Raw genomic sequence first — 254,882 nt, 5'->3', positions numbered from 1 at the left:
TCCACCCAGACACAGTGCAGCATTGCAGACTTGCGTTACGGCCGGTAAGTCAGAGGGTCGCCATGGCTTCCCGGTCGCATACAACAGACATCTGGGGGGGTTGTGTAGTGACGCTAGTGGTGCAGGGCACAGAATATCGAGACTTTACGTTACCGGTCATGCCTCAACCATGTGCCCCTGTGCTATTGGGGCTCGACTTCCAGAGCCACCTGAAAAGCGTGACAATGAAGTATGATGGGCCCCTCCCGTCAATTACTGTCGTAAATCCGCAGTTTTGTAGGAATACGTCACATACCCCGCTACTGACCACCCACACACACCGACCCGCACATCCCACCCAACACCATGCCAACAGCCACACTACCGACACCACTTGTGGCCTCTCCACCCTCAAGATCCCTCCCCCACCGCCGTTCGCCAACCTGACCCCTGGCTGTAAACCTGTGGCAACTAAAAGCAGGAGGTACAGCGCGGGGGACAGAGCCTTCATTAAGTCGGAGGTGCAGCGGCTGCTCAGGGAGGGGGTCATTGAGGCAAGCACAAGTCCTTGGAGGGCGCAGGTGGTCGTCGTTCGGAACGGGGAGAAGAATAGGATGGTCGTGGACTATAGCCAGACCATCAATAGGTTCACGCAGCTCGACGCGTACCCTCTACCCCGCATCGCGGATATGGTCAATCAGATAGAACAGTACTAGGTGTACTCGACCACAGACCTAAAATCTGCTTACCATCAGCTCCCCATCCGCCGGGAGGACCGCCCTTACACTGCCTTCGAGGCGGACGGCAGGCTTTATCACTTCCTGCGCATCCCCTTTGGAGTCATGAATGGTGTATCTGTCTTCCAGAGGGAAATGGTCCGGACGGTGGACCAGTGCCAACTGAAGGCCACGTTCCCATATCTGGATAACATCACCATCTGCGGTCACGACCGGCAGCATCAGGACAACAACCTCCAAAAATTTCTCCAAGCAGCCAAAGCTTTCAATCTCACCTATAACAAGGTCAAGTGTGTGTTCGGAACCACCCGATTTGCTATCCTTGGGTGTGTCGTGGAGAACGGAGTCATTGGCCCTGACCCTGACTGTATGCACCCCCTGTTGGAACTCCCTCTTCCCAACACCCTCAGAGCCCTCAAACGGTGCCTGGGCTTCTTTTCATATTACGCCCAATGGGTCTCCAACTACGCAGACAAGGCCTGCCCCCTGGTCAAGTCCACCACATTCCCCCTCTCAGCCGAGGCCCGCGCGGCCTTCAGCTGTATTAGGGGGGACATTGCCAAAGCAGCAATGCATGCGGTGGATGAGGCCATTCCCTTCCAAGAAGAGAGTGACGTCTCCGACTTCACGCTGGCTGCTACCATCAACCAGGCGGGAAGACCAGTGGCGTTCTTCTCCCGTACCCTTCAAGGTCCTGAAATTTGGCACTCCGCAGTGGAGAAAGAGGGCCAGGCCATAGTGGAAGCTATTAGGCACTGGAGGCACTATCTCGCCAGCAGAAGTTCACCCCGCTAACTGACCAGCGCTCAGTCGCAATCATGTCTAATAATCAGCAGCGGGGCAAAATCAAAAACGATAAAATTCTGAGGTGGAGAATCGAACTCTCCACCTACAACTATGACATCATGTACAGGCCTGGGAAGCTCAATGAGCCCTCCGATGCCCTATCCCGGGGAACGTGCGCCAGCGCGCAGATCAACCGGCTATACGCCCTACATGTAGATCTTTGCCACCCGGGGGTCACCCGGCTTTTCCACTTCATGAAAGCCCAGAACCTGCCTTACTCCTGTTACGTACCCCGTAACTGGATTGCCAAACCAGCAGAAATGGATCACTCAGTTGGAGTCTGGATTACTAGAGCTAAGAAAGTTTTATTAAAGAAACAAGCAACACAGTAATCGAAAGGATAATAAATGCAACAGTTCAGCAATGATAAACACACCTGTGCACAGAATTAAGATAACAGCATCAATCAAGCTCTATCGTTGTCTGGGGATAAATGACCAATTTCAAAGTGACACAAAGTTCAGTCCAATTTAGTAGTTCAGTTCGCAGTAATCGTTGCCATGGCGATGGACAACGTGGGGGGGAGAGAGAGAGAGAGAACGGGAACGACTGATCATTCAGAAACGGCTTCCACTCACAGACCGGCGATATTGCTCAGTAGCAGCAGCTCCTGGGCGGGTCCTTTGTGATGTCACCTGAGGTCACCGACTGTGACCCCTCCTCCAGATGCGGTCGATCCTCTGCAGTGAACCCGGCACCCAAGCGAGGGCGGACACACACCGGGTTCCTGCTGATCGTACCTTTCTGCCCTGTGCGTTTAAGGTCCGGTACTTCCCACCGACTCGTGAGAGGCGCACCGCTTCCAGGGTCTCGTTACCTCAGGTGTCGTGTGTGTTGCCTTAGCGAACCTGTCCCTTTTTATCCCCCTGCTGGGGCATCGCCTGTCCATCACTTCAAACAGTTCAGGGTTCAAAAGGGGGAGCCGCTCCAGACAGCTCTCTCTCCCGTCCCTTCATTACACATCTCCAGATGCTGTTTCATTGTGTTCCTTATCTCTCTCTTGAAGACAGGTGACAGACCAACTGCTGATCACACAGGACAGCTAACATCTTATCTATGTGTATTCTTGTCACACTCGCTTGAGGAAATCAGGACAATGACCAGGGACTGCCAAGTCTGCGCAGAGTGCAAACTGCACTTCTACCAACCCGAAAAGGCACAACTAATCAAGGCCGCCCGCCCCTTTGAGCGACTGAGTGTTGACTTTAAGGGCCCCCTTCCCTCCACCGACCGTAATGTGTACTTTCTTAATGTTATCGACGAGTACTCGCGGTTCTCCTTTGCCATCCCCTGCCCCGATACCACCACCACGTCAGTTATAAAAGCCCTGTGCAAGCTCTTCACTCTGTTCGGATACCCATGCTATATCCACAGTGACAGAGGGTCCTCGTTTATGAGTGATGAGCTGCGCCAATACCTGCTGGCTAGGGGAATTGCAACCAGTAGGACCACGAGCTATAATCCCCGGGGGAATGGACAGGTAGAGAAGGAGAATGGTACGGTGTGGAAAGCCACACTCTTAGCCTCAGGTCAAAGGGACTGCCGGTCTCCTGCTGGCAGGAGGTCCTTCCCGAGGCACTCCACTCCATCCGCTCCCTGTTATGCACGGCCATCAATGCCACCCCTCATGAGCGGCTCTTTTCTTTTCCCAGAAAGTCGACCACTGGGACCACCCTACCAACTTGGCTGACGTCCCCGGGGCCAGTGCTGCTCTGGAAACATGCAAGGAGCAATAAATACTCCCCGATGGTCGAGAGGGTTCACTTACTTCATGCGAACCCTCAGTATGCCTACAGGGTTTTAACTGATGGGCGGGAGGACATGGTCTCCATCCGCGACCTAGCGCCCGCAGGAGCACTGGGCCCCTACCCTGAACACTCCATGGTGACTATTAACTCTGTACCCACCGATATATATACCCACGAGACACCGCGCATGCCAAACCCTACACAGACACCACACAACACTCCCATACCGGGCACAATGCACACGCACGAGGGATTACCGACGCCTAACGTGCTGGCACCTCAAGTCAGGCCGGAGCCAGCACAACCGCCATCGCCGGTGCAATCACCACCGGTGCTACGTAGATCACAGCGACGGACTCGACCGCCTGATAGACTTAACCTGTAAATATACTTGTTTTAAATATTGTCTGTCACTTCACCCCGCGGGACTCTTTTTAAAAAATGAGGAGTGAATGTGGTAAACCATATATATATGTTGTAACTGGGTTACCTGTCTGGACACGCCCCTCTGCTGACTGCCCCTGTGGCTCCTCCCACAGACCCCTGAATAAAGGCGATTTCGCCATTGCTCCTCCTCTCAGTCCAGGGCAGATACTCAGCATGCTGGAGGTCACATTTTACCGCGAATAAAAGCCTTTCAGTATTTACTCTACTTCCAGTCTTTTGGAGTAATTGATGGTGCATCAGTGCCAAATAACAGCACTGCAGATGATAAAGAAAAAAGAAATAGAGATTTGAATTTACAAAGCACCTTTTGTGACCTCAGATTGCAGATCAGATTAATTTATTTATTACAGGTACATCAAAACATACTGTACAGTGAAATGCATTGTTCGCGTTAATAACCAGCCCAACCTAAGGATGTGCGGAGGCAGCCCCCAAATGTCGCCACACATTCAGGGGCCAACACATTACAATTTCAAAGCAGCTTACAACTATGAAGTAGTTTTGAAGTGTACTCAGTGGAAAATGCAGTAATTAATTTGTAGACAAGAAGTTCTCTCAAGCAGCAGATAATATTTATGATATTAATTGGGGTGATAAATGGGGGGGCGGGGGGAGATGAGATATCCTGCTGCAGGATCTTTTATATCCACACGACAAAGTAGTAGATTGAGATTGAACTAAGATCCCATCTAAAACATGGCACCTCAACACTGTAGCACTCTCTTGAAACTGCGCTAAAACAATAGTCTGAGTACTCTGTTCCTGAAACTGCCACAGGGATATGGGCTAATATCTGAATTGAAAAGCTAGTGGCTGCTTGTCTTTTGCTAACTTTGGCAGGATTTAGATCAGAGGTTGCCAACCAGGGATCCACGGATCACTCGCTTAATGGTGTTGATCTATGGCATAAAAAAGGTTGGGAGCCTCTGGTTAGATGATAACGGATGGAAATTTAGCCACAATCTTACTGAATAGTGGTGCAGACTTGCAGCGTCTATCTGTCTTGCTTGTGCTCCCACTATGTTTCTGTGACACACGTTGTACTCATTGACACTTTGTAAGTTGAGTGGGCCCTGACGGTGGATGAGCTCATAGGTAGTGCACTACAACACTACGCTAGGACAACACGGTGGAAAAGAAAATCCTGGAATAACTTAAGAAATGTGCAGATTTGTCTGAATGGTAGAGCAAAAGTGAATGGAAGATAGAAAGACAGATTTGTTTATTAGACTAAAGCTCTTCAGCTGGAACTTCAAGCCACTGTCTGAAGACTGACCATAACATTAAAATCCCCTTATTGTTTTGCTTTTGCTCTTCTCTCTAACCTTCTCCAGTCCCGGACTTCCAGCACCTCTATGCTCCTCCAACTGTTGCCTCACATCCATCCATCACCCCGTTTGCCTCACCATGCAGGATGTACCTTCAATCTTTCAGACTTCTAACTTCTGAATTCTCTCCCTAAATCTCTCCACTGTTGCTTCATCATTAAAGCCTAGTCCGTCATAAGAATAGTCCTCCCCACCAATAAAAATATAGGCATCCGTTAGTCTTGCGAGACCATGGATCTGCACCTGGAAAGTCTTCACTCTCCAGGGTGCAGGCCTAGGCAAGGTTGTATGGAAGACCGGCAGTTGCCCATGCTGTCTCCATGACACCGATGTTGTCCAAGGGAAGAGCAAGGACCGATACAGCTTGGCACCAGTGTTGTCGCAAAGCACTGTGTGGTTAAGTGCCTTGCTCAAGGACACAACACGCTGCCTCGGCTGGGGCTTGAACTCACGACCTTTAGGTCGCTAGTCCAATGCCTTAACCACTTGGCCACATGCCCACAATCCCCACCAATAAGCACACCTAAAAGGAGCAATGCTAGAAGAAAGCAGCATCCATCATCAAGGACCTCACCATGCTCTCTTCTCACTGCTGCCATTGGGAAGAAGGTACAGGAGCCTTCGGTTCCACACCACCAGGTTCTTACTTACTTATTGCCTGTTACACCACTGGTGTTTAGGGCAGCAATAAAGGTCCTCCATCTCGGTCTGTCCATACTGTCACATACAGATAAAGAAGGATTCTTCATTGCTGTTTCTGTAACAATTTTTTTGACCAGTCAGGGTTGTTAGCCCTGAGCTGAACCCCCAGTTCTGGAGGACCAGTGGACCACTGTTAGTCTGACCTCTACCCCTTGACCTATTTGGCATGGGTGACCCTACCAAGAGTCAAAACACAAGGCCCTCACTCTAGCCAACATAGCTCTCCAGGTTAATGAGGCACGCAAGCCTCCAAATCCTCCGACAAGGTTCTGGTCCTCTTGGAGGAGCACCAGGTTCAGAAACAGTTATTACCCTTCAAACATAATGTAAGACCCAATGTATCTATTTTCTGTCTGTATTGTACTTTGTGGTATGTTTATTTAAGGTAATCTATCACTTCGGTTGAGGTGTGGTAGAAGAAAATGAATATAGTTAAGTATTCATACTTGGTCTTAATTTAGTTTAGTCTAGTTGAGAGGGGGTGACACATGGGGAATGATATTTTTTGTTGACCGCTTACTAAGATCACTAACTTCATTATTTTGCTAATTGGAATGCTTAGCTACGCTAACTTCGCCAATTGGAACACGATTAGACTGCTTATTACGCCATTAGACCGTTATGTCATTAATTTAGTTTTGTCAGTTTTTCATTGCATCGCTACAATATCATTCGTCTTTGCTAGTTCTGCAATAAAGGATCAAACGTACCTTTTTCGATTTGGAAGCCGTCACACGGTATCGATTACTCTGGTTTCAGTCTCTCAGCAGTTTTGGTTTGTTTTCAATCTGCGCCTTATAAAGCATGAAAATTGCCGACGCAGGCCTCTCATGGTCTGAGTCGACGTTCCCCGCACCCCCAAGTAACTACTACACATCAGGCTCCTGAACCTGCGTGGATAACTTCATTCACCTAAACTCTGAACCGATCTCACAACCTATGGATGCAACAACTCATGTTTGCAGTATTTATTTATTGCATTGCACTGATGGTCTTATTTTGCACATTGGTCGTTCGTCAGTCTTTGTATGTAGTTTTTCACTGATTCTGTTGTACTTCTTTGTTCTACTGTGAACGTCTGCAAAAAACTGAATCTCTGAACTTCATCGCAAAATTCTGCTGAGCTGCGGTGTCCAAAATCACAATGCGGCCGGCACTAGGATGCAGAGGAGATTTTCAGCTCCTGTTGCCAGAGGTATGACCCATCCGATCCATTGGCCCTGTCTGTAGATGTGTCGGTTTCTATGGTGCCAGTTGTATTTCCCTCTGCAATGGTTTCTAGCCTTTGACAGCATTTCTCAGTTTTTGAACATAGCTATAGCAACCAAGGACCTCCCAGGGATTCGAAGTAATCATAGAATTGACACGAGACCCAAGCGTGTTATTTAAACAGTTATATTGACAAGACTCTTATCGTTTTTCATAAGACCATTTGCAGGTCTGCAGTTATTGTCTATACTTCACTTCTTGTTGATAATGGGCCTTCCCCTTGGGCAGCGCATGCTGCTGGGCCATAAGATCTGGATTTATACAATACTGTGCGCAAGTCTCAGGCACATATATTTGGCTAGGGAGCCTGGCACTTCTGCACAGTAGCGTATTTGACAATGTGGAGTGGAGAGCGAGTTTGTAAATCTGGCGGGAGCAAAGAATATTGGGAATGGCGAGGGTAGAGTGTCGCGGGAGGGGTGGGGGACAGGTGACAGAGAAGGAGTGCCAGGGACAGGGGGGGCGCGGCACGGTTGCAGACACCCCCAGCCCTGAGACACCAGGCAAGGTCATTTAGTTCCAAACAACCGGTTTATTGATCATTACAGATTCTCTCTCTGGTGCTCTCTGCTCCATTCCCCTTTTCCCAACCATGATTCCCGTCTCCCTGCCCCCTTCCCTCTCTCAGTTCACAATAGAGACCCATATCAGAATCAGGTTTATCATCACTTGAGTCTGTCATGTAATTTGCTTTTTCTTTGTGGCGGCAGTACAGTGCAATACATAAAATCACTACAATACTGTGCAAAACTCTTGGGCACCCTAGCTATATATATATATATTACAAGGGGTGATTGATAAGTTTGTGGCCTGTTGAAGTGCGGTGAAAAATGGTCAAGTAAAACAAAAAACAGCACAGCACGCGCTTCTTCAGGAATGGACAGAGACTGCTGAGTTAAAAAAAGGCAGAAAACTGAAGAATTCATGGGTTCACTGAGTACAGGGTGATGATAATCATAAAAAAAGAGAGCAGAAATAGCTGGCTACATCGGTAAGGTTGATACATTTGATTACTCAATAGTTAACTAGAATATGTACGAGGGGTGATTGATAAGCTCGTGGCCTAAGGTAGAAGGAGTCAATTCTAGAAAACTGAGCACATTTATTTTTCAACCTAGTCCCCTCCCACATTTACACTCTTAGTCCATGGCCGTGGAGCATACGGATCCTTTCTTTGTAGAAGTTGGTGTCTTGGACTTCCAGAAAATGGTCCAGAGCATGGGTGATTGATAAGTTCGTGGCCTAAGGAGATGAGTTGTACAGCTCTCGTTACAAGCACGTGCAGTTCAACTCTTTGAGTGATTATGCAGAAAGCTTTAAGTTAATAACTCATCTCCTTCTAACTTAGGCCACAAACTTATCAATCACCCCTCGTATGTGCCTAAGACTTTTGTACCATTCTGCATATGGTCAAAAGTGTTTTATAATAGATTTTTTTAGGTTATATGACAGCTATATATTATTCAAGTATAACTTCCCTGCTGTTGTAGAATAATGCCATATCAGCTCCTAAGCCTAACTAAAAGGGAAGACAGAGTACTACAACAGGGTGCTAGCCTTGGTTTTGTGCTGAAATCTCTGGCCCTAACTCAGAAGCAAGAGTGATCCACTGAACTAAAGCAGTCTATTACTTCCAGGCAGGAGGGAGAGTTTGGAACCACTACTCACCTTTGAGGAGCTGACAAGCCCCATCTGTTCTCCAGAAGCTTACAGGCTGTGTTACACTTAGCTCTGTGGGTCTACAAGGGCCCAGAGCTGCTGGCACTGTACATCATTATGCTCCTGGCAGGCAGCCCATCAGAATCCATGAGGACGAGATTTATCAACCTTATCTACAAGCAGAAAGGGGACAAGGTGGAATTCAGGGATTGGTGACCCATCTCACTGTTGATAGTGCACAAGATCCTGTCCAGCGTCATCGCCAATCAGATGTTCGTTGAGTCAAACGATCTGCTCAGATCAAAGCTTTGCCACACCCAGCAGGGAAAGTGAGAGCACCCTCCCCGTCAGCCCCTTCCTGCACAGTCAGATTCTCACTTCCAAAGCACACTGTTATGGAGACGGCTGAAAGGACAATGAGACAATTGCCTATCTCTTTGTATGCTGACAGCTTGCAAAGAAGGTTTAGAAAAGGAAGAAAGGGTCTTTGTTGAAGTTCGTCCCCAGTATCTGCTTAACAGAAGATTCTCTAACCTAGGAGGTGTTTCCAGGTGTGCTTACTGGGTAAACATTGTGTGTTGGAAGATGATCAATTTGGTCAAAGATGAACTTAAGTCTGCCTGAAACTTGTTGGTTCACAAGTGAATGCTGCCCCCCCCCGCCCCCCGCCGCCTGGCTCATTCCAGTCTGCAGGAATATGTGTCCAGTGACGTACTTTTATTTTATTTAGAAATACAACGCAGACTCGGCCCTGCTGGCCCTTTGAGCTGCTCCGCCCAGCAACCCCCAACTTAACCCTCGTCCAATCACGGTACAATTTACAATGACCAATTAACCAACTAACTGCTGTGTCTTTAGACTGTGGGAGGAAACCGGAGCACCCGGAGAAAACCCACACATTCCATGGGGAGGACGTGCAGGATCCTCACAGAGTACACTGGGATTGAACTCTGAACTCTGTTGCCCCAAGCCGTAATAGCGTCGTGCTGACTGCTACGCTACCCTGGCTGAAGCTTGGCGCAGTCAGCGCAGAGGCTGTGTGGGGAAGGACTGAAATCTCAGGTCCTACTGCCACTGGACACTGTGTGGCTGGATCTTGCGTAACATCCTCACAAATGTTTCAAGGAACAATTGTTCAAAAAGCTGTGAGGGGCATTGGTGCTTAGTACACAGAATATATATATTTAATAGCTCTATGAATGTAAAGAAAGTCACAAACAACTTTGTATTATTGTACAGGTCGACCTTCACTAATCCGACTACCTGTAATCTGGTTCCTTTGATAATCCAGCACTGATTATGCTCAATGTGATCCTTCTGTAATTTGGCATGTTCACTGATCCAGCACTCCTCAGGTCCAAATGGTGCCAGATTAGTGAAGGTTAACCTATATATGACTTCACTGAATAAAGCTTCTTTTGAAATTAAAAAAGACCTTTCTCTTGTTGATGTTGAGTGTAAAGTGTATCCTCTCACACATTTCAGTGTAAGTATTAATTATAGTTTGAAGCATAACGTCTAAGCATCTACAAATACATAAATTTGCATACTGCAGGTCTTGTCCAAAGATTTGGATAATCTTCTGATATTCATGTGGGTTGAACAGCTGTTAATTTTGAAAATCAGCTCCACTCCTGCAGGAAGCTTGTTCAAGATAAAATACAATATTGTGGTGAGAAAAAATATAGAGTCAATGACACAGCCTTATCTGACACCGGTCTTCCCTGAAAGTGAATGTGTTACAGACCAATTACCAATATCATGGCTTGCATGCTATAGTATATTTAATATTTCAGTAATCTTTGAGTAATAATGTAAATATGTTGTTTGATTAAGCATCCTTTGTTGTGTCCATAATGCATTGAGGTTATATGTAAAAGTACGTAAATGGCATAAGTCATCACATCACCACGTCACACGCACATGACTTGCTTAAGGTAAAAATTAAAGTAAGGTATGTTATCTCCAGATTCCCATCTTTTCCTTTCAATTAATTTAATGTTTTGGAGATACAAAATATAACAGTGGCAACAAGGAAGTTTAAAATGGACCCGAGAAGACTACCCACCTGTTGAAGTGCGGTGAGAAATGGTCAAGCAAAACAAAAAACAGCACAGCACGTGCTTCTTCAGGAATGGACAGAGACTGCTGAGTTAGAAAAAGGCAGAAAACCGAAGAATTCATGGGTCCACTGAGTACAGGGTGATGATAATCATAAGAAAGAGAGCAGAAATAGCTAGCTACATCGGAAAGGTTGATAATTTGATTACTCAATAGTTAACTAGAATATGTACGAGGGGTGATTGATAAGCTCGTGGCCTAAGGTAGAAAGAGTCAATTCTAGAAAACCTAGCTCATTTATTTTTCAACATAGTCCCCTCCTACATGTACACACTTAGTCCAGTGGTCGTGGAGCATACGGATCCCTTCTTTGTACAAGTCGGTGTCTTGAACCTCCAGAAAGTGGTCCACAGAATGGGCTGATTGATAGGTTCGTAGCCTAAGGTAGAAGGAGATGAGTTATACAGCTCTCGTTACAAGCATGTGCAGTTCAACTCTTTGAGTGACTATACAGAAAGTTTTAAGTTGATAACTCATCTCCTTCTACTTTCGGCCACAATCTTATCAATCACCCCTCCTATGTGCCTAAGACTTTTGTACCGTTCTGTATATGGTCAAAAGTGTTATATAATAGATTTTTTTTTTAGGTGTAGCCACTGTTATATGACAGCTATATATTATTCAAGTATAACTTCCCTGCTTTTGTAGAATAATGCCATATCAGCTCCTAAGCCTAACTAAAAGGGAAGACAGAGTACTACAACAGGGTGCTAGCCTTGGTTTTGTGCTGAAATCTCTGGCCCTAACTCAGAAGCAAGAGTGATCCACTGAACTAAAGCAGTCTATTACTTCCAGGCAGGAGGGAGAGTTTGGAACCACCACTCACCCTTGAGGAGCTGACAAGCCCCATCTGTTCTCCAGAAGCTTACAGGCTGTGTTACACTTAGCTCTGTGGGTCTACAAGGGCCCAGAGCTGCTGGCACTGTACATCATTATGCTCCTGGCAGGCAGCCCATCAGAATCCATGAGGACGAGATTTATCAACCTTATCTACAAGCAGAAAGGGGACAGGGGAGAAATCAGGGATTGGAGATCCATCTCACTGTTGATTGTGCACAAGATCCTGTCCAGCATCATCGCCAATCAGATGGTCGTTGAGTCAAACGATCTGCCCAGACCAAAGCTTTGCCACACCCAGCAGGGAAAGTGAGAGGTCCCTCCCCATCAGCTCCTTCCTGCACAGTCAGATTCTCACTTCCAAAGCACACTGTTATGGAGACGGCTGAAAGGACAATGAGACAATTGCCTATCTCTTTGTATGCTGACAGCTTGCAAAGAAGGTTTAGAAAAGGAAGAAAGGGTCTTTGTTGAAGTTCATCCCCAGTATCTGCTTAACAGAAGATTCTCTAACCTAGGAGGTGTTTCCAGGTGTGCTTACTGGGGAAACATTGTGTGTTGGAAGATGATCAATTTGGTCAAAGATGAACTTAAGTCTGCCTGAAACTTGTTGGTTCACAAGTGAATGCTGCCCCCCCTGCCCCCCGCCGCCTGGCTCATTCCAGTCTGCAGGAGTATGTGTCCAGTGACGTACTTTTATTTTACTTAGAAATACAATGCAGACTCGGCCCTTCTGGCCCTTTGAGCTGCTCCGCCCAGCAACCCCCAACTTAACCCTCGTCCAATCACGGTACAATTTACAATGACCAATTAACCAACTAACTGCTGTGTCTTTAGATTGTGGGAGGAAACCGGAGCACCCGGAGAAAACCCACACATTCAATGGGGAGGACGTGCAGGATCCTCACAGAGTACACTGGGATTGAACTCTGAACTCTGCTGCCCCAAGCTGTAATAGCGTCGTGCTGACTGCTACGCTACTCTGGTTGAAGCTTGGCGTAGTCAGCGCAGAGACTATGTGGGGAAGGACTGAAATCTGAGGTCCTACTGCCACTGGACACTGTGCGGCTGGATCTTGCGTAACATCCTCTCAAACGTTTCAAGGAACAATTGTTCAAAAAACTGTGAGGGGCATTGGTGCTTAGTACACAGAATATATATATTTAATGGCTCTATGAATGTAAAGAAAGTCACAAACAACTTTGTATTATTGTACAGGTCAACCTTCACTAATCCGACTACCTGTAATCTGGTTCCTTCGATAATCCGGCACTGATTATGCTTAATGTGATCCTTCTGTAATTTGGCATGTTCACTGATCCGGCACTCCTCAGGTCTCAATGGTGCCAGATTAGTGAAGGTCGACCTATATATGACTTTACTGAATAAAGCTTCTTTTGAAATTAAAAAAGACCTTTCTCTTGTTGATGTTGAGTGTAAAGTGTATCCTCTCACACATTTCAGTGTAAGTATTAATCATAGTTTGAAGCATAACGTCTAAGCATCTACAAATACATAAATTTGCATACTGCAGGTCTTGTCCAAAAATTTGGATAATCTTCGGATATTCACGTGGGTTGAACAGCTATTAATTTTGAAAATCAGCTCCACTCCTGCAGGAAGCTTGTTCAAGATAAAATACAATATTGTGGTTAGAAAAGATATAGGTCAATGACACAGCCTTATCTGACACCGGTCTTCCCTGAAAGTGAATATGTTACAGACCAATTACCAATATCATGGCTTGCATGCTATAGTGTATTTAATATTTCAGTAATCTTTGAGTAATAATGTAAATATGTTGTTTAAGCATTCTTTGTTGTTTACATAATGCATTGAGGTTATATGTAAAAGTACGTAAATGGCATAAGTCATCACATCACCACGTCACACGCACATGACTTGCTTAAAGTAAAAATTAAAGTAAGGTATGTTATCTCCAGATTCCCATCTTTTCCTTTCAATTAGTTTAATGTTTTGGAGCTACAAAATATAACAGTGGCGACAAGGAAGTTTAAAATGGACCCGAGAAGACTACCCACCTGTTGAAGTGCGCTGAGAAATGGTCAAGTAAAAAAAACAGCACAGCACGTGCTTCTTCAGGAATGGACAGAGACTGCTGAGTTAAAAAAAGGCAGAAAACTGAAGAATTCATGGGTTCACTGAGTACAGAATGATGATTATAATAAAAAAAGAGAGCAGAAATAGCTGGCTACATCGGAAAAGTTGATACATTTGATTACTCAATAGTTAACTAGAATACGTACGAGGGGTGATTGATAAGCTCGTGGCCTAAGGTAGAAGGAGTCAATTCTAGAAAACCTAGCACATTTATTTTTCAACATAGTCCCCTCCTACATGTACACACTTAGTCCAGCAGTCGTGGAGCATACGGTTCCCTTCTTTGTAGGTGGGCCGCAACAGGGGTGATTAATAAGTTCGTGGCCTAAGGCAGAAGGAGATGAGTTATTAACTTCAAACTTTTTGCATTATCACTCAAAGAGTTGAACTGCATGTACATGTAAAATGAGCCGTATAACTCATTTCCTTCTGCCTTAAGCCATGAACTTACCAATCACCCCTGCTGTGGGCACTTTCTGGAGGTCCAAGATCCGTAGGCTCCATGACCGCTGGACTAAGTGTTTAAATATAGTAGGGGACTATGTTGAAAAATAAATGTGCTAGGTTTTCTAAAATTGACTCCTTATACCTTAGGCCACGAACTTATAAATGACCCCTCGTATAATGAGCAGATTGCGCAGATTTTAAAGCAAATGAAATAGCCAATGAAAAGCGAGTGCCAATTTTGCCAAGTGCATTGAATTTAAATTCATACATTTTCCTTAGAAGTTTAACTGCTCCAACTAAACCAGCCAAAATGAGCTTTGCTGATATTGTGAAAGTAATGCAGGAGCATTTAGAACCAAAGCCATTGTTGATTGCTGACGCTTTAGTTTTCATAAGCAGAAGGAGGGAGGAAAGGGAGTCCACTCTAGCGTACATGGCTAAATTGAAGAGATTGTCTAAGCATTGTCAGTTCAGTAATGGACTTACTGATGCACTGAGATATCGGTTGGTTTGTGGCATCATACAAGACCATAAGGCCATAAGACCATAAGATATAAGAGCAGAAGTAGGCCATTCGGCCCATCAAGTCTGCTCCGCCATTCAATCACGGGCTGATCCAATTCTTCCAGTCATCCCCACTCCCCTGCTTTCACCCCATTCCCTTTGATGCCCTGGCTAATCAAGAACCTATCTATCTCTACCTTAAATACAAGAAAGCATTCAAAAACAGCTCCTCACTGAAGTACAACCTACATTTAAAAGAGCAGCTGAAATAGCTGTACCAATGGAAACAGCAGACAGAGATGCGGTTCATTTGCAGTCAGGAACAAAAGTGAGCGTGAACAAAATTGCAACATCTAACATGAAACTAGTCTGACCGAACAAATTATGTTACTGTTGTGGCAGGGCTCGCATACACCCGACCAATGCAGGTCTAAAGGTGAAATTTGCCGACAATACAACAAAGTCGGACACATACAAAGAGTTGACAAAAATAAGTGGGCTGCACGGGGAAGAGAAAAAAGATAAAAAGTCAAGTTGCAGTTTCAAAAAGAGCACAAATCTGCATGCTGTTGATGAAAAATCTGATAGTGTTGAGTGACACAGGGCTGGGAAGCCTTAAGATTTACAATGTGAAAACTAATAATAGTCAAGCAATATGGCTTACACCAGAAGTGAACGTCAAATTAATTAAAATGGAATTGGACACTGGCTTGGTAGTTTCAGTTATTCCACAAGATAAGTTTGAACACCATTTCAAAGATACTGAACTGACGCCTGCAGATATCCAACTAAGAACTTATACTGGAGAAAAGATAACTCATGTGGAATGACACTCATAAAAGTAAAAGACAACAATCAACAAGCTGCGTTGGGCTTGTATGTGGTAAAAACAGGAGGGCTGGCATTGTGGGGTCGTCATTGGCTTAGACAACTATGATCTGATTGGATCAACCCTCCATTTAAATGCCATATCCCCTGCAATAGAGTCAACTGGAAGCGAAGTAAGAAAGGTCCTGGATGATTTCACAGCAGTGTTCAAGGATAGCATTGGAAACTCAAACATATCAAGAGTAAAATAGTGTTAAAGGAAAATGCTATAACCAAGTTCTACAATGCCTGTTCGATTCCTCTTACCATCCGTGATAAAGTAAGCTCGATTGCATGGAGGCTGAAAAATAAATTTTCTACGGTTGACTGGAGCCCATGGGTACACCAGTGATACCAGTAACCAAGAAGAATAGGTCTGTCGGGATCTGTGGTTAATTTAAGGTCACCATCAACCTAGTACTGAAAGTAGATCAATACAAGACCGAAAGCCCAGGAGGGTATTGCTCTACTTTGTAAACCTTTATGGAGGAAAACACTTCAGCAAAGTGAACAGCTGAGTGTACCCTGGCAGAAAGCTATGGGTTATGGAGCAGGTGCTGCAGGGCCTGGATGACATCAGTGTTACCAGTATGAGTGACAAGGAACATTGCAAAAATCTCAGGACAGTGCTAAAAAGATAAGAAGATTATGGACTCAATGTGAATTATTTAAAGCAAGCATCACTTACTGTGGTTATATGATTGATGCACAAGGATTACACAAGTCTGCTGAGAAAATTCAAGCAATGATGGATGCCTCAAGGACAAAGGGATGTCTCACAGTTTTTAGGGATTGTCAATTACTATAATAGGTTCCTATCAAACCTGGTTACTGTGCTCCAGCCCTTGAACTCATTACTGCGGATCGGGAAGAAATGGCAGTGGACAAAGCAGTGTGAGGTGGATTTCCGAACGGCAAAGGAAATGGTGATGCCAGACACTGTACTGATACATTATGATCCACATCATCCAGTGAAGCTTGTCTGTGATGCCTCGCTTTATGGTGTAGCTACAGCCATGTCGCATGTTATGAGTGATGGAAGTGAACACCCCATGGCCGTTGCATCACGTTCCCCTACTGCTGCAGAGAAACATTACGCACAGATTGGTAGCGAGGCCTTGAGTCTGGTTTGGGGTGTAAAATGTTTCAACAAGTACTTGTATGAGAGAGTGTTTACCCTTACTACTGATCATCAACCACTACTGTCCACTTTCAGTCCACAGAAGGAGTTCCACTAACAGCAGCAGCATGATTATAGAGATGGGTTCTGTTTCTGGGAGGACACAGTTACAAGATTGAACTTGAAAGGGCAACTAATCATGGAAATGCTGATGGATTGTCTCATTTACCCTTGGAAAAGAAAATAGCCAAAAAATTTACAAAGGAGGTCACTCCTCATTACATATTCTCCCTAATGCAAATCGAAAGTCTCCCTATTATAGCGGAGATAATCCAGGAAAGCAGAAAGGACCCGGCATTGTCTCAAGTCTACGTGGCCATCCAAAATGGCTGGAATGTGCAGCAGAAATCCCAGATACTCCATTTTTACCAGTGCCGGGATGAACTTGCCCTTGATGGAGGTTGCCTTATGTGGGGATTGAAGGTTGTTGTACCATCTGAGCTGAGAGCTGAAGTGTTGGAGGAGCTACAGTACATGCTGGTCATCTAAGCCTGGTCAAAACAAAGACATTGGCTCGAAGTTGTGTTTGGTGGCCTGGAAGAGATCAGCAGATCAAGCAGCTTGGTGTTTGGGATGCCAACGTGTCCAGAAGATGCCAAGAGCGGCGCCTCTCCATCCCTGGGAAAGGCCTGCATTGCCCTGGCAGAGGATTCACGTAGATTTTGCCGGACCATCCACAGGTACAAATTTCTTGCAGGATGCAGCTACAAAGTAGCCATACGTGTTCCCAATAGTCTCCACCACAGCCCTGCACACTGTTGATGTGTTGCAAAGTCTTTTCTCAAGAACAAGTGTTCCAGAACACTTATTCAGTGATAATGGACCACAGTTGGTTATGGAACAGTTTCAGTCATTGCTGAAAGTGAATGGAACAAGACATACCATATCGGTACTGTACCATCTAGCTACAAACAGCTTGGTGGAAAGGTTTGTCCAGAATCTGAAGAACACACTGCAAGCAATGTCAGTAGAATGCACTGTACTGACACTGAATCAGAAACTCACCAATTTCTTCCTTGCATATCACAATCAGGCACACACCGCAGCCAACAACTCACCGGCTGGATCACCCCTTGCGTTCACACTTGGAGCTCCTCAAACCCAATCTCAGAAGGAGTATGCAAGACAAAGAGCTGAGACACAGCGAGGGATCCTCGAACAAGGAGGTTCCATGTTTCATGCCTGGACAAGCAGTCCTAGTGAGGGACTACACAGGTGATCAAATGTAGGTACTTGAAAGATTAAGGACAGGACTGGACCACTCCTACACAGTGGAGATTGTGTCTGATATCATATGGAGAGGACATGTCGACCAGTGGAGGACAGCAGAGTCAACTGTTAGAGAAGAAAGGTGGCCAGAGCTTTCAGAATCACTTCCTGCAGTCCCAGAGTCAAATTTTACAACCACCATGGAGCATGCCCCAGAAGCTGAGATTGTTTCACAGCCACAAGTCTCACCTGCTAGGCAGAGTGATTCTCCTTGTCAGGAGAGATGTTATCCTACAAGAGTAAGAATGCCTTCACAACAATTAAATCTTTAGGCCTAAATGGGACAATTTAAAATATACTATGCTGTGAATGTCTATATAATATATATTAGTTATAATATATACTATTACAATGCTTTCTACATTGAGTTGGAGTTTATAGCTAAACAGGGAGGTGTTGTGTATTTAATACTTCAGTAATATTTGAGTAATATTGTAAATTTTGATATCTCTTTTTTTTTCCTTTTCAAGGTACTTTTGAAGACCCTAACCTGGAGTTACACTCTGACTTCAGTTCTTTGCGGGAATGGGACCTGCTCTCAGGGCCTCACGATCGGTCGCTTTTTGATCTCCCAAGGAGGCGGCTTGGAAAGACTAGTGCACCTTCAGGGTGCCAGATTTTTGCGGGTCTGGAGAAGGGCTGATCCTAGGCTGATGCCCCTGACTGAGGCGTCGCGGGAGGACACGGAACATCGGGAGCAACGGGTTAGCTGCAATGGGTTGTATGTCCAGAGACCTGAGCCCTTCTGGGGCCGACTCTCTGGAAAAGCAACAGAACAAACTTTTAACATCGTAAATCAGCGAGTTGTTAGTTATGCTGTGAAATGGGGACACCCCTTTTTCCCTTGTTAGGGAGAGAGAGAGAGAGCCTGCGATATGTCAAATACTGGGTGAAAAAGTAGTCTCTAGGGTACTGCAAGTCTGTGTCTTTATTGATGCTTTGCTGCACGTTTGAGTGCTCGGTAGAGTGCACTGATGCTTTTTTGCTGGTGGGGGTGGGGGGGAGGAGTCATTGCCTTGCTGCTGCTTGTGCGTGGGAGGGGGGAGCTGGGGGGGTTGGGGTTCTAACATTTAACTGTCATTCGTTCTTTGGGGCACTCCTGTTTTCATGGATGTTTGTGAAGAAAAAAAAATTTAGGATGTATATTGTATACATTTCTCTGACATTAAATGTACCTATTGAAACCTAATACATCATTTGATTAAGCATTCTTTGTTGGTTACATCATGTATTGTGAGTTATATGTAAAAGTATGTAAATGGCATATGTCATCACACTGCAACATCATATGTACTCAGTTAAAGTAAAAACAAAACTAAGACATGTTATCTCTGGGCTTCCGTCTTTTTCTTTCAATCAGTTCAACGTTTTGGAACTACAAAATATAACACATGCCTTCATGAAGCAGATCTCACGATGAATTTTTGTGGGCACATGAATTTGAGGAGTATGTTCCAAAGGTTTATGGAATTAAAGGCTTTGGTGAGGTAGAGAAAGGGCCACATACAGTGGCTGATGCTACTGCCAGCATTTCTGCTGTCATGGAGAGAAGATTTGCACAACAATAAGGGCAGCATGGTAATTTAGCGGATAGCATTAATGGCTTTACAGGCCAGTGATCGCCAGTCAGGGTTCGATTCCTGCTCCTTACAAACTCTGTAAGGAGTTTGTATGTTCTTCCCACGACTGCGTGAGCTTCTTCTGGGTGCTCCAGTTTCCTCCCATGTTCCAAAGACGTACGGGTTAGACCGCAAAACCACTTAGGGTTAGTGAATTGTAAGCATGCTACGTTGGTATCGGAACTGAGGCAACACTTGCGGGCGACTCCCTCCGAAATCCTCACTGATTTGATTTGACGCAAACCTCATAATTCAATGCATGTTTTGATAAAGCTAATCATTTTCTTCTTTTTCATGTTTACTCTTCCTCTGGATGGATTGAAACCGTGGTGATTCAGGAAGCAGCTCTCAGCTACTTGGAAGAGAACAGTGAGGAGGGCTCTGGCCAAAATGGACAAAAGAAGACATTAGTCATTCTCTACTGCAGTCCAGGTATTTATTATTACCATATTAGAGGCAAAATGGACAGCATTACAGAATGTTTTATTCTTTTACATTCGTTCATTGTCTGTCACTTCTGCAGCCAGATGGCTGCTCTTGAGTAGAGCAGTAGCCGGATACTCTTCTGGATCAGCCTACCATGTGGCGTTTTGTCAAAGCTTTACAGAACTACATGAGTAACACGTGCATCACCCTGCCTTCATTAATTCTGTTCATTAAAGAAACTCAGCAAGATTTGTGAGATAGGATTTCCCCTGCGTAAAACCATATTGACTTTTAATGAATCATAAGACCGTAAGACATGGGAGCAGAATTAGGCCATTTGGCCCATCGAGTCTGCTCCACCATTCAGTCATGGCTGATCCTTTCTTTTCTGCTCCTCAACCCCAGTTCCCAGCCTTCTCCCCGTAACCTTTGATGCCACGTCCAATCAAGAACCTATCAATCTCTGCCTTAAATACACCCAACAACCTGGCCTCCACAGCTGCACGTGGCAACAAATTCCACAAATTCACCCCCCTTTGGCTAAAGAAATTTCTCCACACACAACAAACAACAGGAATTCTGCAGATGCTGGAAATTCAAGCAAAACACATCAAAGTTGCTGGTGAATGCAGCAGGCCAGGCAGCATCTCTAGGAAGAGGTACAGTCGACGTTTCAGGCCGAGACCCTTCGTCAGGACTAACTGAAGGAAGAGTTAGTAAGAGATTTCTCCGCACCTCTGTTTTGAATGGATGCCGCTCTATCCTGAGGCTGTGCCCTCTTGTCCGAGACTCTCCCATCATGGGAAGCATCCTTTCCACATCTACTCTGTCTAGGCTTTTCAACATTTGAAAGATTTCAATGAGATCCTCCCTCATCCTTCTAAATGCTAGTGAGTACAGACCCAGAGCCATCAAACGTTCCTCATATGATAACCTGGAATCATCCTTGTGAACCTCCTCTGGACCCTCTCCAATGTCAGCACATCTCTTCTAAGGTGAGCAGCCCAAAACTGTTCACAATACTCAAGGTGGGGCCTCACCAGTGCCTTATAAAGCCTCAACACCACATCCCTGCTCTTGTATTCTAGATCACTTGAAATGAATGCTAACATTGCATTTGCCTTCCTCATGACCGACTCAATCTGCAAGGTAACCTTTAGGGTGTTCTGCACAAGGACTCCCAAGTCCTTTTGCATCTCAAACTTTTGGATTTTCTCCTCATTTAGAAAATAGTCCATACATTTATTTCTACTACCAAAGTGCATGACCATGCATTTTCCAATATTATATTTCATTTGCCACTTTCTTGCCCATTCTCCTAATCTAAGTTCTTCTGCATCCTACCTGTTTCCTCAACACTATCTGCCCCTCCACCAATCTTTGTATCACCTGCAAACTTAGCAACAAAGCCATCTATTTCATCATCTAAATCATTTATATACAGCATAAAAAGAAGTGGTCCCTACACCAAACCCTGTGGAACACCACTAATCACTGGCAGCCAAACAGAAAAGGATCCTTTTATTCCCACTCGCTGCCTTCTTCCAACCAGCCAATGCTCTAGCCATGTTAGTAACTTTCCTATAATACCATGGGCTCTCAACTTGGTAAGCAGCCTCATGTGTGGCACCTTGTCAAAGGCCTTCTGAAAGTCCAAATATACAACATCCTCTTTATCTATCCTTCTTGTAATCTCCTTAAAGAATCCCAACAGGTTCGTTTGGCAGGATTTTTCCTTAAGGAAACCATGTACCTGTCTCACCAGGTACTCCATCACCTTGTCCTTAGAAATTGACTCTAACATCCTCCCAACCACTCAGGTCAGGCTAACTGGTCTATAATTTCCTTTCTGCTGCCTTCCTCCTTTCTTAAAGAGTTGAGTAACATATGCAATTTTCCAGCCCTCTGGCACCGTGCCAAAGTCTAATGACTTTTGAAAGATTATTTCTAATGCCACCACAATCTCTAACGCTACCTCTTGCAGATCCCTAGGGCGCAGTTCCTCTGGTCCAGGTGACTTATGTACTTTTAGGTCTTTCAGCTTTTTGACCACCTTCTCCCTGTAATAGTAACTGCACCCACTTCTCTTCCTTCACACACTACAACATCTGGCACACTGCTAGTGTCTTCCACAGTGAAGACTGATGCAAAATACTCACTTAGTTTATCTGCCATCTCCTTGTCCCCGTTATTATTTCTCCTGCCTCATTTTCTAGTGGTCCTATATCCACTCTCATCTCTCTTTCATTTTTCACATACTTGAAAAAACTTTGATATTACTTGCTAGTTTGCTTTCATATTTCATCTTTTCCCTTCTAATAATTCTTTTAGTTGCTCTCTGTAGGTTTTTTTTAAAACATTCCCAATCCTCTATCTTCCCACTAATTTTTGCTTTGTGTATGCCCTCTCTTTTGTTTTTACATTAGCTTTGACTTCCCTTGTCAGCCACAGTTGACCTATTTTGCTGTTTAAGTATTTTTTTCATTTTTGGAATACATATGTCCTGCACCTTCCTCGTTTTTCCCAGAAATGCATGCCATTGTGGCTCTGCTGACGTCCCTGCCAGTAGCTTCTTCCAATTTACTTTGGCCAACTCCTCTCTCATACCACTGTAATTTCCCTTATCCAGTAAAATACTGCTATGTCAGACTTTACATTCTCCCTATAAAATTTCTTGTTGAACTCAATCATATTGTGATCACTGGTTCCTAAGGGTTCTTTTACATTAACCTACCTAATTGCCTCCGGTTCATTACATTAAGTCAAGTCAAGTCACTTTTTATTGTCATTTCAACCATAACTGCTGGTACAGTACACAGTAAAAATGAGACAACGTTTTACGGGACCATGGTGCTACATGAAACAATACAAAAACTACACTAGACTACAGACCTACCCAGGACTGCATAAGGTGCACAAAACAGTGCAGGCATTACAATAAATAATAAACAAGACAATAGGCACAGTAGAGGGCAGCAGGTTGGTGTCAGTCCAGGCTCTGGGTATTGAGGAATCTGATGGCTTGGAGGAAGAAACTGTTACATAGTCTGGTCGTGAGAGCCCGAATGCTTCAGTGCCTTTTGCCAGATGGCAGGATAGAGAAGAGTTTGCATGGGGGGTGCGTGGGGTCCTTCACAATGCTGTTCGCTTTATGGATGCAGCGTGTGGTGTAAATATCTGTAATGGCGGGAAGAGAGACCCCAATGATCTTCTCAGCTGACCTCACTATCCTCTGCAGGGTCTTGCGATCCGAGACGGTGCAATTCCTGAACCAGGCCGTGATGCAGCTGCTCAGGATGCTCTTAATACAACCTCTGTAGAATGTGATGAGGATGGGGGGGGAGGGGGAGATGGACTTTTCTCAGCCTTTGCAGAAAGTAGAGATGCTGCTGTTGACATAACACCCAATCCAGTATAGTTGATCCCCTAGCAGGCTCATCGACAAACTGCTGTAAAAAGTCATCCCTTAAGCATTCAACAAGCTCACTCTCTTGAGATCCATTACCAACCTGATTTTCCCAATCGACCTACTTGTTAAAATCTCCATAACTATCATAGCATTGCCCTTTTGAAATGACTTTTTTATTTCCTGTTGTAATCTGTGGTCCATCTCCCAGCCACTGTTGGGAGGCCTGTATATAACTGCCATCAGGGTCCTTCTACCCTTGCAATTTCTTAACTGAACCCACAAGGAGTCAACATCTTCCAATCCTGTCATATCTATCTACTGATTTGATGCCATTCTTTACCAACAGAGCCATGCCACCCCCTCTACCAGCTTCCTATCCCTCCGATACAACGTGTAACTTTAGACATTCAGCTCCCAGCTACAACTATCCTTCAGCTACAATTCAGCGATGGCCCCCACAACATCATACCTGGCAATCTGTAATAGTGCAACAAGATCATCCACCTTACTTCTCATAGTCTGTGCATTGAGATACACCACTTTGAGTACTGTATTTGCTACCCTTTTTGATTTTGCATCCCTAATGTACTGATACTCACCCTGTTGGCTGTAACTACGTCCCATCACCTGCCTGCCATTCCTGAGAGTCTGACTGCACGCTATCTTTACTTTTTTACCATCTGTCCTATCCTGAGTTCCTTCACTCCGGTTCCGATCCCCCCTGCCAAATTAGTTGCTCAACGTCAGCAAGATGAAGGAATTGGTTGTTGACTTCAGGAGGAGTAGCGGACCGCGCGACCCAATTTACATCGGTGGTGCACAAGTGGAACAGGTCACAAGCTTTAAGTTCCTTGGGGTCAATATCACAAATGACCTGACTTGGTCCAACCAAGCAGAGTCCACTGCCAAGAAGGCCCACCAGCGCCTTTACTTCCTGAGGAAATTAAAGAAATTTGGCCTGTCCCCTAAAACCCTCACTAATTTTTACAGATGCACCATAAAAAGCATTCTTCTAGGGCGCATCACAACCTGGTATGGAAGTTGTCCTGTCCAAGACCGAAAGAAGCTGCAGAAGATCGTGAACACAGCCCAGCACATCATACAAACCAATCTTCTATCCTTGGACTCAAACTTTACACCGCACGTTGTCGGAGCAGTGCTGCCGGGATAATCAAGGACACGACCCACCCAGCCAACACACTTTTCGTCCCTCTTCCCTCCGGGAGAAGGCTCAGGAGCTTGAAGACTCGTACGGCCTCCAAACATCCCGACCTGCCTCTCGGTTTTTTTTTGCACTTCCTTACTTTCCCTTTTCTATTTATGATAAATATTTAAAATTTTTACTATTTACTATCGATTTGCACTCCAGGGAGCGCGAAGCGCATAATCAAATATCACTGTGATAATTGTACGCTCTAGTATCAATTGTTTGGCGACAATAAAGTAAACTCTCCCCAACAACTCTAACAAACCTGCCCACAAGAATATTGGTCCCCCTCGGGTTCAGGTGCAACCCGTCACTTTTGAACAGGTCGTACCTCCCCCAGAAGAGATCCCAATGATCCAAGAACCTGAAGCCATGCCCCCTGCACCAGCGGCCACGCATTTATCTGCCAAATTATCCCTGAAAGGCCGGTAGAGAAGCGGGTGTGCGAATGGTGTGGGGATCTGTGAGGTGATAGATGGAAGCGACGAAGGCCAGAAGTTTGAGAATTCAATGTATCAGACTGGAGAATAAAGAGGGCCGTGAAAAAAATAGAACGGGAGATTAAGAATTCATATTTAGCACGTAAAAGGTTTGTTCGAGGGGTTTATAACAACGGGATAGAGCTATCTCTGTGTTCAAGTAATTTCCGCCCTCGGGGAGAAGAAAGAATAAACGGGTTGCCAATCTTGCTCCCTGGAGTTTCAATGTTCAGCACGTGAGTGTCATTACTCTGCCATAATTAATCTCACTGTTTTGTTCCCCTCTAGTTCTGCCCTCTGCTTTATTGCCGCTTATTCCCCGTGTTTCCCCACCTCTTGTTCAAACCAGCCAGGCCGAGCGACATCCTACGTTCTGTCCCTGGTGCAGCTTTGCGGCCCCCAGATTTACTTTATCCGGGGGTCCCGGGATCAGCCGCACCACCGCTTCCCTTCCCGGGCCCGGTTGCCATGAGAACGAAGAGTCGTTCGGTCACGTGGCGCAATCTGAGGCGGAGCTTCCGGGTCCCGCCCTCTCGTGACGTTGCGGCGCGGTGCCCGGAACGGGGGTAAAAGCGGCCGGATGAGAGGGCGGATGTCATCCCGGGACCGGGAGCCGCTGTTGGAACTTGGCGACCTTGACGATCCGGTCCGAGGTAAGGCTCAGAGTCCGGATCCTTACTCCCTTTACCCTTCCTCCCCTTGGTACCCCCGCCCTCTTCACGCCGGTTACTGTGCGCCGCCTCAACTCGTCCCCCGCGCCCGTTTCGCCTTCCACTCGCCGCCTACTCTGTTCGATCTGTCGCTGTCGTCACCGTCTGCTCCTCACCTGTACCTCCCTCCTGGCCGTCCGTCACCCCTCGTTAACTCAGTTTAAAATTACGATCGCCTTGCTCTCGGTATTTCTTAAATCTTTGCATCCAACATCTGCACCGGGAAGCCTGACGTCCCTTTGTAATGGTGCTATCTTCAATCCCTGTGAATATTATCTAGATTGGTACTTGACGATTGACATGTACTTGAACTGAAGGGCCTACTTCAGTGCTGTATGACTCTGATCCTGTAGAAAAGTTTGTTTTAATAAATCCTAGCAACACACAAAGTTGCTGGTGAACGCAGCAGGCCAGGCAGCATCTCTCGGAAGAGGTCTTTTGAAACTTCAGATAGCTTCAAAGCGGCTGCAGCAACAGGGGATTCGAAAGGATTGTCACTGTTATGATGTTAGGGAAGTTCAGACACAAAGGCAGATAGGAATTAAAAAGAAGTGAAGAATAATTCTTGTCCCCATCACTTTTCTGTCCTTCCCTACTATTCTCTAAGAACTATACACTAATTTATTTTTGTTTCCACCTGAGAAACAGGTGTTGGGTCCAAAGGACTGCTAACACCAGCCTGTCTGAAGCAGTCCACTATGATGTTAGATTTTGCACTTGCGTCTGGAGTGGAATTTAAACTTGAGAGTGTCAGAGTGTGCCAGCTGAGCTAATGCCAACACCAAAATTCATTAATTGCAGATATAACCGAAAGTTTCAGTGGATAATTGTGGTATTCTTCCTTGCTATTGGAAGGTAGCAAATGCATCTATCAGCAAGATTGCATGTTTGAGGTCAACGTCAAAATTGCTTGTGTCTCCTGAAGTATGCTGAGTTGTACAGCTGGACAGCATAGAAACAAGCTCTTTAGCTCACTGTGTACACTCAGTGGCCACTTTTTTAGGGACACTGGTACACCCGCTCGTTCAAGTTTAATTGCATTCAACCATACATGAATACAGGTTTCCCCCGCTATCCGAAGGTAGCGTCTTCCTATGAAATGGTTCGTAAGCCGGAATGTCGTAAAGCGAAGAAGCAATTACCATTTATTTACATGGGAAAAATTTGTGAGCGTTCACAGACCCAGAAATAACCTACCAAATCATGCCAAATAACACATAAAACCTAAAATAACAGTAACACATAGTAAAAGCAGGAATGATATGATAAATACACAGCCTATACAAAGTAGAAATACTTTTCCACAATCATTGCCTGCACTGTTCTCCGTAGCAAAAATCTCACGCAAGCGCTCTCGGCAGACACATGGTGCAAGCGCTCTCCAGTAACCTTTAAACATGAAGCTGCCAAATCATACCAAATAACATGTAAAAATACACAGCCAATATAAAGTAGAAATAATGTATGTACAGTGTAGTATCACTTACAGGAATCAGGAAGACAGCGCCGAGCGCACTGGTGTGTTAGGCTGAGTCGTGGGAGGTTGGTGTGGTGCAGTGGCCCCCACCCTCCGGGCAGTGAACTGATACCGATCCGCGAAGCATGCAGGGGTACAGCGGTAGCTGGGATGCACCCAGCACATCTTTAAGAAAAAAGCTGAAACAAACAGGCTATTTACAGATGTCCCCCGCTTTTCGAACATTTGCTTTACGAAACCTCACTGTTATGAAAGATCTACATTAGTACCCTGTTTTCACTATGTTACGTACCCCGTAACTGGGTTGCCAAACCAGCAGAAATGGATCACTCAGTTGGAGTCTGGATTACTAGAACTAAGAAAGTTTTATTAAAGAAACAAGCAACACAGTACTCTAATCAAAAGGATAATAAATGCAACAGTTCAGCAATGATAAACACACATTTGCACAGAATTAAGATAACAGGATCAATCAAGCTCTATCATTGTCTAGGGGTAAATGACCAGTTTCAAAGTGACGCAAAGTTTAGTTCAGTTCAGTTCGCAGTAATCGCTGCCGTGGGAGATGGACAGTGTGGGGGAAGGAGAGAGAGAGCAAAATGAATGAATATTCAAAACTGCTTCCACACACAGACCTTCACAGTCAGCTTTCGGGCGAGCCCTTTGTGATGTCATCTGAGGTGACCGACCATGACCCCCTCCGTTTCCAGATACGATCGTTTCTCTGCGGTGAACCTGGCACCCAGGCAAGGGTGGACACACACCAGGTTCCCGCCGATCGTGCCTTTCCACCCTGTGTGTTTATGGCTTGATCCCGCGACCAGCCGTCCAAGAACTTCCCACCAACTTGTGAGAGATGCACTGCTTCCAGGGTCTCGTTACCTCGGGGTGTCGTGTGTGTCTTGCCTTGGCGAACCTGTCCCTTTTTATCCCCCTGCTGGAGTATCGCCTGTCCATCACTTCAAACAGTTCAGGGTTCAAAGGGGGAGCCGATCTTGACAGCTCTCCTTCCGTTACTCTCTCCCGTCCCTTCATTAACATCTCCAAATGCTGCTCCATTGTTTTCCTTATCTCTCTCTCTCTTGAAGACAGGTGGCAGACCAACTGCTGATCCCACTGGTGCCAGCACAGGACAGCTCACATCTTAATCTATGTGTATTCTTGTCACAGCTAACAGAAGGTGTTTTCACTGTTATGAAAAAATCAGCGCGCGATAAAAGGCAGCGTGCGCCCCGAGCGGCCGCTCTCCCCTGGATTCTGAACTGCATTGTCGCCGGCATTGCTTAAACCCATGCCTGTGAGCAGCCATTTGCAAGATGAGTTCTATGGTATCAGAAAGGCCTGAAAGAGCTTGTAAGGGTGTTACACTTAGCGTAAAACTAGACATAATTATGCGTTTTGATCGTGGTGAACGAAGTAAGGATAAAGTGAGTTTGGCTTGTGGAAGCTGACGAAGATGATGTTGAAGAGGTTTTGGCATCCCATGACCAAGAACTGATAGATGAAGAGCTGATGCAATTGCAAGAGGAAAGGATAGCAATCAAAACCGAATGCAGTAGCAAACGGACCGAAAGTAAAGTTGTCTAGGAACTGAATGTGAAGCAACTGCGTGAGATTTTCGCTGCAATGATAAAGTACGACTTTAATTTTGAAAGGGTACGTCGGTTTAGGGCATATTTGCAAGATGGTTTGAAGGATGCCTTTGTATGTCAACCCTCCTATCTATTTATACTGATCTCACCTATTGCCATTAATTCCATATTCCTCTTGACTTGCTCAGTTGAGTAGCTGTTTAGATGCCTTATGTTGACCAATTATTTAATTGGTCCTAGTTAAGTTTCAATGTAACCTCCTTTTCTGATTATCCAGTGTATTTTGGACCCTGTACCCAATAAGCACTCAAACACGAGGAAATCTGCAGATGCTGGAAATTCAAGCAACACACAGGCCAGGCAGCATCTCTAGGAAGAGGTACAGTCGACGTTTCGGGCCGAGACCCTTCGTCAGGACTAACTGAAAGAAGAGCTAGTAAGAGATTTGAAAGTGGGATGGGGAGGGGAGATCCGAAATGATAGGAGAAGACAGGAGGGGGAGGGATGGAGCCACGAGCTGGTCAGTTGATTGGCAAAAGGGATATGAGAGGATCATGGGACAGGAGGCCTAGGGAGAACGAAAAGGGGGAGGGGAGAGAAACAGGATGGGCAAGGGGTATAGTCAGAGGGACATATGGAGAAAAAGGAGAGAGAGAGAGAGAGAGAGAAAGAATGTGTGTATATAAATAAATAACGGATGGGGTACGAGGGGGAGATTTAAAGGGGACCTGAGAGGAAAACATTTCCATACAGAGATTGGTGAATATATAGAATGAGCTGCCAGAGGAAGTGTTTGAGGCAGGTATAATAGCATTGGTTCTGTAAGGTGGTCAAAGCCGAGGGAGGAAGTGGGGATAAGCTCCCACTACTTATTAAATGCTGCCAATGGTGTACGTTTCAAATCGCCTCAGACAACCAAGTCTAGCTGCTGGCCTTCATGTGTGGTTTAGCTTCTAAGCCTGACAGAACTGTTTCTACTGACAGGAGAAAGGGCAAATGTGAGTTGCTGGTGCTCTAACCAGTCGCTTCGGGCAGATGGGACTTGTCAGCCATGGGTGGCTGCTCATCCAGGAGAAGAAAAACTTTGAATCAAACCTCTGCTGCTTTGCGGCTATACCCACTCATCGGGAAGGTTTTGGGAGTAAACCCTGTGGAGAAAAATTTGGAGCTGGAGTCCCTAAGGCAGTCCTACATTGAGTTCAGTGCTGACAGGCATCTCCTGTGATGGCGATGGTGCCGAACTTTATCAGCATTACCATTGCATTGGATTCCTCAGCTACATGGAGGGGGGAGCCAGCTGCTTGGGTAACAGCTGGCTGTCCACTTCGTACTGCCCTGGCTTGCGTATCACGTTGGCAGTTGGAATGCAACATCCGTGGGATTTAATAACCATTTGAGAGAATAATTTTCTTTTTTTTTTAAATGTTATTTTTATTTGGATAAGGAGTTCACAAATATCATGTACTTTTTTCACACATATAACCTTTTCCATTTTTTTATGTGTATAAAACTACAATTATTTATACATTCTTAAGTACACATTGAGATGATATAAAAGGAAAATAAACATTTAAATAGATAATTACGTACTGTGGTAAATCTAACCTATTAGGCTAAGTAATGGAATTAGTTGTTAAGAAAAATGGTAATAATAGTTTCCATATAACCCTTCTGGGCCATTTCCACTGGTCCAAAATGTTGTATATAAGCCTATGTATCAACCATTGTAGGTGTTTATATCCTAATTTGTTCATGCTTGCTCCTGCCCGCAGACATAATTATCCAATCCCTAAGTACTTATTTACTTAATTTTTTCATTGTTTTATCCCTTTCCCAAATCTTTCCCTTTACTTGTGTTAATTCTCTATTTTCCAAAAAAAAAACAAACATTTAGACTAGGGGTGCTTACGTTAGCAATATTACTGTGTTGATGAGAAGGGCAGTATAAATCATTAGGAGAGTCATCTAAAGTCTGCTCGCATTGGGGTTATATATTCAATCCATTTATTAAAATTTTTCTTTTTGAATTCTCAGGGAGTAAGTCAACTTTTCCATTTTAAATATTTCCAAGATAATTTCGTACCAATCTTCTAATGTAGGTGGTATTGGATTTAGCCATTTTCTAGTGATTGATTTCTTACTTGCCGCTAAGAGGGCCTGCAGCAACTTTATATCTTCCTTCTGTTCAAGAAACAATACATGCCCCAAATAGAGCGTCTCAAAGTTCAGAGGTATCTGGGACCTAAGTACCTTAACTAATGTTCTATGAATACCATCCCAAAATAGACTTAATTTAGGGCAATCCCAAAAAATATGAAAATGATTTGCCTCCTTGGAGCCGCACCTTCTCCAACACATCACATTTGTATCTTTATATTTTTCCTGATATGGGGTCTTGAAGTATCTTATAATGTTTTTCCAACAATGTTCTCTCCAAGTCAAAGAATTAGTCGAGGACCATTGAAAGCTGCAGATTTTCTCCCAAGCCTCCTCTGAAAGTACCAACCCCGCTTCTTTCTCCCACTTCTCTTTAATATACAGTGTATTTACATTTTTAGCATGGGAGAGTGCATTATATAATCGAGAAACTGATTTACTAGGTATTGAACTGCAAGCCGAATTCAGAATCTTGAAAAATTCTAATTCTACTGTTGATAGGTCTGTATATCTACAACTCTGGTTAACATAGTTTCGTACTTGAAGGTACCTAAAAAAGTCATTATGTTCCAGGCCATGTTTGTCCTGCAGGATTTGGAAACTTTGTAATACTCTTTTATCTATAAATGAGAGGTAGGTTGTAAGACCTTTCTTTATCCATAGCTCAAATCTTTTATCTCCTCTGTTGGGAAGGAATTTGGTATCATATGCACACCATCTAAAGAGTTTTAACATGTTATTACTTCCACATGAATTAACCACCTTCTGCCATACTTTTAATGTAAGATTTATCCAAGCGTTTTTAAATTTTTCCAACTGGGCCATCAATCCTTTGACAGCTATTGAGGCCTGAAGAGGAAAACTGTCAACTAATCCAAATTCTATTTCCTTCCATCTAGCCTTATATTCCCTATTACACCAATATAACAGAGGGGTTATCTGTGAGGCATAAAAATAATTTCTCAGGCAAGGAAGAACCATACCTCCTCCTTCCTTCCCTAACTGTAAGGTGTTATATCGAATTCTAGGTTTCCTTCCTTGCCAAATGAAGCGGGAAATCCATTTGTCCCATTCCCTGAATTGATTATCATCCACCTCCACCAGTAAAGTACGGAAAAGATACAATAACCGAGGAAGAATATTCATTTTTATAGTATTTATCCTTGAATTTAAACTTAAAAAGAGGATAAGATTCCATCTATGCATATCTGCTTTTATCTCTGAGATTAATGGCCCATAATTTACCTGTGACAGTGTTAAAAGATCCTTTGGCAGGGTTATTCCTAAATATTTTAATGATTTAGCTTCCCACTTAAGATCATATGTATCCTGCAACTTTTTGGATGGTGTATAAGTTAGGGACATAACCTGCGTTTTCTTTACATTTATTTTAGAACCTGATATTTTCCCAAAGTCATCCAACAGTGTAAACAATCCTATAAGTGATTTTTCTGGTTCACTCAGATAGACCAAAACATCATCTGCGAATAACGCCACTTTCTGTTCAATCCCTGCCACCTTGATACCTTTTATGATTTCGCTCTGTCTTATTAGTTGGGCAAGCGGTTCAATATATAGCGCAAAAAGGAGAGGAGAAATTGGGCATCCCTGTCTAGTGCCTCTCTCTAAGATGAAGGAGTCAGAGAGGTCCCCATTTATCTTAATTCGGGCTGTAGGGCTGTCATATAGAGTCTGAATTACTTTAATTAACTTTTCTTGAAAGCCGAATCTTCCTAACACTCTGTATAGGAATGCCCAACTAACCGAATCAAAAGCTTTCTCAGCGTCCAATCCTACTACCATTGTCTCTGTCTCGTTCTTATTAACCTGTTCTAATACGTGCAGAGTTCTCCTTATGTTGTCCTGTGTTTGTCTTTGTTGAATAAATCCAGTCTGGTCTAAATGGATTAGGCCAGGTAAAAGCTTTTCCAATCTGCGCGCTAATATAGATGTAAATAGTTTGTAATCTAAGTTAAGAACACTAATTGGCCGATAATTGCCACATTCTAGTTTATCTTTACCCTCTTTAGGAATAACTGAAATAATCGCTTCTCTCCAGGAAGGTGGAGTTTCTCCTCTCTGCAAGATCCAATTAAAGGTGTTAAATAGTAATGGGGCTAACTGTGTCTTCAGGGACTTGTACCACTCTGAGGTAAACCCATCAGAACCCGGGGACTTTCCAGCCTTTAACCTAGAGATGGCCACGTTCAGTTCTTTGACAGTTACTGGTTCTAATAAACTTTCATTTTGTAAATCTGTAAGTTTAGGTAGATCTAAAAAATTCAATACACTGTCTATATAGGGCTCACTGGGGGCCCGGGTTTGGGAGTACAGCTCTCAATAATATGTTTCAAAACTCTCTTGAATTTTCCATATTGTGCTCTCCACAAGCTTTGTCTTTGGATTCTTTATTTTATGAATTGTATTGTCTGCTTGTTGTTTTTGTAATTTATATGCTAATAATCTAGCTGATTTACCTCCTACTTCATAATTCTTCTGTCTCAGGTAAAGAAAATTTCTTTGAGTTTCCAACGTATAAATATCGTCAATTTCACTTTGCAATTTCCTAATTTCCTGTTTTCGATTTGAATTACTTTTGTTGCTATCTACCACTTGAAGTTGTTTTAATTTTCCTTGAAGGTCTGCTAATTTTTGTGCATTGATTTTTTTCATGTGAGTGGTAATGGAAATAGTTTTCCCTCTCAGTATAGCTTTCAATGTATCCCATAAGATCACTGGTGATGTTTCTCCCGTGTCATTAAGGTCTAGATATTCTTTGATTTCTCCCCTTAATCTCTCCATTACTTTCGGATTATTGAGTATATGTGAGTTTAGCCTCCATAGTGTTTTCTTCATTTTCCTTTCCAGGATTAGAGACATAGAGACTGGGCTATGATCCGACAGATCAATTGTTGCAATATTACAATTTTTTATCCTGAGTCTATCTGTATTAAAGATAGTCTATCCTTGAATAGGCTGAATGAGGGAAAGAGTAATATGTATAATCTTTACAAGTAGGGTGTAATTCCCTGCAGACATCTATAATTCCCAACTCCTCCATCAATGAATTCACTTTCCGAGTCAGAGGTTTATTCTGAGTAACTATTCTTGAAGAATCTAATATAGGATTTAATCTAATATTAAAATCCCCTCCACAAATTACTACCCCTTGAGAACTGACCATTAGGTCAAAAACGTGTCTATAAAATGACCATTCACAACCTGGAGGAGCATAAACATTCAGCAATATTATTTCTGTACCTTCTATTCTTCCTGTGATTTTTACGAACCGTCCTTCTTTGTCTCTAGTCTCTGAAATATGTTCATAATTAAGAGTACTTGATATTAAAATAGCTACCCCTCTTTTGTGACTCAATTTATATGATGAGTAAAATACATGCTTAAAGCCCATTCTTTTTAATTTTCCATGTTCAGATTGGCTCATATGTGTTTCCTGGAGGAAAGCTATTTGTGCCCTCTCTTTTTTCAATTTAGACATAATCTTATTTCTTTTAATTGGATTCAAAATTCCATTAACATTATAGGAAATTATTTTTACCAATTCAGTTTGCATTTTTCTCTAGTAGAAAAAAAAACACTCTCCTTTTCTAACCAAACAGTAAGCAATCCCTTCTCAACAGTAAACCAAGACATATAACCACACCCTAGACATTTTTGAACGTGCAACATTTGAAAAATTTTCCCGACTTCCCACAGTGAGGCCTGAGCACCGACCCGCCTCAGTTCAGAGGGATAACCTCTATCTTCACCCTGTGTTAGAGGGCCCTCAGCAGTTTGAATAATCATAGAGAATTTTCTCCTATTTATGTCTCGACCATATTGCTATCATTCAAGTTATTCCGTCTAGTTTATTTTCAGTTACCAGTTTTCATTTTACCTTTAAGTCTGATTTACTCTTTTCAGTCATTTCTCTTAATTAATCTGTGTTCTCTGTACATTCGCGTCCGAATATTTGCAGCTTTTCCTTGTAGTTTGACACTCTGGTTCGTGTGGAGCGTCCTCGCCGCACTAACTGGCACGACTTCTGCCGAATCCTCTCCAGTAGCGACTCCGGTTGGGTGATAACTTTAATAGGTAGTCCCCGGTCCGCCAGGTCCAATGTTGCCTCCTCCACCGTAGCGTAAGTTTTTGTCCCTTTGTCGTAAAGACTCTCAGCCGAGCTGGATACAGGGTCTGGAATCTGATGTTGTTTTCCTTCAGGACTCTCCGTGTTTCCGTATATTCCTTCCGTCTGGCAAGAATCCCCGGTGCGTAGTCGTGGTCTAAACTGATTTTACAGTTGTTCCACATGAAACCTTTCTTTTGCCATGCCCTTTTAAGCACCTCTTCCTTCGTTCTGTAACTGAGAAATCTGACCAGAATCGATCTGGGCTGGGCACCTGCTGGAGGCTGTGGTGCCAACGCGCGGTGAGCTCTTTCTATCTGTAGGTCTTTTGCGGCCGGTATATCAAGGTTCTCTCTAAGTAGCTTCTCCACGAAGGGAATCAGCAATCCGGGTTTACCTTCAGTTCCTTCGGGAACTCCGTAAATCCTCACATTTTCCCTTCTCGAGCGGCCTTCTTGATCTATTAGTTTCCACTGGAGCTGGTCTTGCAGCTTCAGCATTTCTGCTATCACCTCCTCTGCGTTTTGTAGCTTCTCTTCAATTCCAACAATCCTCGCTTCGGCTTCATCTATCCGCGAGTTAGTTTTTACTATTTCTCCTTTAATATCTTCTAGCTGTTTGCTGTTGTTGGAACTCGTGAATCTCTCCGAGAATCAAGGACAGAGTCACCGATTTCCCCCTCATTATCTCCGTCCTGGCTTGCCGTGGGGGAGCTAGGCCCGTCGCCTTGCTGCGTCTCTTTATGTTTATCAGCCTTCGGAGCGGACTTTTTAATCTTGTTCTTAGACATCATCCTTGCCCCTTTTATTAATATAGTTATGCAATATTAAGTATTTGTCTAAATTCGATTATGGGGCAGTTTACCTTTTTTGTCGAGAGACCTTTTCCTTACACCGCCATTCCCTTGATGAGAGAATAATTTTCAAGGATATGGGGAAAGAGCAGGGAAATGGAGCCAAATGGGTTGTTCTCTCAGGTGCTGTTATAGACTTGTGAAGGATGCCTCTTCTGTGATGTAACAGTACTGTTGTTCTGTACTCTGTTTTAGTGATGCTAGTTAAGAGATAAACTATCAGCCTGGATATTGTGGGAGAGCTCTCATGCTCCTGTGATCTGGACAATTATATTTTTGAAGAGCCTATCTTTTTCTCAATAAAGTGAGACAATAAAATGGGAGTACACCTTTGGACTTCACCATTCAACATGACCCAGGGCTGATCATGCACTCCTCTGTACATTCTCCAGCTTTTACCCATGCTCTCCATCCCTTTGGCATTAACCATCTCCTTGAGTATACTTAACGACTTGGCTCCGCAACAGCAGATTCCACAAATTCACCACCTGAGTGAAGATGCTTCTGGATTGTGTCCATTGTATCCTAAAGCTGCAATCCTTGGTTCTGGATCCTTCAGCCATCATGTATGTCCTTCCCTGTCTTGAACTTTAGATTTTTACAGATTTCTCCTCATTCTTCAATGTTCCAGTAAGTAGACCTAATCAACTCAGGCTTTCCTCATGTCAGTTCTGCAGTCCCAGGAACCTGTCTATTAAACTCCTGGCTGCACTCCTTCTAAAACAACAACATCCTTTCTCAGATAAGGAGACTAAGACTTCAAACAGAGTTGCCCCGAACAGCAGCAGCAAGACATTCTTGCCCCTGTACTCAATCCTCTTAAACTGCAGGCCATCTCATACCGTTTCAGTCATTCGTTAAACTGTTGGCATGCGTGTGGTGGGCTGAAGTTTCTGTGATCTAAGTCTCTTTGACGCTACTTTCCTAACAACTTGTCACACCTGAACACTTGTTTTCAGCCACTGCTGTACCAGGGCACTTGATACAATCGAAGAACAAATGGTGAAAGGTTGAAGGATGTGGGTGCTCAGGTGACCATAAGATATAGGAGTAGAAATAGGCCATCCTGCCCATCAAGTCTGCTCTGCCATAACAATTATGGCTTTTTATAAAAAAACACATTTTCAGTACCTCCTAACCCCTTTACCAATCAAGGACCTATCTATCTCTGTCTTAAAATACAGCCAGTGACTTGATCTCTACAGCCCTCTGTGGCAATGAACTATCCTCTGAAGAAATCTCACTTTTAAAGGGGTTTCCCTCTGAAGATGTAGCAGTGCTGCGAATTGTGAAGAGTTAACAGACAGATCATATGTTGGCTTTAGAATGAGTAAAAACCTTCAGCTGCAGTCACATGAGAGGGTGTAGGGGAGATTTACAGGAAGCTGCCTGGAGCATGTTCTGTAAAGAACGCTTGAGCAAGCTACAGCTTTGGAGCGAAGGAAGAGGAAGATGAGAAGCTGCTTGATAGAGTATAAAGATGAAAAGAGGCATAGATAGAATGGGCAGCAGTGTTTTTTTCTCCCAGTGTGGCATTGGCTAAAATGAGAGGGAATACTTTTTAAGCTGGTTGAAGGGAAGTATTGTGGGGAGTGGGTGATCTCAGAGGTAGGTTTATCATAGAACGGTAAGTGCCAGGATTCCCTTAATTTGTTTTGGGATACTATACAACTTTCAACAGGAGACTTGCCGAAGTTTCTGACTAGTGTCGGTTGGAGTATTTGTGTAGCCATTAAACACTTAAAGGTATCCTTTACCGTTAGTCTTGCGAGACCATGGATCTGTGCCTGGAAAGTCTTCACTCTCCAGGGTGCAGGCCTGGGCAAGGTTGTATGGAAGACCAGCAGTTGCCCATGCTGCAAGTCTCCCCTCTCCACGACACCGATGTTGTCCAAGGGAAGGGCATTAGGACCCATACAGCTTGGCATCAGTGTCGTCGCAGAGCAATGTGTGATTTAAGTGCCTTGCTTAAGGACACAACACGTTCCCTTGGCTGGGGCTCGAACTCACGACCTTCAGGTAGCTAGTCCAATGCCTTAACCACTTGGCCACGTGTTCACGTGCCATTAAACACTACACCGTGTTTAAAGTGAGCAGTTTTTAAATAGCATCATTTGTATGTGTTTGTTCAAAGAAACTGATTTTTTTTATCACTGATAGTTGGCGAGAAATAAGCAGTAAATAATTTGGGACTGTTTTGCTCACTTGCGGTTTCAAATATTCAGAAACGGCCGGGAGTGAAAATGAAATGATTTCAGAACTTTAACAAGTTAGGAACTGCAAAGAGTTCGGAGGCATCAACAATCATCTTGAATGTTACAATAAAAATGAAGATTTGGAGGATGCAATCGTCGATGGCATTGTATGAAGGAAGTCTGTTATCTGCAGTAGGTGCCTGTGCTGATTTTTGTTCATGTACAGTCAATTAAGAGAACACCGGATGAATTCCTCTGACAATAACTATTAGGAACTACAGATTTATAGTACTGTAGTAAAATTGTTAGTGTTCCAGTTTGTTCTGTATTTCATTTAAATATATAATGTGTTATTGCAATTAAATAGTAGTTTGTCTTTTTTAAAATACGCATTTAACTATTCCCATGAAACTTTGGTCAATTGGAGCAGTCGCTTAATTGGGCCAAAATGTACCGATCCTGATGTGTTCCAATTAACCAGAATCCTCTGTATTAATGAATATTTAAGTGACTCGTAGATAGGCACATGGATGACAGAAAAATGGAGGGCTATGTGGGAGGAAAGGGTTAGATTGATAGTGGAATAGGTTAAAAAGTGTGCGCAACATTGTGGGCTGAAAGGCCTGTACTGTGCTATGTCATGTGGTTGGACAAAATCATAAGATACAGCTTATCTCTCTGGCAACGTTTGTCTCAACCTATCAGGATATTCCATTTGCCTCAACCATCTGTTCTCCACTGTATAATGAGTGACACTGAAACCTTTAGGAAGTTCACTTCAGCTTTTACCTTCCTAACTCCTATCCCACTTACAAGTCAGCATATGACACAGTTGTCTGTTTGTCATTGTGCAAGGACTGTGTGTTAACATACTGATCTTTATCAGCCATGGGTCAGTCTCAAAGCAAACCTGTTTGTTCTGAAGCCTCTTCTCCTCTTCATCTTAACAGTATTTGGATAACTTTCATGCTTCATGACCAAGGCTGGGCTCTGTGAAATCCTGATATGTTCCGTGTGCCTCCATTTTCCTTTTTTAATGTATCCTCCTGTAAGCAAATTAGAAAATGATGCATGTTGTTGACTAGAACTTTGCATTTCTTCAAAAATAGTGTCACGTCGGAGGTCAGACGGTTCCTTTAACTCTCCAGACCTCCAACAATGTAGCTCTCCTCCCTTGCTAAAATGTGTCGTAGACTCGGATAGGACATAGAACTTTCTGCTTGTCACTTACTAAGCCACATAGACACAAAATAATCTCTGTGAATATTAAATAAAAATAACCCCCCCCCCGTAAAGGTTAAACTTCCTTTAAAGTATAAAGTTGTCAGAAAATGACACACACCTTAAAACTGCTTTAGTCAGGATTTTGAAATATGCTGAATTATAGTTTTAAGTTGTTTTGTGTTGGGGTTTCAATATATTGTCTGTTTGCTCTGGATGTGTAGCCCTAATTCTCCAGGTGGTCTTTCATACCAGTACTGACCTGCTGACATTATGCCACATAAATGGCAATGTAAAATAGTGAAATTTTCACATTTGTTACAAAGCCCCTTGAAGGAAAAGAAAATACTCATTGGTGTAGAACCCTTTGAGATCTCTCGTGTTCCTCGGCAATGCTTGGCTTATGTGGTTTTGTTGGGAAGCGTTGCAAACAATTTGCCCTGAAGCAAAGGCCAACAAATAACAAGGAGATAAATGACACACATCAAAGTTGCTGGTGAACGCAGCGGGCCAGACAGCATCTCTAGGAAGCGATACAGTCGATGTTTCGGGCCGAGACCCTTCGTCAGGACTAACTGAAGGAAGAGCTAGTAAGAAATTTGAAAGTGGGAGGGGGAGGGGGAGATCCAAAATGATAGGAGAAGACAGGAGGGGGAGGGATGGAGCCAAGAACTGGACAGGTGATTGGCAAAAGGGATATGAGAGGATCATGAGACAGGAGCCCCAGTGAGAAGGAAAATGGGGAGGGGGGGAAAAACCCAGAGGATGGGCAAGGGGTATAGTCAGAGGGAGGGAAAAAAAAGAGAGAGAGAAAGAATGTGTGTATATAAATAAATAACGGGTGGGGTACAAGGGGGAGGTGGGGCATTAACGGAAGTTAGAGAAGTCAATGTTCATGCCACCAGGTTGGAGGCTACCCAGACGGAATATAAGGTGTTGTTCCTCCAACCTGAGTGTGGCTTCATCTTTACAGTAGAGGAGGCTGTGGATAGACATATCAGAATGGCAATGGGAGGTGGAATGACAACTTTGTGTGTTGCTTGAATTTCCAGCACCTGCAGAATTCCTCGTGTTTGAGGAGATAAATGACACAAGGATTAGCTTTTGTGATGGTTGAGGTGTAGACACTACTTTCCTTGTATCAGCTCAATAATAGATCATTCATGATGTTGTGTTAGTTATGCACTTGGATTTTCCCAATTCATCTACAGAGCAGGGAATCCCTATTCTGGAATAAAAAGGGAATTCCTCAGTGTGGGATCCCAAAATAGTCATGGAGTTCATCTGTTGGCACCTTCCACTTATTCTGTCTCAGGCTGGCAGCTCGTCTGTACATCTGGAAGTTGTTTGCCGAGGAGCCTGAACAGCAGTGTTTTCTATTCAACCCGAGAACTGCACATGACTCCAATTGGTCTGCTGTCACTATGATGCATCATACATTTAACATGCTGAGTTTTATCTGCCACAGACCAACCTCGTTAAGCTGTCTTTGCAGCATCATAGATGAGACTTAAAAATCCACAGGTTCTTTTCCCCTGCTCTATCATTTTGTGAATTTAGTTTTACTCTTATTTAGGCTGAAAACTTCAAGGCATTTGTGAGTGCCATAAGAAGGTAAGAAGTAACATTTACGATCCTTTAATTTCCATGTGTTTATAAGGTTAGTGGGCTGGTAATTTCATAACATTCTCAATTTCTGTTAAAAATTAACTGCAAAGAGAGCATTGCAAGACAACAAACATTGGATGATGATCTGGTGGATGGAGGGTTTGTGATTAATGGGATGGTAAAGAGAGCCCTTTCTGAGGTTTTGGTGATGAGGTGAGATGGAACCCACCACATTGCGATGGATGGAGTTGCGGAGGGTGAAAGTATTAGCATTTGTAGGAGTTGCCAGTGAAAATAAAGGTAGATGGCTGCAAATTTGCTAACTTAACTGGTTAATATTTTGGTGTATCTAGATTTTTGACATTAGATAAACATTAATCATGGGTGTGGGGAAGAAATGGCTGTTGCAAGATGCAAATAGAAACTGATACCGTGTTCAGATAATGCTGACAGCAATGCATAAAGATTACAATGGCTCGGCCTCTGTGCAAGTATAGACGCCACAATCATACTGGGGTTTTGGTGGTTCTGGTTTTGAAGTGTGATCACAATAGGCTGAAGTTTTTCCTGTGATTAGATTGCTAGAAGGAGATGCAATGCTGTGGCGAGAAGGATTGAAGAGCTTTGGGACAAAGCTGTGGCCTTCTTGACACTGGTCTTTACTGAACCTGGCTCTGTTGTTGACTTGATTTTAAAAACTTGGCTTGAGTGCCATGATGAAGCAAATGTAAGATGGAAACTACTTTTTGTGGGCAGCTGAATCTGAGGAGACTGCCCTTCAGCCTCATCTGATTGGTGGAGTTACAAGGCTTTAATGAGAAGGGTCAGTTTTAACGGTTGGTGCTGCTCTCTCCGTTTTTCTTGACACAGTTGCATGTTGAAGATCATGTCCACCAGACCCCTTGATGGATAGACTCCACTCTGATTCAGGAAGCAGTCTCTCAGCCCATGGGATGAAGCAGATGTGCAGGATCCTGGCAAGGACTCTCCCTGTGCAGACAGCAGGAGACCTCTAGTTACTACAGTCCACTTCTTCCTTTGAAGATCAGCATTCTACTGCATCTTGAGATCACAGAGTCGTACAGTACCTTCAGCCCGCCACCTCTGTGCTGACTGTCTTGCCAATCTATACAAAATCCCACTTGCCCGCATTAGGTGTTTATCTTTCTAAACCTTGTCTGTTTAGATGACTTTTAAATGTAGCAAATGCCTCTTCTGGAAGTGCACTTTAGATATCAACCAATCTGTTTATTTTTAAAAAAAAAACTTACTCCTCATCTGCTTTAAAACTCATTCCTCTCATTTTAAATCTAGGCCCTCTTGCTTTGATACCCCAACTAATGGTGGAAAAAAATAACTTGACGATCTATCACTTCTATGCCTCTCATAATCTTTTTAATTCTATTCTTATCCTCAGCCTCCTTTGTTCCAGGGAAAACCAGCAGAAATAATATCCTCAAATCAAGGTCAAAGTCAAGTTTATTGTCAAATGCACAAATACATGTATGCACTGGTGCAATAAAAACTTACTTGTAGCGGCATCACAGATGCATACACGATGTTCATAAGAAAATCACAATAAATTATGCAATTTGTACAAGAAAGAGTGCAATAAGAGCAAACTGCTATGTTGGAGTTTTTACCACTTTTTGTCAGTTTATATATAGCTGTTTGTAAATTTCTATTGTATTTTTCCTCGTAAAAGCATGGATGAAAATGAATCTCAAGGTAGTATATTTACATATAGGTACTTTGATAATATATTTACTTTGAACTTTGAACTTGAGTTGTGTGGGTTGGTTTAAGAATGGGATGGTGGAAGGGAAGTTGCTGTTCCTGTATCTGGTGGTCTGGAACTTCAGGCCTTTGTTCCTCCTGCTTGACACCAGATGGTGGGGATGTTTGATATTACCTTCAAATAGCAGGAACGGAATGCCATGTTAAATCTCCTCTGTACTCCCTCCAGCGCAATCACAACCTTCCTATGGTTTGCTGAGTGAAGGTGCAGAAATCTCTATCGAGGACTGCAGCAACCTCCTTCCAGGTTTTCCACAGCGTTCGGGGATAGAGCTCATTTGGCCTTAGGGTTCAGGAGCCAACCCTCAGCAGAGGTGATAACATTGACCATCATTGATTGAGCAAAAGATTGTAAAGATTGAGATCTCAGACCTAGCACTGAACTGGTGGTGCACTGGAGATTTAGCAATCCAGAGGCTCTTTGGAAGTCCAGAATGAGCCATAAAACTTGTTGCTTATGCTGCTTATTGACTTGAATTTATTTAAAATCTTACATCCACCTCACAATATGAGGGAGTAAAAATCTTTGCCTTATGACGGTCGCAATGTCCAGACATGTGAATTTGCAAGTCTAATGACTTGTAGAAAGAAGCTGTCCCGTAGCTTGTTGGTCCTGACTTTAGTGCTGCGGTACTGTTTGCCAGACGGAAGCAGCTGAAACAGTTTATGGTTGGGGTGACTGGTGTCCCTGATGATCTTCCAGGCCTTCTTTACATACCTGCTGTTGTAAATGGCCTCAGAGGAGGGAAGTTCAGGTCTACAGATTCGCTGGGTTGTCCGTACTGCTCTCACCAACCTTGATGCAGTTCCCATCTCAGGCAGAGATATAGCCAGTCAAGATGGTCTCAGTGCTGCCCCTGCAGAAGCTCCTGAGGATTTGGGGGCTCATGCCAAACTACTTCAGTCACCTGAGTGTTACAAGAGCTGAGAACAAACAAAGGAAAAGGCAAAAGAACAAAGAAGTTGTGGTTGTCTTATTCAAAAACAAGCTAAAAAGATAACTAAATATGAAGATCAAAATGCGAGGAAATCTGCAGATGCTGGAAATTCAAGCAACATACACAAAATGCTGGTGGAACGCAGCAGGCCGGGCAGCATCTATAGAAAGAGGTACCGTCAACGTTTCAGACTGAGACCCTTTGTCAGGACTAACTGAAAGAAGAGATGGTAAGAGATTTGGAATTGGGAGGGGGAGGAGGAAATCCGAAATGATAGGAGAAGACAGGAGGGGGAGGGATGGAGCTAAGAGCTGGGAAGTTGATTGGCAAAAGGGATATGAGGTTGGAGAAGGGAGAGGATCATGGGACAGGAGGCCTAGGGAGAAAGAAAGGGGGAGGGAAGCCCAGGGTCCCATGATCCTCTCCCTTCTCCAGCCTCGTATCCCTTTTGCCAATCAACTTTCCAGCTTTTGGTTCCATCCATCCCCCTCCTGTCTTCTTCTTTCATTTCAGCTCTCCCCCTCCCCCTCCCACTTTCAAATCTCTTACTATCTCTTCTTTCTGTTAGTCCTGACGAAGGGTCTTGGCCCAAAACATTGACTGTACCTCTTCCTATAGATGCTGCCTGGCCTGCTGCGTTCCACCAGCAGAGTGAGTGAGTGTGTGTTGCTGGCTTAGCCCACTGCTCTACTCTTGCTACACTCGTGGCTGAGCACAACTCAAGCAACATTCATTGATGCCACAATTGTTGTTGGCAGACTCTCAGATGCTGAGGGGGAGGCTTACAGGAGTGAGATAAATTGGCTGGTTGAGTGATGTTGCAACAGCAATCTTGCAGTCAACATCAGTAAGACCAAGGAACTGATTATGGACTTCAAGAAGGGGAAGTCAGGGGGAACACAGACTAGTCCTCACTGTGGGGTCAGCAGTGGAAAGGTGAGCAGCTTCAGATTCCTAGGTATCAATTTCTCTGAAGATCTATTCTGAGTCCAGCATGTTGATGCAGTTATGAAGAAGGCTATATTTCATTAGGAGTTTGAGGAGATTTGGTATGTCACCAAAGACTAGTGAACTTCTATAGCTGTAACATTCTGACTGATAGCATCACTGTCTGGTGTAGAGGGCCAATGCACAGGATCAGAGAAAGCTGCAGAAAGTTGTAAACTCAGCCAGCTCCATCATGGGTACTAGCTCACTCACCATTGAGGACATCTACAATAGACAATGCCTTAAGAAGGAGGCAGTTGTCATTAAGGACCCTCCCCATCCAGACCACGCCGCCTTCTCATTGGTACCATCAGGAAGGAGATGCAAAATCCTGAAGAAACACATAACATTTCAGGACCACTTTCACAATCAGCTTTCTGAACAGACCATGAATCCATGCACACTACCTCAATATTTTGCTGTATTTTTGCAGTACTTTTTTCCTGTATATATATTTTGTGTTGTAACTTGCAATATTTTGTGTATTGCACTGTTTTGCAAATCTCAAGGTTGTATAATTTATACATTGATTATAAATATACTTGAATACATCTGTCACAAAACAACAACTATCACAACTTAAGTCAGTGTTAATAAACCTGATTCTGACATTCAGTGTTAATGAATAGCCAGCAAAATAGTCAAATTCAAGAGGTGTGACACCTGTTGCAGAGAAATTTAAGTTTCTAGAAAAATACAGAATCGTCTATGCTACAGTCACTGGAAAATTCACTAAACAGTTGCATGTATATGGATGATTATATAAAAATACAAGTACACATAGAAAAGGTTAAACTATAGGAAAAGTATGGTAATTGTACACTCTAATGCAAAACTGCCCTGTTTTGATTTTAAGACCTGCTGTGTCTACAGTGGGCACATCAAAGCACTGGAAAGGTACTACCAATATTATCTATTCAATGTCCTCAAAAATAACTAGAAAGAAAAGAAAACTAATATCAACATTCTTTCCTCAGTAAGCAATCCCAACATTGGAGTCCTAATTATACCTGGCCAGTTACTTTGAGCAGTCGTTCCAAAAACAGTTGCACTATTCTGAGATCTGAGATCTCCTGGTATATCCCATTCATAGAACATAGAAATCTACAGCACATTACAGGTCCTTCGGTCCAAAATGTAGTGCCGGCCATGTAACCTACTCTAGAAGCTGCCTAGAATTTCCTTACTGCATAGCCCTCTATTTTTCTAAGCCCCATGTACCTATTTAAGAGTCTCTTAAAAGACCTTATTGTATCTGTCTCTACCACCATCACTGGCGGTGCATTCCACGCACCCATCACTCTCTGTGAAACACTTGCATCTGATATCCTCCTTGTGCCTACTCCCAAGCACCTTAAAACTATGCTCCCTCATGTTAGCCTTTTCAGCCCTGGGGGAAAAATCCTCTAGCTATCCAGATGATCAATGCCTCTCATCATCTTATGCACCTCTATCAGGTCATCTCTCATCCTCTGTCACTCCAAGGAGAAAAGGCCAAGTTCACTCAACCTATTCTCATAAAGCATGCTCCCCAATCCAGGCAACATCCTTTTAAATCTCCTCTGCACTCTCTCTATAGTATCCACATCCTTCCTTTAGTGAGGTGACTAAGAACACAGTACTCCAAGTAAGGTCTTGTCTTGTATAGCTTTAACATTACCTCATAGCTCTTGAACTCAATCCTATGGTTGCTGAAGATCATCACACCATATGCCTTCTTAACAACACTGTCAACCTGCGCAGCAGCTTTTAATGTATTATGGACATGGACCCCAAGATCTCGCTGATCATCCACACTGCCAAGAGTCTTACCATTAATATTATATTTTGCCTTCAAATTTGACCTTTTGAAATGAACTACTTCACACTTTTCTGGGTTGAACTCCATCTGGCTTTCTCAGCCTGGTTCTGCACCCTAGCGATATTGCACTGTAACCTCTGACAACCCTCCAGACTATCCACAACACCCCCCAACTTTTGTGTCATCAGCAAACTTACTAACTCGCCCTCCTACTTCCTCATACAGGTCATTTATAAAAATCACAAGGAGGAGGGGTCCCAGAACAGATCCCTGTGGAACATCACTGGTCACTGATCTCCATGCAGAATATGAACCATCCACAACCATCCTTTACCTTCTGTGGGGAAGCCAATTCTGAATTCACAAGGCAAGGCCTCCTTGGATCCCATGCCTCCTTACTTTCTGAATGAGCCTTGCATGGGGAACCTTATCAAATGCCTTACCAAAATCTATATACACGACATCCACTGCTCTACCTTCATTGATGTGTTTTGTTACATCCTCAAAGAATTCAATCAGGCTTGTAAAGCACAACCTGCCCTTGACAAAGCCATGCTGACTATCCCTAATCAGATTATGTGTCTCCAAATGCTCATAAATCCTGCCTCTCAGGATCTTCTCCAACAACTTGCCCAGTACTGAAGTAAGACTCACTGGTCTGTAATTTCCTGGGTTATCTCTACTCCCTTTCTTGAACAAGGGAACAATATTTGCAACCCTCCAGTCCTCCAGTACTTCTCCCATCCCTATTGATGATGCAAAGATCATCGCCAGAGGCTCTACAATCTCCTTCCTCGCTTTGATAGTAGCCTGGGGTCTATCTCATCTTGTCCCGGTGGCATTATCTAAGTTACTACCTTTCAAAAGCTCCAGCACATCCTCTTTCTTAATGACTATATGCTCAAGCGTTTCAGCCTGATGTAAGTCATCCCGACAATTGCCAAGCCCCTGTTCACTGGTGAATACTGAAGCAAAGTATTCATTCAGTTCCTTTGCTACTCCTTTCCAGATGTGGACAGTGAAGTTATGTGTTGCTGTCTGAAGCTCTTCATCCCTGAATTCTAAAACTTCAGCAGGGATGTTTTCCACTCCTGAGACCTTGTTAAATTTTAGCCGGGAAATGGCTTCTTCAACTTCCAGGCAGATCGGTGGGTTGGGGGGGGGGGGAAGATTCAGGAATTCCAGGAAACTGTGTAGCATTCTCACTGACTGCTCGAAATGGAGAATTGTATTGAGAACATCAAAGTCATTCAGACAGAAGTAATGTACTGCACCTCTTTTCAAACTGTCCTGCATATCTGTCCCTAAAGGCATTTATTCTCCATTTGTGGTGGCCTCTCTGTTCTTTTCAGTCACTTCACAACTCGTGCAAATTGGAATAGAAGCAAGTCATCCTCGATCCCTTGGGGATGTCTGAGAGGATACTGATACGTTTAAGCTAATACACAATTCATAATGTGCTGTTAGGAAATTGGCAATTGTCTTATTATTGTTACATGTACTGAGATACTTTGTCTTGCATGCCATTTGTACAGATCATTCCCAAACACTAGTACAATCCATCGAGGTAGTACAAAGGGAAAAGCAATAACAATGCAGAATATCTTGTTACTGTTACAGAGAAAGTACAGTTCAGGGAGATATTAAGTTAAAAGTGCCTTTGTGAGGTAGATTAGGAGATCAGGAGTTCATTTTTATTATACAGGTTGGCTGTTCAAGAGTCTTGAGCAGGATCAATGCTGCCCTTGAGCATGGTGGTGCATGTTTCGGAGATTTGATTCTGATGGGAGGGGGAGAAGAGGGAATGTCCAGGTAGAGAGAGGTCCTTGATTGATTGAGATACAGTATAGATTAAGCCCTTTGAGCCAGGCTGCCCAGCGAATTTCCCCTAATTTAATCCTAGGCTAATCATGGGACAATTTACAATGACCAATTAAGATACTAACTGGTGCTTCTTTGGACCATGGGAGGAAACCCGAGCACCCAGAGGAAACCCATGTGGTCATAGAGAGAACGTGCAAACTCCTTGCAGGCAGCGGCGGGAATTGAACCTGGGTCGCCTGTACCGTAAACCATTACACTACCATTGCCTGCTGGCTGCTTTCCTGAGGCAGCGGGAAGTGTAGATGGAGTCAGTGGAGGAGAGGCTTTTTTTTTTGTGATAGACTGGGCTACATCCAGAATTCTGCAGCTTCTAGCAGCAGAACATTGTCCTACCAAGCTGTGATCCCAAGCGGGGCCATTTAGGTGTATGAATTCTCTCAAATTCTCCATCTCTGAAACTTCAGGTGACCTTCATCTTGGAAGTTTTCTTGGCATTTTGCTTTTCCACCATCCTTTATGTGACAGTGGGCCTGGCTTTAATTCCACGATTATGTTTGTATCCATGAAAATTGGCTCTCTGTACCTTATTAAGTTTATTTATTGAGATGCAGTGTGGAGTAGGCTGCTCCAGCCTTTTGAGCCACACCGCCCAGCAATGCCACAATTTAATCCTAGCCCAATCATGGGATATGGGAAAACCTACCTACCAATTTAAAGGTTTAAAAAAATCTTGAGTTGGAGTGCCCCTTAATCTGTACTCAAGGGAAATCAGACTTCCCTAATTTGATCAAAACACTACGGTGCAAGCGTTGAACAGATTTGGTTCAAAATTGGAACTGGTTTCTTTGTGTATTTATTAAAAAATGATAATGAAGACAATTATTCATCATATTGAAGTATGCATTTATTTATATCATTCATAAAAGCCCCAAGTGGGGTCTCTGTTGAGGTGACTGACTCTATTATGAAGTAGCTTCTGAAAGGAGCATTTTGATGCAGGTGTATCACTTGGAGGAAATTTAGGCATGATTGTCCCAAAAGCCCAAGGACAAAGCTGCCTTAAAATTAAACACACCTGGATTATTGCATAAATACATGAACTTATTGTAGCTCCTTCCAAACTTTGGGTTGAACTATTTAGGTCATTCTGAGAATATTACTTAGTCTTTATTCCTAACCCACTTGAATCACTTTTTTGTGTTTATTCCTAACATATTTGGCATCTGATTTGTAATTATGAAGTAGCATTTTCATTTACTGTTTTTAATTTGGGTTTATTTGCCTATAGTGTCTAGCTGGGAGTATTTGGTAAAACTAGATTTTCTAGTTATCTGTAAATGGGTATAAATACTCCTGACAACAGTCTATCTCTCTCAGTATTTGCATTGCTCCTGTATGCTTGTTGCATTTGATTACGGCAATAATTCGGTAGACTTCAGCTAGAATTTTGATCTTTGCAGAGATCTGTTGCTTCATCTGGTACCTGAGCTCTGGAATCTCTTCCCAAATTTCTGCTTTCTTTCCTCCCTTATTACTGCTGACAACCTATGAACCTTATCCTTGCATTTCCTTCTGTTTATCTATTGTTGTCTAGTTCCATGTATTTTTGAGTAAAGCCTTTTGTACTGATCTACCTTGTAATTCTTCTTTTACAGGTACAATATTTGAACAGTACGGATCTGAAATGTCTGATCTACGGGAGAATGATGAGATTGCACTGACCTTCGAAGAAGCCGTCAAAGAATCTGGTAAAAATTTGAAACATTCACTCCCTCTTGCATATTGTGCCTGGTTTGCTGAGTATTTATCTCCTATAAATCTGTGTTTTTGCGACAGTTTGAAACAAACAGTTTTGTCTGTAATGTAATTTTTATTTCTCTCATTCATTGTTGCAAATTGCTTCAGCATCATCTTCGAATTAAGTTGTAAAGCGGTGTGTGAGGAATCTTTAGCAAAGCACTAGTTTTTAGTGGGTCAGCTGTGGCTCTAGGTCAGAGTGCCCACACCATATACACATTCAGTCTCATTCCTTAAGATATCACTGAATGCTGTCTTGAATTAAACCAAGTCTTAATGTAGTATTTGATTTTCCTGAACCCCCGGCTTGAGCACTAGAACTACTGATTTGTTTCTTTAACAGTAATAGTTTGTTTACCTTTAGTTATAATAGCTGCAAGGTTCTTGTAACAAATCTCTCAGACAATGCAGAACAGCAATGGTTGCATTGATCAGCCTCCTTTTATATAATAAAACATTCACAAAGTACTTGAGGTTGTCACGAGTTGTCGTGCTTTTCAAGTTGGATCAGTCCCTTAAGCCAATGTAACCCTATTATTTAAAAAAGGAGACCGAGAGAAATCTCAGAATCGTATACACATTAGCCTGAGAAATGCTAGTGTCTATCTTTAAAGATGTAATAGCAGAGCACTTGGGAAACCAATATAGCAAAATAGCAAATTTCTACACATGTCGTGGAGAGCATTCTGACTGGCTGCAACACCATTTGGTGTGGTAGATGGTAGATGGCTGCGGGCTCAGCCAGCTCCATCACGAGCACCAGCCTTCCCAGCATCCAGGACATCTTCAAAAGTCCATGCCTCAAAAAGGCGGCAGCCGTTGTTAAGGACCCCCAGCACCCAGAACGTGCTCACTTATTACTACCATCAGAGGGGAAGTACAGGAGCCTGAAGACAAATACTCAACTTCCTCTCCTCTACCAGATTCCTGAACTGACAATGAACCAACCCAAGAACGCTACCTCACTATTATTGCTCTCTTCTTGCACTATTTCTGTATTTAAAAAAAAATGGTTAGTGTATTTTTTAGTTTTTTTTAATGTATTGTACTGCTGCTGCAAAGCAACAAATTGCTCGGTATACATCAGTGGTGTTAAACCTGATTCCGATTCTGAAAAAATAACAAGCTGCTGGAGGGTCTCGGAGGGTCAGATCGTGTCCATGAAGGGAAATGGACAGTCGAAGGTTCAGGTCGAGACTCTTCATCTGGACTACTTGGAATACGTCGAGAGGATCCGTCAGAGAGGGTGGATTCATAAAAAGAAGATCATGCTTGACAAATTTACTGGAGTTTTGAGAAGGGAACTAATAGATGAGAGCAAGCCATTGGATGTACTGGCACAAATGGATGTAGTGTACCTGGACTCTCAGGGCTTTTGAAAAAGTCCCATAGGAAAAAAAAACTATCTATCTTAGCTCATCAGATAGGGGTAATTTGCTAAAATGTACAAGAATAGAAAACTGGTTGGCAGACAGGAACAGTATAGGAATAAATTTGACCTTTTCTGAGTGAGAGGCAATGAATAGAGGGATACCCCGGGGTTTAATACAATAACTATTCAAAGCTATGGCATGGTCAAAAATCTTGTTAGCACACAGCATGTAGTGCCAGCCCTCAACTCTTTAAACACTGCTCATAATTAAACCTCACCCACTATCTTTACTGCCAATGAAATAGGAATGACTTTTTTTTAACAACCCAAGAACAGTGAGATGTTTTCACAGAAATCATCTCACACTGGCTTGGTGCCAGCTAGACTGCTGCGACATTGGATGATATGTCTTGAAATCCTTACTGATCTGGTGCACACATCAGTATTTGGTTAGTAAACAGTTATAGTAACAATATTATTTAGGAATTGTTATTTTTAAATAGTCTTTTTAAAAGAGTAATAATAATTGTTGAACAGGTTTTCTAAAATTTTTCATTCATTTCAGTCTGTCTCAGTTATACTTTTATTAATAGTAAAACAACGAATATACATAAATAAGTAACAGAGCTCATTTATTTTTCCTTGAAGTCTGTAATTATTGCTACTAATTTATTCATTTGAAGATGCAGTGTGCAACAGGCCTTCAGACCCAGCGAGCCACACTGCCCAGTAACCCATTTATTTAGAATCAGTGAAAGACAGCGCCCAGCAGGATAAGCAACCACTATATGCAAAAGTCAACAAGCTGTGCAAATACAAAAAGGGAAAAAAAGCAATAAGTATCAAAAACATGAGATAAAGAGGCCTTGAAAGTGAGTGCATAGGTTACAGGAACAGCTCAGCGATGGGGCAAGGGAAGTTTTCCCATTGGTTCAAGAGCCTGATGGTTGAGGGGTAACTGCTGTTGATGTGAATAGCTTCAGGATGGCAGCAGCAAAAATAGAACATGGCGTGGGTGGTAGGGGTCCGCGATGATGAATGCTGCTTTCCTACGACAATACTCCATGTAGATGTACTCACTGGAGGGAAGGGCTTAATCCAATATGGACTGGGCTGTATTCACTACTTTGTAGGATTTTTCTCTTCACCACACATCTATAGAAGTCTGTCAAAGTATTACGTGTCATGCTGCTTCTTCACAAACTTCTAAGGAAGTAGAGGTGCTGCCGTGCTTTCTACATAATTGCTCAGGACAGCTCTTCTGAAATGTCCTGGGCAACCGAGGAATTTAAAGTTGCTGGTCCTCCAATGAGGACTGGCTCATGGACTTCTGGTTTCCTCCTCCTGAAGTCAATAATCATCTCCTGGGTCTTGCTGACATTGAGTGAGGGGTTGTTGTCGTGGCACCACTCGGCCAGGTTCAGTCTCCCTCATATATGCTGATTCAGAAACCCATGCACTTCATGGAAAGAATGTCCAAGTTTCTTCTAGACGGCTTTGGAATTGAACTCTGAACTGTAATATCGTGCTAGCCGCTATGCTATTGTGGTGCCCCAATGATTAACTCATTAATCAATGATAATCTCTGCTCAGAATTACCACAGCAGGTGAGAATTTTTTTTTCCTAGAAGATTACTTTTGGCCACATGCACTCAAAATGGTTTGCCACCCCTAATTTATATGATGGAATTAAATATAATATCTTCCAACTTATGATTGACTCAGTGGTGGGTGAGTGTGTGAGCTGGAGGAGAATGCAGAGAGCCTGTAGCGTGAATTGGACAAGTTGAGAGAGTGGGAGGTTAACCACTTTGGCAAAAACAGGAGGGCAGATTATTATGCAAATGGTGAAAGACTGGGAAAGGGAGACCCTCAGCTCACTGTAGCTGTCCTTATAAGCCATGTTCTGACTGACTAAAACTGAGCCATATGGAAGCTGACTATGGGAAATATAAAAGACTTTATTTGTGCTTAGGCCTTCATTGGAGAGAGGGAGAGTCCAGACACTATCACTTTTCTGACATGACATTTTATAGTTTTTCAGCTCAAAAATGATAAATTATTAATTAGTTTCAATTACTATAATCACTTTCTTAACATTTTGAATATAGGGAAATTTACAGAATTACATATTCACAATGGAAGCACATCCCAACTAGCATAACCTCTTTTAATATTCAATACTGGTGTATGTTCCAAATACCTTGGAGCACAAGCTCTAGATACGGTGTTGAAGGGTGGCTCCATGAATATACAACTAACCAGAAAGTAAAATGACAAAACAGATCTGTCCTGAACTGTGCATTAAATGGCAGGGTTACACTTCTAAGCATGTGCTAATAACTCGAACATCTGTTCATCTGTTGTCTACCCCACGTAGTTTTAATGGGACAGAATCAGAATATCCCACACTCAAATGATTAGTTTCTCTAGCCCCAGAGTGTCAGTTGGAAGTTAAATTGTGTACAGATTTTCTCTCCTAAAGACTGGTTCTTATTTTAGTTAATGCTATCCATAATGTCATAATTCCAGAATGACCCCTAACACACCAACCGATAAGTAGAGCGCCGAGAGAGCATAGAGGTCAGTGCAATGCTAGGTCGGAGTTTGGAATTAAATTCCGGTGTCATCTAAGAAAGTTTGTACGTTTTTCCCCTGTGCACGCCAGATTCCTCCAGGTGCTCAAGTTTCCTCTCACGGTCCCAAGACGTAACGGTTAGTAGGTTAATTGGTCATTATAAATTGTCCTGTGATTAGGCTAGGGTTGAACTTGTGGGTTGCTGGGCAGCTCGGTGGGCTGAAAGGATCTCATCCATGTTGTATCTCTAAATAAATTAAATGAAAGTAAGCAGGAGACACGAGACTGCAGGGTTTGGAATCTGGAGCAACAAACTCGGTGATCCAGCAGAATTTTTGTGGGTGGTGGAAAGGAATTGTCAATATTTTGGGTTGAAACCCTGTATCAGGTCGCATGAAAGTAGACATTCTGATGCAGCAAGTACTTTGTTGGTCTTTGTAAGGGGCGGAATTGAGTACAGGAGCAGGATATCTTGTTGCCATTTTGAAGCCACATCTTGAATATTGTCCGTAGGTTTGGTTTCCTTATCACAGGAAGGTTGTCCTCACCTTGGAAGGTGTTTAGTGAAGGTTCACCAGGGATGGTGGGATTGACCTGTGAAGTGATCTTTGAAATGACTGGGCTTGTATTTGCTAGAGTTTAGAAAAGTGAGGAGAGGCCACCCTGAAACTTTAAAAATTTAGACTAGATGCTAGGAAGAGAGGATGGTTGGGGCCCAGAACCAGGGATCACAGCCTAAAGAAATGAATTAAGTCATGTAGTACTGAGATGAAGAGAAATTGCTTCACCCAAAAAATGATGAAGCTATGGAATCTCCTACAAAAGGCACTTGAGGCTAAGTCATTAAATATATTGCAGAAGAGGTAAATGACAAAGGAGATCGAAGGTATGATGAGAAAATGGGAAGAGGGTACTGAATTTGATTGATCAGCCATAATTGCTCCTAAAGTCTATGGAAACCTTGGTTAAAGTGCATGTTTTTAAAGAGTATATTAGACTTTATAAAGTCCATGGAAACCTTGGTTAAAAGTGCATGTTTTTAAAGAGTATATCAGAAGTGCAAAGAGACCTAAGCAGGTGAAATCGAATTTCAGAACTTGGGTGTTTGGCAACTGAAGGTCGTCATCATTATCATTATGTGCCATGTCATATGACATCGATGACCATGGTCCTCCCTGTCTTCTGACACCCTTCATGCTGTTGTTCTTATTCCTTTCTCTTTCCATGACCATGATTGTTCTTGGCAAATTTTTCTACAGAAGTGGTTTGCCATTGTCGCATTCTGGGCAGAGTCTTTACAAGACAGGTGAACCCAACCATTATCAATACCCTTCAGAGATTGTCTGCCTGGCATCAGTGGTTGCAGAACCAGGACTTGTGACATCTACCAGCTGCTCCGATGGTTTCTGGTGACACTGATCGGGGTGGGGGGGGGGGGGTCTAAGCAGGTGTTACACCTTACCCAAGGGTGACCTGCAAGCTAGCAGAAGGAAGGATCGCTGTACACCTCCTTTGGTGAAGACATATCTCCACCCCCTTTCAACTGAAGGTACAATAAGCAAACTTACAATAATTTTATAAAACCAGGATACTTGAGGCCAGATCTGGAGGACAGCATGTATCTTAGCGGGGTGGAGGAGGGTGAATAAATTTGCCATCTGTTATTCATGGTCTTGCTCATTCCACCATCAAGTATTTTAGACTACTACTTCACTGCCTTTATCATAAAAAATCTTATTCATATGTTCAAATTCTTCTATTTCATTCCCCCACTCCCAGCTTGTTCTGAAATTACCTACTCCTATCTTGCAACTTCCTGACATCTGTGCACTCCTCTAACTCTGGTCTTCTGTTAGTTCCCACTGCCTTTGCTCCACTGTGAGGAGTCATTGCTTCATCTGCCTTGGCCCCAAGCTCTGGAGTTCTTACCCACACCTGCCCCCTGTAAGACACTTCCAAAGGATGACCTCATTTACTGATCTTAATATTGGATTCATCTTAATATTTTCCTCCTTTTGTCTATGCTGGTTTAGTTTACTCTCCTTTCAGTAACGCAGGGCTTTTTAAAAGCTGAATTTATAAATGCAGATTGTTATAAAGCTCTGCATGGGAGTACATCAGCCAGTGCTTTGAAGTAAAAACCCTGGTCAATGTTTCGAGACAGTGAATTATGAGAGCCAAAAAGAACAAACTGCTGGAGGAGTGGCACAGAATGCTGGAGGAACTCAGCACAGCAGGCATGGCCTGTGGAGGGAAATGGGCAGTTGAAGTTTCAGGTCAAGACTGTCCAGGTGAAGAATCTTGACGTGAAGCATCGATTATCCATTTCCTTCCATAGATGTTGTCTGTCCCGCTGAGTTCCTCCAGTCCTTTTATGCATTGCTCCAGATTCCAGTACCTAAGGTCTTCTGTGTCTCCAACTGCAGGAGGAATTCAGCGGGTCAGGCAGCATCTGCGGAAACAAAGAGATAGTCAACGTTTCAACTGGAGGCCCAGCAGCTGGATCTTGGTGTAGAGTCTTGATCAGAAGTATCAAATACCGCTTTGTCTTTGTCTCCACAGATGCTGCCTGACCCATTGGGTTCGTCCAGGTGGTTTTGCTCCATTCTATAGCATCTGCAGTCTCTTGGCTCCAATCAATCACAAGAGTTGAGCTGACTGGGGCATTGTAACATTCTTTTCCTGTGCTCCGTGCATTAATTCTGTGGGAGAATTTATTTAAAATTTGTTTTCCAGGTTTCGGAATGTTTCATATGTTGCTGTTAGTCATCTGTGGTTGGGCAAATGCCAGTGATGCTGTAGAAATTCTGTGCGTGTCCTTCTTGCTTCCTACTGCCCGGTGTGATCTTCATCTCAACACAGCAGATATGGGTTGGCTTACAGCAAGCATCTTCCTAGGTAATTTTTCAGTTTTTGCCTATTGTGCTTAATTTGCTACCAACTCCAGGTCTATGCAAAGCTGCTAATCAGCAGTGGGAGGGGAAATATTCACCTGTCTCACTTGCACCCTCAAGAGGTGCTTTACAGCCAATGAAATGCTTTTGAAATTGCAATGCAAGAAATACGACAATACGTTTCTGCATATCGTCATAGAACACTACAGAACCTAAACAGGCCCTTCAATCCATCTGCTCTGTGCCAAACTATTCCCATTGACATGCACCTGGTCCAAAGGCCTCCATACCCTCCCATTCACGCACTTGTCCATACTTCCCTTAAAAGTGGAAATCAAACTTGTATCCATCGCTTTCGCTGCAGCTCATTCCACCCTCTGAGTGAAGAAGTTCCTCCTTATGTTCTTCTTAAATATCTTACCTTTCAACCACAACTCATGACCTCTAGTTCTAGTCTCCACCCAACCTCAGTGGAAAAAGCCTGCTTGTGTTTACCCTATCTATACCACTCATGATTTTGTATAACTCTGTCAAATGTTCCCTTATTCTTCTATGCTCTAGGGAATAAAATCCTAACATATTCAACCTTTCCTTATAACTCAGGTCTTCAAGTCCCTGCCAAATCCTTGTAACTTTCTCTGTACTTTTTCAATAATATTAATATCTTTTCTGTAGGTAGATTACCAAACTGCAGACAATACTCCAAATTAGGCCTCAGTGACATCTTGTACAATATCAACATAACATCCCAACTCTTGTACTCAGTATTCTGATTTACGAAGGCTGATGTGCCAAAAGCTCTGTTTACAACCTGTGACGCTACTTTCAAGGAATGTGTATTTCCCGATCCCTCTGTTCTACCGCAGTCCTCAGTGCCTTGGTGAGTTTCAGAGAGCACAGGAACCAGGGCCCTGGTGAATTTCGGGGATCATAGAAAGTGTCACCAATGACTAGTGCCGAATTATCAGGATTTCCAAATACTGTAGCTGGATAGCAAATTATTGGATTGTTACTAAACATGCTAGAGATAAGGTTATATTACTGATCCCTGGCTTCCAATCAGAGAAGCAGACTGCCATAAAACCTTTTTACTTCCTTCACTAAGCCAATTTAGGATCCAACTTAGACCCTACTCTTTTGGACCAGTCACCCATGTGGGACCTTGTGAAAGACCTTACCCAGATCCATATTAGTTGCTTTGCCCTTGCCAATACATTTATTATCTCGTTAACAATTTTTGCATTGGTCTATAAGACATAGGAGCAGAATTAGGCCATTTGGCCAATCAGGTCTGCTCCGCCATTCAATCATGGCTGATTTATTTTCCCTCTCAACCCCATTCCCCTGTCTTCTCCCCCTAACTTTTGATGCCCTTATTTGTCAAGAACCTCTCAACTTCTGCTTTGAATATACTCAATGATTTGGCAATGAATTCCACAGATTCACCACACTCTGTCCAAAGAAATTCCTCTTCATCTCTGTTCTAACGAGGTTGTGCCCTCTGGGCCTAGACTCACCCACTACTGGAAGCATCCTTTCCACGTCCACTGTATCTCAAGATTTCAATGTTCAGTAGATTTCAATGAGATCCCTCCTCATGCTTCTAAACTCCAGCGGGTACAGGCCCAGAGCCATCAAGTGCTCCTCTCACATTGACCCTTTCATTCCCGAGATCATTCTTGTGAACCTCCTCTGGACCCTCACCAATGCCAGCACATCTTTTCTTAGACAAGGGGCTCAAAATTGCAACTAATACAGTCATTTGACTATCCTTGACTAATCCTTGTGTTTTCAAGTGTAGATTAATCATATCCATTGGATATTATTTCCAATAACTTCTCTAACATAGATGTTAGACTTGCTACCAGCTAATACCTGCTGCCGTCTCTGAGGCACATTCCAAAAGTACCACACTTGCTGCACCAAAATGCTTGTAGCCAATGATGTGCTTGGAAATGGGGTCATTGTTGAATGTCAGGTGTGCAGTACGTTTCCACCATCAGTGGTATGCCAATGCATACCGATATTTGTTTGAGAGTTATCATTGGGCCAGGACTCTATGGGGTATTCATTCTCTTAGTGTTTGAAATTGTGCCCAAAGTCCACTGGAGAGGAGAGCTAGGACTCTCACTTACTACTGATGCACACACTCATGCTGCCATTCACGATCACTCGAAGTGACATTAATGTAGCAGGAAGGTATCACTGTCCATAAAGGGGAAACAAACAGTGTTTTGCCTTCTTTTGTATGTAACCCTGGTTAGAGGGCAGCCATTAGACAGAAGTGACACTGATACACAGAACAGTACACATGGGAATAGACCCTTTTGCCCATAATGTTGGTGACGGTCTACCCTATTTATTTCTCTCATAATTTCAGGTCTTCCTCTGCCTTAGACTCCAGAGAAAACAACCCAAGTTTGTTCAACCTCTCCTTATGGTTCATGCCCTCCAAGCCAGGCAGTATCACCTGGTAAATCTCTCCTGCACTCTCTCCAAAGCCTCCATATCTTCCATGTATTGGGGTAATCAGAATTTTACACATTGTTTACATCTCATTGCCAGCTACATGTGTCTTACATGGTACATTGAATGGTAGATTAGTTTGCTGGAATTACACGTCTCACCCAGAGTGTGGTATTAATTTCCAATCCCATCAATATCACAGATGCTCTTAAACCCTTCATATGGTGAAAGCCAACAGCACTAAGCCATTGGTATATTTTGCAAACATGTTTGATTGCAAGGTCAATTGAGGAAATTTATTATCTCAAAATCGTACAGCACAGGATGCAACCTCCATAATAGATTTGTACAATTTGTTGTAAATCAAATTCCCTTTAGTGAATTTGTTCCAATTACAGTCTCATAGATTCCAGATTATAACTCACTGCAGAATAAGCTTAGCCAATTGTTCACTCTGGTTTTTATTGCTAGTTCTCCCAAACCCTCTGGTCATCAATTATGTGCTCCTCAATTCCATTTTGAATACCATACCAGATTTAAAACATTTGGATTAAATTTCCCATTGACCTTCACTGTTCCTTGTTTCTATTGTATTTTTGAAGGCCCTCTTTCCTGTCAATCAAAATGCAAAATAAACTGCAGATGCTGAAAATTCTCAGCAGGTTGGGCAACGTCTGTAGATACAGAGGATATCTTGGATTGATGACCCTTCATTAGAATTTTTCTTCTAGTTCTGATAGAAAGATCATATTGTTCTGAAATGATAGCTCTGATTCTCTCCCTCCACGACACCGCCTGACTTGCTGAGGCATCTTTTCTCCAGTGTAACTCCTCAATGCTCTCTGCAATGCCTTGCCATTTTTTGTTTCGAAAAAGTCAAAATCTGAAATTAGAAGATAAAATGTGAAAAAAATAGAAAAGACAGTTATAAATCTGAAGAAAACAATGGGTTTCAATATTCAGTGTGTGCAGCTGTTTTCAGGGATGCTCCATTCTCTTACCAGATGCTGGCAGTTTCTTTAAGCTGTGTGTGGAAGGTTACTGATCTACTTAGTATTTTTTATTGATGCTCTTGATGGTAACATTTCTTGTTGTTTCTCAGCTAGATGTTCATCACTGAAGTCAAAACATTATATGAAGTCTTGAAAGTTGGTGGCTGTTTTTCATTAGAAGAGGCTGAAGGGATGGTGTAAAGAATTGGAACAATGGGTGGAAACTGGTTTGGAATAGATGCTGTGTCCTTGGGGTTGTATAAACGGTGAAGTGCTTGCATCCTATGCAATATGATCCATTTTTAAAGCAATTTCATTAAACTACAGATTTCTAACACTGGAACAGGCTCTTCCATCCACAGTGTTGTGCTGAACTAATTAAACTTCTAATCAAATGCTTAACTAAACTAATCCCTTCTGCTTACACATTGTCATATCCATCCTTTCTCTGACAATTCATGTGCCTATACAAGAGCATCTTAAATACCTCTGCCATATTTGTCTCTGCTACGCCCAACCCCCGGCAGTACCTTCCAGGCACCGCCACTCTGTGCTTTTAAAATGCGCATCATCTCTTTTGAACTTCATCCCTCTATCAGATATCTCAACCCTGAGAAAAAGATACTGGCTGTCTATCTGAACCTCTTATAAACTTCTGTCAGATTTCACTTCAGCCTCTGCTGAAAAGAACCTCAGTCTGTCCAACCTCTGTTTATAGCAACATGCCCTCTAAACCAGACAGCATCTTGATAAACCTCTTCTGCACGGTCTCCAAAGCCTCTATGTGTGTTGCTTGAATTTCCAGCATCTGCAGAATTCCTGTTGTTTGAGTTTTTTAAAATTCATTTTGGATCTCCCCCTTCCCCTCCCACTTTCAAATCTCTTACTAACTCTTCCTTCAGTTAGTCCTGACGAAGGGTCTCGGCCTGAAACGTCGACTGTACCTCTTCCTAGAGATGCTGCCTGGCCTGCTGCGTTCACCAGCAACTTTGATGTGTGTTCCTCCATATCCTTCCTGTAGTTGGGGGACCAGAACCGAATGCAGTAGTCCAGACGCCGCCTAACTAGAGTTTTACAAATCTGCAGCATAACTTCCTGACTTTTGAACGCATTGCCTCAACAAGTAAAGGCAAATAAACCCTATCGCTGTGCCATCCTATGAGCCAGTGCAGATACTTTCACAGTTTGTTTCAGTTATGGAATTGGATCCCAAGATCCCTCTATATTGGGGTCCCCAACTCTTTTTTATGTCGTGGAGCCTTCCATTAACTGAGGGGTCCATGGACCCCAGTTCGGGAGCCCCTGCTCTATATTAACACCATTAGGCCCTTTGCCTTTAACAATGTACTGTCCCTTTGCACGTAATCTTCCAAAAGCAGCACCTCACATTTGGCTGGATTAAACTCAGTCTGCTATTTCTCCTCGCTGTCTGCAACCAATCGATATCCTGCTGTTTCCTTTTTAAATATTTATCCATATATTGTATCCTTTTCATTATTTATAATTGGTGACTGTAAATACAGTGTCCCTGTGCATTATTACATGCACTCATTAGGTTTTAGGTGCTGCTGTTAGCAATCTCCTCATGATTACTCTTACGGCAAAGGTACATTTGATTTCTAAGGGATCCAACCACTAAACATATCATTACCTCCTCCCTTGCCCCCACCCCACCCACCTCTGCTTTCCACAGGGATCGCTCCCTCGTCTAGTTGTCTCTCCCACCAGTCACCTTCCAGGCATTTACCCCTGCAAGTGGGCTAAGTGCTACACATGCCCATACACCACCTCCCTCTTCTCTGATCAGAGTCCCGAACAATCCTTCCGGGTGAGGCGAATCCTTGCGAATCTGCTGGGGTCGCCTGTTGTGTCCGGTCTCCCGGCGTGGCCTCCTCTACATCGGTGAGACCCATCGTAAATTGGGGGGAACCGCTTCGTCGAGCACCCCCGTACCGTCCACCACAAGTGGGACTTCCCGGTGACAAAACATTTTAATTCTGATTCTCGTTCCAACCTGTGGGTCCATGGCCTCCTCTTGTGCAATGATGAGGCCCCCCTCAGGGTGGAGGAGCAACAGCTTATATTCTGTCTGGGTACCCTCCAACCTGTTGGCATGAATATCGATTTCTCTTTCCGGTGAACAAATTCCACACCACCCCCCCCAATTCTGCACTCTGACCTTTTACTTCTTTTTTGCCTGCCTATTACTTACCCCTGGGTCCCCTTCTCCTTCCTATCAGATTCTTTCTTCTCCAGCCTGTGACCGTACCCACCGACCTGGCTTCACCTACCAGCTGGCCTCTTTGCCCTCCCCCCACCTCTTTATTCTCTGCCTGAAACGTTGGCCGTTTACTCTTTTCCATAGATGCTGCCTGACCTGCTGAGTTCCTAGAGCATTTTGTGTGTGCTGCTGTGTTTTCTGATGTTATTAATCTCAGGCTTGAGACTAACTTTCAAGTTAACATCAATGTGGATAGACAGATGGGTGGCAGCAGTTGGAGTATTCTATAGTCTTCAGAGTGACTTTGGAGATTAGTCACCTTGTTACTCCAGCTGCCACACTAAATTGGGATTGGCCTGTGTCAGTGGAGCCAATGCAAAGTGAAATAGGCGAGGCAGCAGGTAGTAGCCTGGCATAGTGTCATGGCATGTAGGTGTCTGGGCTTATCAGCACAATTTATTACTTTGCTTACCTCTTTCGGTTTTAAATCCTAACTCTCTTTCGCACAGTAACACACTGACCCCCCCCCCCACCCCCCAGTTCATAACTACCTTCCTCTGATGGTACAAATCGAGTGCATGGATGATATTGAGACCACAAAAGGCTGTATTCAAATATTGCACCCAACTTATGCTTACTCTTGGAATGGCATCCCCCCCCCCCACCAAAAGTAGCCATATCTACCACTACGATGTCAACTTAATGAGTGTCAGAGGTCCTGAAACAATTGGAAAGAAACTCAGGCTTGTGATTTTCAATTATAACCAAGAGAAAGGAAAGGATTACTGAATCATTTAGCACGTATGCTGCTTGTTGGATTTTGCTGTGTACACACTTGCATCCACAGTGTGCTCCAAAACTGAATGTGAAGCACTATAGGGTAAAGATACAAGCCTCAAACAGTATGTTGTACCCAGGCTTAAAACAAGTGTTTCTCCCCATCTATGCAGGTATGATGATCGGGGGCTACATGTGGGGGGCCCTCGCGGACCTGAAAGGTCGCCAGAGAATTCTTGTGCTCTCGTTAGCAGTGAATGGGGTTTGTGGAGCTGCATCAAGTCTGGCACCTAATTACTGGACGTTTCTAATGTTGCGATTCTTTAGTGGAGTTGGGTGAGTAATGGGCCAGGCTCCTACTTTTCTCTTGCCTGCCTTGGGCCTCCCACTTTCTGTAGCTTCCTAGAGGTGGTGTTTCTTGGGCAGTCCCTTCAGTATCAAGGTTGACTGGCTTCCAATCTGGTTGTGTGGGTCTGGCAGAAGCTGTTTGGCTTGAAGTGGAAATCACAGACTCTTCCACAGATGGGGCAGAATGTGTCTGGTGGGGCAGGTGGGTAGTTTCTGAGGTGATATACACCTGTGTGTTCCCCAGAACTTGGCCTTGAGGTTTTCAGTGCCATCCCAAATGTTGCTCCTCCTCCCTGAGTGGTTATGTGCCTTAGAGGCAGTGGGGACGCTCCGTTTCCTCAGCGGGTTTAAGCACACACTTGAGACTTATTCCCTGACCACAGGTGATCTCACAACAGTGTGTGGAATAGTGAGTCTGTATTGGGAGTCTGTTGTAAAGGACAGGACTAATGTCTAAGTAGAGTTCTTTGTCAGATGCGCAAGTGCATGTATACGCAAAGGCAATGTAAAAAGAAACATGCAACAAGAACTGAGTATAACCAGGACTTCACTGTTGGAGATGTTCTCCTTGTGAGGTTGTGATTTTGCAAGGTTTTGTGGAGACAGTGATGGGCTTTATCCAACATATGTGGTAGTCCAGGTCTCAGAAGGGCTGAGGTCACAACTGTCTTGTAGACTGCTAGTTTCCTGCCAGGTCTGCATGCTTGATCTACAAAAATTCCTTTGCTCAAAGCTAATATATTGAAGATGGTGTATCAACCTTCACTGAGAGGTGGCTCCCCAGATTTGGGAAGTGAGCAATCTTTTCCAAGATTTTGTAATTGGAGACCAGTGTGGCAGAGATATTGGAGGACTTTGGGCTTACAGGTGTCCATCCTTGGAGTGCTGAGGCGGAGAGAACCAGTTACTGCTGCATGAGGGATCGTGTAGAAGCTCTTTTTTTTCCCGCTCCCTTACAACCCATGTCCCAAAGCTGAATTTGAAGTTGAGTGGCACCTTGCATACCTCAAAGTCCCTGCCTAACCCCACTTCGAGAAGATTATCTTGGATGGCAGTTCCACTTGTGTTTTATTGCCCCCCCACCCCCCGCCCCCGACCATCCTTGGCACATTCTGGTGTGTTCCTGGCACAAGCTGGATGTTGACTGGGGAAAGGTAGTGTGGTGGGAATGACAGGGAAGCAGAAGGTTGGGATAAGTGGGGAGGAATGTGGAGAGTGGCATTAATGCCCTCATCCTTGTAAGGTCTGGAACTGTGCAAGGCAACACAAGTGAGAATTGATGTAATGTCTTTTAACAAAGGTGAACATGAGACTTGGAACCTTCTGATGAAATCCTTTTCAATAGTATCTTCCAAAAGTGAATCAACCAAATAGTTGGAAAGAAGTGATGGTATGAGACGGAGAGGATAGCAGTTCAGGCAGCTTGTTCAAAGTCTCCCCCCCCAGGTATAATGGGCTGATCATCCCCTGTGTGCAACTTTAGCAAAGAGAAATTGTTAATAAATCTTGGTTAAAGGGATCCTTGCAGAGAATATTATAACATACAATAATTGCATATTGTTTGAAATTGAGGAAACTTAACCCAAAGCCAGAAAGAAACGATGAAGGCGTAAAAGCCTCTTAAGTGGCTTGGCTGTGGTGTATGGGGAAGCTACGTCAAAGGCTGTGATAGCAAGCAGACACTGGCTAGCGGGTAAAGAATTAAAACACAACTTGCAACAAACATTCCTTTTAATATCCAAAGCTACACAGGAAAAGCAATCCTACCACAGTGGAATTAAAAGTGGTGTGAAATCTGAGGAAGAGACATACAAAGTTAGCAGAAGTAGCAGCAAGCCTGAAGAGTTACAGATTTAAGAGTTCAGCAAAAGATAATTGAAGAAAGGGAAAGCAATATGAGAGTAAACCAATGAGGAACATAAAAACATAGTGCATGAGCTTTGTTAGATATTGAGAAAGGAGACAAGCAAAGGTAAATTGGATACTGTTAGATCTGGAGGTGATTCCTTCTTTATGTTTGCTTAGTTAAAACAGTAGAGATGTCAGGCAGGACAGTGGAATGCTCCTCTTGCGAGATGTGGGGAGGCAGGGAGACCTCCAGTGTCCCTGACGACTACAACTGTGAGAAGTGCATCCAGCTACAGTTTCTAACAAACCGCGCTGAGGAGTTGGAGCTGGAACTGGATGAACTCTGGATCATTCGGCAGGCTGAGTGGGTAGTGGATAGCACATACAGAGAGGTAGTTGCACCCAAGGTGCAGGACACAGGAAACTGGGTGACAGTCAGGAAGGGGAAAGGAGTTAAACAGCCAGTGCAGTGTACCCCTCTGGTCATCCCCCTCAATAACAGGTACACCACTTTGGATATTGTTGGGGGAGGGGATGAACCTAGCAGAGGAGAGTCACAGCGGTCAGGTCTGGGGCACTGAGTTTGGCTTTGTGACTCAGAAGGGAAGGGAAGAGAAGAGGTGAGCTGTGGTGATAGGGGATTCGTTAGTTAGGGGAACAGAAAGGAGGTTCTGTGGCCGAGAATGAGATTCCTGGATGGTTCTACTCACAACATGCTGGAGGAACTCAGCAGGTCGGGCAGCATCCATGGAAAAGATCGGTCGACATTTCAACCCGGAACCCTTCGTCAGGACTGTAGAGGGAAGGGGCAGAGGCTCTATAAAGAAGGTGGGGGGAGGGTGAGGAGGAGAAGGCTGGTAGGTTCCAGGTGAAAAACCAGTAAGGGAAAAGCTAAAGGTGTGGGGGAGGGGAAGCGGGGGGGGACAGACAGGAAAGGTAAAGAAGGAATAGGGGAAAACACAATGGGTAGTAGAAGGAGGCGGAACCATGATGGAGGTGATAGGCAACTGGGGGAGAGGTGAGAGTGACATAGGGATAGGGGAAGGGAGGGGGAGGGAATTACCGGAAGTTGGAGAATTCAATGTTCATACCAAGGGGCTGGAGACTACCTAGACGGTATATGAGGTGTTGCTCCTCCAACCTGAGTTTAGCCTCATCATGGCAGTAGAGGAGGCCATGTATGGACATATCTGAATGGGAATGGGAAGCAGAGTTGAAGTGGGTGGCTACTGGGAGATCCTGTCTGTTTTGGCAGACGGAGCAGAGGTGCTCGACGAAGCGGTCCCCCAATCTGCGTCAGGTTTCACTGATGTAGAGGAGGCCGCGCCGGGAGCACCGGATGCAATAGATGACCCCAACAGACTCACAAGTGAAGTGTTGCCTCACTTGGAAGGACTGTTTGGGGCCCTGAATGGTGGCAAAAGAGGAGGTGTAGGGACAGGTGTAGCCCTTGCGCTTACAGGGGTAAGTGCCAGGTGGAAGATCCGTGGGGAGGGACCAATCCCTGCGGAAAGCGGAGAGGGGTGGAGCGGGAAAGATGTGCTTAATGGTGGGCTCCTGTTGAAGGTGGCAGAAGTTGCGGAGGATAATGTGCTGGATCCGGAGGCTGGTGGGATGGTAGGTGAGGACAAGGGGAACTCTGTCCCTGTTGTGGTGGCGGGAGGGTGGGGTGACAGCCGAAGTGCGGGAAATGGAGGAGATGCAGGTGAGAGTGCCCCTTCCCTCTACAGTCCTGACAAAGGGTTCCGGCCCGAAACGTCGACGGAACTTTTCCACGGATGCTGCCCAACCTGCTGAGTTCCTCCAGCATGTTATGGATGTTGCTTTGACCCCAACATCTGCAGATTATTTTGTGTCCTGGATGGTTCTATTGCCTCCCGGGTACCAGGGTCCAGGACATCTCAGATCGTGTCCTCAGCATTCTTAAGAGGGTAAGTGAACAGCCAGAGGTCATGGTCCATGTAGGTACCAATGATATGGGTAGGAAAAGTGACGAGGTTCTGCATAGGGAGTTGGGTTGTAAGTTAAAGGGCAGGACTTCCAGGGTTGTGATCTCAGGGTTACTACCTATGCCACGTGTTAGTGAGGCCAGCAATGGGAAAATTATATAGTTTAACATGTGGGTAAGGAGTTGGTGTAGGAGGGAGGGCAAAAGGTTTTTTGATCATTGGGCTTTCTTCCAGGGCAGGTGCGACCTGTACAGAAGACACAGTTTGCACCTGAACTGGAAAGGGACTAATGTCCTAGTGGGAAGGTTTAATAGTGCTGCACAGTGGATGTGGGGGGAGGTGGGTTTAAATTAGAGTTGCTGGGGGGTCGGGGGGGAGCCAGAGTGCCAGAACAGATAGTGGAGACAGATGTTGTTAAGACCTTAGGCAAAGTCAGGAGTCATGGTGGGACTAATGTCTGAGCTGTGTATATTTCAATGCAAGAAGTATCATGGGAAAGACCAATGAGCTTGGCATGGATCAACATGTATAATTGTGATATTGTAGCCATTAGTGAGACTTGGTTGCAAGAGGGGCAGGACTGGCAACTCCATATCCTGGGGTTCCGTTGTTTCAGGTGTGACAGAGTGGGATGGATTAAATGGGGTGGCGTTACTAGTCAAGGAAAATGTCATGTCGGTGCTCAGTCAGGACAGACTGGAGAACTCGTTTAGTGAGGCATAATGGGTGGAACTGAAGTAAAAAAGGTATGACCATGTTAATGGGTCTATATTATAGACCACCCAACAATTCATGGGATTTAGAGGAACAAATTTATAGAGAGATCACAGACTGTTGCAAGAAACATAAGATTGTTCTAGTAGATGATTTTTAACTTTCCTCATATTGTCTTGGATTTCCACCATATTGTAAAAGGACTAGATGGGGTAGAATTTGTCAAATGAGTTCAGGAAAGTTTTCTTAATCAGTATGTAGGACAGTGTGTGCAATACTTGATCTGCTATTAGGGACAGAGATGGGGCAGGTCACAGAAATTTGTGTAGGCGGACACTTCGCAGTCAGTGATCACAATGCCATTAGCTTCAAAGTAAATATGCAAAAAGATAGGTCTGGTCTGCAGGTTGGGAGTCTAAATTAGAGAAAGGCCAGTTTTGATGGTATCAGAAAGGATCTGGCAAATGTGGATAGGGGCAGGTTGTTTTCTGCAAAGGTGTATTTGGTAAGTGGGAGGCCTTCAAAGTGGAAATTTTGAGAATACAAAGCCTGTCAGAATAAAAGGTAAAGATAACAGGTGCAGGTAACCTTGGTTTTCAGGAGATATTGAGGCCCTGGTTAAGAAAAAATAGGAAGTGCATAGCAAGTATATGCAGGTAGAAACAAATGGGGTGTTTGTGGACTACAAGAAATGCAAGAGAACAATTAAGAAAGAAATCAGGAGGGCTAAAAGAAGGCATGAGGTTTCCCTAGCAAACAAGTTGAAGGAGAATCCTAAGGGGTTCTACAGGTACGTTGAGAGCAAAAGGATTGCAAGGGACAAAATTGGTCCTCTGGAAGACCAAAATGGTAATCCATGTGTGGAGCCAAAAGAGTTGAGGGAGATCCTAAATGTTTTTTTTTGCATCTGTATTTACTCAGGAGATGGACATGGAGTCTATAGAAGTGAGGCAAAGTGGCAGCAACTTCGTGGGCCCTGTACAGTTTACAGAGAAGGAAGTGTTTGCTGTCCTGAGGCATATTAGGATGAATAAATCCCCAGGTTCTGATAAGGTGTTCCCTTGGACTGTGCGGGAGGCAAGTGCAGAAATTGCTGGAGCCCCAGCAGGGATATTTAAATTATCATTAGCAACAAGTGAGGTACCAAACGACTGAAGGATAGCCAATGTTGTTCCTTTGTTAAAGGAAGGCTCTAAAAATAAACCAGGAAATTATAGGCTGGTGAGCCTGATATCAGTATCGGGGAAGTATTCTAAGGGACTGGATATGAGTATTTGGATAAGCATGTACTGATTAAGGATAGTCAACATGGCTTCATGTGTGGTAGGTCATGGCTAACTAATCCTATAGAGTTTTTTGAAGACGTTACCAGGAAAATTGATGAAGGCAAGGCAGTGGATGTTGTCTACATGGACCTTACCAAAGCATTTGACAACATCCTGCATGGAAGGTTGGTCCGGAAGTTTCAGCTGCTTGGCATTCAAGATGAGGTAGTAAAGTGGATGAGACACTGGCTATGTGGGAGAAGCCAGAGAATTGTAGTAGAGGGCTGCTTCTCTGACGGGGGCTGTGACTAGTGGAGTGCTGCAGGGATCGGTGCTGGGACCATGGTTGTTTATCCTCTGCATCAATGATCTGGATGATAATGTGGTTAACTGGATCAGCAAAGTTGCAGATAACACCAAGACTGGGGTATAGTGGACTGTGAGAAAAATCTCTCATGGCTTGCAGCGGAATCTGGACTAGATGGAAAATGGGCTGAAAAATGGCAGATGGAATTTAATGCAGACAAGTGTGAAGTATTGCACTTCATTAGGACAACCAGGGTAGGTCTTACACAGTGAACGGTAGAGCACTGAGGAGTGTGGTAGAACAGAGGGATCTGAGAATACAGGTCCATAATTTATTGAAAGTGGAGTCACATGTAGATAGGCTTGTAAAGAATGCTTTTGACACATTGGCCTTTGTAAATCAGAGTATTGAGTAAGAACATAAGAAATAGGAGCAGGAGTAGGCCATCTGGCCCGTCGAGCCTGCTCCGCCATTCAATAAGATCATGGCTGATCTGGCCATGGACTCATCTCCACCTACCTGCTTTTTCCCCATAATCCTTAACTCCCCTACAAAAATCTATCCAACCTTATCTTAAATATATTTACTGAGGTAGCCTCCACTACTTCATTGGGCAGAGAATTCCACGCATTTACCACTCTCTGGCAAAAGCAGTACCTCCTCATCTCCATCCTAAATCTGCACCCCCCCCCCCACCGAATCTTGAGGCTATTTCTAGTCTCACCTATCAGTGGAAACAACTTTCCTGACTGTATCTTATCTAATCTATCTCTTTCATAACTTTGTTTCCTCTCATTCTTCTGAATTCCAGTGACTACAGTCCCAGGCGACTCAATCTCTCCTCATAGTCTAACCCCCTCATCTCTGGAATCAACCTGGTGAACCTCCTCTGCACTGCCTCCAAAGCCAGTATATCCTTCCTCAGGTAAGGAGACAAGAACTGTATGCAGTACTCCAGGTGCGGCCTCACCAGCACCCTGTACAGTTGTAGCATAACCTCCCAGCTGTTAAATTCAATCCCTCCAGCAATGAAGGCCAACATCCCATTTGCCGCCTTGATGGCCTGCTGCACCTGCAAACCAACCTTCTGTGATTCATGCACAAACACTCCCAAGTCCCTCTGCACAGCAGCGTGCTGCAGTTTTTTACCATTTAAATAATAATCTGCTGTACCAGTTTTTTCCTTCCAAAGTGGATGACCTCACCTTTACCAGCATTGTACTCCATCTGCCAGGCCCTTGCCCACTCACTTAACCTGTCTATTTCTCTCCGTAGACTCTCCATATCTTCTGCACTATTTGCTTTTCCATTCTATTTAGTATCATCAGCAAACTGAGATACACTACACTCGAGTCCCTCTTCCAGATCGTTAGTGTCTATCGTGAGCAGTTGCGGGCCCCTGCGGCACACTGCTCACCACTGATCGCCAACCAAAGTAACACCCATGTGTCCCAACTCTCTGCTTTCTATTAGTTAACCAATCCTCTATCCATGCTAATACATCACCCCCAACTCTATGCATCCTTATCTTGTGGATACGTCGGCACCTTATTGAATGCCTTCTGGAAATCCAAGAAAATAACGTCCATCTGTTCCCCTCTATCCTCTGCTCATTTAAAGTACAGGAGATAGGATGTTATGTTGAAGTTGTACAAGACTAATTTGGAGCATCGTGTGCAGTTGTGGTATCCTACCTACAGAAAGATGTAAATAAGGTTGAAAGAGTGCAGAGGAAATTTACAAGGATGTTGGTGAGTGTAAAAGATTAAATAAATTAGAACTTTATTCCTTGGAACACAGATTGAGAAGAGCTTTGATAGAGGTACATATAAAAAAAATTGAGAGGTATAGATAGGGTAAATCCAAGCAGGCTTTTTCCACTGAGGTTGGGTGAGACTACAACTAGACGTCATGATTAAGGGTGAAAGGTGAAAAGCTTAAGGGGATAATGAGGGGAAATTTCTTCACTCTGAGGGTGGTTGAGAGTGTAGAATGAGCTGCCAGAGCAAGTGGGGCATGTGAGCTCGATTTCAACATTTAAGAGAAGTTTGGATAGGTACATAGATAGTAGGGGTATGGAGGGCTACGGTCCCAGTGCAGATCGATGGGTGTCGGCAGTTTAAATGGTTCATTACAGACAAGATGGGCCAAAGGACCTGTTTCTGTACTGTACTTTTCTATACCTCTATGATGTTGTTCATTTTAACCCTGGGGATAAAGGATACTGACAGTCTACCTGATGTATGCTTCTGGTAATCTTTTATGTACTTCTGACAGGTCTCCCCTCAGCCTCCACCTCTCCAGAGAAAACAACCCAAGTATGTCCAACATCTCCTTGTGTCACGTGTCCCTCCTTGATATAATCTAAGTACTCTGAGGGATGAATTGTTTATAACCTGAGGCAACTCCCTTTTATAGTTCCTGAAGGTTTGAGTCTTTATAATCTGTTTCTTTTTTAACCAATAAACTTGGGGTGGGAATTCAAAATGGGAGTCAAATCTAGTAATTGGAGTTATGCAGGTTTGGTTATGAAATGCATTATCAGATCGTTCAACTCCCTTTTAATTCCCCCTGGGAAAGTATAAATGGGGTTTCTTGAGGAAAGTCATTTCACAGATTAAGCAACGTACAACTTGTTAACAGAATGAGAATAGCAGGTTTTGTTGAAGAATAGTGGTTCACTGTTTCCTATATTATTATCTTGCCACGTGTATCACCTCTTGCCAGGTCTTTCATTGTATGATGCTCTTTCCCCGGTCTCCCTTACCTTTATGCACACTCTCCTCACCAGATATTTGATGCCTGGAGATTCCTGGTATAAAGATTTGGATCAAGCCTACAGTGCGTCTACTTAGTACATTTCAAATTTGTCTCTGTGAAATGTCTTGTGTACCAGTGATGATCGAGAGGGCGAACCTCATGAGTAATAGTTAACTTTTAATTTAAAACAAAGTTGTGATTTTAAGAAGATTTGAATAATTTAGATCACTCATAATGGATAGTCCACAGCCCTGAATACTTTATGGAAAATGGTAATCATTAAATCAGCAGGCTTTATCGGCTTTGATGCAAGACTTAATTTAAAGTGGCAAGCAAACTGCTGAAGAAGTCGGAGGGTCAGGCAGCATCTGTGGAGGTAAAACGTTGTTCAGTGTTTTGGACTGAGACTGCTTCAGGACAGATTCAATGTTGACCATCACTCCACCTCCACAGATGCTGCCTGACCTGCTGAGTTCCTCCAGTGGTTTTTGTGCTCCAGGTTCCAGTACCCACAATCTCTTGTGCCTCCGCTGAGTTTAACACATTGGTGCACAATATATGGGTCATGGACACATTGATCTGACCCACCCACTGCCCTGTTCTCTATTCCTGTCCCTGCACATTCGTGCAGTGGCAGCTTGGTACCCGAGGTCAGTTCACGATCAGCATAGCACTGCAGAGCCTGGGGCCTTCCCATTATTATGGAACCCTTCCTAGATGTTCACTGACAGTTGTTAAGCTGCTGCTCTGGGCAGGCGAGCCTCAAAAACTGCCAAAAACCGAAACATCTAAATTACATTCACAAACATTGAAAAATATACAAAACCTATTAAAGTTAGAAGCACTAGAAAACACTGGAAATTAAATATGACATGATAGAGGTATACAAGATATTAAGAGGAATAGATAGAGTGGACAACCAGCGCCTCTTCTCCAGGGCACCACTGCTCAGTACAAGAGGACATGGCTTTAAGGTAAGGGGTGGGAAGTTCAAGGGGGATATTAGAGGAAGGTTTTTAACTCAGAGAATGGTTGGTGCATGGAATGCACTGCCTGAGTCAGTGGTGGAGGCAGATACACTAGTGAAGTTTAAGAGACTACTAGACAGGTATATGGAGGAATTTAAGGTGGGGGGTTATATGGGAGGCAGGGTTTAAGGGTTGGCACAACATTGTGGGCCGAAGGGCCTGTACTCTGCTGTACTATTCTATGTTCTAAATATATGTAAGTTACCAATGAAATGCATTTAAATCAACCCAACTAATTAAATATGAATCAGGGCCACAAATGTTGGATGAGCTTGGCAGATCAGGCAACATTGATGGAAGGAAGTGAACAGTGGACATTCTGGGCTGAAACCCTTCACGTCGACCTGAAATGTCATCTGTCCATTTCTCTCCATAAATGCCTGACCTGTTCATAGTTCAAAAGTTCAAAGTAAAATTTATTATCAGAGTACATACATGTTAGCACATACAACCCTGAGATTCTTTTTCTGCGGGCATACTTAGCAAATCTATAGAACGGTAAACATCAGGAACTGTTTAAACAAACTGCAAATGCAGATATAAATAAATAGCAAGGAATAACGAGCATGAAATAACAATATACCAGAGTGTAAACGAGTGTAGCTATCCCCTTTTGTTCAAGAGACCTGAGTTCTTCCAGCATTTTGGGGGTGTTGATCCAGTTTTCCAGTCTCTCTTGTATCTGCCCGAAACTTGTCACCCTTCCTCTGAGCTGCTGTGGGGTTGCAGTGGCCCACCATGGTCGCACAATCAACTACCTGTCCATGTTGATCCCATTGCCAGCTCTTTATGGGTAGCCTGCTATGATGAAGAGCTGGTAATGAGATTAATATGGAAAGGCATTCGTATGCTAGTACAGATAGTGCTTAGATGTTGTGAGGGTACCTTCCATTCCTTTGAAATGAGTAGAGTCTTGGATGCTTTAGCACTTCCAAACTGGCATAGCTTCAGCAGCCAGACCTTAAACGTATCTCTTGGCAGTGTGGAGGATCAGAGGGATCTTGGGGTCCGAGTCCATAGGACACTCAAAGCTGCTGCGCAGGTAGACTCTGTGGTTAAGAAGGCATACGGTGCATTGGCCTTCATCAATCATGGAATTGAGTTTAAGAGCCCAGAGGTAAAGTTGCAGCTATGTATGACCCTGGCCAGACCCCACTTGGAGTACTGTGCTCAATTCTGGTTGCCTCGCTACAGGAAGGATGTGGAAACTACAGAAAGGATGCAGAGGGGATTTACAAGGATGTTGCCTGGATTGGAGAGCATGCCTTATGAGAATAGGTTGCGTGAACATGGCCTTTTATCCTTGGAGCGATAGAGGATGAGAGGTGACCTGATAGAGGTGTATAAGATGATGCGAGGCATTGATCGTGTGGATACTCAGAGGCTTTTTCCCAGGGCTGACATGGCTAGTACGAGAGGGCACAGTTTTAAGGTGCTTGGAAGTAGGTACAGAGGAGATGTCAGGGTTAAATTTTTTACACAGAGAGTGGTGAGTGCATGGAATGGGCTGCTGGCGACAGTGGTGGAGGTGGATACGATAGGGTCTTTTAAGAGACTGCTGGATAAGTACATGGAGCTTAGAAAAATAGAGGGCTGAAGGGGAACTCTAGGTAATTTCTAAGGTAAGTACATGTTTGGCACAGCATCGTGGGCCAAAGGGCCTGTACTGTGCTGTAGGTTTTCTATGTTCTATGTTTCTATCTGCTGGAGATGGGTAAATGTGGTAGCCTTTGTTGGAGCATGGAATAGAAGTAGCAAGGAAATTCAGGACTTCAATACTTGTGTTGGCCCACAGAATGCAATCAGTCTGAGAGAATCTGCTCAGAGATGTCATGCATCACTGATTTCACAATGTGCACTTGGGGTAGGGTATCTTCTGTCATGTTAATTCAGTCATGCATATGTGCAATGAAAATCTCACTTACAACAGAATTGCAGGTGCCTAACAGCAGAGACTGTGTACAAGAAGGGCCACAGTCCCCTCCACTCCCTGAGGAGACTGAGGGCCTTTGGAGTATGCAGGCCTCTCCATTACATGTTCTACCAGTCTGTGGTTGCCAGTACAATCTTCAATGTAGCGGTGTACTGGGGAAATGGCATCAACACAGGTGATGCTAACAAGGTCAGTAAACTAATTAGAAAGGTTGTCTCTGTTATTGGAGTCAAACTGGACACACCGGAGGCTGTGGTAGAACAAAGGACCTTATGGAAAATCCTGGCAATTCTGGACAATGTTTCTCACCCTCTGCATGCCACCTTGGCTGAACAGAGAAGCACTTCTAGTAACAGACAAGTAACTGTGCTGCTCCAAAGACTGCTATGAGGTCATTCTTACCCTCAGCTATTAGGCTCTATAATGAGTCAACCTATAGGCAGGGAAGTGATGACCCCCTCCTGTTAGACTGTTTGAGATAACTTATTTTTTATTCTTTCTTACTTCTCTTCTAATATTTGTATATCTGTGCACTTGTAATGCTACTGTGACACTGTAATTACCTTTGGGATCAATAAAGAATCTATCTATTTACCTATAAGCAGTAATCACAAAAAAGACCTAAATTACACCCAACTTTTGCAAGATAAAAACACAATTAGAACAAAAATGTGATCAAAGTGGTGATAGTGTTGCTAAAACAGTAATAATTAAGATTGTTCTGGTTGGTTCAAGAATCGAATTAATGAGGGGAAGTAGCTGTTCTTGAATCAGATGGTGGGGATCTTTAGATGTTGCTGCTTGAGGCACCAACTTGTGTAGATGCCATATGCCACAACTTTTCTGACTATAAGGCCTAAGACCGTAAGACATAGGAGCCGAATTAAGTGATTTGGCTCATCACGTCTGCTCCACCATTTCATCATGGCTGATCCATTTCCCTCTCAACCCCATTCTCCCACCTTCTCCCTGTAACCTTTCACGCCCTGACTAATCACGAATCTATCAACCTCCACCTTAAATGCACCCAAATGACCTGGCCTCCATAACCACCTGTGGCAACAAATTCCACAGATTTGTCACCTTATGGCTAAAGAAATTCCTCATCTCCATTCTAAATGGACATCCCTCTATTCTGAGGCTGTGTCCTCTTGTCCTAGACTCCCCCCGCGATAGAAAACATCCTCTCCACATCCACTCAATCCTTTCAACATTTGATAGGTTTCAATGAGATTCCCCCCCCACATTCTTCTAAATTCTAGCGAGTAAAGGCCCAGAGCCATCAATTGCTCCTCATTACGATAAACCTTTCGTTTCCAGAATCATTTCCGTGAACTTCCTCTGCACCCTCTCCAATGTCAGCAAATTCTTTCTTAAATAAGGGGACCAAAAATGTTCTCAATACTCTGTGAGGCCTCACCAATGCCTTAAAAAGCTTCAACATTACATCCTTGCTTTTATATTCTAGTCCTCTAGAAATGAATGCTAACATTGCGTTTGCCTTCCTCTTCACTGACTCAAACTGCAAATTAACCTTTAGGGAATCCTGCATGAAGACTCCCAAATAGCTGTTGCCTATATAGTTATAGAAGTCTACAGGCCCTCTGGCCCACTGAGTCTACACGATTTGCATTAATCCTACATCATTACAGGCCATAAACTCGCCACTGTGCCAAGTTTAGATGGAATTTAAACTTGATGGTGAAAGACCATATGTTTAGTCTACCAAAGCAGATGTTCAGAATCTTTTGGCTTACTAGTTATAGAGTTAAACATCTTGGGAGAAGATCATCCCATTTTATTCTCTCCACATTTTCATCAACCCCTCCAGATTCTACCACTTACCCACACAGAAGGTGCAATTTACACTGGCCAGCTAACCTACCAGCCTACTGCAGGTCTTTGGAATTTTGGAAGGAACTACAGAACTGGGGGGGGGGGGGGAAATCCCATACAGTCACAAGGTCAATGTGCCAACTCCATGCAGAGAGTAGCAGTGGTCAGGATTCAGGCAAGGTCACTGTCACTGGGAGTGGGTGCATAGTCAACATTTTTCCCAACCTCAAGATATCCCAGTGCATGTTACAGCCCGTACTGAAGCAGTCACCACTCTTGCAACACGGCAGGCATCCCGTGCTCAAGATCACTGGAGCAACAATGAGGAAGTGATGAGAAAAATGTGGTATTAGTAGGGGGATAAATATCAGACAGGAGACCAGCAGGAATTTCCCTGTCTTGCTCCAAAATGATGCCTGGTAGTTTTATATCCATAAAGGAACAGGTGACTGTACACAGTGTTTAGAGTGCAAAATCTCTGACTTGGATCAAAAGCATTCTGGCTGTTTCATATGTACTCATTCTATAGACCCTCCCCTGCATTACAAATGCCCAACTTTTGGACACCCATACATACAAGCAAGGTCCCAGATGTTAATAAATTCAAACATGAGCCAGTCTTGAAACAAAACCTATTTCTGTGTAACCTTCCTAGTAATCAGACGCCTGCCAGTTTCACCACGAGAGGCCACTTAAGAGAGTTGCTGTGGAAACTGTCAAACCAACTCTTCTATTGATACTTGTGCAGTGATACTCTATTAAGCAATGTAACACCCACCGATACATCAACCCAATTGAAACCAGCCATTAAGCCTCATTCCGTACTGTTGTAACAGGGCAGGGGAAGATGTATATAAATGTTCATGTTAATTGGCTCTCATCATTCGTTACAACACTGTGAAGGTGTGGCAAGTGACAAGTGGCCACTTAAATTAGGTATTTCCGGTACCTAGTAAAGTGGTCACTGAGTGTACATTTGTGGTCTTCTGCTGCGGCAGCCCATCTACTTCAAGATTTGATGTGCTGTCTGTTCAGAGATGCTCTTCTGAACACCACTGTTGTAATGTGTAGTTATACGAGTTACTGTCACCTTGTCAGTTTGAACCAGTCTGGCCAAGCTATGTGTAATTGGTGACTTGCGGGCTAAATCGACTTATACACGTACGTCTGTAAAAGCGGAGCCTGTTTGTATCTGAGTCGGCCTGTATCCTTGCACGTGGATGGACATTGCAATAATCTAATTCTGTTTGCATCCGTAGGGTTGGTGGTTCCATACCAGTGATATTCTCCTATTTTTCGGAATTCCAACCCCAGCACAGGAGAGGCTGCATGGTCAGTGCGTTGGCCACCTTCTGGATGGCTGGGAACATCTTGGCAGCAGGTGGGTGGAATTGCACGTGTCACATTTTTAAGTTTTATAAAAACTGAGGGCCATAGATATGGTGGATGCTCACAGTCTTTTTTCCAGCATAGGGAAGTCTAGGACTGGTGGACATAGATTTAAGATGAGAAGGGAAGCATTTGAGAGAGACCGGTGGAGAAGCTTTTGCAGACAGAGGGTGGTGGGTTCAGGGAACAAGTTTATGGAAATGGTTGAGGCGGTACAACATGTTAAAAACATCTGATTGGGAAAGGTTTCGAGGGATATGGGCCAACTGCAGGCAACTGGGACTGTATCGGAAAGGCACCTTGGTCAGTGTGGAAGAGTTGGCAAAGGGCCCATTTCTGTACTGCATAACGCTATGGATATAGTGAACTGAGGCTAGCACGTGGGAACTTCCTGGATTTAGTATCACGTGTCAAGACTGAGTTCCCTTGTTTTGTAGAAGCTGCTCTGTACTTTGACTCACCACTGAGAGAATCAGAATCATGTTTTGGTTATTATCACTGACATACACTCAGTGGCCACTTTATTAGGTACCTCTTGTACATCTTCCCTTTAATGCTAATATCTAATCAACCAATCACCTAGCTGCAATTCAGGGCATGAAAGTATGCAGACATGGTCAAGAGGTTCAGTTGTTTGGACCAAATATCAGAATGGGGAAGAAATGTGATCTAAGTGACATTGACCATGGAATGATTAATGGTGCCAGACAGGGTAGCTTGAGTATCTCAGAAACTGTTGATCTCCTGGGATTTTCATACACAACAGTCTCTAGGGTTAACAGAGAATGGTGTGAAAAACAAAAAAAAAATGATATCCAGTAAGTGGCAGCTCTGTGGATAAAAATGCCACAGAGATCAGCGCAGAATGGCTAGACTGGTTCAAGCTGACAGGAAGGTGACAGTAACTCAAGTAACCACACGTTACAACAACAGTGTTCAGAATGCACAACGTGTTGAATCTTGAAGTGGATGGGCAACGTACACTCAGTGACCACTTGATTAGGTGCAGGAAATACCTAATATTTAAGTGGCCACTGAGTATATGTTGTGATGTTTGTTGTTTTTTGGCAGTAGGATAGTGCAATACATAATTTTTTTTTTAAAAAAAAAGAAGAAAGCAAAAGAGAAATAGCAAGGTCTTCAGGCCTCCTTCCTGATGAAACGAAGTCACATCTTGGATGGTGAGGGTCCTTGGCAATGGATGCCGTCTTCTTGAGGCACTGCCTTTTGAAGATGTCTGTGATGGCGGAGACGGCTGAGCCCGTAATGGAGCTGGCTGGATCTACAACCCTTTTTTGATCCTGTGCATTGGAGCCCTCATACCAGGCAGAATGCTGTCCACTGTACATCTGCAGAAATTTGCAAGTATCTTTGGTATTGTACCAAATCTCCTCAAACTCCAAATGAAATCTAGCTGCTTGGCGAACCATCCATGTGAAGCTTTGTTTCATATGCCATACCAAATCTTATCAATAACTGAGAACCATAAATTATATTATAACAAGCCATGTTGACCGCTTAAAAAGTTACTTATTTGCAAACCACTGTACAGTAGTTTAGATAATGAAGTATCCCATCAATGTTTAGTCAATGCAGTAGACAAAAGTTTTTCTCCATTTAGATTTGAATATTATTTTCTTTTGGATTAACACAATCTAGTGATTAATGTTTTGAAAGGACACCGTTCCCCAAGTATACATTATAATTATTGAATGTTATTTAAAACTTAAGCTATTAAGTTAATTACAGGTCATTCACTTAGAAAGGATTGCTGCTATATAATTCTTTAATAATAACCAGGATCAAAAAATCTAGTGATTTATAAATGTTGAACATACTTTAGTTTACAAGCATCCAGTTCCTCACTAGAAAAAAAAATCAATTCTTCCTTTCAATAGTGTAGTAATAAAGATATTACTGTTTTTTCCTCAAAGTAGTTAAATCAAAATATCCTCCTGCCTTTCTTATAATTGTTTCTATCAATCTGTCATTGTGGAGCAAATCTCTAACAAAACGAAGAGGCTGTTGCAGCTCCTTCACTTGTTGAAGAATGCAGAACAGAGACGGGAGCCAGTCAAGAACACTGCCTGGAATTTTACTTTTGAGTTGAAATCCAGCTATGCTCATGTGCATGCTTCATTATTAAAATGGTTTTGCTTTCCTTCTACTCAATAAACAGTTATTAAAAAGCTCATTTAATTTTGTTCTAAAATATTCTGCGGTGATGCTCATGCAGTTGGCAGTAAATATGGCATGGAGGATCGGGCATGGGTTGTATATTAGAAGGTGGTCTTGGTATTCTATTTCTTTGCAAATTTCCCGTGGAAAGCAAGATTGGACCCAATAGGTCTAGAATGGAAATTGATCAGGCAGCATCTAGAAAGAGAAGCAGTTAACATCTGTTGGATCCTGCTAGTTTTGCAGTCCAGAGGTTCATCTTAAGTCAAGAATGAGGTATAAGACTTGTTGCTTATGGCTGTTTTATTAAGTGTTACAAGATCAATCAAAGAAAGACAAAGGAAAAAGTAGTTACTGGTTGTTTCGTACTCAGACTAGGTATAAATAAAATTCTGTAGTTAACAATTAACCTATAAAATAGCCAGATTCAAATGGCGTGATCCCTGCTTCAGAAAACTAAGAAGCTTCTAGAGAAATATTGAACAGCTATACTGTAATTACTGGAAAATTCACTGAACAATTACATGTACACCCAGGGGCCACTTTAATAGATACTTCCTGTACCTAATATAGTGCCGCTGATTGTATGCTTGTGGTCTTCTGCTGCTGTAGCCCATCCAATTCAAGGTTTGTTGTGTTGTGCATTTAGAGATGCTCTTCTCTACACCACTGTTGTAATGTGTGGTTATTTGAGTTACTATTACCTTCCTGTCAGCTTGAACCAGTCTGGCCATTCTCCTCTGACCTCTCTCATTAACAAAAACAACAGGAATTCTGCAGATGCTGGAAATTCAAGCAACACATATCAAAGTTGCTGGTGAACACAGCAGGCCAGGCAGCATCTGTAGTAAGAGGTGCAGTCGACGCTTCAGGCCGAGACCTGCACCTCTTCCTACAGATCTCTCATTAACAAAGTGTTTTTGCCCACATAATTACCACTCATTAGATTTTTTTTTGACTTTTTGCACCATTTTTGTAAACTCTGGAGCAGGGTTTTCCAACCTGGGGTCCACAAACCTCTGGGTTAATGGTCAGGGTCTATGGCATTTTAAAAAAAAGGTTGGGAACCCCTGCTCTGCAGACTATTGTGCGTGAAAATCACAGGAGATCAGCGGTTTCTGAGATACTCAAACCACCCTGTCTGGCACTATTAATCATTCCATAGTCAATGTCACTTAGATCACATTTCTTCCCCATTAAAACATAGAAACATAGAAAACCTATAGCACAATACAGGCCCTTCGGTCCACAATGCTGTGCCAAACATGTCCTTACTTTAGAAATTACCTAGGGTTATCCATAGCCCTCTACTTTTCTAAGCTCCATGTACCTATCCAGGAGTCTATTAAAAGACACTATTGTATGTCGCCGGCAGCCCATTCCATGCACTCACCACTCTCTGCGTTTTTAAAAAAAAACGAAAAGAAAACTTACCCCTGACATCTCCTCTGTACCTCCTTCCAAGCACCTTAAAACTGTGCCCTCTCATGCTAGTCATTTCAGTCCTGGGAAAAAGCCTCTGACTGTCCACACAATCAATACCTCTCATCATCTTGTATACCTCTATCAGGTCACCTCTCATTCTCCGCCGCTCCAAGGAGAAAAGGCCGAGTTCACTCAACCTATTCTCTTAAGGCATGCTCCCCAATCCAGGCAACATCCTTGTAAATCTCCTTTGCACCTTTCCTATAGTTTCCACATCCTTCCTATAGTGAGGTGACCAGAACTAAGCACAGTACTCCAAGTGGGGTCTGACCAGGGTCCTATGTAACTGCAACATTACCTCTCGGCTCTTAAGCTCAATCTCATGGTTGGTAAAGGTCAAAGCACAGTATGCCTCCTTAGCCACAGAGCCAACCTGCGCAGCAGCTTTGGGTGTCCTATGGGCTTGGACCCCAAGATCCCTCTGATCCTCCACACTGCCAAGAGCCTTACCATTAATATGCTATATTCTGCCATCATATTTGACCTACCAAAATGAACTACCTCACACTTTTCTGGGTTGAACTCCATCTGCCACTTCCCAGCCCAGTTTTGCATCCTATCAATATCCCGCTGACAGCCCTCCACACTACCCACAACACCCTTAAACTTTGTGTCATCAGCAAATCAAATTTACTAACCCATCCCTCCACTTCTTCATCCAGGTCATTTATAAAAATCATGAAGAGTAGTGGACCCAGAATAGATCCCTGAGGCACACCACTGGTCACCGACCTCCATGCAGAATATGACCCATCTACAACCATTCTGTGCCCTCTGTGGGCAAGCCAATTCTGGATCTACAAAGCAAGGTCCCCTTGGATCCCATTACCTCCTTACTTTCTCAATAAGCCTTGCATGGGGTACCTTATCAAATGCCTTGCTGAAATCCACATACACTACATCTACGGCTCTACCTTCATCAATGTGTTTAGTCACATCCTCAAAAAATTCATTCAGGCTCGTAAGGCACAACCTGCCTTTGACAAAGCCATGCTGACTATTCCTAATCATATTATACCTTTCCCATCCGATGTTTGGTCTGAATAACAACTGAGCCTCTTGGTCATGTCTGCATTGAGTTGCTGCGATGTGATTGGCTTATTAGATATTTGTATTAATGAGAAGGTGTACCTAATAAAGTGCCACTGAGTGTTTAGAGGTGATTGTATAAAAATACAAGCAAATACAGGAAAGTTAAGTTGCAAGAAAAATAACAATTCTGCACCCTAATCCAAAGCATTTCGGGTTGAAGACCCTTCATTCTGATGGAGGTTCCTGGACATGAACCATTAACTCAGTTTTCGTTTCCATGGATCCAGCTTGAACAGCTTCTGCTTCTGCTATGCTCTGCTTCTATTAATCTGCTGAGGTGTGATCATTAAGGTGCAAAGTTATTTCCATTTCCCTGCATAAGAAACCCAACAGTCAAGCATGGAAGGGGCTATCTACTGTTTTGGAAACTTAGGACATCTCAATGGTCTCATAAGAAGCAGGAGAGAGTGCGGAGGATAGTTAGCAGGATGTTCCCTGGTTTGGTTGAGTTTATTTATGGGGAAAGCTTGGATAGACTGGACTTGTTTTCCCTAAAATGGAGTTACTTTATGGGGAAAGCTTGGATGGACTGGATTTGTTTTCCCTGAAATGAAAGAAGCCAAGGGGTGACATGACTGAGGTGTATAAAATTTTTGGGGTAGATGGTTAAACTCTTCCCCAGAATGAGGATATCGAAAACAACCAGGCATAGTTTTAAGGTGAAAGGATGGAATTTTATAGGGGATCTGAGGGGTAAGTTATTTTAAATTTTTTTTTAAACACAGTGATTGATATTTGGCTCACTGCTAGAGGAGGTGGTATAATCAACTACAATTACTGTAATTAAGAGCTATTCAGACAGACACTTGAAAGCAAGGCATAAGCACAAGAGATTCTGCAGATGTTGGAAATCCAGAGTAATACATATAACAAGCTGGCGGAACTCAACAGGTCAGGCAGCATCTATGGAAAGGAATAAACAGTCAGCATTTCAGCCCAAAAGATTGACTGTTCATTCCTTTCCGTAGATGCTGCCTGACCTGCTGAGTTCCTCCAGCATTTTGTATGTGTAAAAGCAAGGCATAGAAGGATATGGTTCTAATGTGGGCAACTGGGTAGATGGACGAAAAGATTGGCATGAACAAGTGTGCAGGACAACTGAGAAAGACTTAGCCCCTTGTGCCTGCTCCACCATTCATTCGTTTGCTTCAGAATTACTTCCTGAGAGCCATAGCTATATTACATGGTAAACCAATATTGTAAAATCAGTCTATTTCTGTTTTGAATATACTCAACAATTGAGCCTCCACTGCCCTCTTGGGTAGAGAATTCCCAACCTCATCATCCTCTGGGTGAAGATATTTTTCTCATCCCTGGCCAAGATGCCCGATCATTCAGTTCAATGCTATGCCTCTGATTCTGTTCAACCTGCCCAGGGATGCATTGGCTCCACATCTACTCTACGCATCCTGAAGAATTTGTATCTTTCGATGAGGTCATCTCTCATTCTTCTAAACTCCACAGTGCGGGTCTAGTCTGCATAATCTCTCAAAGAGTAAAGTCAGCTTCCTGGGATTGGATCTGGTGAGTCATTCTCTCCATCCTTAATTGGCTGTGAACCCTTGTAGGTTTGTTTCAGCAGAAGATGAGCAAGGGCAAATTTGGGAGAAGACAGGAAAATTATAAGCGAAAAGCAAGGAAATAGCAGTGAATATCACTATAGTTTGTGTTTGTCCTTTTACAAGAAGGTGCGAACATCTTGACAGAAACTTTGCAGAACCAGAGATACAGCTAGAATGCAAAACGGAAGAAAATTAATATGTTTCAGGAAAAAAAACTTTGAATTGTCTGAATATTAATAAATCCCAATAACCCAGTGTTGCTCATCTCAGTGCTTTGTAAAAGGTGGACATAAATAGAGTGAATGCTCTGGTTAGGATCTTTCAGAATTCTACAGATTTCGCAAAAGTTCCCAGGATAAAACTGGGAACTATCAACCTGAAGAAGGACTGTTTTTCATTTCTATAGATGCTGTCTGATCTGCTGAGGTCCTCCAGCATTTTGTGTGTGTGTGTTACTTCGAATTTCCGGCATCTGCAGAATTTCTTGTGTTTATGAACTATCAACCTGTTAGCCTGTGGAATCCGTAAAGGACACTTGGGGAAAAAAATAATTTCTTTCAGCAGATACGGAATTATGACGGAGACATCATATTTGACTTGTTTATTAGAATTCTTTGAAGATGTAGCAAAGTGAATAGATGAGGAGAGATCAGAGCATGTGATGTATTTGGATTTTCAGGTTTTTGATAAATGCCCAGACAGGAAGTCCCTGAACAAGGTTAGACAACCTGGTTTAGGGAATAATATACTAACATACTGTAGGTGAGAGGTGGTTAACATAGAAAGCAAGGAGTTAGATAACAGGTCTTTCCTGAGTTATTAGACTGATTATTAGAGTAAAGTAAGGATTGATGCTTGAATCTCAGCTACTGACAAGATATATTGGCAATTTGACCACGTGGAGCAATTTCCAAATTTCCAACCATGATGATTCAAAACCGATGTCCAAGTTGAGTTATTGTCATATGTACAGGTGAAAGAAACACAAACCACAGAACAAGAAGGAACACAACAGAACCACAGACACATAGTATCACATTAGATGCATTCACAAGAAAACAAAACATAAATTATACACATTTATTCAAGAAAGAACACAATTAGAACAGAAAAAAAATATTTTAGTGCAAAGTGATCAAGGTGGGTGTAGAATTACATTTACTGAGGTAGTGATTAGGGTTGTGCCTGTTGGGTCAAGAGGAAAGTAGTTGAAGGGAAGTAGCTGTTCTTGAGCTTGGTGGTGTGGGACTTTAGACTTCTGTTCCTCCTGCCCGATGTTAGCTGTGAAGATTATACTGATGGTGGGAAGCAATTTGCCCTGATGTATTGCCCTGTGTCTACTACTCTCTGCAGCTTCTTGCATTCCCACACATTTGAATGGCTGTACCAGACCATAATGCAACCAGGCATGACATTTTCAACAGTATATCCATGAGATGTATGGGGCAAGCCAAACAACCTTAACCTCCCAGATTATGTGTAAGGAGACTTCAGGGCCACATGGATAAGCTGAGTGGGCAAGGCTACGGTAGATGCAAACATGAAGTCCTTGACTTTGGTGAACTTATCAGAAAAGCAGAGTGTTTTTTTTTCAATGGCAAGATGAGGTACTGTGCAGATGCCTTTAATATGCCACAGACCCCAACAAAGAGCAAATCCAGTTTAGTTGCTTGTCATAAACACGGGGTGCAATAAAATCCTTTGCTCACTTGATCTATTTTGCAGGGAGAAGGCTAGAATTCCAACAGTTGATTAGCAGGCAGAAACAGAGATGAAATGAATGGGTCAGTTACAGCTTCAAGGGCTGTGACCAGTCGGTGTCATGTGCCCCAGCTGAGAATGATTGGAGACTCAGATATGTCACGTGCCATCCACTCATTCAAGTCATTGATGTACTTTATGAAGAGTTGGGTACCAGTACTGATCTTTGTGGGAACCCACGTCTCACAGACAGAGGCAAAGTTGACCCACTTGTACAGTCTTTGTCAGCAATGTTTTTAGTACCTTGTATACTCAAACTGTTTTCCTTGCAGACAGACTGATCTAATGCCGTTTCTTTATCTGTCCCTCAAGGCCTCGCCTGGCTGGTCATTCCCAGGTCCTTTCTTTCTTTTCAGCTTGGCTCTCTGCATATTCAGAGTTGGAGGATCTTTGTGGTGCTGTGCTCAATCCCCAGTCTCTCCTCTGCACTGCTCTATGCTCTGGGGATGCCGGAGAGCCCCAAGTATCTAATGGAGGTAGGAATGCAATATGTTTAAACTCTCCTTCTTGTCAGATTTTTTTTTTAAATTTTAGAACCCACGTGCACATTAGAACAGCTCCATAGATGTCCTATCTAGTACCCTGTTGCCAAAGTTTTCGTCAATGTTATTTAGCATTAAAACTTTTAGGGAGAGAATCCAGTTTCTAAGCTGCAAAGTATTATTTGAGTTACAGATGCTGGCAGTCAGTGATGCTGTGGAGAGTCTCTGAAGTCTGTTGTCCAATTTATTTTGCCCTCTTGTGTGTAAAATAGAACAGCCCATCACATCCTATAGTTTCCATTGGTCTGGGTAAGTCTTTGAAAAAGGCTGTCTGTTGTTCCGTTTAGTAGGTCAGTTTATTATCTTTCTGGATGTGAGCAACACTAACAGGTCTGCATTTATTTCTTACTTTGAATGGCTTAAGCCTGGTGGTGAAGGAACTCTCAGGATGGTATTAATGAACTAACCAAGTGACAAGGAAGGAATAACCATTCCCATCCAAGTAAGGAGCTGATTATCCCTGTCTAATTTAAAGCACCACCATTAAACTGCCCCTAAACTTCTCCACCTCATTTATGCAGAAAGTTTGCTCTATATTTCCTGTAAAACTTCTATCCTTGCTGCCCACACTAGACACAATCTTCAACTAGTGTAGGAGGAGTGCAGGAGGTAGTTCGGGCTCACCATATACACTGAATCCTCAGGGATGAATCCATCTCCATTGGCCAGGAAACTGTGTGGCAGGACTCGCGAAACCTCCTCCAGAACACTGGGAGACCATGTTTGCCAACGCTGGACAATCTAGCCAAGTAGCTGGAGACTCTCCTGAATGTTTCTTGAAGGTATCAAGTCAAGTTTATTGTCATGTGCACAAGTACGGTAAGGTACGGGTACAATGAAAGACTTCAGGTGCATAGATTGTCATAAAGTCATCGGGCACTTGCAGCACAGAAACCTATTCCATGCTGAGCTCTTATTCTGCTTAGTCCCATTGACCCACACCTGGTCTAGCCCTCCATACCCTTCCCACCCATGTGCTTATCCAAGCTTCTCTTAACTCAACTTGAGACAACACAAATTATACATGAGAGTGAAGAAAAGGACTTTTGCTGGTGGAAGAGATGGTGTCTGGGGTAGACTGTAGGATTTGGGCAGAACAGCTACGAGAAAGCTTGCTGATGCTGAGAATCCAGAGCAACGCTCTCGAAGTGCCGGAGGAACTCAGCAGGTCAGGCAGCACCTATGGAAAAGTGTAAACAGTCGACGTTTCAGGCTGAGACCCTTCTGCAGGACTGAGAAGGAAGGGGGAAGTTGGCGGAGTAAAAGGGGGGGGGAAGGAAAAGAGGCTAGCTGGAAGGTGATAGGTGAGGTTCACGAGGATGATTCCAGGAATGACGGGGTTAACATATGAGGAGCGTTTGGCAGCTTCGGGCCTGTACTCACTGGAATTTAGAAGAATGCAGTGGGATCTCGTTGAAACTTACTGAATGTTGACCGGACTAGATAGGGTGGATGTTTCCTATGGCGGAGGTATCCAGAACTAGAGGGCACAGCCTCAAAATTGAGGGGTGACTTTTTTGAAAAGAGGTAAGGAGGATTTTTTTTTTTTTGCCAGAGAGTGGTGAATCTGTGGAATGCTCTGCCACAGACTGCGGTGGAGGCCAAGCCCGTGGGTGTATTTAAAGCTGAAGTTGATAGTCTCCTGATCGGTCAGAGCATCAAAGGATATGGCGAGAAGGCAGGTGTGTGGGGTTGGTTGGGATCTGGGATCAGCCATGATGGAACGGTGAAGCAGACTCGATGGGCTGAATGGCCTATGTCTTATGGTCTAAGCCAGGTGGGTGGAAAGGTCACAGGCTGGAGAAGAAAGAATCTGAGAATCGTAGAGTAGAGTAGAAAATAGGAGAAAGTGAAGGAAGGCGGAACCCAGGGAGAGGTAATAAGCAGGTGAGGAGAAATGAAAATTCAGAGTGGGGAGTAGAGGAGGGAGGGGAGAAATTTGTTACTGGAAGGAGCAATCGATAGCCATCAGGTTGGAGGGTGTCTGTTTGGACTGGGTAGAATGGTGACCGGCATTGGGGGTGGTTCTGGATGAATGTGGTGGAGGTTGTAGTTTTTCTCTGGGAGAGAGTGAGTGGCCAGCAACTGGATAATGATGGAGGAGGAGGTAAGAGGGAATAAGGGGTGGGGGTAGAGCAGGGGAACAGGGGAACCGAAGGAGGGACTTGGGCATCAGTTGGGGCAGAGTGCTGTGGAAACTGGCACATTGAGTGGGCGTGCGGGTGGTAATTCGGTACACAGAGCCTGGGTCCCAGTCGTGTCCCTGACATTGAGCCAAGCTCATGTCATAGTTGGTATGTGACGCCATCCCCAGGTTAGGAGAATTCACATATGGGCATCTCCATCTCAGAGCCGCGGTGGAAGTCATCCTCAACCCTGCGAGGCCACCTGAACAGTTCAAAGAGATTTTGGATTTGATGTATTGAATACAGCAATGGTGGCTGTCAGTGTTTCTGGGCTTTAACCTGAATGAGCTGTGCAGTTAGCTCAGCTCTGTGAGTGCCTTCCCTGTCTCGTCTCTATGCAAATACCACAGTAATTCATTTTCAAAGCTCCAGACTGATGCGTAAACCAGTCAGCAGATGGTGCTAAAAGCAGTCCAACCGCATCACCGGCCTCGACCACTCTGGAAGATCAGAGACATAGAGATCCTGCAGCCGCAGGAAATCGTGAGCAGCACACACACACACATCAGAGGAACTCAGCTGGTCAGACAGCATCTGCGGAGGGAAATAAACAGTCAATATTTCAAGATGAGACCTTTCATCAGGAATGAAAGGCATGCAGAGAGCACTTAGCTAGTTAGCACTGTGCCAGCTTGCAGCAGTGAAGCTTGGCATTCATCCCAGCTGGCCTACTGTGGTTTTTTCATTCCACAGCCTTGTGCCCTGCTCCATTCACTCTCTGTACCCTTTCATCTGTATCCAGTTCCCTTTCGGAAGTTACCGTCCAATCTGCTTTCACCGCCCCATTCCAGATGTCAACAGGTGACTGCAGAGAAACATCTCACCTTGCTCTCCATTCTTTTACCAATGCATTTAGCTTGGCACTTCTGGTTCCTGCCCCCTCCCCGCCATGTAAACAGTTTCCCTCCAGTGTATTCCATCACAAGTAACTTTAATGCTGCAGGGTTCCTTTTGTTGAATGCTCCGCATTACAAACTGAAGTAAGAGGGCTGGGTTGGTCTGGCTTTGGTGATTCTGTTGCTTTGTAGCTGAATCAAAATGCTTTAATTTCCACACAGCCAGGCCCCCCCCCCAAAAAACAGTAATTGAGGTGTATGACCGGTTCAAAAGACCCTTTGATTGACAGATGGGTATTCACCAGCACCGTTCTGCTCTGCATTTAAAGCCCACGTTAGATGAAGTTCAGGCAAGCTGCAAATGCAGTAGCCCCGCACCAGCAATAGGGGTTCAATGCCTGCCTCTGTCTGTAAAGAGGTTGTACCTTCTCCCCATGGCCGCATGTGGTTAGTAGAGCCACTGCCTCACAGCCTAAATGACTCTGGTTCACTCCTGACCGCTGGTGCTGTCTACGTGGAGTTTGCACGTTCTCACTGTAACCGCGTGGGTTTCCTCCAGGTGCTCCAGTCTCCTTCCACGTCTTAAAAGATGCACGTGTTGGTGGGTTAACTTGTCCCTGGAGTCTGGACGAATAGTAGAATGTGGGGGCAGTAGGAAGAATTGGTAAATGGTTTATTATTGTCACGTGCTGAGATACCAGGGAAAAGCTTCAATTGCCATCCAGACAGATCATTTCATACGTTAGTACATCACGGCGGTACAAAAAGGGGAAAACAATGCCAGAATGTAGAATATATGCTGCAGTTAGAGAAAGTGCAGTGCAGGCGGACAAATACAGTGCGAGGGCTGAAGAGCTCATCTTTATCAGACGAGAAGTCTGTTCAAGAGCTTTATTACGGCAGGATAGATGAACCCGGATACATCTTCTCAGGCTTTTGTGTCTCCTGCCTGATGAGAGGGTGGAGAAGAGAGAATGTCCGAGGTGGAAGAGGTCTTTGATTATGTTGGCTGCTTTCCTGAGGCAGTGGGGAAGTGTAGGCAGAGTCCACTGAAGGTGGGTGGATGCTGATTTTTGATGGACTGGGCTGCGTTCACAAATCTTGTGGCCTTGGGCAGGGCAATTGCCGTAACAAGCTGTGACGGGGTGCTTCCTATGGTGATAAAGATTGCGGAGATTCAAACAGGCCAAATTTCCTTCGCATTCTGAGGAAGTAGTGCTATTGTGGTGGCTCAGGCTTGTGACCGGTCAGCTCTTGCCAGTTGTCACTTGATTCAATTCCTGAATGCTTCAAAGCTCCTGAACAGTGTTTCAGTTCATTGAATGTGAAGATCACTGCCTGGCATTTGTGGTCCATTCCTAATTGTCCAACCACCTTCTGTGTGCAGAAATTCCCCTCCAAACCTCCTACCTCATTGATAATGTTATTGATTTTCATTGATATTTCAGTGGTTTCTTGATCCCTTTTACTGACATGGGATTGTTAGTAGCTACATGAATTTAAATTTTAGATTTTCTAGAACTTTGTGAGCTGCACTCTGATCATGCACTCAAGATGAGATTTATTGACCTGCTCCTGGACAAGTTCTGAATTTCTGTGAAGTGTATCCTGTAATTCATAGGAAAGCAATGAACGTTTTGCTACTTACATGTGTGAGCAAGCTTTTTCTTGTTTTAACAAGCATCAAGAGCAAGGATAGAAATAGTCTCATTTCAGTTGAAGGTGAAATTCATGTGTGCTTATCTCAAGTTCGACCCAGAATTGAGAAATCTATTAGTTGCCTTATGAGTTTTTTAAATTTATGAAAGAAAAAGAGAGATTAATTTCAAGAAAGGCAAGCTAGGCGTAACTATCTTTTTTTTCAAGAAAGGTTGACTAAAGATTAATTCTCTACTCAGAAGACCATTGACAATTACTTTTGGACTATTATATGTACAATTTACTGATTACGCTAACGTACCGTGAGCTGTAAGTATAATATTTTTTATGCAGGGGTTCCCTGAAGCCTGAAACGTATTTCAAGGGTTTCAGGCTTCAGGCCTGGGCAGAAAGTTTGAGACGGGCTGGTTTAGAGAAACAGTGCAGGAACAAGCCCTTCAGTGCCAACAAGCTCACGCCAGCCAGTTACACCCACATGACCAATTAACCTGCTAACCCATGTGTTTTTGGAATGTGGGAGGAAACCGGAGCACCTGGAGAGAACCCAAGCAGTCACAAGGAGAATGTATAAACTCCTTCGTGACAGTGGCGGAGTTGAACCCAGGTCGCTAGCACTGTGACAGTGTCACGCTAACTGCTAAGCTGCCTTGCTGTCCCTAATCTGCAGTTACAAAAGGCACTAAAAATGCAGGTACAGCAATAATTGGATGCACCATCTCTACGTTGGCCTTTGTGGCAGAAAGGTTTGAGGACATAAGATATCTTGCTGCAATTGCATGGAGTCACACTGTCAGAATCATTAAGTACAGAGTCCCCCTCCCCCTCCCCCTCCCAAGCAGGTCAGTCAGCGTCTGTGGAGAGAAACAAACAGTTGATGTTTCAGACCAAGACCCTTCATCAGGTCTCAGCCATAAACACTGACTGTTTATTCCTCACCATAGATGCTGCCTGACCTGCTGAGTTTCTCCAGCATTTTGTGTTGCTCTGATTTTCACCTTCTGTAGAATTTTTGTGTTTATCGATGTGTACAGGTCTAAGGAAGGATGTATTCAGAAAGGCAGATTGCAAAGGTTCAGATTGATTACTGGGATAGTTAGTTTGTTATAGAAGAAGAGATTTAACAGACAGTGCCTTAGCTCTCGAGTTAGAAGAATGAATGATAATTTTATTGAAAAGCATAACATCCGTTACAGGGGTTGACATTGGAGAGACAGAGTAGGTGTTTGCCAGGCCTGGACACCTGCAGCCAAGGTTCACGATCTGAAAATAACAGCATGGAGATGTGAAGAAATAACTTCATCCAGAGAGTGATGAATCTCTGAAATAACAAACTGCAGTCACTGTAGATTTTACCAGGAAGCTGCTCTGAAAGTTAAGAGATTCTGTTATTACATTATACATGGTCAGCAAAATCAAGTTTGCATAGCAACGGATTTTTTTTGATTTCCAAGTTAAATTCAACTGATGAGAATAAACATTATCTGGTAGTCTGCCTTTGCCATGAAATTGTCGCTTTTTGCACAGGGATAGATGAGTCATTCCTGACTCATGAATATCGAACAACCCAATAGTAAATTGCCAAATCCTCCTTTTGTTCCTTCAAAGTCAACCATTTGAACCCAATTGTTCCCATTAAGACCAGCGTTCGACGGGAACCTGTGAAAGCACGCCTTGTACCATCGGAATAAAGTGGCATTGCAGTGAGCAGAGAGGTGCTGCTGTATTCGAAACTGTTACTACATTAAAGGCATTACAATACATCATACAGTGCTATATGCCTGAGATGCTGCTCCTGCAAGTATGTTTTTCATACTCGTAGATGTGCATATCACAATAAACTCTTCGAGAGAAGTTGAAGGAGATTTGGAAGTGAAAACCTGCAGGTGTTGGAAACCTGAAATAAAAACAGAAACTGCTGGAGACCAATCAGAAACAAGAGAAAATCTGCAGATGCCGGAAATCCAAGCAACAAATTCAAAATACTGGAGATACACAGGAGTCAGTGGTCGGGCAGCATCTGTAGAGAGAAAAATGCCTGATTGATGATCTTCCATCATTCAAGGGCTTTGGTTTCAAGGAACACCCTGATTCTGATTCGTCTTAAGAGCAGGAGGGAACAGCAGAAATTCTGGTCAGTCCCTGAATCGGACACACAGGGAAATGGGGGGTACAAAGCGAGCAGAGTGAGAGAGAGGTGGGGGGGGGGTGGAACCAATCTCCTGGTGGGTTTGTGGGCTGGAGAAGGTTAAATAGCTGGGTTGCTGGGAGAGGGGAGTGGGCCATAAAAAGATTTGAACACTAAACAAACCAAAATATTAGGAGTGGGTCAACAAAGCTGATAGATATTTGGTTACAAGTGAGATAATTTTCCCTCTCTGAATATGGATGATACAAAACAAAACACTACACGTGGTGTGTTTGTGAGTCAGCAATGCGAGAGACGCTCAGTTAGTCAGGCTGCATCTGTGGAGCAAGAAACAGTGTTAACGCCTCTAGTCTTTGTTTCCTCTGCGGAAAGAGGCCCTAACTTCCTGATTTTTTCCCCCCACTTTTTACACAACATAAGTGATCCAAACCTAAGAACTGATGGCTTTTATTTGTTTCAGCTTTACTATAATCGTGATTTTTTTTTTGGTGCAATATTAGAGTCGGAGCAGCTCAGTACAGAAATGGGCCCTTCAACCTGTATTATATGTTGGCCTGGTTTTCTGCCTCGTCCCATCAAACTGCACCCAGACCAGCGTTCCCACCCTTTTTTTTAAGCCATGGACCAATACCATTTATACCCCTGATCCAGACCATAGCCCCCTCCCTTCCCATGTACATCTTGTTCCACACTCACACTCTGAGGGAAGGAGGTTTCCCTTCAGGTTCCCTTTCACACTAACCCAATGACCTTTATCACTAGTCTTACTCAAATGAGGGTTAAAAGTCTGCATACATTCACCCTATCTCTACCCCTCATAATCTTGTATCCCTCAAAATGATATCCCCTCATTTCCGTACACTCCAGGGATTAAAGTAAGGATATGGAGACAGATGGACTCATTAAGAAGCACAGGGTCTTGGGAGTGAATGCTCACATATACACCTGAAGGTACTGGGTCATACTCTTCTCCGGATAATATGCAGCTATCTGATTCTGAGATGGCTGATGAAGCCAAAGTGGGAGCCACATTCTGTCCCCAGATGGGACTGGCGATGTCTGATGAGTGGGTAGTTTGTGAGACGGTGCTGTCTCTTCCCCCTTGCACGAGGTCTCTGTGTGCTGCTAGTTCAGGAACAAGAAGTTCTCATACCATCCCATGTGTTCCTTCTCTTTGAGCAGTCATGGGCTAAGGATTCCCAGGAGTCAGTGGAGAGGTTGCACTTCTATCAATGCAGTTTTGAACACATCCTTGAGTCTTTAAATCTGTCGAGCGGGTAACCTCTTCCGCCCAGTGTCACAGAACTGGACAAAGTGCCTGCACCAGGTCAGATTGATGAGATTAAACAAGTGTTTGGTTGTTTACTGGCCAAGGAAGGGCTAAACTAGTTCAAAGTGTATGAAAGTTCTGGCATTGGAGAGGGTCCAGAGGGGGTTCATGAGAACATTGAGTTAATGAAAGGGTTAACATATGAGGAGCATTTGATGGTTTTGGGCCTGTACTTGCTGGAGTTTTGGAGAATGAAGGGCATCTCATTGAAACCTATCAGGTAGATGTGGACGTGGATGTGGAGAGGACGTTTCTTATAGTGGGAAAGTCTAGAACCAGAGGGCACACCCTCAGAATACAGGGACATGCATTTAGAACAGAGATGGAAAAAAAATTCTGTAGCTAGAGGTTGGTGAATCTGTGGAATTTACTGCCACAGATAGCTGTGGAGGCCAAGTCTTTGGGTCTATTTAAGGTGGAGATTGATACGTTCTTGATTAGTCACGTTGTCAAAGGTATGGGGAGAAGGCAGGAGATTGGAGTTGAGAGGAATGATAAATCAGCCTTGATGGAATACTGGAGAAGACTTGATGGGCCAAATGGCCTAATTCTGCTCCTATGCCTTGTGTTCTTATGTAAACACTAGTTAGATCTCAGCAAAAGCATTGCCTTCTGGTCACAAAAAGAGTGAATGAGCAATGGGCCTGATTTATACTGGATGAGCAGGACAGGAGACCCTCAGCTTTGTGGAGTGGCTGGGATTGTTAAAGGGTCATGCATGGCTGGGAAAGACTTATTTCCCTTGGATATCCAATTAACCAGGTGTTTGTTTAAAGGATGAGAGAGAGAGACGGAGAGAGCTATAGATGGATAGATATGTTTTCACACAGAGAACGATGGCCAGCTTGAATACACTCTGAAATGCCGGTAGCAGCAGGAAACTTCGTCTCTCAAAATGTAACATTAAACTTCCAGGCTAAAAGGTGGGAAGTGAAATTTAGTTGGGAAAACCTATGGCTAGCAGGGTCACAACGGTTTCTTTTTGTGTTTTTGTTCAAATTTAATTGTCGTTCAACCACACACATGAATACAGCTAAATGAAGCAGTGTTCCTCCAGGGCCAAGGTGTAATACACAGTACCAACAACACACAGCGCATACGGCATGTGAAGTTACAATAGCGGAAAACACACAGTCACACAAAAAAAATACAGCCCAAGTTCCTGAGTGGCATGGCCTGTAGGCTGATGGTGTACGGGATGTTGTCCTGGTCTAGCTTGTCTTCCACTGAGTAAACACTAGAGGGCAGCAGTGACTGAAGGGGGCCAGCCCCCAACTCAATACAGATTCCAGCATGCCTACAGCAGCCTCTGCTCCTGCCACACGGCCTCTGGCAGCTCCTGGGTAGCGGCAACAGGCGACACCTCGGCATGGGAGCCTAGTCCACAGGACAACCAAGGCAATGCAGCTACTCCAGTGTTGGTGTCACCAATGAACCAGTGAAATGGACTTGCAGTATTCTACAATACTGCTGTCCAACAGGGTCTTGCATCATAATAAAAATGTCGGAGACAGTCATTTGCAGTGTTTGTTGGACCGTACACTGACTCAGCATGACAAGGGTATGCAGTAAGTCCAGGTGACAACATGGTGTGCAGTGAGTCCACCTCCATCACTATTGAGTCGTGCAGTGATGGAGTAGATCTGCAATAGTGCATGTTATTAATATCCAGTGGTATCGTGATTTTTTTTAAGTTATAAAAGATGAACAGTTACACCTTTAACTGCGACTGTGCATACCACCATCGTACCGGAAATTAAACTGTTCTGCACACCCTTAACTCTAACTCAGCCAATGGAACACAGGTGGGCTACCTCTTGTACTATCTTATGGGCTTCTCTCTGAGTCTTTGTTTGTTTTACTTCACCGTACGTCAGCGTATTTGTGCACGTGACAATAAACTCGACTTGGCTGAGATTCAGTAGCAAAGTGGTCCCAAGTTGTAGATATTCCTGCCTCTGCTTCTCTGCGCTGGCCAGAAACGTAGGAGTGCAATCAGGCCATTTAGCCCATTGAGTTTGCTCCAGCACTGCTGAATTATTATCACTCTCAACCCCACTCTCCCCATAACCTTTGATGTCCTTACTAATCAACCTCTACTTTAAATATACCCAATGACTTGGCCTCCACAGCCATCTGTAGCAATGTATTCCACAGATTCACCATCTCCAGCTACAGAAATTCCTCCTGATCTCTGTTCTACGACTACTCCTCTATTGGAAACATCCTCTCAACATCTACTCAATCTAGACCTTTCAATACTCAATAGTTTTCAAAGAAATTCATCCCCCCCCCACCCCCGGCAAGTACAGACCAAGAGCCATCAAATGCTGCTTGTACATTAACTCTTTCATTCCCAGGATCGTTCTCATGAACCTCCTTTGCACCCTGTCCAATGCCAGTTCTTGTTTTTAGATAAGGGGCCCAATGTCTTAAAAAAACCCCTCAGCATTACATCCTGCCTTGTACTTTCTAGTCCTCTCGAAATGAATGCTAACATTGCATTTGCTTTCCTTACCACCGACTCAGCCTGCAATTTAACCTTCAGGGAATCCTGTACAAGGACACCCAAGTCCCTTTGCAACTCTGATTTCTGAACTTGATCTCCTTTTAGAACATAGTCTACACCTTTATTCCTTCTACCAAAGTGTGTGACTATGCAGTTACCTACACCATATTCCATCTGCCACTTCTTTGTCCATTCTTCCGATCTGTCCAAGCCCTTCTGCACCTATTTTTTCATTGTCTGCAAATTTGGCCACAGCACCATCACAATTCTTAACATATAGTTTGAAAAGATGCAGTCCCAAACCAATTCCTATGGAATGTCACTAGTGCCCAGCAGTCAAACAGAAAAGGCCTCCTTTATTCCCACTCTTTACTTCCCACCAGTCAGCCAATCTTCTATCCATGCTGGAATCTTTCCTGTAATTCCACGAGCTCTTAGCTTGTTTAGCAGCCTCATGTGTGGCACCTTGTCAAAGACCTTCTGAAAATCCAAATAAACAACAAACACTGATTCTCATTTGTCTATCCTGCCTATTGTTTCCTCAAAGATTTCCAAAATATTTGTCAGGCAACATTCCCCCTTAAGGAAACCATGCAAACTTCAGTTGATCTTATTATGTAGCTCCAAAACCTTATCCATAATATGGACTCCACAGGAAGTCAGACTCACTGGAGAGAACAAAAGGAATATCTGTAATGGAATGAATAACATAATCAACATAATAACTGCTTTAAATATAGAAAAGGAAGAGGAAAAATACATTGAAACAGACAGATTGAGCAAGTCTGTGGAATGAGAAATAAAAAGGGATGGTTATCTGAAATGGTTAAATTAAGTATTTTGTACTGCGGGTTGCATGGAGCGGGATGGAAGATTGGGGATCGGTAAATTGATTTATTATCGTCGTGTGTACCAAGGGACAGTGAAAAGCTTGTCTTGCATATCATCCATAATGGTCAATTGATTACAACATTCCACTGGGGAAGTATATAAAGTGTATCAGTAACAGAATGCAGTATAAAGTGTTACAGCTGCACAGAAACAATAAGGCACAAGGCCACAAGGTAGATTGTGATGTCAAGAGTCTATCTTATCGTACTAGTGAACCATTCAATAATCTTTTAACTGTGGGATGGAAGCTGTCCTTGAGCCTGGTAGTACTTGTATTCAGGCTTTTATAACTTATTTCTGCAGTAGACTCAGGATTGGAATGACCTACTCCAGCTCCTGTACCTCATGTTTCTGTGGTTTTTAAACAGTGAAACTCAAACATCAGGGTCCTGTGGTCACCATTGTACCTGAAAGACAGCTGTATTCACCACTTCCTGCCCTGGTCACCCAGCACATTTCTCTCAACCCTATCTCTAACTTCTCCACAGCACTGCAATGACAAGTGAGGCTGACAGGCATGCAGTCGCTCTTGGTGTCTCATTCATAGAACCACAGGAGGAACATGTCTTCGTTACACACCATCAGGTTCAAGAACAGCTGCTTCCCTTCAGCCATTCAGTTCTTGAACAGACTGGCACAAGTGAATCACTACCTCAGTGTAGCAATACCAGGACCTCTTCGATCAATTTGCACTAAAATAGACTTTTTTTTTTCTTTTTTGTAAAAGTTCAGAATCAGATTTATTATCCCAGTCCTAGGTGACGTGAAATTTGTTCTTTTGCAGTGGCAGTGCATTGCAAAGGCAAAGTTACCATAAATCACAAAAATAAGTAAATGGAGGGGAAAAAAGTAATGATGAGATAGTGTTTATAGGTTCATGGACCATTCAGAAATCTGATGGCAGAGGGAAAGAAACAGCTTCTCCGTGGTTCTCCCCTTCTTCGGCCTCCTGTGTCACCCCCTGCTCCTCTTGCCCCAGTTGTACTAATGAGAAGAGGACTTGCCCCAGAAGGGGAGGGTCCTGAGTGCTGAAAGCCTCATTAATTGAATAATTTATTATTGATTTGTGAGTGCTGCCTATCTGGTGCTATGTGCCTGTGAAGCTGGAAGTAAGTTTTCCATTGCAACTCTGCACGTGACTATAAACTTGACTGTGCCTTTGAGAAGTCGCTCACTTGTTCCCTTAGACAACACATTGTGAAGTGGTGGGACAATAAACGGCCCTCTGTTGTTGAGTGGGCTGGTAATTGTGAAAATGTGACTCGTGTTTCTCGCCGTTCAGACTGGGCAGGAGGAGGAAGCCCTGCGGGTTTTCCGGTGGATGTTTTGGTGGAACCACCGCGGGACGGCTCACACTCTCTCGGTAAGTGAACTACAGTGTTCGTTAACCCCAATCTTCAGCCACTGCAGCCCTGCCCTATGCCTCACCCTCTCACCACAGCTGCTGTTTATGGTGGGTATTCTGACCTGTGCTAAATTCCAGACGTTTTCCAAAGGGAACCCTCAGCCTGGCCAGTGACACCTTGGAGAAGGTCGGAGTCACACTGAGTGTTTAGAAGTCAGGAGTCTTAAGGCTAAGAGGGTGCTTTTGTTTAAATGGAAGGATACTAATCTTGCTCAGTGGTTACGGGATGTTATGGCATGCCTAAATTTAGAAAAGATTCATTGTTCAATTTCTGAATCTAACCAAGATTTTCAAAATTTGTGGGGGCCATTTTAAAATTATTTTCATAATCTTTGACTTCTTGTTAAAGTACAGAAGTTGGTTAGTAGCATATTTTATTATCTGATAAGTTTTTTCTTTTTTTTTCCCCTAACAGCTTTGACTTTGGTAGTGGGTGTAGATCTCTATTTTTTTTAATAAAATTGTTTATATTCTAATATATGAATTAATCTAATCTATATGAATATAGAGTAAGGAGTTCATTAATGTGATTCAATATACTGTATCTGGTATTATTATTTTTTTCTTTTATTTTATAATATGTATTCTCTTGGACTCTATTCTTCTATACAGAAACCAATAAAAAATATTGGAAAAGAAAAATATTGGAAAAGAAAGGAGTCTTTATCAAGCAGTGCAGTTGAATGAAAGGCACTGCTTCACAAATGAATGTGTTGAGGTCACAGTGCGTGGTGTTGTGAGCGGCTGGCAGCGAGAGAGACCGGGGGCACAATGTACTAGGGACCGGTGTCAGAGCAAGGCTGCTGTACCTGGAAGGTTAAGTTTCAGGATTCGCCTGCTGTTCCGGACTTTAAATGCTGATCACTGCATGATAGCAGCAGTGACAAATCCTCTCTCATCTGGGGCAGTGGTGCTTCTATATCTGCTGCTCAGCTCACTATAAATTTAACATTATGTAATCAGTGAAAAGACCTGTCTGTGATAATTAGAATCAGGGTCATACAGCACAGAAACAGGCCCTTCAGCCCAACCCATTGATGCTAACCAAGATTCCCATCTAAGTTTGTCCCCTTTACCCACATTTGGTCCTAAACCTTTCCTATCTATGTACCTCTCACAGCTTCTTTTAAATGTTGTTCATGTACGTGCCTCAACCACTTCTCGTTATGTGTACTTACCACCCTCTGTGGAAAGAAGTTGCCCCTTAGGCCCCCTCTCACTGTAAACTTTTGCCCATCACACACAAAATGCCAGAGGAGCTCAGCATGTCAGGCAGCATCTATGAGTGAAATAAACAGTCAACATTTGGGACCAAGACCCTTCAACGGGAATCATTAGACCTAACAAAGGGTCTCAGCCTGAAACGTTGACTGTTTATTTCCTTCTATAGATGCTGCCTGACACGCTGAGTTCCTCCAGCATTTTGTGCGTGTTTAAAATTCTTTTAATGTTAGTTATGAGGTGCAGCACAGTAGAAGGTCCTTCCAGATAAATAAGCCCACACTGCCCAGTTACGCACATGGCTAATTAACTTACTGATCCGTGCGCCGTTGGAACGTGGGAGAAACCAGAGCACCTGGAGTAAACTCACAGGGAACACATACAAATTCCTTATAGACAGTGGTGGAATTAAACCTGGGTCACTGCTACTGTAATGGCAGTGTTACACTAACTGCTTGGCTACCATGCTGTTCCTGTCCCTAACTGTACAGCCTGCAATGGCCAGGAATGGAATCCAAGAGGCAGCTATGCTCACCCTCATCACTCCGATTACATTGTTCAACATTTCCAGCACCTGCAGTACCTTTTGTCTTTAAACCTCGCTCCTTTATTTTTTCATTCCACTTGCCCTGGGAAAAAGACTTGGGGTAGTCACCTTATATTTTCCCTTTATGCACCTCAAAATGGTCACCCCTCAGCCTCCTACACTCCAAGGAATGAAGTCCTTGGCCGGCCAGCCTCTTGAGTCCTTGCACACTTTCCAGTTTAATGATAGTTCGTAGTACTAGCACTGTCTTCAGACACGATGAAAATGTCGGAAAGGCGGGTTTGTGCAGTGTTGCTGACTCCTTCGGTGGTCCCATAGTCTCTCAAAACAGAAACAGGCCCTTCAGTCCATCAAATCTAGACTGATCATCAACCATCCATTTACACTGGCCCAATTTATTCTCCCCTCATTCCCACCAGGTCTCCCTATTTGCAACAACCAGCATTTACAGTCAGCGGGGGGTGTTGGTGGAGAGATGTAAGGTGCTCCCTCCCTCCACTGGTTTTCAGGTCACCCTCGAGTAGGGTGTAGCACATGCTTAGCCTCCCCAGCAGTAGCTCTTCATTCTGCTTTGTGAGGTAGAGATGAAGAGATCAGTTCAAAATGTTTTCAGGATTTGGGAGATGTACAGCAGCAAGGTAAATCAGCTGACTGAGTGGTGTCGCTGCAATAACCTTGCGCTCAATGTCTGTAAGACTCTTGTGGTTAAGACGATATACGGTGCATTGGCCTTCATCAACTGTGGGATTGAGTTTAAGAGCCGAGAGGTAATGTTACAGCTATATAGGACCCTGGTCAGGCCCCACGGAAGTACTGTGCTCAGTTCTGGTTGCCTCACTACAGGAAGGATGTGAAAACTACAGAAAGGGTGCAGAGGAGATTTACAAGGATGTTGCTGGATTGGGGAACATGCCTTATGAGAATAGGTTGAGTGAACTTGGCCTTTTCTCCTTGGAGCGATGGAGGATGAGAGGTGACTTGATAAAGGTGTATAAGATGATGAGAGGTATTGATCGTGTGGATAATCAGAGGCTTTTTCCCAAGGGCTGAAATGGCTAATGTGAGAGGGCACAGTTTTAAGATGCTTGGAAGTAGATAGCGAGGGGATGTCAGGGGTAAGTTTTTTTTTTTAGCAGAGAGTGGTGAGTGCGTGGAATGGGCTGCCAGCAACTGTGGTGGAGGCAGATACGACAGGGTCTTTTAAGAGACTCCTGGATAGGTACATGGAGCTTAGAAAAATAGAGGGCTATGGGTAACCCTAGTAATTTCTAAAGTAAGTATGTGTTCAGCACAGCATTGTGGACCGAGGGGCCTGTATTGTGCTGTAGGTTTTTCATGTTTCTATGAACTGATTGTGGACTTTGAGGAGAAGTCGATGGAACACACACCAGTCCTCATTGAGGCATCAGAAGTGGAAAGGGTGAGCAGTTTCAAGTGCCTGGGTGTTAACATCTCTGAAGATCTATCCTTGGCCCAACATGTTGATGCAATTGTGAAAAAGGCATGACCACAGCTATGCTTCATTAGAGTTTGAGGAGATTTGGTATGTCACCAAAGTCACTGACAGATTTCTGCAGATGGCCGTGGAGCGCATTCTAACTGGATGCATCACCATCTGGTACAGAGGGACCACTGCACAGGATCAGGAAAAAGCTGCAAAAAGTTGTAAACTCAGCCAGCTCCATCATGGGCACTGGCCTCCCCAGCATCCACGACACCTTCAAAAGGCGATGCCTCAAGAAGGGGGCGTCCATCGTTAAGGACCCCCACCACCCAGGACATGCCCTCTTCTCATTGCTAGCATCAAGGAGGCGGCACAGGAGCCCAAAGAGAGACACTCAACACTTGAGGAACAACTTCTTCTCCTCCTCTATCAGATTTCTGAATGGATAATGATCCCATGAACACTTACCTCGATATTTTTTTCCTCTTTTTGCACTGTTTATTTAATTGAAATTTTTTTTACATAGAAACATAGAAAACCTGCAGGCCCTTCGGCCCTCAGAGTTGTGCCGAACATGTCCCTACCTTAGAAATTACTAGGCTTACCTATAGCTCTCTATTTTTCTAAACTCCATGTACCTATCCAAAAATCTCTTAAAAGACCCTATTGTATACACGTCCACCACCATTGCCGGCAGCGCATTCCACGCACTCGCCACTCTCTGTGTAAAAAAAAAAAAACAACTTACCCCTGACATCTCCTCTGTACCTACTCCCCAGCACCTTAAACCTGCGTCCTCTTGTGGCAACCATTTCAGCCCTGGGAAAAAGCCTCTGACTATCCACACGATCAATGCCTCTCATCATCTTATACACCTCTATCAGGTCACCTCTCATCCTCCGTCACTCCAAGGAGAAAGGGCCGAGTTCACTCAACCTGTTTTCATAAAGCATGCTCCCCAATCCAGGCAACATCCTTGTAAATCTCTTCTGCAGCCTTTCTATGGCTTTCACATCCTTCCTGTAGTGAGGCGACCAGAACTGAGCACAGTACTCCAAGTGGGATCTGACCAGGGTCCTATATAGCTGCAACATTACCTCTCAGCTCCTAAATTGGATTCCACAATTGATGAAGGCCAATACACTGTATGCCTTCTTAACCACAGAGTCAACCTGCGCAGCAGCTTTAAGTGTCCTATGGACTCGGACCCAAGATCCCTCTGATCCTCCACACTGCCAAGAGTCTAACCATTAATACTATATTTTGCCATCATGTTTGACCTACCAAAATGAACCACCTCACATTTATCTGGGTTGATCTCCATCTGCCACTTCTCAGCTTTTCTTTATATACACTTATTATAATTTATAGTTTTTATTATTAATGTACTGCTGTTGCAAAAAACAAATATCACAACATAAGCAGAGAATATGCAGCAAAAGATGGTGCAGCACCAGAGACGGGCCTCAAATAATGACACCCAGATAAAGAGGAGCTGCGGTGACCTGTGAACGTGCGGGCGTGAAACACCGTCGCAGCTGGTGGCGCTGCTGCATCACAGCTCCAGTGACACAGGTTCAATCCCGACCTCCAGAGCTGTCTATGTTGGTTTCATCTGGTTCTCCACTCCAGCCCCCCGATATCCCAAAAACAGGTTAACTGGACACAAAATAACTCCAGCAATGTCAGTGAGTGGTAGAATCTGGGGAAGTTGATAAGGATGGGAGGAGAATAAAATAGGATTATTGTAAATGAGAGGGTGATGTTCACAAACTTGATGTGCTGTATCCTTCTCTTAACCTATAAACTAAAACATGTACGCATTTTAAAAAATCCTTGCATTTCTCTTTTAAGCTATCCTGAAGTATTTCATCTGTTCTGGCCAGGACCTGAATAGTAGTCTTCACAGGTTTACTGCAACTTGCTTGCAACCCTTATACCTCTGTTAAATGAAAAAAAAACAATGCAGTGTTTCCTTTGCTTTTATTAACAGCCTTGTCAATAATTTACAGGGTGTTCAGATACCTGAGCACTGGATGGTTGATGGCTGGCATCATCTCAGTGGGCTGAAGGAACTATTCCTACACTCTATCGATCTATAACCATGATAGCTTACATAGCTAAGCAGGTATTCATTGTTACTGAGTAGAACTACTACTGAATGCCTCTGCAAATGAGAAGCAATTCCTTATGACAGTGACAGCAGACAACTCAGTAACCACCCCACCACCATAGGCTGGTACTCCCTCCCCCTCAATGTTTGGAGGTTTGAGTCTGTGACCTCAGTCACAGAAGCTGACCTGCCCCCCTCACCTGCTTCATTTTGATTTCTCTGATTCGCAGGTTCATCGGCTTTTGATCCCTGCTGTTGAAAAAAGCAGCACCAAGCTTAACAGCGATCGACCCGACTGGCTCAGAGGTCAGTTACTGAAGGTACGGTCAGCCGCCTAATCTGTCTTTTCTTGAGCATGTGCTTTGTGTGTAAAAGTTACCAATATTCAGTGACGCAAACACAAGGAAATCTGCAGGTGCTGGAAGTTCAAGCAACACACATAAAATGCTGGTGGAACGCGGCAGGCCAGACAGCATCTCTAGGAAGCAGTACAGTTGCTGTTTCAGGCCGAGACCCTTCGTCAGGACTAACTGAAAGAAGAGCTAGTAAGAGATTTGGAAGTGGGAGGGGGAGGAGGAGATCCAAAATGATAGGAGAAGACAGAAGGGGGAAGGATGGAACTAAGAGCTGGGAAGTTGATTGGCAAAAGGGATACGAGGCTGGAGAAGGGAGAGGATCATGGGACGGGAGGCCTAGGGAGAAAGAAAGTGGGAGGGGAGCGCCAGAGGAAGATGGAGAGCAGGCAAGGAGTTATTGTGAGAGGGACAGAGAGAAAAAAAAAAGGAAGGAATCAATCAATAAATAAATAAAGGATAGGGTAAGAACGGGCAGAGGCACATTAATGGAGGTTAGAGTAGTCAATGTTCATGCCATCAGGTTGGAGGCTACCCAGACGGAATATAAGGTTCCTCCAACCTGAGTGTGGCTTCATCTTTACAGTAGAGGAGGCAGTGGATAGACATGTCAGAATGGGACTGGGACATGGAATTAAAATACGTGGCCACTGGGTGATCCTGCTTCCTCTGGCGGACAGAGTGTAGGTGTTCAGCGAAATGATCTCCCAGTCTGCGTCAGGTCTCGCTAAAATTTAGAAGGCTGCACCAGGAGCACCGTGAATTGTATTGTGGACGAAAGATCCCAGATCCCAGATCCCAGACAAAGCACTCGCTTCCTTACCAGATTCAGATTGTATCAAATGGTCTGCTGGAGGAAATCAGCAGGTCGATCAGCATCTGTGAGGGGTGAAGGAGGAATTCCTTTCTCCCCAACAATACTCTCAACCTGCTGAGCTTTTCCATCAGGTTGTGTTGCTCCAGATTCCAGCATCTACAGTCTCTCGTGTCTCTGCCTTTCTGAGGCATTCACGTTTCCTTCGCATAGTCTTCATTGGTAGATCAGGGAAGAGGCTTTAGCTCGAGTTCCAGCCTCAGGGTGTAGTGGTGGGACTACTTCAGTTGCAGCCTATCCCCAGAGGTTCATCAAGCTATAGTGCACCCCTCAGCACATACTCAGCCAGCTGCCGGCATTCACTTGCAGTCATTTTCCCCTTTCACTGGAAGGCCAACACAGCTGAGATTCTGCCCATTGATTCTCAAGCTCCTCCCATTAATCCCTCTGAGGCCCTCCAAACAATCTCCAAAATCCTCCCACAGACCCTAACATCCCTGCCACTGATCCTGGGTCTCGTCCTGCTGATCTTTAATCCCCTCCCACTCTGATTCCTGCACCCACAGGGCTCTGTAGTTTTGTGTATCAAGAGATCTCAGCGTGAGTGTCCTTTCCTCTGGACAGTGGTGATAATTGATCAGCTGGGTCGGCTAACAGTGCTTGTTTTCATTTTCAGGGCTTGGATCCCATCCACAAGCTGTTCTCTCAGAGGCACAGGTCCACGTCGATCGCGTTCTCCATCATCTTCTTCAGCATCTCATTCGGGTGAGTCGTTCTGTGAACTAGCCCCAAGAGCGGCTGCTCCCTGTACTGCTCCATCCTCGGCCCTCCTGGTGCTTCGTTGTTGCAGGCAGCAGGTTCACGGAGCACTGCCTTTGTCGTTCTCGTTCTGGGACTCCATTTGGCACTGATGCAGGGGGGAGAGGGATTACTGGGTGAAAACTTCAGATCTAAGACAGAGCGTCTGCTTACTTGGCCTTCATATGGGTAACTGCTGTACAACGATCCAGAGCGTGGGTGGTTCACAGGACAAAATTTCCCCTATTTATTCAGTGTCCTTGGTGGACCAAGAGAAGCCGCAAATACAATAGTTTAATAACAATAATAGTCCTGACGAAGGATGTCGGCCCATAACATCGACTGTACCTCTTCCTAGAGATGCTGCCTGGCCTGCTGCGTTCACCAGCAACTTTGATGTGTGTTGCTACAATAGTTTAAGCGGCTCTTCGGCACATGAATGTGCAGAAAATGGAGAGATATGGACCTGTGTAGGCAGGAGGGATCAGTTAGGTTCCTCAGCTCCTCAGGGTTGTCCTGGTGTCAGCTGACCTGCTCCAGACCTCATCCCCCTCTGTCCTCCATTCCCTGCATTTGAAACTTTAAAATCCACTCCCCACACCTCTCAGGGGGGTAGGGAATCCCTGAGGTTCACCACTGAGAACTTCACATGAGTGAAGAATTTCATCACACCCTGCTGTACATGAGAATAAACAAATCTGTATGTTAAGTTCCTACACACACCAGTTTTAACCAACCAGTCCTGACAGCCTGGTCTCCATTAATCAAATCTCAGGACTACCACAGGTTGGCAGTGGAGATTTGTGTTCAGCACACAGACTTGACCGCAGGACCATGAGGTTAATGAAATGAGGTGGGAGAAGGTAGAATGAAATTGTGCTTGAGGTTTATGACCTAGGGACCAATCTACTGCACCCACGGGGAGGGTTTCAGTGGGAGAAGAATAAAGCAGAATTGTACCAAAAATTATTTGCAAGTTCTTCATCGAACCATGAAGAGTAATGTATCAGCCCAAGATACAGCACAGGAACGGGCTCTTCCGAACACTGAGTTCATGCTGGCCACCAGTAACCCAATTACATTAATCCTGTATTAATCCTATTTTTTTAAACTCCCCCACATTCCCTTCAACTCCCCCACCCACAGATTTTAACACTCCACAACAAGCTGAGGACAATTTAGTGGCCAACTGACCTTCCACCTGCATGTCTTTGGGATATAGGAGGGAAGCCATGTTGTAGGCTGAGCCTCAGTGGGGTGAATGAGAAACAGCCCTGGCTGAGGTGCTGGTTTACAGATGGGCCGGCAGACAGAGGCTCCCTCCACTCGCTCATGATAGAAGGGCTGTGGTAATATTTAAAAAGAGGGGAGTACTTTTGAGATACAAGACTGTTGATGCTGGAATCCAGTGCAACAGCCAATCTGATGCAGGAACTCAGCTGGGGGGGGGGGGGGGGGGTTGTGTGTGTGTGTGTGTGTGTGTGTGTGTGTGTGTGTGTGTGTGTGTGTGTGTGTGTGTGTGTGTGTGTGTGTGTGTGTGTGTGTGTGTGTGTGTGAGAGAGAGAGAGAGAGAGAGAGAGAGAGAGAGAGAGTGAGATATCTATCTATGAAACCTTCCAGCAAGACTGAGAGGTGAGAGTGGTGATGGACTATTTAAAGATAAGGGGAGTGAAGAGACAGGACACCAAGGAGATTGGTGGACAGAGAAGGGTGCAAGATGACAAGCTGGTTGGGCCAGGTAGTTGTAGTAAGTTGTGGGCATGTTATATTGATACCAGAAACATGGTGACACTTGCAGATTGCCCAGCACAAGCCTTACTGATTTGATATGACACAAACATACATTGAACATAGTGAAATGTTTTGTGACAAAGACAGCTATCTTTTCCTCATCTGCATTGAGATTCCAAGAGCTTCAAAACATCCAAGGTTTTAAGTGTGATTCTCTGTTGTTGCAACCACTTAAGTACCCGTCCCCATCTTTTCTGCTCCTCTCTAGGTTTTATGGTCTCTGGATGTGGTTTCCTGAGCTGTTAAAACAGATGGAAAGCACAGGTGGTTCTTGTTCAAGCAACTGGTCCAGCCAAAGTAGCAAAGGTGTGGAAAACATCACCTGTTACCCAGTCAAAACAGCAGGTATGTGTTTGAAGTTTGTTGGGAGCTGGGGTGTAGCAGGATAGGGCAGTGTGTGTCTTACATCCCTCAGAAAGAACACAACTTTCAATGGCTTGCTGATTCAAATGCTTGTCAGAGGTTCTACATGTTGTGCAGGTCTCTGCCTCCAACCCACACAGGTGTTTTTTTTTAAAAAAATAAACTCCAGCTACCCTCTGGCTGATAATTTCCACCTCAGAACTCTTCCAGACCTCAACTCCTTACCCTAAACAGCCTGTATATCTCTCCTCATAACTGAATCAATGCCACACCCTGCTGAATCTTCTCAATACCCTCTACTGTGATGATCAGAGTATGCACAAAGGTGCAGCTGTGGCCTAACCAATTTTTTTTTGTAAAACAAAGTTAATAACCTCCCTGCTTTTGTGTTTTTATTTGTCGTTGGTGACAAGTAGTTGGTGTTTGCAGACTTTAGTGATTGGAGCATAGAAAGAATTCTTTCTGTGGAGGGAGCAAGTTCACAGTAGACCTTTAACATCAATGACCTGCTCTAACCATAAAACAGCTGTTTAATCAGCAGTTATGGAAGTGTTTCACCACTAAGATCAATTGTTGGCATATAAGTAAACTACTTGGGCATGTGCTCCAGCTTGGTTTCTACTGTAGACCAGTATGTTCTGGAATATAGTATACAAGTACAGATCTGCCTGTTAACCAAGGGAATTGGATTCATTTTCTTATATTAAAATTGTCTTTTTAGGAGGTACACTCACAAGAGTGAATAAATTACCAGTATGAGTCAGGATGGTGAATAACCACATTTCTGGTCCAAGAACAGGGTGAAAGAACTCTAGGCTTCTCTCACCAATCATGTGACCGTAAGACATGAGCAGAATTAGACCAGTTGGTCCATCAAAGCTATTCTGCCATTTCATCATGGCTGATCCATTTCCCTCAACCCCAGTCTCCTGCCATCTCCACTTAACCTTTCATACCCTGACTAAACAAGACCCCCTCAATCGCTGCCTTAAAAGCACACAGGCACCTGTGGCAACAAATTACACAGATACACTCTGGCTAAAGAAATTCCTCATCTGCTGTAAAGGAGCTTTTTCTTTTGAGGCTATGCCCTCAGGTCCTAGGCTCCAAAGAAAACATCCTGTTTTCATCCAGTATCTAGGCTTTTCAAAATTCAATGGAATACCCCTCCCCACCCCCAAAGTTTCAGGGCTGGTACAGCCTTTCTTGCTCGTGAACCTTCTCTGAACTCTCTCCACTATCAGCACATGATTTCTTTAATAATGTGCCCAGAACTGCTCAATATTCCATGAGGTCTCAGTGTCTTATACAGCCTCAGCATTACGTCCTTGCTTTTATATTCTAGTCCTCTTGAAACAAATGCTAACATCACATTCGTCTTCCTGGATGATGCAACATGCACATTTACCATTAGGGACTCCTCTATGAGGACTCAAATCCTTTTGCACCTCAGACTTTTGAATTTTCTCCCCATTTAGAAAAATCTGTTTTTGATTCTTTCTACCAAAGTGCATGACCACACACTGCCTGACACTGTATTCCATCTGCCTCCTCTTTGCACATTATCCTAATGCAAGTCCTTCTGTAGTGCCTCTACTTCCAACACTCCCTGCTCATGCACTTGTCAATTTTATCATCCAAATCATTGACGTATAATGTTAAAAGCAGTCCCAGACCCATGAACCATCACTAGTCACTGGCAGCCAGTCTGAAAAGGATCCCCTTATTCCCACTCTTCACTTCCTGCCAATCAGCCAATGCTCTGTCCATGCTAGTGTCTTTCCTGTAATACCCTCAGCACTTTGTTTTGTAGCCTAAGTGCACACCTTATCAAAAGCCTTCTGAAAAGAAAAAAAAAAAAAAAATCACACATCCACCAATTTTCCTTTGAAGAAATGACAAGCAGGATGGACAAAGAATTCCAGATGTCAGGCTATGTCTTCCCTGAAGCAAACCATGCTGACTTTGGCCTATTAACCACGTGCCTCCAAGTAACCCAAAACCACATCCTTAATTGACTCCACCATCTTCCCACTGAAGTCAGGCTAATTGGCCTTTAATTTCCTTTCTTTTGCCTCACTCCCTTCTTGAAGAGTGGCATGACACTTGTAATTTTCCAGTCCTCCAGAACCTTTGGCATCAGTCCTGTTTCTCCCCCACAAAGCTTGCCGACTTTCTCACTCAATTGCTCAGATCGTACGGTCCTTTCACATCCTGCCCAATTCAAGCTACCAGCAGTGGTGTTGTGGAAGGAGGTACCTTTTAACTTGCTCCTGTTGTCCTCCTTTCTACCCTGTCTATGGCAAGGGGTTTGCAGCATGGTTCTGCAGCACAGTTCTACAAAGGACAGTGGGTGCTGAAGGGCATTAACACTTCAATATGATAAATTTTTTGAGGATGGGAACATCATGAAAACTGGTCCTTCAGCTTGCTGAGACTGTTCCATTAACCACTCACTTATACTAGCCCTACATTAATATCAACTTCTGTATTTGCCTCTACTACCATTCCAGGCAGCCACGAATGAGTGGAAAAACTTGCCCCTTAATTCCTTTTTGAACCTACACCCTCTCACTTTCAATGCATGGCCTCTGGTATTGGACATTTCTACCCTGGGAAAAATATATTCCCCATCTACGCCTCACAATCTTATAAACCTCTATCAGATCTCCCCTCAGACTCTGCCACTCCAAGGAAAACAACCCAAGTTTACGGAGCTTCTTGTTTAGAAGGCATGTGCTATCACCAGGCAGTATCCTGGTAAACTTAAACAGAAAACCTACAGCACAATACAGGCCCTTTGGCCCATCTTAGAAATTACTAGGGTTACCCATAGCCCTCTTTTATTAAGCTCCATGTACCTATCCAAAAGTTCTCTTAAAAGACCCTATCGTATCTGCCTCCACCACCATCGCCAGCAGCCCATTCCACGCATTCACCACTCTGTGCAAAAAGACTTGCCCCTGACATCTCCTCTGTACCTCCTCCTCAGCACCTCAAACCTGTGTCCTCTTGTGGCAACCATTTCAGCCCTGGGAAGAAGCCTCTGATTATCCACATGATCAATGTCTATCATCTTGCACACCGCTAACAGGTCACCTCTCATCCTCTGTCGCTCCAAGGAGAAAAGGCTGAGTTGACTCAACTTGTTTTCATAAGGCATGCTCCCCAAACCAGGCAACATCCTTGTAAATCTCTTCTGCACCCTTTCTATGGTTTCCAGATCCTTCCGGAGTGAGGCAACCAGAACTGAATCACAGTACTCTGGGGTCTGACCAGGGTCCTATAGAGTTGCAACATTACCTCTCAGCTTGCCTTCTTAACCAGAGTCAACCTGCGCAGCTGCTTTGAGCGTCCTATGAACTCAGACCCCAAGATCCCTCTGATCCCCCGCACTGCCAAGAGTCTTACTATTAATATTTGCCATCTGCATCAGCCATCATATTTGACCTACCAAAATGAACCACCTCACACGTATCTGGCACTCCATCTGCCACTTCTCAGTCCAGTTTTGCATCCTATCAATGTCCCACTGTAACCTCTGACAGCCCCCACACTATTCACAACATCCCCAACCTTTGTGTCATCAACAAACTTAATAACCAATCCTGCCACTTCCTCATCCAGGGGTCATTTACAAAAATCAAAGAGTAAGGGTCCCAGAACAGAACCCCGAGGCACACCACTGGTCACCAACCTCCATGCAGAATATGACCCATCTATAACCACTCTTTGCTTTGTGGATCCAGAACTGGCTTGCACAGAGAAGGCAATGTTCCCTTGGATCCCATGCCTTCTTTCTTTCTCAATAAGCCTTGCATGGGATACCTTATCAAATGCCTTGCTGAAATCCATGTACACTACTACATCTACTGCTCTTCCTTCATCAATGTGCTTAGTCACATCCTCAAAAAAAAAAATTCAATCAGGCTCATAAAGCATGAACTCCCTTGACAAAGCCATTCTGACTATTCCTAATCATATTAAGCCTCTCCAAATGTTCATAAATCCTGCCTCTCAGGATCTTCTCCTTCAGCTTACTGACCACTGAAGTAAGACTCACTGGTCTATAATTTCTTGGGCTGTCTCTACTCCCTTTCTTGAATAAAGGAACAACAACCAGAACCCTCCAATCCCCCAGAACCTCACCCATCCCCATTGATGATGCAAAGATCATCGCAAGAGGCTCAGTAATCTCCTCCCTCGCATCCCACAGTAGCCTGGGGGTACATCTCATCTGGTCCTGCTGACTTATCCAACTTGATGCTTTCCAAAAGCTCCAGCACATCCTCTTCCTTAATATCTATATGCTCAAGCTTTTCAGTCTGCTGCAAGTCATCACTACAATCACCAAGATCCTTTTCCATAGCAAATACTGAAGGTATTCATTAAGTACCTCTATTTCCTCCATTTCCATACACTTTCCCACTGTCACACTTGATAGGTCCTATTCTTTCACGTCTTATCCTCTTGCTCTTCACATACTTGTAGAATGTGTTGGGGTTTTCCTTAATCCTGTCTGCCAAGGCCTTCTGGTTCTCCTAATTTCCTCAAGATCCTCCCTGTTAGCTGTATAATCTTCTAGATCTCTAACATTACCTAGCTCTCTGAACCTTTGTAAGCTTTGCTTCCTGACTAGATTTACTACAACCTTTGTACACCACGGTTCCTGTACCCTACCATAACTTCCGTCTCATTGGAACATACCTATACAGAACACCACACAAATATCCCCTGAACATTCGCCACATTTCTTCCATACCTTTCCCTGAGAACATCTGTTCCCAATTTAAGCTTCCAATTTCCTGCCCAATAACCTCATAATTCCCCTTACTCCAATTAAACACTTTTCTAACTTGTCTGTTCCTATCTCTCTCCAATGCTATTGTAAAGGAGATAGAATTATGATCACTATCTCCAAAATGCTCTCCCACTGAGAGATCTGACACCTGACCAGGTTTAAGAGGTCTCTCCTCTTGTAGGCTTATCTACATATTGTGTCAAGAAACCTTCCTGAACACACCTAACAAACTCCACCCATCTAAACCCCTTGCTCAAGGGAGATGCTAATGGATATTTGGGAAATTAAAATCTCCCATCACGACAACTGTTACTATTACACCTTTGCAGAATCTGTTTCCCTATCTGCTCCCTGTTACTATTGGGCAGCCTATATAAAAAAAAACACCTAGTAAAGTTATTGACCCCTTCCTGTTCCTAACCTCCACCCAGAGACTCCGTAGACAATCCCTCCATGGCGTCCACCTTTTCTGCAGCCGTGACACTATCTCTGATCAACAGTGCCACGCCCCCACCTCTTTTGCCTCCCTCCCTGTCCTTTGAAACATCTAAACCTCGACACTTGAAGTAACCATTTCTGTCCCCGAGCCATCCAAGTCTCTGTAATGGCCATCACATCATAGCTCCAAGTACTGATCCACACTCTAAGCTCATCCGCTTTGTTCACAATACTCATTGCATTAAAATAGACACATCTCAAACAGTCTGAGTGCATCCCTTCTGGATCACCTGCCTATCCTCCCACACACACTGTCTCCAAGCTTTCTCTATTTGAGAGCCAACCACTTCTTCACCAGCCTCTTCAGTTCGGTTCCCACCCAACAATTCTAGTTTAAACTCTCCCCAGTAGCCTTAGCAAACCTCCCTGCCAGGATATTGGTCCCCCGGGATTCAAGTGCAACCCACCCTTTTTGTACAGGTCACACTTGCCCCAAAAGAGGTCCCAGTGATCCAGAAATCTGAATCCCTGCCCCCTGCTCCAATCCCTCAGCCACACATTTAGCCTCCACCTCATTCTATTCCTATACTCACTGTCACATGGCACAGGCAGTAATCCCAAGATCACTACCTTTGCAGTCCTGCTTCTATTTCCTTCCTAACTCCCTGTAGTCTGTTTTCAGGACCTCTTCCCTTTTCCTACCTATGTCATTGGTACTAATATGTACCACGACCTCTGGCTCATCTCCCTCCCACTGCAGGATATCATGGACGCGATCTGGAACATCCCAGACTCTGACACCTGGGAGGCAAACTGCCAGAGTTTCTTTCCTGCCTCTGCAGAATCGCCTATCTGCCCCCGCCTAACTATAGAGTCCCGTATCACTACTGCCTTTCTCTTCCTTTCCCTACCCTTCTGAGCCACAGGGCCAAACTCTGCCAGTGGCACGGCCACTGTTGCTTCCCCCAGGTAGGTTGTTTCCCTCCCCCCCCACCACCAACAGTACTCAAGCAAGAATACTTATTGTTCAGGGAGACAGCCACAGGAGTACTCCCTAGTACCTGATGCTTCCCCTTCCCTCTTCTACCTTCTTTTCACCCTCTCCAAAGCCTAAACGTCCTTTTTGTGTGATGACTATTACTGTATGCAATACTCCAGGTGTGGAGTAGCCATAATATTATAAAGCTGCAACATAAGCTCTTGACTTTTGAACTCTGCCTTGACTGATAAAAGTATTCCATAAGCTTTCTTAACCACCCTGTTGACCTGTATAGCCACTTACATGGAGCTACGAACTTGGGGCTAGATCCTTACCAGTGCGGCTGAGCAGAGAGATCTTGGGGTTCAAGGATCTACTGTCTTCTTGCATTTACGCTACCAAGGTGCAAAACCTCATTTATCTGGGTTAAACTCCATCTGCTATTTCACTGCCCATATCTGCAACTGATCTATATCACTCTATTCTTTGCCCGTCTTTTGTACCATCCATAACTCCACCACTCTTGGTATCATCTGTAAGCTTACTAACCCGCCCCATCTACATTTTCATCCAGGTATTTATATACATCACAAACAACAGAGGTTTGTGATGTATAAGACCATGTACTTCATACACAGATCCCTACAGAATAGCCCTAATTACAGACCTCCAGCTTGAACAAGTGCCTTCAACCACTACCCTGTTTTCTATGTGCAAGCTAGTTCTGAATCCAAGTAGCCAATAGATCCCATGGATGCTAATCTTCTGGAACAGCCTCCCATGAGGGACTTTGTCACATCTTACTAAAATCCATGTAGATAACATTCACTACTCCACCTCAACCTCCCTCATCACCTTGTCAAAAAAAAAGTTGGTAAGACACGACCTGCATTAGACAAAGCTATGCCGCTTTAATTAGGCCATGGGTTTCCAAATGCTCATACATCCCATCCCCAAGAATTTTCTCTAGCTGTTTCCCTACAAATGATGGGAGACTCATCAATCTATAGTTCCCAGGACTTTCCCTTGTTTTCTTCTTGAGGTACAACAGTGGCCACTCGCCAATCCTCTAAGACCTTGCCTTTGCCAAGAGAGGAAATAAAGATACCAGTCAAGGCCACAGCAATCTTGTCCCTTGCCTCCTTCAATAACCTGGGGTAAATCCCATCAGGCTCTGAGACTTATTCACCTTACTCATTAGGAGACCCAACACTTCCTCGACCTCTAAAACACCCCAATATATTTATGCTTTCAGCACTGATCTCCTGGTCCTCCATATCCTTCTCCTTGATAAATACTTTAGTATTAAGTGCCTCATTCATGTTCTTCACATCCAAGCAATAAGTTCCCCTCTTTATCCTTCAGCAGTCCCATTCTCTCCCTAGTTATCATTTTGATGATATAGACTGCCTTGAGATTCACCTTAATCTGACTTTTCATGGTATCTCCTGGCTTTCCTAATTCCCTTTAGTTCTTTTCGGGCTTCTTTATAATCCTCATGTGCTCCATTTGATCCCAATGTCTGAAGCTTTACAAACTTTTGCTTTTTCTTGACTAAATTCATCAGCTCTCATCATCCAAGATTCCCTTATCTTTCCACCATTGTCCTTCCAATAAGAACACATCTTTCCTGTACTTCATGCAATTGATCTTTAAACAGCCTTTATATCTCTGATGTGGACTTGCCAGAAAAAGGGTTCCCAATTAACATTTTAGTTCCTGCCTAATGCCCAATTAACCTACCAGTCTGCACACCCTTGTGGGAAGAAACTTACCCAGAAAAAAGTGTGTACATAAATTCCACAGATAGCACCAGAGGTCAGGATTGAACCAGGTCTCTAGCACTATGTTCTCCTGTGTGGAATTGACATTTAGCATTAAACAGTATTTACAGAACAGACCATTGGTACAATCCTACCTAGCTGTGTCAACCTCCATCTTAAGCCAATGCAGCCATCAACAATAGAGTGTGATGTGATCAAATAGGCAAGGACTCTGCCTTCAAACCCTAATGTTTCAAATATTTCCATCAAGCTACAGTAACTACTTCCCTCCAGTCATTCACTTTTTGATCCAGCTTGCACAACCCTAATTATTACTTCAATATAGCAACACTATGACCATTTTGATCACTTGTTCTCAGACGTTTTTGTTTTATTTTAACTCATTTATGATCTTGTGAACGCTGTGTCTAAAATGTGCCTATATTGCTGTTGTAAGTTTTTCCACTGCATTTGTGCACATTATTCCAGGCTCCCTGAGATTTGAACTAATGCTTTCAATGCCTTTATCTGCCACGCTAACAGGGATAATCAAACACTTGCATAGTTTTTTTAAAATTTTAAAACATGCTCCAATTAGTTTGTCTGCTCTCTCACTCTTTCCCATTTGTTTATGGCATTTTTAAAGCAGTTTATTTTTCTTTTGTAGTTTATACAGAAGGATTCATTTTAGCCGCTGCCAATCTTCCTGGAAATATCTTCTCTATTCTAATGATGGATCTACTGGGAGGGAAGCTCTTGCTCTGTGAGTAACAAACCCTCCAAATTATAAAGGGACTGAAAAATAGATAAAGCAGAGCTGCCCACAATTAACACAACCACTTACGAGCCCTGTATTTACATAGCATGTCCTAAACTACCTTCAATTGGTCAATATAAAACTGACTATTGTAGATAACACTGTAGATTCTATAATCTGGAGCAACAAAGAAAAAATATGCTGGATAAATTCAGCAAATTCACTTCCAGTCTAACTGAATGCTTTCTATGCTTACTTTGACCATCAAAACATGGAGAAAAGATTACAATCTCCCACATCCCCAAGATAATTCCATGATTTCAGACCTTCAAGGCGACATGCAAGCTGCCTTCAGGAGGGTGAACTCAAGGAAAGCATCCAGCCCAAATGGGATACTTGGCTACATACTAAAGACCTATGCTGATCACCTAGCTGGTGTGTTCAATTTGATCTTTAGCCTCTCACTTTGGCAGTATGGGGTACCAATCTGCTTCAAGCAGGCTTCAATTACACTGGTGCCCAAGAGCACACTGAGCTGCCTCGATCACTGAATGTAAGTGCCACTGGGCGACAGTCATTAAGTGTTTTGAGGAGGTTGGTGATAAAACATTTTAACTCCTGCCTGAGAAGTGACTTGGATCCACTCTAATTTGCCTACTGGAGCAACAGGTCTAGGCAGATACCATCTATGTGGCTCTTCACTCAACTCTGAAGCATTTGAACAGCAAAGATGTACATCACAATGCACTTCAACTACAGCTAAGCATCCATCCCCTCAAAACTAATAATTCTGAGACCTTTGCCTCAATACCCCTGTGCAATTGGATCCTAGATTTCCTCACTTGCAGACCCCAGTCAGTTTGGATTGGCAACAACTCCACGATCTCAATCCACACAGGTGCACAAGGTGTGCGCTTAGACCCCTGCTCTACACTTATAACTGGGTGGCTAAACACAACTCCAATGACATACACCACTGACATAGGCAGAATAAAAGGTGATGTATCAGCATACAAGAGGGAGATTGAAAATCTGGCTGAGTGGTGCCATAACAACAACTTCTAACTCAGTATCAGCAAGACTGAGGAACTGATTATAGACTTCAGAAGGAAACCAGGTCCATGAGCCAGTTGGTATTGGAAGATCAGAGGTGAAGTTAGTTAGCAACATTAAGTTGCTAGGTCTTATTATTTCAGAGGACCTGTTCAAGGCCCAGCATGCAAATAGAATTACAAAGAAAGCACAGCAGCACCTTTACTTCCTTATGGGTTTGTGGAGCAAACTGGCAAACTTCTACAGATTTGTAGTGGAAAGTTTAGTTACTGGCTGCATCACAGCCCGGTATGGAAATATCAATGCCCTTAAATGGAAAATCCTACAAAGTAGTGGATATAGCCAGTTCCTCATGGTTAAAGCCCTCCCCACCAGTTAGCATATCTACACAAAACACTGTCACAGGAAAGCAGCATCTTCCCAGCAAGGACCCTACCATCCAAGGAATGACTTTTCATTGCTGCCATCAGAAAGGTGGTACAAGAGCCTCAGGACTCACCATCAGGGTCAGCAGCAATTCCCACCACTCAACCATTAGGCTCATGAATTCACTTGGCCGATCATTGAAATGTTCCCACAACCAACAGAGTCACATTCAAGCAGTCATCTCACGTTCTCAATATTGCTTTTTGTTATTGAATTTGCACTGTTTGCTGTCTTCTGCACTCTGGTTGATCACCTCAGTTGGACAGTCTTTGATTATAGTTATTCTATAGATTTGATTAGTATGCCCACAAGAAAATGAATCTCGGTTGTGTAGGGTGACATACATACACTTTTATTTTGAACTTTAAGTTAAGTGACATTTGTGGAGGGAAATGGCCAATGTTTAGGTACAGATCCTTCGTCTGCACTTTTGTATAAAGTGTCACAGCCAACTTACAGCAAAGTGAGAAACTGATCAGTGTTGTTGGTTGCAAGATAAAATTTGGCCAGAAAAATTAAGTGATGTGGATTTTGATTCTATACTGAAATATATAGTGACCTGATATTAACCAAGAAAACATTTCTAGCTTAACCAATCTTCCTCCAAAATCTGCAATTTTCTCAGTCCTGGCAATCTCCTCTTTTGCTCCCTCTAGTACAATCCCATCATTCTTGTCAGGAGTGCATCCATAAGCTTTGTAATAGCCAGCATTGTCAGCTGTAGCACATCCTTCCAACTCTTATTTTATGCCTCAGATAGTGAAGAAATTAACCCTTGTACTCTTTAAAACCTTGTCGACATCTCTAGCTACCTCCGAGATATGAACAAATTCCATGGTCATTTTTGTTCTCCACACCACTTAATATCCTTTTTATTCATAGAGATACACCATAGAGAAATGGGTCATACAACCCACCAACTGTACCAAAGTTACTGCTTAATGTTGAGAATCTCTAGTTGGGAAGGTACTTTGAACAGTAATCTGTTTTTTGCTAACAGTAGCCAGTTATTGATATTATATCAGACCCCAAAGTTCAGTTTTCCCCCCTCAATTTTCACCATGCCAAGCTCAAATGTGCTAAATGAGACAATGGGTTAAGCAATCAAGTTAAGCAGGAGCAGATCTCTTTTTGACCACTTGTTCTGCAGGAAGTTCCAAGGATCAAGTTTGAGAGACCAATTAGGGATCCTTTCAACTTTGAATATCTTGTGTACTCTTACAAAGAAAGGGAAAAGATCAACATTAATTGCATTTAATTATTATTTCTCTCCTAGGTGCAAGCCTGTTTCTATCAGGTCTCAGTGTGTTCTTCATCTGGGAAGTAAAGACAAAAAGCCAGAGCTTGATTATGTCATGTGTGTTCAGTGCCATCTCAGTTATTGCCTGGAATTCACTTGATGTCATTGGGTTAGAATTATATCCAACTCACTTGAGGTAAGTTACTGTCAGGTGGGAGGATTCTTGCAGATTGTTACGTGCTTGACAACTACTTAAAGCTCATTTTCAAATCTTTACTCTTTGTAATCCAGGAAGCCCCGAGTATTAGTCTATTGTTATTAATATAGTAGGCTTAGATTTGACTAATGCATTAGTGCTTTGAAATTTTTTTCCCTATGCTTTTAATGGATCTAGTAAGGATAACATTTTGTATTAGTATCTACACTAAGAGCCTATAAAAAGATCCCTGCTGTTTTTTCTACAACACCCTACAGGTTAAACTTGTTCTTAGCATTTACCTCAAAGTAGAGAACTTGTGCACACACATGCTGTTTATGGTGATCTGGACATTGAATTAGAAATGACTAGTCCCAAGAGTCTGCTCTCTCATTTAAGCTTAGTTTATCAGACTACAATCTGCATGTTGCATTACTTCTCCCCATGGTACCTTTCACACCCTCTGCAGCTCCAACAGCATATTGCAATAATTAAAGTAGCAACAATGCATAGACAGCCTCTAAGCTTTTCAACTTTACTTAATGCATATTGTTTAATTCCTGCATTTAATAGCACAAAAAATGTAATGCAATGCAATGCTATAGAACTCGCTGTGATTAAGTGTTTAACATGGTTTAGTGTAGGTCTTCCTACTGAACGAGCTGACCAGGTTCTGAACATTTCTGGATTCTGATATTGGAGTCCAGTTGGAAAATAAACTTGTTCAATTTCCTAGTGCAATATCTGCTGCAACTGCACTGGCAGTGTATGACTGCAAAACTACAGGTATAACATTAAATATGAACAAAATCTTTGTTTTAATAAGGCTGTTCAAGATTTTATGCAACTTATTCTCTTGATATGACAATTAATGTCAAATTTAAAATCAAACTTGCATGTTTCTTTGACAGGTCATCTGCCTTCGGCGTATTCAGTGGCATCAGCCGAATTGCATCCATTTTGGGAAATGTTGCATTTGGGCAGCTCGTTGATGTGAACTGCACTGTGCCCATTCTTCTGGTAGCACTAATACTATTCATAGGGAGTCTGGCTGGCTTAAAATTGCCTCACATCAAGAACAAGGAATTAAGCTGACAGAATGTTCAATATGATTGTGCCAGGTCATAGTTCATTTGGGATCCAGTTGTTGCCTATTAAGATTTTGTTGCATCTTCTATACAATTCTACTCAAGTTAAAGTATGGAGGCAGGGTAAAGGTTGTATCATAAGGCAACAGACCACACAAAATTACAGTACAAGTGGCATAAAAACATTTTGCCAAATAGCCACTGTTTAAGGAGTAGGAGATAGGTTACAAAGTTGTACAGCAGGAGTGGATTAAATGGCTCTTTCTGGAGATTTGTAGTTCATAGATCAATTTAAGGGTTAACAATAACAAAAAACAAACTTAGCTTTAGCATCATCTTACCATGGCACCTCCTTGATGCAGTTGTAATGCTACTGCATTGCAATGTTTTTATAATCTAAGCACTTTCCCTTCTCCAGCAACAGCCTCCATGCTGATCAAAAAGTAACCAGTTTTTGGTCAAATATACTATCTGGTAAAAGTTTTCTGAAACATTTATCTAAGTACCAGTACAACTGTCTTTTACAAGCATTTAGCAATCATATACAAGTTATTTGTATTTGACTAAAGAATGACAGAATCTTTGTACCATGGCAAAAATGTAATCAGCTTTTCCAGTTGCACTGTAACTACCTTTGCTGAAGTTCCTTCTCTGTACAACTGCACTTAGTGATCTTTTGTGATGTGCTTAGCGTACATTGTCAGTTACATGTGACAACTAGTTGTACTTGCGTGAATGCACTCAAAAAGGAACGATACATCCAATATAGAGTTTACGTTTTAGAACAGAACCTACAGCACAATACAGGCCCTTCGGCCCACACAGTTGTGCCGAACATGTCTCTACCTTAGAAATTACTAGGCTTACCCATAAGCCCTCTATTTTTCTAAGCTCCATGTACCTGTCCAAAAGTCTCTTAAAAGACCCATCATATCCCCCTCCACCACTATTGCTGGCAGCCCATTCCACGCACTCACCACTGTGTAAAAAAAAAACAAACAACAAACAAAACTTACCCCTGACAACTCCTCTGTACCTACTTCCCAGCACCTTAAACCTATGTCCTCCTGTGGCAACCATTTCAGCCCTGGGAAAAAGCCTCTGACTATCCACATGATCAATGCCCATCTTATACATCTCTATCAGGTCACCTCTCATCCTCCCATTGGTCCAAGGAGAAAAGGCCAAGTTCACTCAACCTGTCTTCCTAAGGGCATGCTCCCCAATCCAGGCAACAGCCTTGTAAATCTCCTCTGCACTCTATGGTTTCCACATCCTTCCTGTAGTGAGGAGATCAGAACTGAGCACAGTACTCCAAGTGGGGCCTGACTAGGGTCCTATATAGCTGCAACATTACCTCTCAGCTCCTAAATTCAATACTATGATTGATGAAGGCCAATCCACCATATGCCTTCTTAACCAGAGTCAACCTGCACAGCTGCTTTGAGCATCCTATGTACTCAGACCCCAAGATCCCTCTGATCCTCCAAACTGCCAAGAGTCTACCATTAATACTAGAATTAATTTAAAAATACACTTGGACTAAGATGTTAACTGTCCTGTGCTCTCACCAGTGGGATCATCAGTTGATCTGCCACTTGTCTCCAGGAGTTTCGGCCCACTTATGATCAAGACTCCCGAGGTGGTGGGCCAGCAGTACTAAAGTACCACCTCCCACTGGTGAGCTTAAAAACTTGGCATCTGCTTCTATCAGAGTTGTTGGTCGCTTACATCCAACAGATAGACCCCTGAAGAGTAGACTATGCAACTACTGAAGGGTTTGCAAAAGATACACTGTCCAGCTACCTGCCCCTCTGGACATACTTAGTCCACACCCATCATGATCCTGTCTCTGCTGCCTCAGCTACAGCCGTGCTGGTTGACTTGCTCTCTCTTCTGGTGAAGCCAAGGTCACGCAGCCACTTCTGGAAAGTGAACGCAATAAAGCCACAGCAACCTACTTCGAATAGATAGCATGAGACCTTCCACCCTCTGATTTTATTTCTGCATACTTGTTTAACTTGTGCTCATGGGCTTCATCGATGTTGTCTTCCCAGGGGACTGAGTTCACTAATAACCACTTCTCTTCTGGTGTCAGACCATACAATTATATCTGAATGCAATGTGGTGAAAGCTATTTGCTCCAGGAAACTGTCTTTCCCATGCAGGCCGACCTTGACACACCAATCATTAGCTGAAGAAAGTATGCTTGATCATGGGCTTGCGCTGTACACCCTTGACTTGGAGCCTTCTTTCACAAATTATATGCAATGTTCTGTGCAAAATGGGGCATGAGATAAGTCGTGCTGCAGTACTCTGCTCAACCACTTATGTTCTCAAAGTTGTAAATTGTTGTATCTCCACATGTACATGCCACTGGAAAGATTGACTCTGCACGCACTCAAAATATGTTGAAGTGTTCCCTTCTTTCCACAAGCAGCACACTTGTCTATCTTCATACCAGGTGCTGAGGTTGGCAGGTGTTGGAAGCAGGTCGTATGCTGCTCTGCATAGAAACTAAATGCAGAGCAGTTCCATCTGCCACAGAACATTCCTAGTTAGCTGTCATTATTCAACACTTTCCCACCAGGTCCAAGCCTCTTGTTTGGCCAGGCCAGCTGTTTTAGCTAACTTCTCTTCTACCTCTCGTATTTCTTGTGTTACAAGCTCACAGCACTGCTTACCTGTAGAAGATGACCACCACTTGTGGGTTGTCCATCTAAGTCCTTGGTGGCCTAGCTGGGTAGCCCCAACTGTCCTCTTGTGCTTCAATCTGGGCTCTGCCTCATCAACTGCTACATGGGCTGACCACTTCCTGCCTGATTTCACATCCAGCTGGGTGTTCTTGATGACAGGGTCTTTTGAGTCTCAGAGCATCAAGAATGATCTTACCTTGGCTACCTTGACCTCTTCAGCAAGGGAATGAACCGGGATGGTAAGCTTTGTCTGGCTACTGTGGATTGCAACATCGGTGAGGCTGCTCAGTGCTACTCCAAGCCACTTCTTCACATACTTTATCTTCTGTTCCATTTTTCTCAACATGGGACATTGCCACTTCATAGACAGTCAGTGGCCACATTATCTGTGGCATCAGTCCGTACTGCGAGCACCATAACTTCAACTTGCCAGGCAAGCCCCACTTGTTGACAGACATCAGACCTCTGCTGATCTGTTCTCCTGTCTCTTGAACCCTCTTGGTCTCTCTCAGCTCCTCTGTGTACCATTACCCGAGGCTCTTAACTGGTTGGACCTGAGTGGATGGAATCTCCTCTCCACAAAGGGTGAGATGAAAGTCAACTAGCTTTCCTCTAAGAACAAGGCTCCTTGACTTCTTGGTCTTGAACTTCATTCTTCCCCAATCCATTAGCTCCGAGTCTAGATAGTACACTTTCCACTGCCTCCGTGCTAGGACCAAAAGGGTGAGATCATCCATGAATGCTCGTATTGGTGGTAACTCCCCTCTGCCATCAAGTGGGACACCTGGTCCCACTGATTCTGCAGCCCTCAATGACCTCCATGGCTAACACAAAAAGGATGGGTGAAATCGCACATCCCATTGGGATTCCAAATTCCAAGCTCTGCCACCTAGTTGTAAACTGCTGAGTGGAAAACCTCATCTGGAAAACATTGTAGTACTGCATAACAAAGTTCCTCAACTTAGCAGAAATCCTTAGGAATTCCATCGCAAACTCAACCAGGGCATGGGGAACAGAACCATACACACTTGCCAGATCAAGCCAAACTACAGCCAGATTTCTCAACCTTTGACTCCTGGATGGTATGCCATATCATACTAGAATGTTCAAGGCATCCTGGGAAGGCTGGTATTCCTACCTTCTGCACAGATATATTTACCAATCCATTCTCTACCACAAATGAGGATATTCTTTCTGCTAGAATGCCAAACAATCTTCCCCTCTCCATTCAGGAGTGAAATTGGTCAGAACTGATTTAATGTAGTAGAATTCGCTTCCTTCGGCAGGTACACTCCTTCAGCCTCATTCCATGAGGAAAGAACACTGTCTCCACACCACCTTTAACAATCGCCACAAGTATTTCCTCGTCTTCACACCTCCTGAACACCTTATACAGCACTGCATTAGGTCCTGGCACTGAACCCAACCTTGCCTTTCTGATGAACCATTTGACTTCTCCCAGTTTGGGTTCTGACAGATCAAACTTCACTCTTGGCTCAGTAGGCTTCACAAGCCCTGAAATGTCAAGCAAAGGAGCTTCCCACTGTTCGTTAGAGCAAGTGCTTGCCAGTTTCTTGTTCTTCAAGTTCTTGTTCAGAGATGTTAAGCTGCCCACTTTCACTTTGTTCAATTTCTTTGTGAACTGGTGAGGGTTCTCAAAGAATGACTTTCTTGCCTTCTCTCTCTTCTTATGTTTTGACTGCACGACGGAGCGATGCTAACTTTAATCGAAAATGCTCTCGGAGATCAGCAAGCCCTGGCTTGGCACCTTACTTGCTACCTTCCACCTGTCTCAACGATCTAAGCTCTCTCCTCAACCTAAAAATCTCCTTCTGGCACATGCTTGGTGTTCTTGTAGGCTTTGCTTTCTTCAACTCAACCAAACCAAACTGGTACTTTCCAACGTCGTAAATCATATCGCCCAGCACTTCCAACTTTCCCTTTGATGTTCCCATAAGAGTGTCCTCCAACATCATACTGATATCCTCAAACACACACCTAGCCCTCTCATCTGCCATTGCTGGCCACTTGATCTTCCTCTTCTCTACCTCACCACTGCCATCATGCAAAGGATCTACCTGGGTACTGTGGTCTGAAACCTGACCTGGGTTATCTCTTGTCTGACCTGGAGTATGACTACTCTCTCCAGAGCAAATTGCTGTGGCTTGTGAATCAGTGGTTGAAAAGACCACATCTGTGCTTGAAGTAATTTCATCTTCATCTACTGGAATATTCTGCCATATTTGACTTACCAAAATGAACCACTTCACACTTATCTGGGTTGAACTCCATCTGCCACCTCTCAGCCCAGTTTTACATCCTATCAAAGTCCCACTATAACCTCTGACAGCCCTCCACACTATCCACAACATCCCCAACCTTTGTGTCATCAGCAAACTTAACCCATCCCTCCACTTCCTCATCCAGGGGTCATTTATAAAAGTCACGAAGAGTAGGGATCCCAGAACAGATCCCTGAGGCACACCACTGGTCACCAATCTCCATGCAGAATATGACCTGTCTACAACCATTCTTTGCCTTCCATGGGCAAACCAGTTCTGGATCCACAAAGCAATGTCCTCTTGGATCTACGCCTCCTTACTTTCTCAATAAGCCTTGCATGGGGTACCTTATCAAATGCCTTGCTGAAATCCATATACACTACATCTACTGCTCTTCCTTATCAATGTGTTTAGTCACATCCTCAAAAAATTCCATCAGGCTTGTAAGGCACAACCTGCCTTTGACAAAGCTATGCTATTCCTAATCATATTATGCCTCTCCAAATGTTCATAGATCCTGCCTCTCAGGATCTTCTCCATCAACTTACCAACCACTGAAGTAAGACTCACTGGTCTGTAGTTTCCTGGGCTATCTCTACTCTTTCTTGAATAAGGGAACAACATCCATAACCTTCCAAAACCTCTCCCATTCCCATTGATGATGCAAAGATCATCGCCGGAGGCTCAGCAATCTTCTCCTTCACCTTCCACAGTAGCCTGGGGGTACATCTCATCCAGTCCCAGCAACTTACCCAACTTGCTTTCCAAAAGCTCCAGCACATCCTCTTTCTTAATATCTACATGCTCAAGTTTTTCAGTCTGCTGCAAATCATCACTACAATCACCAAGATCGTTTTCCATAGTGAATACTGAAGTATTCATTAAGTACCTCTGCTATTTCCCTGGTTCCATACACACTTGATAGGTCCTATTCTTTCACGTTATCCTCCTGCTCTTCACATACTTGTAGAATGCCTTGGGGTTTTCCTTAATCCTGCCCGCCAAGCCCTTCTCATGGCCCCTTCTGGCTCTCCTAATTTCCTTAAGCTCTTTCCTGTTAGCCTTATAATCTTCTAGATCTCTCCATTACCTAGCTCTCTGAACCTTTTCTTTTAAGCTAATTTCCTGCCCAATAGCCTCATAATTCCCCTTACTCCAATTAAACACTTTTCTAACTTGTCTGTTTCTCTCTCCCCAATGCTATTGTAAAGGATATAGAATTATGATCACTATCTCCAAAATGCTCTCCCATTGAGAGATCAGACACCTGACCAGGTTCATTTCCCAATACCAAATCAAGTACAGTCTCTCCTCTTGTAGGCTTATCTACATATTGTGCTAAGAAACCTTCCTAAACACACCTAACAAACTCCACCCCATCTAAGCCCCTTGCTCTAGGGAGATGCCAATCGATAATTTTGGAAATTAAAAACTCCCATCACAACTCTTATTATTACACCTTTCCAGGATGTGTCTCTATCTGCTCCTCGATATCCCTGTTACTATTGTGCAGTGTGCGGTCTATAAAAAACACCAAGTTATTAACCCCTTCCTGTTCCTAACCTCCACCCACAAAGACTCCGTAGTCAATCCCTCCATGACATCCACCTTTTCTGCAGCCGTGACACTATCTCTGATCAACAATGCCACACCCCCCACCTCTTTTGCCTCCTTCCCTGTCCGTTCTGAAAAATCTAAAACTCAGCACTTGAAGTAACCATTAATAGAATTAAAACCAGAGGTAGCATTCACATGCACACCCTGGAACAGTTCACAGCCAGAACTTTGTGGAAAGGTGTAGTATGAAATAGAATACGCAGAACACAAGCAACTGTCCACAACAGAAGGACTTAAGATTTGAAGCACTTGGTTTCATAGCCAAATTTAATGCTGCAAGTCAATTCTACTGAAATCTTAAACAGAAGTCATTTTTCATTTGCTCTCAGTCAATGTTCTTTGACCCTCAAATTCACCAGGTAAACCAAAACCTAACATGAGAAATTTATCAAGGAAAATTGAATCTTGATTTAAGATATTTTTAGGAACTACTGTAGTAGACCAACAGCAATAAATCAAATAAGGACAATAAAATTACTCCATAACATACTGTGAACATGGGTTTTTATTCCATTTGGGTTTTAATTACAGCAAGTCTGGGTGTCAATGGCCAGTATACTCCATTAATTGGTCATGGCTACACTGAAGGATTGCTACAATTTAGTCATTGCAGTTTAGCAATACACCAGACAGATTACTGGGGCATCTGGCCATTACGTATAACATAGGCTCCTTTTTACCTCTAGTTGAGTGGAAGCAGTGTGATTTTTTTCACTGTATTGGTACATTAGACATGTTCCACACTTGTTTCAACTACTTTTTTTGACCAACATTAACAGCTTACTCCACATCTTCAGGTAACTGCAGTCACACCTGCATACCACCACAGTGAGGTAGAGACCTTACTAATGCTCAACAGTAGCTGGGCAAGTGACAAGGCAACAGCTCAGCAAAAAAAAAAAAAAAAAAAGTTAAGGACACTGGTTCTTTGGCACACAGCTTCAGATCAAAAACCACAAGAGTAAAAACCTCTTCAAGTAACTTGGAGATTCAAGCAGCTGCTCAGCAATAGCTTCATCCTTTTCAACAATAAAGAGCAACTGCCCAAAAGGGGACAAAACCAGAAACTCAGCCTGGCCCGGCCATGAAACCCCTTCTGCTCAAGTACAAAAAAAAAGTGAGAATGGTGATTTAAAAACCTCTACCTACCCATAGTGCAAATTAAAAAGTGCAAAGAACATCTTAAAACTATGTACAGCAGCTCAAATGTCGTTATTTCAGTCCAGTTTCTAATCCATAAATCCACACCAATGGTTGCAAACGTCTTGATTTACAACAATGACCCAGGGTCCATAATAGCAGCCCCAGACAAAAATGTTAAAAGCCGCCAGGAAAGTGTCACGGTTGTGTTTGACCAAAACATTTTAACTGGTCAAAAAAAATAATGAAGCCTTGAAAAGGCAGTTGCATCTGTAAAAACTGAGCGTAAAATATTGAATTTGATTGCTAAATAAAGCACTTCCTCTGCCTTGTAGTCAAGTAAAAAACCGGCTGAATATTCACCAGTATTTGCGGTCCTGATGGGGGAAAAAAATTTAAAGGCACTGTATGGCAACCGCTAGTGGAAAGATAATGAACTTGCAACATTGTCAAAATGCAAGGAATGTAAAAAAGCCTAAAAATCTAAATGTGAAGCCATTTGCTTCAACACCTTCAAGACCTGGCTATCACCTCTGTGCAGAACTTTTGTCTGGGAACTGCTTTGGTGGGCCCCAAAACCCCATGGAATTCACTGTGCAGAGTGCGATTGTGAATATTAAACAGCAAATAGCAAGTGCAGGAGTGAACTTCAGTCCATAATTGCTGTTCCCAGTCTGAGCCAATACCAGCTCACTCAACTCAAATCACACACTTTCTGCGATTTTAGCTGGAATCACGGTTCTTCTGATTGCGCATCAACGGACGGTGATGGCGGAGAACCTCTAGGGAGTGCTGCCACTGCCAGCATGAACGACAGAAATATCTGAAGCAAACCTGTGAAAACACAGGACATTAATTGTTTAATTACTGGTCTGAACCAAGCTGATTTTATACATTTGCTATAAACTAGAGTATTTAAATTTCCATTATTTACTTCAAATTCAACATGCACCAAGTGTAATCAAAATATCCATTCAGTTGCAAGTCAGAGGTTATTTAAAACCTCCAAGCCATTACTAGGGTGTAATGTCAGGACACAAGAACATTGATATGACTCACTAATATAACAACCACCAGCAGACTTAAGACACTTACTGCTGCCGCTTGAAAAATCAAATGACTGCATATTCAAACTAAAATAATGCTGCAAGTATGCACGTCAGCAAGTGGGAATACGAAGTAGTGTTTTAAGTTAAAGACCTTTCACGTTCAGAGAATAGTTGTGCTCCGAGGGATGTGGCTCGACTTGCTGAGTACTTCCAACACTTCCTATTACAGCTTATTAACCCATTTATCCATACATCATTTAAAACTGCAGTCATTAGCATTCCCTTTGAAATTAGAATAAAAGGCATAAGCATGTTCACAATACTAAAGAATTCCTGTTAATGATATAATTGGCAAGATTCTTGTACGTCAAGAAAACTTACTGGATCTCTGCAAAAGAACGGTCCTGGTTGAGTACTGCATGCTTGGCACATGGAGTCCTCTAGGTATGGATCAATCTGCACCTTTAATCAAGAAATATTTCAATTAGTCAAATATTTTATTCCTCTAAATATTAGCAACTTAAAAACACAATTTACCTTCTTTGTGAACTTTGGAGTCTTTATCTCTACAAAGGCAGCTCCAACTGCATTCAAGTAACTGCGTTGGTTATTAAAGGTGACTCGACCAGAACCTAAATACAAATCAAGCTAAAGATTCAATTAGCCACCAAAACATCAACAATGAATTCAATGATTTAAAAACTTTGATACTTGTGAGACTTTCCAAAGCATCATGTACAAATTACTTGCATTTCAATTGTTTAGTAATCCTTTAATATTCCTTGGAGCAAAATTACATTTATTCTGAATCCCAGATCATGTCTTCAACCTTTCAAAACAACCACCAAATGAAAACAAGATTTTGATATGTCACACAAAGTTTGCATCATGCAAATTTGATCATTGCATTAAACGCCAAGGGGGAAAACAGCTTTGATTTTGTTGAACAATTTAACTATTGGGAGCTACTGGCAACTCTATCCCATTTATAGGCTTGAGACTAAACAATGGTTCTTTGGCATAATATCCGTGTCCCTTTTCAGACTTTGGGAAAACAATCTTTACAAGTACATTGGTACCTCTGAAGGATATCACTAGAAACAAGTACACTAACAAAATTGATGCTAAGGGGTCAACATTACGCACTCTTTGATGCTAGGCAAAGTTATACACAATCAAGAATCTGGCACAAATTACTACTTAACTCTGGAAGAGCTGCCAAAGTAGACTGGAGTTAACGTAGGCTAGGTTAAGGAGTGGGGCTCAGGAATGCACCCTGGCTGGTGTGCCAAGTGCAGAGCAGGCATATACTGCGTCACATATCAATATCCCATGTTAGATGGATAGAAGCTGTCTCCATTTAACTGTATAACTCACTGCAATCAGGGATTCTGTAGTAAGTAGCCTGGCAATAAAATATTACTAGAGAAAATGTACCAGCCTAGTGTGACTACTGCCAAAGGAGAAAAATTCCATTGAATCCAGCATGATGAGAAATGATAATCCATGGCACCACTGGCTGCTCCACCCAACACCAACCCTCAAAAGCATCTGTCCACATCAAGCTGCAGGGAGATTGAATGCTGGGGAAGCACCAGCTGAGGGCAGATATTTGAGAGTTTTTCTACACAGCAGTAAGCAGCCAGAACAAACATCCTCTTTCACTTACACAGAAGCATATCTGGGAGTGTTTGGACTACTGAATCAAGCATCCTATTATAAGCCAATCTCTGAAAGATTACATCAAGCAAAGCCAGAATACAAATACAATGAAAATTCAGTGTATGAAGTTGTAGACAAAGTATGTTGGATCAAGCTGCATGTAGTTACTGCTTCACCAGCTGAATTTTTAAAGCCACTTAATGCTGGCCTATTTACAATGGTTCATGCAAGTTTTGTTGGGTATTTGGTCAAAACAGAGGTATCTGGAAATGGAAATTAATGGTTTAACCACTCTTACCAGAATGTGGTAATATTCATACACATTCAAAAGCTTAAAAACCAAATTAGTTTGAGGTCAAGTTCAAGGAATATGATAGCATCCTCCAAACTTTCCCTTGCAGAAATTATACCCTGGTTGAGGGCTTCATAGGAACAGAAATGTGAAGGAATTTATTGCAATCTTAAAATTTGTTAAAAAAAAATCTAGTGTTCCAACAGATCAAGCAAAGTCCTTGAATTTTTGTTCTATGACTGATCTCGACAAACTTTAGCACTACAGAGAAAATGAATTAAAATACTGACACTGATCATTAGTATCACTTTAGTGGAAGGTTGTCTAATCTATATCAACTTAAACCAAGTTGGAAGTTTCAGATCCTATATTAAACAAGCAATTTAATCCAAAAGCACAATGTTCAGGACAGACAAGAAACTTAATCAGTCCATCTCAACTAGCATCACTCAAAATGTCATAGATCTGAACACAAATAGACATGTTTCTAATGTTACTTAATAATAGTCATACTTTATTGATCCCGGGGGGAAAAAAAGTATGACTATGACAATAAAAGCAAAGGTTAAAAAAGTGTGGTGTTTCCTCAGTAGCAAGGATTAAACATTTAACTGGTACCACATTTTCTACATTCTTAAATTTCCAGCCCATTTTCAGATAGGTTAGATTTCTGCCACAAAGGTAGTTTAAGAGTATTTAAAATGGGGAAGGGTCAAACCAGAACAGATCCAAACAACAAGTCAGTCTACTGAATTCTAAACGAAAAAGTGTTTTTTTAAAATCACCCCTCTTTTTTAATGCAGTGTACAGGATTGTTTACATTGAGGCCTCGAGACATTAAGTACAGAAGGAGCTTGCAACAGAAACATCTAGTCTGAATTGACTGTGGATTTAATTTCTTCTAAATGAGTACTAAAATAGGCTAAACATCATTTCACATTTACATGGAGTACTTATTAGCTAAAATTTTAAACCTCCTCCAGTTGAGTATACAAGGGCACTGATTGACATCTTAGCAGCTGCACAACCTTCCATTTGTAATTCTAAAGGTCATCAGACTGGGAGACCACTGAAGCAACATTATTATGCATAGCAGTTTCACTTGTTCAAAGCCAACTAGTCTCAAATTCAACCCATACAAGGTATTGCAACCTATACAAAATATCTAGTTCAGAAGATTAGAACTAGCTGGCTTTGAACGGAGTTCTTGAAATGAAAGCTGTATTAAATAGATTACACAAATCATAATATTCTATACAGTTAACAGCAGAATTTGTTAGCTATATTAGCCTTTGAATGCATAACATTAAGTTATACATTTGCACACTAACTTACAACCCCAGCTTTATTCAAACTGTTACATTTCCACCAGCATCTTACATCTTCTCAGGAATTGGCCTCTCCTACATGTAGTACAAAAGGCCGGCTGGTGGCGTAGTGGCATCAGCGCCGGACTTTGGAGCGAAGGCTCCCGAGTTCAAAACCAGCCAGCTCCCCTGGCATGCTTTCCATCCGTGCTGAGTTGAGTGTCGAGCTAGCAACTCAACATCAAAAAAGAAACTGCCTGCTACAGAAACATCAACAGCAAAAAGTTGATGGCCTATGCTCTCGTGAGTTTAAAAGGCAATTTCCTTCACATACTACAAAAGATTGTGACAGACCTCTTAAAAGGAATTAGAAATATTGGTCCATCAATGAGATCATAGTAAAGGTCACATTTCTAGTTTAAATACATTAACCTTACCATGCCTGAAAAGTAATTGAGATGAGCCTATTCCTAATCACCAGCTACAAAAAATACATTGAGTCAAAAATTGAGCCACTTGACAAGTTCAAAATGAGGTTTCACAGAAATGGTCAACAGTTAGCAGAATGAGTATCAGCTCCTGTGGTAAAACACAACATACTCAAATAGAACTTGCTGCTGTAGTTAACCAAAATCTCTGGATCTCTACCTCTAGATTTTCACCATTTAATCTTTAAGACTCTTAAATAAATTTCATTGAATAAATTCAATTTTAATTTTACTGGAACTTTTGATACCTCCATCTGCAATATTATGTACCTTTGTATCATTGTCAAACCTTTCCATCCACAATCCATTTATAAATAATGAATAGTTGTAACCCCAAAAGATTCTTTCAACACTAATCCTATCAATACCAAAATCAGCACTTCCCATTATTTGAGCATTTGCCAAATGCCCTTTTGGGGGGGGGGGGGGGGAGGGGGGGGACAGACCACCACTGCCTGCAAGGTTGTACATTCTCCCAATGACCATGTGGATTTCCTCCAAGTGTTCAGGTTTCCTCCCATAGTCCAAAGATACACCAGCTGGTAGGTTAATTGGTCATTGTAAATGGTCCTGTAATTGGGCAAGGATTAAATCAGGGAATTGCTGGGCAGTACAGCTCAAAGGAAAGGAGGGCTTATTCTGCCCTGTATCTCAACAGATTCCCATCCACAAAATCAAACCGGTTTCTCAGGTAAATTGGATTCAGCACTTAGCTTAGTAAGTAAAGACAGTGGTAGTACATTGGTGTCTCTCTGAATGGGTCTTGGGTGAGCCTGTGACTAGTGGAGTACTACAAGGATCAGCGCTGGGTCTATAGTTGTTTAACATCTATATTAATTATTTACATAAGTGGTACAATGTTTTAGCAAATTTGCAGATGGCACCAAGATTTTTTTTTGGGGGGGGGGGGGGGAGGAGAAAGAGAACAGGACATAGTGCACAGTGAGGAAGGCCAAAGCTTGCAGCACGATCTGGACCAGCTGGGAAAGTGGACTGAAGAATGGCAATGGAATTTAATGCAGACAATGATGTAGCATGTTGATAGGACAAACCAGGGTATGACTTGCACATTGAATGCTGGAGCACTGAGATGTGTGGTAAAACAAAGTGATCTGTAAATATAAATCCCAATTCCTTGAAAGTGTTATCACAGGTAGATAGGGTTGTAAAGAGGGCTTCTGCCACAATGGCAATCATAAATCGGGGCATCGAGTATAGTACAGGTGCTCTTGAAGTTGTACAAGACATTACTGAAGTTGAATTTGGAGTACTGTGGGTAATTTTGATCTCTTACAGGTAAGATACCAACAAGCATGAAGGACTGCAGGTAATATTAACAAGGGTGTTGCTGGAACTTGAGAACCCGAGTTACAGGAAAAGGATGAATAGGTTAGGAGTTTATTCCTTTGCATGTAGGTGAGTGAGGGGAGATTTGATATAGGTGTACACAGTGAGGGGGTATAGATAGGGTAAATACAGGTTTCATCCCAAATTCCAAAGATGTACAGCTGGGTTAGAGAGTTGTGGACATGCTATGTCTGAGGCATAGCGACCATGCGGGCTGCCCCAGCACAATCCTGTGACTGTTGGATATTGATGCAAAACAATTTTATATATTATTTTCAATGTATGTGACAAATAAATCTAGCACTTTTGATAAAGTCTTATATACATAGAACACTATGGCACAGAAAACAGGCCATTCGGCCCTTCTAGTCTATGCCAAAACATTCCACTAGTCCCATTGACCTGCATCCAGTCCATAACCCTCCAGACCTCTGCCATCCATGTACCTATCCAGTTTATTCTTAAAATTAAGAGTGAGCCCGCATTTACCATGTCAAATGGCAGCTCGCTCCACACTCCACCACTGAGTGAAGTTCCCCCTAAACCTTTCCCCTTTCACCCTAAAGCCATGTCCTCCTATATGTATCTCTCCTAATCTAAGTGGAAGGAGTCTATTCACATTTACTGTCTATACCCCTCATCATTTTGTAAACCTCTATCAAATCTCCCCTCATTCTTCTACACTCAAGGAATAAAATCCTAACTTGTTCAATCTTTCCCTGTAACTCAACTCCTGAAGACCCGGCAACATACTAGTAAATCTCTGCACTCTTTCAATTTTACTGATATCCTTCCTGTAGTTAGGTGACCAGAACTGTACACAATACCCCAAATTTAGCCTCACCAATGTCTTATACAACCTCCCCATAACATCCCAACTCCTATACTCAATACTTTGATTTATGAATACCAGGATGCCAAAAGCCTTCTTTACAACTGTCTACCTGTGACACCACTTTCAGGGAATTATGTATCTGAACTCCCAGATCCCTTCATTCCTCTGCACTCCTCAGTGCCCTACCATTTACTGTGCATATCCTACCTTGATTTGTCCTTCCAAAATGCAACATCTCTCATTTATCTGCATTAAATTCCATCTGCCACTTTCTGGCCCACCCCTCCAGTTGGTCCAGATCCCTCTGCAAGCTTTGAAAGCCTTCCTCACTGTCAATGCCTCCTATCTTAGTGTCATCAGCAAACTTGCTGATCCAATTTACCAAATTATCTAGATCATTGATATAGACAACAAACAACAATGGTCCCAGCACAGATCCTTGAGGCACACCACTAGTCACGGGCCTCCAGTCTGATAAGCGATCATCCACTACCACTATCTTCTCCCACACAGCCAATTTCGAATCCATGGATACCTAGTGTCTGAATCTTCTGAACTAACCTCCCTTGTGGGAACCTTATCAAAGGCCTTACTAAGAGAATAACAATATATAGACAATAACCACAGCCCTTCCTTTATCAACTTTCTTAGTGACCTCCTCAAAAAACTCTACAAGATTTGTTAAACACAATCTACCACACACAAAGCCATGCTGACTATCCTTAATCAGCCCTTGACTGTCCAAATACTTGTATATCCAATCTCTCAAAACACCTTCCAATAATTTACCTACTACTGATGTCAGGCTCACTGGCCTGTAATTACCTGGTTTACTTTTGGAGCCTTTTTTAAAAATAAATAAATAAATAATATATATATTATCACCACCTCCTCTTTTTTTTAAATTATATATATATATATCTCCTCCTCTTTAATCTCTATATGTTGCTTGACATTGTTGCTTGTTTCCCTTCCATATACACTATGCCAATTTCCTGAGTAAATACTGATGCAAAAAAATTGTTCAAGATCTCTCCCCATCTCATGAAGCTCCACACAGACAACCACTTTGATCTTCTAGGGGGCCAATTTTGTCCCTTACTATCCTTTCACTCTTAATATACTTGTAGAAACCCTTCAGGTTTACCTTCATATTATCTGCCAAAGCAACATCATGTCTTTTTGCCTTCCTGATTTCCTCCTTTAGCATTTTCTTACATTTTCTATACTCTTCAATTAACTAATTTGTTCCTTGTTGCCTATACTTGCTATACACCTCTCTTTTATACCCACTGCTACACAGCAGTCAAGGATGCCTACTGTTCAGTCCCATGACCTCACTTCGGAAAATCGGACCATCAGGCCGTACTGCTCCTCCCGACTTACAAACAGAAACTGAAGCGGGAGGTCACTGTGTCAAAAGTAGTGTTGCGTTGGACGGAGGAAACGGATGAGGCTCTCTGTGACTGCTTTGAATTGGTGGACTGGTTAGTATTCAACGACTCGGCAGCTAACCTCGATGAGTATGCCTCAGCTGTCACGGACTTTATTTGGAAATGCACGGAGGACTTTGTGTCTCGCAAGACGATCCAGGTATTCCTTAACCAGAAACCTTGGATGAATTAGGAGGTCAAGACCCTTTTTAAAAGGCTACAGCTTTTAGGTCCGGGGATACCAGTCGCTACACAGAATCCAGGCACAAACTCCGGAAAGCCATTAAGGGCACCAAAAGGCAATATCAAGCCAAGTTGGAAGCCCAGGCTAGCCAGAGGGATGCCAGTAGACTATGGCAGGGTCTAAATGAGCTCACTGGGCACAAAGAAAAGGCTGGGAATATCAATAACTGTGGCACTTCTTTTCCTGACGAACTTAACGTATTCTACGCAAGATTCGAACAGGAGTGTCCCTCTCCCTCCGGATGAACCAGACCTGATGGCATCGAGATTCATCGTCACTGAGGATGACATTAGAAGGGCCTTCCTGAAGATAAATCCAAAGAGGGCAATGGGCCCAGATGGCATACCAGGATGGGTTCTCTGGGCCTGTGCAAGCGAGTTAGCTGGAGTGTTTGCTGAAATCTTCAACTGCTCCTTGCTTCAGTCTAAGATCCCCTCGTGTTTTAAGGCAGCAACAATAATCCCAGTGCTGAAGAAGAGCAAGGCAGCATGCCTGAATGACTATCGCCCTGTGGCTCTGACAACAATTGCTATGAAGTGCTTCGAGAGACTGGTTATGGCGCACATCAACCACAGCCTACCGGTCAACCTCGACGCTTTGCAATTCACCTACTGAAGCAACAGGTCAACAGCAGATGCCATCTCTCTGGCCCTACAGTCCTCCTTAGAACACCTGAAGAACAACGCATACGTAAGGCTCCTTTTCATTGACTACAGCTCTGCCTTTAACACCATCATTCCAAATAAACTGATTCCTAAGCTCTGGAACTTGGGCCTTAGCACTCAGATCTGCAGCTGGATCTTCAACTTCCTCACAGACAGGACCCAGGCTATAAAAATAGGGGACAAGCTCTCCTCTACAATCACTCTGGGCACCGGTGCCCCGCAAAGCTGTGTCTAGCTATGCCTGCCTCTTTGGTGGTTATGTGTTTTGGCTCTTCCCACTTTCTTCAGACCAAGGGAACTCGCCTGGGCCCTAGCTATGCCTGCCTCTGTTGGTTATGTGGAACAGTCTGTACTCCAAACCTATTCTGGTACTACTCCCCAACTTTTCCTTCCATACATTGACGACTACATTGGTGCTGCTTCCTGCGCCCATGCTGAGCTCGTCAATTTCATCGACTTTACTTCAAACGTCCACCCAGCCTTCAAATTCACAGTCTATCTCAAGACACTTCTCTCCCTTTTCTCCATCTCTCAGTCTCCACCTCTGGAAAGACTGTCCACTGACATCTTCTACAAGCCCACTGACTCTCATAACTACCTCAACTATACCTCTTCCTACCCCGCCACATGCAAAAATGCCACTCCCTATTCCCAGTTCCTCCATCTCCGCTGCATCTGCTCCGAGGATGAGGTTTTCCATTCCAGGACATCTCAAATGTCCTCTTTAAGGATCGTGGTTTCCCTTCTGCTGTCATCAATGATGCTCTCACCTGCATCTCCTCCATTTCCCGCACTTCGGCTCTCACCCCATCCTCCCGCCACCACAACAGGGACAGAGTTCCCCTTGTCCTCACCTACCACCCCACTAGCCTCCGGATCCAACACATTATCCTCCGCAACTTCCGCCACCTTCAACAGGACCCCACCACTAAGCACATCTTTCCCTCTCCACCTTCTGCAGGGATCGGTCCCTCCAGACGGATCTCCCACCTGGCACTTATCCCTGTAAGTGCAAGTGCTACACCTGTCCCCACACCTCCTCTCTTGCCACCATTCAGGGCCCCAAACAGTACTTCCAAGTGAGGCAACACTTCACTTGAGTCTGTTGGGGTCATCTATTGCATCTGGTGCTCCCGGTGCGGCCTCCTCTACATTGGTGAAACCCGACGCAGATTGGGGGACCGCTTCCTCCAGCTCTGTCTGCCAAAACAGACAGGATCTCCCAGTAGCCACCCACTTCAACTCTGCTTCCCACTCCCATTCAGATACGTCCATACATGGCCTCCTCTACTGCCATGAGGATAAACTCAGGGTGGAGGAGCAACACCTCATATACCATCTAGGTAGTCTCCAGCCCCTTGGTATGAACACAAAATCCTCCAACTTCTGGTAATTCCCTCCCCCTATCCCTATGTCATTCTGCCCCTCCCCCAGCTGCCTACCACCTCCCTCATGGTCCCACCTCTTACTACTACCCATTGTTTTCCCCTGTTCTTTCTTCACCTTTCCTGCCTATCACCTCCCTGCCTCCCTTACCCTACCCCCTTTATCTTTCCCCTTACTGGTTTTTCACCTGGAACTGACTAGCCTTCTCCTTCCCACCCTCCCCCCCACCTTCTTTATAGGGCCTCTGCCCCTTCCCCCTACAGTCCTGACGAAGGGTTCCGGCCCGAAATGTCGACTCATCGTTTCCACCAGCGTGTTGTGAGTGAAGCTGTGTACTCAGCCCCCTGCTGTACTCACTGTACACCCATGATTGTGTAGCCAAGTTTTCATCAAACTCAATATACAAGTTTGCTGATGACACAACAATTGTAGGCCACATCTCGGGTAATGATGAGTGAGTACAGAGAGGAAATTAAGAATCTGGTGGCATGGTGTGAAGACAATAACTTATCCCTCAACATCAGCAAGACGAAGGAATTGGTTGTTGACTTCAGAAGGAGTAGTGGACCGCACGACCCAATTTACATCAAAGGTGTGCAAGTGGAACAGGTCAAAAGCTTTAAGTTCCTCGGGGTCAATATCACAAATAACCTGACTTGGTCCAACCAAGCAGAGTTCACTGCCAAGGCGGCCCACCAGCACCTTTACTTCCTGAGAAAACTAAAGAAATTTGGCCTGTCCCCTAAAACCCTCACTAATTTTTATAGATGCACCGTAGAAAGCATCCTTCTAGGGTGCATCACAAGCTGGTATGGAAGTTGTCCTGTCCAAGACCGAAAGAAGCTGCAGAAGATAGTGAACACGGCGCAGCACATCACACAAACCAATCTTCTGTCCGTGGACTCACTTTACACTACTGTCAGAGCAGTGCTGCCAGGATAATCAAGGCCACAACCCACCCAGCCAACACACTTTCCATCCCTCTTCCCGCCAGGAGAAGGCTCAGGAGCTTAAAGACTCGTATGGCCAGATTTGGGAACAGCTCCTTTCCAACTGTGATAAGACTGCTGAACGGATCCTGACCCGGATCTGAGCCGTACCCTCCAAGTATCCAGACCTGTCTGTTTTTTTTTTTTTTTTTTTTTTGCACTACCTTACTTTCCATTTTTTATTTTCCATTTATGATTTATAATTTAAATTTTTAATATTTACTAATTTTTACTATTTTTATTTTTAATATTTAATTTGCAATCCAGGGAGCAGGAAGCACAGAATCAAGTATTGTTGTGATGATTGTATGTTCTAGTATCAATTGTTTGGCAACAAAGTATAGTATTTTTCATAACCAGATCGCCAATATCCCTTGAAAACCAAGGTTTCCTATGCCTGTTAACTTTGCCTTTAATCCTGGCAGGAACATGCAAACTCTGCACTCATAATTTTGCCTTTGAAAGCCTTCCACATACTGAACACATCCTTGCCAGAAAACAACTTATCCCAATCCACTCTTCTTAGATCCTTTCATTTCCACAAAATTGGCCCTTCTCCAATTTAGGATTTTAACTCAAGGAACCAGACCTATCCTTATCCATTAACTTGAAACTAATGACATTATTGTCACTGGACCCAAAATGTTCGCCTACACATACTTCTGTCACCTGACCTGTCTGGTTCCCTAATAGGAGATCAAGTATTGATCCATGCAAGCTTTGACCCTACCCACAAGGTCAGGCAAGACTAAAACTAGAGGTCATAGGTTTAGTGTAAAGGCAAAATAGAAGGGGAATCTGAAGGGAAACTTCACTTAGAAGGTGGTGTAAGTGTGGAATGAGCTGCCAGAGTTTTTGGATAGGTAAACACATGGTTGGAGTATGAGTGATATAGTCCAGATGTAGGTTGAAAGAACTAGGCAGAACTAAAACAGATTAGCGCAGACTAGATAGGCTGGAGGGCCTGTTTCTACACTATTGCTCTATGACTGACAAGTTCACAGGTTTTAGTTTTGAGGAAGCCTTTTTTTTTTAAATATAAAAGTTGCATTAGACTAATTTGTCTCCATTTCCTCATTTTTCCTTCACTTTAGTGGAATGATGCAACACCTATGCCAGCTTTGCAGTTCCTTAACTATAAACCCCTTTCATCTGGACACTTCCCTAAAACACTTTTCCAGGGAATATGACCATCTTAATTTTAGCTCAATTCATTCAAGTTCCTTGGAATGTGTAAAGTGCTATCTGCTTTTGCTAATTATTTTTTGAATGACATTAAGTTTAAAAATAAACCAACATCTAACAGTTAAAACAAATCTATTATACACAACCCATAATTTAGACTCAATTAGACTAAACAACAATGTCCTTCGGATACATGTATACAATGTTGGCAAGAATGCCAAGAGCACAAATTAGTTGTTAGTTCAATTATGGTAACGTGCAAGGAATCCAAAATTTCTTTTGCAGCTTGTATGATTAACAGACCCAAATTTGTGAAAGATAACATACCTGTAAGTAAAATGCTCAGACTGAAGCAGAAAAAAACTATACCAATTTAACAGCAAACTTGAACATCACTAAAAACATCAGCACCAATAAATCTTAAAAGATCACATCACTGAAACAATATTTCAATTTCCAACTGGTGTGCAGAGACCAATTTAAAATGAGATACATCAGAATACACTGGGAACACCCAGTAGAAACATACCAATTGGATACTTGTGCTTGTCCGTATCAATACCAGCATATACCACTCCACCAAATAAGTCATTCATGATTGCTGCCAGGGCCTCTGCATTCAACATTCCATGCAATGCTCCAACAAAAACAGTTTTACTGGGATCCAGGCGCTGGGATGGGCTGTGAACAAAATTGCTGTCAGAAAGGACCCAAGGTATGACCTGCACCTGCAAAATTTTAAAGAGCAGAGAGCAAAGGTTTACAGTTTTCAACTGCCTTTCAAAACCGTCTCTTATCCTTTAAACTGATACAGAGATTAATAAGACTAGCCAAATTACAGATGGAATAAAGGAAATTGCTACCATGTTTTTGCTACATTCCTCTTTGGCACATACAGAAAACTGAGGTGGTGATAGGAGCTACAGGGAGGTAGTCACCCCCACATTGCAGGAGGCAAGTACCCAAGTGACTGTCAGGAAAGGGACAGGAAGTGAACAGCCACTGCAGAACACCCTGTGGTCCTTCCTCTAAAGTATACTGCTTTGGATCACTGCATGTGCATGCATGAAGAAATGACCTAAAGGGGGAGCCACATCGACTGGGGGATGGGCAGGGGGTGGAGAAGGGAAGTAGAGGACTGTAGTAGTTACACTACTTGAAATCCATGGCAGGTGATGGGACTTGGTTGCAGCTAACAGGCTGGGTATCAAAACATTAGGGATGCAGTATCAGAAAGGATAGCAAACACAGTACTCAAGGTGTTTATCTAAAAGCATGTAGTACAAGAAATAAGCTGGATGATCTTGCACTATTACAGATTGCCAGGTATGATGTGGCCATCACTGAATCGTGGCTAAAGGATATTTGTAGTTGGGAGCTGAATGTCCAAGGTTACAGGTTGTATCGGAGGGTTAGGAAGGTAGGCATGGGGGGGTGGGGGGGGGGTGTGGCTCTGCTGGTAAAGAATGGCGCCAAATCAGCAGAAAGACGTGACATAGGATTGGAAGATGTTGAACCCTTGGGGGTTGAGTTAAGAAACTGCAAGGATAAAAGGACACTGATGGCAGTTATATACAGGCCTCCCAACAGTGGCTGGGAGGTGGACCACAGATTACAACAGGAAATAGCAAAAAGAGTCAAAAGGCAATGTTATGGTAGTCATGGAAGATTTTAACACGCAGGTCAATTGGGAAAATCAGGTTGGTAATGGATCGAGAGTTCGTTGAATCCTTTAAGAGATAGCTTTTCAAAGCAGCTTATTGTTTAGAAGATCAACTAAACTAGATTAGGTGTTATGCAATGAACCAGAGACAATTAGGGGGCTTTAGGAACCAATGATCACAATATGATTTGAGTTCAAATTGAAACCTGATAGGGAGAAAGTAAAGTGTGATGTAGCCGTATTTCAGTGGATTAAGGGAAATTAGTGGTATGAGAGAGGATTAGCCAAAGTAAATTGGAAGGAGCTGCTGGCAGGGATGTCAGCAGAGCAGCAATGGTGTTCATTTCTGGGGAAAAATGAGGAAGGTGCAGGACATATATATTCCAAAAATGAAGAAAAACTCAAATGGTAAAATAGTACAACCATGGCTGACAAGGGAAGTCAAGGCTACTGTAAAAGCATGAGAAGGAGATAAAAAGCAAAAATTAGTAGAAAGATAGAAGATTGGGAAGTTTAAAAAACCTACTGGGAGCAACTCAAATAATTGATAGGGAAAAGATGAAATATGAAAGCAAGCTAGCAAATAATATCAAAGTGGATAGTAAAAGCTTTTTCAATGTTAAAAGGAGAAATGGGAGTGGATATAGGACCTTTAGAAAATGAGGCAGGAGAAATAATAATGGGGACAAGGAGATAGCTGATGAACTAAATGAGTATTTTGTATCAGTCTTCACTGTGGAAGACACTAGCAATATGTCTGATGTTGTAGTGTGTAAAGGAAGAGAAGTGGGCGCAGTTACTGTTACAAGGGAGAAAGTACTCAAAAAGCTGTAAGACTTAAAAGTGCACAAGTCTCCCAGACCAGATGAACTGCATCCTAGGGTTCTGAAAGTGGTAGCGTTAGTGATTGTGGTGGTATTAAAAATGATCTTTCAAAAGATCACTGGACTCGGGCATGGTACCAGAGGACTAGAAAATTGCAAATGTCACTTCACTCTAAGGAAGACAGCAGAGAGGAAATGATAGACCATTTAGCCTGACCTCAGTGGTTGGAAAGATGTTAGAATCAATTGTTAAGGATGAGGTGACGGAGTACTTGGTGACACAGGACAAGAAAGGTAGTACAAAGTCAACATGGTTTCTCCATGGAAAATCCTGCCTGATGAACCTGTTGGAATTCTTTGAACAGATTACAAGTAGGATAAAGGGGATGCAGTGGATGTTGTATATTTGGACTTTCAGAAGGCCTTTGACAAGGTGCCACACATGAAGCTGCTTACCAAGTTATGATCCTATGGTATTACAGGAAAGTTACTAACATGGTTAAAACATTGGCTGATTGGTAGGACACAGCAAGTGGGAATAAAAGGATCCTTTTCTGGTTGGCTGCCAGTGACTAGTGGTGTTCCACAAGGGTGGGTGTTGGGACCACTTCTCTTTATGCTATATACAAATGATTTAGATGATGGAATAGATGGCTTTGTATCATCTGCAAACTTGGCAATAAAGACTGGTGGAGGGGCAGGTAGTGTTGAAGAACAGGTAGGATGCAGAAGTTAAAAGTAGGAGAATGGGCAAGAAAGTGGAAAATGAAATACAATGTTAGAAAATGCATGGTCATGCACTTTGATAGTAGAAATAAATATGCAGACTATTTTCTAAACAGGGAGAAAATCCAGGAATCTGAGATACAGAGGGACTTGAAAGACCTTGTGCAGAACACCCTGAAGATTAACTTGCAGCTTGAGTTGGTGGTGAGGAAGGTAAATGCCACTCATTTCAAGAGGTCTAGAATACAAGAGCAAGGATGTGATGCTGAGGCTTTATAGCAGCACTGGTGAAGCCTCACCTTGAGGTATTGTGAACAATTTTGGGTCCCTCATCTTAGAAGCAATGTGCTGGCATTGGAGGGGGTCCAGAGGAGGCTCACAAGGATAATTACAGGAATGAAAGGGTTATCATATGAGGAACGTTTGATGGCTCTGGGTCTGTACTTGCTGAAATGCAGAAGGATGGTTGGGGGTGGGGGGGGGGGGGGGGAGATCTCACTGAAACCTTTCAATGTTGAAAGGCCTAGACAAAGTAGATATGGAAAGGATGTTTCCCATAATGGGAGAGTCTAGAATAAGAGGGCACAGCATCAGGATAGAGGGGTGTCCATTCAAAAAGATGGAGAAATTTCTTTAGCCAGAGGGTGGTGAATTTGTGGAATTTGTTGCCACATGCAGCTGTGGAGGCCAGGTCACGGGTGCATTTAGGCAGAGGTTGATAGGTTCTTGACTGGACACGGCAAAGGTTACAGGGAGAAGTCTGGGAACTGGGGTTGAGGTGGTGGTGAGAGAGGGGGAAAAAGGGATCAGCCATAATTGAATGGCAGAGCAGACTCAATGGGCCAGATGGCCCAATTCTGCTCCCGTATCTTCTAGTCTTATATGGGATTACATAGAGCAGACACGAGCTTCTATGGACGCATGTCGCCTCTCAGGTGCCAGGGTCAAGGATTTCTTGGATTGGGTCCACAGCAATCAAAAAGGGGAAACTGAACAGCCAGAAATCTTTATACATACTAGCACAAATGACAGGCAGAAAAAAAAAAGGAGGTAGTCCTGAAGAGAGAATTTAGGGAGCTAGGTAGAAAGCCAAGTAGGACCACCAAGATAGTAATCTCTGGATTGTTGCCTGTGCCAAACAGCAGTGACGGCAAAAATAGTACAATTTAGCAGATGAATGCATGGCTGAGAAACTGGTGCAGAAGGTAGGCTTTCAGATTTCTTGATCATTAGGATCTTTTCTGGGGAAGATATCACCTATACAAAAGGGACAGGATACACCTGAACCTAAGGGGGACCAACATCTTTATGGGCAGGTTTGCTAAAACTGTTGGGGAGGGTTTCAACTCATTTGGCATAAGGATAGGAACCAGAATAGAGCAATTAGTATAAATTGTGTAATGACAGGAAGGACAGTCAGATGATAGGACAAAATTACAATCAGTGGGATTAGTTGCAGTGTAACAGGGGACCAAATTGAAAAGGATGACAATACAGGACTGAAGGTGTTATATTTGAATGCATGCAGCTTATGGAATATGATCTTGTAGCGTGGTTAGAGATCAGCAGGTATGACTATGGGTGTCTCAGTCATGGCTAAAAGGTTATGGTTGGAAGCTTAACATTCAATGTATCAAAGGATAGGAAAAAGGGGTAGGGCAACTCAGTTGGTAAAAATTTAAATCAAATCTTTAGAAAGGTGACCAAGATAAAAGTCATTGTGGGTAGAGTTAAGGAATTACAAAGGTAAAAAAGACCTTAATGGCAGTTATACACAGAACTCCAAATAGTAGCCAGGATGAGGGCTACAATTTACACTAGGAGATAGAAAATGCACGTCAAAAGGGCAATGTTGTGATAGTCACAGGGAAAATTCCGATATGCAGGTAGACTGGGTGGGGGTGGGGGCGTGCAGAAATCAGATCAGCTGATTTTGGATTCAAAGAGAATTTATGAGATGGCTCTTTAAAACAGCTTGTGGTTGAACCAACTAGGGGATCAATACTCTCCATTGGCTGTTGTGCAATAAACTGGATTTGATTAGGGAGTTAAGGTAAAGGAACCCTTAGGAGGCAGTGATCACAATTTGATAGAATTCACCCTGCAAATTTGAGAAGGAGACACTACAGTCAGATGTATCAGTATATGCTGGAGTAAACAGAAGTACAGATACACGAGAGACTAGCTGACCAAAGCTGATTGGAAGGGGACACTAGCAGGGATGGCAGTAGTATAGTAATGGCTAGAGATTCTGGGGGCAATTTGGAAGGATAGACACATACCAAAGTAGTTGTATTCTAAAGGCAGGATAATAAAACCATGGCTATTAAGGGAAGCCAAAGCCAACATGAAAGCAGAAGTGAGGGCATAAAATAGAGCAAAAATTTGTGGGACATTAGAGGTTTGGGAAACTTTAAAAACAACAGAAAGAAACTGAAAAGCTATCAGGGCAAAAGAAAAAAAAATGAAGGTAAGCTAGCCAATAAAATCCAAGGATTTTTAAACACAAACAACAGGAATTCTGCAGATGCTGGAAATTCAAGCAACACACAAAGTTGCTGGTGAACGCAGCAGGCCAGGCAGCATCTGTAGGAAAAGGTGCAGTCGACATTTCAGGCCGAGACAATTCCCCCCCCCCCCCCCCCCCCGATACAAAGAGTAGAAGCAAGAGTAGATATTGAACTGCTGGAAATTGACGATGTAAGAGGTAGTAATGGAGGACAAGAAGTGGCAGATGAACGCAAGTATATTGCATCAGTCTTCACTATGGAAGACACCAGCAGTATGCCACAGACTCAAGAATGCCAGGGTAAGTAGTGAGTGCAGTTGCTGTTACTAGGGAGAAGTTGCTTGGGAAGTTTAAAGATTTGAGGAAGATAAGCCACCTAGACCAGATGGATCATACCCCAGGTTTCTGAGAGGTAGCTGAAGAGATTGTGGAGGCATTAGTAATGATTTTCCAAGAATCGCTAGATTCTGGCATGGCTCCAGAGGACAGGAAATTTGCAAATGTCACCACTCTTCGAGAGAAGAGGCAGAAGAAAATAAGCTAGTTAGCCTGACCTCAGCAGATGGAAAGATAGAGTTGATTAGTAGGGATGAGGTTTTGGGGTACTTGGAGGCTCATGGTAAAATAGCCAAAGTCCTCAAGGGAAAAATCTTGCCTGAACAACCTGTTAGAATTGAGGAAATAGCAAGATAGATAAAGAATCAGTGGATGTGATGTACTTGGATTTTCAGAAGGCCTCTGACAAAGTACTGCATATGAGGATGCTTAGCAAAATAAGAGCCTATGGTATTACAGGAAAGATACTACACAGAGCATTGGTTGATCGGCAGGAGGCGAAGATGGGAATAAAGGGAGCCTTTTCTGATTGGTTGCTCATGACTAGTGGTATCCTGCAGGGTCAGTGTGGGGACCACTTTTTTACATTGTATGTTAATGATTTGGACAACAGAACTGATGGCTTTGTGGCCTGCACTGTGAATGAAATAAAGATAAATGAGGAGCAGGTAGTGTTGAGGAAGTAGGGAGGCTACAGGACTTAGTTTAGGAGAAAGGGCAAAAAGGTGCGAGCTGGAGTACAATGTCAGGAAGTTTATGGTAATATGCTTTGGTAGAAGGGATACAAGTTTAGTTTGTTTTCTAAATGGGGAGAACATTCAAAAAACTCCAAGGTGCAAAGGGACTTATAGTCCTTGTGTAGGATCCCCTAAAGATCAACTTGCAAGTTGTGCTAGCAGTGAAGGAGGTAAGTGCAATGTGAGCATTTTGAGACTAGAATATAAAAACAAGGATGCAATGTTGATGCTATACAAAGCACTGGTAAGGCCTCACTTGGGAGCATGAACAGGTTTGGGCTCTTGTCTAGGAAAGGATGTGCTGACATTGGAGAAGGTTCAGAGGTTTATGAAATTATTTCAGGAATGAAAGACTTATTGAGGAGCGTTTGATGGCCCCGGGCCCATACTCTTTGGAATTTAGAAGAATGAGGGGGAATTTCATTAAAACCTAAAGAATGCTTTTAAAGGCCTAGATCAAATAGATGTGGAGAGGATGTTTTCTACAGTGAAGGAGTCGAGGACCAGAAGCACAACCTCAAAATAGAGGGACATCTAATTTAGAATGTAGGTTACAGGAATTTCTTTAGCCAGAATGCAGTACATCTGGAATTCACTGGAGGCCAGGTCATGGCATGTATTTAAGATAGAGGTTGATAGGTTCTTGATTAATCAGGGCATGAAGGGGTTACAGGGAGAAGGCAGGAGAATAGGGTTGAGGGGAAATGGATCAGCTATGGCCAAATGGCAGAGCAGACTCGATGGCCCAAATGGCCTAATTCTGCTTCTGGGCCTTTATGGTCTTATAAAACTGATTCAACATAAACATGATTTCTGGTTCCCCATGCAAACCAGCTTGTGTCCTTGCTCAGCTACGAACCATCATTTAGGGCTTCGAGTGAACAGTATACCAGAGGGTGGAATCCCTGATTCTCTGTTTAGGAATGCAGCTCCAATTCTTAATCTGGGGAGATAATGGGAGTGCCACTGTCAATTAATGCCCCACACCTACAGGATGGTCTGCAAAACACCCCTAGCCACTATTTTTCCTCCCCTATCCACTGCTACTGACTAAACCCCAGCCAAACTGTTTCCTCTTCTTGACTCCTCAGATCCAAGTGTAGCACTTGGACAGATGGCCTGGGTAAAAACAATGTACAAATTTCCTCAAAACAGCAAATTAGAAACTTAAAATGTTACTACTGACTGATCAAGAGCAGCCACAAATGACAAAGCATACTCACTTTAGGAACAACTTCCCCTCTGCCAGTAATCCAAGCAGTCTATTAACATTACCTTGTTATTCCTTTTGTACCATTTTTATTTATAGATTTGTCATTGCACTGCAATGCTGCTGCAAAATAATTTATCACATGTTGTGATAATAATCTGATTCTGATAGTAAAACATTTATCAACATATTTCTCCCAGGTCAATGAGAAATAATCTCAGTTGAAAGTAAATTCCAGAGCCTTTTGGAGCAGACTGCAAATTTGGCCACTTTTATAAAAGATCAAATTACCATTCAGTACTCAGCCAACTTTTAGCATTGCTTACTATTACTATGCAATTGTAGGTCAAACCATTGTGTACACTGTAGGCAAAACTAATTTTCCAAAGACAAATTAGTAAAAACAGATTTAAACACCAACACCCAAAATACCTCTTTGCAGCGCATCCTGCGACTTGACATCTTGAAATAATATTCACTTGCACCATCATTACTCATAAGATCATGTGTGCAAGATTGCAGTAACGCACGCACAGACTTCTCGGATTCAAAAACCAAGTAGACATAACCTATCAATGAAAGAGTTAACCAATTTAGTCAATTTTAAGTTCTTGCATTGGGAAATAGAAGAGCTTAAGATAGTGCACCTTGTTAACCCACAAAGCAAAAACCAGACAAGAAATTACAAATAAGTTCATGCACAAAAAGATGCATGAATTTGTATTTTGAAACTGGGTTTCAATACCCTAAAATGCACTTGAAATAAATGCATTAGAAGCTATGCTATTCGGGTATACATTTAGCAAGTTAGTACAAAAGAAACCAGACTTGTTAGTTTCTGCAAGTGTCAGTCAGGTTAACTGAGTTTCATGCAAAACACCATTTTCATATTAGCCTGTAAAATTGAGTCTTATACAGATAGTAGTTCATTTCCACATTACAAATCAAGGCTAAAAAAAATGTACTGGTGTGCTTTAAATTTAAATTAAAATAGCTTTTGCTACAAGATTGATTGTTTTAACCCATGAAGGCTTAAATGCCTTTACTCACTATACAAGGTGGCTTGGCATCCGTTGTACCTGCATGCATACCAGTGCTCTGACCCACAACCGTAGTGATGATGTGTTCACATCAGAACAGGTAAAATGTCCTACCATATCTTAGTTCTCATTACCTTTTGGCATATTACCTTTGGGGGGGCATCGAGGGTGCTTGCCATCCTTACCCGGCCATTCCACACTCAGTGAACCAAATACTCTGAAAGTATTTATCAGTCCCACTAAGGATAAAAGAAACCATTAGAAACCACAAATGAAATTCTGCCACGTCATGACAAACCCAAAAGCACAAGCCACAAAAGGTCTAACATCTTAGTGATCGCAACAAGATGGTCATAACCTCCAATTTAGAAGTTCTCTTCGCGTTCACAATTTTGACAAAAAAACATTTGCTTGAGACCAACATTTGGTGAACACTAGAAACACAACATTCTTAGAGCAGAACCAGGTATTAGTTTCAATCACTGACTCACCCAAGATTAATTGCAAGCTTCTAGGTCAAAAATCAACAAATTTTACTTTAATTCTTAGTCTTCAAAATTTAGCTTGCTCAAGATATCTGCCAGTGCCCAACTGGGGTGAACAAAGGATGTTTGCTCTATCTTTGCGTCTGAATCACTATTGGACAAAGTCATTTTGATCAAGATGTTACATGAATGCCTTAAATGAACTGTTTAGAGTGCAGGATACTCATTCTGTGTTTAAAAACACCAACCCAAAAATACATCACCAAAATTTAGGATTATACATGTAGTCCATGAATCATTTGCCCAGTGTGGAAAATAGTACTATTTCCTTCTCCTTCACCCCTCCACCATTCTATGTTTTCAGGAATACTTTGCATATCACTAAATACTACATTCAAGAGGAAGATTTATTTGAGAGAAAGCACAGAATAGGCCCTTCCAGACCTTCACCACCCAGCAACCCCTATTTTAATCCTAGCCTGATCAGAGCACAATTTATAATAACCAATTAACTACTAACCAGTAGGTCTTTGGACTGTGGGAGGAAACTAGAGCACCCAGAGGAAACCCACATTCATGGGGAGAAAGTATAAACTCGTTACAGGCAATGGCATGAATTGAACTCAGGTTCCTTATACCGTAAAGCATCGTGCTAACCACTATACCACTGTGTGCCGACCCTCAAAGTGTTAAGGTAATCAAGTTGATAAGGTGCCTAAATTACATGGTAACCAAGGGCAAAGTTGTGAGCAAAGTGGAGTGCAAATTGTAATTTTACCTTTAAGACAAGACAGCAGTTTTAGAAATGTGAATGAAATATTGGATATTTCATATTACTGATAGCCCAAATTACTTATATTCAAATCAGTATTGTTTCATTGGTTTTGAGATGAAGGTTTGACAATTCTTGTGGTCATTTTGTGTATAATTAATCTGAATTACACATTTAAGAATAGAAAATTACTAACTGGAATGCAATGCCTGATGACAAGATCATAGCCATCTGGGATTTAGAAATAAATTAGTGTTTTAATGACTGCAGGCCTTTAGGGTAGCAAGACAGTTAAGAGGAACCAATATCATGTTAAACATTTATACAGCTAGTCTGAACTCGTGCAAATGGCATCTTCTGTGCCATTATTTTTTGCAGCAATAGAGAAGGATATTGAATCATGTAAGGTAAGGTAAACAAGTAGGGAAGTTATGGAAACTATGACAATTAAAGAGGAAGCACTGGTGCTTTTAAGGAATATAAAAGTGGCTAGTCTCCGGGTCCTGACAGGATATTCCCTAGGACCTTGAGGGAAGTTAGTGTAGAAATAGCAGGGGCTCTGACAGAAATATTTCAAATGTCATTAGAAATGGGGATGGTGCCGGAGGATTGGCGTATTGCTCATGTTGTTCCATTGTTTAAAAAAGGTTCTAAGAGTAAGCCGAGCAATTATCCACCTGCAAGTTTGACGTCAATGGTGGGTAAATTAATGGAAAGTATTCTTAGAGATGGCATATATAATTATCTGGATAGACAGGGTCCAATTAGGAACAGTCAACATGGATTTGTGTGTGGAAGGTAATGTTTGACAAATCTATTTTTTTTTTGGGGAAGAGGTTTCTAGGAAAGTTGATGAGGGTAAAGCAGTGGATGTTGCCTATATGGACTTCAGTAAGGCCTTTGACAAGGTTCCACATGGAAGGTTAGTTAGGAAGGTTCAATCATGAGGTATTAATATTGTAGTAAAATGGATTCAGCAGAGGCTGGATGGGAGATGCCAGAGAGTAGCAGTGAATAACTTTGTCAGGTTGGAGGCCGGTGACTAGTGGTGTGCCTCAGGGATCTGTACTGGGTCCAATGTTGTTTGTCATATACAGTAATGATCTGGATGAGTATGCAGATGATACTAAGATAGGTGGCGGTGTGGATAATGAAGCACGTTTTCAAAGCTTGCAGAGAGATTTAGGCCAGTTCGAAGAGTGGGCTGAAAGAAGGCAGATGGATGTAAGGTGCTACATTTTGGTAGGACTAATCAAAATAGAACATACATGGTAAATGGTAGGGCATTGAAGAATGCAGTGGGACAGAGGGATCTAGGAATAATAGTGCATAGTTCCCTGAAGGTGGAATCTCATGTGGATAGGGTGGTGAAGAAAGCTTTTGGTATGCTGGCCTTTATAAATCAGAGCATTGAGTATAGGAGTTGGGATGTAATGTTAAAATTGTACAAGGCATTGGTAAGGCCAAATTTGGAGAACTGTGCACAGTTCTGGTCACCGAATTATAGGAAAGATGTCAACAATAGAGAGAACAGAGAAGATTTACTAGAATGTTACCTGGGTTTCAGCACCTGAGTTAGAGAAAGATTGAATAACTTGGGTCTTTATACTTTGGAGCATAGAAGGTTGAGGGGGGACTTGATAGAGGTGTTTAAAATTATGAGGGGGATAGATAGATAGAGTTGACGTGGATAGGCTTTTTCCATTGAGTAGGGGAGATTCAAACAAAAGGACACCAGTTGAGAGTTAGGGGGCAAAAGTTTAGGGGTAACACAAGGGGAACTTCTTTACTCAGAGAGTGGTGGCTGTGTGGAACCAGCTTCCAGTAGAAGTGGTACAGGCAGGTTGGATATTGTCATTTAAAGAAAAATTGGATAGGTATATGGACAGGAAAGGAATGGAGGGTCATGGGCTAAGTGCAGGTCGGTGGGACTAGGTGAGGGTAAGCATTCAGCACAGACTAGAAGGGCTGAGATGGCCTATTTCTGTGCTGTAATTGTTATATGGTTATTATAATTCCATGCAGTGCAGGTACCAAATAACTTTCAGAGAAAAGCAACGCTAATAGTCAGTGGATAGTAATGGTCAATAAATTTACCTGGTATCAGCCAAATGTTACTACTACAAATATTAGCTAGCTATGGAAGAACATTTTAGACATTTGATATACAGTACACTCAAGACTTACAACAGCTGATATTTACCTTCAGTTATGTCCCAGGGCACACCACCCAAGAACACTTTGCAGGAATAGATCGGGTTCTTATAATTCCGGGGTGGCAGCTGGCCTCTCCATGTAAATGTGGCTTCACTCATTGCTTTAGGAAAGATGGAAAAAAAAACACCAAGGGAGTTGCATTTATTAGTACTGATACCTCATTACTTTGGAATACTGAAAGACACATCTTGGAATATATACACAACTGCACTATGCACCCTTGCCACATGACTGCAAGAAATGCATGTGCAGCAGCTCTAGCCTGAGACATGCTGTGCAAAGCAGCTGGTAAGTCACTTCCTGGAACAGAAATTGTCTGGTTATATGCAACTACGTACTACAAAGCCATGGAAACTTCACACGAACACAAGAAACCAGAAAGTTTACAATCTAAGTTTGTGGCTACAAGGATAAAGCTGTCACATTTAAATAAATTTGGAAAGCTAAAAAAAGTGAAGGTAACATTAGTGACAGAATAAATACTTTCATTGCACAGCATCTTTAAAGTCATTACAGTATTACACATTAAATCTCAAACATTTACCTTAGTTTATCTTGTACCAAATTGCATTTCCATACCCAAATACACCTGAACAGATACCTTCATTTTGACTGGACAGATATCTAGCAACTTGGATACCACTAATGTTGAGAATGAAGTTTAAATTTCAACCCACATTTTGATGAACATTAGCACCCATTTAGTAAAAAAAATATCACCCAAAAAGATGCAAATGTTCATTACTTTGTATACAAGTATCTGGTCACAGTTTGCGTTTAGAAAGGGTACAGGAAACCCAAAGTTGCATAACATAGCCCTGTGAACCACCATGCCTTGGCAATATGATCTATTGGAATCCATTGGCAATACCTGGTCCATAGCTTTCCACACAATGACATTCCAAGCACCTGGAATATCATTTAATCCAGAGCACCTGCTACAACTCAGGTAGTGCACACCAGGTACTAACCATCCTGAGGGAACAATTCTTCAAATCCTCAAACTTCTTCCATAAACTATTACCCTCTAGTTTTGGATACCTCTTGGACAAAAGTTCATCTTTAGTTTTTATACCCCAGAGCCCCTCAGACTGCTCTGCTTCAAGGAAAAACCCATTTTACAAAGGCAATTAAACACTAACTTGCGAACCTCCCCTGCACACACTAATGCGATCATGACCTTCCTATAGTAGTGTCCAGAACTGTGGCCAAGTCAATGATTTATTGGACCATAACCTTGATCCAATACGCTATGCCCTGGCTAATGAAGACTGTTACCTTGTTTGGTTTCTTCACAGCACATGTGCTACCACCTGCAGGGATCCGCATTCTGTTATGAATGGTTGGGCCTTGAGTAGAGGAACACATGGATCTTCAGTGTGTATATCCTGTCCACATTCTCCCAAGGAATATCTCACTTAAGATTAAATTCTATCTGCCATTACTGCTCATTTTTAAAAAAATGATAATTTATTGTAACCCCAGATCATTCTCACTAATTTGTCTTCTACATTTATATCCAACTTAAACAGCAAACAGGAGTCCCTACACTGAAACAGCAAGATACAACTCAGATTTCCAATCACAAAAATCCTACAACTACCTATTGAAGCAAAACACTTCAAAGCAACTTCCAAAAATTACAAGAATTGAGATCAATCAAAATTGTTTAAATTTGCAGATTAAAAGCTTTGAAAAAGCCAAACACCAATGTTGGATACTTTGCATATTAACAGAAGCAAACAGTACTACTTAAAGGATGTGGAATATACACAAAACAATGTTACTGGAGAATTTAAGCAATGAAACAAGAATGTGCCCACCTACCTGCAGCTTGTCTATGCAGTCTAGCCTCTTTTTCAATGCTGAAAGGATCTTCTGGACTCTCCAAAAGATCCCAATTTGCCCAACCAGAATTTGCTGACCACCTTTTGAAGGGGTTAGGGCTCATTGGATTCGTACCCGAAACTTGATCTTGATCCAGTCGAGGGCTCATACCAACCCGTTTCATTGAATCCCTATTTGCTCCACCCATTGGCAGGAAGGAAATTGGAGGAGAAATTCGAAGGCTCGACTATATTAAGAAAAACATGTTTGGTATACCAAGATTTTTCTCACTATCCAAAACTTGCATTTCAAATTAAATCTTTATCAAGGACTCATGCAGAGACCCTAAAGTTTATCATACTTGGGAATTCAAGTATATAAGCAAAACAAAACTAGTTCTCAAAGAATCAAGTCCTAGTCCAAGTTTAAAAATTGTAGTAGACAAATTGTTCTGATGTTAGCATTACTATTAAATGTTTGTCAAAATAAGACTTTGCTACAGCAATTTAGGCATTCAACATTTAAAAATGAAAGCTTCAACTTTCTATTTAAATTTCTGAATTTCAATATCATTTATCAATTCAATTTAAATGTAAACATGCAACCATTTTGGATCATGCACTAAATTAGGATTGTTTGTACCCACAGTACAGGTAGAGTGACCAGGACTGTGCATTATACCATCTTTTCAACCATGTTATTCATGTTAATGTCAAATTGACAAAGCATTTTAATTTTATAAATACTGACATTCACTTTTTACATAAACATTCTGCATCTTTCCTTTCCATTTTCATGAATTCACTACCTGGTACCTTAGCACCCAAATATCAACCATTCATACACAAGTCGAGTACCCCTATCTGAAAACATCCGAAATCTGAATTTTTGTGCTGACATGATGTCACAAATGGAAAATTCCACAAGGCTACGAGGAAGGTTCCCGGACAGTGTGTAGGTCTCCACGCTCCGGACAGTTCTCAGAAGTGGCTTCGCATGTAATGAACAGAAGTTAATGAAAAAATAGAAAAACACTGCACAAAGCCAAAGATGCAAATCGTATTGAAGAATGGATTTATCAGAGTGAATATATGCTGTTAAACAGTATGCTGATCATGAAACAAGCAAAGGTATCCAGTGAACTGAAAATTGAAGATGATTGTGAATACTCAGTATGCTGGTTGCAGAAATTTAAGGCATTACATTAAGTTTTATTTTAAGTGTCTGATCATGAAACAGTAGAGAAATTCATTGTTGAGTTTGCCAAGATTGTCGCTGATGAAAATGTAACAGGTCTACATGCTGCACACACAAAATACTGGACAAACTCAGCAAACCAGGCAGCATCTATGGGGGATTAAAAAGTACAGTCAAGCTTTTGGGCCTAGAAAAGATGAGTAGATTCAAAAGGTTATACAGGGCCCCAAAGAGTCCTTCCAGGTGAGGCGACTCTTTACCTGAGAGTCTGTTGGGGTCGTATACAGGAGGCCGCACGGGGCACAGTATATCAGTGAGACCCGACGTAGATTGGGAGACCATTTCACCAAGCACTGCTCCATCCACCAGTAGTGGGATCTCCCAGTAGCCACCCATTTTAATTCCACTTCCCATTCCAATATATCTATCTATGGCCTCTGTCATAATGAGGCCACACCCAGGTTGGAGGAACACCACCTTGTATTCTGTTTGGGTAATCTCCAACCTGATAGCATGAATATTGATTTCTCCAACTTCCAGTAATGCCCCCAACCCTTCACCATTTCCCATCCCCTTTTCCCCTCTTTCACCTCATCTCCTTGCCCACTCATTGCCTCTTTTTGGTGCTCCTCACCCCTTTTCTTTCTTCCAGGGCCTTCTGACCTCTATCAGACTCCCCTTTCAGCTCTTACTTCTTCCCTCCCTCTCCCAGTTTCACCCATCTTGTTTCTCTCCCCTACCTTTTAAATCTACTCATTTTTTCCTCCAGTCCTGAAGGGTCTCAGCCCAAAATGTCAACTTTACTCCTTTCCATGACTGGCCTGACTTCCTCTGGCATTTTGTGTTGCTTGAATTTCCAGCATCTTCAGATTTTCTTGTTTGTGATTTGAAGTCTACATGATTGTTTTTATAAAACCCAAAATACAAATAGTGTACTGTAATCTTTTAATCAAAACACATTGTAGGTGGAAACTGAAAGCCTGCCGTTATCTGTTGTTCATCAGCTGATTCAGGTATTCTCCTGATGCTGTTGTGCTGCTTTTGTTATCCTACACTTGCTGATTGAGGTTCAAGGTTTGATCAATTTAAGAGCCAAGCAGAGTTAGAAAGGTTGGATACTGTCCATATCAAGGTGGGAAAGCCCAAGCACATGACCAAGGAACGATCCAAGATTTGTACAGTTTACACACCAGACCAGGCTGAAATAGTTGGGGTCAGAGGCAAGAAACAAGATGTTACAACTCATGCTCCACAGGCTTTACTCATCTTTATGCTGGACTGAAACTAGGGCCTTCAACTAGAGGTCTTCTGGATCAGCTGCAGTGATGCCTGGCATTGTGAACTTCAGTTCAGAATGCTGTTTGCTTGCTTTCGTTGTTTGTATGGTTTGTTTTTCCCTCTTTGCACTCTGGATGCTTGGTCTGCTTTTTGTTTTAATGGGTTCTATTGGGAGTTTTGTTTTGTGGCTGCCTGTAAGGAGATGAATCTCAAGGATACATAAAGTATACCTACTTCAATAAAATATTACATTTCAAAGTACAATTTTACTAATTACATGTGTCATGAACAAGTGTAAGACAGACTACTTACTGGTAGCCCACAAGTTACATCAGAGATGGTGATTTCCAAGCTACATTCAAAAACAATATTCAAAACACTTCTAGCACTAAACATTTCAGACAAGGGGTACTCAATTTGTACTATTTAAATAAAAACTTAGGTAAAGTCTCTAACACATCTCATTGACCAGGCCCAAAAAAGCAGCAGTGCTTGCTCAGTTAGTTACATGCATGATAATGATCTTTTCTCTTCAATACTTCAAGATCTAATATGTAACCACATCCCTTTGTGACTCCTCATCTCCCATCAGGGCTTAACACTTTCAAATATCACTGAAATAGTCACATATTCACCATAATTCAGATGTTTCAGATTGCGTCCACGATATCCTGAAGTGGGAGGGAGAACAACCAAAGGTCATGGTACATATTGGTACCTACAACATAGGTAGGAAAAGGGAAGAGGTTCTGAAAACAGACTACAGGGAGTTAGGAAGTTGAGAAGCAGGACCACAAAGGTAGTAATCTCAGGATTACTGCCTGTGCCACATGACTGAGTATAGGAATAGAATGAAGTGGAGGATAAATGCATGGCTAAGGGATTGGAGCAGGGGGCAGGGATTCAGAGTTCTGGATCATGGAATTTCTTTTGGGGCAGATGTGACCTGTACAAAAAGGACGGGTTGCACTTGAATCCCAGTGGGACCAATATCCTGGCAGGGAGGTTTGCTAAAGTTACCGGGGAGAGTTTAAACTAGAACTGTTGGGGGGTGGGAACCATACTGAAGAGACTGGGGAAGAGGCAGATGGCTCACAAATGGAGAGAGCTTGGAGACTGAGGGAGCATAGGCAGGTGATAGAGAAGGGACACTCTCAGACCGACGGTTTAAGATGTGTCTATTTTAATGCAAGGAGTATTGTGAACAAAGTGGATGAGCTTAGTGTGGATCAGTACCTGGAGCTATGATGTGGCCATTACAGAGACTTGGATGGTTCAGAGAAAGGAATGATTACCTTGAGTGCCAGGTTTTAGATGTTTCAGAAAGGATAGGGAGGCAGGCAAAAGAGGTGGGGGCGTGCCACTGTTGATCAGAGATGGTGTCACGGCTGCAGAAAAGGTGGACGCCATGGAGGGACTATCTACGGAGTCTCTGTGGGTGGAGATTAGGAACACGAAGGGGTCAATAACTTTACAAGGTGTTTTTTTTTTTTATATAAATATATAGGCTGCCCAATAGTAACAGGAATATCCAGGAGCAGATAGGGAAACAGATCCTGCAAAGGTGTAATAGTAACAGTTGTCGTGATGGGAGATTTTAATTTCCCAAATATCTATTGGCATCTCCCTTGAGCAAGGGGTTTAGATGGGGTGGAGTTTGTAAGGTGTGTTCAGGAAGGTTTCTTGACAATATGTAGCTAAGCCTACAAGGAGGAGAGACTGTACTTGATCTGGTATCGGGGAAGGAACCTGGTCAGGTGTCAGATCTCTCAGTGGGAGATAGTGATCATAACTATCTCCTTTACAATAGCATTGGAGAGAGATAGGAACAGACAAGTTAGAAAAGTAAACTTGAGGAATTCTGCAGATGCTGGAAATTCAAGCAACACACATGAAAGTTGCTGGTGAACGCAGCAAGCCAGGCAGCATCTCTAGGAAGAGGTACTTTCGGACCGAGACCCTTCGTCAGGACTAACTGAAGAAAGAGCTAGTGAGAGATTTGAAAGTAGGAGGGGGAGGGGGAGGGGGAGATCCAAAATGATAGAAGACAGGAGGGGGAGAGGTGGAGCCCAAAGCTGGACAAGTGATTGGCAAAAGGGATATGAGAGGATCATGGGACAGGAGGCCCAGGGAAAAGGAAGGGGGGGGGGGGAGAAAGAGAAGAGACCCAGAGGATGGGCAAGGGGGAGAGACAGAGACAGAGAGAGACAATGTGTTTATATAATTAAATAACGGATGGAGTAGAGGAGGCCGTGGACAGACATATCAGAATGGGACATGGAATTAAAATGTGCGGCCACTGGGAGATCCTGCTTTCTCTGGCGGACAGAGCATAGTTTTGCTGAACACCTATCTCCCAGTCTGCGTCGGGTCTTGCCAATATATAGAAGGCCACATCAGGAGCACCGGACAAAGTATATCACACCAGTGGACTCACAGGTCAAGTGTTGCCTCACCTGGAAGGACTGCCTGGGGCCCTGAATGGTGGTAAGGGAGGAAGTGTAAGGGCATGTGTAGCACTTGTTCCGCTTACAAGGATAAGTGCCAGGAGGGCGATCAGTGGGGAGGGATGGGGGGAGATGAATGGACAAGGGAGTCGCATAGGGAGCAATCCCTGTGGTAAGTGTGGGGGGGGGGGGGGAGGGAAAGATGTGCTTAGTGGTGGGATCCCATTGGAGGTGGCAGAAGTTATGGAGAATATGTTGGATCCGGAGGCTGGTGGGGTGGTAGGTGAGGACCAGGAAAAGTTAGAAGAGTGTTTAATTGGAGTAAGAGGAATTAAGAGGCTATTGGGCAGGAAACTGGAAGCTTAAATTGGGAACAGATGTTCTCAGGGAAAGGTATGGAAGAAATGTGGCAAATGTTCAGGGGATATTTGTGTGGTGTTCTGTATAGGTATGTTCCAATGAGACAGGGAAGTTATGGTAGGGTACAGGAACCGTGGTGTACAAAGGTTGTAGTAAATCTAGTCAGGAAGAAAAGCTTAAAGGTTCAGAGAGCTAGGTAATGTTAGAGATCTAGAAGATTATAAAGGTAAACAGAAAGGAGCTTAAGGAGGAAATTAGGAGCCAGAAGGGGCCATGAGAAGGCCTTGGCAAGCAGGATTAAGGAAAACCCCAACACATTCTACAAGTATGTGAAGAGCAAGAGGATAAGATGTGAAAAAATAGGACCCATCAAGTATGACAGTGGGAAAGTGTGTATGGAAACCGAGGAAATACAGATACTTAATGAATACTTTACTTCAGTATTCACTATAGAAAAGGATCTTGGTGATTGCAGTGATGACTTGCAGCAGACAAAGCTTGAGCATGTAGATATTTAGAGGAAGAGGATGTGCTGGAGCTTTTGGAAAATATCCAGTTGCACAAGTCACCAGGACTGGATGAGATGTACCCCAGGCTACAGTGGGAGGCAAGGGAGGAGATCGCTGGGGCTCTGGCGATGATCTTTGCATCATCAATGGAGTTGGGAGAGGTTCTGGAGGATTGGAGGGTTGCAGATGTTGTTCTCTGATTCAAGAAAGGGAGTAGGGATGGCCCAGGAAATTATAGACCAGTGAGCCTTACTTCAGTGGTTGATAAGCTGATGGAGAAGATCCTGAGAGGCAGGATTTATGAACATTTGGAGAGACATAATACAATTAGGAATAGTCAGCATGGCTTTGTTAAGGGCAGGTCGTACCTTATGAGCCTGATTGAATTTTGAGGATGTGACTAAACACATTGATAAAGAAAGGAAGATGTAGTGTATATGGATTTCAGAAAGGCATTTGATAAAGTACCCCAATGCAAGGCTTATTGAGAAAGTAAGGAGGCATGGGATCCAAGGGGACCTTGCTTTGTGGATCCAGAATTGGCTTGTCCACAGAAGGCAAAAAGTGCCTCAGGGATCTGTTCTGGGACCTCTACTCTGATTTTTATAAATGATCTGGATGAGAAAGTGGAGGGATGGGTTAATAAGTTTGCTGATGCCACAAAGGTTGGGGATGTTGTGGATAGTGTGGAGGGCTGTCAGAGGTTACAGCGGGACTTAGATAGGATGCAATATTGGGCTGAGAAGTGGCAGATGGAGCAACCCAGGTGTGAAGTGGTTCATTCTGATAGGTCAAATATGATAGCAGAATATAGTATTAATAGGAAGACTCTTGGCAGTGTGGAGGATCAGAGGGAACTTGGGGTCTGAGTCCATAGGATGCTTAAAGCAGATTGATTGTGGTTAAGGCAGCAAACAAGATTTACAGACCTCAATTTCTGAAGAAACTTGGAATGAGGTTTTTAAATGTTAATATTTCATCGCTATGTGCTTGTCATTCCCTCCTACAATATTAAAGTGGTTCATAGGGCTTATATGACCAAGAATAAATTCTCATTTTTATAGAGATACATCTCCCTATTGTGATAGGTGTAACAATGGAGAAGCTTCACTTATTTGTATGTTTTGGACTTGCTCAAGTCTTGGAAAATATTGGAAAGAAATGTTTCAAATTTTCTGTACTCTTTAAAGCAAATTTTAAACCTAATCCTCTGACTGCCCTATTTGGTATTGTTGGAAGCAAAGATATCAATTTGAAGACATCTGATTTGTACATTGTGGCTTTTATCTCTCTTATGGCTTGAAGGGTGCTCTTGTTTAAATGGAAGGATGCTGTTCCACCTAATCATGCTCAGTGGTTACGAGATGTTATGGCATGCCTAAATTTAGAAAAGATTCATTGTTCAATTTCTGAATCATGACTTTCAAAATTAGGAGCCATTTTTAAATTATTTTCATAATCTTTGATTTTCTGTTAAAGTACAGAAGGTGGTTAATAGTATATTTTATTTGATAAATTCCTCCCCCCCCAAAAAAAAAAGCTTTGGGTGTAGATTTTTTTTTAATAAAATTGTTTATATTCTAATATACAAACTAATCTAATCCATATGAATACAGACTAAGGAGTTCGTTAATGTGATTCAATATACTGTATCTGGTATTATATTTTGTTCTGTTTTATAATATTCTCTTGAACTCTATTCTTATATAGAAATCAAATCAATAAAAATATTGAAAAAGGCATACAGTGTATTGGCCTTCATCAATCGTAGAACTGAATTTAGGTGCTGAGAGGTAATGTTGCAGCTATATAGAACCCTTGTCAAACCCCACGGAAGTACTGTGCTCAGTTCTGGTCGCCTCACTACAGGAAGGATGTGGAAGCCATAGAAAGAGCGCAGAGGAAATTTACAAAGATGTTGCCTAGAATGGGGAACATGCCTTATGAAGACAGGTTGAGTGAACTCAGCCTTTTCTCCTTAGAGCAACAGAGGATGAGAGGTGACCTAATAGAGGTGTACAAGATGAGAGGCATTGATCATGTGGATAGTCAGAGACTTTTTCCCCAGGGCTGAAATGGCTGTCACAAGAGGGCAAAGGTTTAAGGTGCTTGGGAGTAGGTACAGAGGAGATGTTGGGGTAAGTGTTTTTTTTTTTTTTTTTTTTTTTTTTTTTTTAATTAACACAAAGAGTGGCGAGTGCGTGGAATGGGCTGCCGGCAACAGTGGAGGCAGATACAACAGGGTCTTTTGAGAGACTTTCGGATAGGTACATGGAGCTTAGAAAAATAGAGGGCTATGGGTAAACCTAGTAACTTCAAGGTAGGGACATGTTCAGCACAACTTTATGGGCCAAAGGGCCTGTATTGTGCTGTAGGTTTTCTATGTTTCTATAATTCCATCAAGAACTACAGCATTTTTTTTTAATATATAAATGGTTCAACATGAGCTAATGGAGAATTTGTGAAATTGCACCAATTAACACATCAATAGCAACAAATTCAAAAATCTGCTAATTCCTCTATTTCCTCACCATCCTCCAATCAGACCCTTCCAATTAGAAAGGGACCACTACAGTAGCAAACTTATGTCAGATATTCCACGACAGTCTGAGGACATACCAGACTGTTCAATCTTTGTGTATTAAAACACTAAAATATCACGTGTTGTTACTGCTAATAGGAAGTTTGAAAAACAGCAAAAATTAGCTTTGATCTCATTCTTATAAAACAAAAATGCATTTCTATGACCCATGTTTGCTGTAGAACAAGTCAACATTAACATTTTAGCAAAGGCACTCACCTTTACAGATCTACACAAGAAAGTAGTTGGAAATTACATAACGTGCAGCCACTTATCAAAGCATGACACAAATATTAAAGTGGGAATAGTCAAGTCCCAAGGTGACACTAAACTCCGTATCAAGGCTAAAAGTCTCCTACCAATCTTGCTGAAGTAGTCCAATACAAATCTGCAAATTTCACTATGTACCCAAAAAGAAAGCAGATTAGGGTGCTCAGGTACAAATGCAAGTAATCAGGCAAGACATTCCAGTCTTCAACTAAATTTGAAAAACCCATATTAATACTCATATCAACTTGGCTTCTGAAATTGAAAATTCTTACCATTAACTCTGAAAGGGGATCTGAACCAGAGCTGATGCCACTTGTGTCCGAGTCCGAGGGGCTGCTTGAACGAGAATCCAACATGGAACGACTATCCAATCGCTTTGGCAAAGATGATGCAAATTGGTCAGCATAACTTGTGCCTATTGGATCCGGTGATGGGAACCCAACTGATGTTCTAGGCAGCTGAGTACTCAGTGGATTAGTGAGCAAGCTTAAAACTGCAATTAGGAAAATGAGCAATTTCAAAATGCACAGCTTTAATTAAAACACTTCTCCAAACAGCTGAGTGGTGCAGCTTGCACTCCATCAAGCAGCGCCCCTACATTTGCCCCTACTAATACAGGGTCACCATAGCAAAATACTGTTAGAAATTCAGATCAGATGGTATCTGTCGAGGAAAATGGACAGTTGACATTTCAGGTTGGAGCCAGCTATTCTTCTGAACATTATACTGATAATTTACAGATAATTACATCTTGATCTCAAGTAAAATCATATTGCCCTTCCACCTTCAATCCTACCACAGCTCTTTTATGCCCTTGTACAACTAAGAGCACTTTTTTCCCCCTTCACTCCATTGCTTCCACACTTTACAGAAGCCCTGTGGCTGGATGGCCAAGAGGATTGCCCAAGGAATAGTGATATGGCAGAACTACCATTTATGAATCTTCACGAGAGGTTGAACCAACCTTCAACTTTAATCATTTATTTTCACCTGCTACAAGAAACAGTAAAATGAAACTTTTTTAATATATAAAAACAGACCCATTCTCAGCAACACCTTACCCAACCTCATGTATATACATTTCCCATCAAAGCTGCTGTACAGTCATTACACAGAGCCATAGCATAATACACAGAAACAGGCCCTCTAGTCCAACTGGTCCATGCTGACCACAGTATCCTTCCTGCTAGTTCCAGTTGCTTATGGTCAGCCCATAACCCTCGAAGTTCCGCTCCTCCATATAACCATCTAAATGCCTCTTAAATGTTGCAACTGTACCCATCTCAACTTCCTATGGCACATCATTCCAGGTACTCACTAGCCTCTAATTACCTCCCAGGTTTCAAATCTCTCCTCTCATTTTATAATGGGCTCTAGTTTTGGCCTACCTAACCCTCAGGAAAGACTGACAGTCCATCTTATCAATACTGCTCGTGGTTTACAAGATCCAGAATCTCCAGTGGGGAAGGCCCGGAATCCTCAGCTTTGCTTGTTGCTCAGCAGCCGGGATGGGGTCAAAGCACTCAAAGTTTCCGGCCGGACTCAGTCAGCTGTGGTCAGGTGCTTCCAATGCATCGACAGTTGTCGGCACCCGGAGGTTTATGGAAGGGAGAGTTTCTCCCTCCTGCTGCCTGCTGTCGGGGGGTCGATCGAAACTTTGAGACTTGTTTTACCATGGCCACGGTCTGCTCTTTATCAAATTATGGTATTGCTTTGCATTGCTGTAACTATATGTTATAATTATGTGGTCTTGTTGGTGTTAGTCTTTGATTTGTCCTGTGTTTCTGTGATATCACTCTGAAGGAACAATATATCATTTCTTAATGCATGCACTTCTAAATGACAATAAATGAGGACTGGGCGTCCTCAATCTAATCTAAACCAACAAGACCCCCAGGTTTAATACCAAATATGCTACTTATTCCATATGCATATTCACATCCAAATTGTTTTTATATAAGTAGAGGCCCTCAACACAAGGCCCTGCCCCACCCCCAATTACAAGCCTCCACTTGGTGAACTATCCTTCAGCCATCTTGCTTCCAATCAGAGCCAGTTCTGAATTCATGTCACAAGCTTCCCAAAACCCATACAACCTAATCTTCCATATCAACCTGTCATACAGGACCTTGTCAAAGGCCTCAGAAGTTCATACAGACTATTAACCATCCTATCTTCATCTATCCCCGAGTTACCTCTTCATAAAACTCAATTTGTCAGACATTACCTCCCACAAATGCTATTGCAACTTGAAAAAGGCACCCAATCATTGCTAGACTCAAATTATGGAGTATAGCTGAAAGACAGACTGGCTACAAGAAACCTGACAAATTGACTACAGCATGGACTTTGCAAGTCAGGAGGTATCAATGGAGGAATCTGCCATCACTATTCAAGATCATGGCTGATCTGGTCATGAATTCAGCTCCACCAACCTACCAGGACTTCCATCTTTTAAATAATTTTGTATTCATAGGCAGCATTCTCTAATGCATCTATTTGAATGGGGGAGCGTCAATGACCACAAACTTGATTTCAAAAAAATCTAACCTAAAAAGGTAGCTTGAATTTAAACTCCCCAGTTACAGAAATTTACAAATCAAGACTTCTGACTAACTAATTAATAGGCCATCAGGGAACCCCACCCAAGGCCCAATCACTGTTGCATTCAGCCTTGTTTCTAGGTCAATTGACTCCACAGCTATAAAAGCACAACTTAGCCCATCAAATGTGGGCGAACCTACATGGACTGAAGCACATTAGTTAACTACTTTATAGTAACAACTAGACAACAGGGTGACCCTTTGGGGCACACTTTGAGAGAAGGGTAGTGCAGTCTGATATGACCAGAATGAACATTAAATTTTCTTGAATGCTATTGGTATCGCTTTGCTTTGGAAACTAAGTAGAAAACCTCAGTTTATTAAAGAACAATGCGTAGCAAAGAAAATATAGCTCCTCGTTTAATGAAGGACACTTTTGATGGCATCATTTCTGGTTTATCTGCCACCCCCATGCTTCTTCTTGTCATTCTGGAGATATGCAGTCCTTTCATCTATCATCTCTTCTGCTGTTTATTCTTTGTCTCTGATCCTGGAGTCGTGCATGCCTCTCCTCCCATCTCTTCTCATCTTTCTTTGTCCTGACTCTTTGATCCTGGAGTCCGTGACCTCATCCAATTCCTGTACTCTCCCTCTCCTTGCCGCTTCCCAATGACGTTTGGCATCATCTCTTGACCATAATGTCCCCCTTCCCTTTCCACATGGCATAATTAGGCTTACCTTTTTTTTTTTAAAAAAGCCCTAATGCTGGATAGAAGATATGAAGCACTAACACCAAAGGATGCTGATTATTCTTGATGTGGTTGGCGCTCTCCTAAATGGATGTGATATAGTCACCACTGTCCTTTGACTGCAAAGTGTTTTATGGGTTTCTCGAAGTACATCATTACAATAAGATGTAATTATCTTATAGATGGGTGGCAGTTAGATCTGTCCCAATCCTGCACATGATTAGCAGAATGTGACCCCTCAAAACAGAGCTGCCCTGCCCTTTTGCTCCGGTAGGTGTCGCTGCTGAGGCTGGCCATGCACATGCATCAGGCTGTCCGATTTCCATAATGGCTGATTGGCTCTCAGGTGAAAGCCAGCCTGTTGATTTTTTGGCAAATGATCAATTTTATATGAATATACAACCCTGAACTTTGCCTGTATTCTGTAAGTTAGCACATTTTAATTCGATTTAGCCAAAAAAAAAAAAAAAAAGTGCTGCTGTAATGCACCATTTGCACAAACTGGAGGCCACAAACAGACAGGGCATGAGAGTTTTAGTATTATATAGATTAATGACTTGACAACTGCAGCTGCTCCCTGGTTACAGAAGTAGTGAATTACAAATATCCAACACAAATTTCAGTTAGAGCAATACATCACAAACCCACAAGATAGGAGAGCAGAATTTGGCCCATTGAGTCTGCTCTGTCATTTCATCATGGATGATCCAATTTCCCCTCAGCCCCAATCTCCTGCCTTCTCCAGGTATTCCTTCATGCCATGACCAATCAAGAATCCAACCATCTCTGCCTTAAATATACATAAAAACAACCTCCACAGCTGTCTGTGGCAACAAATTCCACAGATTCGCTTCTCTGGCTAAAGAAATTCTTCATCTGTTATAAAAGGACACCCCTCTATTCTGAAACTGGGTCCTCTGGTCTTAAGACTCTCCTACCATAGGAAACATCCTCTCCACATCCACTATCAAGGCTTTTCACAATTCAATAGGTTTCAATGAGGTCACCCCTCATTCAACTGAATTCTAGAGAATACAGGCCCAGAGCCATCAAACACTCTTCATATGACAAGCCATTCAATCCTGGAATCACTCGTGAACCTTCTCTGAACCCTCTGCAGATTCCTAACATCCTTTCTAAAATGAGGGGCCCAAAAATTGCTCACAATACTTCAAGTGAGACCTCACCAGTGCTTTATAAAGTTTCAGCATTATATCTTTGCTTTTCTATTCTAGTCCTCTTGAAATGAGTGACAACACTGCATTTGCCTTACTCATCACAGATTCAACTTGTAAATTAAGCTTTAGGGAATCCTGCATAAAAACTCCCAAGTCCCTTTGCATCTCAGTTTTTCATATTCTCTTCATCTAGAAAATAGTCAACCCTTTCATTTCTTCTACCAAAGTGCACGACCATACATTTCCTGACAGTATTCCATCTGTCACTTCTTTGCCCATTTTTCCCAATCTGTCCTTCTGTAGCCCCTCACTTCCTCAAAACTACCTGCCCCTCCACCTATCTTCATATCTGCAAACTTTGCAACAGAGCCATCAATTCCGTCATCCAAATTATTGACAAAAAAAATGTCCCAACACAGCCCTCTGTGGAACACTACTCACCAGCAGACAACCAGAAAAGGCCCCCTTTATTCCTACTCTTTGCCTCTTGCCAATCAGCCTCTGCTTTATCCATGCTAGAATCTTTCCTATTATACCATGGGCTTGTAGTTTGTTAAGCAGCCTCATGTGTGGCACCTTGTCAAAGGCCTTCTGAAAATCCAAATACACAACTGATTCTCCATTGTCTATCCTTTTTGTTATTTCTTCAAAGAATTCCAACAAATTTGTCAAGCAAGATTTTCCCTTGAAGCCATGCTGACTACAGCCTATTTTATCATGTGCCTCCAAGCACCTCGAGACCTCATTCTTAATCAACTTCAACATTTTCCCAACCACTGAGATCAGACTAACTGGTCCTTTGTTTTCTTTCTTGTCTCTTCTTGGAAGAGTGAAGTAACATTTACAAATTCCCAGTCTTCTAGAACCATTCCAGAATCCAATGATTCTTGCACGATCATTACTAATGCCTCCACAATCTCTTCCACCCAATTGGTCCATGCTGACAATGTTGTCATCCTAGTAAGACAATTACCTGCATTTGGCCCATCTCTCCAAACTCCACTGCTCCATATATTACCCAAGTATGCATTAAATTATGCTATTGTATCTGCCTCAACTACTTCCTCAGGCAGTTCATTCCACATTGTCACCAATGAGTTAAATGCTGCCCTTCAGCTCTTAAATCTTCCCCTTCAAGTCTATGCCCTCTAGTCCTGGACTCTGGGGAAAAGATTGTTACCATCCACCTTCTGTGCTTCAATTTTAAACACCATGGTTGCACCCCATTATGTTGCAGGAAATTAACACCTAGCCTGCCCAACCTCTCCCTGCAACTCAGGCTCTAGCCCTGTCAATACACTTGAATCTTCTCTGCATTTCAATTTAATACATCGTTCCTATGACATGGTGATCAAAAATTGTACAGTATTCTAATTAGTGCTTTACCAATGCTTTGTGCAACTGCACCAATGTCTTAACTCTAAAACTTGATGCTCTGATTGAAGGCAATTGTGCTAAAACAGAGCCTTCCTTCCTGATGCCACTTTCAAAAAACTGCACTTGTACCACTTGGACCCCTGTTCAATTAGACACCCCATAGTGCCATACCATTCCTAGCACAAATCCTATGTTGCTTTGACTTTACAAAATTTATTACTTCATACTTATTGAATTTTTTTTTATATATATATAAAAAACTCAGTCACTTCCTTAAGAGATCAAGGTCCCCTTTAATCTACAATAACCTTCACTATCATCCATACTATATTTTGTCACCTGCAAATTTCCTGAAGTCTGCATTCACATCCAGGTCATTTATATGAAGAATTCCAACACCAACCTCTGCAGCACACCACTAGTCACCAGCCTCCCTTCCAAGAAAAAACCATCAATCTCCACACACTGCTTCTGACCTCCAAGTCACCTACTAGATGTCATGGAGTCTAGGGAGAGCTAATCAACCAGCCAGTCTGTCATATGGGATCTTGAAGTTCAATAAACATCCACTGCTCTACTCTATCTACATCTTAGGTTTTTACTTCAAGGGACTCTAGAAGATAGAAACAACTTCCTGTGCACAGAGCTATGCAGCCTCCTAATGAGACAGGACATCCAAATGCTGATAGATCTCATCCCTTCAAATTCCTACAAATGTCAGGCTGACCAACCTGTAGTTCCCTGGTTTGTCCTTGCTGCCCATAAACAGAAGGATTTTAGCCACCTGTCTTTTGGGAACTTCAAAGGTTAACAATGAATCAGATTTCTGCAAGGACGTCAGCAATTTCTTCTCTAGTCTCCCAGAGTCTAAGGATGCGGTCAGGCCCTGGGGATTTGTCCTCAATTCTCCAACACACTGCTCTCACTAATCAGATCTCACCACTACAAAACAATTCAGATCACTTGGGGAAAAAAAACCTCAGCTGCCTTCAAACAATATCGCAAACCCCAGGCCACCTCATCAGTTTGTATGCACTAATATTTTTGATTTTCCACTCCACCCAGGCTGCATTCCAACAAACATGCTATAGTACAGTTCATTTGCTGGTAACATCCATCATCTATACTGACTTCTCCCAGACTTCTTTGTAAATTAGTCCAAGGATTTCATTACAAATTTGGAGGCAATCATTCATTTTGGAATTACCAAAAAGTTCAGTTCTCAAGAATTGAACCTTTACATAACTTTGGAAACCCATGCAATAATCTTGTTTGTCAATTTCTACGGGGGAGGGGGAGGGGGAGGGGGAGGGGGAACAACTGATCATTCAGAAACGGCTTCCACTCACAGACCGGCAATATTGCTCACAAGCAGCTTTTGGGCGGGTCCTTTGTGATGTCACCTGAGGTCACCGACTGTGACCCCTCCTCCAGATGCAGTTGATCCTCTGCAGTGAACCCGGCACCCAAGCAAGGGCGGACACACACCAGGTTCCCGCTGATCGTACCTTTCCACCCTGTGCGTTTAAAGTTGATCCCCTGATCAGCCGTCCAAGAGCTTCCCACTGACTCGGGAGAGGCGCACCGCTTCCAGGGTCTCGTTACGTCGAGTGTCGTGTGTCCTGCCTTAGCGAACCTGTCCCTTTTTATCCCCCTGCTGGGGTATCGCCTGTCCATCACTTCAAACAGTTCAGGGTTCAAAGGGGGAGCCGCTCTAGACAGCTCTCTCGCCTGTCCCTTCATTACACATCTCCAGATGCTGCTTCGTTGTTCCTTATCTCTCCTTCCCCTGAGGACAGGTGGCAGACCAACTGCTGATGCCACTGATGCTAGCCCAGGCCAGCAAACATCTTAATTTATGTGTATTCTCGTCACAGTATGCTGTCTCAAAATGGTGGCAACCATCAAGTGCCCTCTTCTCACTGCTACCATCAAGATGGTAGTACAGGAGTCTGGTGTATGGGGTGTCAGGGAGGGGTAGCACCTCTGGTGGGGGAACATGTCACGTCTTTTTTAGGGCAGTTAGTCCACCTTTGGTCCCCACCTGGCACTCAGCTCTCACCTGTGGCTCCCCGTAGCTGTTTGCATACAACAGCGGCCACACCCCGGGCACCAGCTTCGACAAGCCAGCTAAACCAGGTGAGGGTAGCCAATGGGTCTCAAACCCTCGGTGAGATAGGGAGTTGTCTATCCCAGCATGCGAAGACAGACTCTGGCGGATTAAGTGGACGAGACCAATGGAAGGTCCAACGGTCAAGGCAGCGGTCTCTGCAAGCGTCGTGGAACATGTAGAGCAGGACAGGGTACAGAAGACGTCCTGGTCATCCACTGCGCCTAGTCCCATCTCCAGCCGTCTAGACTATCTTGCCACTGGATCCAGATGGGAATTGGGAAAAGAGAGTGAGGCTGACATTGCGCAACTCTCCCTCACTTAAATCCAAATCACGCGCTAGTCTTGACACCATCATTATGGTGTCGAGGTCTTCATCGACGTCAATGATGGACGAACAAGACGACAGGAGTCTGAAGTCACACAATGTTTCAGGAACAGCTTTTTGTATAAAAACTGCCACTCCTCCCCCCCCTCCCCTTTCTCCTCCTTTTGCACTTTGTTTATACATCTCACACGCACACACGCAAAAGCTTGGGCACCTCTGGTCAAATTTTGTTACTGTGAATAGCTGAGTAAAAGATGACCTGATTTCCAAAAGGCATAAAGTTAAAGATGACATTTCTTTAATATTTTAAGATTACTTTATTTCCATCTTTTACAGTTTCAACATAACAAAAAAAGGCCCGAAGCAAAAGTTTGGGCACCCTGCATGGTCAATACTTAGTAACACCCCCTTTGGCAAATATCATAGCTTGTAAGTGCTTTTTGTAGCCAGCTAAGAGTCTTTCAATTCTTGTTTGGGGGATTTTCACCCATTCTTCCTTGCAAAAAGGCTTCTAGTTCTGTGAGATTCCTGGGCATCTTGAATGCACTGCTCTTTTGAAGTCTATCCACAGATTTGATTACGTTCAGGTCATGTGAGCACCATGGCAAAACCTTCAGCTTGCACCTCTGGAGGTAGTCCATTGTGGATTTTGAGGTGTTTAGGATCATTATCCTGTTGTAGAAGCCATCCTCTTTTCATCTTCAGCTTTTTTTTTAAAAAAAATGTGATGTTTGCTTCCAGAATTTGCTGGTATTTAATTGAATTCATTCTTCCCTCTACCAGTAAAATGTTCCCTGTGCCACTAGCTACAACAAGCCCAAAGCAATCCACCCATGCTTAACAGTTAGAGAGATGTTCTTTTCATGAAATTCTGCACTGTTTTCCTCCAAACATACCTTTGCTCATTGCAGCCCAAAAAAGTTCTATTTTAACTTCAATCTACAGGACTTGTTTCCAAAATGCATCAGACTTGTTTAGATGTTCCTTTGCAAACTTCTGAAGCTGAATTTTGAGGTGAGGATGCAGGAAAGGTTTTCTTCTGATGACTTTTCCATGAAGGTCATATTTGTGCAGCTGTCGCTGCACAGTAGAACAGTGCATCACCACTCCAGAGTCTGCTAAATCTTCCTGAAGGTCTTTTGCAGTCAAATGGGGGTTTTGATTTACCTTTCTAGCAATCCCATGAGCAGTTTTCTCAAAGTTTTCTTAGTCTTCCAGACCTCAACTGTTCCTGTTATCTGCCATTTATTAATTACATTACAAACTGAGGAAATGGCTACCTGAAAACACTTCGCTATCTTGTAGCCTTCTCCTGCTTTCTAGGCATCAATTATTTTAATTTTCAGAGTGCTAGACAGCTGCTGAGAGGAGCCCATGGCTGCTGATTGTTGGGACAAGGTTTGAGTCAGGGTATTTATAAAGCTTTGAAATTTGCATCACTTGAACAAGCCATAGCCCTAACAAGCTAATTAAAGTCTGAGACCTTGGTAAAAGTTATGAGAGCTCAAATCTCTTGGGGTGCCCAAACCTTTGCATGATGCTCCGTTCTACCCCCCCCCCCAACTAAAATTGTACAAAAATAATACATTAATCTTACTTAAAATGTTGGAAAGAATGTTTCATCTAACTGTGACTTTGAGATCAGTTCATCTTCTGCTCACTTAACTATTCACAGTAACAGAAATTTTGACAGGGTGCCTAAACTTTTGCATGCCACTGTATATATAGACACTTATTGTAATTTATTGTAATTTATAGCTTTACTATTATGTACTGCAATATGCTGCTGCCACAAAACATTTTTGCATGAATTTCCCAAGTTATGCAAGGGTTCAATTCTGAGAACTAAACCTGAATTTTTGGCAGTCTGAAAGTAATGATTGCCCAAAATACATCAGTGATATTAAATCAAATTCTGACTAATATTACCAATTACAAATACTTAGAAGTATGAAATAAACATCAAGTGATACAATTTCTGGATGCCTTCATACTTAACAGTCCAAAAGAATGATACAGTGCCTATAAAGTGTTCATCCCTTTGGAAATTTTCATGTTTTATCATTGAACTAGTGGATTTAATTGGTTTTTTTGACACTGATCAACAGAAAAAGATTCACGTCAAACTGAAAACAAATTTCTATAAATTGATCTAAATTTATTGCAATTATAAAAACACAAAATAATTGCATGATTACTCAGCCCCTTCAAGTCACTTTTTAGTAGATACACCTCCAAGGCCTTTTCTCCAAATTGAGACTAGTGAAGCACCTAGGCAATAGTTGTATGCGCAGTCTCATCTCAGTCACTGAAGCTTGCAACTCCCACAGTTGTTATAGGTCTCTTGATGGCCTCCCTCATGCTCACTCAGCTTTTGAGGACTGCCTGCTCCAGGCAGATTTACAGCTGTGGCATATTCTTTCCATTTCTTGATGACTGAATATCCCTTGAAGTACAGTTAAGTTAGTGACTTGGATACAAGAAAATTCCCATCTCCTGACATACTTTTCAATAACCTTTGCACAGAGTTGTTTGGAGTGTTCTTTTCTCTCCTTGTAGTTTTTGCCAGGATACTGACTCACCAACAGTTGGACCTTCCAGATACAGGTGTATTTTTACTACAATCAATTGAAACACCTTGACTGTGCTAGGGTGATCTCCATTTAACTAATTATGTGACCTCTAAAACTAACTGGCTGCACCAGTGATGATTTAGTGTCATATTAAAGATGAACTCATTTCTGCATACCTCAACAGTTTTATCCCCCCCCCCCTGTTCAATCCCTTCCTACTTATGTTCGTGACACTTTTCACGCTCTTAAACTTTGATGATTTTAAGTTCCCTGGCCCCCACCGTTTTATTTTCACCATGGACGTCCAGTCCCTATATACTTCCATCCCCCATCAGGAAGGTCTCAAAGCTCTATGCTTCTTTTTGGATTCCAGACCTAATCAGTTCCCCTCTACCACCACTCTGCTCTGTCTAGCAGAATTAGTCCTTACTCTTAATAATTTCTCCTTTGGCTCCTCCCACTTCCTCCAAACTAAAGGTGTAGCTATGGGCACCCATATGGGTCCTAGCTATGCTTGCCTTTTTGTTGGCTTTGTGGAACAATCTATATTCCATGCCTATTCTGGTATCTGTCCCCCACTTTTCCTTTGCTACATCGACGACTGCATTGGCGCTGCTTCCTGCACGCATGCAGAGCTCGTTGACTTTATTAACTTTGCCTCCAACTTTCACCCTGCCCTCAAGTTCACCTGGTCCATTTCCGACACCTCCCTCCCCTTTCTAGATCTTTGTCTGTCTCTGGAGACAGCTTATCCACTGATGTCTACTATAAGCCTACTGACTCTCACAGCTATCTGGACTATTCCTCTTCTCACCGTCTCTTGCAAAAACGCCATCCCCTTCTCGCAATTCCTCCGTCTCCACCACATCTGCTCTCAGGATTAGGCTTTTCATTCTAGGACCAGGGAAATGTCCTTTTTTTTTTATATAAATATAAAGAAAGGGGCTTCCCTTCCTCCACTATCAACTCTGCTCTTAAATGCATCTCCCCCATTTCACGTACATCTGCTCTCACTCCATCCTCCCGCCACCCTCCTAGGAATAGAGTTCCCCTGGTCCTCACCTACCACCCCACCAGCCTCCGGGTCCAACATATTATTCTCCGTAATGTCCACCACCTCCAACGGAATCACACCACTAAGCACATCTTTCCCTCCCCCCCCCCCCCGCTTTCCGCAGGGATCGCTCCCTACACAACTCCCTTGTCCATTCGTTCTACCCCCCCCCCCCCCCCATCCCTCCCCACTGATCTCCCTCCTGGCACTTATCCATGTAAGTGGAACAAGTGCTACACATGCCCTTACACTTCCTCCCTTACCACCATTCGGGGCCCCAAACAGTCCTTCCAGGTGAGGCGACACTTCACTTGTGAGTCGGCTGGGGTGATATACTGCGTCCGGCGCTCCCGATGTGGCCTTTTATATATTGATGAGACCCGACGCAGACTGGGTGACCGCTTCGCTAAACACCTTCGCTCTGTCTGCCAGAGAAAGCAGGATCTCCCAGTGGCCACACATTTTAATTCCACATCCCACTCTGACATGTCTATCCACAGCCCCCTCTACTGTAAAGATGAAGCCACACTCACTTTGGAGGAACAACACCTTATATTCCGTCTGGGTAGCCTCCAACCCAATGGCATGAACATCCGACTTCTCAAACTTCCACTAATGCCCCACCTCCCCCTCATACCCCATCCATTATTTATTTTTATACACACATTCTTACTCTCCTTTTTCTCCCTCTGAATATACCCCTTGCCCATCCTCTGGGTTCTCTCCCCCCCCTTGTCTTTCTTCCTGGACCTCCTGTCCCAAGATCCTCTCGTATCCCTTTTGCCAATCACCTATCCAGCTCTTGGCTCCATCCCTCCCCCTCCTGTCTTCTCCTATCATTTTGGATCTCCCCCTCCCATATCTCTTACTAATTCTTACTTCAGTTAGTCCTGACAAAGGGTCTCAGCCTGAAACGTCAACTGTACCTCTTCCTAGAGATGCTGCCTGGCCTGCTGTGTTCACCAGCAACTTTGATGTGTGTTGCTTGAATTTCCAGCATCTGCAGAATTCCTGTTTACTTTTGTAATCAATTATTTTGTGTTTTATATTTGTAATTAATTTGGATTACTTTGTAGACGTATTTTCACTGACAGAAGTCTTTTTATTCAGTGTCAAAAAATGCTAAAGTAAAACATGAAAACTTACAGGGGGGGGCAGGAGGGTGAATACTTTTTATAGGCACTGCATACTTAAAAAGTCAAAATCCATATCAAAATACACCCACCTCAAATGGCTCATTATCCATTCGACTCCTTTTGTGAAACCATACATTTAAGCCAGGGATATAAATAAAAAGCACAAGCAACACAAAATGCTAGAAAAACTCAGGTCAGATAGCATCTATGGAAGGAAAAAGTCAATTTTGAGCCAAGCCCCTTCATCAGGATTGGAAAGGGGGCAGAAGCCAAAAACATCACCTTGGCATTCATTCATACCCTTAAGTTCACTCATCAACATTCACTCCAGAATACCTCTTTATTCCTTCATGCATAACCCCACTTTCACACCAAATTGATTTACCATGTTTTCACCCACTCAATCTACATCTTGTTGCAGAACCACTGCTTCAAATGCTCTTCCACCCACTTTCAAATTAGCTTGGAAAATTTGCTCTCTCAACTGAAGGCCAAGAAACAATCCCTGTGATACTTCACCAAACACCCTTTCTGTCCAAAAGAAATTTATTCATATTTTTTGTGTGACAGCTTTCAATCCATGCTAACACTTCAGCACAATTTCATCACCAACTTGACAAATACTTTTGGAAATCTAAATACAGGATTCCCCCTTACCAGGTCTCACATTCAAGAGCAAAATTTTGTCAAACCACCTTTCATAAAATCATGAACCATTTTCAATTATATGTAGCTTTCCTCAGCTATTAGTTACTTCTGAATACTAGCTTCAGTATTTTGCCAATAGATATTAAACTGGCCTGAAGTTCCCTACATCCTGTCTTCCCTTTTGAAAAGTGTTATTTTCAAATTTCCAAACTTCTGGAATTTAGCAAGTTCTGAAAAAAAATTAAATCAATGGATCCTCCATCTCTGCAGTCACTTGGTCCTTTGGCCCAATGAATTTCTAACACTATTCACAGCAATAGGGATTTTTAAACAAGTCCCTCTTATTTCAAATTAGCTCCTGTTAATGTAGGGATGTTTGCAGTATCCTTCATAGTGAAGACTGGAAATTTAACTTTTATTGTTTCTTTCCCATTAATTCACTAGTCTCTCAGATTCCACATTTGGGCTGCTACCTTTCAAGTTCTTCCTCCATATATTACTACTTTGATATCACATGAAACATTCTTCAAAATCAGTTTTCTGTTAAGTTTTTTTGCTACAGGGTCTCAATATTTCTAGTCCTCTGGCTTACCTGTATTTGCACTTGGTATGTCCTACTTTGTCAGCACACAGTATAATGTTAAATTGCAAAGTGTCTCCAATGTGAAACATTGACTCTTTCCTCAGATATAGCCTGACCTGAGTATTTTCAGCATCTTTGTATGGATCATCCTCAACCTCATTTATTAACTACAGATTATGCTTCATTCTCAAGGACCCCTTCTTTCCAATTGGGATAAACTCTTGATTATGGACTAGCTGTTTAATATCTGCCGCTCTTTTTTAAAACCCAATTACCCTTAGACAATTCTACCTTCATAGCATTGGAACTGTTCTATTCAAGTTGAAGACAGTAGCTTCAAACCTGTGACATTCACCCTGAAGCTGAATCTGGAATTCTAGCCTGTAGTGGCCATTAGCAATCACTTAATCCTTAAATTTCAAGAGGACAGTTTGTTCTTTAAAATGCTATTTAATTTATTGGCACCTTTCTGCTCACTTAGCCCAGAATCTTCTAATATTTAATCTTGTTCTTTTCCCCCCAACCCATTCTCCCACCTTTGTCATGCAATCCTCAACTACTTTACCAATCAACTCTTCCTCAGAAGAGTTAGCCTGCACAATCCCAGTGGTAATAAATTTCACACATTTCCCACCCTCTGGCTGAAGATATACCTCATCCTGGTTCTAAATATAATAAAAAAAAAAAAAAAAAAAAAAAAAAAGTCCCATAGTTCGGCCCTCAGATCCGAGAATGATCATTGGAAACTATACTGGCCTTTATTCAGTAGGCATTATACACTCCAGAAGTTCTTTTGCAATACCTTTGCTTGTTTGGTTCATTTGTTCAGTATTAAGATCTTATGCTATTACAAGTCTCTTCAAAAGATGCTGTATTTTTCCACAATCTACTTTAATTGGGGGGGGCGGGGGGAGAAAAGACAAATTTGGGTGGAATATGGGCTACTCCTACACTTGTCTTTCTACTATTCATGACTTAAGCCCCAATTCATTCTACAATAACCACTGCCTCTATACCAAAATAGACTGATTAAAACTACCATCCAAGCTTCTCTCCCTTTGACATGTTCTTTGAAATACTGTACAATTTGGAAAATTTCAAAGATTAAACTTGGCATTTTACTAAATCTGTATTACATGCTTTATTCTTCCAAATTTTCTGCCCTTGCCTGTCACATTCTGCTTGCAATGTACTGTCACACCTCATTTATTGAGCACCCTGGAGATATGGTCTCAATCCCCACCTCAAAGACCTTTAAGGCTTAAAGAAATAGGATGCTATACTTGTATACTGGATAGTCATGTACATAATATCAAGTTGTTTCTTCAATGAGAATACAATGCAAAGGTCAGCTTTAGTCCTAGGAGATAAGAAATATGCCTTCTATTTAGGCAGTACCAAGGCAGACACCCATAGAAGCCATTTTTAAAAACTTGAAAATTAGATGCCTCCAGGTAACAAAACCAGTATTTAACAAGAGAAAATCTGCTGATGCAGGAAATCCAAGCAACACACAAAATGCTGAGGAACTCAAACCTGGCCTGCTGAGCTCCTCCAGCATTTTGTGTGTTGCCAGTATTTAGAGGAAATAGGGAAATATATTCAGTACAATTAGTATTACATGGGAGAAAAAAAAAATTGAGGTGCAGCAAAAGATCTGAAAGATAAATGGAAGACCCAAAAAAAACTCACCAAGGAACCCATGATTTTTGGCACAAAAGCTAATTTTTTGCGCAATTCATTTTCAGCCAAGAACAAGATAGTTAGATGCAACTTAAATTGGTAACTGGTCTCATCTCAGGCATGCCAGCATGCTACAATGACATAACAGTTTGATCATAGTTTAAGACTGAAAGGAATACTGCTGAGGTTAACATTTCAGCCATACTCAAAAGTAAAAAGTGCTATAAGGACTGATGTCGGTTACATATATCGAGCAATGTAGGTAGTAGTTGAAATCCTGATGAAATGTCTTAGCCCAAAACATCAACTATTTATTTCTTTCTATAGATGCTGCCTAACCTGAGTACCTGCAGTATTTTGTTACTCCGGATTTCCAGCATCCACAGAATCTCTTGTTTATGCACATGCATGCAGGATTACCCAAATACAAGCAAGGAACTCTTAGATGAAGCTGTATGGAGGCATGGAAAAAGTACTGCATTTTGCTGATCAAGAATCTCACTGCTGCTCCTATGGGAACTTGGGCATGTTGTTTAAAAAAAAAAAAATGCTCTTGGCTAACACAAGATCCAGCATCAGCAAACAGCACCAAGATTGTCAGATACCTCAAAATACAGATGCCCAGTCCTCAAATCTTTCTGCTGAGTATCAAGCCATTGAAAATCTGATTTACAAAACATTGGACATGCAAGATGAATGTTTTAAGCAAAACAGACAAGGATCAGTCACACAGAATGAGGCAGGTTCATTTTATTCCAAATGCACCTGCCTAACCATCTCATCTTCTGCCCTTCTACTGCAAGCATTCAAATCTACACTTCCATATTCCTACAATATCAATAGACAAGTGCCCCACTTAGACATCCAGAGGGAAACCCATGACTAGCTCAGAATATTGCCATCTTCCAACCATAATTCGCAGGTACATCCTTGACATAAATAGTTGAGAAAATCTTTTAAGTGTTAAAGATTGGAGAAAAGGGCTAGAGACCAATGTATATTACAATAATACATCCCATTGGTACTAGCCTCACTGCAACTTTAGTAGACCTTGGATATAGCCACACGCTGCCTCCTAGTAGCCCAGAGATATTCTGCTCCTTGTGCTTCAAGCTTTAAATGGCATCTTTGTATTTTTGATATACTACCATTGCTGTAGATAATAGCATACAAACCAGTGGGAGACAGGGACAACTCCATGTGCCTGAAGTACCTAGGCAGCAACAAATAGCTTTTAAGCATACCCCCCCCAAAAAGTGCTTTTGCCAAAAGTATTCAAATCCATAACTTGAACAAAGATTTGCAATTGGAATCTTCAAGTCAAATAGTGGATTTTAGTTAATTGGACAAGCTACTTATTTGGGACAACTCTTAAAAGAAAAGCTAATCCATAACTGGGATTCCTTCCATTTGGGACACTATGCCACTTAATTGGGACAGGAAATTGCCAAACAAATTTAAAACTATCAGTCATATGCACTTGCATGGCTATTAGACACTGCTTAGAGCAAGTGTTTTTTAAAAAAAAATAGCAGTTGTATGGTTGAGTTGAAAAAGTGATTTTTATCACTGATAATGGGGAAGAAATAAGCAGTAGGACAATAGAGAAGTGCTTTGCTCACTACAGTTTCATTATCCAGGCTTGGAAATGCCAGAAATGGCTGGGAGTGAAAATGAAATTTCACTACAAGTTAGGAACTACAAGGAATGTTACAATGAGAATGATGATTGCATCCTCCAAATCTTCAAAGGCAGTGAAGGCAGTCTACTAGCTACACTAGGTGCCTGGGCTGATTTTGTTCAATTAGTCAAAAGAACACATCAGCATACACTGAGTGAATTCCTCCATTAATAACTAATGTTTTATAGTACTGTTGCACTTTTAGTAAAGTTTTATTTATCTTGTACATTTAATACATCATTTACTTGGCTAAACAGTAGTTTGCCTTTTTATACATTAGCTATCTCTATGAAACTCTGGCTAATTGGGGTAGCCACTGAATCAAGCCAAAATGTACTGGCCCTAATGTGGCCTAATTAACTGGAATCCACTACAAGGGATTATTCACATTGTGGAAGTTTATATGGCAAGCTTAAAAGATGGTCTTAGTAGGAAGTTAGAGGATTGGGAAGCTTTTAAAAACTAACAGAAGGAAACTAAAAAAGTTGAAATAAGGTAAACTAGCCGGTAGTATAAAGAAGATACAAAATATTTTAGATATATAGAGAGTAAGAGGAGAGTGGATACTGGACCACTACAAAATGATGTTGGTGTGGTAGCAAGAGGGGAATAAAAAATGGCAGACAAACTAAAGTATTTGTGTCAGTCGTTACCAGAAGACACTAGCAGTATGCCAAAAATTTTAGTGTTGGGGCAGAATGAATGCAGTTATTATAAGGAGTGTGCGCTTGGGAAGCTGGAAGGTCTGAATATAGATAAGTCACTTGGACCAGATGGACTACACCCCAGGGTTCTGAAAAGGTAGCTGAAGGATTGTAGAAGTATTAATAAAACTTGCAAATGCCATTCCACTCAAAGGGAAAGAGATAGAAGAAAGGAAATTATAGGCCAGTTAGCCTGACTTCAGTGGTTGGGGAGATGTTACAGTCTATTACTAAGCATAAGGTTTTGGGGTCCCTGGACGCACAGAATAGGCTGAAGTCATCAAGGTTTCCTAAAGGGGATATCTTAGCTGAAAAACCTGTTGTAATTCTGAAGAATTAACAAGCAAGATAGACAGGAGATGCTTTCTTAGATTGTCAGAAGGTTTTTGACAAGGTGCCACACGACGATGCTTATCAAGTTGAGCCCATGGTTTTATGGAAAGATACTAACATGGATAGAATCATGGAGTCATAGACAAGTACAGTACAAAAACTGGTCCTTCAGCCCATCTAGTCCATGCCAAACCATTCAAATTTACTACTCCCATCTGCACCGGGTGGGATAGAAGATTTGCCGACTGGCAAGAGGCAAAGAGCAGGAATAAAGAGCGTCTTTATCTGGTTGGCTGCCAGTAATTGGTGTTCTGCAGGTGTCAGTGTTGGATTCACTTCTTTTCACACACTTTGGTAGAACAAGGCATAGAATTTTTTTTAAATATATAAATGGGGAGAAAATTCCCAAAGCAGAGGTGCAAAGGGACTTGGGTTTCTCACTCATTCCCTAAAGCAAGGGTTCCTAACCTTTATGCCAAGAACCAATACCATTAAGCAAAGGATCATTGACACCAGGTTGAAACCCTTGTCCTAAAGGTCAACCTGCAGACCAAGTCGATGGCAGGGCAGGCAAATGCAATTATGCATTTATTTCACTAGAATACAAAAGCAAGGATGTATGCCAAGGCTTCAAAGGTGGTTAGACGAAATGGAGCATTGTTTTGGGGGCCCTAAGGATATGCTACGATTGGACTGTCCAGATTCACTCCCAGGATCATTCTCGTGAAAGTGTTAACATACCAGCATTTGATGGCTCTGGGTCTGTACTTGGAGTTAAGAATAGGGGGGGGGGGGAGAGGGGGGAGAAAGAGGAGACGACAAGATCTCATTGAAACCCATCAAATAATGAAAAGTCTAGATCAAGTGGATGTGCAGAGGAAGTTTCCTATAGTAAGGGACTCTAGGACCAGACAGCCCAGCCTCAGATTAGAGGGATACCCATTACCAGATGAGGAAGAATTTCTTTAGCTGGAGGGTAGTGAACCTGCTGCCACAGACAACTATGGAGACCACATCATTGCATGTATTTAAAGCCAAGGCTGACAGAATCTTGATTAGTCAGGGCATTGAAGGTTATAGGTAGAAGGCAAAAAGGTTCAGAGGGATTATAAATCAGCCATGGAGTGGTGGAGCAGATTCAATGGCCCAATTCTACTCCTACATCTTATAGTCAACCATTTGTCTACCATAGATTTTAGAATGCTGTGAATTACTGCTGAAAATTAAGGTCCAATTGGAAAACTTCATATTTGGTGGTCTAATTTGACATCAAATTAGAAAATGCAGAAGATAACCCACAGACCAGTAGTAGAGGGAGAAAGTGGCTTTTTCATAAACTGGGTTCAAATTCGAAGACTGGGTCCTCACAATTGATACTTCATATTAAATCTAAGATAGCTCAAACACTGCAGACAAACCAACTATACAACAGTTGAAAGGACGTGATAAGGTGGATGTGGAGAGGATGTTTCCTCTAGGGAGGGTATCCAGAATTAGAGGACACAGCCCCAAAATTGAGGGGCAACCTTTTAGAACAGGAGAATTTTTAGCTAAAGAGTGGTGAATCTGTGGAATGTTCTGCCACAGACTACAATTAAGGACAAGTCTGTGTATCTAAATCTGAAATGATAGATTTCTAACTGGCTGGGGCATCAAGGGATATGGTGAGAGGGCAGGTGTAAGGAGTTGAATGGGATCTGGGATCAGCCATGACTGAAATGGAGAAGTGAAGTCGATGAGCTGAATGGCCTAATTCTGCTCCTATGACTTATGGTCTAATAGCAAATAAATGTTGCTACAGGTTATAATCAACAACTCAAAACCAATAGTACAGGTGTTTGTTGAGGATGGAAAGGTAATAGTGGGAAACAGCAAGGAGAGAGACACAGAGACACAGAGACACAGAGAGACAGAGAGACAGAGAGACAGAGAGACAGAGAGACAGAGAGACAGAGAGACAGAGAGACAGAGAGACAGAGAGACAGAGAGACAGAGAGACAGAGAGACAGAGAGACAGAGAGACAGAGAGACAGAGAGACAGAGAGACAGAGAGACAGAGAGACAGAGAGACAGAGAGACAGAGAGACAGAGAGACAGAGAGACAGAGAGACAGAGAGACAGAGAGACAGAGAGACAGAGAGACAGAGAGACAGAGAGACAGAGAGACAGAGAGACAGAGAGACAGAGAGACAGAGAGACAGAGAGACAGAGAGACAGAGAGACAGAGAGACAGAGAGACAGAGAGACAGAGAGACAGAGAGACAGAGAGACAGAGAGACAGAGAGACAGAGAGACAGAGAGACAGAGAGACAGAGAGACAGAGAGACAGAGAGACAGAGAGACAGAGAGACAGAGAGACAGAGAGACAGAGAGACAGAGAGACAGAGAGACAGAGAGACAGACAGACTAGCACATCAAGGTTGCTGTCAGTATGCTGATATGCCATTAATTCTGCACAATGATCAACTCCACCAAACCTTACATCTAAATATTGCAGGATCAGATTCTGGAAAACTTCCCAGTTATTAGGCATCAATTTTAAACCAAGCCTTCTGAAGGCAAGCTTTTCTTTAAAATGTTAACCAAGTTGATATTTTATGAATGTTAATACAAATTGTTTAAGAAATGCTTGCATTAAAGCACATTTCAAGACTTGCTGTTAATAGGACTCATTGTTAAATGGGTGAGGTATAATTTTGCATCCAAAGCTATTTTTTGATAAAGCACCTTAATGATGAGCTAAATTCTACAAAACTAACATTACAGGCAAATTTATAGCAAAGACTTTATTGCCTCAATTTACATACTTAATCTCATTTAATGATTGTTCAATGTTTAAGAAACTAAAGTAGCAAGACATTTAAACACTATTATCAGCAGTGAAATTAATTAGCACTCACCTGATGAACTGGTAGGTACTGCAGTATCAGAGTCCTGGGTGCTCCAGGGTCGGTCCCACCCAGTGAGATTCAGGGATTGGAGGCCCAAACACAGGTCCATTGTGCCTGGGAGGCCTCGTGATGAATCCTGTACTGATGTAGGAAACAACATCCTGCTGCTAGCTCCTGGATCAGTTTTATTCAAATCTATAGTGGGAAAGATTAACATTTAAGAATACAGTTGATCGCATCCCATCTGTCCAACACCTAATCAGTAGCTGCACCCTCTAAAACTGCCAAGCACCTTGGGCTGGATCAATTGTTCAGCATGTGACTGAAATGCTGATGCACTCACTACAATCCTGTGAATTACATCACTTCGTCCAAGAACTTAATATTTTGAAGTCTATTCTGAACTGCAAGAATCCTTGCAGAACAGCTCGAAGCTTGGCAAAAACGAACTGCTGTTAACAGCTGCACCACCATATTCTCCTCCCCTTCAATACTTTAATCTGGATAACTTCCAACTGCTTGCTCCAGCCCTGAATCAGCAAATGCAGAACAAACTGAACTATTCTGCCTGTATGGTGTCTGTTTACTTCATAAGTGCCTGACTTGCTCTACATCCAATTATCTTCTGTACAAGGTTGTGATGCCACCTTAAGGAAATTAATTCTTCCTTCACTTCCAGCATTAAAGCTAAGAGAATTTGAAAGACAGCTAATCAGCTACATTCTATCCAGCAACAGTCATGCATTCATCTGGAAGCTTCTATGAGTGGAGCTTACTGGCTTCTATTTTTACTGGTGCAAATTTAATTTGTTTTCCTTTTCTGGCTTCTGATTACTGTGAAAATGGTCTTGTGTTTGACTGTATACTCAGGATTCTGAACCTGTGGGAAGATATTTACAATGGGAAAGTAATTTTAAATTTAATACTAGTTAAGATGTACTGTACTATGGATAAATCCCAGAAGAGTACCATTTGCTTAAGCTCTCTTCACATGCACATTATTGGCAATGCCCCATATCCCATCCCAGGAATCAATACGCTATAATGACTAAACAAGTTACTCCTTCAAGACCAAAACATGCTCAAAACCCTGCTGCTAAAGCAAAAATCATACTTTTATCGCAATCCCTTTACAAACCCACATGCTTTACTCCGTTGCACAAAGTGCCTCAAAGTGCATCAATTGCACCTCCAATAATAGCTTCTTAAAAAGTAATCAAATCAATCTAAGAAATCTTATCAAGCAACACACACAAAAAATGCTGGTGAACGCAGCAGGCCAGGCAGCATCCATAGGAAGAGGTGCAGTCGACATTTCAGGCTGGGACCCTTCATCAAGACTAACTGAAAGATAGCGTAAGATTTAAAAGTGGGAGGGGGAGGGGGAGATCAAATGATAGAAGACAGGAGGGGAGGGATGGATCTAAGAGCTGGAGAAGGAAGAGGATCATGGGACAGGAAGCCTGGGGAGAAAGAAGGGGGGGGGGAGAGGGAGCCCGGAGGGTGGAGAGCAGGCAAGGAGTTATAGTGAGAGGGACAGAGGGAGAAAAAAGAGAAAAAGGGGGAAATAAATATATAGAAAATAAAGGGATGGGAGTGAAGGGGAGGACAGGTATTAACGGAAGTTAGATAAGTCAATATTCATGCCATCAGTTTGGAGGCTATCCAGACGGAATACAAGGTGTTGTTCCTCCAACTTGAGTGTGGCTTCATTTTGACAGTTCCATTAATTAATTCCTCATCCCATTCTGATAGGTCTATCCACCGCCTCCTCTGCTATCAAGATGAAGCCACAATCAGGTTGGAGGAACACCATCTTATATTCCACCTGGGCAGCCTCCAACCTGATGGCATGAATATGGACTTCTCTAACTTCTGTGAATGCCCCTCCTCCCCATCCCTTAATATATATTTTTTTTATTCCCCCCCCCCATTTTTTTTTCTCCCTGTCCCTCTCACTATAGCTCCTTGCCTGCTCTTCACCCTCCAGGCTCCCCTCCCTCCTTCTTTCTCCCCAGGCTTCCCGCCCCATGATCCTCTCCTTCTCCAGCTCTTAGATCCACCACTCCCCTCCTGTCTTCTATCATTTCGGATCTCCCCCTCCCAAATCTCTATCTCTTCAGTAAATCCTGATGAAGGGTCCCAGACCAAAACATTGACTGTACCTCTTCCTATGGATGCTGCCTGGCTTGCTGCATTCACCAGCATTTTTTGTGTGTTGCTTGAATTTCCAGCATCTGCAGATTTCCCCATGTCAGAGGAATCTTATGTAGAGCACTTTAAATTGCAAGAATAACATGCATTTTAACCAGAGGAAAGAACAGGTCAAAGGCAGCCTATATGATACAAGTTTAAGATAGTTGCTTATCATGTTCTGGAGCCAAAGTGCAAATTATACCATACATTATTGTACTATTAAAGTAAGATGAATGCATAGACAGCCATGAAATTTTATATTTCAGGATACATAATGGAGCCAAAAATAGTATTTAAATTTGGGTACAACCAGGAAGGCACAAAATTAGAATAGGTGAACTGGTAAAAAGGGATATTCAGTAAACGTCACCATTCCAGAAAAAAAAACTTCCAAGGGAAGGTTTCTCCAATACAAAATTTGGTACTATGTGCAAATGAAATCTCAACTGTGCAAAAATGTGGCAGCTGAGATTGGGCAGAATATTAAACTGAGGAAAAAATTACAAGAAACTGCTTTTACAGATTTAACTAAGTGAACGCTAATCCTTTAACCAATTTTATGGCATGTTTAATAATTTAATTAACAGCAAACAGGACTGATGCAGGATTTCCAACTGAAGCATCAATTTCTTTGTTCCTGAAGGTGCTGCTTGATCCACAGATTCCAGCATTTGCTCTGCCCTTTTTCATTAATAAACTGCAAATCAAGTTTTGGATGTATACAGACCTTTGATAAGCTGCCATTTCCAAGTTAGTTGTGGAAAATTGCTCAAGGTTGAAAGGTTACCATGCATACAAGAATTTGATTAAAAACCTTAGTAGTGCTACTCAAAGCCTAAATTTAAAGACATGTCAGCACATGGGTTTGTGTGTGATTTAAGTCCTAAATAAACTAACTTGTCTTTCTGCTGACAAATGCTATTTTCTAACTTAAATGTACCCCATGCCAGAGAATGAAGTTTCTGGAATCAACCTTTAATGTTTGCCTAAAACCATCGAGTTAATTTCATGTTTTATAAACTGTCCATGTTAACTAAACATCTCAACAAGCCACACCCAGAAGCCAAGTATCCTTCATCATCATGTGCCACGCCCAGATTGAGCTTTGACTGCCATGGCCAACACATACCTGTTTTGGGTCAAGTGGATCAATTTATTGGTACTAATTTCCAGTTCTCTGGCTGCTGTCTCCATCATCATGTCTTTGCCTTCCTCTTGCTTTCTTCCCTTCAATCTTTCCCATGATTACCATGCATTCTAACTTTTCTTTCCTAATCACATGTGCAATGAAGTCATGTTGCCTTTTCATGGTCTCATACATTTCTTTGTGCTTGCTCTGTTCATGACATCCTCATTAGATATTAGTTTCATCCATGATATTCTTTGCATCCTCAAAAATCAAATCTCTGCTACTTCAATTCATTTCCTCATGTTACTAGATATTGTCCAACATTCTGATCCATGTAACATAACAGGATAAATATAACATTTCAGTATTCTGAGGTGGGTTGTCATGCCTAGATTAATGTTGGTTATCATACTCTTCATTCTCGTAAAGGCGTCTTTTGCCATCCCTATTCTTCTTCTGATGTCAATGTCGCACCTGCTATCTGATGTCACCCAGCTTCCTTAGTAAAAGTTCTGTACTTATATCTTCCCCATTTATTTTCAGCCTTCAGATAGGATTCTCCTTTTTGGGTATCACCATACATTATCTTTTTGCAATTGATAGACACTCATTTTTGCACTCTCTTCAACTATATCAATTAAGTTCTGTAGTTCTTCCTCCATACTTGCAATTAACAGTGTCATCTGCGTATCTGAAATTACTGATGTTTTCACTGCCAACTTTGATTCCCAAGATGTCTCTTTTTTTTTTATATATAATATTGTTTCACTGTACACATTAAACAAATCAGGGAAGAGAACACCCTTGTCTAACACCTCTCGATTTTTGTAAACTGACTCACTTCTCCATCTATTCTTACAGCGGCAGTTTGTTCCCAGTACAGATTTCCGATTAGGCAGAAGTCTTTCCAATCTAGATTTAGATTAGATTATGAGGACACAGTCCTCTTTTATTGTCATTTAGTAATGCATGCATTAAGAAATGATACAATATTCCTCTAGTGTGGTATCACCAAAACATAGGACAAACCAAGACTGAAAAACTAAAAATCACATAATTATAACATAGTTACAACAGTGCAAACAATACCATAACTTGAAGAACAGGCCATGGGCACAGTAAAAAGTTCAAAGTCTCTCGAAAGTCCCACATCTCACACAGACGGGAGAAGGAAGAAAACTCTCCCTGCCATGCCCGACCACAGTCCAAAAACTTCGAGCCTCCGACCAGCCCTCCGACAGAGTACCATCTCTGCCTAATGCTTCCACCCCAGCCCTGGTCACCAGCAGCAGGCAAAGCCGGGGATTTTGGGGCCTACCCTCCAGAGATTCTCAATCACACAGTAGCAGCGGCAGCGAACCAGGCACTTCAGAAGTTTCTCCAGATGTTCCTGTGCTTCTCACCTGTCTCCATCAAATCAGAATTGTGCACAGCATCCTACTTACAAATACGATATCATTTCACCAGAGAGCTGCACACGCTGCATTGAGCCGCCATCTCCTACTCCCACCTCCAGATCTACCTGTAATATTTCAAGTAACTTATTGTGCTTCACTTTATCAAGTGCTTGTGTAGTCAATAAAACAAACCTTTTTGCACTTGAATAGCTCATTCTGGTAGTATCCTTATCAATGTTTCTTGTACCTTTGTCTTCCACAAAATCACATTGTTCTTTACCTAATTCAGCTTGTTCTATCACTAATTCTTCAGGACCTGCTGCCTTTCCCATCTTCATCTTATTTATTGCATTACGAACTTCAGATTTTAAAATACTTGGACCTTCAATGTTCTTAATTTCTGGTTTTTCACCTCGATCGTCTTCAAACAATTCCTGAATAGACTCAGTCCATCTGCTCATAATCTCATCTTTTCCCATGATAATGGTACCGTCCTTTGCTTTCAAACATCCACCTGAAGAATAGAGGAGCTTTTTAAACCAGTGATATTCTTGATTTGTTGATGTTCCTTTTTGGATTAGTAATAGGGGTTCTTTCTAGTTGCTCACTTTCCTGGTTTAACCATTCTTCTTTGGCTTTTTGACACAAACTTTCAATTTTCTTTTTAAAATCTAAGAACTTGTATTCCATAGGATTTGCTTTCTTCAGTCTCCTTCTATTAGATTTTTGATTTCATCTGTCATCCATTTATTCTTCGTGCTTGCTTTTTTTTTTTTTTTTTAAAAATATAAAGGAATCACTGACTTTGCTGATTCTACCAAGGCATCCTTTAGAGAGTTAGACTTCATTTCTACATGATTGCTATCATCTTCAACAGATTCCATTTCTCGACTTTGAAATCTATTCATTACTTCAATTGTAAATTTGTCTTAAATTTTCTTCAATTGCAAGTAGTCATGGGATTGTTCAGGTTTTGCTTCCTTAGCTTTTTAAGTTTTACTTTTACATGACATATTACTGGGTTATGGTCACCATTAGTCTGCACCTGAATACATTTTGCATTGAATCACTGAGTTTCTAAATCTTTGGTTTATAGTAATAAAGTCAATTTGATTTCTGGTGCTATCACCTGGACTTTTCCCAGGTCCACAAGTGTCTTGGATGGTTTTTAAAAGTAGGTATTCATAATGACCTGATTATTCATCTTGCACCATTCTACCCATTTCTCACCTCTCGTTTCTTTCTCCTAGTCCAAATTTTCCTATGGTATTTCCATCAGCACCTTATCCTACCTTTAGCATTTCGATCTCCCATGACAATAACGGTATCTTGAGATTTGCATCCATTCTTTGATTGTTCAAGCTCTTCATAGAATTTATCTATATCCTCATTTGTTCCATCCATTGTTGGTGATATAGCTGTATAATTGCTAAATCAAATTGTTGTCCTCTGAATCTAACAAGGAGCACTCTTTCTGATATTGCCCAATGTCCTAAAATACTTTTTGCCATGTTTTCATCCATAAGAATTCCTACTCCATTAGTATGGGATGTTCCACAATAAATTAGTTTTATTTCTATTCTGACATGTTCCAGCACCTGTCCAATGAACTTCATTAATTGCCATGTTAATTTTTAGTCTTTCCATTTCATTTATCACATTGTCCAATCTTCCTGCTTGATATAGGGTTCTTACATTCCAAATGGCAATAATTTTCTTGTGTTACTTGAATTTTATGAGCAGTAGCTTGATGACAGTAGGGGATCCCCTGCTGCCCAGAATCAACCCTATCAAGTGAAGCATCTTCAGAATTGTCTTGAAGATCCTCAACACAGTTGTGTGATACATTGAATTTGACCATGGTTTTCTTAGCAAATAGATTCTAGGAAACCTAGTATCTAACAATGGCCGTTTGCCACTGCCTTCCATGGAGAGAACTGAAGAAACCGCCATTTCTCTTCCCAAATGTTCATCTGCCTATATTATAGCCATTGTCATTTGAGGTCGTAGCTCATCCGCCTTCTCCGTCATAAGTTCAGTTACTGAAGCTGCCGTTAGCCTTCGCTTGTATCCTGAGCCAGGAACCCTTGTAGGTGCTACTATTCCTGGTCAGAGCAGCCCTGGGAGCAATGAATGACTGAAGGGTAACTCCACTTTCCCCAAAGCTCTGAAAGTCCCCTGTCAGAGCCTCATCACCAGTTGCAGTTTGGAGTCATACCCAGGACCAAAGTGAGTATTATTAATTCAAATTGGGAGGAGAAACTAGGTACCCACATTAGGTGTTTGAATGTGCCAAGTCTTGTGTAGGATGGATACTTTTTGACCAGAAACATTCAAAGTATGCAAATTATACAACCTTGCAATTTATCCACTTACAGGCAGCCACAAATCATGAAACCCAAAAGAGCCAATTTTAAAAAAGACCAATACCCTACACGCAAAAAACTAAAGCACTTCAGTTGTTCTGCTACACGACTGAAAAGCTAGTTAAAAGCAACCTCTTGTAAAAATGCTTACCTTCATGTTGCCCAAATAATGACCCCACTTCAATTTTTTCTAACAACTTCAGAAGTCCAGTCACCATTGACCATTAACATATTAGACCTAATAAAACTATACCTTAATACCAACATGATAAATTAGTACTGGTTGTGCACTCAGCAAGATCAAATCTGTATCCTTACCAGTGGAGAGCACCGAGCTGTAACAAAACACCTGGTGGTTTAGAACTTTCAAAAGCTAGTAACTAGCATGGGCAGTATGGTGCATAGCGGATAGCGCAATGCTTAACAGTGACAGCGATCAATTAGGATTTGATTCCCAACACTGTCCGTAATGAGTTTGTATGTTCTTGCCATGCCCTCTTGGGTGCTCCAGGTGCTCCCATTTCCTCATAAACCCTAACCATATGTCTTTGGGATGTGCAAGTTGTGACTATGCTATGTTGGCACCAGAATTGTGATGGGCTACCCTCAGCATAATCCTCAGATTGCAAATATCATTGATGCAAAAACTGTACATTTCACTAAGTTTTGATGTACATGTGACAAAGCTAATCTTTGAGCAGTATTTCATAGTTGACCAAATATTTCTTCAAAGGAATTTCAATTTTACATTTTGCTAAAAATTGGGATCAGATTTTCTAGATTTGCAGAACCCAAGCTACCTCTTCTTGTGGCAGTAACCATACCCACAGTCTGTTGAACACTTCTATATATTAAATGAAACATGCTTGAAATCTGAAATAAATGGGAAAACAATTTAGGTAGCACAGATCAGTCCTCTGCCAGAACATTATGTGGAAAACACCAGATGACTTTGTTTACAGCTTAATCACAGGGTAACACTGACAGTACTCCAAGGTGATTTTTTTTCCCTATTTATCCACACCCCCTGCAGCTTTATAACAACTATCCTCCCTCCTTTCTAGTCCTGAAGGATTTCAACCTAAAGATTAGTCACTTTCCACAGATACCATTAGATCTTGTTTTTATTTTTAAACTATTTTTCAACTACCTGTAATATGCATTGGCAGTTTATTACACACTGGCAATGTAATACTACACTGGAAGTTTTCAATGCCTCATTGGTTACAGAAACCAGGATCAAAAGACTTGCTGTTTGCCCCTTGTAGCACCTCATGAACTGAAAGGCATCAAATGTGTACTTTAAGCCATGGCTGATAAAGGACCTAACAAATAAGATCTGGCTTTATTTCCTCTGCCGTATCCAAGTACACAATCCCTATAAAAGAATCTAGAAAAAGTGTCCACAAGTATGCAAGGTTCAACCCTCGTCTAAAACTTCAGAAATGCACCCAGAACAAAACCTAAAAATTTGATTTGTATCTAGCTTTAAGTCCATATGCACAAGCAAAATTCAGTTGAAGTAATCAGTTAAGTTTTATTAAAATATTCACTGAAGGGATACAAGATATGTAGGCTGAACCAGTACTTAATTGGCAATTCCTAATGGCCCACAAACTGGTGGTGAATGCCTTCTTGAACCAATGCAGTCCTCGGTGTGCATATTTCTACAATGCTGTCAGGAAGTTTCAAACTTTAACCCTGTGATAGTGAAGAACCAGCATTATTTCCAAGTCAAGATGGTGTCACTTGGAGAGCAAGATCTAGGTAGTTATCCCATGCTTTTGCTGTCATCATTTTTCTACTGTAGCTCAGAAAAAAAGTGACAGTTTGAAAGGTGCCAAGCAATTCTCCGCAGGTTGCTGCAGAACATAAAGGTCAAATACCCCTCACCTGAAATTCCAAAATCCTAAAACCTCCAAGCTCCCAAAGTTGTTGTTGTTTTTTTTTTGAAATATAAGTACTGACACCACAGGTAGAAAATTCCACACAGCAGTGGGAAGGTTCCAGGTGATGCACAGGTCTCTATGCACCACCGACAGTTCTGAGAAGTGACCTCATGACCAAAAGTTAATGAAAAAGAAAAACTGCATAAAGCCAAAAAAAAACTATTGAAAGTACAAACCCCATTTCCAGGAAAGTTGGAATATTTTCCAAAATGCAATAAAAACAAAAATCTGTGATGTTAATTCACATGAACCTTTATTTAAACTGACAAAAGTACAAAGAAAAGATTTTAAATAGTTTTACTGACCAACTTAATTGTATTTTGTAAACAAATTTAGAATTTGATGGCTGCAACACACTCAAAAGTTGGGACAGAGTTAAAGTAAGATTGAAAAGTGCACAGAATATTCAAGTAACACTGGTTTGGAAGACTCCACATTAAACAGGCCAATTGGTAGCAGGTGAAGTATCATGACTGGGTATAAAAGTAGCATCCAAAGGCTCATGGCTCACCCCTTTGTGCCAAAATTCGTGAGAGAATTGTTAGTTCAAAAGGAACATTTCTCAAAGATTGCAGAGAATTTAGGTCTTTCAACATCTGCAGTACATAATATTGTGAAAAGATTCAGAGAATTCAGACATCTCAGTGTATAAAGGGCAAGGGGAAACCACTGTTGAATGTGCGTGATCTTCGAGCCCTCAGGCGGCACTGCCCAAGAAACCGTCATGCTACTGTGACAATTATAGCCACCTGGGCTCAGGAATACTTCAGAAAACCACTGTCACTCAGTCTGTCGCTGCATCCAGAAATGCAACTTGCAACTGTATTACGCAAGGAAAAAGGCATATGTCAACTCTATGCAGAAACGCCGGAGTTCTCTGGGCCCGAGCTCATCTCAGATGGACTGAAAGACTGTGGAACCATGTGCTGTGGTCAGATGAGTCCACATTTCAGCTAGTTTTCAGAAAAAATGGGCATCGAGTTCTCCATGCCAAAGATGAAAATGACCATCTAGATTGTTACCAGCAAAAGGTGCAAAAGCCAGCATCTGTGATGGTATGGGGGTGCATCAGTGCCCATGGCATGGGTGAGTTGCATGTATGTGAAGGTACCATTGACTGAGGTGTATATTACGATTTGAGAGAGACATGTTGCCATCAAGGCGACGTCTCTTCCTGGGATGTCCACGCTTATTTCAGCAGGACAATGCCAGACCACATTCTGCACAGGCTACAACAGCATAGCTTTTATAGACAGAGTGCGTGTGCTTGACTGGCCTGCTGCCAGTTCAGATCTATCTCCTATTGAAAGTGTATGGCGCATCATGAAGAGGAGAATCGGACAACGGAGACCACGGACTGTTGAGCAGCTAAAGTCTTATATCAAGCAAGAATGGGCAAAATTTCCAATTGCAAATCTACTACAATTAGTATCCTCAGTTCCAAAACAATTAAAAAGTGTTATTAAAAGGAAAGGTGATGTAACACAATGGTAAACATGCCTTTGTCCCAACTTTTGTTGAGTGTTGCAGCCATCAAATTCTAAATTTGTGTATGTTTACAAAATACAAGTTGGTCAGTAAAACTATTGAAAATCTTTTCTTTGTACTTTTGTCAGTTAAATAAAGGTTCACATTAATTAACATATCATGGATTTTTGTTTTTATTGCATTTTTGAAAATATCCCAACTTCTCTGGAAATGAGGTTTGTAGATTCAGTGGAATGAGCATATATCATTTAAAAGTATGCTGATCATGAAACAATATCCATCATTAACTGAAAATTCAAGGTAATTGAATATTTTGCAGCCTGGTTACAGAAATTTAAGGCACAACATGAAAATAATTTAAGATTTGTGGTTTCTTTGTGTAGTAAGCATCTGCTGATCACAAACAAATTCATTGACAAATTTACCAAGATCGTCATTGATGAAAATCTAACATGCTGAATAGCTGCATTCATACAGGTGATGAAAAAAGCAAAAGACTGCTTGCCAGTAGCACAAACTCAGTGGGAAATGGCGATTCCAAGCTATCTTATTATATATTCAGAATTCAGAAATACTTCCAGCCCCAAGCATTTCAGATGAGTATTCAACCTGTATCCGCTACTGTGAAACAGTTTGAGAGGTGCTTATTAAGCAGGCTGCTTATGGCTTGTATGTTATTCAAGCTGCACGTGTAGGCAAGTATTCCCTCACCCTCCTAATCTGAGCCTTGAAGGTGGATAGATTTGAGAGTTCGAAGGCAAATTATTTGCTGCAGAATTTCTAGCCTTTAACCTGATCTTGTGGCCACTGTGTGTATATTTACATTAAGATGTCAGGTCAGTAATAACTCCAAACTTATTGATAGTGGGCAAATTCAGTGAATGTAATATGATTGGACATTAGACTGACAACTGGATTTTTCCTACTGGAAAAATGTTACTTGCCACCTTTCAGCCTAGCTCAGGATTTTATCCATGTTTTGCTATATTTCGTTGTGGATTGCTTATGAGAGTTATGAAAAGTGCTGAAGTTTAAACAAAAATCCCTACTTCTGACCTTATTATTGAAGGTTATTTAAGCAAATGGCTGGATCTAGGACGTGACCTTAAGTACTGCAGAGATGTTTTGTGGCTGAGTTGCTTGACTTCAGACTATCACTACAACCTTAGTGTTCTGTGATTCCAACAAGAGTATTTCCCAGATTCCTGTCAACTCCAGTTCACCCAGGGATCATTGAGGAATACTTGATCAAATGTTGTCTTATGTCAATAGCAGTTACACACTTCTCAAGTTTAGCTCATACCAAGAGATCAGGAGCCAAGTGACTATGAAAAGAAACAGAGCTTCTGAATAGTTGGTTGCTTAAGTGCTGTTGCATAGCACTATTATCCCTTCCAGTTGCTCATTAGGGATAATTGTGTAGATTAATGGGTAGAAAGTTATATTCCCCCCTCCCAGATTCTTGTGGTTAGTGTTGTAACTACACTGAAGCACGTTTTCACTACTGTTGCCCTAAATGCGGTCAAAGTCCTTAAGTCTTTGCTACATCCTTTAGCAGTTTCTTGACATCATGGAGTGAATCAAATTGGCTCAAGACTGTCATCTATCATGTTGGGGACCACAGGGAGCTGAGATGGATTAACCAGAGATTAAAATTAGAGGACACAGATACAAGATGGGGGAGATTTCAGAGGTGTTAGAGATAACTTCACAAAGAATAGTGAGTACCTGGAATGAGCAGCTAGAGGAAGGCAAGCACATTTAATAAGCAGATATACAATATTGTGCAAGTCTTAAGTACCTTAGATTACAATTTTTAAAATACGATTTCAAATGGTTTGGCTTCTACAGCCCTTATCTCAACAAAGCTGTCTGGGATTATCTGCAGAAACAGAACTGAGACGACCAAAATCTGCAAAAGATCTGTAGCAAATTCTCCAATTTGCTTGGAACAACCTACCAGCTGATTTTCTTATAAAACTGCAGGACAGTACACCCAAGAAAATTGATGCTGGTTTTAATATGCAAGGAGTGGTCACAACAAATATTGATTTGATTTTTTTTTTTAAACTGTTTCCTACTCTTTATAATAATTTGATATTTAGAAACCAATTAAAGCATCGTTGCTGGGTGCCCAAGACTTTTGCAGTACTCAATGTAGTTGAGGGAGCACGAGGTTTATGGGCTGAATATGGGCAACTGGGACTAGCAGGGAAAATGCTGGGTTGTCATGCATCAGTTGGACCATAGGGCTTGTTTCTGTGCTGCATTACTTTGAATCCAGTAATGGGGGGGGGGGGGGGGGAGGAGGAGAAAAGAAAATCAAGTTCCTTGCCCAAGTTTAATCTGATGCCATGAGATCAGGGGATCTGGATTAAATGTTCCCTCTGCTAAACTGGCTTGCTCAAAGGGCAAGACATTCAAGGCATGGAAGTGGTGTTGGGTCTAGGACATAAAATGTAGGGTACAATTCTGAGTATGATCATTAGGCTGCTCCTTGACTGGAACAGAGGCTTGTCTCCCAGTTTTAACAAACCCAGAGGTGTTGTTAAATTGGGCCAAGTTCAACAGGCCAGATTTTGCTACAATTTTTAGTGCCCAGGTCTACTATTACAGGTGATAAAGCTGGTTTTGTTTCCCACAATTTCTGTAATGTATGGAAACTGATTTCTATTAGAGCAATACCCCCCCACCAGCACTACGTAATAATCTGTTATCTACACATGTGCATTGTTCTTCCTCACCATCTCCCATGTGTGCTCTTATTTAATTGATATGTAGTTGTGCACAGACAACAAATTAGTAACAAGTACAAACCTGAATGTCAGAATATTACCAACTGCACTAACAGTTACAGGACAAAACAGTTACAGTATGAGAAGGCCAGAGACACTAACAAATGTGCGAGTACAGTGCATAGTAACAGCAAGGGTGCTGAATTTAAAGTGAAAATAATGCAGCAATGGCTTCAGTTGGGAAAATTGATGAGTACCATCTTCACCAGAAACTTTCTAGAACAAAGAATGACAATGGACTACATGTCAGAAGAATTCCCACTGTTCATGAAGACAAATGGCAGACATTCCAAGTCAGCTCCCCACCATCCAGGAACAAGTGGGTTAGATGGAAGGTTTATCCAAACCTTCCAGTCCATTAAAGCAATGGACAAGGAGGGCATTCCTCTCCAGCACAAGGTAGACAACTTTGTATTGGAACTCTGTTCATGTGATGACAAATCAAACACCTGCAATGCTGCTCATTAACAGGAATCAGATCTCACAGACCTCCTGACACCAAAACTCCAGAGGGAAGTACTGAATAAACAGCTCAGCCAGTTCGAGATTGAACAGGAAGTCCCGGCACACAATTACTAAGACAAGTGGACATAGCAACAAAAACTGGACCACTGATGTACAGAGTGGATGTTAAAGATCAGACATGATGTCATCATGTGGACCAGATACTAGATGCTCAACTGAAGAACACACCTGAGTTGACTGCATCCAACAAGACTGACACATCACAGTCAGACTTCAGTGATGTCACTGACAGCAATGTGACACCGGAAACAAAATGTTCTTAGACAAAACACCTACCAAACCTGATGACACTCCACAGGTCCAGAGGTACTATCCTGAAGTAAAGAGCGCCACCCAAAAGACTGAACCTTTAGAACTGAAATTACAGACTGTTATTGTGAAAGCATGTTTATCTGGATTAGTATATGAAAGACAAATAAAACTACATACAAAACATTTAATGTTGCAATAATCTAAAGGGCAGGAAGTGCAATGTATGAATCTATTTCTTTTAGAGCAATGGACACCCCCCCCCCCCCCACCAGCACTACATATTGATCAGGTTGTGCATTGTTCTCATTGCAATGTGAATACACCAGTTAATTTGGCAAGTCTGAATACAAACAGTGAAAAGTTAAAATAGGAAATAAATTCAAAAACAATGAAGCCACTTGCAATCTTATTTCTTATGTTATTCCATTAGATTACACAGTATTTAATCATGAAATTATGTATACATTAGTTTATCTAATTTAAAAAGAACCACCAGATCAAGGTGGCGAGATCTTTTCAAATTTCAGATTGAGCAAAAAGAGGGTCAAATATATCAGCTTCCATCTCCAAATAGAAGTAAAATATGCATAAAATACAGTATTCTACCTATTTATAGAATACATCTACAACCAGGTAGAACAACACACAGATAAGGGCTTTCATCAAGGGTTGACAGCCTTATTACTCACCACATGCAACAATTTTCAAAGATCTCTGGCAGATACTGGCTATGAAACTAACATGTGTTGAATGGAGTTCACATGCAAGGTTTTTTGTAAACCAATTTACCAAAGGCTCCAGCTGTTTAATCCTGTAGACCCCAAATGCACTCTTGGCTGAACAAGTTTATAATGCTCTGTATATTCATTTTAATTAGTTCTGTGGCATGTCATACAAGGTTGAATATTTTAAATGAAGTATTACATTAATGCTGTGATGTACAGTAGGCAGTGTTACCAAATCAAAAGCTGGGGAAAATGTGAACTGCAATCCCCGCAAGGAAAATATTCACTTCCATGTTTTCCCACATAACAGGTTCTGCACACGTGGGGTGGGGGGCGGGGTGTGGAAGAACTACAGCTCTAGAAAATGGTGAGTTTCTGTAACACAGGCACATCTCACATTTGAAGAAATAACTTGAAATATTTACTCTGCCACCACACAATGTACAAGTAAATTTTTTCCATACCTCAAATGTGCAGTGATTTGAATTCTGCAAGGGTGAATTTCCAGTAATGAATGACTAATATGGGGTAGCTGGTAGTTATTTTTACATCACCCCTCTGCACTTAATTCCTTCACACCACTAACCATACCTCAATGGGATCCAACAAGCTCATGCATGTTTAAAGAAACATACAGCATTCAAAAACAAAACTCAGCAGTTTAAGGACGGTTTCAAAAGTGCAAAAGCCTTCTTTCGAAGTATTTGGGATTTTTGCTTTAAAGCAAAGTGTTCAAGCATATTTGGAAATGTACATATTCTGCTTTAGGTTCAGCAGTAGCACTACCTGTTTACACTTATCTTACTGCACACAGTTAAATGTGCCTGGACCATAACATTAATGCAAACTAGATTGTGTCAGAAACCAATAATGAATTTCATTCAGCACCTCAGGTCAACGAAGTTGTTTGGATTGAAGATTAAGTGGAACAATTTAAGTAACACTTCAAACCAGGTTGAAAGTTGCCTCTCCACCTATTAGAAATTCAGTCAGCTGTTCCATGGCCCCAAGTTGCAATGTACATTTATTTATTGAGATACAATGCAGAATAGGCCCTTCCATCCCTATGAACCAAACCAGATTTTAATCCTAGCCTAATTACAGGACAATTTACAGTGACCATTAACCTACCAATCAGTAGGTCTTTGGACCATGAATGGAAACCAGAACACCTGGAGGAAACCCATGCAGTTACAGTAAGAAATTACAAACTCCTTATAAACAGCAGCAATGGAACAGACCAATTCCGGCATTACTTGGCCTCCAAGCCATTCAATTCATCTCACCTTCATTCATTTACCAACTACTTCCATTAAACTTGGTTACCCCAGAAATGACCACACTTGGAAATGTGTCCACTATCCATAGCCTGTGGCAATATTTTAAATTTCAGCTTAAATATGTGAACTGTTATAGTTTTGAGTCTTCAATTCTTCTGGCAGTTGAGATATGGATAATGTCTAAATGAGTCTTCAGTTCATTTGTATATTTTTTGCCCAAATTCAGTATTTACCTGAAGTTGCATTTAACTTATCATATCAAACAATGTCTTCCTTCACTTTCCAGCCATGAAAGTACTGATTTGAACCTAGCTGAATTAATCAGGTTTAATATCCCTGACATATCATGAAATGTTTTGTGGCAACAGTATAGTGCAAGACCAGGAACATAATACATATTATTTAGTATTTTTGTATTTCACTGTACTGTTGCCAAAATACAGATCATGACATATGGCAGTGATATCAAACCTGATTCTGCCAGATTCAAATGAATATTTAAACCAGAACATCAAAGCTTTGGATGGCATTTAGAGACATTTCAATACTAAGTACTGCAGGTACATCTGCTCATCTCTACTCAAGTGTTTCTAACTAAAGAAAAATATCTCACTTATTTTAAACATACCAGCTTTAAAATCATTTAGAATTCCAGAAAGGACACATTACACTACTTGCACTTCATGCTCATAACCAGAATGCAAATCGTAGTAATTTTACATGCTTTTATTATTTCAGGACCAATTCCCAAGAATGGTGCACATTGTTTGTACAGCTATATCCTCTTTCAGTTTATAAAAGTACTGCCAAGTTGTAGACACTGTACTGCTGCCCTCTACCTTGAGGAATGAATCACATTTAAAATAGGAAGTGTATGAACAGCATCAAAATGAATAAAGATTTAAACAATCTTATAACAATTAATGATTCCTCAAAACAATATAGCCAGATTAGTACTTCAATCATTGATGGAATCTCAAATATTATTTTGTGAACATAAAGATAATGTCCATACAACTTTTGCAATGTTGGTAAGAAACTAAAAACATGTATATTCAGGAACAGATGAAGAAATCAGCTTGACATTTCATTGCTGGGATTTACAATTTTGTACTATATTACTGCAAGATTATTGGATCATTTCTGACTAGATCAACCTCTACTCAAAAAATGCCAAACACAAAGGATTGAATTATTTGAGGAAACGTTAATCTATTCTTACTAGCTACTTTAATTCTCAACATTCACATGAAGATCCAAAGATTTTCCCATCTCTTAGTACTGTATTTCAAAGGCAAATCAATATGCCCTTCCCCTATTGCCATTGTCCTTAAGATAATGGTTTAAGCAAAGCTACACAAAATTAAATTTTGCTCAATGAAAGCTTCAAAGCACTAATTTGGTCTTAATGATCAATTTGCACATTCTTGGACTGGTTTGGGTATATTCTGCTTTTTCATTTACTTACCTTTTAAATTTAGTTTTAGGTTATCACACAAATGAAGTTTGCCTGGATAAGCCACAATGGATAAGTGTACAATGATTTTCTTTGACAAGTGTTTTGAGAGGTCAGTCATAGCCAGAATCAACTCCTAAGCAAGAATCTAAACCCAAAGAAATTTGCCTATCTCCACAATAGGTCTACAGAAGATGCAATCTCACTGGCTCTCCAATCAGCCTTGGATCACCTAGACAACAGCAGTATCTACAGCCTGCTGTTTATTGATTACAGCTTGGCATTCAACACAATCACATCCTCTGTTCTGATCAACAAGCCCTAAAACCTGGGCCTCTGTACCTCCCTCTGCAACTGGGTCACTGACTCTCACAGGAGACCACAGTCAATGCAGATCAGGAATATCACCTCACTTACGTTTGCTATTAGCGTACCTCAAGGATACAGGCTTAGCCCACTACAAATCTATAAATTTGCCAATGACAACTAACATCAGAATTTCAGATTGTGATGAGGAGGCAGACAAGAGCAAGATAGATCAGCTGGTTGAGTGGTGTCACAACCTTGCACTCAACATCAGCAAGACCAAGCAATCAATGACCAAGGGGAATTTGAGGGAACAGACACCAATCCTAGAGAGAACAGCAGTAAAAAAAAAGTATGAGAACAGATATATGACATTAAGAGTTTGAGGAGACTTGGTATGTGGAAGACAAGTGCAAATTTCTACTGATATACTATGGAGAGCATTCTGTTAGTATCATCTGCTCTAGAGGGGCCACTGAACGAGATGGGAAAAGCTACAGCAAGTTACAAACTCAGCCAGTTGTCATGGGCACTAGCCTCCCCAGCATCAAGGACATCTTCAAAAAGGTAGTATCTGTCATTAAGGATCCCCATTACATTTCCTCTTTTCATTGCTACCATCAAGGTGGTACATGAGCATGAAGACATTTCAGGAACTGCTTTCCCCTCTGCCATCAGATTTCTGAATGGACAACAAACCCATGTACACTGCTCTACTTATGCTCTTTTAGCACTACAGAAGTTTTATTTACATACTGCTACTGCAAAACAAATTTCACAACATGCCAGTGATATTAAATCTAATTCTTGGTTTGTGCAGAGCATAGAAATTTAAACAATGTACTAAAGTGGGGATTTGATAAACTGTGCAACATAGAATTGCTTTTAGGTCTTTAAAACATTACCAGCATTAAAGTTGATGTAGCAATTTCAGCAATACCCTTAATTGGATAATAGCAGATTCTAGTTAGGCAGGCCATCAGTTAATCAGGACAGCTGTTTATTTTGGACAACTCAGAATAAGAACTAGAGAAAATAGTTGGGAATCTATTTATTTGGGACATCATCTTGTGCCATGTTGTATGATGTGGATGATCATGGTCTTGACAATGATTGTTCTTGGCAAATTTTTCTGGCAGTGTCTTTACAAGATGGGTGACCATAGCCACTATCAATGCTCTTCAGAGATTGTCTGTCTGACAGTGGTCACATAACCAGGTCTTGTGATATGCACCAGCAACTCATGACAATCCAGCACCTGCACCCATGGTTTAAATAATCCTGATTGGGGGTGGCTAAGCAGGTGCTACACCTTGAGCAAAAGGTGACCTGCAGGCTAGTAGAGGGAAAGAGCGCCTTGCACCTCCTTTGGTAGATACACTGCCACCCCACCACCCAATTTGGAACACTATGCCACTTACCTGGGGCAGGAGACTGTTGCTGAAAAGTTTCTAACTAGTTAGTCGTGTGTACTTGTATGACTGTTAGACAGTACTTCCTGCTTAGAGCTACCAGTTTTTAAAAATAGCATCAGTTGCATGTTTGTTCAAAAAGCAGTGAATTTTTGTCAGATCACTGGCGGGAAATAATTTAGAACTGTTGTATTCACCAGTTTTAAATGTTCAGGCTTGGAGATGCCAGAAACAACCAGGTGAAAGTGAAGCAACACATAAAAGTTGCTGGTGAACGCAGCAGGCCAGGCAGCATCTCTAGGAAGAGGTACAGTCGACATTTTGGGCCAAGCCCCTTCGTCATGTACCTCTTCCTAGAGATGCTGCCTGGCCTGCTGCATTCACCAGCAACTTTTATGTGTGTTGCTTTGAAATTCCAGCATCTGCAGCTGTCCTTGTGTTCATGTGAAAGTGAAATTAGGAATTATGAAGGTATCAACATTCATCTTGAATGTTACAAAGAATATGTTACAATGGTGTCAAGATCTAACCTGGTCCCAACATACCCATGCAGCTTATAGAGAAGGCAAGACAGCAGCTATATTATTTTGCTAGAGTTTGAGGAGATTTGGTTTGTTAACCAAGACACTCAAAACTTCTACAGATGTATTGTGGTGAGCATTCTGCCAGACTGTATCATTCTCAGGTATGGGGGGGGGGGGGGAAAAGGAGGAGAGAGGGAGGGAGGGAGGGAGGAGGGGAGGAGAGCTACTGCTAAAATCAGTCAGCTCCATTCTGAGTACCAGCCTCCATAGTATCCATTTTCAAAGAGCAGTGCCTCAGAAAGGCAGTGTCCATTAAGGATCCCCATCACCCAGGACGTGCCCTTATTGTTACTGCCAGGAAGGAGGTACAAAAGCCTAAAAGCACACATTCAGTGATTCAGAAACAACTTCCCCTCTACCATCAGATTCCTAAATGAACATTAAACCCATGAACAATTCAACTTTGATTTTTCACTATTTTAAATGTTTAATACATGTACTTACTCTAATTGATTTCCTACATCATGTATTGCATTGTACTGCCGCCACTAATAATTTCAAGACAAATGCTGGTGATATTAAACCCAATTCTGAAGATCCAAGAATAACAATTGACAAAAGCATTGTACAAAGGTAGTCCATTATCTGCACTAGGTGTCTCTGCAGATTTTATTCATTTACACTCAATCACAAGAACTTACAATAATGGGTTAGACAATATGCATTTAGAAAATGAGAATTTTTAGAAAAACTAGGTCCTTTGTTTTAAAGCCAACACCAAGTTAATGTGCATCTCTACTTCTCTGCAAGTAGCAATCCAAATCAAGTCATGCAAACTATTGAAAAGATTAACAATCTTATCTTCCAGCTGTGATACAAACAGCTTCAAAGATAAATATTTGACCTAACACATTAACTTTGAATGTAAAAGAATGCTGGGAACACTGGTCAGACAATCACTATTGTGGAATGCAAATAGACAAGCTGGCATTGTGTATTAAAATGGTCTAACTACAGTAGTGGCATCACTGTTGAAAAAGCAGTTTCTAGTGTTTGTAGAGGACACCCCCCCCCCCCACAGCCACATTTTAACTAGCATTCCAGGTGCATCCTCAGAACCTGTGGAAAGCGAAGCAAGAAATTACAAGACACTTAGACAATTTACTTCATCTTTAGCTATGTGTATTTTCAGAAGACTAATAGTGACTAATGTACAGTTAAGGGCAGCAAAGAAACCAGTGAACCACAGGCTGTCAAATCTGGCAGTGGTGGGCAAGTCGAGGGGATCCTGAAAACAGGAGACAGTATGACCTGGAATAATCAGCATGGCTTTATGCATGAGAAATCACGTCCAACAATTCTGTTAGTTCTCTCTCTTCCCCCCTCCCCTCCCCCCCCCCCCCCCCCCCCCCCCCCAAAAGTAATCATGAGCATAAATGAAGGTTTCTTTTGGCTTACTGGTATCCAATCAGGGCATTGAGTTGGAATGTCATGCTGCAGTTGTAAAGGCATTGGCAAGACACTTGGGAGTATTGCATGCCACTTTGGTCACTGTTTATAGGAAGGATATTAAGCTGGAAACAATACAAAGAATTTTGAGAGAATGTTACCATGACTCAGGAGTGAGTTATAAGGAAAAGCTGAACAAACTAGGACTTTATCCTTTGGAACACAGGAGCCTGAAGGGTATCATAGAGGTATACAAAATCATGAGAGAAATTGATAGGACGAATGCACAAAATCTTTGCACCAGGAGGAAAGCCCAAAACTAGAGTACATAGGTTTAAGGTGAGAACCGATGTACTTTTAATTTGAAATGGGCACTAGCCTGAAGGAAACAATCTTCCACATGTACAGTAAATGAAGCACTTATGCTTTTGTCTGTGGTTTGCCAACTTTAGCTGTGTTATTCAGATTTCTAGACACCAACACTTAACTCATCTAAACTAATGCTAACTATACACCATCAATTCTTGTCTAGAATTACTTGTGACATGACAAAATAGCAAAAACAAAATACAGAGCCAAATGGAAGATTACAATTAAGAGCTAAGAACTAGTCAGAAGCCCTCAGACTGGGATGTGATATTCACTATTTACGATGCTGCAGCTGTAAATTGCAATAGATTGTAGTAAGTAGTTTTAGATAACAAGTTTAGTCTGTGGCTGCAAGAAACCAAAACTAAAAATACATTTTCACTCAATGGATTGCCAGCTGCATCAAAATCATGGTGCTCAAGGAATCCAGCCAATGAACAACATGTCTTACAGAAAAACGTGTTGATCTGGTCACTTATCTCCGTTGTTCTACGTAGCTGTTCACTCCATTAAAACTGGTTGTTGATCCAAACAGTGCATAACTGAAATAGTTAAAGGATACCAAATAATTAATTGCAGGAAAGAGCACATGTTAAGCTGTGCATGGACACTGACCGCCACAAATAGATATTCAAGCAAAGGCAAGAACATATTTTCATCTCAAGTACCCAAAATCATTAAGCTTTAATTTGAGAAAGTTTAGATTACAAATCAGATTAACTAAAAGTGAAAATTACCTTTGATACTTCAACCTTAAAAGGCAATACGTCTATCATTGGATAATAGGAGCAACACAAACTCAAATCCAATTGATGTCAATATCCCATAGAATGAAATCCAACTTACTCCACAATAAAACAAAATCGAGAAACCACATGAAAAATTAGTCCCTCAATATTCTCATGCAGGTCCTGGTTTTAAACTTTAGATCTTAGGTACTACACTGCAACTATTAATGAATTTGCTGCTTGTGGCCACGTGCAATTAATGAGACTGTATGTGTAACAAGTTTGTTGAAAGGAAATTTAATGAACTTTCTTTTCAATTTGGTACAAGTTTCTGCAATGTACAGAATACAGACAAAATACATTGTTTGTCATTCAAATATTCATTCTTCCATCAAGAATGCAAAAATTACAGGGCTGATGTTGATTTAGATTGGGTAATTATAGAATGGAGCTTGGCTGCACCACATTCTCCCCTTAACATCCTCTCAATATGTGGAAAACAAGACTAATCTAAATCCTATACTATTTCACTCAAGGAGTATGGAGTACAGTTCATAAAGCTTGTAGAATGTCACATTTAAACCAGTTATACTCCTCGCTCTGGAATAACCCTGAGATATGCATTGGGAAAAGAATGGTGTACTGGAAAGAATGGGAGATTAAAGGTGTAAATACAGTAGGTGATCTCTATGAGAATGGAATTTTTATGTCATGGATTTGCAGAGCAAATATAACTAGTAGATAAAGGGAATTTTTGGAAGTATTTACAAATAAGACATTGCATTAGTAGCATATTCAAGAATGGTGACCCACAAAGTAACCCGTTAACTGAATACTTTACCACAGGAAGTCCATAAACATCAGTGTTATAAAATGTTCAAGCACTGTGGGTGAATTGTGTAACAATCTCAAAGCAGTATGGCAAAAGGATCTTGGAAGCGATATTGAAGTGGTCAAATATTTTATCAAATGTGGGTAGACATATTAGGGAAGAGGGAAATTTATTCAATAAGATAGTACACATTATTGGACACCAACTAGACTACAAAATGGAGATTGTTGATAATACACTGAAAATGTAAAAATGAGGTGGGCATATTTTCCACAAGATTTGTGAGTGTTCCATGGTTCATCCATTTTGGTGTAAAGTTCTTTGATTTGTTGGGAAATTGGTCAGGTTCCACACTGCCCTTGTGCCCATGGCTCTGTCTCTTGGGTGATAGGACAATGATACCTAATGTAAACAATGACAAATTTACCATTTTAAAGTTGGGTCTCACAGTTGCAAGAATTATATTGCAAAACTGGAAAAAAACCCAGATGTCCCACTGTGAAGGAATGGACTGAGGAAATGATTAAGATTTCATCACACGAACACATGTTGGGAAGAATTAACAGTGAGGGAAAGTGCAAGACACGTGGGATCAATTTTGATTGTATGTTAATTTAAATTACAACTTCTGTTTCTAAGTTTTATTTGTTTTCTTGTCATGGGATGGCTATGTAATATGGTGTACTGTATCTGCTCTATATGCTGCTTTATAAAATAAGAACAAAAATTTGTATTACAAAAAAAAGCCAAAGCTATTAACCCTCAAAATATGAGAATATTTACGTGAACAAACTTAATATTCAATTGTTTTCATATTTAAATACAAGGTACACTGGAATCAAATTTGCCATCAGAATTGACATTTTATTTCTAATTAGTTAGGAAGTACTTAGAACATGTTTCATAATGGTTCAGCATCAAGATTAGCATATTAATGCAGTCTTGTCATTAAGGATGATTTGCTTACTAGTTCTATGGGTTCCAAGGGAACTGATAAGGGCTATGTGGAACTCAGACCGTCAAGAGGTGGAGTTTTAATATTTATAGAGCAAGTAGTGCAAGAGGCAGTGCAATTTTCTTTACTGAGCTGCACCATTTTCTCCTGCAAAGCCTCTCCCTATCTACCAAACACGAGGAAATCTGCAGATGCTGGAAATTCAAGCCACACACATCAAATTTGCTGGTGAACGCAGCAGGCCAGGCAGCATCTCTAGGAAGAGGTATAGTTGACATTTCAGGCTGAGACCCTTCATCAGCACTAACTGAAAGAGCTAGTAAGAGATTTGAAAGTGGGCATTGGCACTGCTTCCTGCACACATGCTGAGCTCGCTGACTTCATTAACTTTGCCTCCAGCTTTAACCCTGCCCTCAAGTTTACCTGGTCCATTTCTGACACCTCCCTCCCCTTTCTAGGTCTTTCTGTCTGTCTCTGGAGACAGCTTATCTACTGATGCCTACTATAAGCCTACTGACTCTCACAGCTCTAGGGACTATTCCTCTTCTCACACTGTCTCTTGCAAAAAAAATGCCATCCCCTTCTCGCAATTCCTCCATCTCCACCTCATCTCCTCTCAGGATGAGGCTTTTCATTCCAGGATGAAGGAGAGGTCCTTTTTTTTTATATTAAAAAAAAGGGGCTTCCCTTCCTCCACCATCAACTCTGCTCTCAAATGCATCTCCCCCATTTCACGCACACCTGCTCTCACTCCATCCTCCCGCCACCCCACTAGGAAGAGGGTTCCCCTTGTCCTCACCACCCACCCCACCAGCCTCTGGGTCCAACATATTATTCTCCGTAACTTCTGCCACCTCCAATGGGATCCCACCACTAACCATATCTTTCCCTCACCACACCCGCCCCCCGCTCTCTGCAGAGACAGCTCCCCACGTGACTCCCTTGTCCATTCGTCCGCTCCATCCCTCCCCACTGATCTCCCTCCTGGCACTTATCCTTGTAAGCAGAACAAGTGCTACACATGCCCTTACACTTCCTCTCTTACCACCATTCAGGGGCCCCAGACAGTCCTTCCAGGTGAGGCAACACTTCACCTGTGAGTCGGCTGGGGTGATAAGACTGCGTCCGGTGCTCCCGATGTGGCCTATATATTGGCGAGACCCGACACAGACTGGGAGATCATTTTACTGAACACCTACGCTCTGTCCGCCAGAGAAAGCAGGATCTCCCAGTGGCCACACATTTTAATTCCACGTCCCATTCCCATTCTGATATGTCTATCCACGGCCTCCTCTACTGTAAAGATGAAGCCACACTCAGGTTGGAGGAACAACACCTTATATTCCATCTGGGTAGCCTCCAACCTGATGGCATGAACATTGACTTCTCTAACTTCTGCTAAGTTTGTAGTGGACCTTGTACCTCCCCCTTGTACCCCATCCATTATGTATTTATATACACATTCTTTTTCTCTTTCTCCCTCTTACACCCCTTGCCCATCCTCTGGGTTTTTCACCCTCCTCCCCCTTTTCTTTCTCCCTAGGCCTCCTGTCCCATGATCCTCTCATATCCCTTTTGCCAATCACCTTTCCAGCTCTTGGCTCCATCTCTCCCCCTCCTGTCTTCTCCTATCATTTTGGATCTCCCCCTCCAACTTCCAAATCCCTTACTAGCTCTTCCTTCAGTTAGTCCTGACGAAGGGTCTCAGCCCAAAATGTCGACTGTACCTCTTCCTAGAGATGCTACCTGGCCTGCTGCGTTCACCAGCAACTGTGTGTGTGGCCCTATCTACCGATATCCTTTCACCACCAAGAATGACAAAGGTTCCATTGAGAGGGCACATTTTCCAGGAATGGCATAACTGACTAGTTACATCATGTCTGGTATAGGAAATACACAGTAGTGGACTTTTCTCCAAGCAAATTGTGGGCATATCCCTCCCACTATTGCTAGTATCCACAGAAGCATGCCTCAAGGCAACGAAATATTCCCGCCACTCAGACTATACCATGTTTCCGCAGCTATCACTGGAAATGAGGCATAAAAGCCTGAAATTTCACACCACCATGTTCAAGAACAGCTACATCCTTCAACCATTCAGTTGATGAATCAACTAGCAAAATCCTGATCACTATGATTTAGTGAGACTGAACACTGAACTAGTGACTGCTTGTCCCAATTGTGTTGCCTTGTAAAGCGTACAATTTGTATTTTTCTTGTGAATGTTGCTTATGATGCTACGTTCCTGCAACAAGTTTCATTGTCTCAGGTGCCTGTATAGCTGCAATAAACATGAATATCCTTCATGACTCCAGGGTGACCAAGGATGGGAGCTCAACATTCAGGGATATTCAATATTCAGGAGGGATAGACATGAAAGAAAAGGAGGTGGGGGTAGCACTGCCAGTTAGAGAGGAGATTAACACAATAGAAAGGAAGGACATTAGCCAGGAGGATGTGGAATTGATATGGGTAGAGCTGCATAACACTAAGGGGCAGAAAACGCTGGTGGGAGTTGTGTACGGGTCACCTAACAGTAGTAGTGAGGTTGGGGGATGGCATTAAACAGGAAATTAGAAATGCATGCAATAAAGGAACAGCAGTTATAATGGGTGACTTCAATCTACATATAGATTGGGTGAACCAAATTGGTAAGGGTGCTGAGGAAGAGGATTTCTTGGAATGTATGCGGGATGGTTTTTTGAACCAACATGTCGAGGAACCAACTAGAGAGCAGGCCATTCTAGACTGGGCATTGAGCAATGAGGAATGAGGAAGGGTTAATTAGCACTCTTTTCGTGACAGGCCCCTTGGGTAAGCATGACCATAATAGGGTAGAATTCTTCATTAAGATGGAGAGTGACATAGTTAATTCAGAAACAAAGGTTCTGAACTTAAAGAGGGGTAACTTTGAAGGTATGAGACGTGAATTAGCTAAGATAGACTGGCAAATGACACTTAAAGGATTGACGGTGGATATGCAATGGCAAGCATTTAAAGATTGCATGGATGAACTACAACAATTGTTCATCCCAGTTTGGCAAAAGAATAAACCAGGGAAGGTAGTTCCCCCCTGGCTGACAAGGGAAATTAGGGACAGTATCAATTCCAAAGAAGAAACATACAAATTAGCCAGAAAAAGCTGCACACTTGAGGACTAGGAGAAATTCAGAGTCCAGCAGAGGAGGACAAAGGGCTTAACTAGGAAAGGGGAAAAAGATTGAGAGAAAACTGGTAGGGAACATAAAAACTGACTGTAAAAGCTTCTACAGATATGTGAAAAGAAAAAGATTGGTTAAGACAAATGTAGGTCCCTTATAGTCAGAAATAGGTGATTTGATCATGAAAAACAAGGACATGGTAGACCAATTGAATAACTACTTTGATTCTGTCTTCACTAAGGAGGGCATATAGAACATAGAATATTACAGCACAGTACAGGCCCTTCAGCCCAATGTTGTGCCGACCCTCAAACCCTGCCTCCCACATAACCCCCCCCCCACCTTAAATTCCTCCATATACCTGTCTAGTAGTCTCTTAAATTTCACGTGTATCTGCCTCCACCACTGACTCAGGCAGTGCATACCACGCACCAACCACTGAGTAAAAAAACGTTCCTCTAATGTCCCCTTTGAACTTCCCACCCCTTACCTTAAAGCCATGTCCTCTTCTATTGAGCAGTGGTGCCCTGGGGAAGAGGTGCTGGCTATCCACTATCTATTCCTCTTACTATCTTGTACACCTCTATCATGTCTCCTCTCATCCTCCTTCTCTCCAAAAAGTAAGGCCCTAGCTCCCTTAATCTCTGATCATAATACATACCCTCTAAACCAGGCAGCATCCTGGTAAATCTCCTCTGTACCCCTTCCAATGCTTCCACATCCTTACTATAGCAAGGTGACCAGAACTGGACACAGTACTCCAAGTGTGGCCGAACCAGAGTTTTATAGAGCTGCATCATTACATCGCGACTCTTAAACTCTATCCCTCGACTTATGAAAGCTAACACCTCATAAGCTTTCTTAACTACCCTATCCACCTGTGAGGCAACTTTCAGGGATCTGTGGACATGTACCCCCAGATCCCTCTGTTCCTCCACACTACCAAGTATCCTGCCATTTACTTTGTACTCTGCCTTGGAGTTTGTCCTTCCAAAGTGTACCACCTCACACTTCTCTGGGTTGAACTCCATCTGCCACTTCTCAGCCCACTTCTGCATACTATCAATGTCTCTCTGCAATCTTCAACAATCCTCTACACTATCTACAACACCACCAACCTTTGTGTCATCCGCAAACTTGCCAACCCACCCTTCTACCCCCCCCCACATCCAGGTCGTTAATAAAAATCACGAAAAGTGGAGGTTCCAGAACAGATCCTTGTGGGACACCACTAGTCACAATCCTCCAATCTGAATGTACTCCCTCCACCATGACCCTCTGCCTTCTGCAGGCAAGCCAATTCTGAATCCACCTGGCCAAACTTCCCTGGATCCCATGCCTTCTGACTTTCTGAATAAGCCTACTGTGTGGAAACTTGTCAAATGCCTTACTAAAATCCATATAGATCACATCCACTGCACTACCCTCATCTATATGCCTGATCACCACCTCAAAGAACTCTCATCAGGCTTGTTAGACACCATCTGCCCTTCACAGAGCCATGCTGACTGTACCTGATAAGACCACGATTCTCTAAATGCCCATAGATCTCATCTCTAAGAATCTTTTCCAACAGCTTTCCCACAACAGACGCAAGGCTCACTGGTCTACAATTACCCGAACTATCCCTACTACCTTTTTTGAACAAGGGGACAATATTCACCTCCCTCCAATCCTCCGGTACCATTCCTGTGGACAACAAGTTCAAAGATCCCAGCCAGAGGTGCAATCTCTTCCCTCACCTCGTGAAGCAGCCTGGGGAATATTCCGTCAGGCCCCGGGGACTTACCCGTTCTAATCTATTTTAGCAACTCCAACACCACCTCTCCCTTAATATCAACATGCTCCAGAACATCAACCTCACTCATATTGTCCGCACCATCATCAAGTTCCCTCTCATTGGTGAATACCGAAGAAGTATTCATTGAGGACCGAAGAGAAGTATTCATTGATGACCTCGCTCACTTCCACAGCCTCCAGGTACACCTTCCCACCTTTATCTCTAATTGGTCCTACCTTCACTCCTGTCATCTTTTTTTCTTCACATAACCGAAGAATACCTTGGGGTTTTCTTCCGGAAATAGTAGGGGACCGAGGGTCTAGTGAGATGGAGGAACTGAGGGAAATACATGTTAGTAGGGAAGTGGTGTTAGGTAAATTGAGATTAAAGGCAGATAAATCCCCAGGGTCAGATGGTCTGCATCCCAGAGTGCTTAAGGAGGTAGCCCAAGAAATAGTGAATGCATTAGTGACAATCTTTCAAAACTCCTTAGATTCTGGACTAGTTCCTGAGGATTAGAGGGTGGCTAATGTAACCCCACTTTTTTATTTTAAAAAAAAAAAAAAGTGAGAAACCAGGGAATTATAGACTGGTTAGCCTGACATCAGTGGTGGGGAAAATGCTAGAGTCAGTTATCAAAGATGTGATAACAGCACATTTGGAAAGCGGTGAAATCATCGGACAAAGTCAGTATGAATTTGGGAAAGGAAAATCATGTCTGACGAATCTCAGAATTTTTTTGAGGATGTAACTAGTAGAGTGGATAGGGGAGAACCAGTGGATGTGGTATATTTGGATTTTCAAGAAGTTTTTGACAAGGTCCCACACAGGAGATTAGTGTGCAAACTTAAAGCACACGGTATTGGGGGTATGGTATTGATGTGGATAGAGAATTGGTTGGCAGACAGGAAGCGAAGAGTGGGAATCAATGGGACCTTTTCAGAATGGCAGGCAGTGACTAGTGAGGGTACCGCAAGGCTCAGTGCTGGGACCCCAGTTGTTTACTATATACGAGGGAATTAAATGCAGCATCTCCAAGTTTGCAGATGACACAAAGCTGGGTGGCTGTGTTAGCTGGGAGGAGGCGGCTAAGAGGATGCAGGGTGACTTGGATAGGTTAGGTGAGTGGGCAAATTGGTGCAATTTAATGTGGATAAATGTGAGGTTATCCACTTTGGTGGCAAGAGCAGGAAAACAGTATTATCTGAATGGTGGCCGATTAGGAAAAGGGAGGTGCAATGAGACCTGGGTGTTGTCATACACCAGTCATTGAAAGTGGGCATGCAGGTACAGCAGGCGGTGAAAAAGGCAAATGGTATGCTGGCACTCATAGCAAGAGGATTTGAGTACAGGAGGAGGGAGGTACTACTGCAGTTGTACAAGGCCTTGGTGAGACCACACCTGGAGTATTGTGCGCAGTTTTGGTCCCCTAATCTGAGGAAAGACATCCTTGCCATAGAGGGAGTACAAAGAAGGTTCACCAGGTTGATTCTGGGATGGCAGGGCTTTCATATCTTGAAAGACTGGATCAACTAGGCTTATACTCGCTGGAATTTAGAAGATTGAGGGGGGATCTTATTGAAACGTATAAAATCCTAAAGGGATTGGACAGGCTAGATGCAGGAAGATTGTTCCCGATGTTGGGGAAGTCCAGAACGAGGGGTCACAGTTTGAGGATAAAGGGGAAGCCTTTTAGGACTGAGATGAGGGAAAACTTCTTCACACAGAGTGGTGAATCTGTGGAATTCTCTGCCACAGGGAACAGTTGAGGCCAGTTCACTGGCTATATTTTAGAGGGAGTTCGTTATGCCCCTTGTGGCTACGGGGGTCAGGGGGTATGGAGGGAAGGCTGGGGCAGTGTTCTGAGTTGGATGATCAGCCATGATCATACTGAATGGCGGTGCAGGCTCAAAGGGCCGAATGGCCTACTTCTGCACCTATTTTCTATGTTGCTATGTTTCTAAACCTCCTGGTATTTCTGCCACATTAATGCTCAGAAGTCTTGTCAGAAATACAAAACCGGCTCACCCAGGGGTGGTCAAGTAATTGGAGCTTCCATGTTGGGAGAAGCTTGAAAGATGGACTTCCTCCGTAGAAGACTATAGATTATCAGCAGTACCTCAGGAGTTTTCAGATGCCTTCTGATCGGTAACTTGTGTACATATAGAAAGGGATCACCGCTGCCTGGTACATGTGTTGCATTCCAGGTTGAGATCTCTATTTTCAAATACTTAAGACAGCAAAAGGCTGATTGCCACCCTGAAAGCAGCAATTTCTTCACTGGTGACACCAAAGGTATGAAAAAGGCTAGCTAAACATCCAAAAATCATTCTCGTGTGCTTCAGTGAATGAGTAAATAACCTGAATGTTCAGCTGCAAATGTGCACATGCCACCTATATATGTCAGAGTCAAACCAATGCTTTTTCCAGGGGCAAACAGATTGAATATAATTTCATTATCAATTTAGGAAAGCTTCTCCTCTACCTTCCAATTTTGAATGGTCCATGAACACTACCACACTTTTTGCACTTTAATACATTTTCATTGCAATTTACTGTAATGTGAATTGTACTGCTGCTGTAAAAAATTTTACAACTGTCAGTGATATTAAATCAGATTCTGATCATATAGGTTAGCTCCAATCCAGAACAAAAGTTGAAGGTGCAATATGGTTGCCAGAAAGATTGGGAAGTGTTTGGGGGAGGGGGGGGGGAGGAGGAAGGAGAAGAGAAAGAAGAGAAAGAGAGAAGGAATGTCAAAGGTACAGCTTTACTTGACACCAGACTAGAGATGGATGCAATACAGGCCAAGTTTTGAAAGGTAGTCACTTGCTAGCGTGGACAAATTCAGATAGCCTAGTTATCATGCAGCCCCTCCCCTCCACCCTTTCCCATTGAGGAGTTAAAGCTTGAACTGCTTAACTTGCTGCACAAGACCCATGCTCATTATGCCTTTAAATGAACAGAACCGACAATGCAATGCAGAATGCAACTTTGGCCACTTGCAGTCCCTGACCCATACAATCTTAAGGCTATACATACTGTATTCAAGGACCCTTAGCCCAACTTCACTTCCGAGATACAAGAGATGAGTATGAATACATCTTTAAAGTTCACAGTCATGATCTGAATTTCAACAAGATTTCTATTCATTTAAAAAATTTTTCCTATGTCAAGTATCTTGTTTAACTTGGTCTGGAGTGGCAAGGATGGACAAGTTTATTTTGTTGCAGTGCAGCAATTATAGTCAACACCTTTTCCTTCCAGAAGATTGCCTTCATTCTTGGATTTGGAATGTTTGCATTATAGATTGCCTTGATAATGAAGAATGCATACATAGACAAAGCCAGGTGATTGGATCAGCTGCACTCATTCCATTAACATTCTCTATGCTTTCTGTACTGTCCACACACCATGGCTGTTGATTGGAACCAAACTGTCCATGTTCAAAACTTTGTGCTCATGTATGTACCAATAAACACCATTAATGTTAATATCCATGCAAATACATTAAAAAACCTTAAAAATGAAAATCAAGTTTTATCACATTTTGGTAAATTAGAAATTTCATTAAAATCAAACTGAACCTGTTACTTCAAATTAACCACAACCATGGATCAATTCCACTACCAGGACAAGTGCCAAACAGTGCCTTGTTTTTAAATTCAACCAACTTGTTTTTTAAAAACTAAATGCAATTAAGCCAAAATAGTTAAACTTCAGCTAGACTAAATCATACTTAAATTGAATGCTTACAAAATGTTGCAATCAAAATATTTGACCAAATAGAACCAGGTGGAGTGCAAAGTATTAAATGAAACTATAAACTCCAGAAACATGCCCACTTATTGTTACCAAATATAAAGGTCAATTGACTAGAAATTTGGTATCACATTTAATACAATACTGATTTAAAGTTTGAAATGAGTTCTGATCAGTCTTATGCCAGTTTTGCAGATTTGTTGTTTAGTTTACACATCTAAACTTTAATTTATCCACAAGTACAGCAAGATAGGTTGAAAGTCTTCAAGTGTTTAAACCCACATTTAAGCATTGAAAACCCTGGAGATACAAATACCTACTGGAAATAGTCACAGGATTCCAGAGTGACCTTAATTGACAAGTTTTAGTTTTGGCTCAATGCTGGTAACCCAAATTCAAAAGACTGCGCAGCTGAATGCCAGTGCAAATGCAGCCTTTAAGACATTAAAATGTGGCACTGAACTGTTCCCTTTAGTGGCTGGCCCGCATTGCCACTCTCGGGATAATTCTGTAGGGATGATCTAGTACTTCTTGATATAGAACCATAGAAACTACAGCACAGAAACAGGCCCTTTGGCCCTTCTTGGCTGTGCCGAACCATTTTCTGCCTAGTCCCACTGACCTGCACACGGACCATATCCCTCCATGCACCTCCCATCCATGCATGTCCAATTTATTCTTAAATGTTAAAAAAAGAACCCCCATTTACCACCTCATCTGGCAGCTCATTCCATACTCCCACCACTCTGTGAAGCCCCCCCTAATGTTCCCTTTAAACTTTTCCCCCTCACCCTTAACCCATGTCCTCTGGTTTTCTTCTCCCCTTGCCTCAGTGGAAAAAGCCTGCTTGCATTCACTCTATCTATACCCATCATAATTTTATATACCTCTATCAAATCTCCCCTCATTCTTCTACGCTCCAGGGAATAAAGTCCTAACCTATTCAACCTTTCTCTGTAACTGAGTTTCTCAAGTCCCGGCAACATCCTTGTAAACCTTCTCTGCACTCTTTCAACCTTATTTATATCCTTCCTGTAATTTGGTGACCAAAACTGAACACAATACTCCAGATTCGGCCTCACCAATGCCTTATACAACCTCATCATAACATTCCAGCTCTTATACTCAATACTTCGATTAATAAAGGCCAATGTACCAAAAGCTCTTTACAACCCTATCTATCTGTGACAACACTTTTAGGGAATTTTGTATCTGTATTCCCAGATCCTTCTGTTCCACTGCACTCCTTAGTGCCTTACCATTAACCCTGTATGTTCTACATTGGTTTGTCCTTCCAACGTGCAATACCTCACACTTGTCAGTATTAAACTCCATCTGCCATTTTTCAGCCCATTTTTCCAGCTAGTCCAAGTCCCTCTGCAGGCTCTGAAAACCTTCCTCACTGTCTACTACACCTCCAATCTTTGTATCATCAACAAACTTGCTGATCCAATTTACCACATTATCATCCAGATCATTGATATAGATGACAAATAACAATGGACCCAGCACTGATCCCTGTGGCACACCACTAGTCACAGGCCTCCACGCAGAGGAGCAATTCTCTACCACCACTCTCTGGCTTCTTCCATCGAGCCAATGTCTAATCCAATTTACCACCTCTCCATGTATACCTAGCGACTGAATTTTCCTAACTAACCTCCCATGCAGGACCTTGTCAAAGGCCTTACTGTAGTCCATGTAGACAATATCTACTGCCTTCCCTTCATCCACTTTCCTGGTAACCTCCTCGAAAAACTCCAACAGATTGGGTCAAACATGACCTACCTCGCACAAAGCCATGTTGACTCTCCCTAATAAGCCCCTGTCTATCCAAATGCTTGTAGATTCTGTCTCTTAGTACTCCCTCCAATAACTTAGCTACTACTGACGTTAAACTCACCGGCCTATAATTTCCCGGATTACTTTTCGATCCTTTTTTAAACAACGGAACAACATGAGCCACTCTCCAATCCTCCGGCACTTCACCCGTAGACAGCGATATTTTAAATATTTCTGCCAGGGCCCCCGCAATTTCAACACTAGTCTCCTTCAAGGTCTGAGGGAACACTATCAGTTTAATTCTCCATTCCACTGATCCATTTGTCTGACCTCTTGCCCTGTTACAAGCCCCACAGGAGCAAGGAATATTTCTAACTGGCCAAGTTGCAGCCTTCTGAAGTCCTATCAAATTTATCACCTTATGACAACTTCCGGTATCAGAACTGACCATTTCTGCAAGTCATTCAGTGATAGGATACAGTTTTCCCTGTTAGAAATGTGGAATCTGCTAGACATGTCTCAATTTAGTAAGAACAATTACCACAACCACTAGCTTGATTTCACCCCATTACATACAGCCTTTGTCCTCTATCACTTGGCAACTTCAAGGCCCATTTATCTCTTGAAGACCCAAAACTAACTATTTCTCTTCCATAGATGCTAACTAAACCAAGTGTTTCCAGAATTTGCAGTTTAATTTTAATAAAACTAACTGCAATTGTGAGCTCGACTCAAGAATTTTCAATGCTTAGCTTTGTCAAATTGAAGTTACACCTCCTGGAAGGTAGATATGCACACAACCTAAATACCACAAAAGCCATTCTGTAGCCTTTAAAACTTCTAATTACAGAGAGCATTAGCAACTGCTTTGTGTAAATTGACTATCAACTTGAACATGTCATAAAATCAGGACGTAAAACAGGTACAAAAGGTTACATCTTGTCAACATCTCCCATGAAAAACCTAACTGTGGACACTATACACAAATTAAAATTTAGGTAATTTACCCATTGATGTTTTAAAGATAACAGTAAAACAACTAATGAAAAGCTGGCAGGACAGTAGGCATTCACCCTGCCCCAGTAATAATCTAATACCAGAAATGCTTTGAATCATTCTTGCAAGTACAGAATTCCAAGATTCATCACCTTCAGTGAAGGAATTTCTTCACTTTTCTAAGTGGCCTAGTTTTTGTTCTGAGACCAATCACTGGTTCAAGATTGTTCCATGTATCCAGCTTGTCAATTATTTTTTTTAATATACAAAATAAAACTTAAGATTAAACAATCACCTTATCCAAAACACTAGCAAGTGCAGGTTTCTCTACCCACTACTTGTAGATCAAGCCTGCCACCATTGGAGCCAGTCTTTCAATGGCAAGCAATTTTTTTTTTTTTTTTTTTTTGGCAAGGACATCAAAACTGTACACAATATCCCAGATGCAGTCTCACCAAGATGGCACAACAGCAGTAAGTTTTTTTTTAATTCTTGTATTCAAGACATCTTACAATAAAGGCCAACAATGCATTAGCATTTAATTGCTTGATGAATTTGTATTGCAGCTTTCAGGTAGTTTCTGTACAATCTCACCATTTCAAAACACTTCTACATTATGGAAAGTGATTTCCATTTATTTTATTGCATCTGCCATGTGCTTCATCAATTCAGCCTGGCGCTATCCCCTTAAAGGATTTCTATATTCTCATCATTATCTACACATTTCTAATTTTGCCAGTTCAAACCTAGAACTGCCTCATCAGCCAAATCACAACACAAGAAATAGGAGCACAAGTAGGCCATCTGGTCTGTCAAGCCTGCTCCGCCATTCAATAAGATCATAGCAAATCTGGCCATGGACTTCTCACCCACCTTTCCCCCCCATAACCCCAAATTCCCCTCCTATGCAAATATCTATCCAACCCTGTCTTAAATATATTTACTGAGGGAGTCTCCACTGCTTCATTGGGCACAAATTCACTGCTCTGGAAAAAGCAGTTCCTCATCTCCACCCTAAATTTACTCCCCTGAATCTTCAGACTACATCCCCTCATTCTAGTCTCCCCTACCAGTGGAAACAACTTTCCTGCCTCTATCTGATCTATCCCATTCATAACTTTATATGTTTCTATAAAATCTCCTAATCCTTCTGAATTCTAGCAGAATCCTAGGCAACTCAATCTCTCCTCAGTCTAACCTCCATCTCTGGAATCAACCTGGTGAACCTCTTCTGCACTGCCTCCAAAACCAGTATATCCTTCAAGTAAAGAGACCAGAACTGCATGTAGTACTCTAGATGTGGCCTCGCCAGTATCCTATACAATTGTAACAACCTTGCTCTTAAATTCAATCCTTCTAGCAATGAAGGCCAACATTCTATTTCCCTTCTTGATATCCTACTGCACCTGCAAACCAACCTTTGATTCAAACACAAGCACTCCTAAGGCCTTCTGCACAGCAGCATGCTGCAATCTTTTACCACTTAATCAGAATCAGGTTTATTATCACCAGCATGTGACGTGAAATTTGTTAACTTAGCAGCAGTTCAATTCAATACATATGGAAGAGAACAAAAATGAGTAAGTCAATTACAGTATGTATATTGAATAGATTTTAAAATGTGCAAAAAAAACTTTAAAAAAAGTGAAGTAGTGTCCAAGCGTTCAATGTCTATTTATAAGTTAGATGACAGAGGGGGGGAAAAGCTGTTCCTGAATCACTGAGTGTGTGCCTTCAGGCTTCTGTACCTCCTACCTGATGGTAACAGTGAGAAAAGGGCATGTCCTGGGTGCTGGAGGTTCATAATAATGGACATAGCCTTTGAGACACTGCTCCCTGAAGATGTCCTGGGTACTTTATAGGCTAGTACCCAAGATGGAACCAACTAGATTTATTACCCTCTGCAGCTTCTTTTGGGCCTGTGCAGTAGCCACCCCCCCGCCATACCAGACTGTGATGCAGCCTGTCAGAATGCTCTCCACAGTACATCTATAGAAATTTGAGTGTATTTGTTGACATACAAAATCTCCAAACTCGTAACAAAGTATAGCCACTGTCTTGCTTTCTTTGTATCTATATGTTGCAACCAGGTTAGATCCTCAGATCTTGACACCCAGGAACTTGAAACTGCTCACTCCCTACTTCTCATCCCTATGAGGACTGGTGCGTGTTCCTTCATCTTACCCTTCCTGACCCTTTCCCTTCCTGGATAGGGGAGAACCAGTGGATGTGGTAATTTGGATTTTCAAAAGGCTTTTGACAAGGTCCCACACAGGAGATTAGTGTGCAAACTTAAAGCACATGGTATTGGGGGTAAGGTATTGATGTGGATAGAGAATTGGTTAGCAGACAGGAAGCAAAGAGTGGGAATAAATGGGACCTTTTCAGAATGGCAGGCAGTGACTAGTGGGGTACCGCAAGGCTCAGTGCTGGGACCCCAGTTGTTTACAATATATATTAATGACTCAGACAAGGGAATTAAATGCAGCATCTCCAAGTTTGCGGATGACACGAAGCTGGGTGGCAGTGTTAGCTGTGAGGAGGATGCTAAGAGGATGCAGAGTGACTTGGATAGGTTGGGTGAGCGGGCAAATTCATGGCAGATGCAATTTAATGTGGATAAATGTGAAGTTATCCACTTTGGTGGCAAAAATAGGAAAACAGATTATTATCTGAATGGTGGCCGATTAGGAAAGGGGGGGGTGCAACGAGACCTGGGTGTCATTATACACCAGTCATTGAAAGTGGGCATGCAGGTACAGCAGGCGGTGAAAAAGGCAAATGGTATGCTGGCATTTATAGCGAGAGGATTCGAGTACAGGAGCAGGGAGGTACTACTGCAGTTGTACAAGGCCTTGGTGAGACCACACCTGGAGTATTGTGTGCAGTTTTAGTCCCCTAATCTGAGGAAAGACATCCTTGCCATAGAGGGAGTACAAAGAAGGTTCACCAGATTGATTCCTGGGATGGCAAGACTTTCATATGAAGATAGACTGGATGAACTGGGCTTGTACTCGTTGGAATTTAGAAGATTGAGGGGGATCTGATTGAAACGTATAAAATCCTAAAGGGATTGGACAGGCTAGATGCAGGAAGATTGTTCCCGATGTTGGGGAAGTCCAGAATGAGGGGTCACAGTTTGAGGATAAAGGGGAAGCCTTTTAGGACCGAAATTAGGAAAAACTTCTTCACACAGAGTGGTGAATCTGTGGAATTCTCTGCCACAGGAAACAGTTGAGGCCAGTTCATTGGCTATATTTAAGAGGGAGTTTGATATGGCCCTTGTGGCTACAGGGATCAGGGGGTATGGAGGGAAGGCTGGGGCAGGGTTCTGAGTTGGATGATCAGCCATGATCATAATAAATGGTGGTGCAGGCTCAAAGGGCCGAATGGCCTACTCCTGCACCTATTTTCTATGTTTCTGACGTCCACAATCAGCTCTTTCGTCTTACTGACATTGTGCCAGTTGTTGCTGCGGCACCATTCCACTAGTTGACATCTCACTCCTGTACGCCCTCTTGTCACCACCTGAGATTCTACCAACAATGGTTGTATCGTCAGCAAATTTATAGAGGTATTTGAGCTGTGCCTAGCCAGTCATTTGTATATAGAGTGTAGAACAGTGGGCTAAGCACACACCCGAGGTGTGCCGGTGTTGATCATCAGCGAGGATGATTGTTATCACCAATCGGCACATTGTGGTCTTGTTAGGAAGTCAAGGATCCAGTTGCAGAAGGAGGTACAGAGGCCCAGGTTCAGCAACTTCTCAATCAGGATTGTGGGAATGATGGTATTAAATGCTGAGCCATAGTTGGCAAACAGCATCCTGACATGTGTTTGTGTTGTCCAGGTGGTCTAAAACTGTGTGGAGAGCCACTGACACTGCATCTGCCATTGATCTATTGTGGCGATAGGCAAAATTACCTGATCTTCCAATTTGGAAGAAAAAAATGGATCACCTCACATTTACCAACATTGTACTCCATCTGGCAGACCCTTCCCCACTCACTTAACCTATATCTTTCTGCAGACTACCCTCTGCACAATTTGCTTTTCCACTCAATTTAGCATCATCAGCAAACTTAAATACACTACATTCAGCCCCTTTGCCAGCTGGGAAATGTTTATCATGAACAGTTGCAGCAGACCCCTGCAGCACAACACCCACCACTGATTACTAACCAGAGTAACACCATGTATCCCAATTCTGCTTTCTATTGCTTAGCCAATTCTTTATCTATACTAATACATCACTACTAGTTCTATGCATTGTTACGGACAAGTCTTATGTGGTACCTTATCAAACGCCTTCTGGAAATCCAAGTAAATAACATCCATCTGCTCCTCTCTATCCATGCATTTGTTATATTCTCAAACTCCAGTAAGTTTGTGAAATGAGACTTGCCTTTGCTGAATCCATGTGTGTCTGATGGATCCATTTCTTTCCAGATGCCTATTTAATGACATCATTAAAGGTGTTAAACTGACTAGCCGATAGTTACCTGTTTTTTGCCTATACCTTTTTCTGAACAGTGGCGTGATATTCACCTTCGTCCAATCTGCCAGGACTTGTCCAGAGAATTTTGGTAAATTATCACCAAAGCCTCATCTATAACCTCTTTCTTTCAGTACCCTAGGATGCACTCCATCCAGACCAAGGGACTCTTCTATCTTTAGGCCCACAAGTTTGCTCAGCATTACTCCTTTAGTGATAGCTATTGTATTGAGATCCTCATCTCCCATCGTATTCTTATCACCTCTTCAGCATGTTAGACATGTCCTCCACTATGAAAACAGACACAAAATAGTCATTCAAAGCCTCAGCTGTTCCCTTATTACCCAATACAAATTCTCCTTCATCCTTCAAGGTACCTGCATTCACTTTGGCCACCCTTTTCCACTTTATTATAAAAAACTTACTATTTTTATATTTTGTGCTAGTTTATTTTATTAAAATACCTTCCCTATCTTTATTGCTCACCTAATGGTTCTTTGTTGCTTTTAAAGTTCTCCCAATCTTCCAGTTTCCCACTACTCTTGGCTATTTTGTACACAAGTTTTTAATTTGATACCTCCTCATTTCCTTAGGTATCTATGGCTGGCTCTCCCCACCTTTACAGTCCTTGCTTTTAACTAGAATATACTTTTGTTGAACACTGAAAAATCTTTGAAAATCTTTCACTGTTCCACCATAAAGCCCGTGTTCCCAGTCTACCCTATCTAACTCCTCCCTTATCCTGTTGTCTCCTTTGTTTAGGCATACACTGGTTTTAGATCAAACTATTACACCCTCCATTTATACAGGACCCCCTCCATTTGTATGAGAAACTCAATCATACTGTGTTCATTTTTCAAGAGGATCCAACTACAAGATCACTAATTTTACCTGTCTCGTTAGATAGGACCAGACCCAAAATAGCATGTTGCCTTGTAGGTTCAGTAATCTGCTGTTCATAGAATGAATGTGATGGCATTCTTGAGGTCCTGCTCAAAAATGCCTTGACCAATTTGATTCACCCAATGTACATGTTAAGGTCCATGTTAGCTGCTGTTCCATTCTTACATACCTGAGATATTTCTCAGTTTATTGCCTGTGCCATGTAATGTTACTACTCAGTGGCTGACAGACAACTCCCAGTGATTTTTCCCCCCTTTATTATTCCTAATCTCTACCCAGATGGATTCAACATTCTGCTCCTTAGATCTTGTATCATGTCTCACTAATGCCCTGATTAATTTGATCACAAATTCCTGCTTCTTGCACCTGTGCTGAACTCATCAACTTCTTCACTTTTGCCTCCAACTTCCACCTTGCCCACAAGTTTATCTGGTCCATTTCCAACACCTCCCTTCCCTTTTCCTCAGTCTATCTCCAGAGACAGCTATTCCACCAATGTCTATTACAAATCCATAGACTCTCACAGCTACCTAGGCTACACTGCTTCCCACCCTACTTGTAAAAACACCATCCCTTTCTCAATTCCTCCATCTCTGCTCTCAGGATGAGACTCTTCATTCTAGGACAAAGGAGATGTCCTCCAGTTTCAAAAAAAAAGAGACCAATGCTGCCCTCACTGCATCTCTTCCATTTCACACACATCTGGTCTCACCCCATCCTCCTGTCAACTATCAGGGATAGTGTTCCTCTTATTCTCACCTACCACCCAAGCCTCCTCATCCAGCACACAATTCTCTGAAACTTCCACCACCTTCAATGGGATCCCACAACCAAGTATCTCTCCCCCTCCCCCCACCATCTGCTTTCCAAAGGGATCACTCCCTACACAACTCCCTTGTCCATTCATTCCTCCCCACTGATCTCCCTCCTGGCAATTATCCTTACAAGCAGAACAAGTGCTATTCCTGCCCCTACACCACCTCCCTCACTACCATCCAGGGCCTTAAACAGTCCTTCCAGGTGAGGCGATACTTCACCTGAGAGTCTGTTGGGGTCATTTACTGTGTTCAGTGTTCCCAGTGTGGCCTCCTGTACATCAGCGAGACCCGACAGATTGGGAGACCACTTCGCCAAACAACTATGCTCCATCCACTAGAAGCAGGATCTCCTAGTGGCCATCCATTTTAATTCCACTTCCCATTCCAATAGGTCCATCCATAGCCTCCTCCACTGTTGTGAGGAGGCAACACTTAGGTTGGAGGAATACCTTATATTGTTTGGGTAGTCTCCAACGCAATGGCATGAACACAAGATTTCTCAAATTTCTAGTAATGCCCACCCCCTCCACATCATTTCACCAATCAGCTTCCCAGCTCTAATTCCTTCATCCCTCCCCCTCCAGGTTTCACCCATCACTTGGTGGTTCTTTCCCCTTCCCCCACCTTTTAAAATCTACTCAGCTTTTATTCCTTCTGGTCTTGCAGAAGGGTTTCAGCCCGAAATATCAATTGCATTCCCCCACCGCCAAATAGATGCTGCCTGGCCTGCTGAGTTCCTCCAGCATTTTGTGTTGCTTGGACTTCCAGTATCTGCAGATTTTCTCTTGTTTGCAATTATGAATAGATTTGGGCCCCAACAGCAATGCCCGTAGCACTCAAGTCCTACCCTGTCAATATGGAAAGTGCTGTTACTTCCACCCAATATATATCAATTCATTACCAATTTACATCATCAACTGCATGTGCTTTGATCTTAACCAACTTGTGTTACCTCAAGTCGTCTGAAATCCAAGTACTACACACCCACTGGTCTGCAACTCATGTCCTCTATTCTGATAGAGAAATATGATTTACTGTTCATAGGTCAATACCAATTTTGCTCCACACCACTTTTCTAGGACTTCCACACTAACATTTCCCCTATTACTATGTTAAGCCAAGATCAGTTGATTCCCATTTTCTAAATCACTGTTCAAGGATCTGTAATGGTGTTCTAGGCAAAACCATTTTAATCTCAAGCCTGGTGCTCAAAACGTAACATCTGCAGTTGTGCATTGTTGGATAGTTTATTGACAAGTTACATCAATGTCAAGTAGTTTTAGAGTCTATGCTTTCACAAGTCCTATACAACAGTTTATTCTTTTCCATATCCAGTCACATCACAGACACCAAATGAATGTAGCAGTAAAATGGATTCCACAGTCAAAGATCAATTTTTTGAAAATAAGATCAAGTTCAATTTGGGGAGGATGGGGGTTTGGGGTTCTAACATTTGTCATTCTTTTGGGGCTCTTCTGTTCTGTGGATGTCTGCAAAGTACTTGAGGTTGTATACATAATAAATGGAACCATTTGAATTCAAAACCTACTCCAATGAATAATCAAGATTTAACTGAGAAAATTGGAAACAAATACATTCATCTGTGAAGTCTAGAATATTCAAATTTAACTGAAGGGTTTTACTGCAAGGATAACAGGCAAAACCAAATACCTTCCCAGTAATCCCAGCACAGTGCAAGGAGAAAATGTAAACTAATGAAATACAAGGCATATTTCACCATCACCTAGCAGATTAGAAATCTGTTTAAAACAATCTAGTGTAGCAACCAATTTACTCAGATACAAAATTGGCTACTGCAAGAAACTATACCTGCTTCAGACATCCGGCTTCACATATATCAGCCTATGCTATACACTGGCCACCAAGATGTTACAGTCTTTAACACGGGCTCCTTTGCACAGCATCAGCTGCTTTTAGAGATTAGTCAAGGTGCTCAAGCAAATTACAGACAAAACCTAGCATAACCAATTCTAAACTGGTGATTAAAATATCATGGCTCAAATATCTTCATTCTAAGATGCAGTGTATTTGAAACTGATACAAAATGCAGTCCAAATAAAGTTGGTAAAGTGACAAGGCAGCAAAAGCAATACTGCATTAAATAAACTACATACAATAGCCGAAATGCAATCATAACAGGTTTCATGTCTAGTAATAGCTTAAAGAATAATTTTTTTTTTTTTTTTTTAAAAACATGCATGGTTTTAAGATTAGTCAGTCTGAAATGTTTACTGCAAGACGTATTAGATGTGTAAGTGGTTTCAGTTGTTCACATTTGTGAACCCTTGTGCAAGTGTAGCCTCAGCTTCAATACTGATTGCAGGGAAGAACTCTCCCCCACCCCCCAATGGCCATTCAGCCCATCTTTTCCCAGCTCAGTAATCCCACATTTGCCTAACCCATACTCACATATCCCTTTTAAAACTTCCCTTCGCTAATTCTACCTATAAAAGCACAATTTATCAAAATCACATTATTGTCAGCACTGATTGTTTGGTGCCAAGCCCAAACACAAGAGAATACCCTAACAAACACAATAGCAACCAATTTACAAGACAATTATGCAGACAGCCATGAGCAGTCAACAGAACCATCATATGCATAAACATAAAACTCCAATGTGAACATTTAAACAGACTAAATAATCAGAGGACAGCAGAAAAGACATTTATTGGATGTTCTGCAGGGATAGTTAGGGTATTACACTGAGTTTTGTTGGGAAGCTGGATAGCTACAGGAAGGAAGCTTTGGAGGTGACATGTAATCCTGGTGATGGACTGGCAATGTCTTCCTAATGGCAATTTAACAACAGCTAGGATGGGTAGAGTCAAGCAGCATTTTTCCCCCCCCCCCAGCTCCTCTTCATTCTGGCAAAAGTCTCAATGTCATTAGTTGACAGCCAATGATCTTCTCTGCTGAGTGGACTGTTGACTGCAACCTGTACTTGGGAGAGGGAGAAGACAATGGGAAACTAAATAGGGGTAGAGCCAGTCAAAACACAATGATGGCAGAGTAAAAATTCATCAGAATATACCGAGATAGAAGTTTCCAAGCTGGTGTCGAAAGAACAATCTCTGCTGCACTTTCCTGGTGATGAATGTAACATGCTTGACCCACTTCAATACATTGGTAATGGTAGTCCCCAGGAATTTGAATGACAACTCCAAACACAGACTAACCATCAATTTCAAAGAGAACAGGTAGGGGTTGTCAGCAGAAGTGAATCTCTTCCTCTACTTCTGAGGGGAAGTCACATTATTAGAGATTAAACCAAATCATGTCATTCATGAACTTTAGAATTTTTTTTTTATATAATGGATTTGTCTGTGGAGGTATAGTCATTTGTATAAAGTGAGAACAGGAGGGATAACAGAACAGATCTGGGGGGGGGGGGGGGGGGGAGAGGAGGAGTCTGTGATAATAGACACTGGATCAGACACATAGGAGCCCAGCCTTACATACTGCTTCCTTCAAAGAAGTTTGTAATCCACTGACAGATACTATAAGGCACAGCTAGCAAGATTAGCTTGCTGTGGTGCAACTCCAGAACCAGTGTTGAAGGTAAAGTTAAAAATCTGCAAACAAGATTGCCACTTTGATACAGAGCCAAGTTTCAATCTTAACCAAAATCTGTAGGTCACAAAATATCCTAAGATTCTGACCCTGGTTTCCACATGGCCAAGGTGTTGACCATCAATACCTTTAACCTTCAAGTTTGATCAAGTGAATTCTTTTCCAAAACTCACTTTACATCTTGTTTCTGGATACATCAAATTACTTCAAGGGCAGTCTAGAGGCAAAATTATTTGAGAATTCTAGAGTACAGAACCTCTCAGCGAAAAGGCAGAGCAACTGAAATAAAGCCACAAAAAGGAAAAATGTAGTAGAACATAGGTAGAGCAGAAGAAACTGCATGGGATTAAAAGGAAATATGAAAACAGAGTTAGAAAACAAGAATCTTTATCATGGCTTGACAGACCACAGGTAATGACTATATTGCAAGATAGCAGCAGTGACCAACATGACTAATGGCAATGTCCTGCAGACAGATCATGAAATACATTTAAAAATATTTCTACTAATTTGTGCACAACTTGAGCCTGTATTTACATTTAGCAATTGATTTTAGGTTGACTGAGCAATCTGGTGGTTTTGGTATCACAGAGGGAATTAGGCACGGTCAAGCACAGAGTGTTTCTAACAGCAGATCGCAAACAAATAACCTACTCCAATTCTTGACCAACTCACCGATTAAAGCATTGAGCAAGATTAAAATAGAGGATGAGAATGGAAGGCAAGTGGGTATACAGTGGCAGCTACCTGTGTTTGACCAGTTTATATCCCTCGCTGCTGCAGGAAGATGCAAGAGTCTTAGGTAACATTTGGTTGGTGCAGTTTGTGCATTGGACTTTTTTTTTTAAAAAAAAGGACAATGCAATTCATGTTGTGTTTCTAATTACTCTTATTGCTATTTTACACTATTCTGTTCAGGGCAGGCTGGCTTTGTGGCCTGTAGTCAACGAACCGCAGCACTAAATTTGACTGAACAATCCTGGACTATTTCTAGGACTCCTCAGTTTGATGTTTAATACCGTGATATTCCCATGTTTTACACCATTTGTACAACTTTTTTTGCATATCGGGTATTTGATGTTTTCTTTGAACGTGTTCCATGGTATTTATCTCATGTCTGTCTGTGGGAAGATGAATCTCAGGATTATATACCAAATACACAACCGGATAATGAATGTACTTTGAACTTTGACCTGGGTGCCACAGCAGTGTAGGGATTAGTGCAATATTATTATTACAGCTCAGTGAATCAGCTTGGAGTTCAATTCCAGAGTCATCTTGTAAGTAGTCTGTACATTCTCCCCATGACCATTTTAGTTTCCTTCATGTTATGGTTTTCTCCCACAGTCCAAATAGAGGTTAATTGGTCATCATGTATAGTCCTGTGACTAGGCTAGTGATAAAATAGGTGGGTTGCTGGGCAGCACAGCTCACTGAGCCAGAAGGGCCTATTCCACACCATCTCAAAATAAAAGAATAGGTAAACCAATTACACTTAATATACCATTCCCCTCCCCAATCATTAATGCCTGAGGGCAGTTGGACTACTGGAGTGAGAAACAAAATGTTAATATTTTGACAAGACCTGAATATAGGGTTGAGTTGCAGGAATAATTAAACAACTATATATTTGTTTCTACTTCATGTCAAGATGTGGGTGTCACAGAGTAGGGTTAGAATTCTTGAACAAGTTTCAGTGAAAACTAAAAATTAAAGCATAATTATACAGAACAGGATACATGTCAAAATCACTTAAAGACGACTTGCTCTAGCATACCATTTGAAGCTGTTGATTACAGAATTGAATGGAGATTGTAAAATAGGATAGAGATTATAAATGAAATGTTGATAGCCTTTCACAAGTCAGAAACCTTGCATCAATTTGTAATATTTGACAATTTCATCAATAACCACTCATAAAAGCATCCTATCAAAAGATAAAATAGGTTATTAATGTACAAAGTAATCCAGAAACCCTATAAAAACTATATACAGTGCCTATAAAAAGTATTCACTTCCTTAGAAGTTCTTATGTTTTATTGTTTTATAACATTCAATCAGTGGATTCAATTTGGCCTTTTTGACACTGATCAACAGAAAAAGACTTTCGTATCAAAAGTGAAAACATCTCTACAGTGATCTAAATTAATTACAAATACAAAATAATAGTTGACTGTATTTATTCATCTCCTTTAATATGACAAACCAAATCACTGGTGCAGTCAATTGGTTTTAGAAGTCGCAGTTAAATGGAGATCACCTGTGTGCAAAGTGTTTCAATTGATTGTAGTAAAAATACAACTGTATCTGGAAGCACAAAACAGGAATTCTGCAGATGCTGGAAATTCAAGCATCTTCGAGGTCTCGGCCTGAAACGTCAACTGTACCTCTTCCTAGAGATGCTGCCTGGCCTGCTGCGTTCACCAGCAACTTTAATGTGTGTTGCCTGTATCTGGAAGGTGCAACTGCTGGTGAGTCAGTATCCTGGCAAAAACTACACCAAGACAAAAGAACACCAAGTAACTCTGCAGAAAGATTACTGAAAAGCTCAAGTCAGGAGATGAAAACAAGAAAATTCCCAAGTCACTGAAATTCCCTGCGTACAGTTAAGTCAATCATCAAGAAAAAGTGGCACAGCTGTAAATCTGTATAGAGCAGGTAGTCCTAAAAATTGAGTAACCATGCAAGGAAACTAGTGAGGGAGGCCACCAAGAGACTCAGGACACTCAAGGAGACCCACCCTCAAGCTGTAAATGCTGCCAAAGGGGCATCTACTAAATACTGACTTGAAGGGGTGAAATACTTAATTATTTTGTTTTATATTTATAATTCAGATCACTTTGTAGAGATCTGTTTTCACTTTGATGATTGTTGATCAGTGTCAGAAAAGCCAAATCCTGTGATTCAATAAAACATCAGAACTTCCAATGGGGCTGAATATCTTATAAGCACTGCAGTCATTCTGCAAGCACTTGGGAAATCTTGATGCACTGGAATGGGATACATATAACCATCATTAAAGAGGGCAACACACCATTCAGACAGGTCTGCTGTGATCCAACTGATCTACCTTTCCTTGTGTTAATTTCAATTTCCTTGGGTCGCCATGACCAAAACACCCAATTGTCAACCTGCAGATTTCCTCGTGTTTGCATCGTCCTAAATACACTGGGTTAGCGAAATCCAAAGAATTGAGAAATAAAAGGAAATTTCTCTCATCTCAAGTGGCCAACTCCTGAGATTTGGCCTACTCCTAAACAAATTAGTCAATACGAACTAGCTCCACATCAATGTCACTGTTCTCAGCAAAGTACAAGGTAAAAGACAGACCACCTCATTTTAACTCTAGAACAGGGATTCCTAACTTTTATGCCATGGAGCCTTACCATTAACTGAAAGGTCTGTGACCCAAGGTTGGGAACACCTGTTCTAGAATATAGTCCTAGTATCAGTCTTTCAATTTACCCATCAATCTAGTGAGTCTTCACTGCACATCAATTTTCATGACCACTTGAGACAAATTTGTACAATATTTCAGATTTGGTCTCACAAGGAACTTTTATACCAGTTAAGATGTCTCTTGTACAATAAAGATGTCTCTCCTGCAATAAAGAGCAGCTTTTCTCTTATTCTGAGCAATATCAGCATTAATTTGTGCAAGACCACAAGATATAGCAGTAGGCCATTTGGCCCATCAAGTCTGTTCTGCCATTCAATCACAGCTGATCCAATTCTTCTAGTCATCCCCACTCCCCTGCTTTCACCCCACACCCCTTGATGCCCTGGCTAATCAAGAAACTATCTCCGCCTTTAACACACCCAATGACTTGGCCTCCATAGCCACTCATGGCAACAAGTTCCACAGATTTACCACCTTTTCACTAAAATAATTTCTCCACATCTCAGTTCTAAAAGGATGTCCTTCAATCCGGAAATTTTGCCCTCTTGTCCTAGACTCCCCTACCATGGGAATTAAACTTTGCCGTATCTAATTTGTTCAGGCCTTTTAACATTCAGAATGTTTCTATGTTATTTCGCCCCCCCCCCCCCCAATTCTCCTGAACTCCGGGGAATACAGCCCAAGAGCTGCCAGACATTCTTCATGCAGTAACCCTTTCATTTCTGGAATCATTCTCATGAATCTTCTCTGAACCCTCTCCAACGTCAGTATATCCTTTCTAAAATAAGGAACCCAAAACTGCACACAATACTCCCAAGTGTGGTCTCACAAGTGCGTTATAGTGCTTCAACATCACATCCCTGCTCTTATATTCTATACCTCTAGAAATGAATGCCAATGTTGCATTCGCCTTCTTCACAACCAACTCAACTTGGAGGTTCACCTTTAGTGTATCTTGCACGAGGACTCCCAAGTCACTTCGCATCTCTGCATTATGAATTCCCTCCATCTAAATAACAGTCTGCCCATTTATTTCTTCCACCAAAGTGCATGACAATACACTTTCCAACATTGTATTTCATTTGCCACTTCTTTGCCCATTCCCCTAAACTATCCAAGTCTCTCTGAGGCTCTGTTTCCTCAACACTACCCACTCCTCCATCCATCTTTGTATCATCGTCAAATTTAGACACAAATCCATTAATACCATAGTCCAAATCACTGACATACATCGTGAAAAGCAGCGGTCCCAATACTGACCCCTGTGGAACTCCACTGGTAACCAGCAGCCAGAATAGGATCCCTTTATTCCTACTGTTCTCTGCCAACAAGCCAATGCTCCACAAACTCTAGTAACTTCCCTGTAATTCCATGGGCTCTTATCTTGCTAAGCAGCCTCATGTGTGGCACCTTGTCAAAGGCCTTCTGAAAATCCAAGTACACCACACCTACTGCATCTCCTTTGTCTACCCTGCTTGTAATTTCCTCAAAGAACTGCAGGTGGTTTGTCAGGCAGGATTTTCCTTTCAGGAAACCATGCTATCTTTGACCTATCTTGTCATGTGCCTCTAGGTACTCCATAAACTCATCCCCAACAATCGATTCCAACAACTTCCCAACCACTGAGTCAGGCTAACAGGTCTATAGTTTCCTTTCTGCTGCCTCCCGCCCTTCTTAAATAGAGTAACATTTGCAATTTTCCAGTCATCCAGTACAATGCCAAAATTTATCGATTCTTGAAAGATCGTCATTAATGTCGCCACAATCTCTGCAGCTACTTCCTTCAGAACCTGAGGGTGCATTCCATCAGGTCCAGGAGATTTATCCACCTTCAAACCATTTAAGTTTCCTCAGCACCTTCTCAGTCATAATTTTCACTGCACAAACTTCACTTCCCTGACACTCTTGAATGTACGATATAATGCAGATGTCTTCCACTGTGAAGACTGATGCAAAATACACATTTGGCTCCTCTACTATCTCTGCATCTCATTACAATATCCCCAGCATCATCTTCTATTGGTCCTATATCCACCCTCGACTCTTACCCTTTATATACTTGATAAAAAGTTTTTTCTTCCTTTGATATTAGTCACCAATTTCCTCTCAATGTCTTTCCCTTCCAAATGACCTTCTTAGTTTCCTTCCGCAAGTTTTAAAAAAATCTCCCCAATCCTCTATCTTCCCACTTGCTCTGGCTTCCTTGTATGCTCTTTTGCTTTCACACCACCATCAAGACACCTGAAACAAAAGCTCAACTACAGCTGTAACTTAACTAAATGCATATTTCTGAAATCTCACTGTCAACTGCATTACCACCATCTATCCAGTCACAATTAAAACTTAAAAGCAATTCATAGACAAAACTTAAACAAGCCAGATAGCAATGAAGGACAATACCAAAAGTGCCCAAATACAAATATTACTAAAAGCAGTAAAATCCAGACATTTTATTGGCAATTAATGTTATTTTGTTAGTTAAGTTGGAGAAATAAAACTGTTTCATTTCCCAGCTATCTACAATACCACCCTCAACATCTGAAAAGCAATTCTTACCGCACAAGAACAGCAAGTTCCAGTAAGCAGCAGAACTGAATCAGAAGTATATTGCAAGATAAATTGCCTAACAAGCATCCATGTGAAGTGACCCTTGCTTTTAGACCAGAAAGCAAGGCTTTAACTTTTCAAGATACTTTGGTAGTCTCATCTTTCCCTCTTACAATACAATCTTACCCCAACCCAGGAGATTATATGCACAAATTTCTGGTTTATCCTCAATTTCAAGCACCCAAAATTGCTGCCCATGCTTTTAGTTACACAGGACCCCAGCTGAAATTCAGTCACTAAACAGACATCCTTTAAAATTTACCTCTGACCAAATTTGGTCAATTTTGCAGACACTTATAATCCAGTAAAACTCTTTATGGCATTAAATAAAGCACTAGAACAATACAACATTAAGTGCATCAAAGCCTGAGATATGCCAGCCAACCAAAAACTACTTCATGTTGAACCGAGCAAAATGTTTACCAACATAACTCCCTGTAAGTGTATTACCTCCCACATTCTCCCTGCGACCCTTGGTGATAGGAGTTGTGCAGACTCCTGAGAAGTCCAAAGAGTTGTCTAACATTGCGTTTATTCTGCGGAAGATGTCAGCATTACTGCAGGTGGACAAGGCTGGTGTTTCTGTAGAGCGGGGCACATCCCAGCAATCCTGCCCCGTGCCACTCTCGTCGTTCTGAAAAATATTAAGTTATTAGAAAGCCACTTTCGTAATTTCACATTCAAATTAAGTTACCTCTACCATACACTTCATGAGCTGTCCCGCGAACGGAGGAGCGCGGTGGTACGAGGGTCTGCACTGCGCCCAACTGGCATGGAAGGCCGTCCAAACCCGCAAGGTCTCAGGATGACCCGGGTGGGCCTCACCGCGCATGCGCAGATGATTGCACTGCACGGTCCCACCGCCAGGAGGCGCGCACTTCCACTCGCCTGGTATGAAGGGGCGGAGCAGGACACGACACCGCTCTCCCCCCCCCACCACACACACAAGCGCCAAGGGCCTCGACCCTTTCGGCTCGCTGCGCGCCGGCTCGTCGAGCCTAGTCGCTCGCCTAGAAACCCGTCTGTCCAGCTCAGAGCTCCTGCCCCTCCCCTCATAATGAGGATTCTCCCACCCCGGCCTCTATCCTTATCCACCGTCATTCGCCTCGCATTTGCCTTGGCGCCACCTGGGGCTGGTTGCCGTTACTCGGGCACTTGCGGGGCAATCATCCCGCCCTGCGCTGTTACCATGCGCTGCCGAACCCCAGCTCCGACTCCGGCAACCCACCGATTCTCCCACGCGCTCCTCCTCGGCCGTCAATCACAGCAGCAGCCAATCCCCAACCGCAGCCACCGCCCCGCCTTCACGACGTCCAAATCGACTGCAGAAGAGGGGGGTGCTCGGATTTGAAAGGTCACCGCAGGAGGCCATAATTGCAATAATAAAAGCGCCGTTCCCCCTTTATTATTAAGTAATAGTTTTCAAATATTACCGGTACCCTACAATTCGATACGTGGCGCCGTATGATAACTAGAGTAGCATCTCATTCATCCACCTTTTTACCCCGCCCGCATTTGCCGTCGCCCACCGAGGTGCGCTGGTAAACAAACGCACGTGGCACAGCACGCGCCGCCCCTTCTCCTGCTCCACGTGCAGGCGGGCGCGAGCCGAGCGGAGCGGACCAGTCCCGGGGAAGCAGACATCAGACAGATGCTCCGACTGGCTGCTCGACTTCTGCTGCTGCAGCGGCAAAGCCTCTAACGGGCACTACGGAGCAAGCAATGCTCTTCTTGCAGTGTGCATTCCCAGAAAACCAGAGTCATGAAGAACAAACGATTCTGGGTCATGTTCGATTTCTGCAACGCCTTTTTTTTCCCGGAACGGTGCCAAGATTCTTGCATACATCTTCACTACCTACTTCAAGCACACGTGCGCATGGTACTTTTAAGTTCAGTTCCCATAGATTGGTTTCCAAAAATAAAAATGCAGTACCCCTTTCACTTTGGCCAGCAATATAAATTAAACAAAAGCATCTTAATGTGTTACCGATAAGTAGACCATGCATAGGCGTCACATTTAGTCCTTACGCCAGAGGTTTGAAAGTTAAACCCCGACAATCGACTGCAAAGCTCAGTAGAATACAAGTGCAATAATTACCAGCACGGAAACATTTTAATAAGCTTGAGGCCGCTCCCCGGTCTAGAGTCGCTTCTGTGTTGCTAACACAACCTTCCACAGGAGATAAGGGGAACAATACAAATTCCGTAGGTCATCGCCATTCTACATTTGGGATGGTTTTAAAAAAACGCATCCAAGGATAGGCAACAAAACGTTAATATACGCAAGCAGTAAAATATTGCGACACTTTTTAACGGTGCACTGAAAGTTGGAAATACCCTGTAAAATGCACACGGGCTCTATCTCGGCATTGAATTAGAGCGCAAAAAAAAACCTATTATTGTAAAATTATTTGCTCCCGTTGCCATTGATATTCCTCACTCTTATCAGCAAGCCCCAGCCGGACTGTCGTGCAAGCTCTTGTTACTGTCGTGACGCACTCTTGGTGCATTCCCTCCCTCTCTCTCGCCTTGTAACAATTTTCCTTACCAGCGAAAAAGCCATGGTCACCTTCCCGACCGGAGTACTCGCCACAATAAAACGGAAAATGAAATTTGCAACACAGCGACTAGCAATGGGATGAAAATAGATCTTTAAAATAAATCAAGACGTTTTGCAACAACGCTCATCGCCCAACGCCCCCTATTTATGTCATTGGCGGCTTTCCGTCCTAACCCGGTGCCAGATGATGCACATTGGAAACACCTGATCTCTTGTCTACACCAGGTTTTGGCAATTTTCCTGACTTCCTCCCCCTGCCCCGGCAAGGGTCAGCGGCTCAGTCTGCAGAGTAAATACCGGAGACGGAGGTGTGACACGAACAAAGAGGAAAATAGGGCACGCAGATTTTGCGACGGAGAAAGGGGATTGTAGAAGGAAAATTGCAGGGCAATGTGGGAAGGCAGACTATGCGGGGGTGGGGCTATTAGGTGTCTGAGGGGGTATTGAGGGGGAGGGTGGAATGCAGGGGGATTTTGCAATGCATTGCGAAGTAAAGGTAATGCAGGGGGCAAAGGAGGTTCTGAGGATTGAGTAGAAGAGTACAGAGTTGTAAGGGGTATGTGAGGGAAAGGGCTTTATAAATGTCGGGGAATTGTGGAATATGTGGATGGGGTTATATGCAGGATATAGGTCAAGTAGAGTATGGGAAAGTGATGTAGGTATAAATGGGTGGAGAATATGAAAGTATTTGGGACCGTCTGGGGAGGAATGGGAGGCAGGTATTGGGAGAGTATGGTGCAACGGGTGAAAATAAATGGAGAGAAGTACAAATAGAGTGGAGAAGGGATACAGGGGAATATGGAATGGGGCATTACAGGATTATGTGGGGGAGACATGGGAGATGGCTAGGGATGAATGTGCAGGATACAGGAGGAGTGTGGTATAGTAGTATGGGGATAGGTGCCATTATAGAGTCATAGTGCACCACAGCCACAGAAATGGGCCCTTCAGCCCATCTAGTCTGTGCTGAACTGTTATTCTGACTAGTCCCATTGACCCACACCTAGATCATAGTCCTCTCTGCCCTTCCTGCCCAAACTCCTCATAAATGCTGAATTTGAACGCACTCCCACTGGCAGGTTGCAGCACCCTCTGTGTGAAGAAGATCCTCCTTAAACATTTCATCTTTCACCCTTAACCTATGACTTCTAGTTCCAGTCTCACCCACCCAACCTCAGTGGAACAAGCCTGCTTGCATTTATCCCTCATAATTTTGCATACTTCTGTCAAATCTCCCCTCATTCTCCGACGCTCCAAGGAACAAAGTCCTAACCTATTCCACCTTTCACTATAACTCAGGTCCCGGCAACATCCTTGTCAATTTTCTCGGCACTCTGTCAGTACTATTAATATTTTTTCTGTAGGTAAGTGACAGAACTGCACACAATGCTCCAAATCTGGCTTCCAGTGTCTTGGGCAACTTCGACATGGCATCCCAACTCATACACTCAGTACTTTGCTACACATGCAAAGTGCTGGAGGAACTCAGCAGGTCAGGCAGCATCCGTGGAAATGAATGGACAGTCGATGTACCGAGCCAAGACCCCTCCTTGGGGCCCGAAAAGGAAGGGGGAGGGGGAAGGAGGATAGCTGGAAGGTGATAGGTGAAGCCAGGTGGTGGGAAAGGTAGAGGGCTGGAGAAGAAAGAATCTGACTGGAGAGGAGAGTGGACCACAGGAGAAAGGGGAGAGGAGGTGAGAACAGGTAAGAGGCCAGAGCGGGGAATAGAAGAAGATGGGAGGGGGAGGGAATTTTTTTAACCGGAAGGAGAAATCAATATTCATACCATCAGGTTCACACCTGTATACTCAATACACCTTGTATTGAAAGTGTGCTCAACTCTTTGATTTACGAAGACTAATGTGCCAAAAGCCCTCTTTTGTGATGTCACCTTCGAGGAATTATGGCTCTGTATTCCCAGAGCTATTGCTCTACTGCATCCTCAGTGCCGACCGTTCACTGTGTATGTCCTATCCTGGTCTGATTTGCCAAAGTGCAACACCTCACATTTGTCTGCATTCAATTCAGATCCGGCTACAAACTTTGACAGCCTTCTTCGCTGTCCACCTTGCACCCAGTTTTGGTATTATCCTCGAATTTGCTGATCCAGTCCAGTTTACCTCATTATCATCCAAATCATGAATGTACAGTGACGGACCCACCACCATTCCCTGCAGCAGACCACCAGTCACAGGCCTGTAGTCAGAGAGGCAACCATCTGCCACCACTGTCTGGCTTCTGCTGAGCCAGTGTTGAATCCAACAATTTCATCCTGAATGCCGAGCGACTGATCCTTCTGGACCAGCCGCCCATACAGGACCTTGTCAAGGACCTTGATATTGTAGACAATGTCCACGGCCTTTCCTTCATCAACTTGCAAAACTAATGTGCCAATTCTCCCTCCATTCCATTCCCCCTCCCATATCTGCTCATTCACATCTCCTCAATCCTGCTCTCCCTATCCACATTTTGGTTCTCCATACCTTCTCATGTTCTGCATTCCCCCTCCAATTTTCCTTAATATTCCCCATATCCCCTCAATCAAAACCACGTTAACTATCCCCAGTTGGTTGGCATCCACCTGTCTTGAAGGACAATGGGTGATGATGATCATCACAAGCCTGGGGGCAAGGTATGGAGATCCTGAGATGCCCAGTTGTCACGATCCCCCTCTCGGCCTCACCAGTGTGGTCCAAACGAAAGCTCGTTTGGCACTAGCGTGGCTACAGGAGCTACCAGAAGGATGTTCAATGACACCCAGCTGCCATAGGGGCTCCGTAGGGACTCTGGATTTGCGGTCTGGGTTTACTCCCGTAGCCTTCGTCTCTCCCAAGGCTGCCCACAAGGCAGTGGGGCTACTTACCCGTAGCTGGGGATCTGGTTCGCAAACACCAGCTGGGCTGTGTCAATCCAAATATTTATATATCCACTCAATTCGCATATCCTCCGACAGTTTACCCACTACTAACGTCAGTCTCACCGGCCTATAATTTCCCATCTTATACTTAGAGCCTTTCATGAACAATGGGACAACATTAGCATGGCATAGCTAATGCTACTCTGTTGTTCAAGGAAGGCTGTAAGAATAAAGAGGGGAGCATGGGGGTGACATGCTGAGCCTGGTGAAGGGATATAGAGTGAACGTGGAGGGAGACGGGGAAGATGGAGGAAGGTCCAACGGAAAGAGCACCACGGGGAATATGGAGAAGAGAGACTGGAAATGGATAAAATAATGAGATAGAGATATTGGATTGGAAAACAGATAGATGGGGATGTGGGGATATGGGGGAAATGAGGGGACATGGAGAATATTAAGGGAAATGGGAGTGGGGAATGCAGAATATAAGAAGATCTGAAGGACCCAAATGTGGATAGGGAGAGGAGGATTGAGAAGATGTGGGGAGGGGGGGATGGAAATGTGATATGAGGATACAGGGTGGGCAAGTAGGGTCACGGGAAGGGGGAATGGGCAATAGGTGGGATATGGGCAGAGCAGAACTGAGAGGAGGTGGGGGGCATGGGGAATGGGGGTCGGGGAGATGAAGAGGGCAGAATGAGAAGAAATGAATGAGCAATATGAGGTGGAATGGGGAATGTAGAGGGAAATTAGGAGGGGAAAGGTGGAATATCAGGAGATATAGGGAGACAAAATTGGGAGTATGTGGAGAGTGGGAGACGGGGGGGAGTGAGCTGATCTAAGGAGATGGTGTGGGTGATATGGAGAATGGGGAATATAGGGAGGGGGACTGGGAAGAAAGGAAAGGAGTAATGAGGGACCAGGCCCACAGCTTATCAACCCATACCAGGGCAAGGAAATGAATTTCACCGTAATGGGAACATCGTGGTACACTTTAAGCACCTGCCCACTTTGCAAATCCACAAGAGGAGATTAAGCTTCCTTTGGTTAACCCACTGGTTTGACAATGAGTTATAGACACTCAATCTTCATCAGTAAGACACTTAGACCAAAGAATAATGACTATGTTGGATTCAACTACCAGAAGCTAATAATTAAATTATAGTAACTATCAATTATCATGTCTGCAGTATGTGTTCTCCAGAGTAAGAGGCAATACAAAGCTAAAGTACTATTGAAGAAAGAGAAGAGCCAATGGTGCATGAGTTGACGTACACCAAGAGTGGAGATGGACTGAGGATGGTCGACATCTCTACCCCATTACTGTGAGAGAGTTAAAGTGTTACAAGTGCTGTTTATTTATTTGATTCATTTAGAGATAGGGTGTAGAAAAGACTCTTCCAGCCTAATGCGTCACAGCACCCAGCAGCCCACCTACTCAACGCCAGCCTAACCACAGGACAAGTCACAATGACCAATTAACCCACTAACCAATACACCTTTGGACTGTGGGAGGAAACTGAAGCACCCGGAGGAAACCCACACAGTCACGGGGAGAATGTACAAACTCCTTACAGAGGACACTGGAATTTAACTCAGAACTCCAATGCTCCCAGCAGTAATAGCGTCGTGGTAAGCACTACACTACCACGGCACGCCACAGCTCTGGGTCAACCGCATGGAGAGACCCCTTGGTGCAACTCTGAAGAACAGAAAAGTTGACTTGGTGGATGTGTATCATAGAGTCCGGGATAGAAACAATCATTTCCTCATCCCCCAGATTCTCCCCTCTCACATACTCACCGGGGCAATTTACAGTGACTGATTAACCCACCAATCCACACATCTCTAAGTCACATAGAAACACAGAAAACCTACAGTGCAATACAGGCCCTTCGGCCCACAAAGCTGTGCCAAACGTGTACTTACTTTAGAAATTACCCATAGCCCTCTATTTTTCTGAGCTCCATGTACCTGTCCAGGAGTCTCTTAAAAGACCCTATCGTATCCACCTCCACCAGCATCACCGGCAGCCCATTTCATGCACTCGCCACTCTCTGCATAAAAAAACTTAACCCCTGACATCCCCTCTGTACCTCCTTCCAAGCACCTTAAAACTGTGCCCTCTTGTGGCAACCATTTCAGCCCTGGGAAAAAGTCTCTGACTATCCTCACGATCAATGCCTCTCATCATCTTGTACACCTCTATCAGATCGCCTCTCATCCTCCATCGCTCCAAGGAGAAAAGTCCAAGTTCACTCAACCTGTTCTCATAAGGCATGCTCCCCAATCCAGGCAACATCCTTGTAAGTCTCCTCTGCACCTTTTCTATGGTTTCCACATCCTTCCTGTAGTGAGGTGACCCGAATTGAGCACAGTACTCCAACTGGGGTCTGACCAGGGTCCTATATAGCTGTAACATTACCTCTCCGCTCTTGAACTCAATCCCATGGTTGATGAAGGCTTATGCACCATATGCCTTCTTAACCACACAGTCAACCTGCGCAGCAGCTTTGAGTGTCCTATGGACTCGGACCCCAAGATCCCTCTGATCCCCCACACTGCCAAGTGTCTTACTATTAATACTATATTCTGCCATCATATTTGACCTACCAAAATGAACGACCTCACACTTATCTGGGTTGAACTCCATCTGCCACTTCTCAGCCCAGTTTTGCATCCTATCAAAGTCCTGCTGTAACCTCTGACAGCCCTCCACACTATCCATAACACCTCCAACTTTTGTGTCATCAGCAAATTTACTAACCCATCCTTCCACTTCCTCATCCAGGTCTCAGAACAGATTCCTGAGGCACACCACTGGTCACCAACCTCCATGCAGAATATGACTCATATACAATCACTCTTTGCCTTCCACGGCCAAGCCAATTCTGGATCCACAAAGCAATGTCCCCTTGGATCCCATGCCTCCTTACTTTCTCAAAAAGCCTTGCATGGGGTACCTTATCAAATGCCTTGCTGAAATCCATATACACTACATCTATGGCTCTACCTTCATTAATGTGTTTAGTCACATCCTCAAAAATTCAATCAGGCTCGTAAGGCACGACCTGCCTTTGACAAAGCCATGCCGACTATTCCTAGTCATATTATGCCTCTCCAAATGTTCATAAATCCTGCCTCTCTGGATCTTCTCCATCAACTTACCAACCACTGAAGTAAGACTCGCTGGTCTATAATTTCCTGGACTATCTCTACTCCCTTTCTTGAATAAGGGAACAACAACTGCAACCCTCCAATGCTCTGGAACATCTCCCATCCTCATTGATGATGCAAAGATCGTTGCCAGAGGCTCAGCAATCTATTCCCTCGCCTCCCACAGTAGCCTGGGGTACATCTCGTCCAGTCCCGGTGACTTATCCAACTTATTGCTTTCCAAAAGCTTCAGCACATCCCCTTTCTTAATGTCTATATGCTCAAGCTTTTCAGTCCACTGTAAGTCATCCTTATAATCGCCAAGGTCCTTTTCTGTAGTGAATACCGAAGTAAAGTATCTCCACTGTCTCGTCCGGTTCCATACACACTTTTCCACTGTCAGACTCGATTGGTTCTATTTTCTCACGTCTTATCCTCTTGCTCTTCACATACTTGTAGAATGCCTTGGGGTTTTCAGTAATCCTGTCGCCAAGGCCTTCTCATGGCCCCTTCTGCTTCTCCTAATTTCATTTTTAAGCTTCTTCCTGCTAGCCTTATGATCTTCTAGATCTCTATCATTGCCTAGTGTTTTGAAGTTGTGGGGCAAAACTTGAAAACTCAGAGGAAACCCTCACGATGACAGAGGAACATGCATACTCCACACAGACAGCACCCTGAAGGCAGGATTGAAACCGGTATTGTGAGGTAGAGGCTCTGCTGATTGTGCCACTACACTCCTGCAGCCTTCAATTGCCTGTCGCTTTAATTTTCCATCCTTGCATTCAATCTGAAAATGTGAACCTGAGATCCATAAGATCGTAAGACGAAGGAACAGAATTAGGCCAATCAGCCCATCGAGACTGCTCTGCCATTCCATCATGGCCAATATACTATCCCTCTCAATCCCATTCTTCTGTTTTCTCCCCGTAACCTTCGATGCCATAAGACAAATGAGCAGAATTAGGCTATTCAGCCATTTCATCACAGCTGCTCCCAGATCCCATTCATCCTCATATACCTGCCCTCACTCAAGAATCTATCGACTTCCCCTTTGAATATAGCCGCGGACTTGGCCTCCACCACAGCCAGTGGCAGAGCATTCCATAGATTCACCACTCTTTGGCTAAAAAATTCCTCCTTACTTCTGTTCTAAAAGGTTGCCCCTCTCTTTTGAGGCTGTGCTCTCTAGTTCTGATTAACCCCGCTAGACGGAACATCCTCTCCACATCCACCTTATCTAGTCCTTTCAGCATTCGGTAGGTTTCAATGAGATCCCCTGCATTCTTCTAAATTCTAGTGAGTACAGGCCCAAAGCTGCCAAACGCTCCTCATGTGTTAACCCCTTCATTCCCGGAACCATCCTCGTGAAACTCCTCTGGACTCTCTCCAATGACAACACTTCCTTCCTGCAATATGGGGCCCAGAACTGTTGACAATACTCCGTGCGGCCTGACCTGTGAGTTATAAAGCCTCAGCATTATCCCCTTGTTTTTATATTCTATTCCCCTTGAAATAAATATCAACTTTGCTTCTGCCTTCTTTACCACAGACTCAACCTGGGAATTAACTTTCTCGGAGTCTTGCACAAGGACTCCCAAGTCCCTTTGCACCTCTGATGTTTGAAATTTCTCCATATTTAGATAATAGTCTGCACTGTTGTTCCTTTTACCAAAATGCATAATCATAAATTTCCCAACACTGTATTCCATCTGCCACTTTTTTGCCCATTCTTCCAATTCATCTAAATCCTGTTGCAATCGCATTGCTTCCTCAGCAATAACTACCCCTCCACTTATTTGTGTATCATCCATAAACTTTGCCACAAAGCCATCAATTCCATTATCCAAATCATTGACAAACAATGTGAAAAGTAGTGGTCCCAATATTGACCCCTGAGGAACGCCACTAGTCACTGGCAGCTGACCAGAAAGGGCCCTCATTATTCCCACTCACTTCCTCCTGCGTGTCAGCCATTCCACTATCCATGCCAGTAACACCATAGGATTTTATCTTGTTAAGCAGCCTGATGTGAGGCACTTCATCAAATGCCTTCTGAAAATCCAAGTAAGTGACATCCTCTGCCTCTCATTTGTCCACCCTGCTTGTACTTCCTCAAAGAATTCAAACAGATTTGTCAGGCAAGATTTCCCTTTACAGAAACCATGCTGACTTTGACTTATCATTAATCTCCAAGTACCTCAAAACCTTGTCCTCAATAATGAACCCCAACACCCTCCCAACCACTGGGATTAGGCTAACTGGCCTATAATTTCCTCTCTTTTGTCTTCCTCCCTTCTTAAAGAGTGGAGTGACATTTGCAATTTTCCAATCCTGTGGGACCGTGCCAGAATCAAGTGATTCTTGAAAGATCATGACCAATGCATCTGTTATCTCTTCAGCAACCTCTCTCAGGACTCTGGGATGTAGTCCGTCTGATCCAAGTGACTTATCCACCTTAAGACCTTTCAGTTTGCCTAACACTGTTTCCTTTGTAATAGCAATGGCACTCACTTCTAGTCCCTGGCACTCATGGACCTCTGGCACACTGCTAGTGCCTTCTACAGTAAAGACTGAAGCAAAACATTTATTAAGTTTATCTGCCATTTCTTTGTCTCCCTTCACTACCTCACCAACATCATTTTCCAGTGGTCCAATATCAACTCTCACCTCCTTTTTACTCTTTATATAACTGAAAAAAATGTTTATTATCCTTCTTTACATTATTGGCTAGTTTGCCCTCATATTTCATCTTTTTCCTTCTTAAAGCTTTTTTAGTTGCCTTTTGTTGGATTTTAAAAGCCTCCCAATCAACCAACTTCCCGCTCACTTTTGCTACCTTGTATGTCCTTCCCTTGGCTTTTATGCAGTCCTCACGGTTGCCTAGCCCTGCCATTTAAGAACAACAACTTCTGTGGGACACATCTATCCTGCGCCTTGTGAATTATTCCCAGAAACTTCAGCCTCCTCTGTTCTGCCGTCATCTCCGCCAGTATCCCCCCTAATCCACCTGTGCAAGCTCCCCTCTCATGCCTCCATAATTCCCTTTCTTTCCCATTGTGATACTGATACATGTGACCTGGACTTCTCCTTTCAAATCGCAGTGTGCCCTTACTAATCAAGAACCGATTAACCTCTGCTTTAAATATACTCAGTGACTTGGCCTCCACAGTTATCTGTGGCAATAAATCCCATTGATTCACCATTTTCTGGCTAAAGAAATTCCTCCTTATCTCTAACGAGAGAAAATCTTCAGACGCTGGAAATCTGAGCAGCACACACAAAATGCTGGAGGAACTCAGCAGGCCAGGCAGCATCTATGGAAAAGAGTAGAGTCGCTGTTTCGGGCCGACTCCTTATCTCTGTTCTAAAGGGACGTCCTTCTATTCTGAGCCTGTGCTGTCTAGTCCTAGACTCCTCTACTATAGGAAACATCCTCTCCATGTTCACTCTATCCAGGCCTTTCAATGTAAATCCAGTGGGCTGCCACCTAAATTCTCTGAGCTTTCTCTCTTCAGCTTCCTGTTCTGCTACAATGATTTCCAGTGTAACTCAGAGTCATTAAAGGTGGAAGCAGGCCTTTGGCCCAACTGGTCCATGCTGATCAAACCACCTATCTAAACTGGTAACATTTAGACCAGAGGACCATCTGACATAGCAACAGAATGAGGCCATTCGGCCCATCAAGTCTGCTCCATCATTTCATCATGGCTTTTCCATTTTCTTCTCAGCCCCATTCTCTTGCCCTCTCTCCATAACCTTTCATGCCCTGACTAATCAAGAAGCTATCAATCTCTGCCTTGGACGCAGCCGATGACCTAGTCTCCACAGCTGCCTATGGCAACGGGTTCCACAGATTCATTACTCTCAGGCGAAAGAAGTTCCTCCTCATTCCCGTTCTAAGTGTATGTGCCTCTATTCTGAGATTGTGCCCTCTGGTTGTGGACTCCCACACCATAGGAAACATCCTCTCCACATCCACTCAATTGAAGCCTTTCAACATTTGATAGGTTTCAATGAGATCCCCTTTCATTTTACTAAATTCCAGCAAGTACAGGCCCAGAGCCATTATTGTCTTCATATGAGAAGCCTTTCCATAAGACCATAAGACATAGGAGCAGAATTAGGCCATTTGGCCCATCAAGTTTGCTCCACCATTCCAACATGGCTGATCCCCATCTCCCCTCCATACCCTCCCCTCGAAAACACACTCCTTTTCTCACTTTTCCAATTCTGATGAAGGCTCCTTAACTCAAAACGCCGACCCTATTGATCCCACCTGACCCTCTGAGTATTCTCAGCCTGCTGTATTTTCCTCACAAAATTGGCAAATTGGTAAATTGATTTATTATTGTCACATGTAGTCAGGTACAGTGAAAAACCTGCCTTACGTACTGTTCATATGGATTAATTCATTACAACAGTGCGCTGAGGTAGAACAAAGTAAAGCAGTAACAGAAAGTTGAATGAGGTGTCACAGGTAAACCGCAGGTAGACAGAGAGGTGCAAGGTCATAACGAGGTAGATTGAACATTATACTTAATGAACATTATGATCATTACTTCAGTGCTATTTGATGGAACTTAGTTCAATCAATTCAGCCGCATATCTCCTACATTACAGCATCTTTTATTGTTGTAAAGTCATCTCAGACGTCACTGTGAAAGCCAATACATAAGGGCGAGTCTTTCATTCTGTAGCCCCTAGTTTTGAACTTGACCAAATTCACCATTCACCAACCCTGCAAGCAAGTGCGGATGCCAGAGCTTCCCTCACCTCTGTGATCTTCAGGGAACTAAGATGTTTCAGGGTTGATTGCCAAAATAGTGCAATGGATTGAAAACCACTCCATTCCAGGAGCGTGTTGGAAAACTAGGTATACGTTGTCTATATATATGGTAAATCATGCTGAAATCCCAAAGCTGGAATTCACTGATTTGACCATAAGATATAGGAGCAAAATTAGGCTATTCAGCCCATCGGGTTTGCTCCACTGTTTGATCATGGCTGATCCCTTTCCCACTCTCCTGCCTTCTCCCCATAACCTTTCGCACCCTGGCTAATCAAGAACTGCCTTGGATGCACCCAATGACCTGGCTTGTGGCAACAGGTTCCACAGATTCACCACTAAAGAAATTGTTCCTCATCTCTGTTCTAAATGGACATCCCTCTATTCTGAGGCTGTGCCCTCTGGTCTAGACTCCCCCACTATAGGAAACATCCTCTCACATCCACTCTATCCAGGCCTTTCAATATTCAATAGGTTTCAATGAAATTCCACCCCCTCCCATTCTTCTAAATTACAGTGTGTTTGGGCCGAGGGTCATCAAATGCTCCTCGTATGATAAGTCATGTCAAGTTTATTGTCATTTAGCTATATACATGTACTGTATATAACATATATAATCATATAACATATATTTACAAACAAGACAACTTTCTCCGAACCAGGGTGTAAAGCACAACTTATGAAGGTAAGGATAAAATCTACAGATAAGTCACACATAAGTAACAAACTAAAGTGCATTAATATTAAATATTGTAAAGTATGGAACAGATTAACCACTGACATCAAATACAGCGCGGCAGGCAGTTCAGAAGCCTAATGGCCTGAGTGATGCTTCCCATCCTGACTGTTCCTGTTTTTATGTATCAGAGTCTCCTGCCTGTGGTAGAAAGTCAAAGAGGATGCTGGATGGATGGGTGGGTTCTCGATAATACTAAGGGCCCTGTGTTTGCAGCTCTCCCGATCGATGGTAGGGAGACCCCTATGATCCTCTGAGCTGTTGTCACAGTGCTTTGTAGGGACTTCTGTTTCAATGCTCAGCACTTCCCACACCAGATGAAGATTCAGCTTGCCAGAACGTTCTCAATGGTGCTCCTGCAAAACTCAGCTAATCTGGGGCCGGGGAGCCTTGTTTGCCTCAGTCTTCTGAGGAAGTGGAGGTGCTGTTGTGCCTTCTTGTTCAGGGAGGTGATATTAAGGGACCAGGTGAGGTCATCCATGATGTGGACTCCCAGGAACGAGGTGCACTTAACTCCCTCTATGGAGGAGTCATGTATTTTCAGAGGGGGAAGGTTCATTTGCACCTTCTTGAAGTCCACAATGATTTCCTTGGTCTTCTTCACTTTCATTCCCACATTCATTCTTTCGTTCGGTTCCATGATGAAATAACATTCCAGTATAAGGACTAATCTACAGTACCTTGCAGAGCTGGACAGCAGGTCTCAGAAATCTCCTTTTACATAACACTATACCAGGAACACACCTATAAGACCAGATTACTGTCTCCCACACTGTCACAGAATTCATCTCCTCATTGGATCTCCCCTCCACAGCCTCCAACCTAATGGTGTCCTGATCCTGTACTTCCTGCTTCTATCCCCTATCCAATATACGCATGCAGGACATTTCTGGTAGGCTCAATGTCTCTGTCCGCTCTTTCCCCTCCAAACTAATGTCCTCATACCTTGACTCTATCCAGTATCCCCCTATCCAGTCCCTTCCCACCTCTATCCAGGACACCATCATTTTGACAGCTTCCATTTTCCTGACCCCCGCTGCCAAATCTTCATTATGGATGTCCAACCTTTATACACCCCCATCCTCCATCAGGAAAGTCTTGAAGCCCTGCTTATCTTCCAACAACAAAGATCCATCCAGCTCCCTTCTACCAACACACTCGTCTGCCTGGGCAGACTTGTGCTTCTGTGAATTAATCTGTTTTGACTCCTCTTCCTTCCTACAAAACAAAGGTGTATTCTTGGGCACTTGCATGGGCAGCAGCCATGCCAGTCTTTTTTTGGCTACGTTGAACAGTCCATGTTTCTTAACTCATCTGATGCTATTTACATCCCTTACCCTCTACATCTACAACTGCATTAGTGCCTCTTCCTGTGTGGAACTCGTCAATTGAGAATGTAGATGTTAAGAAAGAGGATGTGCAGGAGCTTTTGGAAAGCAACAAGTTGGATAA

At 42.6% G+C, this 254,882-nt stretch overlaps 2 protein-coding genes across 9 annotated transcripts; one reads left to right on the top strand and one right to left on the bottom strand.

Moving 5' to 3' along the window:
- The first annotated feature begins 25,747 nt into the window (after positions 1–25,747).
- Positions 25,748–129,808, top strand: sv2 (synaptic vesicle glycoprotein 2). Of its 2 annotated transcripts, XM_072282310.1 has the most exons (13): positions 25,748–25,854; positions 50,143–50,235; positions 56,971–57,132; positions 63,758–63,920; positions 78,832–78,953; positions 87,352–87,515; positions 100,421–100,501; positions 106,099–106,188; positions 107,712–107,800; positions 109,833–109,969; positions 118,636–118,731; positions 121,481–121,640; positions 122,552–129,808. In XM_072282310.1, exons 1-13 carry the CDS (start codon positions 25,782–25,784, stop codon positions 122,733–122,735), a joined length of 1,614 nt encoding a protein of 537 aa, XP_072138411.1. In that variant the 5' UTR covers positions 25,748–25,781; the 3' UTR covers positions 122,736–129,808. The 2 variants fall into 2 exon arrangements, with proteins under 2 accessions (XP_072138411.1, XP_072138412.1); XM_072282311.1 differs by lacking the exon at positions 118,636–118,731.
- On the bottom strand, positions 129,657–240,955 carry LOC140211987 (cytoplasmic polyadenylation element-binding protein 1-like). Of its 7 annotated transcripts, none has more exons than XM_072282308.1 (12): positions 240,832–240,955; positions 239,786–239,969; positions 187,914–188,099; positions 166,606–166,826; positions 157,692–157,938; positions 155,851–155,964; positions 152,525–152,629; positions 151,783–151,919; positions 143,875–144,073; positions 132,050–132,144; positions 131,894–131,974; positions 129,657–131,297 (listed from the first exon to the last, which is right to left on the bottom strand). In XM_072282308.1, the coding sequence occupies exons 2-12, from the start codon at positions 239,859–239,861 to the stop codon at positions 131,187–131,189; spliced, it is 1,572 nt and encodes a 523-aa protein (XP_072138409.1). In that variant the 5' UTR covers positions 239,862–239,969; positions 240,832–240,955; the 3' UTR covers positions 129,657–131,186. The 7 variants fall into 7 exon arrangements, with proteins under 7 accessions (XP_072138409.1, XP_072138406.1, XP_072138407.1 ...); XM_072282305.1 differs by lacking the exon at positions 240,832–240,955 and adding an exon at positions 240,769–240,830; XM_072282306.1 differs by lacking the exon at positions 240,832–240,955 and adding an exon at positions 240,564–240,629.
- Positions 240,956–254,882: the final 13,927 nt, after the last annotated feature.

This window comes from Mobula birostris, chromosome 18 (genome assembly GCF_030028105.1).
Source record: "Mobula birostris isolate sMobBir1 chromosome 18, sMobBir1.hap1, whole genome shotgun sequence".
Taxonomy (NCBI): Eukaryota; Metazoa; Chordata; class Chondrichthyes; order Myliobatiformes; family Myliobatidae; genus Mobula; species Mobula birostris.
This window is presented reverse-complemented; position numbering and strand designations above follow the sequence as displayed.

Bases quoted from the DNA above. Each gene is read 5' to 3' on its own strand.
- sv2 (XM_072282310.1), top strand. From the start codon at position 25,782: ATGAGAGGGCGGATGTCATCCCGGGACCGGGAGCCGCTGTTGGAACTT. The intron at 87,516-100,420 runs GTAGGAATGCAA...CTCGCCGTTCAG, and splicing joins GCCCCAAGTATCTAATGGAG to ACTGGGCAGGAGGAGGAAGC. The intron at 109,970-118,635 runs GTATGTGTTTGA...TTTCTTTTGTAG, and splicing joins TTACCCAGTCAAAACAGCAG to TTTATACAGAAGGATTCATT.
- LOC140211987 (XM_072282303.1), bottom strand. The intron at 166,827-187,913 runs GTGAGTGCTAAT...TCCTAATTGCAG, and splicing joins AGTACCTACCAGTTCATCAG to TTTTAAGCTTGCTCACTAAT. The intron at 152,630-155,850 runs GTAAATATCAGC...TTTTATCCTTAG, and splicing joins GCCCTGGGACATAACTGAAG to TGGGACTGATAAATACTTTC.